This window comes from Diabrotica virgifera, chromosome 3, assembly GCF_917563875.1.
Source record: "Diabrotica virgifera virgifera chromosome 3, PGI_DIABVI_V3a".
Classification (NCBI taxonomy): Eukaryota; Metazoa; Arthropoda; class Insecta; order Coleoptera; family Chrysomelidae; genus Diabrotica; species Diabrotica virgifera.
In genome coordinates this window covers 168,034,005-168,322,362 of record NC_065445.1, presented here as the reverse complement: position 1 = coordinate 168,322,362, position 288,358 = coordinate 168,034,005, and positions in this window count along the sequence as shown.

The following is a 288,358-nucleotide window of genomic DNA, read 5'->3' as shown; positions in this document are numbered from 1 at the left end:
AATGGAACAATGTATACTTCCGGTAACAGTAACTTCAGAAATAGCAGGGAGTTTGCATTATAGTTGATAAGATTTTACAAAAAGCCATTTGTAATTTCGGTCCCTACTCTGATCTCGTATTGATGTTGTCTCCCGATCCTCTTCTTGTAGTAATAATATGACACTGAATTAATAATTTTTGTAAATAATATCTAAAGGATTCCTTTTATTAAATATATATTATAATGATTAGCGATTATACATGATGATATTAAGAGCTTTAAGACAAACATTGCAACAAGCAAGTGTCATATATTTAACGAACCGACCGGACCTAATCAGTCGAGATAAGGAATTTTGAGAATTGTATATGTTAGAGATAAAGTAAAAGGTATAAGAAATTGAGAGTTCATCAATGAGAGACTGTTGAAAGTATCAATGAATTGTAGTAAAAGCGATATTATAACTTTGATTGTAATATACGCATCTGTAAAAAGTGAAAAAGCTAACGACAAAAATTAATTTTGGGAACAACTCAGCAGACAGTAGAAAATTATGAGGGAACACTCATAATATTGGGAGACTTCAACTCTAGAGTGGGAAACGAAAACATGAAATGGCAAGAAGCTATAGGTAGGCACGAAGAACACACAATTAATAAAAAACGGAAAAAGATTGCAAGAGTTTTGTATAGATAATGATTTAGTTATAGCCAACACTTTCTTTGAGCATAAAGAAATACACAAGATAACAAGAGCAATGCCCCAGCGAAATAAAAAGTCAATAATAGACTACATAATAATTGTTCCTCGAGAAAAAAGGAGTAAAGTTAAAGATGTCAGAGTCAAAAGAAGCTATGAGATAGGTAGTGACCATTATCTACTAGAAGGAGTATTCAAGAATAACAACAAAGTCGAGGACCTTAAGCAGATATACAGGGTGTTTCATTAATAATTGTCCATATAGTAACTGGAGAAACCTTAGCACAAAATACGAAGATTTAACCTAAAACACTTAAATAAAATGTTGTTCCTTACTGAGTTACAGGGTGTTTTATCTAAAAATTTAAAAACTATTTTTGCTCAGCATTTTAAAACTATTTGACGTATCCTTTTCATACTTGGCAGAAAGTATAGGTACTGTACAAGCTACTAAATTATTTTAAAAAAGGTTCCTGGATATTACCAGAGGCGTACAACTGGGAAAAGTGAATGGTTGACCCTTTCCAAATTCTACGTCACTGGCGAAATTGCTATTTTAGTTCCTTTTTTGGATTCTCCAATACTTTCTATGAAAATAATATACTCTTCATTCGTAACGATAAAGTGATTAGTTTTCGAGATCTTTGAACTTAAAAATGAAACAACACGGTTATTTTGATCAGTGTATTGTGTCGCTTCATTTTTAATTTCAAATATCTCGAAAACGAATCATTTTATCGTTACGAATGAAGAATATATTATCTACATAAAAAATATTGCAAAATCAAAAAATTACACTAAAATAGCAATTTCGTCAGTGGCGTAGAATTTGGGAAGGGTCAACCAGCCACTATCCCCTGTCGTACGCCTCTGGTAGTAGCTAGAAACGTTTATTTATCTTTATTTAGTAGGCTGTACAGTACCTACACTTTCTGCCAAGTATGATAAGGATACGCCAAATAGTTTTAAAGTACTGGGTACAAATAATTTTAAAATTTTAATCATATATGAATGATAATCATAAATTAATCAAAATAACTGTACCGTTTCATATTTAACTTCAAATATCTCGAAAACTAATGACTTTATCGTTACCAATGAAGAGTATATTATTTACGTAGAAAGTGTTGTGGAAGCTAAAAATGGTACTAAAATAGTAATTCCTCCAGTGGCGTAGAATTTGAGAAGGGTCAACCATCCACCATCCCCTGTCGTGCGCTTCTGGTAGTAGCTAGAGACGTTTGTTTATCGTAATTTAGTAGGGTGTCTAGTAGTCGCACTTTATGTTAAGTATGAAAAGGATACGTCGAATAGTTTTAAAATGCTGAGAAAAAATAATTTCTAAATTTTTAGATAAAACACCCTGTAACTCAGTAAGGAACCACATTTTATTTAAGTGTTTTAGGTTAAATCTTCGTATTTTGCGCTAAGGTTCCTCCAGTTACTTTATGGACAATTATTAATGAAATACCCTGTATATAATAATATACATAATCCTAAACCCATTTACCCTAAGGTGTCGGGTGTAATATCTTTAGTTAGTTGCATGCACAATTTTTCTCCATTGCTTCTTATTCTTTGCTTGGTTTCTTGCTTGTTCTTTGCTGATTCCTCGTGTCTCTAGGATTGAGGTTACATTATCATCCCATGTCTTCATTGGCCTGCCCCTTGGTCTCTTGGTTTGTCTTCTGGCTTCCCATACTTTTTTAACTGGTCTTTCTTGGTTCATTTTAACCATGTGTCCATACCATCTCAATTGGGCCTCTTCAATTTTCTTAATATGTAATTGGTTGGACCTTAACATGTTCTCTGACTGTCTCATTTCTAATCCTGTCTAACCTGGTTATACCCATAATTCTTCTAAGAAATTTCATTTCTATGCTCTGTATTTTCGATTTCAATTTATCAGTAAGCGTCCAACTTTCACTACCAAAAGTTAAAATCGGCACAAACACCGTCTTGTATATGGACACTTTGGCTTTTTGGGATACTTCTTTTTTTGACAGAAACGTACTTTTGATTGTGTGGTACATCCGAACAGCACTTTCTATTCTGGAACTTATTTCAGTTTCTTTAGTTCCTCTGCTCTCTATTTGTACTCCCAAGTATTTGTAATTATCGACTTGTTCAAGTGTATTTCCGTTAATTGTTATCTTCTTTTGTTTTCTATTTTTTCCGCATACCATTACTTTCGTCTTCTCATTATTGATCCTCAGATTTCGTTTAATTAGTGCAGCGTTCCATACTTGTAAATTTCGATTGAGTACCTCTTCATTTTTCCCAAATATCCTAGATCGTCTGCGTATGCACACTCTGAGAGCCACACTGCTTCTAAATTTCTATGTCCGGCATATAACTTCAATGTTTCTGCTCTAGTTTCTTTAATTATGTCATCCAAGACAATGTTAAACAGTATGGGGCCTAGGACTGCTCCTTGACGTAGACCCTCATTTACTATGAACTCTTCGGATTCCATATTATCGGTTCTGATTCTGTTCCTTGTATGTCTATATATACTCATAATGGCTTGCCTGAGTTTGATTTTCACACCTTTCTATTTTAAACATATGTCAATCACCTTCCTTGGAGTACTACCAAATGCCTTTTCTAAGTCTATAAAGGCTTTGTATAACTCGGTGCTTGAGTTCCGTGCATTTTGTATTAATTTTTTGATAGTAAAAATGTGATCTTGGATGCTTCTGCCTTTTCTAAATCCACTCTGTGATTGTTTTAATTTAGAATCAACTTCTTGTAAAAAACGTTTTTCTAGTATTCTCTCATATACTTTGAATGGGATGCTCAGTAGTGTTACTCCTCTGTAGTTGCTACATTCGCGTCTGTCTCCCTTTTTGAAAATGGGTAGAATAACTCCCATTTCCCAATCTTTTGGTATTTGGCTCTCACTCCATGCCCTATTACACACTTTTGTTAGCAGTTCAATGCCCTTGTCGCCCATGTTTTTAAGCATTTCCGCTGTGATTTTATCAAATCCAGCCGCTTTACCTTTCTTAAGCTTTTGTATGATTTCCTTTGTTTCCGCTATAGTTATTTCGTCTTGAATTTGGTCTTCCTGCTCTACCTCTTCTGGTTCTTCTGTGATAATGTCTACATCGTTTTGGATATTCAGTAGATCCTCGAAATATTGCTTCCATCTATCTAGGTATCATTGACATGAAGTAAGTGTCCTTCTTTGTCCCTTATTTGCTTTGGTGTTTGTGGAGCTTTTCGGTTCTTAAATTCTTCAGGGTTTTAAAGAATAACTTTTCGTTAGAGTGGTAGTCTTCTTCCATCTTGTTTCCGAATTATTCTCAACTTTTCCGTTTCGCTGCTAGTACCATATCTTTGACTTTGATTCTTTGCAATTTGTATATTTGGTAGTTGTCTGGGGTTTCGTTCCTTAAATAATTTTTCCAAGCTATTTTCTTGGACTTCACTTCACTTCTGCTTTTATTTCATTGTTCCACCAGTTTGTACACTTTTTGCTTCTGTTATTTCTAGTTATTCCGCATACCTGTTTACCACCGTTTAGGAGTGCTTCTTTCAGTATTTGCCAAGTTTGGTCTAAGTCACCGTCATGTTCAGCGTGCTCTGTTAGGTAGTTATTAACGTAGTTTTTAAACTTGTTTGCTGTCTCCTTGTCTGCTAGCTTATGTGACCTGATTACTTCTATAGTGGGTGTATCATGAGCTTTACTTGTTTTCTTGGTCTTTTTCGTTATTAATTCTTGTCGCACTCCCAAGCTGGTCCTGGCTACAACTGGATCGTGGTCACTATATAATTCAGCTCCTCGTTTTACTCTTACGTCCTTAATACATTGCCTTGCTGATCTATTTACTAACGCATAGTCTATGATGGATCTTTCGCCTCTACTTTTGACTTCCCTTGTATATTTATGTGCATATTTGTGTTTAAAAAATGTGTTCATTATTATTAAATTATTTTCTCTGCATATATCAATAATACGTTCCCCATTGTCATTTTTTATTTCTTCTCCATATGGTCCTAATACATCTTGGGTATGTTCAGTTCATCTCTTACAGCCACTCGACCATTTAGATCCCCTAGTACTATAGTATTGCCTTCTAAACTGTCTATTATTTCTGAAGCCTTGTCCCAGAATATGTCTTTGCTAGCTGCTCTTTCGTCATCATTTATTCCATACATAACGATGATATTGACTAGTTTGTGTTCCTCGGTTACCAGTCTTATCTTTATAATTCTTTCGGAAATGCATTCCCAATCTTTAATATTCTTTATTAGGTTGCTGTGTATCAAGCAGCCTACCCCTTCTTTTGCCCTTTCGCCAAGTGACACTCCACTGGTGATGAGAAAGTGTCCATTTTCTAAAAAGTGTGTGTTTTTCCCTTCTTTTTGGTCTCTGTTATACCCAGTAAGTCTATTTGATGTTTCTCGAATTCTTCAGCAAATTCAACTTCTTTACCGTTGAGACCTCTGACATTCCATGTTGCTAATGTCCATCCTTTGGGCTTTAGCACTGCTCTTGTGGGTTTTAAATAGTTACTGTTTATATTCTCGCTCGTTGCTGACTGCATTTTTATGGGTTTACTCTTTCTTGTCTCTCGTTGCTCACGTCCTTGGTCATTATTTATGGATATATCTTTGTCTTTACTACCTATTCTATAATTGTTCATGTCCATTGTCATTGCCTCGTTTGTCATAGTATTTCCGGCACATTTGTTTGCTAGTTTTTTGACCCCATTTTGACTAGTTTGCTCTCTTTGTTGTCCCATTCCCAGCCGACCTTGTTGATCCATATTTTATTTCCTCCAAGTCTTACATCGCTTCTTTCTCCTTTTCTTCTTGCGCAAGTTTTCTAATTATTTTCTGAATTTCTCTCTCTTTATTCGTAGTATCATCATTGGTGTATACTTTTCCTTCTTCAACATGTCTTAGTTTGGATTTATTTTTCATAACCTCTACCTTCTCTTCATATTCTGGTAATTCAATCAGACAGGTTTTCTCTCCCAATTTGTAAGCATTTTTAATTTTAACATCTATCTTCAAATTGTGTTTAATGAAGTTGCTCATTCCCTCTTTTAAGACGCTTTGATCGTATATTTCAATTGCTAGTCCACTCATGACTACATTGTTCTTTCTTCTTTGTTTTTCCATGAATTCAATAGTTTCCTTGACTTCATTTAACTCCTTTTTGATTTCAAAATTTTCTTTCTTCAGGTCTTTATTTTCTTCTCTTAAAGTCTGGTTATCAACAATAAGTCTTTCTATTGCTTCATTACTTCTGTTTTGGGTTCTCCTTATTTCTTTGATGTCACTTGCCAGATTGTTTATCATGTCTATTAATTTATTCAGTTTTGTATCATCATGGTTATCTGTTGTTTTGGATGAAGTCTTGGAGAGTTTTCGACTCTTCGTTGACCTTTCTTCTTCGTTATCTGCACTCTCATCTCTTGTCCTCCTTTTTGTGCCATCATCCGTTGTACCGTCACTGTCCAGGCATGTTTTATTTTCTAGGTATCTGTCCATTTTCGGCGCCAAGCACTGCTTTCCACCTCAACGGTTCAGAGAAAACGATGCCTACCGTTTCACTGTGATACTGTTATTGTTTTGATTCTGTACTCAGAAATTCTTGTCAGTTTGGCAACGTCGCTTTAAAATCGGACAAGAATTAGATTTAATTACCGGTTCAATTGTTAATACTTCACTAATTATCAGTTAACCTTGTTTATTCGTTTTTAACTCACTCAAATGTTTTTTAATGTTTTACGGCCAATCCTTATCACTGTCATTAACGTATTATTATAATTATACACATTGTCTTATTGCACTAAATTATTTCTCGTTGTAACTCTCGAATTTACGGGATAATCACGGACGAAAAATAACAAAGTATTTTACCATACACTACCACGTTGCCACTCCACCTTAAGCAGATACAAAACATAAACTATATCGGAAGAATAAGGACCTATAAGCTGAGAAACTTGCAAACAAGAAATGAGTATATAGAGAAAACGGAAAAACAGTTTGCAAGGATTGAAAAGGGAAGACAAACTAGAAATGTGGAAGAAAAGTGGATCAGATTTAAGCAACACTATTAGAAACAGCAGGGCAAGTTTGCGGGTATACCAGAAGAAATAAACATAAAAAGCAAACAAGCTAGTGGAACAACGATATTAAAAAAGGAGTCAAAGAAAAGAAAAGGCTATGGAACATGTACATACAAAAAAGAAATCAAGAGACATACGACAAATACAAGGAACAGCGCAACAAAGTTAAAATAAGGATAAAACAAGAAAAGCAGAATGCCTGGGAAGAATTTGGAAGAACTATGGAAGAAAATAGTACCCAAAATACAAAATTTTTATAGAGTATTAAAGAATATGAGAAGTAAAACGGAAATTAAACTACAGCAGATAAAATATAGAAACGGAAATAAAATAACTGAGGATGAGCCCATTATAGAAAGATGGGATAGAAGATTCATAAACAATGAAAATACAATAGCAGAGAATCGCACACAGATAACAGATGAAACATCTGAAAGAGGGCAAGGAGACGTTCATAAAACTAAAATAAAGATGGAAGAAGTTGAAGATGCACTAGAAAAACTAAAAGTTGGTAAAGCAGCAGGGATCGACGAAATAGATGCTGAATTATTGAAATATCTTGGACAACAGGGTAAACAAGAATTACATGACCTATTAAATTTAACGTGGACATTTCAATAATACTGTCTATACATAAAAAGGGAGACACTAAAGAGTGCAGTAATTATAGGGGTATATCACTTCTGTGCTCAGCGTTGAAAATCTATGAAATCATTCTAGAAAAAAACTACGAGAAATAGTTGAGCCTCGACTGGCAGATATACAAAGTGGATTTAGACCATCACACAGCGTACAAGATCATATATTCACACTACAGCAAATTACTGAAAAAACACTCTTAAATAACAATACACTGTACCTGGCGTTTTTAGATATGAAAAAGGCGTTTGACATAGTCAATAGAGAAGGAATATGGCAAAGCCTGATAAACAAGGAAGTAGATGAAGAACTTGTAAGTGTAATAAAGAGTTTGTATGTCCACACAAAAAACCAGGTCAGGACAAGTAACTTAATCTCAGGCGAATTTTCTAACAACGACGGGGTTAGACAAGGTGGAGTTAGAGCCCACTGTTATTTATTTCTGTTATGGATGAAGTGATTAAAATGTGTTGGAAAAAAAACTAAAAAATGCGCTATAGGGTATAGAAATTTGCAGCAAATAAAAATTGAAGCCTGTGCATTTGCTGATGACATTGTATAGTTGCAATAACTGAAAATATGGAAATATGGAGAAAGCTAAAGTAATGACAATAGCCAACAAAGAAGCAACTGTAAATATTGAAATGGAAGGGCAAAAAGTCGAGCAAGTAGACCTCTTTAAGTATTTGGGAATAATGTTAAACAACAAAGGTACACAAGAAGCTGAAATCGGAAACAGAATAAAATTGTCAACGAGAACTTATTATTCACTGTATAAAAATTTACTAAACAAAAAAGAAATATCGAGAAAAATCAAAATGACAGTATATAAAATCGTATATATACCAATAATTACAATATATGGGGCAGGAAACTGGGTACTTTATGACAGGCAAAGAAAAAGATTACAAGCTACAAAAATGAGATACTTAAGAAAAGTGGTGGGAGCAAGAAGATTAGACAAAAGAACAAACGAAGATATAAGACATTAATTACAGGTAAAATCGCTCAACGAAAAAGTTAAAGAAAAGAAGTTAAAATGGGCTGGACAGATGATAAGAATGAGTGGTGACAGACAAATGAAAATGACATGGGAGGCCAAAGCAGTGGGTGAAAGCACGATTGGCAGCCCAAGGAAAAACTGGAACACTAGTGTAAACGAAATACTTTAGAAAAGAGGAACACCGTGACAAGAAGCAAAATTTTTAGCAGCAGATAGGAAGAAGTGGCGTAAATTAGCAGAGAGTATTATATAAAGGAGGAATCCTCGACACCTAATGGCAAAAGAGGCAATCGATTATGTATGTATGTATGTATATACGTTAGAGAATGAACTAACTATATTATAATCTAAATATTAAGCGATAATTTGAGATAATAAGATACCTACTACTGCTCTTGTCAAATGAAGAAGGTACTAAGTGATTTATAGAAGCTTGAGAGCTTATTAAAAACCCACTCTGTGTTTTGAAGGTTATCTATTTTATTCACGAATAAACAATGGATCAAAACCAGAGGAATAATTGTTGCGTGAAATATGTAGAAGAATTTGAAGCGAAAAACTACCCACTGAGTTAAACCACTTTGAAAAAGGTCAAACGTAAGGTATAGGGGTTAGAAAGCCAAGCGATGTAAAAATGTAAATATTTTGTAGTTATATTTTGGATATATATATTAGGTTCTCAGTTAGGTTCTATCTATCTATCTATCAGATTTTCAGCATCCAATATTGGACATAGGCCTCCCATTCGCTCCTCCATCTTTCTCTATCCTGAGCCATGTGCATCCATTTTGAGCCGGCTTGGTGTTTTATGTCATCTACCCATCTCATATGTGGTCTACCTCTCTGTCGTTTGTATGTCCATGGTATCCACTCTGTAATTATTTTATTCCATCTCAGTTAGGTTCAGGGTATATTATAGTTAGGTCTTATATCCCGGATATAACCTTTCTCCGTGATTCCAGATAGAAATTTAGTTTTTGAAAATATTATTAGGTAGATTAGGTAAATAGAATAGGAAAAACCATAAACATTCTTGTAAAAGGGAAAGAGGAATATATCCCCAGATATTCTTCTTCCCTTCTTAAGATCCTCCGTCTTTTTAAAAAGACGGAGATGTATTAATATTATAACACTCAGTATAACATATTATGTCTAAACCTCAAGTTAAACTTTACTCAATGTCAATATTCAAGTAAATATGAACTTGATTGATTTTGACCGGAGGAGTGCTTGATTTAGCAAAAGTTTATTGTATATAAAAGTAACCTCCTGTGATATAAATTATTATTATATTTATTGTAAGTAGTATTGCAACATGTCTTGGGGCAGGTCGATATATTGTTGATGTTTGTATTAATAGTTTGAATACCAGATAAATAAAGTATAACATAGTCAGATGGAGTAGTATTTATTATACCAAATAATTAATTAAGGACTAAAAGGCACTGCATCCAACCACCAAACATATTTCCTTTACACTCTGCAGACAATGGTGAATACTCGATAGAGTATACACTGATTAAAAACATGATATAAATATAATAGAAATGGGCTAAGTTAAAGTGGAAAATAGTGAGAACATATTCTTAGACACCACAACCCGGTTGTTGTGATGAGAGTGAAAGTAAACCCTGGAAAGAGCCTTACTACCAAGGAACTCATGAATACAATGCAGAAGAACAGGACAATACCGTGACAAGACCTCTCGTAACGCAACAGTTTGTAACCGCACAAATTGTAACAAACAATTCGTAACGACGACAGTTCGTAACAGCGACAGTTCGTAACTATACATATTTGTAATGGTATAATTCGTAACGTCAAAATTGAATTATTCGTTTATTACAGTTACAATTGAAATTACATTTATTAATTTAGCTCACCAGAATCAGGCTAAACATTTTGGACCCATTTCATATTTCGTGGAGAAATACATTTTTACAGTTATACTTCTTTAGGCGCGTGTGGGATTAAGTTTATGTGCGCGAATTCACAAAAATCTTGGTGCTACGCGCAGATGTAACGTTATACATTTGTTCTGATTGGGTATTAGAATTACCTGTCAAAAATTGTTCAATATGGCGGCTATGGGTAAACAAATGTTGTGTAATTTATACTAGTTTTTATTGTTGTGAGGACAGAGACAAAAGTAAGTTTATAATTACAGTGACTTTTTAAATAGTTTTTAAAAGCAACAAGTACTTAATTGTAAATGTTTTAGTATTGCAATAAAAAATTGCACACCTATTTGGAAAATGTAAAATGTACCTAATAGTAGGTAATGCTTCGATTAACATAATTTGATTCCAACAAAATTTCTAATATATTGCTTTCTTACTGTATGTTTTGTTGTATTTTAATTTCATAAAAATCAAACTAATTTGATTAAATTCAGACAATAAGCAACTGTCAAAAAGTTTAAAACGTTCAGTTGGTGTGTATACATCACTGGTGTATCTAATGTTAACGTGTCTTGATTTACAACCTAATTACCCTAATATACACGGGTTCGATCCCCAATGCAAATCTTTATTTTTTTTATACATTTTATGATTCTAGGTATATTTATTTTATAATGCTACAATATTCCACAGGGTATTACAGTAATATTGTTAAAGAATAAGGCTATACCATATTAAAAAAACTACTTAAATCGGTCAACAGGTTTAGGAAATTCGAGACATCAAATTGACCAAATTTTTAAGTGGGCTGATTTCTATGCACGCAAGTTTACTTCATCATTGCATATTTCATAAAGCTCAAAAAAATATTAACTGACTTCATCGAGTAGTATTTCGTTTGTGGCCATCAGAGTCGATGTTACTTTTGTAGCTATCCACTGGTAGTGAAAAATATCAAGAAACAGTCTTCGGCTTTTCTGTTTATGAATTTCTATCAACCCGGATCTCTGACGATGAGGAGTTCTGCTTAAACATCAAAGATCCTATTGATACTAATTCATTTATAGAGTTAACGAATTTCTGTGCTCTTGCGCCATATATTTGGTTTTGAATTACATCATAACGAAAACAAAGCTTTTATTTGAAATAAACAATGGACTAAAACAGGGAGATGCACTTTCACCATAACTCTTCAACTTAGCTCTGGAGCACATAATCAGAACTGCAAGAATCGAAAAACCTACTATAAAATTTCATCGAGAAGGACCAAACTTACTGTTTCATCAGGTTTCGTCAGAGAAGCAGAGAAAATGGGACTCCTGATCAATAAAAGTAAAATGAAATATATGTACTATGAGCCGCAATAACCAAAGCAAAGACAGGATTGGTCAGAACATCACCATCCATGACTTTAGCTTTGAGCGCGTTAGAGAATTTTGGTATCAATACCTGAAGACAGTAACGGATCATAAGAAATAAACAATAGGATACAAGCCGGCAAAGATTTATTTATCCCCTCCAAAACCTTATAAAATCGAAACTACTAACAAGAGGCACAAAGAAACAACTACCTATCTAAAACAATCATACGACCCGTAGTGATGTATGGCAGCGAAACGCGGACAATAACAAAGGCAAAAGAACAGAGACTATGTTTTTGAGAAAGAAAAATCCTAAGGAAGATCTTTGGGCCTGTGCTTGATGGAGCAGCAGGACAATCGATGAACTGTATCTAGACGCCATCATAATAAAAGACATAAAGCCCAGAAGACTTCAATGGGCAGGACACCTCAGAAGACATTCTGACGGAAGAACAGTAAGACTGGTATGAGAAGAAGTCCCAACTGGAAGGACACCCTCGACTCCACTGGTGAGATAATATACAGTGGAACCCCGATAAGTCGGCCCCCAATAACCCGGAGGTCCGGCTAACTTGGACCGATTTTCATCAGACAAACATTTCAACGATAAAAATGTACTATCCGTTGCAAGATAATTCGGATGGAATTCCCCAGATTATCTTGTGCTTGATCCCGGTCGGCCCAGTCTCTTAATCTGGGAAATTCCATCCAAATGATCTTGCAAGGGATTGTATTGTTCCTTCGATACAACTTTTCCCATGCGTCACGACAAATTTCCAACCAAACCCTTCATACAGACCTAAACATCCCGTTAGTCAGCACAGTAATTCAAGAAAGAGCCAACAGACACCACGAGAAATTGGAAGGCCACCCCAACCAATTAATAGTACCATTACTGCAGCCACTAAACAACAGAAGATTGCGAAGATTATGGCCCATAGATCTTCGCTGAAACTGAGGTGAAACCGCTGGGTGATGTACCTCATAACGCCATTTTAGTGTACAAACTACATTGATATAAGTGATTCTACTTGTTATCAAATTAACTCATAGAATATGTAATTCTGATTGTTAATAAATGCTTACAAAAAAATAACAAATTAAGTCAAAACATAAAGTCAAACGTACGCCGATGTGTGTAGTATATAGTATACAAAATTTATATACACATCGACTTTCGTTTCACTTTATGTTTTGACTTAATTTGTTTGAAAATGAATCGTGACGCATGGGAAAAGTTATAGCGGACGAACAATATGTAATATAATATTTTAGAGATAATGTTTATTTGTGTAATTTAAACTATGTATACGATAGTAAAAATGACTCATGGCACACGGCGGTGGCGGCAGAGTGACGGTCATTGTCTCGGATTTATCGGAAACAACAGGCACCTGTTATTCCTTTATTTATTTCAAACTGTCTTAGTATTGTTTAAAAAAGACTATTTAAAAAATTCTTTTTTAAACAATGGTCTTAGTTTTCACTGTTCATAACATCGTTCCGATTGTGACTGTATTGTTTGTAGTACAGTCTTGTATTGTTTCCTTCCGTTTGCTTAGGTTTGGGTTTGCGTGTTTTTAATAATTTAGATGTGTAGGTACTGTGCATATACAGGGTGTTTGGTAAAGAATGGGCCATAGCTTAACCTTAGATTCGTGAGGTTAAAATAGGTCGATTTAAGCTTACTTACCCTAGTACAAAAATTGAACTTTTATTTTATTTATTTTTGAATATTTCCCGACAGGCATGGGATAACAACACGAAATTTGGTAAGCGGGGGTTTTTTGGGATGAGAAATCTAAATTCGCCACCAAAAATGATGTATTTCCCAGAGGGCGCCACATACGTCTTGCAGTGCTCATTTAATACAAAAAACCCCCACTTACCAAATTTCGTGTTGTTATCTCATGCCTGTCAAAAAATATCCAAGAATAAATAAAATAACAGTTTAACTTTGACAGTATTTTGGTTATTATCAACTTTTTTGCTAAGGTAAGTTAGCTTATGGGCCGGCTGTTCGAACGCTAATCAACAATGATCATTATCAAATATTTAATTACTGTCACCAAAACTGTCAATGTCAACTTTGTTTGGGTTGCTGAAAACATAATTAATTACAATTATGAGATTTATTATTAATTATGTTAATAATTATTGTTATATTAATTGATTATAGTCTCAGAATTGTAATTAATTATGTTTTAGCAACCCAAACAAAGTTGACATTGACAGTAATTAATTATTTGATAATGATCATTGTTGATTAGCTTTCGAACAACCGGCCCTAAATCGACCTATTTTAACCTCAGGGTTAACCTATGGCCCATTCTTTACCAAACACCCTGTATATTTCATGTTCTTTCATTTATAACGGAGTTTATCTTTAAGTATACCGTATTTTATTAATTTTTACCATATTCTCCGGCTAACCCGAATTTTCGATAACCCGGATCGGCGGCGGTCCCGATTAATCCGAGTTATCGAGGTTCCACTGTACCCGGAGACCTGAAAGCTATGGGCGTGGAAAATTGTATGGAGATTGCTCAAAACAGAGAATAGTGGAGGCATGTTGTCGAGTCGACAAATACCCATGAAGGGTTTTTACGCCACGGAGTAAGTAACAATGCAAAGCCTTTGCCGAAATCATTTATTCTCGCATACTTCATAGAGATCAAAAGGAGAGAAACCGACTTTATCGTCGTGTTTCATTTATAGCCATCTGAGTAGATGGTGGAAAGCCAGAAATAATATTAGAATATTAGAATTAGAATATTAGAATAATTTATATCTAAAAGAAGATACGTAGAATATAGCTCTAAACATAAAAATATGGCCATGATATTTTTTTAAAGTTCATTTAATATGGCAGCTATAAACGCAAATATATACTATACAATGTTTCAATACAAAAATTTCAAAAAAGCAACCTAAAAGGCACCTTTTACAGAACAGCTATAAGCAGTGCCGCGCCAGCACGTGTTATCGCCTGTGTGCAAAACATTTAATGGCGCCCAAAAATACGCATTTTTTTAATCATCTCGTTAAAATCGTCCCGTTAAAATAAACAATTATTTATTGTGACCAAAAAAAAATAACTACATAACTAAAAATTATCATATATGCAACAGGAAAATAAACTTAATTAAAATTATTAAGTAAAAATAAATCTTTAAAGATACAGGTAAACATGAAAATAAATATCTATTTCAGAAAAAATTCACTTTTCGCGTCTTCCAGCATTTACTGGAATCAGACTGCAAACCTCAGAGTTTAAGGTGAAAACACCGAATACGTGAACATCATGCGTGGAGTGAGGCAAGGCTGTATTCTGCAACTGTGTGGCTGGTTGATAACTGGTCTCCACATCCAGTTTCTCTGCAGTTTCATTTGCTCTAGTAATAACATCATTAAATTTGATATATATCCGAAACTCGAGCAACAATTATTTTGTCTCTTATAAAGCATTTATAGCCAGCTGCATAATATTCATTGTTTTTTATTGAAAAATTTTGTTAACGAAGTTAACTTTTATCAGAACTTTATAACCATAGGTATGTAGACCAGTGGCGACGCGTGACTTTCTGAAGTGATACCAAAACCAGATGCAAAAAAACTTATATAAAAAGATGAAGATATGGCTAAATGTATATATGGCTTCAATAGTATCATTACAATTCCCTGTAAGTGCCTCGATTTTCAGAGTCATCGCCCTCAAAATGACCACGAGACGCTAATTCTTGTTTGGCCAAGAAACATACGGTATCTATTATAAGTGTGCTAAGATATACCTATCTATTTTTTTTCAACAAACTCATTATGTTTAGCAATATCTGCTTTAAAAGCTTAGTTAAGAGACCTTTTGATTCTTGTTTTGCCAAACTGAATCAAATTCGCTATACATCTTACATGTAGATAACGGAGAAATTTCATGGCTCATTTTTAAAACTCTAAAACTATTGAAATCGTGAACACGGCCGCGGGTCCACCCATTTTTTCTCTAGAAAGTGGAAGACATGGCCAACAATACAGTCTATTTTTCTTGCAACCACATAACCAATGATTTTCACTGTACCAACTCAATTTAAAATATCGAACTACTTTTTTTTATTCCTTTTTTAAAATTTTTAAAATAGGTCTTTCATTTTCAATAAGCTCATTTTTTTCTTCAAAATTATACAAGGAGAATTACTTTTCAAATAGTTGATCGATTACGCAGCGACACTCATCCATGGTTAATAGCACGCACACTGTAATAGTTACTGTAACCAAATCAAAAACTGGTAACAGGTCTACTGATATACACACGGCCCACGCCGTCGCTCCTTCAAAATTTTCAGATACTAGGCGGTCTCGACTGACAGCGAGGATCACCACATTGTAACCACAAACGAAAGTGGTAACAACGTAATAAAGTGCAACTGAATCACATAAACTCGCCAATATTTTCGTGTGTCTACGAGTAGTTGGCTATTTACTGAATTAGGTACTATTAACATATAATATATTTCTATTGGTAAACATATAAATGGAATTATTTCATAGTAGTCATAAAATATTTATTTGCAAGATTTTTAACTATTACCAATGGTAACAGTGGTTACATGGACGCTTCTCCAGTGATGTAGACTGAAAAACTGAGCATATGAATGTAAATGTTGATATTTTATCTCCTAAACATCTAGCTTGACAATTTCAATCACGATCTTTATCCTAATGTGTGATATCACATAAAGCATAATAACTCTCTGACAAAATTTGGTATAACGGCTTAAAGCATCAATTCTGCTAGACAAGCGTGTATTAGATAAATGCTTTAAAGCCAGACTTGCAAAGTGTTGTTTTATGATATCCCAACGTTTGGTAGAAGCTGAATAAAAATAGCTATAGTATAGTATAGTTGATCCAAAAGATGGCATAACCCAGACATCCAAAGTGAAAGTTATACTTCAACACCAATTTGTTCTATATGGTTCACACAATGTCCAGAAAAAAGTCACACCATTTTGAGCGTCGGGTTTGGGAGGGAGAGGGGGGAGAAATTGGTAAATTCGTAGTTTTTTAAGTTTTTCGCCAATAATTCTAAAACTATGCGGTTTAGCATGAACAACCCTCTATACAAAATTGTTCTACATTAAATTTGAAATAAAAAAGGCCCTATGCATAATCTTTCTAAAATGAATGGTTCCAAAGTTACGGAGGTAGTATAGTATAACTGGTCCAAAAAAGGCCTAACCCAAACATCTAAAGTAAAAGTTTTCCTTCAACACCAAAATGTTCTATATGGTCTACATATTGTTCAGTAAAAAGTTACACCATTTTGAGCGTCCGGTTTGGGAGGGAGATGGGAGAGAATTCGGTAAATTAGTAGTTTTTTTACGTTTTTCGTCAATATTTCTAAAACTATGCTTTAGCGTAAACAATCTTATACACAAAAATGTTCTTCATGAAATTTGAAACAAAAAATGTTGGATACATAATTGTTATAAAATCAACAGTTCCAGAGTTACGAAGGGTGAAAAGTCAAGGTTTTCGATACTTTTTATATTTTTTGGGCAATATTTATGATATAACTATACCAAAAACCCAGACATCCAAAGTGAAAGTTATCCTCCAACACCAAATTGTTCTATATGGTCCACATAATGTTAAAAAAAAGTCACACCATTTTGAGCGTCGGGTTTGGGGGGAGAGGGGGGGGGGGAGAAATCGGTAAATATAAAAAGTATCGAAAACCTCCACTTTTCACCCTCCGTAACTTTGGAAACGTTGATTTTATAACAATTATGTATAGAACCTTTTTTGTTTTAAATGTTATGTAGAACATTTTTCTATAGAACGTTCCTTACGCTAAAGCATAGTTTTAGAAATATTGACGAAAAACTTAAAAAAACCACTAATTTACCGACTTTTCCCCCATCTCTTCCCCAAACCGGACGCTCAAAATGGTGTAACTTTTTACTGAACTATATGTGGACCATATAGAACAATTTGGTGTTGAAGGAAAACTTTTACTTTGGATGTCTGGGTTAGGCTTTTTTGGACCAATTACTACCTCCGTAACTTTGGAACCGTTCATTTTAGAAGGGTTATGCATTGGACCTTTTTTATTTCAAATTTAATGTAGAACAATTTTGTGTAGAGGGTTGTTCATGCTAAACCGCTTAGTTTTAGAAATATTGACGAAAAACGTAAAAAACTACGAATTTGTAGATTTCTCTCCCCTCTCCCCCCCAAACCCGACGCTCAAAATGGTGTGACTTTTTTCTGAACATTATTTGGACCATATAGAACAATTTGGTGTTAAAGGATAACTTTCACTTTGAATGTCTGGGTTTGGGTCTAACTATACCATACTAGCAAGTGATATTTTGATCCGCCTAAAATTTTTGTGAAAACTCTAGTGGCGCCCCTTAATTGCTGGCGCCTGTGTGCGCCGCACACATTGCACACGTGGACGGCGCGGCCCTGGCTATAAGAGCAGCTATGACGTGTGGGTCTCAATATTGAACAAAAATAGATAAAGTCTAAAATCAATATATACGAAAAAGTGTAGATGAGGCAGTATAATTTTCCTGATACCAAAATTTTAGGTTAAGATTATTAGGGGACGCAGGGCCGCGCCATCCACGTGTGCAATGTGGAAAAAACAATAAAGAATTTGAACTAGAATTAACATAGTTAAAAATGCAGTGCTCCTGACCTATCTCACCACCAAAATTATTTGTTTGTTTTTCGTCTTTGTGTCAATTGCAATTTGTTTTCAATGTGTATTTTACTTGTTTATTTATTGACGAATTTTAACACAATGTAGGTGCTCCATTTTTATTATTCTTTTCTTTTATCTGATTCAACAGCTTACTCACATTTCTTTACTGCTTAAACCATTAAAACATAGCCTCATTTTACAGGTTACCCAAAACAAAAAATTATGGAGACATATTATAATAAGGGAAGCCAATACCGCAGAAGAAATTACCGCAGAAAGAAAAGGGAAAGAGAATGACGTTGCTGATATTTCTATTTTTTCTTGCAATATCATTACCGAATTAAAAAGTTCATTAACAATGAATATATGTCAATTCATAAAAATATAAGTTAAATATTTCCTGGTCAAATTATGATTTTTCTCGACGGGTCGACATAAATAAGAACCCTTTTGTTACGTCTAAGAGTCCAATATCGTGAGCTATGTAATGTGTCTCTTGGTTGTAGTTCTGTATTGTAAAATAATCGATTGCCTTGTTAAAACGTTTTTGTAAAAATCATTCGGACACTACCTGAAACTGATCATCGGATCACTGACTAGGAACTGGGATCATTCGTCTTTGACCCCCAAAGACGCCAATACTATCGCTAAGTATTATAAACGATAGTTTTCATGTATTTGCCTTGTCATTATTGACGGATACTTATTGCAGATAGTCTCATTGCTGTAAAGAAATATTCACTTCAGGGGTTTTCAATTTTTTGTTCTCGTACATTGATGTAGACCAATCAAAGTAAAAAAATCATATTTTATGGTAAAAATTGGAACTTTTCCAAATGAAAGATCAGGTGAAAAGAAATGGTTTTTTCATGAAAGTACCAGATAATTGTTAAAACCATGATTAAAACGTAGCTACGTGACAACTTGAGACAGCTGTGCCATTTAAGCGGTAAATTCAAAAGTATAATTGTAACAGAATGTTAAGTTTATTCGAATGAAAACATTACTAGGGAAGTAAAATGATGGATCAATATACCATTTAACTTTCAAGATAAGCTTCGTAATCAAACAAATGAGGACAGTAGGTACACGTATATCAGTAAAGATGGTGACTGTGTTGGAGATGTTAAACAGCTAGCTAACCATTTCAAAAACAATTTAACTTCCATAGTCCGAGGCAATTCCTGAAAGCTTCCTTCCCAAGTAATAATCGTACAATGGGGCATCTATTGCGATGGCTAGAACGAAACAATTTACAGTAAAACCTGTGTTAACGGCCACCTGTCAAAACCGGCCACCTGAACTAGCCGGCCAGTTTCAAAGTTCCCCAAACCAAAATTTGTGGACTACAATACCTGGTATTAGCGGCCACCTTTTTATATCGGCCAATAGTTCTGTCATTTTTAGTGACCGTTATTGACAGGTTTTACTGCATTAAAAATCGTTTTCCGTCCATTGCATTACCAAAGTTTGAAGCGATAAACTACCACAGATAATTGAAATACCATTGAAATATCAATATTTTAACTAACTATGATAGTTATCGTTTACCCTAGCCTAGCTCAGATTCGCAAGGTGTGTGTTGTGTTCGTCTTGCCCTAATCAAAAATGTGAACGATGAAGATTGGAAGCAAACAAAACCATATTTTAACTAATCATACTTATTTTTTAATTAAGATATAATAAGATATGAGTCATTAAATTCAATAACATAATATATTCAGATTATTGCCAAAAACTAACAGTTCTTGGATTATACTTATGTGGTTATGTGTGTATAGTTTGTGGTATTTGACGGTAGATCTTCTTGATATCGGATGGTAAAGCTGTCAACTTGTAGACCTGGACAGATGTTGTCGCCTCAGGTCCCTGTTGAGATGCATCCATTATATCCTGCCTTATAGTGGCTCATCGGTTAGCATCTAAACATTTCGTGTATGTATTTGGCACCTAGGAGTTTTCTATTGGTTCTTTGCGACACTCGGCCATATTTTAACCAATAGGCGGCAAAGTGCCAAACGCGTATACGGAATGTTATTAGGTGCGAAATTCATATACGGAATGTTAAATATTCGTAGACCGAAAAAGATAACTTTTTATTAGAGTTCGGGGGATTCATTTTAGAATACTTGTTAATGTATTATTAAATAAAAATAAAATAATTATTATAGTATTTGGAATGTTATTTGTTGTGAAATTCATATGTGGAATGTTAAATATTCGTAGACCAAAAAAGACGACTGTTTATTAAAGTCAGTTAAAGAAGACTGATTTTAAAATATTCTGGTAAGGTATTATTAAATAAAATTAAACAATTATAGCATATGGAATGTTATTTGGTGCGAATTTCATATACGGGATGTTAAATAATCCTAGATCAAAAAAGACGACTTTAATAAAAATTCAGTTAAATTGTGACTGGTTTATTAAGAGTAAACAGTAGCGATCAACAGGTAGCAACAAAATATAAGTTCGGGAGATAGTATTATAAACTTTGGCAACAGTGGTAATCTTTGACATTATCTAAGATTAATATTTTGACAATATCATAGTCGCGCTAAATGGAAGTAATAGAAAACGACTTTATTATTAATAAATAGATATTTACAAAAATAAACCAAAATGGGTGAAAATTTTATGTTAAGATAGGTATTTAGAAAGGTATTTGCATGAAATATCTAATAATAAAACAATAATAAATAATCATTTTTTGTTGTGAAGCGAAACAAATTTCGATTTTCGTATAATTTTGACACGGTTTATAATGGACTTTTTCTTGGAAGGTTTCACTTTATTTTTCGTTTGATTTACTTTTTCCATTTTGTTAAAGTATTGATAATATTTTTAGAATAAAAAATCCTCCTAAAACTTTATATAGTCGCATTAGAATTCGAAATATTTTTACGTAAAATATACTTACCTACCTACATATAACTAAAACTCACAATTAACAACAATCTATTCTTTCAAAGAGGCCAACAACTTATACAACAACAAAAAATATATAATAAATTAACTATCAATAAACACAAATTTCCTATGAAACAACAAAAACGAATTCTTAAATTAACACACTACTGCACTGAACAGATATCGATAAAGATGACAGAACAGATTAGAGAAAATCTGACGCAGGTTTGTCAAAATGACAGTGATAATTTCTCTATGTGGCCTAATTAGTTATTTAGTTATAATATGTTCGATTTCTTGTTAAAAATAAAAAATTTTAGTAGTTCCAAGATCACACAAAATCTAGGCATGGGATAAAAAAGTTTATTTAAAGAAAGTATATTTTTTTGCTTCTTAATGGCGGTACAGGCTCCTTTTTTCAATATTTTATTTAGTTAAAGAGTAATTTCCACGTACTAACATATTTCTGAAATTGGGCTCTATACCGCCATTCTTTATTATATTACGAATATGTGTGCCAAATATCTCGAAAAAATATTCAAAATTAGAGCCGCAATCTAGGAACGCGTTTGTTGCTACCTGTTGATCGCTACTGTAGCCTCTTAAAGAATTAAAGAGAAATAAAACAATACAATAGGAACTAAAAGAAAATATATTTATAGAATTAATACAAACAATATTAAAAAATGTTTTCAAAGTAATATTTCATCATTCTAGCGTTCAAGCAGTGAACATCTATTTCGAGTTTATTATCAGCGAGTAATTATTCTGGCGATACAAAACCAAACTCATTAACAGTTGAAGTGTAAATATTTAGTCCAGAGAAATAAGGTTTTTGTCGGGTCACTTGAGCAGCCAGGTTGCAAATGGATTTTTTGGGTAAATTTTCGATTTTCTAAACCTGACTGAATTTAAAATTGGGCCAAATCCCATCTTAAAGTTTAGGAAAAGACTCGTCCATCCATATGTTACTTCTCCATTTTGGTCCAAGGGTGTGGATTTTACGGCCCTTCCCATTTAAAGCCTGTTTTTCGTTGTCGTCCCCAAAACTCCCAAAAATTTCAAAAATTTAAGCCCGACCTTTGCGGCTTCTGATAGCATAGATCATTACTAGTGGAGTCAATGAAGGTGGATATGAGTTATTACCTCAGATTTCGTTGAACCTCCATCGATTTTCATAAAAATTGGTGAGTGGTTAAAGGATACCTCAAGGAACAAAGGTGATATAGTGCCAACTTGCGCTTTTTGCATTTTAGGGGTGAAATACACCCCTTTTTTAAAAATTATTTTTTAGATTTCTGAAAGTGCAGTCACCGTAAGTTTTCACTTCCTATTTCGTTGAACCTTCATCGATTTTCATGAAAATCGCTAAATAGTTAGAGGATACCTCAAGCAATAAAAGTTATGTAGCATCAATTTGCGCTTTTGCATTTTAGGGGTCCAATACACCCCTACTTTTTAAATTGTAAAAAATGCAGATTTCCGCATTATGGCGCAAGTAATCTTTAATTAAGAAAAATAAATATTTGTTTTATAATTATGTGCATGAATTACATTTTTTTTAATTTTTCAAACCTTATAGTAACCAAAAATCCGAAAATTAACAAGTCGAAAATCACGAAAACCTTATTTTTCTATATTTCTGAAAGTGTAGTCACTGAATGTTTTCACTCACGATTTCTTTGAACCTTCATCGATTTTCATGACAATTGTTGATTAGTTAGAGGATACCTCAAAAAACAAAAGTGATATGGCACCAAGTTGCGCTTTCTGTATTTTACGGGTGAAATCCACCTTTTTTTTTAATGATAAAAATGCAGATTATTCTTTTATATTTCCAAAAAGGCAGTCACTGAAGCTTTTCACCCCTGATTTCGTTGAAGCTCCATCAATTTTCATGAAAATTGGTGAGTAGTTAGAGGATACCTCAAGAAACAAAAATGATGTGGTACTAACTTGCGCTTTTATCCTGGGGGTGGATGTTACCCCTTCTCATGGGTGAACACTATTTTATTAAAAATAACCCCATAATTAGATAGAGGAGTAAATTCTAAGCAAACTTTCTTTTATCAAGTTTATAAATTTTTTATTTAAATAATATTTCATAATTTAATAAAATATTATTGGTACAGTAAAACCTGACAATAACGGCCACTAAAAATAGAAAACAATTGGCCGTTATAGAATTGTGGCAGCTAATGCTAGGTTTCCTTTTCCACAAATACATAAAATATAATTGAAAATTTATTTATTTTAGTAATTAAAGCAAATCTAATTAAATATAATTCTACAAACAAACGGAACATACTAAAACTAAATTCAATTTACTACAATATAAAACAATATCTATACGAAAAAACAACTACAAGAAAAACAGAATTTTTGTTTGTTTTACATTTTTTTAGATAAACGAAACATACTAAAACTAATTTAATATAGGTAATACATAATATAAAACAACATACTATAGCTACTACGAAAAATACGCTTATCACTAAAGTATCTCGTGCTTTCATACTATATTCAACAAAACCAACTTGGTACGGCCTTTAATTAGATATCGCAAATCACTTTGGCTGATTTTGTCTGCATATATATTATGTTTGAAGAATCCCTTTTGTGTGAGACTGGATATAGGACATTTCTCAAGTATGAATTCACATTCATGGTATATCGTTGCTATACAGGGATAATAATCTGTGCAATGTTATGGTACAGGCTACGTTAAATAAGAAGTAAATGTGGAAGATATACATTGGTTATTCATTTCAATTTAATTCGATTGTTTTTTAATCGTTTACAATATTTAAAATAATTAAAGACATAAAGTTAGGGATTTCAAAAATAAATTCAGTTCTCACTGGCAGGGTGGGAAATAATAAAGTGCCATACAATAGCATTTCATTATAATGCTCATTACAGGCATTACAGGCTGCTCCGTTTGAGAAAACTCATACTCTCAAACTTTGAGAAAACACTCATTCAGTTTCGACCAACCCTGTATTAGCTAAAATTAAACGTTTTGCTAGATTAACAATTTTTAACAATAATAGACTATATTAAAAATCACTTGAACATATATTGATTTTCTGATGTCAAATCACTACAATTATAAAGGGGGTGAATTATAAAGGGGGGTAATTATCTTTTAAACTACTTCGTATAACATCACAAAACCTGATATTTTAGAAATAAAACATAGAGGAGAATCCAAAAATGTAAAAATATACAGGGTGTTCCATTAAACAAAAGATAATTTTGTTTCACCCTGTCAATATGGGTGGCCCTGTATATTTGTAAATGTATTTAAATTCTGATATTATCTATGCCCCAATCTCACCTAAATAAACTTTTTTCGTATCTCCTACAACAAACGACTAATTGGACTTCCCACAACCTGTATACATACAAAATCTCCGCTATAAAATTTTTTCAACGAAAATGTTATTGGTTTTTTAAAATAACTCAGTTAATTTTTGAAATATGAGATTTATCCAAAAAACGTTACAGAGCTAAGTAAACGGTCTATAACACTGTATTAAACATAATTTTCTAAATCCTTTATTTTTTTTAATACAAGGTGAAATGGCCCCGGTTACATGGTTCTCGCAGTAAAATTTAGGTTTTAAATGTTTCTATCTCGGTTATTTTTTCTCGTAAAAGAATATTGAAAAAAGAAAAAGCTTAAATAAAGTTAAAACTAAAATTTTGTTCTCTACCATTTTTTAAGTATATCGAGTATTTTTGGAGTTATTATCAAAACAATATGAAATTCACGAAAATTTGAAAAATTTTAATTTTCTTTAATCGTATTTTTTTTTTTCAAAAATATGCATTCTAAACCGGTCAAAATTATTGGAGTTATTACTCATGTTAAAATAAATAAAGTTTTAAATGGGTTACTATAAATTTTAATTTTTGTGGAAATGACGTATGTTTCATTTTTCATTCTTCCCTAAAAAATCTGAAAGGGTCCTCTTATTTCCATCATAACTTGCTTAATTTTGATGCTATCGACTTCTTATATAGCTTTTTGATAGTTACCTTTAAGTACTTTATTAAAATGTTTAGTATCTATATTTAACAAAGTGCATCGTTTTCCTGTTATTTAAGCTTGAATACTAAGATTCGAGTACTCGCGGAAAAAAATATACATTCAATTGCATATAACTCACTTTGTATATGTAATAAAGGATTTTTAGAACAAGTAGCTTATTTATTTTTATATTATCTTCGATTTTGGTAATAACAACTTTTTTAAAGAAACTTATGGTTTTTGAGTTATTTATGAAAAACTGCTTTAAAACATGGATTTTTTTCAGGAAAAATCAAAACTTTTGATCTTTAATAACTCAAAAACTATTGATTTATTGGAATAACTTTATATAACAAATTTTACTTATAATATGTCCCTCTATCGATTAGTAGTAGTATTTTTAATAAAAGAATTTCCACCCCCGAGAAGGGGTGGCATCCCCCCCCAGGGTCAAAGCGCAAGTTGGCACCATGTCACCTTTGATTCTTGAGGTATCCTCTACATACTTACCAATTTTCATGAAAATCGATGGAGGTTCAACGAAATCGGAGGTGAAAACCTTCATTGACTCCACTATACCTTTCCAACGCATGTTTAATTTTGAAAATCGGTTATACCATTCAAAAGTTATCGAGCTCAAAAATATGCTCAATTTTATTTAAAAAATGGAAAATGTTTGTGGATATGTATGTATGTTTGTATGTATGTGTGTGGAAAAGTTAAACCGATCTGAATTTTTTTTTCTGTGTTTCAAGAGGGTGTGAGGGCCGATTCAGAACCGGTCTATTTTTTGACTTCTGACTACCCGTAAGTTAGCTAGAGGACTAGGTAAATACAAAATAGCATATTTTTTGGGCGTATATATCTTAGGTTCAAGGAAAGACAGGAAAACCGCAAATACACCAAATCAATAGGGTTGAGCGAAGCTTTTAAATAGCGCCTAACAGATCAAGCTGAGACATACGCAGTGTTCACCATTGCCAAAAAACTGAAAAATTGAACTTTGAAAATTTTGGTTTTTCGACAATTACTCAAAATTTCGACCTACGAATTTCGCCAATAACTGAGCGTTTGTAAAAGGACTCACGACGCGTCTAACGGTGTATACCTTATATCTGGAAAAATTCGAATTTTTAAGTTATAGGCTTCATAAGTATGATCAAATCTATTTCTTATGGGAAAAACGGTTTTTCAAGCTCAATAATTCCTGTAATACGTTCAGTTATCATACTCGATCTTGGATGCATCAGATACTACTTGTCAATACGTTTCAAATTCATGTTTAGTGATCAACATCAGGTAAGCCGTTCAGAAGTTATAGAGCCCCAAAAGTAGAATTAGTCCAGGAACTGAAATTTTTCACTTCGCAATTTTTACAGAATGGATCAATTTGCTTAAAAATTTGACAATAAGTAGTAGATAGTCCAAGGATCAAAATCTATATGATCCCGAAAGACGCTTTTACTACGGGGTGGTTGCCACCTCATCTCGAGGGTGGAAATTTTTTTTTATATTTTGACCGCCAATGCTGGTAAAAGAATTAATTATAAGCAAAAAATGTTCATTATACATTTTTTTGATAAAATTAATAGTTTTCGATTTATTAGTTATCGAAGCTGTTAGTTTTATATCGGAAAGATTACCAGATAATGGCAGTTCTCGCCAGTGGCGCAGAAATACACCCCCCTACACGCGACACTATTATATATACGAAATTTTCAATTGTCTAAATCTGACTAAATTGAAAATTTTGCCAACTCCCATCTTCAAGTTCAAAAAAAGACTCACCCATTCATATGTCTTCTTCTTCTTCTTCTTTAGTTTATTGGCCTCCACCTACTTGGGTATTATATTCATATGTCAACCATCCATTTTGGTCCAAGGGTGTCGATTTTACGGCCCTTCCTATTTAGGGTCTGTTTTTCGTTCTGGTCCCCAAAACTCCCAAAAACTTCGAAAATTTAAGTCCGACTTTTGCGGTTTCTAACAGTACTGATCGATACCTTTCCAACGCATGTCTAATTTTAAGCATTACCAGAGAACGGCAGTTCTCGCCAGTGGCGCACACCCACACCACCCTACACGCGACACTATATATACACAAAATTTTCGATTTTCTAAATCTGACTGAATTGAAAATTGGGCCAACTCCCATCTTAAAGTTCAGAAAAGACTCACCCATTTATATGTCAACCATCGATTTTGGTCCAAGGGTGTAGATTTTATGGCCCTTCCTATTTAGGGCCTCTTTTTAGTTCTCGTCACCAAAATTCCCAAAAAGTTTTAAAATTTGTCCAACCTTTGCGGCTTCTAATAGAACTGATTATTACCTTTCCAACGCATGTCTAATTTTGAAAATCGGTTATACCATTCAAAAGTTATAGAGCTTAGAAATGTGACTCAATTTTTATTTAAAAAAGGGAAAATGTTTGTGGATATGTACAGTCGGAAAAATGAAAGAATACCCATGAACGAACATATAAAACACGCTGTATTTTCCTGTCACCGTGTCACAAAGAAAATTATCCAGTGCAAGTACATGTATCAATAATTATTACATGTACTTTCGCTGGTCAATTTTTTGTGTGACACGGTGACAGGAAAATACAGCGTGTTTTATATGTTCATTCATGGGTATTCTTTTATTTTTCCGACTGTATGTATGTGTGTTTGAAAGTTAAACCGATTTGATATTTTTCTTTGTGTTTAAAGAGGGGGTCAGGGCCGATTTAGAACCGGTGTAGTTTGTTACTTTTGACGACCCATAAGCCAGCTATAGGACTTGGTAAGTACAAAACGGCATTTTTTGGGGGTATATATATTCGGATCACGAAGAGGCAGGAGAACCGCAAATACATCAAATCAATAGTGTTGACTTAAGCTTTCAAATGGTGTCTAAGCCGTCAGGATCAGACATATACACGGCTCAGTATAGCCGAAAAACTGAAAAACTAATCTTTGAAAATTTTATTTTTTCGACAATTACTCAACATTTCAACGTACGAATTGCGCCAATAACTTAGCGTTTGTAGAAGGACTCAAGACGAATCTAACGATGTATACCTCATATCCGGGAAAATTCGAATTTTTTAGGTTATAGGTTTCATAAATATGATAAAATCTATTTCCTGTGGGAAAAACGGTTTCGAAAGCTCAATAATTCCTGTAATAGCTTCAGTTATCATACTTGACCTTAGATCCATCAGATACTACTGGTTAATACGTTTCAAACTCATGTTTACTGATCAAAATCGGTTAAGCCGTTTACAAGTTATTAAGATACAAAAGTATAATCCAATTAACGATTATTCCCCAAATGGTTTATGTAGTTGTAGTGGTTACGACGCTAAATTTGATCTGGCAACGGGCAATCCGACTTCATTTACCGGCCATCTCCATATATTTTTTTTTCAATCTATTTCGAATAGAAAAAAATCTAGTGTACATTCGATGGACACTAGATCATTTGGGAGATAATGCAACAAAGGTGACAATTTATAAAGCTTGACGTGTAATAGAGGAACATTGCATTCAACTTCATACATTTAATTTATAAATACCTTTGAAAAACTCCTGATACAAGAATAAAAAACCGCTAAACGCCGTAAAAATGAGTGGCGCATAAAATATTCCAGCTACAAAAGATCTGATATGAATGTTACGTGGCGCAAAAATGGATTTTCATTCGATGCAAAACAAAATTTTAGTTTTATTTTATAATATTGTGACGTATTTGATTTCTGAAAGTCACAGCACTGACAGAACTGTAGTCAAAATACCCAATTATGTAACACATTTTGCCAATCATCCCGATGGTGGAGCTCATGCAGGATCTGCTGTAATTATTAAAAACTCTATTAAACATTATGAACTGCAGCCATATATTACAAACAAAATACAAAGTGCAAGAGTAAAGATACAAAGCACAACATGGCATATTACTATAGCTTCAGTATACAGTCCCCTTGACATATGATCTCAACTGAAGAATAGAATGAACTTTTTGATTCTCTAGGCTCCCATTACCTAATTGCTGGATATTGGAATGCAAAACACACTACCTGCAGTTCAAGACTTATTACAACCAAAGGAAAACATCTCCTGGAAACAGTTCAACAAAAAAATCTTAACTATTTATCAACTGGCGAGCCAACTTATTGGCCCACTGATAGAAATAAAATTCCAGACCTATTAGATTTTGCTATAATCAAAAGTATACCAATCGATCGATGTGATATTAAATCAAACTTTGACCTTAGCTCCGATCATAGTCCTATCATCATCAATGTGAGTAGTGAAATTCTGCAAAAAGTTTTCCCTCCTAGACTGTGTTCTAAACTAACTGACTGGCTAGAATTTCAAGAAATCGTAAACACCAACCTAAGTCTCAACGTAAGGCTAAAAACAGAAGAAGAAATTGAGACAGCAGTTCACGATTTCACAAATCTGATGCAAAACGCGGCCTGGAAAGCAACACCTGTACATTATAAGAGAAAGACAGATGATGTTCCCAGATATATTAAGGAGTTGGTAACCCAGAAGCGTAGGGCACGCAGAATCTGACAGCACACAAGAAACCCAGCGGACAAAACCAATCTCAATAGACTGACTCACAGACTACATTCAGCACTTCAAGAATCCAGAAATACATCTTTTGAATATTTCATCAAAAACCTGACTCCCAGTGATCACTCATTGTGGAGAGCGACCCAAAAAATAAAAAGACCCGTCGTAACAGCTTCTCCATTAAGACCGAAGGATAATGCATGGGCTAGATCAAATGAGGAAAAAGCAAGAGTTTTTGTAGAACACCTTGAAAAAGTGTTTGTACCAGTAGATTTATTCGAAGATGAAGAAATAAATAGCTATTTAGATGCTCCCTGTCAACTATCACCACCTGCTAGATCAATTACTCCATCAGAAATTATGGAAGGGATAAAGAAAATCAACTCCCATAAAGCTCCATTTTATGATCTAATAGTGGGAGAAATTCTCAAACATTTACCAAGAAGAGATATCGTGTTTCTCACTACTTTATACAACCGAATTCTTCATCTTTCCTACTATCCAACGCAATGGAAATTTGCTGAAATTATCATGATCGCCAAACCTGGAAAGCCACCAACAGAAGCTGCCTCTTACAGACCTATAAGCCTGCTGCCTATACTCTTTAAAATATTTGAGCGACTACTGCAAAGTAGAATAAATAGTATAACCTCCATAAATAATTTGATACCAAATCATCAATTTGGCTTTAGGGAAAAACACACCACAACTCAGCCATGCCATAGGATAGTAAATTTAATCAGAGACGGTTTAGAAAACAAGAACATTTGCACTGCAGCATTTCTAGATATTCAGCAAGCCTTTGATAAGTTTTGGCACCAAGGGCTGTTATACAAACTAAAAACAAACATGCCGAGTCAGATTTACTTACTTCTAAAATCATACCTTTCCGACAGACATTTCGATGTCAAAATGGAAAAAGATAACAGAAGCTACCAACTCATAAGGGCAGGAGTACCCCAAGGCAGTGTTTTGGGACCCTTTTTGTACTTATTATACACTGCTGATATACCAACTACCAACGAAACAACTATCGCCACGTTTGCCGATGATGCAGCAATAATTGCGCTTGACCATGATCCAGTAGTGGCCTCTAACAAGCTACAAACACATTTAGATCGATTACAAAACTGGCTCCAAAAATGTAAAATCAAAGTAAACCACGAAAAATCGGCTCACATAACATTTACGAACAGACATGTAAATTGTCCACATGTTACAATAAACCACCAAGTTATCCCAGTGAAGACCGAAGTCAAATATTTAGGTATTCACCTTGATCAGAAACTAACATGAAAAGCGCACATTAAAGCTAAAAAACAACAATTTCAAATAAAAACCAGACAAATGAATTGGCTTCTTGGTAGAAGATCACAATTATCCATAGAAAACAAACTGGCAATATACAAAATAATACTAAAACCTATATGGACCTACGGGATTGAACTATGGGGATGTACGAAACCATCAAACACCAAAATTCTGCAGACATACCAATCAAAAACTTTAAGAATCATTGCAAATGTACCCTGGTATATTTCAAACCAAACATTACATGAGGACTTAAAAATACCATTCATAAAGGACGTAATAGGACTGCATGCGACCAAACATTGAAAAAGAAGTATCAATCACAACAACGAGCTGATTTCCACGCTTTCCAATCGTGCATTACCAGTTCGGAGACTCAAGAGACAGTGGCCAGAAGACTTGTGTGAGTGACAGTTGTGTTAGTGAATACATTGGTGAATAAGATGAACCGGTACTGGCCGGCAATACCTACAAAACATTACATAATTATCAGTTTTACTTAATACTTCTTTGTACAGAGCAGATTGTAAATTTGCAAGTTTTCAAATAAAAAAAAGCAATATTTACGAGAAACTTAATGTCCTTCGCCATGTTTAGTTGCATTTATTTGGTTTTCTGCGATGTTAGACGAAATATTGTGACGCCTTTTTAACCTTTTTTTAGAAGGTTTATCTTTAGGTGGTCGTCCAAATGGTAGTCTTTTTGACCCTCTAGTAATTCCCAGTTTTTTTCGGCTCATTGATGTTGGTTGCACTCTTATATTGCCTTTGTGTCCAAGTCGCCTTGCCGAGAAACTTCCTGCCGTATTTAGAAAACTATAAAACAAAAATGAAATATTTGGAACGGATGCATCAACATTAAAATTATTGCACGAAAGGTTATCCCACATTTAAACCAAAACGGCTTGGGAAAGTTTTCTACATACGGCAGAAAGTTCCTCGGCAAGGCGATTTGGACACAAAGCCAATATAAGAGTGCAATCAATGAGCCGAAGAAAAATGGGAATTACTAGAGGGTCAAAAAGACTACCAATTGGACGACCACCTAAAGATGAACTTTCTAAAAAAAGGTTAAAAAGGCGTCACAATCTTTCGTCTAACATCGCAGAAAACCAAATAAATGCAACTAAACATGGCGAAGGACATTAAATTTCTCGTAAATAATTATTACTTTTAAGACATTTTTTAATATTGTTTGTATTAATTCTGTAAATATATTTTGTTTTATTTCCTATTGTATTGTTTTATTTCTCTTTAATTCTTTATTAATACATTAACAAATATTTAACAACCAGTCTCATTTTAACTAACTTTTAATTAAAGTCGTCTTTTTTTGATCTACGAATATTTAACATTCCGCATATGAATCTCGCAAAAAATAACATTCCAAATACTATAATTGTTTTATTTTTATTTAATAATACATTAACAAGTATTTTAAAATTAATCTCCTTTTAACTGACTAATAAAAAGTTTTCTTTTTCGGTCTACGAATATTTAACATTTCGTATATGAATTTCGCGCCGAATAACATTCCGTATACGCGTTTGGCACCTCGCCGCCTATTGGTTTAAATATGGCCGCGTGCCGCAAAGAACCAATAGAAAACTCCTAGGTGCCAAATACATATACGGAATGTTTAGATGCCACCGGTAATGAAGGCTTAGGCTCCCCACGAGGCAAAGGTTTGCTTTATTTCCAAAAAACTAGAATACAAAACGTGTATCAGCTTGACATCAAGAAGATAAAGTAACTTGTCATAAAAAGTATTAAAAAAACTATCATATGTATAGCAAGAGGTAAATTAAATGGAAATATTATTTAATTATTACTAGTTAAATTATTTAATTTCAATATGCATATTATTAATGAGAATAATGTAAAATATCAGAACATGTGCTTTTTGAGGTGTAGGTTAGATACGAAAAAATAATTATAAGAACTATTAATAGTCTAAGAGCTAGTGAACCCTCCGGCTAACGGTCGTCCTGTAAGGCTAGAAATTTGTCTAGTGATATTTCATAGTACACCAAGGCTAAAAACCATGACCTGGCAGGAATCAGCCGTGCACGTGTATCTACCAGGTGAATCGAAAAGTGCAAATTTAGGGGGTAAAATAAACTTTCTCCTGTAAAGTTTAAATTTAAGTATGTGTTTGAGTAAGTCATTTAGAAGAAATGTGTACAATGACAGGCGATTCTGAAGAGCATAAGACCTTGCCAGGCGAGGTGAAAGATTAGGGGTTTTTCCTAAAATTATCTTTTTTGCACCGAACAAAGTTTTTTAGGTTTTTGAATTATTCCAAACAGAAAAGGTCTTTGTTGATTTTTCTCTTAAGTTAATAGTTTTTGTTATATAAGCGATTAAAAATTATGAAAATTGCGAAATCGGCCATTTTTATCCTAAATCGGACATTTAACTAAAAATTTACATGTTGCCAAGGTAGGTGGATATTCTTTAAACATTGATTGATGAAATCCCGAAGAGTTTTTTGTAATACAATATCGAAAACCCCTTTGTTTTTTAATTGCTAATCAAGCGGGCGCGACACTGTAGTATAAATGAGGACGTATGAGTTTGCATAAATTAATTATCTCGAGAATGGGCAAATTTGAAGAGAAATCCTCAGACAGGTCGATTTTTATTTTTCAATTAGGACTTTTTGGCACATATATAATACTAGTGACGTCATCCATCTGGGCGTGATGACGTAATCGATGATTTTTTAAATGAGAGTAGGGGTTGTGTGATTTCTCATTTGAAAGGTTATTTAATTCTCTAGTCAGTAATATAAATCTTAACATATTTATTTATACAGGGTGAACAAACAATTTTTTTCTTCTTTTTGTCTAAATTAATTTAATAAAATTTTTTTTGTACACCCTGTATAAATAATTATGTTAATGTCTATATAACTTAATATAAAATTAAATAATCTTTCAAATAAGCTATCACACAACCCCTCCTCTTATTTAAAAAAATCATCGATTACGTCATCACGCCTAGACGGATGACGTCACTAGTATTATATATATATATGCCAAAAAGACCTAATTTAAGCATAAAAATCGACCTATTTGAGGATTTCTCTTTAAATTTGCCCTTTCTCTAGATAATGAATTTATGCAAACTCAAACGTCCTCACTTATACTACAGTGTCGCGCCCGCTTGATTAGCAATTAAAAAACAAAGGGGTTTTCGATATTGTATTGCAAAAAACTCTTCGGGATTTCATCAATCAATGTTTAAAGAATATCTACTTACCTTGACAACATTGAAATTTTTAGTTAAATGTCCGATTTAGGGTTAAAAATGGCCGATTTCGCAATTTTCAAAATTTTTAATCGCTTATGTAACAAAAACTATTAAGAGAAAAATCACCAAAGACCTTTTCTGTTTGGAATGATTCAAAAAACCTAAAAAGCTTTGTTCGATGCAAAAAAAAATAATTTTATGAAAAACCCATAATCTTTCCCTTCGCCTGGCAAGGTCTTATGCTCTTAAGAATCGCCTGTCATTGTACACATTTCTTCTAAATGACTTACTCAAACACATACTTAAATTTAAACTTTACAGGAGAAAGTTTATTTTACCCCCTAAGTTTGCACTTTTCGATTCACCTGGTAGCCTTACAGGACGACCGTTAGTTGGAGGGTTCACTAGCTCTTAGACTATAATAAACTAAGAGGAGGGAAAGTTAATGGAAGCATTAAGAAAATAAAATAAAGTATCTGCAGGAGAGGACAGATTATCGAACTAACTCTTAAAGTTCGGAGGACAAGATCTGACTAAACAGCTATTAAAACTAATACAAAAAATAATAGAACAAAACAGAATACCACAAGAATGGAAATCAAGCATCCTAATACCTCTGTTCAAAAAAGGAGATAAGTCGGATCCGGAGAATTACAGAGAAATTAACTTATTAAACACAACAATAAACAACAAACAAATTGAATGAACTTATAACATTAGTAGAAGAACAACAAGGTTTTAGGTCGGGAATATCATGGACTGACGCTATATTTATAACGAGGCAAGTTCAAGAGAAACCGTTAGAATACAACAAACCGTCATATTTATGTTTCGTCGACCATAAGAAAGCATTTGACAGAGTCAAAATAAAGGACGTCGTACATTTGTTATACTCAAGAGAGGTACCTCTAGGAATAATTAAAATTATCGAAAACATGTAGCAGAACAACACAATAAAAGTAAAAGTAGAAGATGAACTGACTGACCCAATTGAAGCCTGCAATGGGATAAGACAGGGGGATTCCTTGAATCCTTTATTGTTCAGCCTAATCATGGATGAAATAATAAAAAAAGTAAGAACTCAAAAATTATACCAAATGAGAGAAAAACAACTTACAATAATCTGCTATGCAGAAGATTCAATACTAATCTCTCAAAGTGAAGATGATTTACAACGTATGCTGGTTAATGTGAAGTCATTCCCATATACCTTTATTTTAAGTTATATAATATATAAGAAATCGCCAAAACTGTTGTTAGGTATTTCACCTTTGGAACTAAATCTAATAATGTTACATATTACATATTGTTGTTCTGAAGCTATTTCCTTGTGGCATTTTTATAATTACGTATTTTTTATGGGAAATAAGCCACAATTTTACTAAAAAATGAATTTATTAACGTTTCATTATTATTAAAAAATTAAAAATTAAATTTATTTTGACAACGAAACCCGATTTGGGCTTCGAAACGGTAATAAATTCATTTTTTAGTAAAATTGTGGCTTACTTCCCATAAAAAATACGTAATAATATTACATATTATTATATAACCGTAATACAGGTAAAGAGCATGGTACAAATGTACAATTACCATTAAAAACATATCTTGCAGATAAAAAGAAGTCTTAAAAGTGTGCTATATGGTATTGAAATAATTAAATATTTAAATGGTGGCAAGTAAGACGTCATTATAGCGATCTTATACTCAATATTATCATCACAAAGCGTGTAGCATTGACTACTGAACATAGACCTTTCCCCAGAGGGACTGCCCAACTCACCTGTGTCCAGTGCTTTTTATTTTGTGCCGTGTAAATCTAGTTTGTTGTAACCCTCCTTATATCTACTGTCCACCGTATTAAACGTCTTCACCTATCTCTTTATGTCTAACATGTAGAACGTTACTCCATTAAGCGTTTAGTCGATCTAGTGTTACTCATTATTGCGCCGTATCCAACCCAGTTTCACTTCATATGTGGTATCCTTTACGTATCTCTAATCTCTATTCTATCTCTTGTAATGCCATTTGGAACTCTATATTTTAAAGTTAATCAGAACATCACCGGTTCACGTCTCGCTAAGCCATTCTGATTTCTTTTACAGATTTTATAGTACCTACCTAACGGCCGGTTTCACAAAGTAAAGTTAACTTGTGGTTAAGAGATAACCTCAAAATTACCCCAAAATATGCGTTTCAGTTTCATAATTATTACCCTTTTGGGTATACCCATAAGGGTTACCCACTCCAATCTCTGGTTAAAAATTCTGTGAGTTAACCATACTTCGCCGTTGACCTGAAACTAAAACGTATATTTTGGGGTAACCTCTGGTTATCTCTTAACCACAAGTTAACTTTACTTTGTGAAACCGGCCGTTAGTGTTAAACTTTCTTCACCATCAGTCAATATTGGGAGCACACGTTGTTCAAAAAACTTCCTTTTCAGACATGTCGTTATATTGTTTTTAAATGTCATATTTCCAAGTCTGTTGAAACCTGTACATTAGTACATTCTTTCACGGTTTTTGCTCTAAATTTTAAAGAACCGCTTGGATTTACATGAAATTTGGCATGCGCATAGCTTACATGTCAAAGAAAAAAAGTGATATTGTGCCGATGTGTGCTTTTGCCCTGGGGGGACTTTCCACTCTTGGAGGTGAAAAAATATAAGTCCAAAATAAGTCCGGAAATGGATAAACTGATTAATTTTAAGTAACTTTTGTTCTATAGAGCTTTTTCGCCAACACTTTTCGAGTTATTTGCTAGTGAATATGTTCAGTTTTCAACAAAATAACTACATTTTTAGACGGTTTTTCGCAAATAACTCAAAAAGTAAGTATTTTGTCGAAAAAACGTTCTTAGCAAAAATATGGCCTGTAAAAAAGTAAAAAAAATGGTGTACGCGTTAGGTCTCTGGACCTCGTCAAACCAGAGTTATAGCCAATGAAAAATATATTCATATTCACCAAATTTCAAATAGAATACTGCGAGTGAAATATCCAAAAAAGTAAGCACTTTTTGGGGAAAATCTGTTATAACTTTTTTAAAGTGTTTAAAAATAGCTTTATTTCTGTTTTTATAAAAAGCTTTTATCATTAAATTTAAGCAAGTTACGCTCATAATAAAGTTGGTCCCTTTTGTTTTGGCAATAAAAAATCGGGAAGACCACCCCCTAATTAGCAACTTAAATGAAATAAATCGTTACCGCTCAACAAATTATTTTACTTATGTTGTGTTTATATGATCTGTAAGTTTCATCGATTCAAAGTACTTATTTTTGAAAAAATTTGGTTTTAAAGTGTAATTTTTAAAAATTTTAATTTTTAAAAATATGATTTTTTTGAAAATAACTTAAAAATTCTTAGAGATACCAAAAATCTCGAAAAACAAAAAAAGTCAGCATTGCTTTTCTGAATATCATGTATTTTTTTGTTTTTCTGTTAGACAAAAATTGATTAAGATTTAGTGTTTCTAAATTTGCATACATTCGTGATCAGTGACTCGTTCAACCCATTTAACTACAGCCCTTTCAAAAATAAGGACTTTGAACCGATGAAACTTACAGATCATAGAAACAATACATACACGAGTCAAGAAAGTCGTACCGATTAATTCGTTCATTTGAGATACTAATTAGGGGGTGATTTTCCCGATTTTTTTACGAAATAAAAAGGGACTAACTTTATTTTGAGTGTAACTTGTTTACTTTTGATGCTAGAAATTTTTTTTATAAAACGAAAATGAAGCTTTTTTTAAACACTTTAAATAAGTTGTAATAAGTTTTCCTTGAAATGAGCTTCATTTTTAGTTATTTCACGTTATTCCATTCCATTTGGAATTTTACGAATATGAACCTATTTTTAATTAGCTAAAACTCTTCTTCTACTAGGTATACAGACGTGATATATACACCAATTTTTTAAATTTCTTACAGGCTATATTTTTGCTAAGAATGTTTTTTCGACAAAATACTTACTATTTGAGTTATTTGCAAAAAACCGTCTAAAAGCGTGGTTATTTTGTTGAAAAAATGAACATGTTCACTGGCAAATAACTTGAAAAATATTAACTTAGTGGAAAAACTCTATAGAACAAAAGTTACTTAGAATTAGTCAGTTTATCCATTTCCGGACTTACTTTGGACGAATATTTTTTCAACCCCAAGAGGGGGTGAAATCCACCACCGGGGCAAAAGCACATATCGGCACAATCACTTTTTTTCTTTGACTTTTTAGCTATGTGTATGCCAAATTTCATGTCAATCCAAGCGGTTCTTTAAAATTTAGAGGTTTTGCAATATTTTACCGTTAAAGAACGGACTACATACCAATTTCATTCGTATTTTATTTTTAAGGTTCGGTTAGGTTAGGTTACAAAATATTAAGAAATATTACGTATTTGATTTCTGCCTCGCTTATGAATATGTTGTTAGTTGTTACGGACTAAGTTTGTCATAATATGCGGGATGTTTTTAAGGTTAATTTCTAAATCTACTTACTAAGTTCATGCAAAGTTTATAAACTTAACTAATCTTAGGCTCCTTTGACTCATCTGAAAGCGATTTAATATTTTACCATCGATAGTGATTATCATGCTCTTTTTATATTTCAACGCCTTTGTAAAGAGTTTTGATGAGATGTTGTCACCTTTTCGTTTTCGCGCTCCATTTTAAATGTTGACGTATTGATGTGAACTTTAATGTTTTATTAATTAATATTATTGGTATGAAGTTTTATATATCCCAAAAATAAAGAAAGGGATTTAGAATTTTTGGAAGTCTTACAGTTAAGGGTACAGAGTTAATACACTGGAATTGCAGATACTAGTTGCTTGCATTTTGCATTTAAAGGACGAAGTGAAAAGCACGAATGGAGAAAAAACTAGGTGATGAAAGATACAAATTGTTGTATTTAGGGAAAAGTAACACTAAGAATGAAGTTGCTATAATTGCCAATCGAGAAATAAAAGAGAACCTAGAAATTGTAAGAATGAGTGATAGAGTAATGTCAGTAAAATTTAGACTTGATAATGTAATGTGTATGTGTGTATGCTACTTACATCGGTCTGTAGTCCAGAGAAATAAGGTTTTTGTCGGGACACTTGAGCAGCCAGGTTACAAATGGATTTTTTGGCTACTACATACCTAATACATTATAAATACAAAAATGCCCGTCACAGTTCGGACGAGAAACTTAGTTATTAACAAATAAGGGTCAAAAATGGCAGTTTTTTTCGTTTAAGTCGCTACAGGTAAAAAATAGGGTAATTAAATATCTCGTTTATAATATTCTTCTTTTTGAGCCAAGGTTTAAAATGGCACTTTTTGAATTTTGGTCCGATCCTTTTTTGTTTCGGAAAGTGCAAAAGAAGACTAAAATTTCAAAAATAAAAAATGTGCTATAACTTTTGCGAAAATGGCCTTAAGACTTTCATATTGCATGAAAAATTGAGTTAAACATTCCATATAATGCACAAAAAATTTTAAGACGATTCGTCAATTAGTTTAAATTTTATTCAATTTGTTTTTTGCAAAGAGCTTTTTTTTCGCAATGTTATTGTTCAGAAAATAATAACGACATAACAATTCTGTGGAAACCATATGCAAGAATAATAGTTAAATTTTTAAAATATTTAAAAAAATCATTAAAAAGTCGTTTTTATCACTCCGAAAAAAGTTTAGTAAAATAGAGTCATTTTTGGCTTCTAAACAATTCGAATAACTTTGTTAATATTGACTATAGAGTAAATCTACTTTAGGATTTCAAAAGCTGGTAATTTTATACGAATTTTCAGAAAAAAAACTTTTCGCCTAGGTTAATTAGGTTCAAAGTTAGCCACTTTTATTATTTAATTCGCAGTTACTTCTATATACATTAAATTCTCCTGTAACAGTGTTAGTTACCATACTACTCCGAAATGGCTTGGCCGATTTTTATAAAATTTTACACGTTTGTCCTGTAGGACGTTGAAGAGGTTTTAATCTATTTTTTATACCCATAAGTTATAAGGGGGGTTGCCCCCCTGACATTTTTTTTTATTTTTTTGGACAAAATTATGTAACCTTAATTTTATATCATGTAGAATTAAAAATACATACAACCCTTAATTTTCACTTTTCTCTCACCAACCCCTATTTGTTAATAGCCATCTATATATTTACATCTATAAAATTCTCCTGTCACAATGTTAGTTTCCATACTCCTCCGAGACCGCTTGACCGATTTTTATGAAATTATATATGTATATTCGGTAGGTAAGCAATCCTTGACATTGAAAAAATTGATTTGTTTCTTGTCTCTGAAACGCATTTCACAAATCAATCCTACATCAAATTTAATGGATATAAGGTATATCATACAATACACCCTGACAATGCGGCCAAAGGAGGCAGTGCAATCATCATAAAGGATAATATATGTCATCATGAAGAGTTGGAATATAAAACTGAACATATTCAAGCCACTACAGTACACATAAAAACTAAAACTTTTAAAATAAATATAAGTTCAATATACTGCCCACCTAAACATTCCATTAAAAAAGAGCAGTATAATGAATTCTTGAAAAGCTTAGGGGAAAGGTTCATTATTGGAGGTGACTTCAATGCAAAGAACACACACTGGGGCTCTAGAATCACTACTACTAAGGGAAAGGAGCTTTTGTTAGCCATTAAAGAACAGAGGTGTGAAGCACTATCAACTGGTAGACCAACCTACTGGCCTACGGATAGAAACAAGACCCCTGATTTAATAGACTTCTTTATTATTAAGAATATTTCAACTAATTTCATAGACATTGATGACTGTTGGGACTTAAATTCTGATCATTCCCCGATATTACTAACCATGAGTGACAGGATTATTAAAAAACAAGGTAACCCCACATTAACAAATAAATGGACGGATTGGGATAGTTTTAAGCTAAGCCTTGAAGAGAGAATAAATCTAAGTGTACCAATACAAAACGCAGAGCAATTAGATAAAGAAGCAGAATTGTTGGTGAACAATATCCAGCAAGCAGCATGGGAAAACACTGCTACGCTGAAACCTAGGCTAAAAGGAAATAATTATCCAAAGGAAATAAGGAACATGATAATTGAAAAAAGAAAACTGAGAAGAATCTGGCAACAAACAAGATCTTCTCAAGATAAGACTAAACTAAATCGTGCAAGTCAACAACTCAAAAGAACTATCCTACAATTAAAGAATGACTCGATTAATTCTTACCTACAGGAGCTAACAGATGACGGTAGTACAGATTATTCCTTATGGAAAGCTACTAAAAGACTGAAAAGACCTATTATGCACTCTCCTCCTATTAAACTAGAAAATGGTAACTGGGCCAGAAATAGTGCACAAAAAGCAGAGCTATTTGCCATACATCTTGAAAATACATTCAAACCAAATGAACCTGAAGGGGTTGAAGAAAGATGGGAGGAACCTGTTCAATTAGAGGAAGAAATTCGGTTAACTACACCAAAAGAAGTACTTAAAGAAATAAGGGAAAATATTAATCCGAAGAAAGCTCCGGGCTACGATCTAATTACGGGTGCGCTATTGAAAAATCTTCCCCGAAGAGCTATCGTAAAATTAACAAACCTCTTTAACGGTGCATTCAGATTAAAATATGTACCAATGATATGGAAGATGGCGGAAGTCATTATGATTCCTAACCAGGAAAACCAGCACATGAGGTTTCGTCATACAGACCGATATCTCTGCTTCCTGTAATATCGAAGCTGTTTGAGAAACTGCTCCTTAAGCGAATAAAACCAATTATTGAAGCAAGGAATTTGATACCGACACATCAATTCGGATTTAGAAATAAGCATTCAACAATTGACCAGGTGCACAGAATCACAAATATTATCGAAAGATCCCTAGAAGAAAAGAAAGTCTGTTCAACTGTATTCCTTGATGCTGCACAGGCTTTTGATAAAGTCTGGCATAAAGGTTTATTATACAAATTAAAATGTTTTTTACCTATACAGTACTCAAAACTTTTACAGTCATACATAAAAGAACGACATTTTAGAATTAAGCAAGAAGACTGTTTTTCAGACTTAAAAGAAATTAGAGCAGGTGTTCCACAAGGCAGTGTGTTGGGTCCGGTCCTATACCTACTATACACGTGTGATATACCTGTACTGGAAAACAACACAGTTGCCACCTTTGCTAATGATACAGCTATTCAAGCAGTAGGGACGACAAGTGAAGAGGCGACCAACAAGGTCCAAATAGCAGTTAACCAAATCTATAAGTGGACACAAAAATGGAGAATCAGGCTAAATGAAGCTAAATCTGTCCATGTTAATTTCACCAACAAAAAAATACAATATATACCAGTTATAATCAACAATATCCAAGTACCATATGCAGATACTGCTAAGTATTTGGGTATAACATTAGATGCAAAACTACGCTGGAAGGTGCACGTTAAGAAAAAAAGGGAAGAACTAAATGTAAGATATAAAAAAATGTATTGGCTAATTGGAAGAAACTCCACATTGTCGATGCATAACAAGTTACTAATTTACAAACAAATATTGAGACCTGTATGGACTTATGGATGCCCACTATGGGGGTGTACTAGACCAAGTAATATAACAGTAATACAAAGATTCCAGAACAAAATACTAAGAAATATTGTAGATGCTCCTTGGTATGTTACAAACAGTGATCTCCATAAGGACCTAGTAGTGGAAACTGTGGATATAATCATCAAGAAGATGGCAGGAAGTCACGAGCAACGACTTCACATGCACGAGAATATTGAGGCAATCCAGCTCCTCGATACTACTGGGCAAGTTAGAAGATTGAAGAGGACAAAACCTTATGAACTAGTTTAAGTGATAGGTGATAGTGAAAAGCAGAGCATAGTGCGTGTGCGCGTTAGTGTGTATGCTAGAATAGTGCACTATCTTGTTAGGTTAGATAAGAGACGCTATGGGGCAAGCTCTTAATTTTAAGGAACAGTAATAATTTAGGTTAGATTAAAATTGCTCATTGGTCAAGTATGACCAGATTGTAATTGTAATAATCATCATCGTAGTGATGATTATGGGAGAAAAAAATATATTCGGTAGGTCTTAGAGTCGATCGTAATCTATTTTGCATATCCCTGAGTGATAAGGGGAGTTCTTCCTAACATTTTGTAATATTAGGCGGGGTTTTGTGTACATAACGTACTCTATAAGACTACGAGTACATACAAATTAAAAAAATTATGATCAAAATCCATCAACAAGTTCCAGCGATATTAATCGCAGCATATGTTTGCAGAATCAGTTTCATTTTTTGAGTGCACGTATTTTAGTAATTCCCCTCCACCGACCACGAATTAATTCCGTTCGGACGCCATTTTTAAAGCTTAATTAACCACTCTGTTGAGGTTCAAAGTTTACTCAAACTTTTACAGATAACCTATATATCTTCAGCTTCAAAATGGCTCTAGTTAGGTTGCTTAATTTGTTATAAACTAAGTAGCCGTCAATTAAATAAAAAAAGTGGCTAACTTTGACCGTAATTAACCTAGGCAAAAAGTTTTCCTTTGAAAATTCGTATAAAAATACCAGTTTTGCAAATTCTATAGTAGTTTTAGCCTACAGTCAATATTAACAAAGTTATTCAAATTGTTTATAAGCCAAAAATAACTCTATTTTATTAAAATGTTTTCTGAGTGATAAAAATGACTTTTTAATGATTTTTTTAAAATGCGTTGAAAACATGACTATTCTTCTTTTATGTTGTTTTCACGGAATTTCTGTATCATTATTATTTTCTGAACAATAACATTGCGAAAAAAAAGCTCTTTGGGAAAAACAAATTGAATAAAATTTAAACTAATTGACGCATCGTCTTTAAATTTTTTGTGCATTGTATGGACTGTTTGACTCAACTTTTCATTAATATGAAAGTCCTAAATTCATTTTCGCAAAAGTTATAGCAATTTTTTTATTTTAAAAATTTCAGATTTATTTTGCAATATCCAAAGCAACAAATAATCGGATCAAAATTCAAAACAATGCTATTTTAAACCTTGTCTCATCTACTAAAAGAAAAATGTTATAAATAAGACATTTAATTACCCTATTTTTACATGTAGCAATTTAAATGAAAAAACTCTCATTTTTGACCCTTATTTGTTAATAACTAAATTTCTCGTCCAAACTGGGACGGGAATTTTTGTATTTATAATGGTTTGGGTATATAGTACCCAAAAAACTCATTTGCAACCTGGCTGCTCAAGTGTGCCGAACATGGTATATTTTTGCCTTATTTCCCTGGTGTACTGGGAGAGAATGAAATGAAAGCTGTCTATCTATGATGATGTTGTATGATCAGTTAGAAGGCTTACTTAGAGATACGCGATCAGAGAATAGAATCATAATAAGAAATGATTTTATTAATGTGATAAAAATATAAAGCAATAGATGGAGACTAGGTTGTGAATTTTAAAATGATGCTGAAGATGATATGTTCGAATTAGCAACAGCAATACGTGTGTCAAATGTAAAGAGAGAAAGTCAGCTTATTACATGTAACAATGAACAAAATCACTCCCGAATAAATAATTTTCTGACAAGAAAATATTATATGCACGAATGTAAGGACTACGAGGTAATAGTTAATCAGACTTCGAGCCAACAATATAAGTTTCTTGTGATATAAGAAGCGACAAGAAACCAAAATATTAAAGAGGTTCACCATAAAAGACAGTTTATTCAGGGCAATAACAATAATAAAAATTAGCTGGAACATGAAAGGATATACATAGAGCATGTACCTTCAAATTATTTTAGTTTTTTGTCGATATTTTCAATTTGAAATACATAATAGCTGTTAGTTTGTAAGGGGCTCTTCGTAACTTTTATGTTTCAGAGGTTTTGATTAGAAAGACATTTACCATAAATACAGTACATGATTGTAATTTATTCAAATATTTGATCCAAATATGAATCAATCGTTTCTGTACAATTGTATCTCGATTAATTATTCCTCGTATAAAATAAAGATAGTACAATTAACAGTAAAAACGTTGATTAATAGATAAATCACTCTGATGGCAATCTAGACTTATTAGATTACCTCCATTAAATAAACTGCTTTAAAAGGATAGAACATAAAACTTCCAGTATTTCTTTTATCCACTTTCATTCTTCTATTTTTGTTTTTGTAGTTCAGCAAACACTTGTAAAAATAGAAACAGTCTTCTTCGTTTTTCTTACAACTGCTTAAATAGTAATACAGACGGTCTCCATCTTTTGCGTGAATGAAACCAGATTGGCAGCAATACGTCCGCTATTATAGGCATAGAATCATTTTTATTCTACTTCTATTCCAAGTTGAAAGAAAAATCCACACTGGCAGACTCGTCATTCCAAACACATCGGAACTATGGCATTTCTCGACAAAAGCATGACAGAATGTGAGACTTTGTGAAATACGAATATTTCTTAACTGACTACTTACCGCCAGGCACAGGCGTAGCAAAAGGAATCGAGTTCTTGAACAATTTTTACCATAATATAAAAGTAATTCAAAAATTGTGTTAAAAATAAATAAACAAAGACGTTTTTGACGAACAAAAAAAATTTTTTGGTTGTCATTTGGAAGTTGATCATCAATATGCAAGAAATTGATAAACTGTTTTTTTTCTCATTGTATCTAAAGTTAAACAATAATATTAGATCCTCTGTAAAAGATATATTTTAATTAAATATATATTTTACAATTTTACCTATAAAATACCTATTTTTGTGATTTATGGTACATACAGGGTGGGGCATTAGTATGACAAAGTCCAATTACTCGTTTGTCTTATTAGATACGAAAAAAAGTTATTTAGATAAAAGTTGGGGCACTGATAGGAACATAATTTAAAAATATTTTCAAATATACAGGGACGTACGTATTGACAGGGTGACACAAACTTACATACATACATATATAATCGGTTGCCTCTTTTACCATTAGGTGTCGAGGATTCCTCCTTTATATAATACTCTCTGCAAATTTACGCCACTTCTTCCTATCTGCTGCTAAAACTTTTGCTTCTTGCCACGATGTTCCTCTTTTCTTGAGTATTTCGTTTACACTAGTGTTCCAGCTTTTCCTTGGTCTGCCCCTCGTGCTTTTACCCACTGCTTTGGCCTCCCATGTAATTTTCACTTGTCTCTAACCACTCATTCTTATCATGTGTCCAGCCCATTTTAACTTCTTTTCTTCAACTTTTTCGTTGAGCGATTTTACCTGTAATTCATGTCTTATATCTTCGTTTCTTCTTTTGTCTAATCTTCTTGCTCCCACCACTTTTCTTAAGTATCTCATTTCTGTAGCTTGTAATCTTTTTCTTTGTCTGTCATTAAGTACCCAGTGAATAATAAGTTCTCGTTGCCAATTTCATTCTGTTTCCAATTTCATCTTCTTGTGTTCCTTTGTTGCTTAACATTATTCCCAAATACTTAAACTTATGTTTTTTTTAAATGGAACACCCTGTATATTTTTACATTTTTGGATTCTCCTCAATGTTTCCTTTCTTAAAATATATGGTTTTTTAATATTATACGAGGTAGTTTAAAAGATAATTACGTTTTTTTGTTAATTTCGTAGCAATATTTACACCCTGTAGAATTGTAGTGATTTGACATCAAATTTTTATTTTATGTTCAAACGATTTTATTTTCAATATAGTCTACTATTGTTAAACATTAACAGTATAGCGAAATGTTAAATAGAACACCCTGTATTTTAGTATTGTAATGAAATGATATTTTATGGAATTTTTTTATTTCTTAAACATTCCCTATACCTAAGTGCTTTAATTTGTAAGTTATTCGTGATTATTTAAGCCAAACATTCATTGCAAGAAAAATTACGTGAAATTTTATTAGGTGGCCGTGAAAATATCCAATCAAAACAAATTTTTTGAAAAAAGTACATCATAATCTAGACTGATCCTTAAATTATTAATATTGGATGAGATATCCAAATAAATTCGTAGTTAACATTGTTGGTGCGCAAAATATTAATAAAAACATACAATATTCTACCTAGTCGGCTATGACACTAAATTTCCTTAAAAATTGGACATTATACTATTTTTATAGTTCCAGTTGCTTTGTTACCATTACTAATATGAATTTTTCTAATGAGGAACTGATAAGATTTTTGTGCTAATGGAGAGTATAACAAAAATGTGCTATTAGCAATAGGTAAGAATTTTTCATCAGAAATTCCCTGATAGACGAAAACTAAGAAGAGAAACGTTTAAAAATATACTAGAACGATTTTAACGGACTGGACACTTAGATTATGATAAATCTGATCGAACAAAAACTATTGTAAGTGAAGAAAACAGGAATTAAATGTAATCCTTAGTGTCACTGAGGATCTGGATATTAGTACAACCGTTCTTACAATCTAAGTATCTAGTCTGTTGAAACCGTTTTAGTATACTTTCATTTTGGTTATCGTCTATCAGGGAATTGCTGATGATAAATTTTTATTGCAAGTAGCTCAATTTTGTTATACTCTCCTAGCACAAAGCCATTTTAATCAGTTCCTCATTAGAAAAATTAATATTAGTGATGATAACAAATCAACAAATCAACTGGAACTATATAAATAGTATAATGTCAAATGTTCAAGCAAATTTTGTGTCATAGCCAACTAGGGAAAATTTTGTATGTTTGATTAATTTTTTAAGCACCAACAAACTTAACTACGAATGTATTTGGATATCTCATCCAATATTAATAAATTAAGGATCAGGCTAGATTATTATGTATTTTTTTTTGAAAAATTATTTTTGATTGGATATATTCACGGCCACTCAATAAAATTTCACGTAATTTTTGTTGCAATTAATGTTTGGTTTAAAGAATCACGAATAACTTACAAATTAAAGCGCTTAGGTATAGGGAATGCTTAAGAAATAAAAAATTACAATAAAATATCACTTCATTACAATACTAAAATACAGGGTGTTCCATTTAAGAAAACTAAGATAATTCTAATTCCGAATTTCGACCCACCCTGTATACTAAAACTAAACATTTCGCTATACTGTTAATCATTAACAGTAGTAGACTACATTAAAAATTGTTTGAATATTAATAGAGAATTTAATGTCAAATCACTACAATTCTACAGGGTGTAGATATTGCTACGAAATTAACAAAAAAACGTAATTAACTTTTAAACTACCTCGTATAATATTACAAAACCGTATATTTTAAGAAAGGAAACATTGAGGAGAATCCAAAAATGTAAAAATATACAGGGTGTTCCATTTAAAAAAACATAAGTTTGTGTCACCCTGTCAATACGTACGCCCCTGTATATTTGAAAATATTTTTAAATTATGTTACTATATGTGCCCCAACTTTTACCTAAATAACTTTTTTACGTATCTCCTACGACAAACGAGTAATTGGATTTTGTCCCACTAATGCCCCACCCTGTAGGCCAGGATCCCGCGTAACAAAAAAGTTGATTACTAGCAAGCTGAAAATTTGTTACTAGCTTAACGGTCTCTAGTCGGACAAACTTTGATATATGGGAAGCATCTAAACACTCCTTATAATGCGTATTTGGCACCTGGGACTATTCTATTCGATCTTTGCGACACGCGGCCATATTTCAACCAATAGGCGGCGAGGTGCCAAACACGTATGTTGCAACCAAATGTTATTTGGTGCGAAATTCTTATACGGAATGTTAAATGTTCGTAGACCAAAAGAGACGACTTCTTATTAAAGTCAGTTAAAAGGAGACTGATTTTAACATATTTTTTAATGTATTATAGTCTAAGATACGATATAAGGTCGATTTGCACCGATCTGTTTAATAGATAAAAGTTATTGGATACGTAATTTAGCATGTTAACAATTACAAAAAACAAGGGTTGCTCGATCTATTCTTGTTCTAACTGTAATTAATTAATAATAATTAAAAATGACATTTTTTATAAATTTGAGAAAAAAGTTTTCGACCCGGGCAGTTATTATTTCTGATTTTTTAGGTCATTCGAAACAAAAAAGGTCTTCCATAATTTCTCTCTACAGTTGATCGTTTTCTAATTATAAACAATTTAAAACTGAAAAAAGAACTAAATAAGTATGACGATTTTCAAGGCTCAAAAACATAAGTACATAATATAATTTTTGAAATTACGAAGTACCTAAATTTAAGATCAAACCTTATTCTATCAGTTCTTGTTAAGTCTTTTGGACTTATTTCATTCTGAAACATTGTTTCTTAGTTGTTGTTAATGCCCGTCTCAGCATAAGAAACCTTCCTCATTAGCAATTAAAAAAATATGATTTAGAATAGAACATGGCTAAAATTCTTATCGAGACCTGATAGTAAAAGGGTTAACTTGAATTTATGTACTTGCTAAATTAGATTATCCAATAATTTTTATCCATTAAACAGATAGTTGCACACCGACCTTATATCGGATCCTCTACTATGATTAATGAAAAATAAAACAACTATAACATATAGAATGTTATTTGGTGCGAAATTCATAAATGAAATGGTATATATTAGCGAGGCATTTTTTTTATTGTACTAAGGTTTTAGACAAGGCGAAAACGGCGGGTTCGTTGGGAAAAATATTCCCATGAGATTTTTTTGCATAATCACATTTGTAATACACCCCAGAATAAGGTTCAAGAAGTCGCCTACGAGAAAAGTGGTCCATTTTTTTTAACAATTTTTTTAATCAAATTGCAAAAATTATTATTTTTGGTCTGGACAATTTTTTTAGATTTTTTAGACCATTCTGGACAAAAAACGTCTCTTGTAATTTTTCTTTTAAAGTTGATGGTTTTCGAGTTATAAGCAATTTAAAATTTGAAAAACGCAACAATGGCCATTAACTCGGTTAAAAATTATTATTATGAAAGTCAGAAAGCGACTAAATCCAAGTTTAAAGCCCCCTACATGATCCTGAAGAAATTTGTGTCATTAATTTATTACTAAGCTGTTATTTTTAATTATTAACAATAAGCCGTAAGCGCGTATTGATGCGGCTGTAAATGTGAGTGCGAGTAAGATTCCCCATTGGACTGCCGGAATGGCATCTCTCTCGGACTCAGCATAGACGGCCGCCTAATACGTGCTGGCGCACAATATTATTACTTAAAAATAACAGCTTAGTAATAAAATTATGACAAAAATTTCTTTAGGATCTTGTAGGGGGGGCTTTATTTAAACTTTGATTTAGTCACTTTCTGACTTTCATAATAATAACTTTTAACCAATTTATTAAGCCTTGAAAATCGCCATTTTTCGTTTTTTTCAATTATAAATTGTTTATAACTCGAAAAAGATCAACTTTAGTGAAAAATTACAAGAGACCTTTTTTGTCCAGAATGGTCCAAAAAACCAAAAATTTGTACGGGCCAAAAATATTGATTTTTGCAATTTGATTAAAAAAAATTGTTAAAAAAAATTGGGCCACTTTTCACGTGGGCGACTTCTTGAACCTTATTCTGGGATGTCTCACGAATGTGATTATGCAAAAAAATCTCATGGGAATATTTTTTCTAACGAACCCGCCGTTTTTGTCTTGTCTATTTTGCTTTCGATGCATTTTTAATGACTTGTAAGTTAAATTTACAACAGGAAGATATAATTAAATTATCTAAAAATTTATACAAAGTTCCTAGTGAGCAAAATAATAGCGTGCTGTACGAAGTCGATATTCCAACAGTATTTTGCAGCTGCGAAATTGGAAGATTGGGTGCATTTTGCAAGCATCAAGCTGCGATTGCACACTTTTTTAATAAATCTTTGCCATTTTTATTCAAAAAGATTATCATTTGGACGACCACCTAAAGATGAACATTCTAAAAAAAAGTTAAAAAGGCGTCACGATCTTTCGTCCAACATCGCAGCAAATCAAACAAATGCAACTAAACATGACGAAGGACATTGAATTTCTCATACATACTACATATAAAACATTTAATTTTTTTTCATTAATAATTATGTAAATATATTTTGTTTTATTTCCTATTCCGTTGTTTTATTTTTCTTTAATTCCTTAATAATACATTAACAAATATTTTAAAATCAGTCTCCTTTTGTGACTAATAAAAAATTGTCTTTTTTGGTCTACGAATATTTAACATTCCGTATATAAATTTCGCGCCAAATAACATTATATATACATGTTTGGCACCTCGCCGCCTATTGGTTGAAATATGGCCGCGTGCCGCAAAAAACCAATAGAAAAGTCCTAGGTGCCATATACGCATAAGGAATATTTAGATGCGTACGGGAACACTGAAACAGGAAAAGTTTTAATTGTGGAACAGTTTAAAAATTTGGAACGTCAGATTACGAAAAGGTCCCATGTATTTTGTCGGACAGAAGATCCAATTGATTTGTTACCCTTTCATTAAACTCTCATGCAAAAATCAGAATGCTATTTATCACCAACAGAATTCCTGTCATTTAACATGTTCCACGTGTCGGACTTATTGAAATGCGCAGCTGCTGATAAATAGCGGTCTGATTTTTGCATGAGATTTTAATGAAATGGTAACAAATCAATTGAAAGTTCTGTCTGACAAAATACATGGAACGTTTTCGTAGTCTGACTTTCCAAATTTTTAACCTGTTCCACAATTAAAACTTCCCTGTTTCAGTGTTCCCATACATCAAAGTTTGTCCGACTAGACACCGTTAAGCTATTAACAAATTTACAGCCTGCTATTAATCAACTTTTTTTGGTAAGCAGGATCCACGCCTATTATAATACCATTAGACTGAATGTATACCTTTCTAAAATAAATGATATAAAAATACAATTTTAATGAGTAGCCCAATAAATGACCGTTTTGGAGTGTAATTTCCAGGGGCAAATCCGAATTGCATGAACATTTGGATTTAGGTTCTACTTACCCTCCACTTCAAAGTTGAATTTGTGCCGTTGGTTACTTTTACTTGGGGGATGACATTTACTCCTTCTCGGGGGGTGAAAATCGCGTGTTTAAAATAAGGCAGGAAATGGATAAATTGACTTATTTTAAGCACCTTTTGTTCTATAAAGTTTTTTACGTAAGTAAATACTTTTCGAGTTATTCGCGATTTAAAATGTTGATTTTTCGACAAAAAAACTACGTTTTTAGACAGTTTTTCCCAAATAACTCAAAAAGTAAATATTTTATTGAAAAAAATATTTTTAGCAAAAGTGTAGCCTAAAAAAACGAAAAAAAAATGGTGTACCAGTAAAGTCTACAAATTGAGTAGAAGCAGAGTTGTAGCTCATGAAAAATACGTTCTTATTCGTCTAATTCCAAATCGAATAATTCAACGCGAAATCGCCGAAGAAAGAAGCGTTTTTCGGGAAAACCTTATTAACATTTTTAAAGTATCTGTAAGTTTAATTGGTTTGAAGTGCTTATTTTTGAAAATATTTGGTTTTATATTAAAAAAAAAATTACTAAAAATTTTTGAAAAATTTCATTTTTTCAAATTAACTTAAAAAGTATTAGTGATAAGAAAAACCTTAAAGAGTAAAAAAATGTAGGTTTTGCTATTATAAATATGATAGTTTTATTTTGTTTCTCCGTAAGACAAAAATTGGTTAAGATATGGCTGTTCAAAATGTGCATACACTCGTGATTAGTGACCCATTCAAACTTTCTCAATTATAACCCTTTCAAAAATAAACACTTTAAACCGGTGAGACTGACAGATCACATAAAAAATAGATAGGTAACTAAATTGTTTGTAAAGCGGTAGCGATTAATTTCATTTGGGGAGCTAAACACTTCGAGATTTTCATGATTTTTACAAAAAAAGAGAGGGCCAACTTTATTTTGAGCGTAACTCGCTTATTTTTAATGCTAAAACTTTTGTTAACAATTAAAGCAAAGCTTTTTATAAATACTTTAAAAAAGTTTAAATGGGTTTTTCCCGAAAAGTGCTTAATTTTTCGGTGATTTCTTGAAATATTCGATTTGGAATTAGACGAATAAGAACGTATTTTTCGTGAGCTACAACTTTGTTTTTATTTGATTGATAGACTTCACTTATACACCATTTTTTGGGTTTTTTACAAGCTACACTTTTACTAAGGATATTTTTTTTGATAAAATATTTACTTTTTGAGTTATTTGCGAAAAACCGTCTGAAAACGTAGTTTTTTTGTCGAAAAATCAACATTTTCAATGGCAAATAACTCGAAAAGTATTGACTTCAGTAAAAAACTCTATAGACCAAAAGTTGCTTAAAATTAGTCAATTTATCCATTTCCGGTCTTATCTTGAGCGTATGTTTTTTCACCCCCGAGAAGGGGTGACTGTCACCCCCCAAGTAAAAGCAACCAACGGCACAATTTCAACTTTAAAGTGGAGGGTAAGTAGAACCTAAATCCAAATTTTCATGCAATTCGGAGTTGCCCCTGAAAATTACACGGTATCGCAGAATTTCCCGTTCATTTACTGGGCTAGAGATAAACATTGTATTATTAATATAAACGCTGTGAAGCTGTGAAGTAGTCTGGATAGGTTCTTCTGTTAAAGTTTAGTATTGGAATTAAGTTATTCATGTTAGAGCTCCTATGCCAAAATTAATATTTTTTAGATTTTGATACATTGGACAGTTAAAAACAGCCTCAATAATATGAAGTCAATTGTAAAATTGAACATTGAATCAATGACTCATTGGTTCCCTCGTCGTTAAAGAACAAAAATGACTCACTACATAAACAAAGACGTTAGGAGCTCGCACTCAATTGCAGATTACAATTATTGTTAACAAAAAAATCATATTTTTGCAGTATCGTCCGGATAGTTTAATACATTTATCGGCTATTCCAGAGTATTTGATCACTTCTTTTTCCGTACTTTTTTATACGTGCTTTCTGCCTGTTTTTATTCAACTTCACCTCTTATTCTATTAGAATACTTTCATTCTGTCTTTTTCATGATCGACTTATGCTTTTTCTTAACTTAACTCGGGCTATTGTATTTTTTACCATTCTGCTAATGTGAATATTCTATTTATAGGTACTTTATAACTTTCAGCTATTCATTAATGCTGTCCCTTCTTCACGTGTTTCTGATGTCTTCACTTGATCTGTCCGTCATTGTCTGTCCAGTTATTCTTTTGAGTATTTTCATTTCACTTCCAGGTATCATCTTTTTGTTCTAGTTTCTGATTCAGTCTTAGTAGTGTATACCATGAAAGGTCTAACTATAGATTTATATATTATAGTGATCTTGATTATGAAGAATTAATTTTAGGAACACCTTTAGATAATAGGCTGAAAAGCACCGTTGATTAGTCCAGGAAGATTATAGGCAGGGTATTTCTTAGAGGTGAGAAACACAAGAAAGAATAGGTACTAAACGACCCATAAAACAAATAAGGAAGATAACCACTCTTAAAAAAGAGAAGGGATGCCACTGTTTTTAAATATAATATATTATATATATTATATATATTGTTAAGATATGTAAAATTTGAATTAATATGGTTTCGATCTTAATATTTTAGAAAAGTTAAAACATATAATAAAAATATACCAAAATTCATTTCGAAGAAATGAAAGTCAATTATCTTTGGATGGCCGTAGGTAAACAAAATGTAAATAGGGATTAAGTATTTTCTTTGTACAGTTAGTATGATAAGGAAGTGGTTATGTGTTTGGACAATGAGACCGGGTTAGGGAACAATTGTATTTAGAAATTTAAATGAATGTAATCTCCTTAAAAACCGATTGGCATGTAATTAGTTTTAGGAAATTTCTAATGGTAGGAAAAGTTGGTGTTGAATCTGACATTGACAATTTGGAATTTAATTCTTTGGAATCGTTGTCAGTGGACTTTCATAATTTTTACATAATTTAATTTTACGGTAGAATAATTTTTTCAACGTTACTGTTTAGTGCTGGCTTTTAAACGAATGTGATTCTAGACGATAGTTGTTAAATGATCGTCAAGTCGAATAGTGGTGATCTCTGAGAGTCTCCTGAAGTAGTAAGGCAGATAAATGAATAGCTGTGAGTTTGTTGAAATAAGTGTCCTGACGGAGGCTCATCACGTAAAGCATTGTAAGTTATATTGTTCTACTTATATTCCAAGAGTCACCGTTGCATGCCGGAACGAGAAATAGATTCAGTTTATTGAGAGGAGAAAAGGCTAGCATTGTTTTTTGAAAGATACGTGCATCTGTAGGGGGTCATTGATGACAATAGGCTTGCAATAGTTTGTTGCGAGATTGCTGACTACATAGGGGGCTGCTAAGAGTAAATTGTAGGCGACCAGAGACAAGAATTTGGACAACTCATCATCCGAGAGACAGTTTTATTTTTTTTTGTAGAAATATTCATAACGCAAATTTCAATAAGTACTTTAGATAGTGGTAGGAGTATTTCAATAATCAGAATAGGAGATATTATTTTTAGAGGATATTTTGAGGGTGAATTTATTTCAATAGATGTTTTTGTACCATATATGTGTTTTATTCCGTTAGACTTTGACCTTATTTATCATATGTAAAGCAAAGGAGATATTGAAGCACGAGAATATAAAACCCTGAGATTAGAGCATTAAATAGTGTGATTAAATCATAAGTGCATCATTAAAATTAAATTTAATTAATTAATTAATTATCTAATCAATTGCTTTGAGCACACCGATCTTTGAATATCACATTAACTGGCGCCCAACGTGGGGCTTAAAAAATATCGCAGCTTTGCATTTGATGGTAGGGAAAGAGATAAGGAATAACTACAGGTGATCCAGAGATAATTTGACAATTTTTCCAGGTGTAAAAATATTTTTGATTTATGGATTGATCGTAGGTAGTTGATATTTACTGCTATTGAATTATTTAATATTTTTACCAATCGTACATTTGATATTTATTTTGAAATTTACTGATTGCATATTTGATATTTGTGGCGAAAATTTATTAAATTTGGGGAGAAATATTTGTCGTGTTCTGCAACTTATAGAGTGTTGTAAAATTTCACATTTTGGCGGGGACAAAGAAAACAGTAACAAAAAGAAACAACATGTCGACCACAAGGAGGCAAAGCAAAATGCAAGAAAGCAGAGAGAATAACAGAGAAGAGGAAAAAATTGTTGAAGAAGGATTGGGTAATGAAGGAGATACAACGATTATGGAGAGAAAAGAACAGGAATTAACAGGAATAGAGAAACTATTGCAACTGATGCAACTCCAATCACAACAAATGGATAGAAATCAACAGGAAACAAAAAGGACAATGCAAGAAAATCAACAGGAATCAAAACGAGCCATGGAAGAAACACAACAAAAAATAGAGAAAAATCAACATGAAGCAAAACGAGCCATGGAAATAACACAACAAAAAATGGAAGAAACACAAAGAGAAATATCGCAGAGAATAGAACAGAAATTGGAAGAGAATGATGGCAAATTGGAAAAGCGTTTGGAAAAATATGAAAATGAAGTGAAAGCCTGTTTAGAAAAAGTTAGAGAAGAAACAGAAAGGAAACTGAAGATGCAACGAGAAGAAATAGAAACTAAAATGAAGGATATTAAGACTGTGCAGAAGATGGAATTAGAACAGTTAGAAAGCAAATTTGAAAATGCAATACAAGAAGACAGGCGAGAAATAGAAGAAAAATTTAAGCAAAACGAAAAACAAATTGCGGAACTCAAGAATCAACAGAATTGTGGAGAAAGAAGGGAAATGATTATCCTTGGTACAAGCGACGCGAAAATACAATTTGGAGGGGATATTAGAAAAACACACCCAGTACCATTTGTTAAAAATTTGAAAACCAAATTGCAACATATTAGATATTTTGACGACTGCAAAGAAACAATTAGAAACCATCTGAAAGAAGGAGCAGCGTTATGGTATGAAAGTAAAGAAGATGAGTTTGAAAATTGGACAGATTTCGAAAATAAATTTCTCAACTATTTCTGGGGGAAAGTTAAACAGAGGGAAATCAACCAAGAGCTACAGAATGGAAGATATCACGAGAAAATGGGAATATCGGAAGAAAGATATGCTTTGCAGATATATAACAATTCCAAATATCTAGACTACAAATACTCTACCGAACAACTGGTAGAAATGATAAGCAGACATTTCGAAGAAACGCTGGAGGACCACGTGATTTTGAGAAACTATCAAGATATTGATAGTTTGTGCCAATTCCTTCAAGTAAGGGAAGCAAAAAGAAGAGAAATGCGAAACAGAAGACAACATGAACAATATAATGGACCGGCAAGAAGGTATCAATCAAATTATGACCAGAGAAACCGACATGCCCAATCAACAAACGAAGATAGGCCGAGAGAATACCAAAATTACAATAGACAACAAAATTATGATAACAGGAATCACGCAAAAAATAGAACATATGAAAATCACAACAGAAACAGAGATGCACAAAATCCTCCGACTAGGAATACGAACGAACAAAGGGACGGTAGAAACAATCAGAATTTCCAACGACAAAATAGAAGGGAGATGAATCATGTAACAATAGAAAACGAGGAAGAAGATGTATGCAATGAATCCAGACAGGATTTTCAATAAAGCATCCACTGAACAAACATAAACAACTCTCCGGTATATTTTGTCATCCGAGAGAGTTTATACAGTTGGCGGGAAATTAAAGACAAAGTTCTAATTCAAATTTAATATTCTTAGATGCATTTATAAAACATAAAGCGATTAAAATTTTGATTGATTCTGGATCGGAGATATCGTTAATCAATAAGAAACTAGTAAAAGAATTAAATTTGGACAGATTTGTGTATAAAATTCCTAGGGTTGCTTTAGTGGGTGCAAACAACAAAAAATTGACGACAGTAAATGAAGGTTTGGGAGTGCGGATCAGAGTGGGAGACAAATACTATATTATGCAATGTGTGGTGATCGAAGATTTAAACCATGATATGATAGCGGGAATTGATGAATTGAGTGAAAAACATATCACCATAAATTTTTCGGAGAATAAACTGGAAATCAGAGCAGAACCAGACAACATAGAAGAAGAAATGGAAATAGATAGGAAAATAATTGTTGAAAAGATAAATGAACAGGAAAAACATAAAGAAATCAATATGACTGTAGAGGAAAAACAGAAAGTACAAGAAAAGAATCAACCAGAAAAAAAAAAGAAGGAAGAAAAAGAAGAAGAGTTCAAAAAGAAAGAAGGAAAACAAGGTGGATACAAGAGAAAGACAGGAAATCGAAGGTACGGAAGAATTGTCGGCAATCGACGATAAAACAGAAAGGAAGCAGGAAGAAAAGGAAGTTCTCATAAGAGAAATGAAAGCAGTAGAAACATGGTGCTCGGGATACCAAATGGAAATTGAAGATAAAAAAAACAGAAGAAGAAATAAAGGATGAGGACAGAGAAGAAATGGCAATAATGGACGAGAATCCAGAATTTTATGAAGAAATATTATGGACAGTGAATACATGCGAACAAAATGAGGATGAAAGAAAATTAAAATGTGGAGAAAACATGGAAAAGGAAGTAGAGAAGATTCTAGAAAATTATGGAGATTTGATTAATGAAGAAAGCCGAGTGGATAAAAATTATGAACATTCTTTTAAAGTTAAAAACTTAGAAAATTTTAAATCCAAGACATATCCAATCCCGTATAAATACAGGCAAAGCGTCGGACAGGAAATTGAAAAAATGATCGAAGACAAGGTGATAGAAAGATGTGACTCTCCATATATCAACCCGATAGTATGCGTTAAAAAATCGAGTGGTGATTTGCGATTATGTTTAGATGCAAGAAACATTAATTCACACACAATCGCGCAATACGAAGCGCCTTTGAACATCGAAGCCATATTTGGACGAATCACAGGGTCACACATTTTTTCCAAAATCGATTTGAAACATAGTTTTTGGTTAATACCTTTGGCAGAGAAATATCGAAATTATACCGCTTTTTCGATCGACGGAGTGGTATACCGATTTAGGGTGGTACCATTTGGCCTACAGAGTGCATGCGCTGCTTTGGTTCGCGCATTGAACACAATCTTAAATAGGCATGGAGAATTTGTTGTACATTACATAGATGATTTATTAATTTTCTCACCAGATATAACAAGCCATCTACGACATATTCACACTGTGCTAGAAGAACTGGATCAAGCGGGATTGAAATTAAATATTAAAAAGTGTCAGTTTTTCCAAAAGGAAATACTGTATTTAGGATTCAAATTAGACACAAAAGGGATTAATCTTGCAGAAGATAGAATCGAAATTATAAATAACTACGCTAGGCCAACCAATTTAAAAACATTGCGGGGATTTTTGGGAATGGTAAACTATTTCAAAAAACTAATACCAGACATCAGCACAAAAGAAATACCGTTGATAGCATTACTTAAGAAAAATGTTAGGTGGAAATGGGGAACGGAACAAGAAATGGCTTTCAAAAATTTAAAAGGAGCTTTCTCCACAGCTGTAAGAGTACACCACCCAAGATATGATCAACCTTTCATTCTCCGGACCGATGCTTCCATAACAAAATTCGCAGGGGTGTTATCACAGATCCAAGACGATGTAGAGGTGCCAATCTGTTTTGTCTCCCGTGTAACCAAAACATATGAGAGAAAGTACAGCGTTACTGAATTAGAGTTCGCCAGTGTGTTATTTTGTGTAAATAAATTACGGTTTTACCTACTAGGGGCAAAATTCACCATTGAAACAGACCATGCAGCTTTGATACATATAATGAAAAATAGGCTGGTAAATAATAGAATTCATAGGGGCATTCTTTTACTTCAAGAGTATGATTTTGAATTTAAATATATCAAAGGAACTGACAATATCTTGGCTGATGCGTTGACGAGAGATGAACAATTCCGCAAAGAGGACCACAAAACTCTCCACGTTGGCATGAACATAATGAGAGAAGAAGCAGGCTTATTTTCTTTGGCTCAGATCAGGGAAAATCAGGAACAACTGGATGAAAGAGAAAAGCAAAGGGTCGAACAAGAGGATAACTTATATTTTAAGAGGGTCGATGGTAGAGAACTATATGTAATCAAGGAACAGATGGCAAAAGAAGTTTTAGCAAAATTACACTGTGACAACGGACACATTGGAAGCAGGAAGGTGTGGCTTATGTTCAGGGAGAACTACATTTGTCGAAAGGACTATACAATAGCCAAAGAGATGACTCGAAATTGCGAGACATGCCAAAAGTGTAAAAGTAAGAATTTCAAAAACGAAAACATCACAAAAAACGTCATAGCTCGGAAGAAACTGGATATTGTCGCCATTGATATGTTGAGCGATTTAATAACAACAACACAGAGGAATAAACACATATTAGTTATGGTGGATGTTTTTTCAAAGTATTTAAAACTGTACCCATGTAGAACCACGAAAGGAGCTGAAATACTTCGGAAGATAGACGATTTTATCGAAACAGTGGGAAGACCAGACAATATTTTGTTGGACAATGCAACATACTTTAGGAACGACCGTTTTAAAGGGGAATTAAGAGAGAGAGGCATAAATACAAAATTTGTAAGCATCCGACATCCACAGAGCAACCCATCAGAGCGTTTTATACAAGAAGTCACAAAATTTCTAAGAATTGCTGCGGAAGAACATCATCGACATTGGGACAGAAAAGTGTTTGAAATAGAGACGTACTTGAACTGTGCACCAAATACGGTTACCAAGGAGACGCCTTTATATGTAATGAAAGGAACAATGCCTACGAGACCGTGGGAAGACACCGCCCCCAGACAATACGAAGAAGTGATCGAGGTGGTTCAACGAAGATTGAGACGAAGTGGAGAGAAATATCTCCAAAGGCAAGAGAGGACCCGAAGAAGAAGGCCGGTTACATTCCAGAAAGGGGATAAAGTTTTAGTGAGGGCACTACGGGTGTCCAATTTACAAAATGGTATTTGTGCTAAATTGATGCCGGGATTTGAAGGTCCATATAGGGTCAATACGGAAAATGGGGTAAATAGTTATGAATTAGCGCATATAGAGACAGGCAAGATACGGGGTATTTTTAACATTCACGACATTTATAAGTATCATGAGTAGAGTTTGGTAACATAATGGAATAATTTGATCCTAAAAAAAACTTGTGTCATTTAAATAAATAACAGAGTTTTTCGGCAAATCAAATGGCGGGGAGTTGTTAAGATATGTAAAATTTGAATTAATATGGTTTCGATCTTAATATTTTAGAAAAGTTAAAACATATAATAAAAATATACCAAAATTCATTTCGAAGAAATGAAAGTCAATTATCTTTGGATGGCCGTAGGTAAACAAAATTTAAATAGGGATTAAGTATTTTCTTTGTACAGTTAGTATGATAAGGAAGTGGTTATGTGTTTGGACAATGAGACCGGGTTAGGGAACAATTGTATTTAGAAATTTAAATGAATGTAATCTCCTTAAAAACCGATTGGCATGTAATTAGTTTTAGGAAATTTCTAATGGTAGGAAAAGTTGGTGTTGAATCTGACATTGACAATTTGGAATTCAATTCTTTGGAATCGTTGTCAGTGGACTTTCATAATTTTTACATAATTTAATTTTACGGTAGAATAATTTTTTCAACGTTACTGTTTAGTGCTGGCTTTTAAACGAATGTGATTCTAGACGATAGTTGTTAAATGATCGTCAAGTCGAATAGTGGTGATCTCTGAGAGTCTCCTGAAGTAGTAAGGCAGATAAATGAATAGCTGTGAGTTTGTTGAAATAAGTGTCCTGACGGAGGCTCATCACGTAAAGCATTGTAAGTTATATTGTTCTACTTATATTCCAAGAGTCACCGTTGCATGCCGGAACGAGAAATAGATTCAGTTTATTGAGAGGAGAAAAGGCTAGCATTGTTTTTTGAAAGATACGTGCATCTGTAGGGGGTCATTGATGACAATAGGCTTGCAATAGTTTGTTGCGAGATTGCTGACTACATAGGGGGCTGCTAAGAGTAAATTGTAGGCGACCAGAGACAAGAATTTGGACAACTCATCATCCGAGAGACAGTTTTATTTTTTTTTGTAGAATTATTCATAACGCAAATTTCAATAAGTACTTTAGATAGTGGTAGGAGTATTTCAATAATCAGAATAGGAGATATTATTTTTAGAGGATATTTTGAGGGTGAATTTATTTCAATAGATGTTTTTGTACCATATATGTGTTTTATTCCGTTAGTCTTTGACCTTATTTATCATATGTAAAGCAAAGGAGATATTGAAGCACGAGAATATAAAACCCTGAGATTAGAGCATTAAATAGTGTGATTAAATTATAAGTGCATCATTAAAATTAAATTTAATTAATTAATTAATTATCTAATCAATTGCTTTGAGCACACCGATCTTTGAATATCACATTAATATATATATTATATATATATATTATATATCCCAAAAAACCAGAAATGGGATGCTCAAAAATAGAAGAGTTGCAATTATGTATCATTAAAATAAAAGATTGTAAAATTCATTATATTATCAAACTATATTTAAAAACATTAGTCATAAATATCACAAAATCGGAAATTAAAATACTTAAGTAAAATATTCAAGCAAGGCAAAAATATCATATCAAATATTTTCAGATATATTTAAGACCTCTGAGATTAAAAAGCAGATATTAAATTTTAATAAAGATAATAAACAAACACTCATTTTAAAAATAATCAATACTTATAATGTACTACATTAGAACGACCTATTTAATAATGGCAAAAAATATCAATCCGGATTAACAAAAAAAATCCTGTATCCCGAAATAACCAAAGTACGTGCCTCCTAGCGGCGGGATACGGGCAACAATACATTGGCTTATAGGGCAGTCCTTACAGTAGGGATCCTGGCCTATACAGAAAAATGCAGGCGGGTGTGGGGTAATACTGCACTTTGGTTGCATTGGTGGTGTATTGGCTAAACGTGCAGGGCAGGGTATGGTGCTGATAGAAAAGGCATTCAGGCATCAAATATCCAAAAATCTTTTTAGGCCATAATAATGAAAAGACCTTCTCCAAACGCAATAAAAACTTATACTGAAATGATGGCATCTCCTGAGGTAAAATGTTCCGGAAGTAAAATGAGCCTCCGTTCGGATCTCCGGGTGAGGACTATCTCAGGGGGAACACCATTACAGGTTAGAAAAATTAGGATAGGGTCTTGGAATCTTGGTAGTCTTACAGGTAAGAGTCTGGAGTTAGTGGATGCGCTCAAACGAAGAAGAGTTCAAATTGCTTGTATTCAAGAAACTAGGTGGAAAGGACAAAGGGCGAAAGAACTAGGTGAAGGATACATATTGTGGTACGTAGGGAGTAGTAACACTAGAAATGGAGTTGGTATAATTGCTGATAGTGAAATGAAAGATAACGTAGTAGAAGTTGTAAGAACGAGTGATAGAATGATGTCAGTGAAATTTGTAATTGATAAAGAGGTATTGAATGTTGTGTGTGTGTATGCTCCCCAAACAGGTCTGGGTGAGAATGAAAGAAGAGCTTTCTATGATCAATTAGGAGACGTACTGAGTGATATTCCAGCAGAGGAGAAAGTTATAATAGGAGGTGATTTCAATGCACATGTGGGCCAAACCAAGACAGGATATGAAACAATACATGGGGGATTAGGCTTTGGAACTAGAAATGAAGCTGGAGATGACATGCTTGAATTAGCAACAGCATTGGATATGGCGATTGTTAACACATTCTTTAAAAAGAGAGAAACTCAACTTATTACCTACAAAAGTGGACAACATCAATCCCAAATAGACTACTTCATGATAAGGAAAGAAGACATACGTGAATGTAAGGACTGCAAGGTAATAGTGAGTGAGACAGTAAGCCAACAACATAAGCTGCTTCTTCTGGACATCGAAGTAAAAAGCGAAACTAAAGAAAAATATCGGAGAGGACCACAAAAAATCAAGTGGTGGCTGCTGAAAGATGAGAAAGAAGGTCTATTCAGGAGAAGAATAGTAGAAAAAATATGTTGGAACATGAAAGGAAGCCCTAATACAATTTGGAGAAAAATGGCCAGTAGTATTAGAGAGACTGCTATTGAAATACTTGGGAAAACGTCAGGAAAAAAGTTTGAGGATAAAGAGACTTGGTGGTGGTCAAACGAAGTACAAGGAAAAATAAAAGAGAAGAGAATATTATATAAAAAGTGGCAAGAAACCAGATCCGACATAGATCTTCAAAACTATATGGTGGCGAAAAAGGAAGCGAAAGTAGCAGTAGCAAAAGCCAAAGCAGAAGCGTATTCAAACCTATACGATCAACTTGATACCAGGGAAGGCGAAACGAAGATATATAAAATAGCCAAACAGAGAGCAAAGAAAGCAAAAGATTTTAATCAGATTAGATGTATCCGAGATGAAAATAATAAAATACTAGTTCACGAAAGGGAAGTCAAAAAGAGATGGAGAAAGTACTTTGACAGCTTATTAAATGAAGAATTTGACAGACAGCCTGTAGAGTCAACGGAGACAGTAGCAGCAATGGTCACCAAAATAACCAACGAGGAAGTGGCTCAAGCGCTTCAAAAAATAAAGAAAGGAAAAGCGGTAGGACCAGATGATATTCCTGGGGAAGTATGGAGAGCATTGGGAGAGACAGGAACAAGGTGGCTAGCAGGTCTATTTAATAGAATTATGGAAGTCGGACAAATGCCAGACGAATGGAGAAGCAGTATACTGGTACCTGTTTACAAAAACAAGGGAGATATACAACAATGTACAAACTACAGGGCTATAAAACTGCTTAGCCACACCATGAAAATATGGGAAAGAGTAATTGACAGACGGATACGTGAAGAGACCGAAATATCCGAGAATCAATTTGGCTTTATGCAGGGTAGATCAACAACAGATGCAATTTTCATTATAAGGCAATTGATGGAAAAATACAGGAGTAAAGAAACAAACGCTCATATGGTATTCATTGATCTTGAGAAAGCATATGATAGAGTTCCTCGAGAGATTCTGTGGTGGGCACTCAATAAGAAAGGAGTCCCTGGTGAATATGTAAAGATTGTGAGGGATATGTATGAGGGAGTAACGACTAGTGTTAGGACAGGTGTGGGAGAGACTGATAAATTTCATGTGAAAGTAGGACTGCACCAAGGTTCTGTGCTTAGTCCGTATTTATTCTCATTAGTTGTGGACCAGATAACAACGAAACTACAGGGTAACATTCCATGGTGCTTAATGTATGCTGATGATGTCGTGTTAGTAGGAAATAGTGAAAGAGACCTAGAACAAAAACTGGAACAGTGGAGACAAGCTCTGGAGGAAAAAGGTTTAAAACTTAGTAGGACAAAAACAGAGTATTTGGAATGTTCATTTAAAGATGGAGCTACTACAAATAAAATGGTATCTTTGGATGGTGAAATGATTGTGAAAAGCAATAGTTTTAAGTACCTAGGATCGGTATTACAGAGTAATGGAGAAATAGATGGAGATGCATGCAGTAGAATTAGGGCTGGATGGATGAAGTGGAAAGAAGCGAGTGGTGTGTTGTGTGACAGAAAAATTCCAATGAAGCTGAAGGGAAAATTCTATAAAACAGCCATAAGACCGGCTATGATGTACGGAACTGAATGTTGGGCAGTGAAAAAGAAAGAGGAACAACGAATGCATGTGGCGGAAATGAGAATGCTTAGATGGATGAGTGGAGTGACAAAGAAGGATAAAATTAGAAATGAGTATATTAGGGGAAGTCTAGGCGTGGCACCAATTGATGCCAAAATGAGAGAGCATAGGTTAAGATGGTTTGGTCATGTTCAACGTCGAGACGGTAATCACCCAATACGAAGAATAGCTGAAGTGCAAATTCCTGGAAGGAGTAGGAGAGGAAGACCAAAGAAGACCTGGGGGGAGGCGATAAGGCAGGACATGTTGGTAAAGGGGATTAACATTGATATGACCCAAGACAGAATTGTGTGGAGAAATGCAATTAGGGAAGCCGACCCCGCATAGGGATAAGGCAAAGAGAATGATGATGATTAACAAAAAAAAACAGAAAGTAATTGTGACCTTGAAACAACACACTGTATATTAAAATTTTCAAAATCAGTTTGCACATTTGAAAAGAGTACAAAAAACTGATGTTGACTACGTTCGCTTTATTTTTTTGCTCTGAAAATTTAATGACTATTTTAAACTTATCTAAATGTATTGAAATTTTTAAAATCTCTGAAATTGAAAAGCAGGTTTTTAAAGCACTTTTAATAATAAATTAATAAATCTAATGACTAACATTTTAAAAATATTCAATACTTATTTACTACATTGGAACGCCCCCATTTAGTAATCACAAGAAAAATCCAGGTCCTGATTAACAAAAATATATAAAGTAATGTAACCTTGAAACAACACCCTGCATATTGAAATTTTCAAAATCTGTTTGCACATTTGAAAGAAGTACAAACAACTAAGTTTAACCCATTAACCGCCAAGCAAAGAAATACTGCAATAATATGTAATATATTTGATTAACTAGAGTAAAATAAACTTAAACATTCGTAAAAAAATTTTTTTACACTTTGATAATGGCAGGTGTCACAACAACAAAATGGTTCGTTTTCGAACCTTTGGCGGAAATGAGATATAAAAATTGAAATACACAATTTTATTTGTTGTGAAAAGTCTCAAAACATTTAGAGTGTAAATGGACCTGGAAGTTTTCATAAACAAAAATAATATGGTTAGAACATTGCCTACACCTTCTTCAGCTTCTTTGTCAAAAATGAAGTCGAACGGCCCTCTATCCTTTTTATAAATTATTTTAGATATTTGACGTTTACACTTTCCAATCCTGTATCTTGCACTGTGCCAGTTGCATAAATTCGACGAATCGACATATTGTCAACTGTCTACAACACTACACATCCTCCCTTATGGAGCCCCCCCCCTCCCCCACCCTATATTATAACAAAACTGAATACCAGAATACCCGTCTTTCTAAAGGTACGTATCCACTATGTTCGTAATATTGGACCACCGAGGCACTGCCGCACGGTCTTTGGCGCACTGTTGCACGGTCCGGGAGCGCCAACCATCCACTATGTTCACGAACCTCTTGCACTCCGCGCTCCCTGCAACTGCTCCAATCGATACGGTATGCGTTCCTCTACACATAAACCGACACCAATTGGAACGCCGAGACGGAGCCCGCACTGTTGCACGGTCCGGGAGTGCCTACCATTCACTATATTTACAAACCTCTTGCGCTCCGCGCTCCCTGCAACTGCTCCCATCTACATGCATGCGCTCCTCTACATATAAACCGCCACCTATTGGACCGTTGAGGCGGAGCGCACACTGTTGCATCGTCCGAGAGCGCAAACCATCCACTATGTTCACGAACTTCTTGCGCTCCGCGCTCCCTGCAACTGCTCCAATCGATACGGTATGCGCTCCCTTACATATAAACCGCCCCAGATTGGAGCGCCGAGGCAGAGTGCGCAAAATTGCACAGCCCGGGAGCGCCAAACGTGTCCACTATGTGGAGCAGTTGCAGGAGCTCGGAGTGAAAGCATAGTGGATACGTGTTTTTACACATAATAAAGAAATATCCCAACAAATTACTGCCTGTGCATCACCTTGAACTTATTCCTGATTAGACAGGATTATATGTCGACTTCCGCCAATGGTTCGTTATCGAACCATTATTTTCAAACACGAGATTTGATGACTCAGAAATTATTTTTTTTGTATTTTTATAACAATTGGTGTACAAATAGGTTAAAAAAATAATGTTTTAATTTATTTGACCACAAAAGTGTTATGCCGATAAAATTACTACAGTAAAAATAAAGTTGCTTCGAAGGATTGAAAATGTCGGACATTTAGAAAATATTTTTGTGATGAAAGCATGAGTTTGGAAATTAAACAAAATTAAATTTAGTTACACTTATATCTTCTGGTTGCTTAAAAAATACAAAGATTTAAAAAAAATTAACGAATTGCCAAAAAAAAATTCTACAAAAAAATGGTGCGTTTTCGCACCTTTGGCGCTAAATGGGTTAAGGGCTCTGTTCAATTTTTTGAGCATACAATTGAATGACATTAATTTTGAAATTATATCGACGAGTTCTCAGAGTTCTTAAAAATTTCGATATAATTTCAAAATTAAAGTCAATAAATTGTCTGCGGAAAAAATGGAAGCGAACCATTAACCTCTTTTCAAAGCTGCAAATGATTTTGAAAATTTCAGTTAACAGGGTGTTGTGTCAAGGTCAAAATTACTTTATATTATTTTGGTTATCTGGACCTGGACTTTAGTTGTGGTTAGTGAGTGGGTTATCCCAATGTAGTAAATAAGTATGTACTGATTATTTTTAAAACAAGTATATATTCATTAACTTTATTAATTTATGATTAAAAGTTAATAATACCTCCTTGTCAATCTCAGTATCTCAGAGTTCTTAAAAATTTCAATATTTAATTTCGAAATAAAAATCCTTAAATTTTCTGCGGAAAAATTTAAGGCAAATCTGTAAACTCAGTTTTTTGTGCTCTTTCCAAATGTGCAAACGAATTTTGAAAATTTCAATATACAGAGTGTTGTTTCAAGGTCACAATTACTTTATGTTTTTTTGTTAACCGGACCTGGATTACTTGCAGATATATCATATTAAACATATATTAAATATTGATCATTATATTGATTATTTCATTCTGACCAATAAAAACCTACAAAAATAAAATTTTCAGAGATTATTTTGTAATAATTTTAATTTCCAAACGTGCAGTAATATTTTTCATCACGTGTTTAGTTCTGTCCAATCAGATTATTAATATTATACTGGGAATAATCTATATACTTACAATATTATACTTAAAATAAATTTAAGTATTTTGTTTCTGTTTAATTAAAGCAAGTTTTCTAGTTTTGACAACTGTCACATTGAATAAAATGAACCAAAATAGACTTATAGTTTTGCGTCTAATGTCAAACTGTCACGAGAGCAACACAAATTAGTAATTTTAAGAGATTGAGTGTAATTCGATAAGATTATTTCATGAATAAAACTGTATTTTTAAATAATTTTTACTAATATTTTATTGATGCCTTCGTCTGAATATTGCCTATGTTTATTTACAGACTTATATTTTATATGTGAGACTTGTGAGGCTTGAATCTTATTAACAAAATAAGTGACACGTTCACATATACGCGGTGGCGCCCAAAATCCCTACAGTCAAAATTCCGACAGCCAAAATCCCGACGGCCAAAACACCGACACGCCAGAATGCCGACACGCCAGAATCTCGACAGGCCAAAATCCCGACATGCAACGATCCTCGCATAAGCAAAATTCCGACCACTACATTTTGAATATTTATTGTTTCTTATTCAAATCATAATATTATAGAGTATTGAAATTGAAAAATTAATCACTTACTAATTAGTACGGATACTAATTATTATGTATTTTAAAAGAAAATATCTTTAAACACTTAACTTTATAATATAAAAGCTATATTTACTGAAATGGAAGGTTGTAAGTGACATGATAATATCTATCTATTATATGAAAGTAAACTATAAATTCAGGATTTATATATATAAACTATATATTCAGGATTTGATTATACATATACATATTATTGGACTATTGGACTATGTATTGGCAAAAAAATAATTTAATTCATATACCCATGTTAGAAATTTTATTTAGAAAATTAGTTTATATTAAAAAATCGTAAATACTTTTGTTTAGTAACAAAAAATAAAAAACAGATGGCCATAAACAAAAAACCAGAAGTTAAAAAGGAACTTATCCAACCTGTCGGGATTCTGGCGTGTCGGTATTTTGGCCGTCGGGATTTTGGCTGTCGGGATTTTGGCTGTCGGGATTTTGGGGTAGACCTACATATACGATCTAGACGCGCTTCCCCTGTACGGTGGCTGGCTCTTTTTATTGGCCCTGTATAGGCTGAAGGGACAGGAGGGGTAAACTCGTGGATGTCGTTGCCTGATTTATTTCGGTCTTTGTCTTCAGTACCATTTTCCATGTTGTAGACAGCCATTTAGCATGTTCTATTAGGTTTAAACTGTTAAGATTATTTGGTAGAACTGTTGAGTTCACGTGTTGTTTCGATTTCTATGTAACCGTCATTTGGTTCATGTTTATTGTATGTCCTGTATTTGCGACATGTTTTGTAAGGGCTGATGTTGTTTTTCTCCTTTCGATGGCATTTCGGTGTTCTTCTCGTCTAACATGAATTCTTCGGTTGGTCTGTCCGATGTATGGCTTTTCACAATCCCCAAATGGAATCTCGTATTCTTCTTGATTGTCTAACGATATATTTTAGTTTTTGCTGTTGTCCAATTTTTCTGTCCGTGTTAAATATCGTTTCTATTTTGTGTTTTCTCAGCACTCTCCCTATTTTCTCTGTTGTACCATTATATGGCAGAATGGTTTTGCTAATTCTTCTTCAAGTATTCTGAGTTTTTTATATGTTGAGAAGCCGTTTTTCCTGAACGCTGTTTTCACATTATGCATTTCTTCATTTTGATGTTCTTCGTCTATCAGTCGTTCGGATCTTGTAATCAAGGTTTTGATGACTGAATATAATTGTGCAGGATGGTGATGTGAAGCTACTTGTAGACATCTGTCGATATGTGTCGGTTTTCGAAACACCGTATGGCCTATGTGTCCTTTATTATTGTTTTCTTCCAGTTCCACAGTAAACTGAATTTTATGGTGGATATGATATTGTTGATGTGTTCTAAAGATACATTTTTTTTTCTTCTCCGTGGGTCCAGATGATAAAAGTGTCATCCACGTATCTAAGCCAAAATTTGGGTTTGTATTCAGCTGTTTCTATCGCCCACTGTTCTATTTCTTGCATAAACCTGCTATCACTGGTGGTAGTGGGAAACCCACCGGTGCTCCCTCAACTTTTTTATATCTTTGTTGGTTATAGATGATGAAATATGTACCAATACAACAGGATACTCTAAATCTAACCAGACACTGCTTAAATAATACATACCTAGTCATATTTATCCCTCCCTGACTAGGGAGTAGAAAAAAGATATAATCTACTCCAGCCGATTATGCAAGATAAAATAGGGGGAAACAGATTGAAAGGAAGACGCAGAATCTCACGGTTAAGAAACCTCTGTGAATAGTTTGGCTACACCTCCATTGAGCTATCCAAGGCAACAAGTTGATGGCAACATAAAAAGAAGGAGAAAAAAAAATTATGATGGATTAACTCACGGTTCTTAGACGTTAAGGGTAACATTAAGGGTACGATTAAGACGTAACATTAAGGGTACGATTACGTCACGAGTATACTGTAATTTGAATCGTAATATGATTAATCGGTATTTTTATGTCTTTGATGTATGGAAAATGTTCAAAACAGTTAAGAAATAAAGATGTTTAGTGAATTATAATACCTAATTATGGAAATCTGTTGATATTTATCCAACGGTTAATGCAATATTTACGGAAATCTAGGACTTCAATCTCAATTCTACACTGAAAATGTGTCGCTAAATTTTCATTAATACTGGATTAACTATTGAATACATACCATCCTTAGAGGTCAGCTATAATTATGTGAATTAGAATTACTTTTATAATTTATTGTAAGAATTTAAATAATAGGTAATAAATTTGCCAACACTACAGCCTGTACCTGGCATTCTAAAATGTCAATTAATATCTAAATGTCAAAACATTATTATAACGTTAATACATAATGAAATTTTAACATTTTAACCTACCTTATAATAGTATATTATGCAACGAGCATCTTTAATGATGGTCATTATGAAGCGAGTATGAGGGATACGAATCGAGCCGCCTAGCGGCGTGTTTCGTATAGAATAAGAGCTTCATAATGATAATTAAATGCAAGTGGTTACACGATTTTTTCTATGATCATCCACAACAAAAATATATTCAAATTTATAATTTTGTAATGCAAACAAATTAAACAGTTTGTCAGTTTGACATTTTGTTTATAAATTGAGAACTGTCAAAGCGTATTTATTTGACTCGCCACTGGTCACTGCGCGTGTGCCACCTTTATCGCGAATGCCATATCGCGATTCTATTGGTTAAAAATCTGTATCGTAATGACAATCTGTATCATAATGAAGTTCATTATGATACAGGTAGTGATATCATAATTGGTATATTATAGTATGAGAATAGAAAATTATTAGTATTTAAGCTCCTACAATAGGTACGATGTACAACTACATAATATAATAAATAACTTCATGAATGATTCAAAATAACTTTTTACGGGAAACAACACCAAAATTACAAATACAAAAATATACAGTAAACTAGAATATATAAGATTAATAATAACACAAATAATACACATACATACACAATAATATACTTGTTCTCAGAGGCAACTTTCAGTGCGTCACAGTTTTCGATTTCTTTCTAACGCATTAAGTTGAAAGTGAAAGAAAAAAAGGTACGTCCGTTATCACAGTCATTTATAACATGTATGCTAGTTGTTGATAGATGGCGCTATAATCGAACGAAAAATGATTTACGAATTATATACACGACTATAATCTGTACAATTTATAAGACTATACAAATCAAAGAAAATACCATTTTATAAATGCAATAAACACAATTGATTTGTTTTTGTAGCAAATTGCAAATAAAAGGGTTATACTGCAATACCCGTTTCATATTTGGCTGATTACGATTCTGATACTGTCAGATATAACTTAAATGTCATGTTAGAATAAATATTATAAATGTCTATTATCACGGACTTAACTTTTTTTCGGTCATTTGTGATGTACTGAAAAATGCCTCTGAGAAGGCATTTTTCAATGATCGAAAATCATTTAAAAATATGGGATTGTGTATACTTGTGACGCCAAGTCAAAAATTTAAGTCTCCCCACCACCGTCGGATAAGACAACTGTAGTAAATGTCTAATAACCGTGGGATTAACTATCCTTATTCTTTATGGCACGTTTATGACACAATTTCTCAAATTAAATAATGTAAACAAAATAAAGTAACTCAAAAGTGTCAAAAAGTAAACCAAAAATGTTTTACATATTAGGTATATTGATTGAGACGGACGAAAATCAAGAATTTTTATTTCTACACCGTAGTAAATTCTAGAACTAGAAGCTGCAATATGCACTTTAAAGAAAATTAAAACAAACTTATGAAATTAATGATTTGAAACTTAAAAAATAAGAGTAGATAATAATGTTGAATTATTTAGTTGCTTTGTTTGTAAATTGTCGTGGATTTTAAAAATATAGGTTTTTTATTATTGATTTTATTAAAAGATATTTTCATAACGAAAAACCATGAAAATGAGGGAAACTAGAAATATCACATATTTACCAAAATGTCCTCAAATTACTTCATTTCAAAATAAGAAAACATTTTTTTATACAAAATGTATTTTCTACTTTAAGTATCTACCTATAATATGATCTGCCACTGTCTTCTATTTCTTTCATGTAGTACGTATGTGTTTTCTGTTATGTGTAGATGTTATCTCGATAATTATATTTCCGTAACGAGGAGTCTGTAATACAATTATTGAAATGAGCACCGGAATTTTTAAATTCCCCTACAGGAGCAACAAAAAAATGTTTCTATTATCACTGTTTAGGTCGTTGTTAATGATACATGATGATGTAAGTATTAACGGAAAGTAATGTATAAAAAATATTTTATCGCCAACCGTCACTAAAGCCGTTCATTATTGTACTCGTTATCCCTCATTTGCGGCTGTAAAGTAACCCTTTATTGAATAATATTGAAGAATACTGAAAGAAGAATTTTACTTTACTTTAATTATTAAAAATATTTTACGTTAAAAAATGTATGTCAAAAAGTGAAATTATTCTGCAGTATTTTTCAATTATATTCATAAAAAATAAATCAAAACTTTACAGATTTAGTAATTAGGTATTCAATATTGATAACTATCAATTTAACATCGAAACCGGCCAACATGCAAAAGTCATCTGTCATTACTGTCATACGAAATTTTTATTTCGTCTAAAATTAAAAAACTTCTTAGATTGTAAGTAAGTGTAAATATTTATATGATTGGCGATAAAATTTTGTTTGCACCACGCCAGTAAAGACTCTTTATCGAACTCGTCTATTACTCGCCTCGTTCGATAAAGAGTCACTTTACTGACTTAGTACATAAATACCTATTATCAGTCTGTAAAGGTTAACTTTCCAGACTTTCTTTTGTACAATCCTCGTAACAGAAAATTGTCATTAGGGTTGTCAATAAAATAAAAAATAATACCGATTTTGGTAGTTTGGACAGGGTGTTTCATTGCGAAACGAAAATACTTGAATGATGAATGGAGGTCACTGTAGCGAGGCGGTTCTAGATATACTACATTGATTACCTCACCTATTTCTATAACCGAGTTACATGGTATTTTATCCATTTTGCCCATTTCTTTCTGGATCCATAACTTTAGAACCACCTTGTATATTTTTTTCATATTTGGTACACATATTTATGTCTCATTTAGAACCCAAACCACCTAACTACTAATCACAAGAAAAATCCAGGACCGGATTAAAAAAACTATCAATTCATTGTGACCTTGAAACAACAACCTTAAAATTTTCAAAATCCATTTGCATATTTAAAGAGAGTACAAAAAACTAAGTTCAACGGTCCGCTTCCTTTTTCTTAGCCAGACATGTTTTCTAATTTAATTTTGAAATTATATTGAAATATTTAAGAATTCCGAGATTAAAAATTTGCAGGTATTATTAAATTTTAATAATAAATTATTAAAGTTAATGAACAAATACTTATTTTAAAAATAATCAATATGTACTTATTTACTACATTGGAACGACTTATTTAGTAATCACAAGAAAGAAAGTATTTGTCATGTCATAAGACTAGTTACTCTGTTTACCCCTTGTTACTACAATCCATTTTATCATATTTAAATATCCATACATACTTTCAAAACAAAAAACACGCGTCTTTTCGTATTCACAAATTTCTTTTTGCCTATTTCACCATACAAATGGCATGTTGGTCTTCTCGAATTTCTTCTCCCACAACAAGTAATAGCTACCATTCATGGTACACATAATCGAATAGCAATCGGTGTTATTCGATTTGTCTATATAAGGAACCCGTTTCAGCTCTGTCCCTCGTACGAGCAAGAAAGAGCACAACAACCAACCGAGCCGGCCGTCGTATATCTTAATTTGCAATGTTATTCAAATGAGATGTCTCCAAAGTGTGCCACTTTCGAACGGAATCCTTTTAGGCATTATTTTAGACAAGTTTGCCTCTACGAGGATTCTACGAAACGTTATAAATCAGCAGAACCAAACTTCTTAGATAAAACGAAGCAAAAAAGATACAGAAAGATCGACAACGTATCGACGCGTATTAAACCGAAAACCACAGAACATTAACTAAAGAAAATATTTAAAAAAATTATTTTAGACAACTAAACTTAGAAGCACATATGGGTTATAAATTATAGTAACTAAAGGATGAAAAAGAAATCGACAGATTCTATACCGACATAGATGAAATAATGCGACTGAAAAAATGACGCGAGATGACGATGATCATGGGTGACTTTAACGCCAAAATTAGTCATGGTACTGAACACGTCAACATAGGAGCTACGGTCTCGCTGCTAATAACATTTTTGCACGGACAATAATCTGTTAACAGTAGGGATGGGAAAAACTTACCAGTTTTAACGTAAAACCGGTTTTTTTACTTCGCAATAACCGGCTTTACCGGTTGTTTTTTGTCCCGGTTATAACCAATTTTTTCTTTTTAAAGTAAAAGCCGGTTATTAGGTTTTTACGGTGATTAGGATTAGGTTAGGCATTATTTTAGATCCCACTCATTATTATTATTCTCAAGTAATTATTCCAAACAAAACCATAATTCAGATTTTATTTTATAAATACAGAAGCAAACTGAAAGGGAAAACTCACATCAGCCAGAAACAATTAAGCTTTATTATAATATTTCGTTGAAAAGGTATTTGTAATCCTAATATTTACATAAGAAGTGATTTGGTTGAAGTAGGCGCAAACATCATCTATTTTTCACACTTGACTCTTGACATTGAAAGTGGGTGAATGACTTTTTCTGATTACCAAAAATAATGTTCTGACTATGAATATCGAATTACCGATTACGAATACGAATCTCCAAGGATTTCCCTACGTTTTCAAAACGATAAAACCATAGAGGAAGTATTAAATGAGTTAAAATGTACCTATTATACAAATATAAAAACGTGTTAAAAGTAATACATGATAAATTTTTTTTGATGGCAGTAAAAATAAAAGATAAATTGCATTATCCAATTTATTTTTAAGTAACATATTTATGTTGATAATATTTTTTTTAAATACCATTTGAAAGAGTCTGAGAAATTTTTTATAAGTTGAAATGGTTGGGGAATTTTTTGGGTTTGGGAGGAGAGGAAAATTGGTGGGTATTTTAGAGGATTATATTTTTAAATGGTAAATTAAATTTGTTTAATAAATATGATTATTTCATTCATATGAGATTCTGACCAATAGAAAGCTACAGAAATAAAAATTAAACTGATAATTTTTGATAATATCCCGTCGTCAAGTATATTACGTCAGATTCCCTTCGTTGCTACGAAAAAATACATTCAGTGACATTAATGACAATTAATGTTTAAAATAATGTTTAAATGTATAATGTTAAAATTATAAAAGTGATGACTTTCAACCGTCAAATATTTATAACAACTGTGTGTTTAATTGTACTAATTTGTACTTATATAAATAAATTACAATACAATTTTGGTTTTGAATAGTTTTATTCATGAAATAATCGCAACAAATTGCACTCGATCTCTAAAATTATTATCGAATTTTTGCCCTCGTGACGCTTTGACATAATTTCACTCCCCTTCGGGTCGTGAAATTAAAACTGTCAAAGTCTCACTCGGGAAAAATTTGATAATTTTGGAGCTCTTGTGCAATTACTACTGATAATTAATAGAATAAAATATTTTTATTAAAAATTGTGTTTTACTTATATTGATATTGATGTTCTGTCGATAGTACTAATTTTGACCATATTGATATCGAGTCGAGTGGAGTGTCGCAAACTAAAGTGCATTGTAAATGTAACATGTAACCTATCGGGTTAAAAAACCGAAAACCGGTTTTTGAAAAAACCGGTTTTTTGGCCGGTTATAACCGCCAGGTTAAACCGTAAGCAAAAAAACCGGTATAACCGAAAACCGGTGTTTTGTCAAAAACCGCCATCCCTAGTTAACAGCCAACACCTTCTTCAACAACATCGTAGAAGGCTAAAAATTTAGAAATCACTTGCAGACAGAGAAGATAAAATGAATAGGAATCAAAAATAAATTGACATAATTTTGCTCGATAACAACTTTTAGAAGTACATAAAATATACACAAATATACCATGAAGCTGACATACATAGCGATCTCAATCTAGTTATAATAAGCGACAAGAAAAATAAGCATCTCACAACTCAAGAACCCTGAAAGAAAAAAGAAAATATTAACTTTGATAAAGAAATAGAAATAATAGAGAACCTGATACAGACAGATGTTGAAGACATGGACTACTAGGCCTGGATCCCGCGTAGCAAGAAAGTTGATTAATAACAAGCTGAAAATTTGTTAATAGCTTAACGGTGTCTAGTCGGACAAACTTTTATGTACGGGAACACTGGAACAGGGGAAGTTTTAATTGTGGAACAGTTGAAAAATTTGGAACGTCAGATTACGAAAACGCACGTATTTTGTCGGACAGAACCTCCAATTGATTTGTTACCGTTTCATTAAACTCTCATGGAAACATCAGACTGCTATTTATCACCAATATAATTTCTGTCATCTGACATGTTCTTCGTGTTGGACTCATTAAAATGCCCAGTTGGTGATAAACACCAGTCTGATTTTTGCATGAGAGTTTAATGAAATGGTAACAAATCAATTGGAAGTTCTGTCCGACAAAATACATGGAACGTTTTCGTAGTCTGATGTTCCAAATTTTTAACCTGTTCCAGAATTAAAACTTCCCCTGTTCCAGTGTTCCCATACATCAAAGTTTGTCCGACTAGACACCGTTAAGCTATTAACAAATTTTCAGCTTGCTATTAATATACTTTTTTTGGTACGCGGGATCCAGGCCTATACTCTAAAAATGAAAATATCAAAGATACAAGAAGACACCGGGTTCTTGAAAAACAATCGAAAGCAAAAAATGGATAACGCAAAAGATCATGGACCTCATAGAGGTAAGACAAAACATAAAAAACCTATAGAATATTCAATAAAATAGAATTCAATAGAAGAGAATGGAACACTGGCGAAGCGTCCATGTAACCACTGTTACCATTGCTAACAGTTAAAAATCTTGTAAATAAATATGTATTTTATGACGATGAATAATTCCATTTATTATTTTATTTTATTTTTACCAATAGAAATATATTATTATATTATGTGTTAATAGTACCTAATTCAGTAAATAGACAGACACACGAAAATATTGGCGAGTTTATGTGACTCAGTTTCACTTTATTATATTCTGTTACCAGTCTCATTTGTGGTGACAATTAATAGTTATCTCGCTGTCGCTAGGGCGGCTCGGGACCGGCTAGTGTGAAAATTTTGAAGGAGCGATGGGCGTAAGCGCGCTGTGTATATCAGTAGGGCTGTTACCAGATTTAAATTTGCTAACAGTACCTATAATAAAAAGTGTGCGTGCAGTTCACCATGGATGAGTGTCGCTGCGTAATCGAACTACTTGAAAAGTGATTCTGATTGAAAAATAAAATGAGATTATTGAAAATGAAAGACCTATTTTAAACAATTTAAAAAAGGAATTTAAAAAATTAGCTCGATATTTTAAATTTAGTTGGTACAGTGAAAATCCTTGGTTATGTGGTTGCAAGAAAAATAGACTGTATTGTTGGCCATGTCTTCTGGTTTTTACAGAAATATGGGTGGACCAGGTTCACGATTTAAATAGTTTTAGAGTTTTAAAAAAGAGACATGAAATTTCTCCGTTACCTACATGTAAGATGTATACCCAATTTGATTCAGTTTGGCAAAACAAGAATGAAAAGTTCTCTTAACCAAGCATTTAAAGCAAATATTGCTAAACATAATGAGTTTGTTAAAAAAATAGATAAGTACTCGTATATCCTTAGCTCACTTATAATAGATATCTACCGTATGTTTTTTGGCCGAACAAGAATTAGCGTTTCGTGGTCATTTTGAGGGCGACGGCTCTGACATTCGAGGCAATTACAGGGAATTGTTAACATTAATTGCCAAAAAAGATCAAAAATTTTGCCAACATCTAGAAGCATCAACTGTTTTTTCGAGAGTTTCAAGTGATATACAAAATGATATTATTGAAGCTATATGTATATACATTTAGCCATATATTTATTTTTTAAATAAGAATTTTTGCATCTGGTTTTGGTAACACTTTAGAAAAAGTCACGCGTCGCCACTGGAATGGAATCAGTAAAATCGTTAAAAAAATGCAGAGAAGGTAAAGAAAACTGGATGTTAATAAAATGCTCAGAAATCGAGCAACTTCAGGAAAGATACGACACCTTTAATGCCAATAAAAAACTGAAATGAATGACAGGTAGACACAGAAAGAGACAAGCAACAATATTAAGAAATAATAATAAAGATATTACAGGTAGTGAACACAACCTGGAAAGATTAAAAGAATATATTCAGTTATTCAGACACATTTTGACGATCATAGAACTTGTTCAACATCATACACAAATTATCAAATAAATGAAAATGTCCAGAAATAACAAAATAAAAAGTTATGCATGCCGTAAAAGCTCAGAAAAAAAAAACAGAATGGCCACCGGTCCAGAAAATATAAATGTCCAAGTACGTAGGTACTTAAATTAATTGCAGACAGTGAAAGTATAAGCCTAGACTTTTAAAACCTAATTTCTCACAATGCTAGGATTATCGAATATTAAGATTGATAACTCATATTCCAGATGAGTGACACTCAATTCGGATTTCGAAACGGATTGGTCACACGAAAAGCTCTTTTTGCCTTAAATATGTTAACACAACGATGCAGAGAGAAGAATTTAGATGTACATGCCTGTTTTATTGATTATCGAAAAGCATTTGACTGCGTTAACCATCAAAGATGATCAAAATTCGGAGAACAACTGGAATTAACGAACAAGACTTGCGAATTATCTCAGAAATTTATTGGCGCCAAACGGCAACAAGTGAAATAGAACAACATACGCAGATATACCAAATCAGACGAAGAGGGCGGTAAGGTTGCGTCTCATTGCCGCTATTATTTAATCTGCATTTGAGTCTATATTCAGAAAAGCATTGGATGAGTTGCGTTTTCACAACTAAAATTTTAGTATTTTCAGACACCAATAAACGTGCATTCGTATGAAAAAGGACAAATAATAGAGCAGGTAACTTGCATAAAATCTAATCTATACTCGTTTCGCTAAACTCAGACACAACTGGCTAGTGATTTTAGTAGGTAATTTTTTTGTTTTTGGCCAATTTTGCCAAAATTGGCAAAATTACTAACTATTTAGTAATTATTAACTATTTAGTAATTATTTTTTTGCCATTTTTACCAAATTGGCCAAATTATTTACTAAAATCACTAGCCAGTTGTGTCTGAGTTTAGCGAACCGACTATAATTAATAATTTGGCGTATGTAATCCACTGGCGGATCTGCGAAAATGGGGAAATTTCCCCCCTAATGAAAGAAAAACATTGTTGAAATATAAAAATAGATTAGCTGACATGAAACCTGAACAACAAACAGAGAACAAATTTAACCGAATAAATACGCTAGTTAGGAAAATTAAAGGAGATTAATGCATATAAGTTATACTCTGGTCTGATTATCGGAGAATAGGCCATTTTTGGGAAAAGTTATTTACCAGCAATTTTATTGCTGGAATAGAAGCTTATGATTATATAATATATTAATAATATGGGTATGCAAAGTCCGCAGATAGTGTGCTACTTTTTTTTTATAAACAAAATGGCGCCCGAAAATCGTGTTTTTTTTTCAATTATTGCTCTATAACTCCGAAGATTTTAACTTTACAACAAAAACACTCAAATAAAAATTCACCGCAATTAAATTCTGCATAAAGATATGTTTTTCCCGATCTGCTCCGACGAAAATTTTCCTCGGAAAATGCGGGTTTTCCAAAATCTTTAATTTTCAAATAAAGTTTTAGATAAGTAATTCTTCTTCTTCTTCTTCTTCAGCCTGTGTTCGTCCACTGCTGGACATAGGCCTCTTCCATTTGCTTCCATCGATTTCTACTCTTGGCAATTCTCATCCACTGTTTGCCCGCGACTTGTTTGATATCATCTGCCCACCTCTTCTGCGGTCTGCCTACTAATCGCCTGTTCTCTCTTGGTCTCCAGTTTGTTAGTCTCTGTGTCCATTTTTCGGGATTATCTCGGGCAACATGTCCGACCCATTGCCACTTGAGCCTTGCTATACGTTCTGCGATATCAGTAATCTTTGTTCTTTCACGAATGTGGATATTTCGAATTTTGTCTCTTAAACTAATCCCTGGCATGGCCCTCTCCATCGCTCTTTGAGTTGTACTGAGCTGCTCTAAGGTTTTCTTTGTAAGAGGCATGGTCTCCAGTCCATATGTAGTTACAGTCAAGATACATTTGTCATAAACTCTACGTTTTACACATTGGTATATCTCTATTCTTTAAGATAAAGCTTAACTTGCCGAAAGCTACCCAAGACAATTGTATGCGTCTTTTTATTTCGGCTATTTGGTTTTCTTTGCCGATTTTAATGGTATGTCCAAGATATATATAGTGGTCTACATTTTCAAGACTGACGTTGTCAATAACAAGATTAGTTTGTACATTACTCATTATTTTTGTTTTCTGAAGATTCATTTTGAGAGCTATTTTATTTGACTGCTGGTTTAGTTCCTTCATCATTTGCTCCAGTTCCTTGATATCTGTACTGAATAATACTATGTCGTCCGCAAACCTCAAATGACTCAAATGTACACCATCAATGTTTAAACCTTTTTCCTCCCAGTCGAGCTCTTTGAATACATTTTCCAATGCTAAGGTAATTAGCACCTTAGCATTGGATAAGTAATTATCTACTAATAATTAAATAATTTGGTGACTTAAAAGCCTTCTTGATTTATATTATACTTCCAGAATCTGGTGGAAATTGAACGAATATTTTAGCAACAGTTCAATTGTTAATTAATAATTTACGGTCGCAATAATAACCAAAATAACTATGATACACTGATCAAACTTTGAAATCTCATAAAGATGAGATCTCTATTTAACATTTTGTCGACAAAATATTATTTTTTTATTTTTTTTCATAATCTTTAAATGTTTAAAAAAAATAGTTATAAACAAATTAACGTTTCTCAGAAAGTTTTATTATATTCTAATTTTAAAAAATAGTTAAAAGGCGTATTTCAAATATCTTGAAAATGAATGCTTTAAAACTTTGTTGCAACCATTTGCAAAAAAGTTATGAAAGAGCAAAATAAACATACGATTACTGCGTTGTTTATAATTTTTTTTTAAATATTTCAAAGCGTAAAGGTGAGTTTAAAGTACGAGCTAATTATTTACAAAAAATATCAATTATTAGTTTAATGGTTATATTTTAGTTAAAGATTATAAATATATTTTTTTGTAATTTACACGCGCGAAAGTAGACTAATACAATACTGTAGCTAAAATTTTCACTCGAAGCGACGATCGCCACTCGACGTACATTTAATAAATAAAATTATATTATTATGTATGCTGCGTGTCAGTCGCTTCGAGTGAACATTTTAGCTCCGGCTCTGTATCAAGCCTACTTTCGCGCCAAAAATTACAAAAACAAGTATTTTTAATCTTTGATTAAAATATAACCATTGAACTAATATTTGATATTCTTTGTAAGTAATTAGATTGTACCACAGACTCACTTTTAAGCTTTGAAACAATTAAAACAAATTATAAACAACGGAGCAATCGTATATTTATTTTGCTGTTTCATAACTTTTTTGCAAATAGTTGGAAATTTTTTTTAAAGCATTCATTTTCAAGACCTTTGAAATACGCATTTTAAGTATTTTTTTAAAATTAGAATATAATAAACAATTTCTGAGAAATGTTAATTTCTTTATAACTATTTTTTTTAACATTTAAAGATTATACAAAAAAAATGAAAAATTTATATTTTGTCGACAAAATATTGAATAGGTATCACATCTTTATAATCTTTCTAAGTTTGATCAATGTCTCATGATTATTTTGGTTGTTATTGCGACTGTAAATTGTTAATTCACAATTGAATTGTTGCTAAAATATTCGTTTAATTTTCACCGACTTCTGCAGTTATAATCTATACCAAGAAAGCTTTTATTTCACCAAGTTATTTAATTATTGATAAATAATTACTTGCCTCTATGTAGAATAAATTTAAATTAGTTAAGTTAAATTGGGGTAAATTTTTATTTGAGTGTTTTTGGTGTAAAGTTAAAATCTTCGGAGTTATAGACCAATAATTGAAGAAAACACGATTTGGGGCGCCATTTTGTTAATATAAAAAGTAGCACACTATCTGCGGACTTTGCATACCTATATTATTAATATATAGGATCATAATATTCGATTCCAGCAATAAAATTACTGGTAAATAACCTTTCTTTGTACTTTACTAATTAGACCAGCGTATTATAACTATTTTTTTTTAATTTAAAGATTATGCAAAAAAAACGAAAAATTTATATTTTGTCGATAAAATATTAAATAAGCATCTCATATTTATAATCTTTATAAGTTTGATCAATGTATCATGATTATTTTGGTTATTATTGCGATCGTAAATTGTTAATTAAAAATTGAATTATTGCTAAAATATTCGTTTAATTTTCACTAGGGATGGCGGTTTTTGACAAAACACCGGTGTTCGGTTATACCGGTTTTTTTTGTTTACGGTTTAACCTGGCGGTTATAACCGGCCAAAAAAAAACGGTTTTTGCAAAAACCGGTTTTCGGTTTTTTTTTAATCCAATAGGTTACAAAGTTACATTTACAATACACTTTAGTTTGCGATACTCCATTCGACTCAATATCAATATGATCAAAATTAGTACTATCGAAAGAACATAATAATGTATTACTTTTAACACGTTTGTATATTTGTAGAATAGGTACATTTTAACGTATTTAATACTTCCTGTATGAGTGTATCGTTTTGAAAACGTAGCGAAATTCTTGGAGATTCGTATTCGTAATCAGTAATTCGATATTCATAGTCAGAGCATTATTTTTGGTAATCAGAAAAAGTCCTTCACCCACTTTCAATGTCAAGCTTTAAGTGTGAAAAATAGATGATGTTTGCGTCTAATTCGACCAGATCACTTCTTATGTAAATATTATGATTACAAATACCTTTTCAAGGAAATATTATAATAAAACTTAATAATTGTTTCTGGCTGATGTGAGATTGCACTTTCAGTTTGCTTCTGTATTTTATAAAATAAAATAAAATTTGAATTATGGTTTTGTTTGGAATAATTACTTGGGAATAATAATTAGGATTGGGATCCAACATAATGCCTAACCTAATTCTAATCACCGTAAAAACCTAATAACCGGTTTTTTACTTTAAAAAGAAAAAACCGGTTATAACCGGGACAAATAAACAACCGGTAAAACCGGTTATTGCGAAGTAAAAAAACCGGTTTTAGGTTTAAACCGGTAGGTTTTTCCCATCCCTAATTTTCACCGGCTTCTGGAATTACAATTTATACCAATAAAGCTTTGATGTCACTAAGTTATTTAATTATTGATTAATAATTACTTACCTAAAACTTTATTTGAAAATTAGAGTTTTCCTTAGATTTAGATGTTTAGAATTAAAGAAAATTTTTGTCGTAGCAAATCGGAAAAAACATATCTCTATGCAGAATTTAATTGCGGTGAATTTTTATTTGGGTGTTTTTGTTGTAGTTAAAATCTTCGGAGTTATAGAGCAATAATTGAAAAAAATACGATTTGTCGGCGCCATTTTGTTTATAAAAAAAGTAGCACACTATCTGCGGACTCTGCATACCTATATTATTAATATATAGGATCTTTTAATTCGATTCCAGCAATAAAATTACTGGTAAATATCTTTTCCATGAATTTTGCTAATTAGCCCAGAGTATTATTATTTGCGCCTCTTTGCAGTTTGGATTTATTTTATGCAGTTTGAATTTATCTTTTTTATGTCTTTTGGTTGGTGTTTCATTGGAAGTTCCCCCTAAGGCAAATTTCCTCTCCCAAGGCAAATTTCCCCTCCCAAGGCAAATGTCTAGATCCGCCACTGATATAATCAAAAGTAGTCATAATAATAATATAGTAGATATATAATAATATAGATAATAAATCATAATAATGTATAGACGGATGCTTACAATTTCATGGGTAGAAAAAGTTACTAATGATGAAGTAGGTACTTCGGCGCATGAGTAAACAACAATAATTACTAATAATAATCAAAGAGGAACAAATATACTCGGGTCATGTATTGAGAGATGAAAGATATGAATTACTCCAAATCATATTGGAAGATAAAGTACAGGACAAAACATCATTAAGAAGTCATCAGAACTCAAGACTGAAAGATCTGAGGAAATGGTTTGAGAGTTCATCCGCAAAATCTTTCTTACAGCTTGCATAAACTAAATGCTAATACAAAAGAGGTTAAGTTAAAAAGAAATACGGTAAAAACCTCCCTAATGGTAAATTTTGTATTCAACAAATACGAGTATATAGACGACCTATAAAAAATGAATTCAAACAATCCGGACAACTACACTAAACTTTTAGTATATCCAACCAGTACTTATTATGCTGCAAAACCACCGAGTGAAATAAAACCTTTGAAAAAGGAAGGAAAATAAAGGAATATTATAAAGAAACAAGGTTGGCAACAGCAAATTACGGAAATTATATGGAATTATTGGTAATCAACTAAAATCGCCTAAAACTTTCAAAGCAAAGTCTACGAGGAGTACCAGTATAATGTACAAATGAATGGGTTTCTCTTTCCTCTAGTTATTTTTCAATTTCCTCCCTCCAGCTTCTTCTCGGCCTTCCTCTTTTTCTTCTCCCTTGGGGTGTCCACGCCGAAATCTATTTAGGGATCCTGTCATCTGGCATTCTCTGTATATGGCCGTACCATATTAGTTGTTTTTTTATATTATCAATTATTATTGTATGTGTGACTTCCATTATTTCTCATATTCTCTTATTTGGTATCCGATCTCTTCTTGATTTGCCTGCTGCTGTTCTTCAGAAGTCCATTTCCGTTACTAGTAACATTTTCTCTGTTCTTTGTTTCAGGGGCCAAACTTCACTGCCATATGTGATTACACTTTTAAGTATGGTATTGAACATAGGTATGAATTACTGTTTGTTCGTTTTAGATATGGCTTTTCTACCCTGTATGTTTCTGTCTTTTATAGCAGCATCGAGTGTTCCATCTTGAGTTATTATATCTTCATGCCGAATTTTATTAATTCATATAAATAAATTAATAAATTTTACTAAAAATTGTAATAATAATTGGTCTTTTTCTTCTGTGAATGGTCGAGAATACTCTTGATCACATAATAATACCTGTAACAGAATAATAAGAAAAACGAAGAAAATGTTTGAAATGAACTAATTAATTATTAATGTTCTGTATTTTGATAACGATTTCCAAAGTGGAAATCGAAAGTCAAATAAACTTAATTTCAAAGTAAAATAATTGTGGGTACCTACTCTAATAATAATAATAAAATTAGAGTAGTATTGCTCTGAAGCTATTTTCTTGTGACATCTTATCCAATTTACTATTTTAGTTGAGAACAAGCCACAATTTAAGTTTTAAATTACATTTATTTGACGTTTCGGTTTCCACTTCAAAAATCGTTATCAAAATACAAACTTTAAAAAACTAAACAAATTTTGTTGTTGTTAACTTTCAAAAATTCTCGTGTTGGTGATCCCATAGTAAAGCACTAAGACAAATCCATTGTTCTAAGGAAAATTCATTCTTAGAAGAAAAACTTTTGTTAACATCTGTTTTATTAAAAATGAGTATCCGTTGTCCTTTATAAATAAGAAATTTTCAAGAATGGACCAAATTGAACAGAACGACTTAAAATGGAATCCTATAATATTCACAAGAAATAATACGATGTAAATAATAATACCATACATAAAAGGATTACCTATCAGAGAAACTTAAAACGATAGGAAATAAATTTAACATTTCAATAGCATTCAAACCAACAAACACATTGAGATCTATTTTATCTAAAACTAAACCTAACAATGAACAAGAAAGAACAAGAATTGTATTTATAAAATACCTTGTGAATGCGAACATTTGTATTCAGGTGAAACATCAAGACCATAAGGCAAGCCGCACACCAAAGAAACATGAAACGAAAAACATGAAACATGAAACGTGAAACATGTTTCATGAAAATAAAACACTGCTAAACAAATCTCAAACTCCGCCTACTATGAAACGAGTGTGATTCATGCTTATGATACATTTTTATTTTCGGAGAGTTTCATAAATGGCCGGACGTATATTTATTTAGCAGTGTTTTATTTCCATGAAACGTAATTTACGTTTCATGTTTCTTTGATGTGCCTGCCTTAAACGTTAAAATAACTGAACATCAATAATATTAAAAATAGAGAATTTGATAGATCTCAAATATCTAAAGACAATGAACATATATATGTAGTTCTTTGGAAAGATTCAAATACAGTTCTGAAAGAAATAGATGAAAAAAAGAGAAAAATCAAAGAAGCGGTTCTATTTATGTTAAATGAAACCAGTTGTTTTGCAAATTCCTCGACAGAATGCACTAGGATGTGGTTACCCATATTAAAATAGAAAATCAATAGACATAAAATACCACGATTAGCAAATCAACAACACATCGAGGATACAACATTTATATTTTAAAATAACTACATTATAAAACTAGAGATTGGTGTTAATTATGAGAGTAAACTAAATAAAAGACCAAATAATTACCATGTCGGAATAGTGTCATATAATAGAGCCTTTAGTCCTGTTTTTTGTGCGTGATTTACTATGGGATCACTAACAAAAGAATTTTACTGTCATCATTGCATGTGGTTGTCTTTTTACAGACAAATCGCATGCTTCTTTTCTGATGGATATTCTTAAGTTAAAGTTGATTTCACGCAATCGAATGAACTATCTTCCAATACAGTCGTCCCAGGAATGCAACTCATAAACATTTCTAACATCATTTTAAAGTTATCTACTTTAAAAGGTATAATATATGTCTGAATTGTCAATATAAATAAGCCAGGTAAAATTAAATTATTGGAAGAAATTTGTACCAAGCAACAAAAACAAAATTTGTTTAATTTATTATCTAATATTTTATATTTTGATAGCGATTTCCGAAATGAAAATCGAAACTTCAAATACATTTAATTTCAAACTTAAATTGTGGCTTATTTCAAACTCAAATAGTAAGCTCTAATACTTAATCTCCCTCTTATTTAAGAAACCAGTTTTGCTTCCCCCTCGTAGCATAGGAGTAAGCATTTGTAGGTATAATTCTTCCGTGGTAAGAGTAGTTACTCATTGAGGCTGTTCAATTACGTGGCGGTGGCGGCTAGTGATTTAAACAGCTCGTTGGAGAATGGACGAGTCAACGATCAAGTGTGGAAACAACATGGAAAGTGCTGGTACTACATCGATGTATGCATGTCCAGATCTTGTAGATTGTCTTTTGGACGCTCGGAGGAAAAATGAAAAAACAAGTTAAGTAGGCGGTTTTTTTTAATTACGTGTGCATTTTTCTGTTTAACTTCGAATAATTAGAGAGGTATTTGTATTGGTAAGTCAATATATTTCGACAATAAAACGAAAATAATTAAAAAGAAATAATAATATCAAGAAAACACAATATTTATTTGTAACAATGAACTACCACAGAGAATTGAAATACTGTAAAATAATATTTCAATTAACTATAGTAGGGGAGCAAAGTATGCTAAATGTGCAGTCACTCGAGCGTTATGGGACCTATTGGGTTGTGAAGAGTAGGTCCTAAAACCAAAATAAAGTTAAGCAAAGTTTTCTATTTTAGTGGGGACTTTCCATTTTTAATTTAACTTTTCATTTCCAACAATCGTTTTTTTAGATTATAGCGCCATCTGTCCATAATTCGAAAAAATGTCTCGAATAAAAGTTAGTAATTTTTGGGGGAATTTGTGGTGGATCGTGTGTAGTGCCATTTGATAGATTTTTCAAAAATATTGAATAAGTGTATTTTTCAGTTTTTCGGTCCGATGTTCATTTCGCAAAATATCGCGGGATTCGTATTTAAAATTTTAAATTTACCCCCAGTCCTCTTCGTGGGAAGTCGTGTTTGTTATCATTCGATAGATTCTTAAAAAATATTAAGCAAGTATTTTTTAGTGTCTCGATCTGTCATTCATTTTGCGAAATATTCGCTTTTTTCTTGTGAAATTTTGTGACTCGCCCATTACGCCCCCGCTCAAATCGTCAGATTTTTGAAATATACACTGTTTTGCATGTACTTAACTTACCTTATCTTAATTTGATGATTTCGAGTTTTTCTACGCATAGATTTTTTTTCGGCCCCCCCCCCCTTAACGAACTCCCCTGCATTAAGAGCCAATATATGGTAAAGGTACATTTTCAGGGTACAAGGTTTCTCCCCATGTAATAAACTGACGCGCTCGAGTAACTGCAAAAATCCCCGCTTGGGCTCCCCTACCACTATGGGGGCAATCGTTAATGATCTGCCTGGCTCAGTCTCCCAAGTTGTGAGTACGTATTTTCTTAATCAAAAATTGCTCTTATAGACGTAGGTGGTACATCTGTTGGTTTTCGACTTAGGCTTCGATGTTGGCCATCAGGTCTAATGGTGCAGCTGCAGATGGTGGGTGTTGCTGCCCATTGGATGCATCGCCAATGACGTGTTATGGAGGCTGCAAGAAGTCATCCCAAACGGAGAAACGGTTATTATATATTTATATCCAAAAAAACTCAGATCGACAGATTGTTGTTGGAATCAAACGAGATATTAGGCTGAATCCGTGGATTGTTATAGCCAAAAATTATATAAAAAGCATACTATACCATGTTAAGAGATACTGACTTTGAAAGAATCGGTGGGAGCTTGGCATTGAAATGCAATGTGTCACCAAATCACAAAACATAATATATATAGTGAGGACGTTTAGGTTGGAATAAATTCATTTTCTAGAGATTGGGTGATTTTGGAGATAAATAACGAAACAGATGGATTTTTATTTTTAAATTACGATTTTTTGTTATTACGATTTATATCATACTAGTGACGTCATCCATTTGAGCGTGATGACGTAATCTATGATTTTTTAAATGAGTATAGGGGTTCTGTGATAGCTCATTTGAAAGGTTATTCAATTCTCTATTTAATAATATAAACATTAACATAATACAAAAGTAAAAACTTCAGTTTCTGTATTGGTATAAAAATTATTATTAAAACTTCTTAAAAGTATCGTCCAAATGAATTAAAGCATAACGTTTTCGATCTGATTCAGATCGTCCTCAGTGCATTTCGTTACATACACATGAAAGTAGCACACTATTGAAAGTGATGACATCAAAATATATGGTTTACATATTACATTTGTAGAAAGTAATGCGACCCTAAGTTTATACAGTTGAGTCCGCGAATCTTTACCCGTGCGTCATCATTTAAAGCATACGAAATAAGTCGATGATAAGTCGAAAATTGAAATTTACTTAACGCAACAGCAAGTGACAGTAAGTAACTAGAGTATTAGTTTCTACAATTATAACATGTAAGCCATATCTTTTGATGTGACCACTTTCATTAGTGTGCTAGTTTCATGGACGTAACGGAATTTACTGAGGATGATCTGAATCAGATCGAAAACGTTATGATTTAATCCATTTTGACGACACTTTTAAAAAGTTTTAACAAAAAGTTTTATACCAATATACAAATTGAAGCTTTTACTTCTGTATTACTGATTTAACTATGGTATATAGCTCTACTGGGATTTTCCCATTGACTTTGTATTAACATATTTATTTATATGGGGTGTCCAAAAAATTTTTTTTATTAATTTAATTGATACAAAATGAAGAATGTATGTAATGTATAATTCAAATACATTTTACAGCTGTTAGAGAACAGAAAAAATATTTATTTGAAAAATAAACATTGCTTTTCGCTTAAATTAAATGTTCAAACTGCCAAGAGGCAGGTGAGGGCACCTTTAACTTGAGCATAAGCGAAAAACAATGTTTATTTGTGAAATAATCATTTTTTTTTTTTTGTTTTCTGGCAGCAGTAATATCTATTTTTAATTTAATAAAGTACCTACATTCTTAATTTTGTATCAAGCAATTTCATTAAAAAAATGTCTTGGACACACTGTATAAATAATTATGTTATTGTTTATATTACTGAATAGAGAATTAAATAACCTTTCAAATCAGCTATCACACGATCCCTACTCTTATTTAAAAAATCATCGACTACGTCATCAGACTCAGATCGATGACGTCATTAGTATGATATATATGCCAAAAAAATCGTAATTTAAAAATAAAGATCGACATGTTTCGGGGTTTTTCTCCAAAATCGCCCATTGTCGAGAAAATGAATTTTTTCCAATCTAAACGTCCTCAGAGGACGTTTAGATTGGAATAGTTTAGACATAGTTTACAAGACCTGCAAAGACTCATGAGTAAATTAGTAAGGTGTAGTAGTGAGTACGGACTCTCTCTTAATATCAAAAAGACGGAGGTTATGAAAATTAGTAAAAATAACCATAATACTAACGAAATCTTAATAGTAGAGGGCCAACAGATCGAAAGAGTAAAAAAGTACACTTACCTAGGAACACTTATAACAGAAAATAATGACTTGACTACACTGCAGAAATCAAAGTCAGAATCGAAAAAGCACGTTCTAATTTTATGAGAATGAAAAAGGTCATATGTAGCAAAGATTTAACATTAGCTCTTAAACGCCTAACAAAATGTTACGTATACAGTGTACCATACTGTGGAGTGGAATCATGGACGTTAAATGTAGAGACAATGAGACGACTGAACGCCTTTGAAATGTGGACCTATAGAACAATTATGGGGGTTTCCTGGGTAGATAGAGTTACGAACAACGAAGTACTAAGAAGAATAGGTAAAGAGAAGGAAGTTGAACTTACAATTAAAGAAAGAAAACTACAGTATCTCGGGCATGTGATGCGGGGCGAGAAGTATGGCATCCTGCGACTCATAATGCAAGGAAAGATAGATGGCAGAAGAACGAAGAAGCATCGGAAGAAGACGAATTTCATGGCTGAAGGACCTGAGAGAATGGTTTGGATGCAGCTCAAAACAACTATTTAGAGCTACTGCCTCAAAAATTAAAATAGCTATGATGATTGCCAACCTCCGTAGCGGGGATGGCACCTGAAGAAGAAGAAGAAACGTTCTCACTGTATGTCTGTGATTGAATTAGATGTTTTATCACAAATGGAGAGACAATTTTTCACACAGAAAGAAATGAGAGAGGGCACCAACTGATTTTTAACTAAAACCAATAAAAACAACACAAAAGTTAAGAAATCAATGAAGTAATTAATAAATTGGAATAAAATAATTGTTTTAAAATAAACTAACAAAGATGTGACGTCTATAACGTTACACATTGTAACATTTCATTAATATTAGGAAATAGTTATTTATGAAACAGTTCGTGAAGTATGCTTTTTGCAAACGCATACATCGCGTAAGTTCGCAAAAAAGTACTTCACGCACAGTTTCACACAATATTTTATCTACTCTTCGATAAACAAATAAAAAAACTATAACTCTTCGTCACTGGAATTCATTTCTATTCTACAATTTTTAGAACTTTGACGTTTAAAAATCCTAACTACGTTTAAACCACAAAACTGTCACAAATTTTGTTGTAAGTCATTGCTCATATTGTCATCACTATGACAACGCGAAAGTTGAGGATATTTGATTATATGAAAGTGTGCCAAAAAACCCATTGAAAGTGTGCGAAAAAGTAAATCCCCTTTAAAATACATTGTTACTTCACGCACACTTTAAACCCTTCACGCACTGCATCTATAATGACAGTTTTCACAAACTAAAAACTGATACATAATATGACGGTTTTAGAAAAAATACGTTGTTGCTTCACGCACACTTTAAACACTTCACGCACTGCTATCTATAATGACAGTTTTCGCAAACTAAAAACTTATATGTACATAATATGACATAGAGTACCTATATAAATATCATTTTAACATCGCGAATGTTTTTTATTAATAAGACATATCGTATATACCTCAGTTTTTGACTTATTTTATTATTATTTTGCACTTATAAATACAAATTCTTCTTGTTTTGACCTCTTCCATACTATTCGTTTGCAATACAGTCAGTTTTGCTTCCTTTTTCAGTAACGTCCTGAATGATTTCCTGCAAATTAAAATTCAATACATGTGCTTCTTTGAAATAGTGAGGATTTTTGCTTTTTCCTATAACTAGTGGACATTCCTTCTCAAAACTAATTGCGTCGGCAGAATGTCGAGAAATTGTTTCAATGTCTTTTTCCATTAAGTTTTCACAAAAGCACATAAATATCTTTGAACTATCATTTGTGTGTATACCATCAGAAAATGTGGTGGGTATGTTTAAAAATTAAATAAACGAATTACACATTATTTGAAAGGTCTTTCAATTACGCATTTAACTCTCTAATATTTGGATATTAAAAAAATTAACAAAATTAGAAACAAGTTAGAAATGAGAGCATTATCATAACGAAAAATTTGTTCATTTACGTATTTACACTGAACGAAAAAGATACGTAATATTAATAAAAATGTTAACTCAGACAACAAAAGCAATACTTAAAATTTGTCCAATTCTTGGTTTTATTGGAACAACAAAGCGATGTTCATCAATTCATTATTTTCGTTAGTTGATCCAATGTATTACGTTTATTTAATGGATGTACATCCATTTATTAATATTACTAACACTGTTCACTGAGCCAACGAACATTATTCATTGAAACAACAACGTCGTTAATTGACCGACGAAGACTATTCGTTGTGTCAATAACAGTGTTAGTTCTCCTAACGTATATCGTTTATTTCTAAAATTATTTCCGTTTATTCTTACAATTAATTCCGTTCATTCCCACAATAAATACGGTTATTCTTACAAGGAATTATATTTATCCCTACAATCAGTTTCGCTAAAATAGCACTTCCGCCAGTGGTTTAGAACTTGGGAAGGGTTAATCATTCAGTGTCCCTGTCGTACGCCTCTGATAGTAGCCAGAAACGTTTATTTATCATAATTTAATAGGGTGTGTACAGTGTACAGTACCTACACGTTCTGCCAAGTATGTCAAGGATACTTTAAATAGTTTTGATGTATTGGCTATACTTAATTTTTAAATTTTTAAATAAAACACCCTATAACTCAGTAAGTAACACTTTATTTAAGTGATTTCTATTAAAAATCTTAATATTTTGAGGTCTAGAATCTACAACTCAGAGATTGGACATTCTTAATGAGTCTACCTGTATATTATGTATAGTTGTATATTTTATAGTTCATAGTATGCACATACTCAGATGAAGCGACCTGAAGTTGAGATGCACCCCCATGAAATTAATCCTGCGGCGCCCATGAAGCCTTAAAATACCTCGCAAAGCTCCTGAATTGCTTATTTTCTCTATCTTTGAATAAATGATTTTGAAAACAATTACAATTTTGTAATAAAAATTTTTACACGTTTTTAATTTAGGGGGTCAAGTTTAGGAGTGAGTGACCGCTACGAATGTCCGTATTATGGAAGAGTTACCTGAAAAAATTTCAGCTTGCCTCAAATCCCTACTCATAAATGTCTACCAGCTCTTGGTTTGACCATATCTGCAGCAGCGCAGAAAAGCTGCACAGATGTTGTGTTGAACCAGGTTCTAAAATTCTTTTACTAGGATGTTCTTCCTCTTCCTGAACCATGCTTTCCAAATATTTTTCGTTGCAGGATAGTTTGTAGGAGGATATATCTGGATTCATTTCGGATACTATTATACTATTTCCGAAGTATTCTAACTTTCGAGATTTGATGGTGGTCAGTACCACTCGGTTCTTTTATTAATTATAAGTAATTATAATAATTATTTTCTGATCTTGGTTGTTAAGTCTTTCTTTTTTTAGTATTTGCATCATCTTGGCTTGCTATACGCGGTCAAATGCTGTCTCGAAATCAACCAGACAGCGTAGACGTCGCAATTGACGTCTTAGTCTGGGCAGATTATCGGAGAATAGGCAATTTTTGGGAAAAGTTATTTACCAGCAATGAATCTATGATAACAAAACAAAACAAGTTTGACATTTAATAATGCGTTAGTTAGATGGCTCTACTCGAGTTAGTTGGGAACAAAAAAAGAATGAAGAAAATTGCTCCATGGGAAGCCAAGAATATGCATTTTTTAACGTATACCCATTTTGACCTTTGAGATTTAGTTCAGAGAAATAAGAAAAAAATATATCCTGTTGGTGACACAACCCCCTTCAGGCCGAAACCAAATTTTTTGAGTAGTATGGACATCTATATTAATAACCTATATGTTTCCTGCAGCCGATTTTGATGATATACATAGTTAAAAACAAATGAAGATAAAAAAACTGTAAATTTTTGCTTTTTTCGTCTATAACCAAAAAGTTAAATATTTTAAACAAATTTGAGAGTGAGAAACTCATAAATCGTATAAAAAACTTAAATATGGAATTCGCTGAATATGTTTATCCTTATTGGTTGCTTAGAAAATTGCAAAATAAATCATAAATTTTGAGTTTTTATAAATATTCATAACTTATGTAAAAATTAACTTATCTAACTTAATTAACTTAATTAACAAAATAAATCAAAAATTTTGAGTTTTTACAAATATTTATAACTTATGTAAAAATTAACTTAGAACGTTCTTATTAAACGGAATGCTGAGACTTTTGGTGCTTAAATCATACCCTAAATTTCAAAGCAATTGGTCAAATAGTTTAAAAGGTATTTAATTTGTGTATCCCAAATTAATTTTTTTTGCAACGCTATAAGTCAGAAAATGATGAAGTTACACTAATACATTGGATAGTTTATGAAAGAAGAAGATTTATACTATTAACTTAATTAAGAAAATGATAAAAAATAATTCTAAATACTGCAAAATTATTTTGCAAAAGCATGTGAATTAAAAAAAGGGGGCTAACTTCGTCCCTAATTGTCCTAGGACAATTGTTTTTCTTTCTAAATGTGTATAAAAATTCAGTCTTTCAAAACATGAAAAAATAATTTTTCTACGGGTAACGGTTAAAAAGTTATTCTAATTGTTTATAAGTAAGCAAAAAATCGACGTGTTTTTGCAAAATAATTTTACACTGTTTAAAATTACTTTGTGTCATTTTTGTTTAATTAAGTCAATAGTATAAATGTTCTTCTTCCATAAACTGTTAGAAGTCTTACTTGTAACCTTATAATTTTCTGACTTTAGTGTTTCAAAGAAAATGAATTTGGGATAAACAAATTAAATAACTTTTAAACTATTTGACCAATTGCTTTGAAATTTAAAATATAATTTAAGCACCAGAAGTCTCAGCCATTCGTATAATAAGAAGGTTCTAAGACTAAGTAACATAAGTTATAAATATTGATAAAAACTCAAAATTTATGCTTTATTTTACAATATTCCAAGCAACCAATAAGGATAGACATATTCAGCGAACGCCATATTGAAATTATTTAGACGATTTATGAGTTTCTTACTCTGAAATTTGTTTAAAATGCTTAACTTTTTGGTTATAGACGAAAACAGCGAAAATTTACCGTTTTTGATCTTCATTTGTTTATAACTGTGTATGTCATCAAAATCGGCTGCAGGAAATATATAGGTTATTATTATAGATGTCCATACTACTCAAAAAATTTGGTTTCGGCCTGGAGGGGGATGTGTCACGAGAAAAATCTTATTTCTCTGGACTAATTTCATTTTCTCCAACCTAATTTTTGATTGGAATTTTGCTATTTTTGGCAATTTTCACTCGTAATATCGATAGTTTTTATTATAATAATATATGTTATGAGTATTTTAAAGATAAAAAAATGTGTGTAGAGAAAGAGGACCGAAATAAAAAGGTGATGGTTTAAAAATTATGATCCTGTTAGTTATATCTTTACTGTAAATTCCGGTCAACTTTGACCGGTTGTATCTCAGGAACCACTCATCATAGTTAAACGTTTTTTCTTTTAAAAGAATCGTCCTGCCGATTTTTATCCAATACCGTTTTCACTATTTAATTCAATTTAATATTTCTCGAGGTGTTCTACTTGTTTATAAGTTAAAAAATTGTTTATAATTTTAAAATATTTCTAAGTCCGCTTAAATACTTCAATTTCAATTATGTAAAGTGCATTAGATAGGTACAGTGTCTTTTTATACAAAAATCATAGTTATTCTTATGTATCTTTATTATTGTGGTTATTATAGCGACCGTAAATTTTTAATTAACAATTCAATTGTTGCTAAACTGTTCACTTAATTTCCATCGGTTTCTGGAATTATAATCTATGCTAAAAGAGCTTTTATATTAGTAAGTTATTTAATTATTGATGAAAAATTACTTATCTAAAATTTTAATTGAAAATTAAAGATTTTGTTGGAAAACCCCGCATTTTTCGGGGAAAATTTTCATCAAAGTAAATCGGGAAAAACACGTCTCTATGCAGAATTTAATTACGGTGAATTTTTATTATGGTGTTTTTGGTGTAAAGTTAAAATCTTTAGAGTTATAGAGCAAACATTGAAAAAAAACACGATTTTCAGGCTCCATTTTGTTTATAATAAAAGTAGCACACTATCTGCGGTCTTTGCATAACTAGTAACAAAGTATCTCTGCATCTCTGGAGTAAGACCTGTACTGAGAACAAAGCCTCTCTCGTACCAACAGTGTTTGTGAACCCTAACTGGTTGGGTGAAATTTGACTTTCACACAGCTTGTAAATTCTTGGTCTTATACTCATTTTTTTTGGTTTGTGTTAGTCTGTCTCCACTCTGTTAATTTGCATGTCCATTTATTTTCAGATCATGTTGTCACACGACTTGACTTATCATTTTTCTCAGTTCTTTATTTCTGCTCTATTCGTTTCTGATTCAGTATAGTAGTAAAAAAGATATTTCCGAACTTTTCGTTACCGTAAAATGGGGTTACTTTGACCGCTGGGGTGAATTTGACCGAAAACAGAAAAATATCTATTGTGATATACCTCAGCCACCCTGTATAATTTTTAACAGTTATTTATGATATAAGTGTTAAAAGTACACGTTTAAGGCACGCATGTGAAAGTTTGCAGAATGAGCGATAGCGAGTTCTGCAATTCACATGAGTGCCTTAAAAATGTACTTTTTAACACACATTCATACAATATTTTTTCTACAAACGTAATTACAGGACAATATCTACAAAAACTTTTACTTGAACTTGACTGACATTCCATATTTATATTTTTTTGATATTACATCAAAATTGTCTATACGGTCAATACGAACTGCAGTGCCTTAAAAATATTTTAAAGCACTAGTGCCTTAAAGTAGCATTTTTAATGCTCATATGGAGTGCTAAAAATTGCATTTTTAACACGGTTGTAGAAAAAATTATTTTTAACGATTCAAATTTATAAATAACTAAGAATTCATGTTTAAATTAAAAAAAAAAGAATTAATATTTCAAGGGTTGTTAAATAATCCGATATAACGAATTAAGAAAAAATGAAGAATTTGACAGACAGCCTGTAGAGTCAACGGAGACAGTAGCAGCAATGGTCACCAAAATAACCAACGAGGAAGTGGCTCAAGCGCTTCAAAAAATAAAGAAAGGAAAAGCGGTAGGACCAGATGATATTCCTGGGGAAGTATGGAGAGCATTGGGAGAGACAGGAACAAGGTGGCTAGCAGGTCTATTTAATAGAATTATGGAAGTTGGACAAATGCCAGACGAATGGAGAAGCAGTATACTGGTACCTGTTTACAAAAACAAGGGAGATATACAACAATGTACAAACTACAGGGCTATAAAACTGCTTAGCCACACCATGAAAATATGGGAAAGAGTAATTGATAGACGGATACGTGAAGAAACCGAAATATCCGAGAATCAATTTGGCTTTATGCAGGGTAGATCAACAACAGATGCAATTTTCATTATAAGGCAGTTGATGGAAAAATACAGGAGTAAAGAAACAAACGCTCATATGGTATTCATTGATCTTGAGAAAGCATATGATAGAGTTCCTCGAGAGATTCTGTGGTGGGCACTCAATAAGAAAGGAGTCCCTGGTGAATATGTAAAGATTGTGAGGGATATGTATGAGGGAGTAACGACTAGTGTTAGGACAGGTGTGGGAGAGACTGATAAATTTCATGTGAAAGTAGGATTGCATCAAGGTTCTGTGCTTAGTCCGTATTTATTCTCATTAGTTTTGGACCAGATAACAGCGAAAATACAGGGTAACATTCCATGGTGCTTAATGTATGCTGATGATGTCGTGTTAGTAGGAAATAGTGAAAGAGACTTAGAACAAAAACTGGAACAGTGGAGACAAGCTCTGGAGGAAAAAGGTTTAAAACTTAGTAGGACAAAAACAGAGTATTTGGAATGTTCATTTAAAGATGGAGCTACTACAAATAAAATGGTATCTTTGGATGGTGAAATGATTGTAAAAAGCAATAGTTTTAAGTACCTAGGATCGGTATTACAGAGTAATGGAGAAATAGATGGAGATGCATGCAGTAGAATTAGGGCTGGATGGATGAAGTGGAAAGAAGCGAGTGGTGTGTTGTGTGACAGAAAAATTCCAATGAAGCTGAAGGGAAAATTCTATAAAACAGCCATAAGACCAGCTATGATGTACGGAACTGAATGTTGGGCAGTGAAAAAGAAAGAGGAACAGCGAATGCATGTGGCGGAAATGAGAATGCTTAGATGGATGAGTGGAGTGACAAAGAAGGATAAAATTAGAAATGAGTATATTAGGGGAAGTCTAGGTGTGGCACCAATTGATGCCAAAATGAGAGAGCATAGGTTAAGATGGTTTGGTCATGTTCAACGTCGAGACGTTAACCACCCAATACGAAGAATAGCTAAAGTGCAGATTCCTGGAAGGAGTAGGAGAGGAAGACCAAAGAAGAGCTGGGGGGAGACGATAAGGCAGGACATGTTGGTAAAGGGGATTAACATTGATATGGCCCAAGATAGAATTGTGTGGAGAAATGCAATTAGGGAAGCCGACCCCGCATAGGGATAAGGCAAAGAGAATGATGATGATAACGAATTAAGAAAAAATGGTTTAAAAACGGTCAAATTAACCCCACCTAAAAGAAAAATAAGTTTAACAGGCAAAAAGCATGTACGGTCAACTTCCCCCCAGGTGGGGTGAACCAAAGGCATTTTTTAATTTTTTTTTTCTAAGTCATGATTATTTTCTTGTAATTATAATCTAAGCTACTGAAAGTAGACGCCTAAACCCATAACATATTTGCATATACAAAAATGTATATACAAATAATACAATACTTGATTAGATGTATCCGAGATGAAAATAATAAAATACTAATTCACGAAAAGGATGTCAAAAAGAGATGGAGAAAGTATTTTGACAGTTTATTAAATGAAGAATTTAACAGACAGCCTGTGGAGTTAACGGAGACAGTAACAGCAATGGTTACCAGAATAACAAACTAGGAAGTGGCTCAAGCGCTTCAAAAATTAAAGAAAGGAAAAGCAGTCGGACCAGATGATATTCCTGGGGAAGTATGGAGAGCATTGGGAGAGACAGGAATAAGTTGGCTAGCAGGTAGCTAGGTTGGCTAGCAAAAAGGTTTAAAACTTAGTAGGACAAAAACAGAGTATTTGGAATGTTCATTTAAAGATGGAGTTACTACAAATAAAATGGTATCTTTGGATGGTGAAATGATTGTGAAAAGCAATAGTTTTAAGTACCTGGGATCGGTATTACAGAGTAATGGAGAAATAGATGCAGATGCATGCAGCAGAATTAGGGCTGGATGGATGAAGTGGAAAGAAGCGAGTGGTGTGTTGTGTGACAGAAAAATTCCAATGAAGCTGAAGGGAAAATTCTATAAAACAGCCATAAGACCGGCTATGATGCACGGAACTGAATGTTCGGCAGTGAAAAAGAAAGAGGAACAACGAATGCATGTGGCGGAAATGAGAATGCTTAGATGGATGAGTGGAGTGACAAAGAAGGATAAAATTAGAAATGAGTATATTAGGGGAAGTCTAGGTGTGGCACCAATTGATGCCAAAATGAGAGAGCATAGGTTAAGATGGTTTGGTCATGTTCAACGTCGAGACGTTAATCACTCAATACGAAGAATAGCTGAAGTGCAGATTCCTGGTAGGAGTAGGAGAGAAAGACCAAAGAAGACCTGGGCGGAGACGATAAGGCAGGACATGTTGGTAAAGGGGATTAACATTGATATGACCCAAGATAGAATTGTGTGGAGAAATGCAATTAGGGAAGCCGACCCCGCATAGGGATAAGGCAAAGAGAATGATGATGATGATGATGATACAATACTTGCATATATAAAGTTTTATAGGATTAAAGTACAAAATCGGTCAAAGTCACCCCATTTTACGGTATCTTTGTATTTTATTTGTTCTAGTTGGTTCAGAAATCTTAACCTGCACTACATTTTAGGTATAGGTGATCAGTGAACTTTACCCAAAGAGGGACCAAGAGCTTCATGAGTTAAATCTGGAAAGTACTTTTCTAAATATCAGCGTTATGTCACAGTGAATTTTAATCGTCAATGATGGCCCTGCATAAGATGCAATACGAAGAAAAATAATCATATTTTGGCAGTGGTATGTGTGTAAACTATCCAAAACAAAATTATATTAGTTTCTTCTGAAGATGTTTAGGAATTAAAAAGCCCTTGAAACTTTTTTATTGATCATATGAAACGATTATTTAAATTAAACTTTTTTGATGTTATACTCAGCGATAATCTTATCGTAATTAATTATTCGTCATTAGACATCACATTTGTATTATTTCAATATCTCGATATACTTAGAGTTAGGTATTGTTATATTGTTATGTAATTATATTATAGAAGCTCCAAATAAATATAAGTAAAAAAGTGAGTACGTCAATCCGTCTGATACGAAACGATATTGAATTATCATGGACTGTCACATAACGTAACAAAACCCCACAAGCCACCGAGTGACAGTTCATTTGTCTTTAGTGTAAAATTTTCCGAAAGGTGGTCACTAACTTACGAGATCGCTTACTTGGCAAACCGAGACCACGGAGATCAATCGAAGGCAGCCTTGAAATGTTGTCCATGAATTATTTCCTGTGATCGAAAATCGAGCCGCAGTTTCAGATCGCAGAGGCCGTGACATCCGTCTTCTTATCTCATATCTTCTTCTTTTTCGTTACTTTCTTCTTCGTCTCTTAAGATATGCCCGCCAGGACCTACTCGATATGCTAGCTAGTCTGCTTAGTTCTGTATCGTATGAGTCCAAGAGCGTATCACCTGTTTAATTAAAGGGAAACATAAAAAGGAACACATTTTATACCTAACTAATCTATAAAAGTATTGAATATTTATAAGTATAATTCAATAATAAAAATTGTCGTAAAGAAGATAATAAGAAGATATAAGAAATGTTTAAAAAGCTCCTGAAACTTTTCTTGGGGTATGTTAACTTAAATATTATGGTTATATATGAGGTTAAGCCACAGTTTATTGTAATAAAAATTACAGTTTACAATAATTGTTACTATTAAAATAATTTTTGGTGGTTTTGATTTTCATTCAATCAATTGTGGCTTAGTTCGATATAAAAATATTATTTAATTTAAAGAACTGAAATGTATGTCATAAAGAAAATTAACGTACAGGTTTATGCAATGAAAACAGGATTCACCGAAATAATTTGAATCAGACAACGGAGTCTGATTAAGTACAAGGATATTGAAGCTTATATTGGATGAGGTGGCAAAACAAGTAAAAATAAAAAGAGGATACCGAATGGGAAGTAAAAGAAATTGTTATGCAGATTTAAGTGTTATTATGATAGTAGTCTTGATGGTGGAAAATGAAGACGCCTTATCAAGAGTGTTATATTATTTAAACATGTAGGCTAAGGAGTTTGATATGAGCATATTGTACGCCAAAATAAACAAAATGGGAGAATAAGTTAAGGAATTTTACATACCTTGTAATAAAGTTATCAAGTGACAACAATATCGATTAAAAAGTCTCAGGATGCTTTATCCTGATGCACTGATCAAAAAGTAACGACATCAGAAAATTGCGCCCATTCATAAGTGAATGGGTGCAATTTCAAAAGTAAGAACAGTATAATCACATTAGCAAAATGGTTAAAAAAATGATTAGAATAGAGAATAAATAGAATAGAGATAAGTCACCTGGCTTATAAGGCCTAGTAGAGTTGACAATTTGGCAGGCAACCAAGGAAAACTACTATTAGGTGTGCAAGAGAAATACTAAGAAGTAATTTTGAAAATAAAAGAAAAAAATTCGTGAAGACACGGAATGGCAAATAGGTCCCCCGATTCCCAGAAAAACTATAGATGGTAGGACCTGACAAGTTTTGTGTCGAATTCTTGAAACTTAAGTATGAACAGGGAATAAAATGATTAACAACTCTATTTAACAAAATATAATGTCTAACTGAAAATATCCAAATCCAAAGTTGGTTAAGGTCGACCTTCATAACTATAGAATAATAGTCTAATGAGCCCCTATTTAAAACGTTTTTAAACGTGATACACTGTAATAGGGATGGCGGTTGTTGACAAAAACACCGGTTTTCGGTTTACCGGTTTTTTTTACCTACAGTTTAACCTGGCGGTTATAACCAGTCAAAAAACCGGTTATTTCAAAAAAAAAGGTTTTTTTAGTCATAGCCAATACCAAATAAGTTACAATTACATTGAGCTTTAGTTTGCGATACTACATTCGAATCGATAGCAGTCCATATCAGTATAGAAATCAGTCATCAGTGTTGTAAAATCGGTTTCAGTCAGCTTAAAGTTTCTCATTTATGCACGGGGGCAAAAAAATTTCCCATTTTCTCTCTAAATTCAGTATTTTTTCCACTTATCCGGTTTTTTACCAGTTATTACTTTAAAAAGAAAACCGGTTAAAACCTTGACAAAAAAACAACCGGAAAACCGATTATTGCAAAGAAAAAAAATCGGTATTAGGTTATAACCGGTAGGTTTTTCCCATCCCTATACTGTAACGATTGGCCTCTCTAGCTACTCATTCACATTGCCGGCAGTGTACCAAACGCGCATCGAAATCCACGCAGTCCCACTAACTTCCACCACTACCGATGGATGCCAGGAGATGGGCCGCCGAAAGGGTATTAAATAGAGAGCGAAGTAACAGAAATGCAGTTCCACTTAAAGTACTGAGCTGAAAGGAACTTGCCAGGCTACCCAGTTCCCAATGAATTGAGTTGGGAACAACTGCAGTGTTGCGACGTATTGAGTAGGAGCCTGCCACGGAGATGTCCTGCATTAAAGGATTGTTTCGTTGGTGGTCGCCCAGTGAGCGATCGCCTATCTGCGAAACTGTATCTAGTTATTTCGTATTTAGGAATAACGTGGTTGCGAGTTTGTCCCTAATTATTAACATGTTGATATATTGTTGAGGAATAGTGTGATTGCTTATTGTACTATACTTTATTTGCTTTTATCTTTTTGATAGTAGTAATTGCAGTTTTGATTCTTGTGTTTTGTTTTTTGCTTTCTTCGGAAGCAGAACGAAGAGCGGAATATTGTTTTATTTTATTATTTTTGATTTATGTTTTGTATCGAAAGAACAAGGATATATTTATTTAAAAAACATACGGTCAATAACCAGTAGGAAGCCAACTGCAAAGTTGTGACACGAATGTGAGAGGAAGTATCTACAAGGAAAAACATCTATGAGAGGGCCCCACCTAGGGCCAAAGAAACTTGATTGTGGAGTGGTGAAATGCAACAGAAGGTACGAGAGAAGAAAATGTCTAGAAAAAGGTATGACAGGTCTAAAACATAGGAATATAAGGAGATATACAAGGTAGTAAAGAGCTAAGCAAAACGCGCTGTAACTACTGCTAAGTAGCACTGCACAGCTTTATGAAGGTTCGAAACACCCGAGGGGATGAGAAGGTAATACAGCATTGCTAAGCAATGCTGGAATAAAGCAAAGACGTGGAATAAAGCAAAACTTTAAAGTGTAAAATAAAATAGCTAACGAAAGTCTAAGGCTTAATAATTGTTCGTTATGATAGCTGAGAAATATTACGAAAAAAAAAACTATTAGAGACACCTACTTTATCTTTTCCAAATGAAATCGCAGAAGCTTTTTCTTGTAGAGGAAAGAGAGATAGACAAATTTTAATTGAAAAAGTTCAACAATATTCCTCTGTAGATTTACATTTTTTAAATTGTGTATATTAATATTTCCACATATTTTGTCAATTAGTATGAATCGTCGTTAACAATAGTATATTGTGCAACAAGCGCAGAAAGGTACTAATTTCTCACGACTTTTAAAAGTTGCGGTACGAGCGCAAGCGAGTGCCACAATTTAAACGAGTGAGAAATTACCTTTCTGCACGTGTTACACACTATAAAATAAAACAACATTTCTACAACCACAGTTCTTGCTAAAAATAAAAATCACAATTTTCAAACGAAGATTTATTACAATAATAAGTTATAAATTTTAAACTGTATTTAATTAATACTAATCAATTTAAATCCATTATACCTAAACAAATTACACATAAATCAGTTAAAATATTAATACACTGCCTTAATTTGTTTGAATTTAATAGTTATTTTTCTACAACCGTGTTAAAAATGCAATTTTTACCACTCCATACGAGCGTTAAAAATGTCATTTTTAAGGCACTAGTGCTTTAAAATTTTTATGGCACTACAGTTCGCATTGACCATATAGGCAATTTTGATGTAATGTCAAAAAAATATAAAAATGGAATGTCAGTCAAGTTCAAGTAAAAGTTTTTGTAGATATTGTCCTGTAATTACGTTTGTAGAAAAAATATTGTATGATATGCGTGTTGAAAAGTACATTTTTAAGGCACTCATGTGAATTGCAGAACTCGCTAGCGCTCATTCTGCAAACTTTCACATGCGTGCCTTAAACGTGTACTTTTAACACTTATATCATAAATAACTATTATGATATAAGTGTTATAAATAACTATTATGATATAAGTGTTAAAAGTACACGTGTAAGGCACGCATATGAAAGTTTGCAGAATGAGCGATAGCGAGTTCTGCAGTTCACATGAGTGCCTTAAAAATGTACTTTTTAACACGCATTCATACAATATTTTTTCTACAAACGTAATTACAGGACAAAAGCTTTTATTTGAACTTGACTGACATTCCATTTTTATATTTTCTTGACATTACATCAAAATTGCATATACGGTCAATACGAACTGCAGTGCCTTAAAAATATTTTAAAGCACTAGTGCCTTAAAGCAGAATTTTTAACGCTCGTATGGAGTGCTAAAAATTGCATTTTTAACACGGTTGTAGAAAAACTATTTTAAATAATTATTACCAAATAATGTCACATTTGACGTTATATTTATGCAGTCACGAAGTTCCACCAAACATCCTTCATTCAACGTATCTTGTTGAGGTTGCTTAATCCTTATTGGTTAATTGATAATTATAAAATGTCTATTAAGAATAAAATTGTAAAATAAAATAGTTGTAACATCCATAATTTAATTTCTATTTTATAGTTAAATATAACAATTGTTTTATAGGTTATATATTTGTCTAAACTTTAACCACGGATGTAAACAGAATATGACGTTACTCAGAATGAGGTAGTCAACTGTGCAGAAAAGAACTTTCCGGCACGGAAATGTCACTTTTCTACACACTAATGTAAAATATCTTATACTGTGAGAAAATATCAAGTTTGCTAACATAAAACTGTGCAGAAAAGTGCATTTTGAATAGTGGTTGTAGAAAAATTATTTTTTATTATTTGTTTTATCTTTCAGCGATTACTTCTAACATATTAAAAGAAGATCCACAGTTAGGGGAGAGTTGGACAAAACGGGATACCATTCTTGTTTATTTTTATTACGGAAAAAATGTTAAAGAAATTATCATATTATTATTTTTTATAGGTATAACATTTATTAAAGCACACAAAACACATATTTTTAGCTATTTTTAATGACTGAAAAATGGTAAAAAAAATTTTTGTTAAAGTCCTACACATCCCGTTTTAGCATACCACGGTTGGATAAAACGGGATAGGTTCACAATATTTAATTTTTTGCATAAAATTATCTAAAAAGTATAATCAAGGAGACATAAGACTGCCAAGCAAAATTTACCTAATATCTTCAGTAGTCAGAAACTTAAAAGTAAGCCTCTTTTACGTTTTATTGTAAAATGGAAAAAAGACCTTATTTATTTAGGACTAGGTACGTATACCAGAACAAAAGTCACATAAAAATATGCTGTTCTTTTCTGCAGTATGAGAACACGCTTTACCGCTATTTAAAAAATTAATAGGCCAACAAATAAATAGGTGGATAAAACGGGACACAAGAAACTGTGTCCCATTTTATCCAACTTATAACTGTCCCGTTTTGTCCAACTCCGACATTTTTCAAAACAAAAATGGCTCCTGCCTAAACGTGAAAGTAAAATTAGATAGACTACACATGAGAATACTCGTTAATGAGTGCTTAATTAAATGTAATAGTTACCGAAATTATATGTTTATATATGTAGGCAATATAATGTAGAAAACAACGCACTTAAAAGTACAAAGTACCAAAAAAATAGAGTCAAACAATTCTAAACACAACAACTTTTCATCAAATAGTGGCATCGAGGTAAAACGAACTGAGAATGTTAAAATGACGACTGAGAACAAGTTTTCGTCGTTGTCTGATTGATAGCAGCACTAGTTGGGTCTCTAGGCTAGGTATCCCGTTTTATCAGACTATCCCGTTTTATCCAACTCTCCCCTATAGCTTTTATATTTATATTTTATATAAGTTTTATTTCGAATCTTCTTAAAACCAGTAATGTAGCTTAACATTTAATCAATTTTTGGTTATGTTTTCCAGCAAATAAACGGACTTTTTCTGTATTTGCAACATATGATTAATTATTCACATAAAATAAACAAAAAATATCAAACCATACATCCTTCCCGCGTCTCCCAAATTTTTCTTAAAAAGTCTAAATATCAAAGAAACATATTATGAACTTTTAGGACATATTTATGATATCCTATGTATTTGTGATCGAATTTATGTAATTCTGGGTCCATTCGCCCAACTATTATGTGACTCTACATTTTGATAATACTTAATAGATTATCCACTAATATTCTGTAATTGAAAGATTCATTCACTTTCCAAAAATGCGTTCACTTCTAAAAAAAGTGAAGTGAACTCTTTTTTTTTTAAACATTTTTTATTTCAATTAATATTAGTTATAAGTTATAAAAAACGGATTGGGCACCTTGATGAATGGTTTGACAAAACCCACTTTAATGTATAATAGGAGTGGCAATAAAAATTCCTTTGAAATTAATTATTCTTGTGCAATATTTTCTTTTCCTTGAACCCAATTGGTTCTTACTTAACATTTATGTCGAATAGGGGAGCTTTATTAGTTCTCAAAAACACAATAAATCACTCTAGAAAGTTCTAAAAAGTAGCCACTATTCTCACAAAGTAAAAAAGAAAGCCAATATTGTAAAACCTAAAAGGGTGTCGGAATAACAAAAAAGTGTATTTCTATTGTTATTATTTCTTATTTTTAACAAAAAATTTATGATAAACAAAACTCTTTTTTCACTGTGTAATAGAGACAAGCCACTACGAAATTTAACAACATTCCAAAAATAGTATTATCTTATTATGTTTACGCTAAACATCCTATTACAAAAATGCTGTGATCAAAGAAAAGATGTATTTGCATGCTTTCTGGACTTCGAAAAGGCATTCTATAAAGTAGAGCATGTAAAATTAATGCAGATGCTATATAATATAGGAATAGATGCCAAAGATATTCGTGGCATTCAGTATGTGTACTGGAATCAAACTGCTATCGTGAAAATTGAAGATAGCTACACCGACGAAATCTCGAGGAATCAGACAAGGTTGCATTTTGTCGCCAACATTGTTCAATGTTTACTCGGACCAGTTATTTAAACAGGCGCTGGAGAAACAGTCATATGGAGTAAAAATCAACGGGAAACTACTTAATGTAATTAGATATGTGAAGAATACAGTTATTATGTCAGATAATGTTGAAAAGTCTCCATAATATACTGCTTGATTCTATTCACGAAGTAGCAGCAGAAATGGGAAATAAAATAAACTCAAAGGAAACCAATTTTTTGTTTTGAATCGTAACCTAAATCCATATGCAGAGCTTCAATTAATGGAGTCCAAGTTTAAAAGTTCACAAAATGGCATATTTTGAAACTGTCATAACGGACCATGACAATAACCAATGACTAAAATTACTTTTATGAAAATGTCATATCTTTGAAATAATCATCTTAGTTTAGAACTAAGAACTTTTTATGGTGCAGAATTATGGACACTAACAGTATCGACCATAAACTGAATTGAGGCATTGGAAATGTAGATTCATAGACTGATGCTGAAGATACCTTGGACATCAGGAGAAACTAATGAGGAAGTACTAATGAGGGTCAACAAAGATAGGAAATTGCTAAACACCGGAAAATGTCTTGTCTGGGACATATAGTCAGGGGAAATCGATATAGGATGCTACAACTGATCCTTAAAGGCAGAATAGGGGCCGTAGAAGTGTAGGAAGAAAACAAGTTGCTTGGTTCAAAACTATTCATGAATGAACTCAGATATCAAATGTAGGACAATTATTCCATATTGCTGAAGAACAAGATGTCTTCGCAATAGTGATCGCCAATGATCATCGGCTAATTCTGATTCTAATTTGGTACGTGAAGAAGAAGAATATAGCCAAACTAATTTTTTTATGCAATTATTATATTCCAACATTCCAACAATGGTATTATCTTATAGGTCTGGATCCCGCGTATGCAAAAAAAGGTGATTAATAGCAAGCTGAAAATTTGTTAATAGCTTAAGGGTGTCTAGTCGGACAAACTTTGATATATGGGAACACTGGAACAGGGGAAGTTTTAATTGTGGAACAGGTTAAAAATTTGGAACGGTCAGACCACGAAAACGGCACATGTATTTTGTCCGACAGAACAGACTTAAACTCTCCGAACAGAGATTAAACTCTCATGCAAAAATCAGACTGCTATGTATCACCAAATGGGCGTTTTAATGAGTGGAACATGTAGAATATGTCAAATGACAGGAATTATGACAGGTGATAAATAGCAGGCTGATTTTTGCATGAGAGTTTAATCTCTGTTCGGAGAGTTTCAGTCTATTCTGTCGGACAAAATAAATGTGCCGTTTTCGTGGTCTGACCGTTCCAAATTTTTAACCTGTTCCACAATTAAAACTACCCCTGTTCCAGTGTTCCCATTCATCAAAGTTTGTCCGACTAGACACCCTTAAGCTATTAACAAATTTTCAGCTTGCTATTAATCAACTTTTTTTTCATACGCGGGATCCAGACCTATTAAGAGAGAGATGAACATGTTGATATAGATAGGTATATAATTTTAAAAGTTTCATAGATCGATATGAGCTTTAAGTTTAAATTATACATAAGCCAGTTGTAGACTTCAGTAGCAGTTACTGTCGTAGTATTAAAAAAGGCAAATAGCTGATAGTTAAGTGTAATGAAGTAGTAAGACGATGCCTAATTTGTAGATCTCGCATTCGTGTCTTCATTTTATCTCCCCATCTAATAGTTATTTTGGTAAAAGAACTACACAATGCCTTGCATGTAGTCCAATATAATAATAAAATTGGATTTTTTTTAGTTAGAATTCAAAACTTTAATATATTTTCCCAACGGCCGCCCTTGTGCTGGTACAAACACAAATACCCGACGTCGTGTCCAATGTTTGTTGCAGCCAACTAGATTTGATTAGATACAGGTTTTATTGGGTTCATTAAGTTACACGAGTGTGACATGGGTACCACGGGTTCCAACGTGTATTGTCATCTACACCGATCCTACCGCCGCAACCACCAACCTACCTGTGAATCGTGGTCAGGTGGATATTTCGGATTTATTATTTGGCTGGTGTCTGTTTTGGGTCATTAGCGCACTAATGAAATAATAAACATTGAGTTAAACGTTGGGCGTTGCTAATAACACAATTGAATAATGCGTTAATACTATTATTATAATAATAAAAAATTAGCGTTTTTTATAAAAGCAATAATAGTATGGGAGGAATGTATGCTAAATTTTGCAGTTATTCGAGATTAGGTCCTATTATTGGGTTGTGAAGATTAGGTCCCAAAACCAAAAAAAGTTAAGTAAAGTTTTCCATTTAAGTGGGAACTTTCCATTTTTTAATTTAATTTTCCATTTCTAACAATCGTTTTTCCGATTATAGCTCCATCTATCCGTAATTCGAAAAAATGACTCGAATAAAACTTACTTATTTTTACGTAAGGAATCCAAATATACAATAAAAAATGGGTTCCTATTTAATATTTTAAAGTAACTCCCCACCCCACTTGCGTAGGAGGTCGAGTATGGTGTCATTCGATAAATTTTTGAAAAATATTGAATACATGTATTTTGCAGTTTTTCGATCTGATGTTTATTTCGCGAAATATTAGCTTTTTTCTTGTTTTATTTATTTAGCGTATGGCTTAAGTATATCACAGAACATATTTAGATTTATGCATTATACAATGCATCACAAACAGATGTCCAATTTTTTTATATATTCGATTGTCCCTTCGGTTGCCATTACAAAGTCTATAGGGTCGCCTGTGTATGCTCTGCGTGGGCAGTCCTGAACAATGTGACTGATCGTCTGTCTTGCAGCGCCGCAGTCACAGGAAGGCGAGGGGAGTTTACCCCATCTGTGGAGGGAGTCGGCGCATCTTCCACAGTTTGTTCGAATTCGATTAAGGGCTGCCCAAATCTTACGGGGACGTTCAAATTCGCCAGGTTTCCCTATGATGTCCGGTAGACTATGGTAATGTGGATCTGTCCTACTTTCCCAATCTTCTCTCCATCGGGTATTTTAGTCAAAGTTGGATTGCTGCAGCGCTTGAGCAGATTGTAGAGGGGGTAACCTGGATCGGAGACGGTTTCCAAGAATATCGGGGATGTCGTTGTGGACTAGAAGCTGGCGACTGTCCATTATTTTGTTATATTCTTTAACCAATGCATGTTCGCGGCGTAGGTTGGGTGGTGCTATATTACTAAGGGTAGGTAGCCACATTGTAGAGGTGGGCTTAATTGTGCCTGTTATCATACGCATAGTACGGTTTAGTTGGGTGTCGACCAGGTGGGTATGCCTGCTATTTAGCCACACTGGAGCACAGTATTCTGCCACCGGATATATCAGGCCAAGAGCAGAGGATCTTAATGTTGATGCTGTGGACCCCCATGTAGTGCCGCAGAGTTTCTGTATTATATTGTTGCGTGTTTTCAATTTTGCTGCTGTTTTCGTCAGGTGTTCTCTGAATGTGAGCGTTCTGTCTAGAGCAGTGGTTCCCAACGGGGGCGGTACCGCCCACCGGTGGGCGTTGAAGAAAGATAAGGGGGCTTTTTGGGTCCAAGGAAAATTTGGGGGCGTTGAGGAACAGCTGCCGCCCCCCTAAAGTAACTCATTGCTTCTTTGCTTTTAACAACTTTGCTTTTCGCTTCTCACACAGAAATAGAGAAGGTGAATCCGAAAATATAAACGAAATGCACAAAATGCATTTTGGTTATGCACCGTGCAATTTTTTATTTATCACTCAGTCCAACACTGCAACAATTTCGACGTTGCAGTCGAACGTTTCAGTTTGGTTAGTATAATTCCACTTCCAGTAGAATCTTTCTGCTTTAAGTGAATTTTGGCTACCCCTTCGCGCAGCGGCATGGTCAGGCATAACTTAATCATTCGAGATTGTTTCGCTAAAGCAGGGTGGTGAATTTTCTGTGTGTTATTTGCAGAAAGTTGCAGTGCATTTATTAGAAATATATTTTATTGTAATACATATTTGTCACAAAGGTAAGTATCTACATGGCATTTATATCACTTACTATAATTCTTTATTATTTTTCCCTATCGTAATTTACGAGGTATTTGTAAAAATGTAATAAATCTAAATGTGTTTCCTTATATGTATAATTATTGTAAAATATTCAAAAAGTACCAACTTGCACAAACTGGATCAAAGTAAAAAGTTAATTAGGACCTACCTACACTGAGAGAAGAATTGGGGAAAAAGTACTTAATAATTATAATACTTAATAAAAAAAATCTTAATAAAATTTACTATACTGAATAGTAATCTGATCACAGACTGCCAAAAATAAACTATTTACTGAATATAAAGTTATTTTTATAATATGTGTACAGTACGGTAATTTTTAATAAGTTGTTTTGTAATTTTTCCTCAAATTCTTCTCTCAGTGTATATTTATTTACTTGTGGCATGTTTTAAATTTCTCGACTACTTGCTTGGATATTCCGCCACTCTGAAATATTGATTTTGCTAACTAAAAAAATATTTAAAAGTTTATTATTTAAAATTATCAAAGCGGTGGCTACAGCATATTTATTTTTACAGATATACCTACAGTATGTCCGATCCAAAGAAAAAGTGCAGACAATACAATGTCGAATATTTGAAGTATGGTTTTATTCAGTCGCCTTCTAATAAGGCATTACCAATGTGTTTAATTTGCCAGAGAGTTTTCTCAAATGAAGCCATGAAACCTTCACGATTACAAGAACATTTGACCAAAATACATCCCGACAGAAAAGACAGAAATTTATCATATTTTGAAATGCTCAAAAAACAACATTTCAAACGTCCAACTTTAGCTAGTATCTTTTCAGCAGCATCAAAGCAAGACGATGATGGGCTACGTGCTTCCTATAACATTTCCTTACTTATAGCTAAATCAGGAAAACCCCATACTATTGGCGAAGAATTAATACTGCCAGCTGTAAGTGAAGTTTTGCGGACTGTACTGCACCAGCCGGCATCTGATATTATTAAAAAAATTCCATTAAGCAATAATACGGTACAGAGCCGAATTGACGAAATGTCTGAGGATGTGGAGCGTTCTCTAACTGATTATTTAAAGACTACTGAGTTTTCTTTACAACTTGATGAATCAACTCTGCCAAACAATGAGTCTTTACTTCTTGCGTACGTTCGCTTCATAAAAAGTGAAAAAATCTGTCAAGAACTGTTATTTGTAAGAACACTGGAAACAGATACTAAAGGCAAATCGATATTTGATGTTCTGGAACACTATTTTACAGATAAAGGTATACCTCTGGAAAATGTCATAATAACTGTTGCTACAGATGGTGCTCCGGCAATGGTTGGACGACACCGCGGACTGATAGCATATTTGAAAAAAGCGGTACCAAATATACTCGCCGTGCGTTGTGTAATTCACAGACAGCATTTAGTTGCAAAAAATCTTAGTGATCGCCTTCATTGTTCAATACAATATGTAATTACTGCAGTTAACAAGATCAGAAGCAGTGCTCTCATTGATAGATTGTTTAGAAAACTGTGTGATGAAAACGACGAGAATTTTAATCGTTTATTGTTGCACACAGAAGTTCGATGGCTTTCGAAGGGTACCTGTCTAAAAAGATTTTATGATCTCTTTGACTCAGTTTTAGAGTTTTTTGAAAGCAAAGATGATTCTTTGAGAGACAATTTATTAAAATTTAAGAGCGATATTGCTTATTTAACTGATTTATACGATAAATTTAATGAAACAAACCTACAGCTACAAGGTGATAATTTGAATTTGATCAAAGCAAAAGGAACTATTTCCTCGTTCGTGTCAAAACTTAATTTGTATAGGCAAAATTTGGGTCGGAGACAATTTCATCAGTTTCAAAATCTTTCCTCTGTGGAGACAAATGATGAAGACATTCAGGTATATTGCCAGCACTTGGAAGCACTTCAAGAAGATTTTAGGAATATATTTCAGGTTATCCTTGGTCTGATTATTCCAGATTGGGTGCTAGAACCGTTCTCAAGTTTAGAAACAGCAGAATTATCACTACAGGAGGAATTGATAGAATTGTCAACAAATGAAAAGTTAAAAGTGAAATTTAAAAATGGATATCAAGAATTTTGGCTGCAATGTCAAATTTCAGTATTATATCCAGCTTTATGGGCTGCATCAAAGAAGTTTTTCATTACCTTTCCTTCATCGTATTTAGCCGAAAGAGGATTTAGCATAGTCAGCAATTTATTAACAAAGAAGAGAAATAGACTGTCCATAGTGGAGCGCGGTGATTTAAGATTGCTGATGACAAGTATGGAACCAAATATTGACAGATTACTATCCTTACATCAAGCTCAGCCTTCTCATTAAAAATGTTATATTATTATTATATTGTTTTTTTATGATATGTATTTAAGTTAAAGTTTGATCAATACATGAATACTGTATTTTTGAATAAAACATTTTTTTTTAATTTGTTGTTGCTTGGATTAGTTAAGGGGCCGTCGAATCATATTTAAGGTAGCCTTTGACCCAAAAAAGGTAAAACAATTGTGAATGAAAGTGCGTTACTAATTTTAAGAATGGAAGAGTTTTTTAAGGGGGGCGTTAAGTATTTTGTTTTTGGAAAAATGGGCGGTAGGCCGAAAAAGGTTGGGAACCACTGGTCTAGAGTAACCCCAAGGTATTTCGGGTATTTATTGTGTTTTAACAGCTTGTTATTAAAATACACTCGCAATTCTCTGTTTGCCAACTTGTTGTTTAGATGAAAAGCTGATACTTCAGTTTTTGTAGTACTTGGCTGTAGTCTCCATTTCTTAAGGTATTCGCTGAGGATGGATAAGTCATTCGTGAGAGTGATTTCTGTAGTTTCTAAAGATTGGTGGCTTGTTGCAAGGGTCCAGTCGTCAGCATATCCAAACTTCCGAGATTAGGTTTCAGGCATGTCAGCAATATAGAGGCTGAAAAGTAAAGGGACAAGGACAGAACCCTGTGGAAGACCATTGTTAAGTTTCATCTGTCTACTCGTCTCCTTTCCCATTATAACCTGGAAGGCTCTGTTGGTCAGCATGTTGTCAATGAGGTTAATTATCTTTCTGCAGGGGATAATGCGGGCCAGTTTATATATTAATCCCTGTCTCCAAACAGTATCATATGCTGCTGTTAGATCTATAAATACTGTTGCTGTCTTTTGTTTCTTTTGAAAACTAGCTTCTATAAAAGTTGTTAATGACAGCACTTGGTCCGTACAGCTTCGATGAGGGCGGAAGCCAGCTTGTTCAATGGGGACATTTTCTAGTATCCTGTGACTAATTCTGTTGAGGAGAAGCTTTTCTAATAGTTTATATACCATGCTGAGTAGAGCTATGGGGCGGTAGTTTTTTCTTGTGAAACTTTATGACTCACCCATTTCCTTACGCCCCGCTCAAACCGTCAGATTTTTGATATATACACTCTTCTGCATGTACTTAACTTTCCTTGTCTTAATCTAACAATTTCGAGTTTTTCTAAGGATGATTTATTTTTCGGACACCCTCTAACGAACTGCGAAGTAAATTATTACTTATTTTTCCATGGTGACACTTAGAATTCCGGAGTATCATTGCCTTCTTGAAATTGCATCTGTTTGTGGAATAGTTTTTGTTGCAGCTGCATTTGACAAAACCTTGTCTTGATCCAACTGAATCTCTCGTAGCTGCAACCCTTATCGATATTTTTAGAGCCTTAGTTTATATCGGTTACCTCTAAAAAAGTTCGCTGGCAGATGTCGAATTCTGATCGAAAAAATTGAATGAGTATTAGATACACCAAAAAATGAGATAATTTATTAAGTAAGAAAAAATAAAACCCAGAATATAGTTTGGTGCCAACTTTGTAAAATTCTTCGTCATTTGTCTGAAGAATAACTCCAATGATGTTTCTGAGATCGTGTTTGCCTTTGTCAACATCTGAAATTGGTTTAGTCAAATTATCTCCCATGTTAGCTGGTGGATGAGACTTATCAGAAGTTGATTTCATTTTGTTAGCCTGTTTTACGCGATTTTCTGCTACATTTCTTCTATATTTTTGAATGTCATTGTTAGATAAATAAACTTTTTTTTGGTTACTAACTTCTTTAACGTTATCATCACTGTCTTTTCTTAGATCAACATTGCAAATATTCTTTATTACCTTTCTCAAGTTATCTTCATCCTGAATTTTATTTATAATTTCTTGCACCAAAGAGAAAGTCGAAAGTCCTAATCTGGGCTCTATTCCAAATGATGCCTTGTATGCCGACTGTTTTAACCCTGAATTGTAGGTGTAGGTGCGGTTTTTTATGAAATGGACATACCGCAAGCCTTCTGACCTTTTCGTTGAATCGCTGTCTTTCTTCGAAGAACCTATCATATTCTTAATATCTTTATTGGCACGTTCAACGGAGCCCTGGCTTTGATTGTGCCTAGGCTTTTCGTGCACAATTATCAGTTTATGGCCAGTAACTAGCAAATTTTGACAAATTCCTTACTATTGTCAGATTTAAGAATGTACGGCGCTAGTATACGTTATAAATATATCATTCAAATAATACAACTCGTTCAAGAACATTTTTTTGAACCAAACAAAGTACCTCAGAGATCATAAGTATTGTAAGTTTTACTTTTTCGTACTTAATATTTTATGTAACTTTTTGGGGTATTAACGTCTCTAAAAGGTTTGCCATTTTTTTTTCAGAGCAGAAATGGGCATTTGGTAGCAGGTGTAAACCAAGGCGTTGAAATATCCTTTAGGGTTGCAGCTACAAGACATTCAGTTGGATCAGGATTAGACCAGGGCGCATCTGTAAAAATATTAGTACATTTGGACGTTGAGAGGTGACTCAAATTTTTTTGCAGAAATTGCTTGAAAATAAATCAAATAATAATATTTGAGTTATCCTCCCTCTCAAAAAGGTCCGGAACATTGTTTAAATAATCAAAATGTCAAAAAATTAAGGAAATATTAGATTTTTTTCTTGGTTTTTTGATTATAACTTTAAAAGTATTCATTTTCGAGAAAAGTTGTACTGACATAAAAGTTGCATAATTAAATTTCCTACAATATAGAATTGGTTAAAAATTTCAGCAATAGTCACCCTTGTTGCAAAATAGCAATAATTGTGAAAAAAACATACAAAAACAAGTATTCGCATTTTACGTTTTTCAACCATTTATGCTGCACTTTGGACCTTCATATTTCACCCTGAAAAATTTTATGATACAGTAAAGCAATACTGTTAATTTAATTAAGATCGGTTCAATAGATTTTGCAAAATAAATTTTGCAATCCAGCTTTCGTAAAAAAAATTCATTTTTTCAAAATGTTACAGGACTGAAAATAAAGCAGATAGCAAGTTGAAAATTTTTTTACATATAGAAGTGTACTGTACCTTTCATTTGCAATTTTGCAAAATTAAAATCGCTTAACACCACGGCGTCAGGAATTTTTTTAAATAAACATTAATTATTGGTGCTACGCGCAGGACAGCGGATAGGTTGCTCTGATTGGGCATTCCAATGACCTTTGATAATGATTGATACATTTTAATTTTTATGACATTTCGATATAAATAAATAAATTTGTTTATTGCAAAATAAAAACACATACTCTATCCTTTGAAATAACACTTTTATTAGCAAAAACTTTCTTTGTTCATATATTTTAACTTAAATAATAAAAGTTTATTATTTTTAAACATATGCAATTGTTTAAACAATATTTCACAAACAATAATAAAATTTGTTTGATTTTTGTGGAATTAAAAAATTAAAATACAACAAAATATAGAGTAAGAAAATAATATATTAGATAAAGATTCGAAGAAATGTTGGTGGAAATTAACCTGTGTGAATCGAACACCGCTGTCCTGCGCGTAGCACCAAAAATTATTGTTTATTTCAAAAATTTTCTGACGCCGTGGTAATTAATCGATTTTAATTTTGAAAATTGAAAATGAGAGGTACAGTACACTTCTATAAGCAAAAAAATTCAACTTGCTATCTGCTTTATTTTCAGTCCTGTAACATTTTGAAAAAATGAATTTTTTTGCGAAAGCTGTATTGCAAAATTTATTTTGCAAAATCTATTGAACCGATTTTAATGAAATTTACAGTATTGTTTTACTCTATCATAGAGTTTTTCTGGGTGAAATATGAAGGTCCTAAGTGTAGCATAAATGGTTGAAAAACGTAAAATGCGAATACTTGTTTTTGTATGGTTTTTTCGCAATTATTGTTATTTTGCAACTAGGGTGACTATTTTTTAAATTTTTAACCAATTCTATATTGTAGCAAATTCAATTACGCAACTTTTATGTCAGTACAACTTTTCTCGGAAATGAATACTTTTAAAGTTATAATCAAAAAACGAAGAAAAAAATCGAATTTTTCCTTAAATTCTTGACATTTTGATTATTTAAACAATGTTCCGGACCTTTATGAGAGGGAGGATAACTCAAATATTATTATTTGATTTATTTTCAAACAATTTCTGCAAAAAAATTTGAGTCACCTCTCAACGTCCATCTCAAAACAGATCCGCCCTGGACTAGATACGGTTTTGTCAAATGCAGCTGCCACAAAAACTGTTCCACAAAAGGAACCTATCCACTATGTTTGCGCTTCTCTTGCGCTCCGTGCTCCTGCAACTGCTCCACATAGTGGTTACGTTAGTGCTCCAGGACCGTGCAATGGTACGCGCTCCGGCTCAGCGTACCAGTCGGTTGCGGTTTATATGTAGAGAAGCGGATGCCCTATCGATTGGAGCAGTTGCGGAAAGCGCGGATCGCAAGAGGTTCGCGAACATAGTGGATACGTGCCTAGGGCTTCCAATCCCGCAATACCGAGATCTCGGTATTGCGGTGTCCCGCGTCATTTTCCAATCCCGCGTGATGCGGGATTACAGGTGCGGGATCCGCGGGATTTGCGGGACTGAAAAAAGCGTACATTACTGTTGTGGCTACGCTCAAAATTATCAAAAAACTGGAAAAAAATCATTCAAGGTTTTTTTTTTGTTTTATGGCATAGACTTGGGTGTCAATTAGCCAGTCACAACTTTTATTTTTTCTATTCATACATAAGGAAGGCAGTATCATTCAAGGTCATCTTCACAATTAGCTTTGTCTTTGCGCAGTAATTTACAACGACGTAGAAATGTGACTGCACTACTGATTTATCTCCAAAAGCCTCGTAGTTACCAAGCGTTGTGTGACGATGAAACTTTTCATCTCCCAGCGAAAAGTTTCCCAGCGTCGACGTATGGAAGCCGAAAGGGCATTTTCTGCTGCTGGATATATTGTGTCTACAATACGCAGGAGTTTGGGGCAGATAGCGGTTTAGATTTAGATGCTGGCTAGTATGAATAAAAATGAGAACGTAGTTTATACTCCAAATTTTGGAGTACATACTCCACGCGGTAGTATCTACTCTTATGTACGATGAGTAGAAACTCATCACATCAACATATTTTTATTCATATGAAATGTAGTATAAACTTATACTTTATGCTCATACTCATGAGAACTTACTCGGAGTTTATACTCCGTTTTTATTCATACCATCCAATATGTTGTGTATCATTTACAAACATTTTCAATTGAAAGCTTTAGCTAAATCTATATTAATTTTCAGTTGAAAATGGGTATTTTGGTTGATTTTTAAAATTTTGTTGGTGTATTTTTTGAAGAAGATAAATTTTTTGTTTTTTCAGTATTTGTTACTATTTTTTTTTTTTTGAAAAAAAACAGTTTTGGTCTCATACTAATAGTAATAGTACTTAAATAAATGTGGAGTTAGTTGATTCATTTATTGTTTTATTTGCCTTATATAAATATGTCTATTTTCAATATGCGGGATCCCGCAAATACCGACATCCCGCGGGATTGAAAATTCGTAGTCCCGCAAATACCGAGATTAAACTTAGGCTGCGGGATTGGAAGCCCTAACGTGCCTAAGCAGATGCAAGTATAAGAAGATAATCTAAGTGCCACCATGGAAAAATTAATAATATTTTTGATAATTGATGCATTATTATTGCTTTTATAAAAAAACACTGATTATTTTTTATAATATAATAATTATTTGCATTACCAATTGTCCATTAGTTTCGACGACGAATCATTAACGATTTAATGACAATGATTACTTTCCAATTACAGAGTATTCTATTAAGAGTATCTATCAACAGGTAGCAACAAACGCGGTCCAAGATTGCGAAATTTCTGCGAACTTTCAAAAGTGAGGCAACAGTGCGTAGGTAATTCGACACTGACAGTGACGTTTATACTATCAAAAACAATAATTTTTATACACATAGGCGCGAAATGTTGCCAAGTCGGTGACGTTCGATTTCTTGGTATAAAAAAATTGATTTTTAGTAGTTCCAATGTGACACAAAATCTAGGCACGGGATAAAAAAGTTTATTTGAAGAAAGTGTATTTTTTGTCTTTCTTAATGGCGGTACAGGCTCCTTTTTCCAATATTCTATTTAGTTATAGAGTAATTTCCACATACTAACATATTTCTGAAATTGGGCTCTGTACCGCCATTCTTTATTATATTACGAATATGTGTGCCAAATATCTCCACAAAATATTCAAAATTAGAGCCGCAATCTTGGAACGCGTTTTTTGCTACCTGTTGATCGCTACTGTTTGCTCTTAAGTTTATCTATTTATTTTAGCTCTGTAGGAATACTAGAATGTTTATACTAGTATGTACTAGTTTATCCTGCAGTGTCCGTATTAATATCAGGATAAACTAGTTTAGCCTAGGCCAAAGGCTTGGCCTAGGCTAAACTAGTTTATCCTATAGCGTTTAGGACAAACTAGTTTGTCCTGAAATCGAGTTGGGCCGGTAACATTATGTTATACTTGTATCTGAATTATCTATCGCTTTGACTAACCGCTTTACTTATTTTGACCTCATATGTTTCCTCTCCTTTGATTTTTATACATACTGGCTATATGATACCAGTATAACTCTGATTTTTTAAGCCTTTTTAGTTATTCAATTTTTTTCAAGATTAAATTATGTTTTGTGCGCTACTGAGTGCACTGTTTTACATTAGTATTTTTCGGTAATAGTAAAAGGTTGATTAAGTCAAGTTTTCGGTATCGTATCTGTGTCACAAACAAAACTGAATATATTTCTTCCCCATGTGCCTCGTCTCGCCGGTCCTCTTTTTCCTTCCACTTTTCCTTGTGTAACCAATCACATTAACTCATATTTTTTCATTTCTTAATATATGACCAAAGTAGCTCATTTTTCTTTCCTTCGTAGTTTTGAGTATATCTTTCTTAAAGTTTCCTTGTTTGTCACGTGTTATGTCCATGATATTTTCCACATTCTTCGATAGCACCACATCTAAAAGCTGGCAAGTCTTTTTTCAACTTCGTCTGTAATTATCCAGGCTTCAACTCCATATAAAGTAGTAGAGAATACGTAGCACCTTAATGCTCTAGTTCAGTCATGTCAAAGATACGGCCCGCGGGCCGCATCCGGCCCCCGGGCCATACCAATACGGCCCGCGATCGCAATGTGTCACAGAAAGAAGAATCATGTTTTTTAGAGCTTTTAGACTTCACTCGATTGCTCTACGGAAGTTTTAAAATGCGTACACTACATTACATTTATAAGTAATTACAAAGGCAGCGCGTGCCTAGACAAGCGAGAGAGATAGACAGTAACACCATCTCTTAGCGGAAACACCCTATTATTTTTGTTGAGAACAATAGAATCTTCCATGCGCTTCGAGTCTAGACTAGAACCTTCCTTATCGATATAAAAGAAGTGCGTCGACGTGTCACGTGAGTCAGTTGCGAAGTAGTGGTTGAGAAGGTATTGTACATTTGTTTGTGTCGTGCGTGTGCGATATCCATAATTGTGTCGAGTTCCATATTTGTTACGATTTCGGCATAATGTCACAAAAACGTAAAGTTGATAGTGAACGTAGAGTTTTTCAGTCTAAATGGGAAAATGCATATTTTTTCATAGAATGGAAAGGTAAACCACTGTGTTTGATTTGCCATCAAACAGTTGCTGTTTGTAAGGAGTTTAACTTGAAGAGACACTATGATACGAATCATAAATCAAAATTCGATTGTTACACTGAAAAAATAAGAATGGACAGATTGTCATCTTTAAAATCTAAACTTCAAGGTCAACAATCGATGTTTACTAAAGCTAATACTGAGAGCGAAGATGCCCTGAAATCAAGTTTTATTATTGCATTAGAAATCGCGAAGAGATCAAAACCTTTCACTGATGGTGATTTTATTAAAGACTGTATGTTGAAAGTTGCCGATGTTTCATTTCCATTTCAAAAGTCAATAATTCAAAATATTTCGCTGTCAAGAAACACTGTTGCTTCAAGAATAAATGATTTATCTCAAAATTTGGTTCTTCAACTGAAGGAGAAAATTAAGGAATTTACAAACTTTTCACTGGCTGTTGATGAGAGCACTGATACTGTTGATACAGCTCAACTTGCTGTTTTTATACGAGGTATTAACAGTAACTTTGAAATAACTGAAGAACTATTAAAGTGCGTTCCATTGACAGGTACTACAACAGCAAATGATATTTATTCTGCATTGGAGCATTTGATGGCAGAATATGGACTCGATTGGAATATACTTAGCAGCACAACTACGGATGGCGCTCCTGCCATGGTTGGCCAACATTCGGGCGTTGTAACTAAATTAAAACAGAAAACATCAGGACATTTTGTGGGATTTCACTGTATAATTCACCAGTAATCATTGGCATCCAAACATTTAAAAATGGACCATGTCATGCAACCTATAATTAAAATAGTAAATTTTATAAGGAGCAGAGGACTAAATCACCGACAGTTCAGGCAGTTTTTACAAGATTTGGACGAAAACTTTTCTGATGTCCCTTATTTCACCGAAGTTCGTTGGCTCAGTCGAGGAGTAGTTTTAGAAAGATTTTTTTCATTACGTGACCCTATTCAAGCTTTCATGTTAGAAAAAGGCAACCCAATTGATTATGACAATGACTGGTGGGTTGATTGTGCCTTTTTGGTAGATATGAATAAACACTTGACTGATCTGAATGTAAAGTTACAGGGTAAAAATCTGATTGTCACTCAAATGTACTCATGTATTCAAGCCTTTGAAACAAAGTTGAGGCTGTGGGAAAATCAGGTAAAAACTCAAACTTTGGATCATTTCCCTCATTTAAAATCATTTGGCACAGTGGATCAAAAAAAATTGGATCAATATTCTCAACTTCTGCAAAATCTTATCACGGAATTCAACAATCGTTTTGAAGACTTCCACAAAATGAATGAAATGGAATTCCCAATTTTCAACAATCCATTCAATTTTGAAGCTTCACAGGCACCAGTTCATTTGCAAATGGAGTTGATAGATCTTCAATCGGACAGTATTTTGAAAGAAAAATTTAAAGAGGTTAACGCACTTACATTTTATACACAATATTTCAAGAGTTTGGATAACTACCCGGAATTAAAAAAGCATGCAGCACGCATTCTGTGCATGTTTGGTAGCACCTATTTATGTGAGCAGATGTTTTCCGTCATGAAAATAAATAAGAACAAACATCGCACAAGACTTACAAATGAACATCTCCAATCAATTCTTAAAATAAATACAACGAATATGATACCTGACATCAATGAGCTTGTCAAAAACAAGAGAAGTCAGGTATCTGGATCCTCGAGCTCAAAATAATTACCCTCTTTTATAACTTTGATATGATTTTTAACAACCGTATATTATAAGTATACTATTAAATAAAATGTTATAATAATTCAGTACATTTTTTTTTATTTGAATCTGGCCCGCCGACACATTCTGAATTTAATATATGGCCCTCTGCAAAATTGAGTTTGACACCCCTGCCTAGTTCAAATCTCTGTTCCTCTTCTTGGAATAGCTTCTGGCCATCTCAATCTCAATGCTTCGTTTTCTTTCAATACTGCGATTCCATTGTTCATTTAGCTCACATCCCAAATAATTGTATCTGAGTACTTTCTCTAAAGCCTTTCCTTTAACGTAGATTATTTCGTCTTCAATCTTGTTCTTACTAGGGATCATTATTTTTGTTTTTTCTTTTGTGTTTAGAGCCACTTCATACATCTCTCGTAGTACTGCGTAGTGCGATTAACACCAAAACTGTGTTGTCCGCAAGGAGTATTGAATCTCCTGCATTATTATTTACAAAGTGTAATAGGTTTTAAAGGCCTCGGTATAATCGGCTGCATATCTAAAATTATTCACTAGTGTTCCGTAAATTGATATGTCTTCATTGATGTTTTTTAGTGCCACTTTAAACATCTCTTCTGAGTATATTTTAAAAAATAGAGGAGAAAGTACACATCCTTGTCGTACTCTTACTCATACTAACTTCTTATAGATTTTAGAGTTTCTTTAACTTTAGATTTTAGTTGTCTAGTCGTATTATGGCTTTCTTATATCAGTAGATATTTTGTAATGATTCTCACATTCTGATCACCTATTTCTATGTTCCGTAATATGTTAAGTTGAAAGAGATATCAATTTCGTACACATTTGATTAAACAAAGAAAGTGAAAAAATTATATATTAAAGTGTGTAAAAGTATTTTATGGGCCATTCCACGAACATACGCCTGTTTTGGATTACTTCAACAACGAATATTTTACTGTGCAACATAAGAAGTACGAAAGTAAATGGCGCTAATAATTATTCCGATAAAAAACAATGTAATTTGCAATTTACTTTCGTTCTTCTTATTTTGCACAGTAAAATATTCGTTGTCGAAGTAATCCAAAACAGGCGTATGTTCGTGGAATAGGGTATATTTCCTATTCGATTTCCTGCATCTTCTCATATGCAGTTTTTTTCATTTTTATTGTCCTTTTTTCATCCGGTTATTCTAAAATTTCTCTATTCGTCCACGCTTTATGCTCATCTACGAAAAATTGTAAATTTTTATCTTCTACATTTTTACACGTTTTCTGTGTTCTCAACGTTTTGAAAGTTTTTCCTCATTTAACTGTCCATTCCTCATTTTACTTTTCTCTAATTTCTATTTTAGGTATGATATTTTTGTTATTTTATCAGATCTTAATGTCGTGTCGTCTAAGATAGGAACGACCTATGTTTAACGACGATTTGTTAAATGGATAAAAAAAATCTAAAGCACTCATGGGAGTGTCGATAGAAGTGAAAACTTCTTATAGTATATAAATTACTAGCTCAATGCTTTTCCCCATCCAAAAAGATGTGCTATACCTATATTATATACGCGTTGCGTATGCTGTATGCTCTTTATGTATACATACACGTAATATATATACGTACGAAATATAGTTCGGCAAAGTGATGACGGTCGCAAACTCAATACTTTTTTCCTATCTAAAAAGTGCACAACGTCCCTAAAGAAGTTTTCACTTTAAAAATTTAATTCGTCAAATAATGACGGTCACTAATTTAATACTTTTTCCCCATCTAAAAAGTGCACAACGTCCCTAAAGAAGTTTTCACTTCAAAAATTAATTTCGTCGAAGCAATAACAGTCGCTAATTCAATACTTCTTCCCCATCCAAAAAGTACACAACGTCCTTACAAAAGGAAGTTTTAATTTCATTTTGTGCAGACAATAATAAATTAATAATTAAAAATATACTTTTTTTAAAATTCTACTGCACCCCTTGTTTTTTTTCGGCAAGGGCAGATATTATTTTAGATTTGTTGGATCATTCAGAACAAAAAAATCTTTCGTAATTTTTCACTTAAGTAATCGTTTTCGAGTTATAAATAATTTAAAACAAGAAAAATATCGTTTTTCAAAGGAAGGAAACCTTCCTCATTAACAATTAAAAAATATATTTTAGAATAAAACATGGCAAAAATTATTATCGGAACCTGATAGAACAAGGCTTGAACTTGAATTTAGATACTTGATGATGACAAAAATAATATTTTTTTCCACCTACCTCTACCGAAAGTATACTTTTGCGGACCTGATTGTAGGGAGCAAAGTTGTAAATTGTTTAGATTGTTTTCCTCCGCTACGCGTCGGGCAGTAAACTTCATTCTCGGGAGGAAAAGTAGCACTTTCCTCCTTTGTTATACAAATAGCTATTACTTGTGTTTTTGAGCCTTGAAAATTCTGCCCGGGTCGAAAAAAAATTATTAGAATTTATAAAAAAAAGTCATTTTTTAATTATTACTTAATTATAGTCTGGACAAAATTATATCGGACACCTCTCTTTTTTTTAATTTTTAACACCTACTCAATTACATATCAAATCATTTTTATCCATTAACCCGGCATTGGTCGCTATATGAGATTTTCCCTCACGGTTTCAGAATATTGCACACAACTTTTTCTTGGCAAATTACACATTATGCTGTAGTTCCTTCTACAGTCCGTCCAATATACTTACCGTTGCACGTCATCCGCGTCATAGCCCGTGGTGTCACATGATAAAGTCGATTCGCTAATCTGAGACACAACTGTCTACACTAAAATTACAATAAAGATGCACTAGAAATAAACAAGCACGAGGAGCACTCCCAAATCATGATTTGGGAGTGTTCCTCGAACATTCAACGTGTCCTGGTTTGTTTATTTCTATATAGTGCATTTTTATTGTGAAGTAGATATGTTTTATTGGAGTGTAGATAGTTGTGTCTCATATTAGCGAATCGAGTATACCAACACAAAATACTTAGGAGGTAGGCAGGGCCTATTTTACCACTAGGCCCGTGAGACACCTGCCTCGGGCCCGCATTTTAATGGGGCCCGGAAAGATCACCAAAAAATTTTTAATTGCAATAACAAAATAAATTATCAAAAGATTTTCAAGCGACTTCCCTGGCGCAAGTAGATACATCTTCGTCGTCTCCTATAGAAAACGAAAATGTCAATAACTCATTTCGATTTAGTTAGAGGATTAGCCATAACATTTAAATCTGGAATTTTAACAATATTTTATAAATAATAATCAACAGAATCAAAATATTGGTAAAATTAGTGAGTGTGTTACATAATTGGATAATAATAAAACCAGACATTTGCAAAGTGTGATTTTTTATAAAACGAACGCTAATGGGGAAAAAATCTTCGCGTGTAGTTAGTATACAGTCCTAAATGTAGCCGTGTTTATTGTTACGTTTGTAAACTCTTTTCTACGAAAATTGTTCTTCTAACTTACGATGGGTATAATGACTGGAAAATATCAATAGGACAGTTATCCAATGGGAGCGATCTCCCGAACATTTTTCATCAATTGGTAGGTTAGTCAAGAGAAGTAGTACAGCAGGACAAAAATTGTAACATTAATGGAAAAAAGTTATTTAGAAGAAAAAGAACATTGGAGAACCGTTTTTCAACTAATAATACGAACCATTAAATTTTTGTCCAAGAAGCAAATCATTTACAAACGGAAATGACAATATATTTTTAAGCAATGTTTAATTGTTTAAATATAAATTTTATTCATTGTTAATAAAAATTTAAATTTCTGGTGCAACTATATTTCTATTAAATAATTAATACATTTAAAAAAGTTAGTATTATTAATATTATTAAATTATATTTAGGGGCCCGAAAAATGTGTAGTGCCTCGGGCCTGATTTGAAGTAAAATGGTTTTTGGAGGTAGGTCTGTTCTGTTTTAGAATCATTTAGGCGAGTACACGGAAATTACAGCCACTGGACCTATTTTATTATATACGCGTAGAAATTATATTGGACTATTTCTATTAATAAACATTTAAAGAAACATACCCTAACTTGTTTCATTTAATTTGTATACGTGGCATATAAAGCGTTTTTATAAAGCCCACTTCTTGTTCGGATTACACTCTAGCTGCGATCGAACAAAGGTGACATTTTGGCATAAATTGGTAACATTTATTTGACAGTTGCAGTAATTACACTTAATATTTGTTTTTATTCTTTACTAAAGTATTTGTTTTAATATAAACTGCTCGTCAAAAGTTAGGGATATGGAATAATATGCTCATTTTCATAGTTGATCCTTTCGTGGACAGATTAACGGATTCCGGTATTTTATTTTTATTATTTTATATTTTTCTTTAGTATTTACATAGTTGTACAGAGGTTTACTCAAACTTCTTTTTTGTATTTATACCGGGTCGAAGACAATAAATGTTTTTCTTGTGTTAAGTTTGTGCCACCCTGTGGGGAGGACGAGGTACAAATGTTAGTATACATCGGAATCGTATTGTAGTCTTATGTTTTGTGAACATTTTTTTTTATATCCTTGATATCTTTAGAAACAAAGAAGATAAGGGGTTTTACTATTTAACAGGTGTTTTAACTGAAACAATACTAAATTAACAATAAAAAATAACAGTTAACAAAACTTTAAATACAGAAAGGCACATAAGGTAAACAATTATTATTGACACCTATATGAGTTATGTGTCGACCAGGTGAGCGGTATGCACAGCGTAGTATAAGAGACATGAGATTGTTTAATGGAGGCCCTGTGATGTTTTGGGGCGGAATTTTCTTTGTAATAAGTACCGATTTGGTGTCTACGTGGAGGCTCTTTAAATAGCGAGAGTTACATTACACAGATTTTTTTCTTTATACACTCTATTCCTTTCGCACTATATGTAGAAAATAATTATTTCATCTTAGTGGTATGACAAGACATGGCTTCTTCACGTATCGCATGTCGTCAGTTAAAACACTTACTAAAGAGTAAAACCGTCTAGTTTCTTTGTTGTTAAACAAATCAGAGAAATTAAAAAAATAAAATATTTGGAAAATATCAGCCTACAACTTCTTTGTGTCTTTTCCTCCATACAAGGCGTCTCAAACTTTTGTTTCGGTTAAAACACATGTTAAACTACAAAATTGTTTATTTTCTTTTCTTCTAAAGCTATCAGGGATATTCAAAAAGCAAAATGTTCACAAAACATAAAACTACAATAATATTCTGAGGAATACTCACATTTGTACCTCGTCCTCCCTACACGGCGTCTCAAACTTAACATAAGAAAAACATTTCTTTTCTTCCACCCGGTATAAGTACATAAAAGAAATTTGAGTAAACCTCTGCACAACTGTGGAAATACTTGGGAAAAATCTAAAGAAAAAAAGAAATTAGCCGAATCCGTTAATCTGTTCTCGAAAAAATCAGCTATGAAAATGAGCATAATTTTCTATATCCCTAACTTTTGACGAGCAGTTTATTTACTGTTTTTATTATTTACTTTAACGTAAGATTATAACTTAATTCTTGTTTTGTATTTCTAAAGTTGTTATTTATTTACATTGAATATTAATTTGTGTTGTTGTATAATCCACCTCAGCAAAAATTATGTGATATATTTGATTTAAAATTAATTCAATAATTTTTTGTAATTAGGCAACATTGTTAAGTTAGAGCTCTGACGTGCAACGTCAGTCTTAGACAACGCTAGTCTTAGATAATGACGTGCAACGGTAAGTATATTGGACAGACTCTAGCCTCCTAATTATCCTTTCTCTACAATCGAATATACTCGTCTGCTCAGATGGTGGTTCAGTTGACTTGGTATGGCCCGATTGTTAAATCAGTGCACTTCACGTGAGATATTCTCGATTCGCGCGACCACCCTGTATATTATTTAGCATTATTTTACAGGATTATTTTATATTGTAGCATTGGTTTATTTTGTATTTGCAATATGAATCGTGCAAAGATAATTTTAGAACTCCCCCTGTTGCAGGACAATAATGCCCGGTTGCACCAACAGATCTTAAGCTTAAGTCGAGAATATCATAAGAATTAATACAATATAATTATAATATATTACAATAAGAATACCATAATATAATAATAGATATAATTGATAATAAGGTAAGAATCTAAAATGATGGTGCAACGTAAGTGATACTCAAGGAGGCCCTATCTATAAGTAGAGCTTAGCTAAGCTGGAACTTAAGATCTGTTGGTGCAACCAGGCATAAATTAACGGAATTTGAAGTTTATATTGAAATATTAAAATTAATATTATTTTTACATTTTTAGATTAAAATGTACAAGCTCATCAACAGTCACATTGTGTAAAGCTAATAATAACTTTATTAAGTTTAAAATCTACTTTGAAAATTTTATTTCGTAAAAAAGGCAAAAGTTAGATATGTGAGACAAAATCTCACGCGCGACCACTCACGTTAAAGCCAACCTAGCGACCAATGCCGAGTTAAACAGATCGGTGAAGGCCCTTCTTATATTGGATCCTCTACTGTTTGGTTCAGTTTAAAATTCCATAGTATCAGTAAATTATAATCAGATATTATAGTCTAAGAGCTAGTGAACCCTCTGACTAACGGTCGTCCTGTAAGGCTAGAAATTTGTATAGTGATAATTCATAGCACACCAAGGCTAAAAAGCATGACCTGGCAGGCATCAGCCCTGCACGTGTATCTACCAGGTGAATCGAAAAGTGCTTAGTTTAGGGAAAAAATAATGTATGGAATGATGACCTTTCATCATTTTATATATTTCCAACTAAATTCGCATTCACTTTACGAGTATTAGCCAATGATTTTGCTTATTTATTTTTATATTTGTACTCGATTATCCAACATCATTTTATTTAATAATGTTATGGCTTTTCATTTCCTCAGGTAGCTTTACCTCCTTGGCAATGTTAGTTGTAGCCTTGCGACTGCGGGTCTTCTAACAACCTAACCAAAATTGGTAACCTTGCTCCTGTAGTAATCCTTTTACAAGTTAACAAACAACTTTTTTAACTTGCTACACTATACTGACGAAGCCCAAATAGGCCGAAACACCGGTGTATATAGTTGCACAGAAATGTATGGAATGATGACCTTTCATCATTTTATATATTTCCAACTAAATTCGCATTCACTTTACGAGTATTAGCCAATGATTTTGCTTATTTATTTTTATATTTGTACTCGATTATCCAACATCATTTTATTTAATAATGTTATGGCTTTTCATTTCCTCAGGTAGCTTTACCTCCTTGGCAATGTTAGTTGTAGCCTTGCGACTGCGGGTCTTCTAACAACCTAACCAAAATTGGTAACCTTGCTCCTGTAGTAATCCTTTTACAAGTTAACAAACAACTTTTTTAACTTGCTACACTATACTGACGAAGCCCAAATAGGCCGAAACACCGGTGTATATAGTTGCACAGAAATGTATGGAATGATGACCTTTCATCATTTTATATATTTCCAACTAAATTCGCATTCACTTTACGAGTATTAGCCAATGATTTTGCTTATTTATTTTTATATTTGTACTCGATTATCCAACATCATTTTATATATATATATATATATATAAAATTATATATATATATATATATATATATATATATATATATATATATATATATCAATATTACCTAACTGCTTTATATATATATATATATATATATATATTTATATATGCCAAAAAGTCCTAATTTAAGAATAAAAATCGACCTGTCTGAGGATTTCTCTTCAAATTTGCCATTTCTCGAGATAATGAATTTATGCAAACTCAAACGTCCTCACTTATACTACAGTATCGCGCCCGCTTGATTAGCAATTAAAAAACAAACGGGTTTTCGATATTGTATTGCAAAAAACTATTCGGGATTTCATCAATAATTGTTTAAAGAATATCTACCTACCTTAGCAACATTGAAATTTTTAGTTAAATGTCCGGTTTAGGGTTAAAAATGGCCGATTTCGCCATTTTCAAAATTTTTAATCGCTTATATAACAAAAACTATTAACCTAATAGAAAAATCACTAAAGACCTTTTCTGTTTGGAATGATTCAAAAAACTTAAAAAAAACTTTTTTCGATGCAAAAATAATAATTTTAGGAAAAACCCCTAATCTTTCCCCTCGCCTGGCAAGGTCTTGTGCTCTTCAGAATTGCCTGTCATTGTACACATTTCTTCTAAATGACTTACTCAAACACATACTTAAATTTATACACCTTACAGGAGAAAGTTTACTTTTTCCCCTAAACTATGCACTTTTCGATTCACCTGGTAGATACACGTGCAGGGCTGATGCCTGCCAGGTCATGCTTTTTAGCCTTGGTGTGCTATGAATTATCACTATACAAATTTCTAGCCTTATAGGACGACCGTTAGTCGGAGGGTTCACTAGCTCTTAGACTATTACGTCTGTACTTATTGTACAGTTTTTACGTCTATTTTGCATTTAGATGACAAAATAAACGAACAAAAAGTATAAAATAAGTTGAACAAAGATCCACTTTTTTAATTGACCGGCATATATAAATATTTCTCAATATTTTTGTGTCAATCATTTTCAATTCTCGCCGATTCAAAACATCGTAACAAAATTAATAAATCAGCAATGATTCTATACTCAGAATTTCTCAGCTAATACGGTCCAATTTTCGTCAACTTTGACTGGGTTGGATGGACGGCGCAGCGGTCAATACACTCTCAATGGGTTTATGGACTCCGAACCAAAATTTTCTGGTAAAATCTTGTATAGTAATGAAGCACTTATAAAAAGAAACAAAAAGAAAATGATCGGTGGTAAGATTTGTGAGATGGAATTTATGAAGAAAACATGCAGATTGGGCTACCTTTTTTTACTGATAACAAGCAGCTCTTCAACTAAAAAATTGACGTATCAGAAATCTATTATATTATGCCCACGAAGCATAAAATTTGGAAAAGTTTAAAGTATGTAGATACATGAGTATGTAGATCAGTGACTGCTTACTTAATAATTACTATGGTTTTAACTATTGAAAATTTCTCTCACAAATTTCAGTAGGTACACGTTTTTAAGTTTATTAGAATAAGAGAGTATGTATTTTGCATATGCAGAATTGGAATAAAGTTTGCAATCAACTAAATAGCTTTCAAATAAAAATGATGCTAATCGTAAAACAAATTGACGCCACATTTTTAATTATTACTTTACTTCCGGTTTCACTGAAAATAACCTCATCTTATTTAATTTACATGGAACGCCCTGTATATTTTTGCAGATTTTAAAAGAGCTTTTTTATTAGGGGAAAGTGAGGCAAAATGGTCCCTTTAACATCTTTTTAGGCTACACATAACAAAAAACGAAATATTTAAGCACAGTTTAATTAGACAAGAAGTTGCCTGTAATAGAACATATTTCTTTGAAAAAATTTTATTTAAGTATAGAGTTAAAAGTAAAATAACATTATTTTTAAAAAGCCCTAAAGGGACCATTTTACACCATGGTTAGGGTAAAATGATCCCATCCATGAGGTAAAATGGCCCCTATAGTTCTTTTGTAAAGGAAACGTAATTTCTACATTTTATTTACAAAAATCGCAAATATACAATTTCTGCTTTCCAGTTACACCCGCACACAATAAATGACACCATTTTTTGCACAAACTGCACTTGATCCAAACCTCCGTCGCCTGCGATTTACTGAATAATTCCGAGCAAAATATACAGGCAACGTCATCTTTATCATCATCAAATCTCTTATTTTCTTTGTTTTTTCCAAACACCTTTTTGCTTACAGCTTTTCTAGCTGATAGTGAAGTTGGCTTGGGTGTTTTTTGTTTTGCTTTCATCAAAAAATAATTTGGTGTGGAGGTAAAAACAGTCAATCCTTGCAAAGGCCTTGAACTCCTTGTGTGAGGAGGTGCCTGAGGTAGTGGATATTATATATCATATGGAGTTACAAAAGTATCGTCCAGCAATGATGGAATTTCATTTTGTTTTTAAGTGCTAATTTCGGAAATTGGGATTGAATTACCAACTACGGAGCTTGTTACGTCAACTTTATGATTTGAAGCAACAACTTCCGGATTTTAAGCTGCAGTGACTATAGTTTCATTGTCCGATAATTCCTCCGGATTGTTTCCAAAAAGGCTTACATCATCCGAAGAATGTCCACTAGCCTCCCATTCCTCTGAATCGCCTGATAAAGATATATTACGAATTTTTCTTTTCCCTATAGATAAAGCCCTTACAAGAGATTTTGCCACACCAAATCTTTGTGGAGAAGGGGTTCTTTGTGGAGAAGGGGTTTTTTGTTCGTGGATGGGATCCACGGTTTCATTTTCCACTAGAGGTCGATCAGTCGTATACGATGGTTTAAATTTCCAATCTGTGAATATGTTCGGATTAAAAGGATAAATGCCTGTTTTCTCGAATCCACTGAGACCGTTGTTAAGTGTGGCATCTCGTCGGTACGATTTTCCAGACAAGCTAGCTATGTTATACAGAGTTAAGACCTTTCCAGGGTTTGCTTTAAGCCATAAAATAATTTCCTCATTAAAATACGTCATTAGAGGTGAAAATACTGCTACATCCAATGGCTACATCTCGTGCGTGCAATGTGGAGGAAACGACAGCATTATAATGCCATTTTCTCTGCAGTATTCTATAGCTTTGACAGATTTGTGGCTTGAATGACCATCAAGCAATAATAGAACCCTATTTTCAACTGAGCACTGTCTATGCTGTTGGAAATGCTTTAAAAACAGAATGAAGGTGTCAGATTTCATGTATCCAGATTCGTTGTAAAAAGAAAGTGTTCCAAGTGGGGCACCTTGAAATAATAATTCATTCCTTCGTTTGCGTGGGACTATTATTGCTGGAGGGATGAATTGACCTGCAGCATTCCAACCTGTTTCCGTCCTTTATGTGCTAAAATTTTGGGTAACCTGCCAGGGACCGTTTGGATGCCAGACTCATCCATATTATATATCCTCATAGGGTTTATGTTATTTTTATTTTGTATTTCATTTAAAAGAGAAAAAAACTTAGCGACTGCCTCTTTATTAAAGCCTCTTGCCCTGGCAGCTGAGGTAGCCTCAGGAGTTCTAAAAGAAATCTCTGGGTGCCTCTTTAGAAAATCTCTAAACCAAGCCGTTCCAGCTGACTTTTTGTTTTTTGAAATCCTGTGTGTAATACCATTCCTCTCCGCAAGGGAGTACGCCATTTCACAAATGTTTTTCTTCGTCATGCCAAATAGTCGGTCTTCCATCTATTAGTTCGGTCTTCCCAATTAGGGAGTTTTTGTGCACACAAATACGTAAACGTAACGCATCTTTTTGACATGTACGCTTGCGCATTAATAGTTGAACTCCCGTATCTCGATACGTATTACCTAAAGTAACGCTCTGATACGTACGTGAGAACGCATCCCTATCGAGACGAAAGTCACCGAATGCACACGAGGATCTTGCCCGATTACCTACCAAATGAACATTTCATCAGCGTACTACCCGTTTATAAACATTTTAAGGTTATATTGGTTATGGGTTTAGTCTATTTGAGTAAAATTATTCTGTGTTTGTAATTGGAAATTGGAACTTCACAATAGATTTAAAATTTTATTGTTTTTAAGTTGTCTATTAATAAAGCAGAACAAACAAATCTTGTATTAATTTAAGAAATACAGTGATCACCACAATTAATAACTAGATAAACAAATGACCTAGTTTCAGTAAAATTTTCAAATAAATATTACCAAACTATTTACATTATACTGGAATTCTGATGTAGGTACAATAATTTACAACTAAAAAGTAGGTACAAAAATAAAAAAAATTTAACCTAAGGAAAAATAATATTTTTATATTTAAATAGACGCAATTAAAACCATACAATTTCATCATTCATTTATCTTTTTTTACATTTGTATATTGTGTGAACATTGTTTTATTTTTTAATGTCAACGGAATTTAAAAATGACTTTACGATACGATTTGCTTTACGTTACGTTAAGGCAGTTACAAAAACTACCTATTTTAACATTCATCCTCTACCACACGTTAGTTGCTTTACGTATACGGAGATGCGTTACGTTACGTAGCAACAAAAACTCCCTATTGACGCTAGCAGTAGCCGTAAAACTAACTTAAGGTTCCGCGGAATGGAATAGGAATAGCCGAACTGTACCGACTACAGGACTTGTGAGTAGTCGGTTCAGTTCGGCTATTCCTATTCCGTTCTAGTCCAGGGTAATAAGACTTTTTCCATGACACTTGAACAGCCAGGGTCCTGGGGTCGTATTTTCGAATTCAATAGAATATTTTCGCATACGTGTTAACTCGAATGAAAAATTTCGTATACGAACGTGAATGTGTATTTTTGAACGTCCTTCGAAATGTTATACGTATACGAGCAGAATTTGCACCGGCAACACTGCAAATTCGAATAACATTGAACTTATTTGTCATCTGAAGAGTCACAATGTTGCCATATTTATTTGGTCTATTTCTTGTATAATGTACAAGACTGTCTTAACTGGGGTATAATGTATAAGAATAAGATTGTATAAGAACGTTTAAAGTATAAATATAACGACTTATAGTCTGAACAAATTATAAAAAAGGGCCATTTTTGGGAGAAAAGTTGTTTAGAAGTTATTTTAAGTGTAATCGAATATTAAGATTGCATAGGTATATTAGTAATGTCAATTTGCAAAGTCCGCAGAAAGTGTGCCATTTTGTTTAATATTGTTTTTATATCCAGTATTTACACTGATACTTTACTATTTACTTTTCAAAACTTTACTTCAAAGCGATTTTTTAAATGCACCTTTGTGTAATGTGATACTTTAGTATGAAAAAATTGAGGATATGGCAACGGTGTCATATGTCAAGTTTGGAGCTTAAATCCAATGCTAAAATGCGTACATAAAGTTAGGTTAGGTTATATTTTCAAGGCATAATCGTACAACATGTCCTTTCTTTCTATTAACGAATTATTTAAACCAGCCATTGAAAATAAATTTCAATGTAAAAATATTGTAGACAACAACACAATTAACACTATCAGCTAAAACTATCATGACAGCTGAAATGACCTTGAAATGAAACAATAATTCGTATACGAGCATCACGATTCGAATGGTTCATACCCATTCGAGTCGCCGTATACGAAAAAATTCGTACACGAAGTATTCGAAAATACAAGACACCGGATTTCAAGCGAAATTCTTCTAATTTCGTATGCGAAATATGCTCGAATGAATTCGAAAATAGGACCCCTGAAGCGTTATTTAGACAGGTAATACCTATAAGAACAAATTGTAACTATTTCCTGCGTAGGATCTGGCGGCCATTTTTATTTATAAACAATTAAGTGTCAAAAAATGGCATTTTTCACTTTTTTTTCAAATCAATGGAAAACGGAAACTTATGGTTTTTTTAGTACAAATATCTTCTAGATTATGGAAAAATCTTTAAAATGACGTATTACAAAGTTTGATATACTGATTTATTGTTAATATAATTGCGAAAAAAGGTCGGAATTGCAAAAAAAAAAATTTTCGCAATAACTGTTGTAAAAATTAGTGTACAGCTTTGAAAATTTTGTCAAATAAGGGTTCTTTGGTGCTTAATATGTGATAAAAATTTCAAAGCGATTCATTCAATTGTTTAAATTTTATTCAAATTGTTTATCCCAGAGAGCATTTTTTTTGCAATAACATAAGTCAGAAGAAAATGACGTTAGAACCATTCCACAAGTGTCAAATGAAAGAGCAGGAGCTATATTTTTAACTTGGTTTAAAAAAAGTGAATAAAAAATGCATTTATTAGTAATAAATAATTATGCAAAAGTATCGTAAATCTTTCCTTATAAACTTTTTATTTTGTTATATAAGAAATTATACATATTTATTACAATTTTTTATCAATAATGATATAGATAACATTACTTGGTAGTTGTGCACTTAAAACAGGGTAAAAAAGTTAATTTTTTTGGAAAAAGTTATTCAAAAAGTTTATAAAGAATTTACGATACTTTTGCATAATTTTTTATTACTAATAAATGCATTTTTTATCCACTTTTTTAAACCATGTTGAAAATGTAGCTCATGCTCTTTCATTTGACACCTGTGGAATAGTTCTAAGGTCATTTTTTTCTGACTTATGTTATTGCAAAAAAATGCTCTCTGGGATAAACAATTTGAATAAAATTTAAACAATTGAATGAATCGCTTTGAAATTTTTATCACATATTAAGCACCAAAGAAACCTCATTTGACAAAACTTTCAAAGCTGTACACTAATTTTTACAACAGTTATTGAGAAAATATTTTTTTTTGCAATTCCGAACTTTTTTCGCAATTATATTAACAATAAATGAGTATATCAAACTTTGTAATACGTCATTTTAAAACTTTTTCCATAATCTCGAAGATATTTGTACTAAAAAAATCATAAGTTTCACTGTTTTCCGTTGATTTGAAAAAAAAGGGGAAAATGCAATTTTTTGACAGTTAATTGTTTATAAATAAAAATGGCCGCCAGATCCTACGCAGGAAATAGTTATAATTTGTTCCTATAAGTATTACCTGTCGAAAAAACGCTTCAGTACCCTGGCTGCTGAAGTGTCACTAACAGGGTATATTTTTGTCTAATTACCCTGGCCTATTCCGTGGAAGCTTAAGTTTGTTTTACGGCTACTGCTAGCGTCAATTTCTCGCCCGTGGAGCCGTTCGCTAAGGAAGTCTCCAATTTTTCGGGCAATGTTGTAGTGAATCGACCAAGTATTTTCGAATAACCTGTTGCCTAAAAGAAAGTAACGATAATTTTCTGACATCTCCTTTATAAATAAACTAGTCTACTTTTAGTTCACTCACCAATACATTTTGATTTTTGGCCCTTCTTTTTAAAGTACTTAAAGGCAGATTATAAAGCCTAGCAGCTCATTTAAAAGGCATACCGTTAGAAATATTTTCCAAGGCAAGTTTCATTGAATTTGAATCCCATTGCTGTCTTGTCGTCTTCCGAACATAAGTTCTAACCATTATTTCTGTAAAGATAATATATAACTACATTTGATTGTTATAAAAAATATTTCTGTATAACTCAAAACTTTATTTGATAGGCTAAGCAAGGTAAAATGGTCCCCGGGGTCATTTTGTCTCAACATAGAGGGACCATTTTACCACAAAATCTGATCAAATATAAAAACTAATTTGCATGAGTGACTTCTGATAATTAGAGAAATTGTAACATATTCTGATATAAACAGAAAGAATATCTTTTTAAACTCCATTAAAAAAATTCTACTTACTTTAATTAAAACGCCTAAAAACACAATTTTTGCGAGCACGAAATTAACAATATCACGTGTGTTTTTATAGGTTATATTCAAACTAGCCTAGTATCGTTGATTAAGGTATTGGACCCCATATTAATATTTCAATCAACGCTAATATGCTTCGCACATCTTCACAGCTTCGTACATAGGTGCCGCTAGTAGTACTGAATATAATAAAGAAAGCTAAACGATGGTTTTATGAAAATTATGAGAAATATGTATGGGACCATTTTACCCAGGGGACCATTTTATCCGACTTTCCTACTAGTTCATATATACCAAAAAATTTGTAAATACGAGAACCAAATCTCTTATTGATATAGAATAGGTACTAAGATGAATGAGAATAATCATTTTAAAAAATCTCTTTAAATCTTCAAAATGTTGGCCATACACCTGCTGATAATATTAAAACTTATTATTAAATCCACATATTAGTTCCCATTCATCAATAATGTCATTTTTCAAATTATACAAACATGTCGATTGCCTGTAAACAAGTTATTTTAGATGTCTTGAAAGAAAAAATCTATAATGTCCAAAGAACAAGCAGACCAATCCATGAATCATCTACGTATAATCCATCGATATGAAAATTCACATTCAAAAAATTTCTATCCCGTCGATCATAGTGTAGTATTCAAAATAATTTTTGTGGATATTGGTCATTCTGTTGAAGTATAGAAATAATTTGGTTATATAGTAAATCTGAATACTTGTCAACAGTCAGATTTCCATCTAACAGCCTATTTTGGATAATTTCCATCAGTCATCATCTTCAAAACATCAACTTTTCTGAAACACAATCACCATAACCTATTATAATAATATTTGAATAAGATATTTCCCACTTAAATGAACCATTTTATTCCACGTAGCCCAAGCTGGGATTTTTGCAGTTACTCGAGCGTGCCAGATTATCATAAGGGGAGAAACCTGGTACGCTGCAGACGTACCTCTACCATATATTGGATCTGAAAACAGGGAAGTTCGTTAAGGGGGGCCCGAAAAAAATAAATATCCTTAAAAATATTCGAAATTGTCAGATTAAGATAAGGTAAGTTAAGTACAGTTGAGTCCCTGAATCTTTACCCGTGCGTCATCATTTAAAGCATACGAAATAAGTCGATCATAAGTCGGAAATTAAAACTTACTAAACGCAACAGCAAGTGACAGTAAGTGACTGTTGCGTTTAGTAAATTTCAATTTCCGACTTATCATCGACTTATTTCGTATGCTTTAAATGATGACGCACGGGTAAAGATTCAGGGACTCAACTGTACATGCAAAAGAGTGTATATTTAAAAAATCTGACGATTTAAGCGGGGCGTAAGGAAATAAGTGAGTCAAAAAGTGTCACAAAAAAAAGCGAATATTTCGCGAAATCAACGTCAGATCAAAAAACTAAAAATACGTCTTCAACATTTTTTCAAAAATCTATCGAATGGTACTAAACATGAACCCCCACGGAGGGGTGGGGGTAAATTTAAAATTTTAAATACAAACCCCGCGTTATTTCGCAAAATGAACATCTGATCGAAAAACTGCAAAATACACTTTCAAAATGTTTTTGAAAAATCTATAGAATGGTACCAAACACGAATCCCCCCCCCCCACCCCCCAGATAGGTTGGTAGGTTACTTTAAAATTTTTAATGGGACTCCCAATTTTTTATTGAAGATTTGGATTCTTTAAGTAAAAATAGACAACTTTTATTCGAGACATTTTTTCGAATTATGGATAGATGGCGCTATAATCGAAAAAAACGATTGTTGGAAATGAACAATTAAATTAAAAAATGGAAAGTCCCCACTAAAATGGAAAATTTTACTTAACTTTTTTTGGTTTTTGGACCTAATAATCACAATCCAATAGGTCCCCATAACGCTCGAGTGACTGCAAATTGAGCATACTTTGCTCCCCTACCATTACTGTGAATTGGCTTGTCAACTGTTGGCTATATAAATAGTTTAGATAGTAGTCGTTTATTTAATTGTTTTATTACAAAAAAAACATGAGACATAAGTTTACGGTTTTACTGTTATTAGACTAAAAACAAAATTAAAATGTTCAAACACGTCTACTATTGTCCAAAAGTTAGTAGAAACATATCGAAATATTTAAATCTGGTACACAGAGTTGGTCAAAATTGGAATGAGTATTTTCTGAGTTTTCTTAAGCCGGGTACACATATGTAGGACAAACCGCTTACGAGTTGTTCATTCGTCACTTGTCACGAACCACGCCCTGTCTGTTTTGGGACAAACACGAAGTATATTCGCAGTTCAATTTGGACAGCGTACGTAGCGATATTGTCTCGTCGAATCGAGATTGTGTGAATGACGTGTTCCTAGAAATTATAAACGTGAAAACACAATGCAATCAAATTTTATTTTATAGTTGTTGAACAAATTCATGATAAAATTACAATTTTACATTAAACTTTGCACAAGTTGGTTCGTAGTTGGTTCGTCGCTTTCTATGGATAGTGATGAGTTTGCGATGAGTTTGCTGTAATTATATTTTCAACGAACTGTACGCGAGCAGTTCGGCTCACATATGTTTACCCGGCTTTAAATGTGAGTTATTCGTGATTCTTTTAGCCAAACATTGCAACAACAAATAATTGCAACTACAATTAAGTGAAATTTTGTTAGGTTGGCCATGAAAATATTAGAACAAAAATAATTTTTAGAAAAAAAAATATAATAGGTACTAAAGGTCGCGGCATATTATCATGCACGTATCGTTTCCAGCACGTAGCGTAGTCTCCGAAAAAGCTGATTTTACAAAGAGGTGTCTGATACGATACGTTCCAGAGATATGTGAATTGCTCATATTTAAAACCATTCAAATCGATATTTTTCGGAAACTAAACGCTACGTGTTGGATTCGCTACCTGCATGATAATATGCTGCGACCTTTAGTCTAAACTTAAACTAATTCGTAGTGTGTTAAAAATGAGACATCAAACTTCCTAATTAGTTAAGATTGTTAGTATGTAAAATATTAATAAAAACACAATATTCTACCAATAGTTGGATAAATCTTTGACACTAAACTTGCTTAAAAAGTAATTCAATTTTCTTGTCTTGATTGTGTTGTTTTCACCCAATTTTGAAAAAATGTGGAAACTGAATTATCCACGTCCGTATGTCCACCCGTCTGTCTGTGAACACCACTCCTCCGTCATTATACCAGGTAGAATTACAAATGAGGTGTCAAATGAAAGCTTATAATCCAAGGATGGTAATAGAGGTGACAAATTTGACCTAGGCTGCCTGTCCGTCTGTCTATCCTACCGCAAATATAACTCCTCCGTCATTATACCAGGTAGAATGACAAATGAGGTGTCAAATGAAAGCTTATAATCCAAGAACGGTACTAAAGGTGAGAAATTTGACCTAGGCTGTCTGTCCGTCTGTCCGTCCGACCTCGAATATAACTCCTCCGTCATTATACCAGGTAGAATGACAAATGAGGTGTCAAATGAAAGCTTATAATCCAAGGATGGTACTAAAGGTGAGAAAGTACCCCGCACAAACCTTATGGAAATTAGGTCCCAGTGGATTTTGTTCATACTTTGGGAAAATACTCTTTGAAGCATCCTGATAAAAAGTTCTCATGGGCACAAATCAATCGTATGAACGATTTTCAAGATATAGAGGCACAAACTCGGAAAATTATAATATTTACTGGGTATTCCAATTCCCTGAGTTACTGGTCATCTGGCAACATGTAAAAGTTTGGATCAAGGAAAAGTACTAGTAGTCTAGGAGTTTTTCCTGGCCATTCAATGGCGACCTTTACTTTGACCTGGACCTTCAACGGACATCATCTTCTAGAGTTTCGAGTGTTTTCGGCATTAAATTGATATAAACAGATTACTCATGGGTTTTTGGGATCGCTAAACACGAATATGCCATCAGAATTGACCTCCGGAGGACGTGGTGGCCAGGGCCACTGCAAGGGACGTCATCTTCTAGAGTTTCGATGATTTTCGGCATTTAATTGATGCAAATGAATTACTAGAGGGTTTTTTGAGGTCGCTAAACACGAATATGCCACCAGAACCGACTCCCGGAGCACCTGGTTTTCAAGGTTAATGAAAGGCGCTCCTGGAGTTTCGAGAGTCTTTGGTACTATATTGATGCAACCGGATTAGTTATATCTTTTTGCGGTTGCTGAACAGGAATGCGTGATCAGCACAGACACAGGAGCACCTGGTGCCTAAGACAGGTTATCTTCTGAAGTTAAAAACCTAAGAGTAATCCATTCGATGTCACCATTTGATCCCTCCGAAACTCAAGAAGATAACTTGTCTTAGGCATCAGGTGCTCCTGTGTCTGTGCTGATCACGTATTCGTGTTCAGCAACCGCAAAAAGATATAACTAATCCGTTTGCATTAATGTAGTACCAAAGACCCTAGAAACTGCAGGAGCGCCTTTCATTGACCTTGAAAACCAGGTGCTCCAGGAGTCGGTTCTGGTGGCATATTCGTGTTTAGCGACCTCAAAAAACCCTCCAGTAATTCATTTGCATCAATTAAATGCCGAAAACCATCGAAACTCTAGAAGATGACGTCCCTTGCAGTGGCCCTGGCCACCACGTCCTCCGAAGGTCAATTCTGATGGCATATTCGTGTTTGGCGATCCCAAAAACCCATGAGTAATCTGTTTATATCAATTTATTGTCGAAAATCGTCGAAACTCTAGAAGATGACGCCCGTTGAAGGTCCAGGTCAAAGTAAAGATCGCCATTGGATAGTCAGGAAAAAATCCTAGACTACTAGTACTTTTCCTTGATCCAAACTTCTATATGTTGCCAGATAATCAGTAACTCAGGGAATTAAAATACCCAGTAAATCTTATAATTTTCCAAGTTTGTTCCTCTATATCTTGAAAATCCTTCATACGATTGAGTTGTGCCCATGAGAACTTTTTATCAAGTTCAAGGATCCTTCAATTTTTCAATAGGATTGAAAGGATGCTTCAAGAGGATATGAGATTTGGGTCCTTAAATCATCTGATTTTTGAGTGCCCTGTAAATAATATGTCACCCAATTTTGACCTATATAAAGAATTAGCTAAAACAAATATCTCTACTCCCATTGAAATTTGCCTAATTATGTCCAACCTTAATCCACGTAGGATTAACCTGATCCTTAAATTCCTTAACTTAGCCAAACTTAACTTATAATTTAATCAATTCCCAACTTTGAATTAAAAAAATTAAAAAGATGAAGATATAAAAAGATAGTAGACCTCCAAACGATAAAAGTTTTAACCCTTATGTATAATATTGCCTTACCTTTAGGGACTGTCTGGCCCTATAAGAAGATGTTCCTACTAATATATGGATGCCTCAGAAGTCAAACGGTATAAGTCAATTCTCCCTAAAAATGACTTATTGAAGTTTAACACACATTATTATATATAATAATATTATTATTTCCTTGTTTGTCTTTATGAACATGTTACCCATATTATGATAAATAAAGACGGTTTATTTGTTTTTAATAATTACTTATATTTCTGCAACTACATTCAGAAACGGCTTTAACGATTTTTATAGATTTTGGTGGGTAAGGCTTTTTTGAGGCGGCCGATATTATAGTGGACATTACATTGTTGTAAAATTTTCCGTTTTTTCTGGAAATCTAATGAACTTTCTTATTTCAAATGGAACACCCTGTATATTTTTTGCGTTTTGAAGTCCTAAAGAAATACTGATTATTTTTCATATTATATTCCCTATACCTAAATGCCATAATTTCGGAGTTATTGCTCCATTTATTTAAAAAAAAAATAAACAAATTATAAACATCAATTTTTTCGGCTCGGGTAAATATTATTTTAGGTTCTTTGGATCATTGGAAACAAAAAAGATCTTTTGTAATTTTTTTATAAAATTTGTTGCTTCCGAGTTATAAACAATTTAAAACTGAAAAAAATCGAATAATGACAATTTTCAAGGTTCAAAAACACAAATAAAATTATTAGTTTTGAAACTGCGTAATATCCAAATTCAAGTTCAAGCCTCCTTTTATCAGATACCGATAAGTAATTTAAACATGTTTTATATTAAAATATTTTTTTTTAGTTGTTAATACCCGATCACTCGACCTCTCGTATGCGCTTTATTAACAAATTAAAAAGCGATGTTTTAGAATAAAACATGCCAAATACTCTTATGGCGAGCTTCTAGAAAAATGGTTGAACTTGAATTTAGGTACTTCGTAATTGCAAAAATTATATTTTTTATTTGTGTTTTTAAACCTTGAAAATCGTCATTATTCGATTTTTTTTTTTCAGTATTAAATTGTTATAACTCGGAAACGATTAATTTTATAGAAAAATTACAAAAAACCTCTTCTGTTCCCAATGATCCAAAGAACCTAAAGTAATATTTACCTGAGCCGAGAAAATTGATTTTTATAATTTGTTTAAATTTTTTTTAATAAATGTGGCAATAACTCCGAAATTATGGCATTTAGGTATAGGGAATATAACATAAAAAATAGTCAGTATTTTTTAGGACTTCAAAACGAAAAAAATATACAGGATGTTCCGTTTGAAATAAGAAAGTTCATTAGATTTCCAGAAAAACGAAAAATTTGACAACAATGTAGTTGTCACTATAATATCGACCGCCTCAGAAAACCTTTACTTACCAAAATCTATAAAAATCGTGCAAGCTGTTTCCGAGATAATTGAGTGTTTCCATACATAAAACTCACTCTGTATGTATATTTGGAAATATTCGATTGCCCAGAGCAAGACAAGAGTATTTCCCTGGTGTAAGCTGGGCGAATTATCCCGAGAGATATAACCCAATAAAGGAGGAAGAAGAAGAAGAAGTAGCCAACTTTTCAAGATTTATGCTAAATATTGAAAATAAATATTATAAACGTAAATAATGGTAAGTAATACTCACATCATATTATTTTCATTTAAAATTTATAAACCTTACAAATAATTGCACTGCGCAAGTGACACATTGAAAATCTGAACAAAATCCGCAAACTCTTTTGACCGTTTTAAGCCAGTTTCCACATCAAAATTTACTTACGTTAGAACGCTCGACTAGTAGATTGAAACTAAGTAATCTGTGTAGTTGAACTCCATCAAACAAATGCGCATACTTCTGATGATTTTAAACCGTTTGAAACTGATGCTAGAACAAACTTAATATAATTATAATCTAAACAGCACTGATCATACGTTTGTTCTTTCCAGTGTTCCTCGATGCTTCAGTATAGTGTTGGATACAGTATCTCTCTCTTCAATCCTGACCCACCGGAGGGATTGTAGTGGTCGACGTGATGTCGTGTATTGTCCGTCTACAAACATCTGTCTCTGGTCATTTCTTTTAACTCATGCATAGGTCTTTTGCATATTCCTGTAATTTGATCTATCCATCTTGTTGGGGATCTCCCTCGTGATCTTCGGCCTTTCACCTTTCCTTGTTTAATGAGTTTTTCCATATTTTCTGTGTTTGCTCTCATATGTCCAAAGTATTTCAATTGTTGGACATGGACTTTACTGGAGAGTCGTTGGCTAACTTTTAGCTCTCTTAAAATTGAATTATTTGTCCTACGGTCGATCCAAGGAATTCGTAACATTCGTCTTCAACAGTGGCGTTTATCTATGGCAAACATTTCAGTGGCGTCTATCTTTCTTTTTTCCTATTGTCTAAGGGTCCAAGATTCACATCCGTAGGTCAGTATTGCGAATATTAGGCAGCTGATCAACCTCATCTTTAACGCTCTTGAAATTTAACAGCCCTTCCATACTTTGGTAATTTTTGCTGTGACAGCTTTTGCTAGATCACATACCGGGCGGTGAATCGTAAAACGGGGCATAGGAAACTCAATGTAAAATTCTAAACTGTTGAATTCCTGCTTCCCTAATTATTTTACATCAAAATTCATTAGAAGGTATTTGTAGAGGATTGAAATCTGTATTAAAAAGAAAAGTTACAATTGTTCTATGATTCGAACACATTCCAAAATTTTGAAAAATATAATACATTTGCCACAGTATGTATGTGTGTACAAATTAGGCCACACGTTACTATTTAACTGACAGTGCGCACACTATTGACTGAAAAAACCATCTTTAATATTAATACTTTCTCCTCTACTTATAGACCAAGAGGCAGCGCTGAAAAATCTGTTTGAATTTACTAAAGCCTAGCTTTTTCACAGTTGATTACTGTGAGTGTGTAGAGAAACATACTGCGGTCGGTCAAGCGAAACGTAGAACGGGGGTTACTTAGAGGGTATCAAAGTTGCTTTCCTACGAAGGTAATTATTTCCATTTACTAAGGCTGAAAATCAGTACACACATTCTAAATTAAATATAAATAAAAGTTATTATAGTCGGTCAGCTGTATGACGGGACAGAGCCGGTCGGTCGGCCCCAATAGTCGATTGAGGAAATGAAGCATTTTGGCTCGCAATTTTTTCGTCCAGCATGGATTTACTTGAAATTTTCACAGAAGGTGGGGAATAGTCCAAGGATCATTTTCTATATCATGCCGCTATCCTACGCTAAAACCTTGGGGGTGTTTCCCACCCTTCTCGGGGGTGGGAATTTTTTATTACATTTTAACCATGTAATTCGATGGAAAATGTGATTCTAAGAAAAAAATGTTTTTACATTTTCTTCGTAAAACTAATATTTTTCGAGTTATTCGCGCTTGAAAGTTTTATTTCGACGAAAAAATCGAGTTTTTTAGAGCGTTTTTTTTTGAGAAAATCTCGAAAAATATGCATTTAATCAAAAAAACTGTAGATATCGAAATTGTATCTTTTAGTAACATAAACCAAATTCTTTTCCTATAATATCTTTAAGACCAATACAAACCGAGATACGGCATGTTAAAGGTTAGCTTTTTTCGTCAAATGCACAATTTGAAATATTCAAAGCCAAATAATGGGAAAAATTTGCAATTTTCGAGGAAAACTTATATAATCTTTTTTCAAGTATACAATTAAACCTTTCAAAAAAAAATAATAAAAAGTTTCTAGCATGAAAATTAAGCGGCTTACAAAAAAATTTCGGTACTTGCTTTTCTCTACGAAAAAATCAGTGAAAACAACCCCCTAACTACCTTTCTAATTAAAAATTGGTCTTCACCTTTCCGTAGTTCCTTTTATATTTATATTATCAATACACTCAAGGAGTTTGACCTATTTAAATTGACTAATTTTGGAAAAATTGGAGTTTAAAGAAAAATTGATTTTTTGCAATTTGGTATTTTTCACCTTTTACTTCAAAATATCTCCGAAAATACTGAAGATATGAAAAAAATTATAAACTACTAAATTGTAGCTTTTTTACTGGCTAAAGTCACCCTGTACATAGATTTTCATTACAGTGAATAGTTAGCCAGATATAGCTGTTTAAAACCTCTATTTACCAGTATTCTACTTCTCAATCGACTATTGGGGCCGACCGACCGGCTCTGTCCCGTCATACAGCTGACCGACTATAATAACTTTTATTTATATTTAATTTAGAATGTGTGTACTGATTTTCAGCCTTAGTAAATGGAAATAATTACCTTCGTAGGAAAGCAACTTTGATACCCCCTCAGTAACCCCTATTCTACGTTTCGCTTGACCGACCGCAGTATGTTTCTCTACACACTCACAGTAATAAACTGTGAAAAATCTAGCTTTAGTAAATTCAAATAGATTTTTCAGCGCTGCCTCTCCGTCTATTAGGGTATCGTATCAACTTTATTGTTTTTTAAATAATAAATGATAAAATAAATAAAAAATTGACAGTTCAAATTGTTTTCATTGTCACCGAACACAACTGTTAAAAACATTATTGCACTGTGTATGGCCTAAGTTTGGGCGTATTACTCTGAAAAATGTATTATATTTTTATAAAATTTTGAATAATTATTAATCGTAGAACAAGTTTAACAGTTGTTTTCAATACAGATTTCAATCCTCTACAAATAGTTTCCATGACTTTTGATGTACTTAAAATAATTAGGAAAGCAGGAATTCAACAGTTTAGAATTTTACATTGAGTTTCCTATGACCCGTTTTCCAATTCACCACCCTGCATACGTTTATTACCTTCCTATAAAGACCCTATGTTTTTTGTGATCAATGATCCCAGATATTATAAGTATGAGCTCATAACCTGGAACCGGTCAATTGTGGTTATATGTGGATGACTGTTATGTAGTCTATCCACTCTCATGATCTTTGTCTTTGATATGTTTAATTATGTCATCTGCAAAACATAGGTTGTTTTTTATGACCATTTATTGATATGCCCTTTTCACATCCTTCAAGTGATCTTCTCGTAATATACTCCCCATATATCTATTGAATAATTGTGGAGATACTATACATCCATGTCTGACACCCCGTTCTTGCTAAAATTCGTTTGAAAGTGTGTCAAGCACTTTAACTTATCCAGTAGTGTGTTCATATAGTTCAATTAGGTATAAGCGAAATTATATGTTGTGGAAAGCCTACTTCTTTTAGTATTCACCATACGTATCTCCACTTGACCCCCTCAAACCCTCTACGATAATCTATAAATTATATTATGTATAGTGGAATATTGAATTCCATAGATTTTTCGATTATCTGTCATATATTCAACAGGTGTTCTCGAGTGCCTCTACCTTTGCTAAATCCAGTTTGGGAGCGTTCAAGTATTACGTAACGCAATTTTTGACGATTTTTGACCCCCCTCCCCATTTAACGCACCGTAACGTTTTTCTGTACCCCTTCCTCCCCCTACCTAAACGTTACGTAACACCCAAGTGGCCATTTGAACCTAAATGGAAAACGAGGTTGCGAAAAGTACCGGAAACTCGGCAAAAGAACTTTGTTATTATTTTAATGGCATTTGAGGTAATAATAAAAACTTACAATCATCATTCAGCCTTAAATGTCCACTGCAGAACATAGGCCTCCTTTCCTCGTTTCCAACCACGTCTATCCTGCGCTGCTCTCATCCAGTTTTTATTTAGCTTTCTTAAGTCGTCAGTCCATCTTGTAGGCTGTCGACCGACGTTTCTCTTGTCTTCGCTTGACCTCCATTCCAATAACCTTTTTGTCCATCGCCCATCTGTCATTCTGGCAATGTCTCCTGCCCATCTCCACTTCAACCTGGCTAGCCTTTCGATGACGTCAGTCAACTTTGTTCTTCTCCTGATTTCTTCGTTTTTGATTTTGTCTTGCAGAGTTATTCCTAACATTGAGCGCTCCATTCTTCTCTGCGTTACTCTTAGTTTGGCAGCTGAGGCTTTAGTTAAGGAAGTGTTTCTGATCAGTGCGTCCTCCCAGTCTTGACGTTGAGGTCTTGACGAAATACCTTTCTCTTTAGGCATGTGGACAACTCACTTTTAAAAGTTTCTCTCAGTTTTCCAAATGCTGCCCACCCAAGAACGATTCTTCCATCCGATTCTTTATCCCTGCCACTCGTAATTTCATGTCCCATGACATGAAATATGTTCAAAACTTAAAATAATAATCTTTTATTATTAATTTTACATTTACATTTACATTTTCCCTACCCCATCCTTACATACATTTTTGGTTTCATTCTTTATTGTTCTTCTCATGCATTCTTCTATTTTATCTTTTTTAATAACGTCTGTTCAGAACCTTCGAGCTGAACACATGTAATTAAGAAGCAATTTGTCTAATTATTATCTTATCATATTGTAATTAGTATAAATCCATCGTTATCGAGAAACCGAAAAACAATAGCCAAAAAAATTGTTGGTGTTTAATGCTAAAATAATTATCCAGTAAGTAATTTCTACATATCTAATTACTAAGTTTATCAACATAAATATACCTAAATATAAAGAAAATAGGCCAGTATATTATCAAAATATGTCGGAATGTTTCAAAAATTCCTAGCTATAACTAGGGGAAAACTATGAGTTACCAACACGATAACCAGGAACAATCTACTAGTTATCTATTCAGTGAGAACATAAATCCAGCAATTAGAAGAAACAGCTTAGCATGAACTCCTCCACCTGTAAGCACTCAAAAAGATAGTTCCAATCCACTAGATGAACAGCAGAAAATTGTCAAAACATACAACAACGATCTACAATCACATTTATCAACTTTTCAAATAGATAAACCGCAAGAACATCTCCCAGATGCAGATGTAGCAAAAAGTGATGCTGAATGGGTAGCAGTCCACCATAATAAACGTCAACGCAATGACGACAGTCCTGATTTGAAAAAAACCAAACAAGCTACACTCAATGATTATTGGCTGAGTAAAACTGTTCATACATCTAACAGATACGAGTTACTTGAAGATGATACATTTCGTGAAGAAGTTGTAACGTTGGAAGACCGAAGAGAAGATCAGCCACCACCCATATTTATACAAAATGTTGAATGCATCAAACCACTACAGGAATTACTATAGAAGATAACTCCAGGTAAATATACTTTAAAATGTCTTGCTAACAATCAAATTAAAGTTCAAGCTGATTCATCAAAAACCTACTCAATAATCGTAAAATCTCTATCAGAAAAAATACTCAGTACCATACATACCAACTAAAACAAAACCGAGGATTCCGAGTTGTTATACGTCATATCCACCCTTCAACAGATCCAGACGACATTAAAAAAGCATTGCTGGATCTCGGGCATACTGCACTGAACATCTCTAATATTAAGCAAAGAGGCACAAAGAAAGATCTGCCGCTATTTAATATAAGGCTATTCACAGCAATAATAAAGATATATATGAGATCACGAAATTACTCAACACTATTGTCACAGTTGAGGCACCGCATCCGAAGAGGGAACTACCTCAATCTCAAAGATGTCAACATTTTGGCCACACACACAATTATTGCCACAGGAGTCCGCGCTGCGTAAAATGGGTAGGAGATCACCTTTCGTCTAAATGTCCAAAAGAAAAGAATATAAAAGATGTCCAATGTGTAAATTGTCGAGAAAATCATCCTGCAAGCTACAAGGGATGTTCTGTATACAAAGAACTGCAAAAGAAAAAATTTCCATCGCTTCGAGAAAAAAACGCAAGTCAACCACCTCGTGTTGCACATTCGTCAATCACTCAACCAAATATCAGTTATGCGAACATTGCTGCAGGAAAAGATAATAAAAATACAACTAACACAAATGAGACTACTCATGAAATAGAAACAGCAACTCCCCAACATATACAAAACAATTTAGAACTTGTGGTACATAAACTAATGGAAAGAATGGATAAGATGTTTGATCTAATAATGTCTCTGATATCTAAGCTTAATCTTCAACACTAAACTTAAGATGTGCTGTTGGAATGCCAATGGCTTAACTAATCATTTTCATGAAGTAAAAGCTTTTATTTATTCTCATAATCTAGACGTTATGTTTATTTCCGAAGCACACATGACTATTAAGAGTTATTTTAATATTCCCAAATATTCAACCTATGTAACTCAACATCCATTAGGAAAGGCCCATGGAGGTACGGCAATTATTATAAGAAATAATATTAAGCATCATGAAATAAACAAAATTAGCAGAGTTAACATTCAAGCCACATCAGTGTCGGTAGGAGATTCACAAGGCTCGATTATTTTATCTGCTGTTTACTGTCCACCGAATAAAATAATTAAAGCTGATCATTTTACTGAATACTTTGAGATACTCGGACACCGTTTCATTGCTGCTGGAGATTACAATGCCAAACATCACAAATGGAGCTCCAGAATCATAACCTCACGAGGGCGAGAATTATTAAAAAGTATTAATGAGAATCATCTAACTTCTCTCTCTACTGGACAGCCTACTTATTGGCCCACTGATAGACAAAAAATTCCTGATCTTATTGATTTCGCTATATTAAAAGGAATAACACACACCCATATCCAAATTTCTCCTTCTTTTGACCTATCATCGGATCATTCCCTTTTCTTCATAGACCTACTAAGCCAAATTCACAATTGTCCTAAACTTCTAACACTGTGTAATAAAAGAACAAACTGGGATAGGTATAGAGAAGAAATAAAATCATCCATTAACCTAAACTTGTCTCTTAAAAGTGACAGGGACATAGAAAATGCAGTCACTCACTTAACTACAGTTATTCAGCAAGCTGCTTGGTCGTCCACTCCAGAAATTACCTACACACACAAATCCGAGTCGTATCCTGCTCACATAAATACACTTATACTGGAAAAAAGAAAACTTAGAAAGAGGTGGCAGCTCACTAGGCACCCAGAAGATAAAACAAATTTTAATAGAGCTTGCAGATTACTCAAAAGAAACTTGATCCAACATAAAGACAATGGAATCAACAATTATTTAAAGAACCTCTCACCTTCAGATGATACAAATTATTCTCTGTGGAAACTAACAAAAAACTTAAAGACAACGAACAAATGAATATGCCAATCAGGAAACCAAATGGCACTTGGGCTAAAACTGACAAAGATAAAGCTTATACTTTCGCAAATCATTTATGCGAGGTATTTCAACCGCATCAGAGGGAAGTCTCAGCTGAAGAAGAAGAAGATATTCATGAAGTCATAAACGCACCATATCAAATGGCTCCGCCTATTAAAATTTTCAAGAAATCTGAAGTAGAAGAAGTAATTGATAATCTGGAGAATAAGAAGTAACCTGGGTATGATATAATTTCTAGTTTGGTCCTAAAAAATCTACCCAACGAAGGTGTAAGCTTAATTACTTATATATTTAATACAATATTAAAAACAGGTTACTTTCCACTCCAATGGAAAGTAGCTCAAAGTGTTCTAATCCCAAAACCTAATAAGGATCACGCGGAAGTATCTTCATATCGTCCAATAAGCTTGTTGCCTATTATATCCAAAGTGTTCGAGCGGCTTTTCCTGAGAAGACTAGAGCCTACATTAGACAGCAACAATGTTTTACCTAATTATCAGTTTGGCTTTAGGAAACAACATGGTACCATCGAGCAAATTCATAGGGTAGTAAAAACTATTAGAAATTCGCTCGAACACAAAAATTACTGTACAGCTGCATTCCTAGATGTCTCACAGGCATTCGACAAAGTTTAGCATGTAGGTCTTATCTCCAAGATTAAATCCATATTTCCTTATCCCGTAAGTTCACTATTAAGATCCTATCTGACAGATAGATTTTTTCAAGTCAAAAGAGGAGGAGAAATTGCTAACCTGTTTCCAATATGTTCTGGAGTTCCACAAGGAAGCATATTAGGACCAACACTTTACTTAATATACACATCGGATCTTCCAACCACCATTAATACAACAATTGCTACATATGCGGATGACACAGTTATAATGGCTTCAAATCCTATAGCAACAGAAGCATCCGAGGTATTGCAAAATCATCTGACTGAACTAGAAAGCTGGCTTAAATTGTGGCGAGTACAAGTCAACAGTTTAAAATCCACACAAATAACATTTACTTTAAAAAAAGGTGTCGCGCCTCCGGTTTCTATAAATAACACTCCACTACCAGTCAATACCGCCGTAAAATACCTGGGAATTCATTTAGATAGTAAACTTAATTGGGGCACCCACATCTGGAAGAAACGTCTTCAACTCGGCCTAATCTACAGGAAAATGTATTGGTACATGAGTAGGAAATCAAATCTTAGCCTGGAGAACAAAATTATGATTTATATATATATATATATATATATATATATAATCGGTTTAAAACGTCCTCCGACGTCTTCCGATGCCCAATCTCCATGCATCTCTATCTTCCCAAAGGTCTTCGTCTAAACCTCTCTCTCTCGGATCTCTCTGTCTATTCCTTCTCTCCAGCTCTTTCTGGGTCGGCCTCTTTTTCTCTTACCATGTGGTGACCAATCTAGAATCTGTTTTGGCAGACGGTGTTCTGGCATTCTCGGCACATGTCCATACCACTTTAGTTGTTGTACTCTTATATCTTCGACAATCGTATGTGTGACTCCCATAATCTCTCGTATACGTTCGTTATTAATTCTTTCGAGTTTTGATTTTCCTGCGGCACGTCTCCAGTAGTCCATCTCCGTGGCTTGTAGTGTTCTTTCAGTAGTTGTCTTTAACTGCCACACGTCACTTCCATACATTACTATGCTCTTTATAATAGTGTTGTATATTCGATGTTTATTTTTTTTGGATATATGTTGATCCCAAATAATACTATTTAGTTGAGATATGGCCCTTCTACCTTGAGTGTTTCGTTTTTTTATAGCCTGATCTGATTTGCCGTCGTCCGTGATTTCTACTCCTAAATAAGAATATTTATTGTTGTACTTAATGTGTTGTCCGTCGTTTAAAACTAGATTCTGTTCGTTGCCACCGATATTCATGTACATTGTTTTCTCTATGTTAACTTCTAATCCCCATTTTTTGTACTCTTCGATTAATTTCCGAGTCATGTATTCCAGATCGTCATAATCGTTGGCAATCACAATTTGATCATCAGCAAAACATAAAGTGTACAGGTTGTTATTATTTAATTGTATACCCATGCCGCTGCACTTCCGCTTCCAAAGTTTTAATGCTTGTTCCAGATATATTTTGAAAAGTGTCGGCGATAGGCAGCATCCCTGCTTCAGTCCTTTGTCTACTACAAAACCTTTGGAAACATTCGTTCCTATTTTAACTTTGGCGTTGGCGTTATCATATAGTTTTTCCACTGCTCTTATGAGATTTGAGTTGATGTTCGTTTGTCTTAGAGTGTTCCATAACTTGTTTTGGGGGATGCTATCGTAGGCCTTTTTTAGATCAACAAACAAAAAGTGGACTTCTTGATCTACAGCAACCTTTTTTTCTATAAGTTGAGTGATACAAAAAAGGTGGTCTATGGTCGATCTACCAGCTCTAAAACCCGCCTGTTCTTCTGCCTCCATATCAGTGTATTCTCTTTCTATTCTATTTTTGATCATTTTCCCATAGATTTTACTAATGGTACTAGTAACTGCTATTCCACGGTAATTGTCGCAGTTTTGTTTGTTTCCTTTTTTATGTAAAGTTGAAATGGTAGAGGTTTTAAATTCAGCTGGAACCTCTACTTTGTTTATGCAGTTTTGAAAGAGTATTGTCAGGTGTTCATATAGTTTTTCAGTTCCATATTTTATTAGTTCTGAGGCGTGACCCGTCAAAATAGCCCGGTCAAAACAGCCCCGTCAAAAAAGCCCCGTCAAAATAGCCCGAACACAAAATAGCCTCGACAAAATAGCCCGCAAACAAAATAGCCCCGACAAAATAGATCGCACACAAAATAGCCCCGGTCAAAACAGCCCCGGCTAAAATAGCCCCGGCTAAAACAGCCTCTTATAAACAATTACATAATTATTTATACAAGGTGTCCAAAAACTTTTTTTTAATTTAAGTTATTTGACAAAAAGGGAGAATGTATTTAATTTAAAATGTATTTTACTGTTGCCCGAAAACATAAAAAAATGCTTATATCATGAATTAACATTGATTTTCGCTTAACTTAAATGTTCAAACTTCCAAGAGGCAGGAAAGACAGGACTCGAGTTCTCTGAAAAGACAATTTTTATTTAATGTGGTTAAGATAAACATCTGAATAGAGAATAATTACCATTTCCGAAAAATGTATTTTTAAGGAATTATTTCATGATGAATTCTGAAGGGAGCTTTTTTTTTCGGGGCTATTTTGTCGGGGCTATTTTGTCGGGGCTATTTTGTCGGCGGGCTATTATTCCGCGGCTATTTTGTCTGCAGGCTATTTTGTCGGAGCTATTTTGTGTGCGGTATATTATGTCGGGGCTATTTTGTCGGAGCTTTTTTGACGGGGCTATTTTGACGGGGTACCGTTCTGAGGGTATATTGCCAGGTCCGGGTGCTTTTTTGTTTTTGAGTGAAGTACAGATATCCTTTACTTCCTTTTTCGTGATTCTTATAGGAGATAATCCTATAAGATTATGATTTATAAATGTATTTTAAAACCGGTGTGGCTATATGCAGCACAAATATGGGGAACAGCTAGTAATACCAACATTCAAAAACTTCAACGGTTCCAATCAAAAGTGTTGCGCCAGATTTGCAATGCCCCTTGGTATGTTACGAACCAGAGATTGCACCACGACCTACAGCTACCAACAGTTAGCGAAGCAATATCTGCTGTAAATTCTAGATACAAGACCAGACAATCCTGCCATCCAAATCCACTCGTAGTGATGCCGTCGAGACCGAGACTAGTCTCGTCTCGTCTCGTCTCGTCTCGACTTTTCGAGACGAGACCGTGGTTCAGTCTCGTCTCGCCTAGTCTCGACGAGACGAGACCCAACGAAAGTCTCGTCTCGGCGAGACGAGACCAAATGAGAGTCTCGACGAGACCAAACGAGAGTCTCGACGAGACCAAACGAGAGGCTCGACGAGACCAAACGAGAGTCTCGACGAGACCAAACGAGAGTCTCGACGAGACTCTCAATTTAGTCTTGAAGTTTTCAATAAATACGTGTATCTCTTCAACTCAATCAAGATCTGCACTGTAACAACAATTGAATGTAGCATTATGATTGAAAAATCAAGTGTGGCGTGGCGGATAAATAAAATTCAACTAAGGTGAACTGTAAATATGCAAAATAGATAAAAATTTTATAAAGCACACCTTGAATAAGGAGTCATTTTGGCGCACTAGTCCTTCGGGAAAGTCGAGGAAAACGCATCGTTTTCCAAACATGGATTCGTACGTCAAAATGACTCCTTGCTCAAGGTCAAGGTGTGCTTCAGTACATAATGCTGCACTTACCTATACGAAGCACTTTTCTGCACGTTTGCGCGTTGCGCCTATTTCTTTATTGCGTTGATATTGCACAGCCTATAATTTCTGATTTATTAGCAACCACGGAATGAGTGATTTATCATACTGATCGCAGAAAAAATTATTTTTCCGGTTAAAGTTTATTTGCGCTGCAAGAAAAAATCCTCCGCAGAGGCTTGCATTTACAGTTGTCACACATTCTTTTATTTGTGTTAGGTATGGCTTTGTACTTAAAACGAAACAATACAATAAAGACGAAAATTTTATTTTGTACAAAATGGCCGATGAAACAACAGAATCACACATTCTAAAAAAAGTAACATTAATCTCAAAAAAATAAATTTATAAGTAGTATAATGAGTAATTAACATAATTAAGTACTTATTAATAATGCCTACATCTACCTATAAAAGGAACAATTCTGGTTATAAAAAGTTATTCATTTTCTTTAATAGACTTGTACAACTTATTGTTGCACCATGAATTAATACATAAAAGGCATCTAGCCGAGTCCGCACTCAATCTATTTCTATGTTTTCGAATAGTTAATCCGGCTCGCGAAAAAAGTCTCTCCGCTGGCACACTTGTAGCAGTAATACTAAAATAATCTCGAGCCATTTTCGACAACGTTGGATATGTAGAAGCATTTTGATTCCACCATTGCAAAATGTTCGCATCTCTGGGGGCTCTCGGGCTATTGAAATACGCATCTATTTCGTTACGCCATGTGCTCTCCGCAGATTTTTGATTTTTCATTTCAAAAAGACAACATAAATCAAAATCTTCATCCTCTTCTCTAGTGGAATGTTCGGTAGTCTGAGTGGAATTACTTTTAAACTCTGGTGCATAATATTCATTCTTATAAATTTCTTCAAATTTCTGCATCGACGAATTAAGTAATTCCTTGCCCCAATCTGTCAAATAGAAAGTTTCTTTTTTGTGTCGAGGATCTAACAGTAATACCACGCAATATATCCAATTGGCTTTGGTATAGTGCTTAATTAATTTATTACGAGCTGCCTGGAAAGCGAGCAGTATCATTTCATCCACTGATGTTCTATTTTCTTTGGAGTCTAGAGCGAAAATTTCTTCTTCTAGTTTGTCAAGTAACATATTGAAACCAATTACCACCAACGGCAGCGTGACATATTCTTCTGCACTCAGTAACACAGACAGTGATTTAAAATATTTCAATATTTTCTGGATTTGGGAAAATATTGCCCAGTCATCCTCACGTATTTTTAACGAACTTAATTCGGCATTGTTCTCGCATAGGGCATTTAATGCCGGTTTCAGTTTAATTGCAACAGCCAACATGTCATTGGTGGAATTCCACCTAGTGGAAACATCCACATTTGTTGCTAAACATTTAATGTTCGTTACGTCGCAACAACTTTTAAATTTGTTTTGCCACTGTTCACTTCGTTTTAATTTTAGGAATAATGTTCGCAACTTACTCAACGGTTTTTGTTTTTCACCCGCATCTTCTTCTTGATCAGACTCAGATCCACCATCTTCCCCATAATCGTCATAATCATTTTTGGGCTCGTCTCGTATTAACTTCAGTATGTCTTGGACAGCAAGATTTAATATGTGAGCGAAACATCTGAAATGTTGATCAACAGGATCAAATTTCACATTAACATCGTCGGCCATTATTTGAGATAATTCGTGCATAAATCGGGTATTAGAGGCGGCGTTATCGACTGTAATGCCTTGAAGCTTTTCAACAATGTTGTACTTTTTTAAAGTTGAATAAAAGAACTGAGCTATATCCCGTCCTGTGTGGTGTCCGTGTGATGGTACAAAGTCAATCACCAGAGACTGGAGCGTATAATTATCGTCTACATAGTGAGCGGTTATCCCGTAGAACGATTTATTGGCTACAGATGTCCATCCGTCTATTGTGAAAGAGACTTTTGAACTATTGGCATTCATAATCCTTATTACACTCTCTTGCATTTTATTAAATCGATCCATAGCTTTTATCTTAAGGCTCGTACGTTTGGGATACACCAGTTGTTTATTTAAGTAGCCAAAAAGCTTTTGGGAGAAATCGTCTTCAAAAAAATTAAAAGGAAGGTATTTGACAGCTATCCACTCTACAACCAGCTCATCAAATTCAGGTTGACTGATGGGTGCGCACGCGCTACCAAACTGTAAACAATAAACCAAATAAATATGTTAAAGACCAATTTTTTGGAGTTCAAACATGACAAACATACAGGTTGGGGCACTTAAGACGGATCGTGCTAAAACTGCGTTCCCGTAAAAAAATTAAAAAAGCTTCAAACGAAAGTTACACCGAATCAAATTGTTCATATTTTAAAGAATAGATATACAGGGTGTCCCTGAAATAAGCGGCATAAATTTAACCACAGATTCTATGGACCAAAATAAGTCGATTGAAGCCAATTTATCTATATACAAAGTTGCTTCGTTTGGCCGTGAGAGGGCGCCAAAGTTTATTTTTATTTTTAGTTTTTCTGTAATAATTCATACGCGGATCGTTAGATTTAGATGAAACTAGGTACCTGGATACTGCTTAAGATGCTCTAATATCTGATATGCATATCAAGGTCATTTCGATGCGATAAGGATATAAACCACCCCCACCGTAACAGAAACCGTGGTGTAACTTTTTTATGGATTGGACATTCCAGTCATTATTTTTTCTGGTAAAATACCAACCTATTCCGCATGTTTTTTGTCTCTTACAAAAAATGAATATCTGCAGCCGTTTTCGAGATAAAAAATATTTTAGTAATCGCAACCCCGAATTTGGCAGTACCTAAAATTTTTTTTTTGGCTCATTTCGAAATAGGAAAACGCAGACACAAATTCCTTGGACTAAAATAAGTTGATTTCATTCAATAAATTTTTGTCGAAAAATGCTTGGTTTTTCTGTGAGACCTATTGGAATTTATAACGAAAATTTCTAAGTTTTGTGCCCTCTCACGGACAAACGAAGCATTTTAAGACAAAATTCTTATAAGTAAAATGTACTTATTTTGGTCCAAGGAATCTAAACCTGCGTTTCCCTTTTTTCAAATGAGCAAAAAAAAATTTTTGATACTACAAAATTTGGGGTTGCGATTACTAAAATATTTTTTATCTCGAAAACGGCTGCAGATATTAATTTTTTGTAGGAGACAAAAAACATGCAGAATAGGTTGCTATTTTACCAGAAAAAATATTGACTGGAATGTCCAATCCATAAAAAAGTTATACCACGGTTTCTGTTAGGGTGGGGGTGGTTTATACCCTTATCGCATCGAAATGACCTTGATATGCATATCAGATGTTAGAGCATCTTAAGCAGTATCCAGGTATCTAGTTTCATTTTCATCTAAATCTAACGATCCGCGTATGAATTATTACAGAAAAACTAAAAACAAAAATAAACTTTGGCGCCCTCTCACGGCCAAACGAAGCAACTTTGTATACAGATAAATTGGCTTCAATCGACTTATTTTGGTCCATAGAATCTGTGGTTAAATTTATGCCGCTTATTTCAGGGACACCCTGTATTTTTGACTGTACAGAATTTCGGGTTGGGGCTGTGCACCCTACATGTTATTTCAGTTTTCAGTTGCTCGTTGAATTTTATTCAGGCTCTGATAAGCATACGTGGAAGATAGGGTCTACTAACTTTTACCGTTTTACCGGTTTTTTTGGGAAAAATTACGCTTACAGACCCTTCCTAATTGTAACATCGAAACACCTTGGAAATGAATGAAGAAACGTTAAAAAGTGAGCACATCAGCGTTGCACAGAGCATAAATGTTGCTTTCATTTTACAGTCATACAGTTGGGTATTGCAAATTAAGAATTATTATTAAAACTACACGGAAAAAAATGTGTGAGAAATTTGTGGCGCAAATTTGTAGCAAGCAAATTGTAATTTGTTTCTACTGTTTTTGTATAAAAACTGCCTTCCTATTAAAGTGGTGGAGTGGAATATACAATAATTTAGGAAGTTTCGTGTATTACAGAATGAAATACCAAAGAAGAGAAGGTACTACATTACTTCAGTGCATTACGTTGCAGTAAATGATGCTAATTGCTTGTTGTTGTGAGCGCAATTTGGATAGTACTGGTTAGGATCTATTGTAGTAATAGTTACCAACATAATTACTATTGCAAATTAGTCGTAGCAACGGTTATAAATATTTGAATGAAAAATTCCTATGAATAACAGCAGTGATGTTTGTTATAGCGGCCAACTTTTAGAGTGATAAGGAACTTTAAAGCGTTTGACAATGGTTCTGTTTCCATTTATAAAATCCAAACTAATTGAAAAGTGAATACAGGTGTGCGAATAAGGGTTTGCGAACGCATTTGCTACTATAACGTACATCTATTAATTGCCATTTACTAGTAAATGGGTAGGTACCTCTAACTTAGGTGGGTACCTAGGTTATTACTTGTACAAAAAATGTAAATAATGCACCGTTGTCATCGGAAGCCTTCGGGCTACAATTTTGTAAGGGACGAAGTTTTTCATTTGAGTCCTCGTTTTCGAGATATCGAGTGATAAGTGACAAAATCCGGCAGACCGAATTAATTTTCGCCGCACTTCAAACGGAGTTACGACCTGACAAAGATCGAATGGCCCATATAGGCGCCAATGCATTTCGTTAGGTTCTCGATTTTTTTCCGACGAAACGGCTACATGCAGTTTGATGAAACTAGCATCAAAAAATTGCGTCATGTATAGTGTACCTTGAACAATAATTAAGGAAGCTTCGTGTATGAAATATGCAAGAAGAGTAGTTACTACATTACTTGTAAAAATAAATAGAAGTTTCTACTTTGCCTTTGAACTAGAATTTTTTGGTTTAAACTAAACTAGGTATTGCCATTTTAAAACAACTAGCAATGTTTACATTTAAACTTAAACTACACACTTCATTTCTAAACATCTGATAATGACTTTTTAAATTTAACTAAAATACAAATTTCTGTTTTTAAACAACTAGTATTTCCTGTCATTAAACTCAATTAGAAATTTCAGTTTTAAAGACGAAATTTCTACTTTTAAAGTCGGAACTTTTAATAACTTTTCAACAACTAAACTATTATACACTTTTAAACTAAACTGGAAATTTATACTTCAAAATTATAAATTTTTACTTGTTAAACTTCTATCAAATTTCTGTTTTTAAGGTAAACTAGAAATTTTTGCTTTAGATTCTTACGTGCTTAAGTTAAGTTAAGGTTAAGTCTTAAATTTGCTTTATTTCTTGAATTTTTTTTGTTACGTTACACTGCGTACACAATCATATTAGTTTGGATATAAAATGTCAGATATTTATCAAAAATATTCTTTAAGTATGTATAATGTTATATCGATGTTTATATAAATATCATTATATTTGCCAACCCTTGTAAAAATATTATCATTGAGTCAGGGAAAAGTTGAAAAATCGTCTGGAAGAGAGAGTCTGGAAAAGTCAGGGAAAATTATTTTGAGAAAAAAGTGTCTACCCTGTTTTACCAAAAACTGTTTGGGGTCCGTCTCACCCTAGGTGGTCCAACTAGACCGTATATGGTGGTTCATGTAACCCTTAACGGTTGGGTTAGTTGGACCATTAGAACGTTTTGTTTATGTTTTTTTATTGAATACTATGTGTTGTTTTTTAGAATTCTGATTTTGTTTATGAAATGTGCAATAAAGTTTGCGTAGTTTGCTATTTTATAACTTAATTAATTAAGCGTATTAAAGAAAATATTGGCACTTTTGAAAATGTGGTCATCTCCCCCGGAATTACCCAATATATGTAAGTACATGGTGTTCTTTTTAAAATAACGAAGTTGCCAAGTGCCTAAACCGAACATTCTGAATAATCGATAAACGTAAAATAAAATAATAAAATTTGTTGACTTTTTGAATTTACAGACTTACGTGGCAATTGATATTATGTATTTTTAATAATTTTTGAATTTTTATGCAGAGACGATGAGGCCGTGACTAGTTACCGTTAATTAGAAAATCAAATAGTAAGGATACGAAAAAAAAAGAAAGGCAACATTGGCTTACCTGATGCTGAGAACTCCGAAACATATTGGAGATTGTTTGCTGTTTGATAGCCGATGTCGATGCTGCTGCATTTATGCCTCTTCCATGTGTGTTGTCGGCAGGATATAGTTGAGAAAATTCCTTCTTGTGTCGAGCTCGTAAATGCTTCTTTAATCCACTCGTGTTTGATTGTTTCATTTTTAACTGAACATTTTTGCCCTGCAGTTTACATAATTTACACTCTGCATATTTTTGGTTCAAATTGTTGTGCAAATAGGCGAAGAGATTTTTAAATTTTTCTGATTGCGAGTTGGCATTAACACGTGATGTAGAAGCACTGGAGTAAGATTCATCTTCCGGAAAAACTGATGACTGAGAACTGGACGACATGCTCGTGGTTTCACATTCCTCTGGGACAAAATCTTTGTCTTTGTCACTGTCATCACTAGCACAATATGGATCTTGTTCTTCGAGAATCTCGTCTGCAGCTTCGTCTCCAACTAGTGGTTTTGCACGTTTTACAGTGGTTGATTCAATCCTGGCACTTCGTTTCATTGTTGTAATTCACTCTACACAATACAATATATATACCGTAGTTGTAAAACACATTAAAAATGCTTACAATCAATATGTAACACGCGTATTCGACGTATTCGCACTCGCATTCGCTGATTGAAAAATTGTTGCGATTGCAAGAGCTAAAAACAGACTGAGACTTGAACCCAAAAGATAAGAAGTAGCTAAGAGAGAAGGACCCATGCGGTTAGTCATCGAATTATCAGGTAGACGAAACACAGGAAACAGAAACATAAACTATCCTGGGAAATTCCCATCTGCAACATCTGCAAGCTGGTGTGGTTTATGACCTACCGCCAAAGGGCCAGACCAGTGAGTAATTGCAAGTACAGGCCAGTCGCATTAGGAAGGTTGAGAAGAATTTACAATATACTTTGCATTATTGATGCAATTTAAGACGGTCTCTAGCGGGTGCTTCCGCCATAAAGCATAGAAACAGATTGTGCGGGTTTTCGGAGAATATGACAATTTGTACTTCATACGTGGAAATGTGGGAATGAAATAAAAATCATTAGTCGAGACTGGGCGAGACTAGACGAGACTAGACGAGACCATACGAGACCATACGAGACGAGACGAGACGAGACGAGACTGCATTAGGTCGAGACGAGACTTTAACTTAGTCTCGTCTCGAGTTAACGAGACGAGACGAGACTAAGTGAAAGTCTCGTCTCGTCTCGTCTCGTGGCAACACTATCCACTCGCCACGGACCTGCTCAACATTTCTCATGAAAGACGATTAAAAAGACCTGACCCTTTGGACCTCTAGTACATCTGGACTTCAGAGCAACAACAGAGTGCAGTGTCATAGTGCAGTGAAATAATCATGTTTTAGTTTTAGTGATTTTTAAACTTCTTTCGTATTTTTATTCATGTTCCTTAGACTTTTAATAATCATATTTTTATTGTCTGAACTGTCCACTATACTAAATTTTATCTATCTGTGTATTATGTTCCAAGTAATTGTTATGTCTTATTTTAAAATTATGTTATATGTCTTACTGGGTGCTCGCCACTGGGCGGCTTCCATCTATGTTATTTTTCAATAATATTATGTATTGCTTATTGTTTGTGATCAGACAGATTGCAATAAATGTTGGATGTTAAAAAAAAAAAAAAATTTCAACATTTTATTTTGCTTAGTAAAAATTTTTGTATAACGAATAATATACGATGTTACCAGTAGTTTCGGAAAAAATAGTGAAAAAAGTGTGTAAAACTTTTTGTTCTTCAACGCCCTGTATCGTGAAAACGCATGCCGTTACAAAAATTATTTAGTAAGCAAACCCCAATTATTTTATAATTTTTCACCTATCCAAGAGATCGTGTTACCCTTTTCTGAAACACCTTGTATATATATATATATATATATATATATATATATATATATATATATATATATATATACATCCTACTATCAATTTGGCATCGATACATTATGCATTTACCATCGACTTGGCATCGTCTTGCAAAGTGGCATCTGTATATCGATGCCACTTTACACTACCTTAATAACTTTATTCCTGTACTTGCTACCAGAAGTCTAATCAGCTCGGTAGTTAGAGATTTGATTCCTTGATGTTACTTTAATATATCAGCTTTCCTTGTTTACCTCTTACTAAGTTATATAAGTTTATTCCATAAAATGTTTGAGTCCAAAATGATCGTACAGTGAAAATATTATATACATTTAGTTCAGTGTTTTACCGTTTTGTCGCTGCCGTTATATACATGAAAACGTATATCCCACTTTCATTATCAATCATTTTGGCATCAGAAATTTGGCATCACTGTTGAATACAATATTATTCACAACGAAAAATAGACAATTTGAGAATGTATATATTATTTTCATAAAGAAATCAGTCTGGCATCATGTTTTATTGTTTTCACCCAATTTTGAAAAAATTTGAAAACTTTGTATTATCCACGTCCGTCTGTCCGTCTGTCTGTAACCACAACTCCTCCGTTAATATACCAGCTAGAATGACAAATGAGGTATCAAATGAAAGCTGATAATCCAAGGATGGTACTAAAGGTGAGATATTTGACCTTGGCGGTCTGTCCGTCGGTCTTTACGACCGCGAATATAACTCCTCCATCATTATACCAGGTAGAATGACAAATGAGGTGTCAAATGAAAGCATATAATCCAAGGATGGTACTAACGGTGAGATATTTGACCTAGGCTGTCTTTCCGTCGGTCCCTCCGACCGCAAATATAACTCCTCCGTCATTATACCAGGTAGAATGACAAATGAGGTGTCAAAAGAAAGCTTATAATACAAGGATGATACTAAAGGTGAGATATTTAACTTAGGCGATCTGTGCGCCGGTCCCTCTGACCGCCAATATAACTCCTCCATCATTATACCAGGTAGAATGACAAATGAGGTGTCAAATGAAAGCTTATATTCCAAGGATGGTAATAAAGGTGAGATATTTGACCTAGGCTGTCTTTCCGACGGTCCGTACGACCGGGAATATAACTCCTCCGTCATTATACCATGTAGAATGAGAAATGAGGTGTCAAATGAAGGCTGATATTCCAAGGATGGTACTAAAGGTGAGATATTTGACTTAGGCGGTCTGTGACTCGGTCCCTCCGACCGCGAATATAACTTATCCGTCATTATACCAGGTAGAATGACAAATGAGGTGTCAAATTAAAGCTGATAATCCTAGGATGGTACTAAAGGTGAGATATTTGACCTAGGCTGTCTTTCCGTCGGTCCCTCCGACCGCGAATATAACTCCTCCGTCATTATACCAGGTAGAATGACAAATGAGGTGTCAAAAGAAAGCTTATAATACAAGGATGATACTAAAGGTGAGATATTTAACTTAGGCGATCTGTGCGCCGGTCCCTCTGACCGCCAATATAACTCCTCCATCATTATACCAGGTAGAATGACAAATGAGGTGTCAAATGAAGGCTGATATTCCAAGGATGCTACTAAAGGTGAGATATTTGACCTACATGGTCTGTCCGTCGGACCGCGAGTATAACTCCTCAATCATTATACCAGGTAGAATGATAAATGAGGTGTCAAATGAAAGCTTATAATCCAAGGATGGTACTAACGGTGAGATATTTGGCCTAGGCAATCTTTCTGTCGGTCCGTACGACCGCGAATATAACTTCTCCGTCATTATACCAGGTAGAATGACAAATGAGGTGTCAAATGAAAGCTTATATTCCAAGGATGGTACTAAAGGTGAGATATTTGACCCAGGCTGTCTTTCCGTCGGTCCGTACGACCGCGCATATAACCCCTCCGTCGTTATACCAGGTAGAATGACAAATGAGGTGTCAAATGAAAGCTGATAATCCAATGATAGTACTACAGGTGAGCGATTTGACCTAGGCTGTCTTTCCGCCGGTCCGTACGACCGCGACTATAACTTCTGCGTCTTTATACCAAGTAGAATGACAAATGAGGTGTCAAATGAAAGCTGATAATCCAATGATGGTACTACAGGTGAGCGATTTGACCTAAGCTGTCTTTCCGCCGGTCCGTACGACCGCGACTATAACTTCTGCGTCTTTATATCAAGTAGAATGATAAATAAGGTGTCAAATGAAAGCTTATAATCCAAGGATGGTACTAAAAGTGAGATATTTGGCCTAGACAATCTTTCTGTCGGTCCGTACGACCGCGAATATAACTTCTCCGTCATTATACCAGGTAGAATGACAAATAAGGTGTCAAATGTAAGCTGGTAATACAAGGATGGTACTAAAGGTGAGATATTTGACCTAGGCGGTCTGTCGGTGGGTCCGTCCGACCGCGAATGTAACTCCTCTATCATTATACCAGCTATAATAATAAATGAGGTGTCAAATGAAAGCTTATAATCCAAGGATGGTACTAAAGGTGAGATATTTGAGCTGGGTACTCTTTCTGTCGGTCCGTACGACCGCCAATATAACTCCTCCGCCATTATACCGGGTAGAATGACAAATGAGGTGTCAAATAAAAGCTTGTGGGTGAAAACCTAGGACTTACGAAGTCCAATTTAAAAATAGGGCATATCAGAGATATGCCTTAGACATCATAGAAGACAATGACACAGAAAAATCAAACAAGCAATATGTCAAAAGGGCCTTAGTTATGTATCTTCGGTCCTGTTGGTCCAATCGTGATGTATAGCACCTCAAATGATAGGATTTGACAAACAGAATACAATGAGAGAAAAATCAAATACAACCTCATGTCAAAAGGGCCTTAGTCGCGTATCTTCGGTCCTATAAGACCAATCGTGACGTACGGCATCTCAAATAATAGGACTTGACAAATAAAATACAATGACACAGAAAAATCAAATACAGCAACAAGTCAAAAGGGCCCTAGTTATGTATATCTAGTCCTATTGGTCCAATTGTGACGTACAGCAGCTCAAATGGTAGGGTTTAATGAACAGAATACAATGACACAGAAAAATCAAATACAGCAATATGTCAAAAGGGCCTTATTTACGTATCTTCGCTCCTATTGGTCCAATCGTGGCGTACAGCACCTAAAATAACTGGATTTGACTAATATAATACAATGACGTATGAAAATCAATTACAGCATCATGTCAAAAGGGCCTTAGTCTTGTATCTACGGTTCTATTGGTTCAATCGTGACGTACAGCGTCTGAAATGATGGGATTTAACTGGCAGAATAAGATGGTGTAGACAAATGAAAATGACGGCATGTAATAACACTTTAAAATTGTAGAAATAAAATGGATTAACACACATGGTATGACATATTAGGTGAGAGTATTTAACAAATAGAATACGATTACATACGTCCAGTTTTTGACAAGCGACTTCTCTACATATGATAAACGCGAAAGGGCCCCAACGTTCACTGCTCGACATAGGCCTCCCGTTCACTGCATATACCCACTGCTTTCTGACGCTGTGACTTGAGAGGATAGGATTTAACGAATAGAACGACAAAGAAGACTAAACAAGGCAGCTCACGGGAAAAACACAACTGTCCGTTTTATACTCTACAGGGAAGCATCAAATATTCAACGTAAGAATATATTAGAGTATAACGGTATGATAAATCTTTTTCTTCTTTTTTTCATTTAGTGCATTCCGTACGTTTTTTAAACATAATCAGGAGAAGTTGTTGAATTTCTGAAGTCTATAAAAGAATTTCTTAACAAACCTTTTTTTAATTGTGTTATGGATTATTTTTAAGAATGTGTTTAAAAGGCAGTTCGCAGGCTTATTGTTCAATGGTCTTATCACTTTCAAGCGCCTGTCTTTTTTGTAGGACTATTAATTGTTACTTGTGATTTCAACCATTCTAGCGGGGCAATGCCTTTTCTATAACTGAAATGAATATTGTTATCCATTTAATTTTTTTCCTCAATTAATTGAATGCCTCCTACTGGTGTTTGGTCTAAGCTTACCGCTTTTCCCCATTTAAGCTAAACTGCTCGTCAAAAGTTAAGGATATAGAAAATTATGCTCATTTTCATAGCTAATTTTTTCGAGAACAGATTAACGGATTCCACTATTTTTTTTTAATATTTTAGATTTTTCTTTAGTATTTACACAGTTGTGCAAAGGTTTACACAAACTTCTTTTTTGTACTTATACCGAGTGGTAGGTATAAGTACAGAAAAGAAGTTTGAGTAAACCTCTTGATAGGTATTAGTTACGTATCTTCACTCCCATTGGTCCCAACGTGTCGTACGGCGGCTCAAATCATTGGAATCAGCCAACAGAATACAATGACTAGGGAGCGGATTTATATGCGATCAATTTTGATGAGATATTCGCATATATATGCGGTAAAAAATTACGAAATATGCGCAAGATATGCACAAAAATTCAAAAAATGCGCATTTCGGGAAACCACAAATTTTCTGTCTTATTTAGTAATCTTATTTATTATTTTTCAAATAAAATCATTTTTTATATATGCAATTTATTCACAGTTTTTACAAAAACTGCTACCAATAGTTACCTATTTAAAATAAAACAACAATATCACTATAAATATATCTTCGATTATAATTCACTACAATGTGTTTTTCCAAATTCTTTACGAGGAAACATATTCTTTGATCAGACAAAATATTTTTATAACTTGAAAAACTCCTTTCAACATCGATAATTGGTGCGTATTTAAAATAACTTGTTAATTTCCGTTAGAAAATCGTAAAACTTTGGCTAAAGGTGTAAATCCTCTTAACAATAGAGGATTTAAAAAATCACCAGAATTATAGGTAGGTACCTACCCTAATAGCACAAGGACGTCCAATGGACGTCCTTCACGGACTTTAGGGACGTCCATTGGACGTCCGTTTTCGTCCGAGGAACGTCCTTTATACGTCCTATTTTGGTCCAAATGTCGCGCTACCGAACGTCCATTGGACGTCCATCTAATGTCCGAGGGGACATATATTGGATCTTAATCGGACGTAAATTGGACCTTAATCGGACGTCCTAGGGGACGTAAATTGGACCCTAATCGGACGTAAATTGGACCTTAATCGGACGTAAATTGAACCTTAATCGGACGTAAATTGGACCTTAATCGGACGTAAATTGAACCTTAATCGGACGTAAATTGGACTTTAATCGGACGTAAATTGGACCTTAATCGGACGTAAATGGGACCTTAATTGGACGTAAATTGGACCTTAATCGGAGTAAATTGGATCTTAATCGGACGTCTTAGGGGACGTGAATTGGACCTTAACAGGACGTCCAATTTTGGTCCAAATTCCACGTTGCCAAACGCCCAATGGAGGTCCACCTAACGTCCGAAGGGACGTTCGGTGGACGTCAATTGGGCCTTCATAGGACGTCCCAGTTTGGTCCAATGTATTGCTGCCGATCATCCATCTAACGTCCTGGGAGGACGTTCGGTGGACGTCTAGAGACGATATTTATACCTGTGGAGAATGTATTGTGGGAAATAAAAAATATATTTTTTAAGGAACTTATATTACATCTTATATTAATTTACAATTATTGGATATTAGATTATTTACATTAAATTATAATTACATTTCTCCAAGAAATTAACGCACCACCTTAAAAATGGGCCATTTTTGATGTCTCGAATTTCCTAAAGCCATTGTCCCATCTAAGTGATTTTTTTAATAATATTATAGCCTAGGCTATATGGGCTACCTCCATAAGCTTGTCATGCACGGGGAGCTATACTGTAATAATATTATATCACATCGCTGAGGGAACTCTACATTACATATACTTTTCGAATCAAAACTTTTATTCTCTTAATATTATTACTTAAAAAATATATACTACATTCGTCTCGCTAAACTCGAAAAATAACTTATAAACCATAAAAATCTCCAAAAATATAAATGACATAAATGAGAATTGGCACAATTATTATTATGGTTTTAAGTTGATTTTTCGGATTTAACTACAATATTATGCAAAAAATTATGTTATATCGCAGATTTAAAATGGGTTTATCTCGAAAACAGTTATATTAAGTTTAGCGAGATGATTGTAGTACACTTTTTTTAAGTAAAAATATTAAGAGAATAAAAGTAGACTGGTACGCAGTCAGATTTTTGCATAAGAGTTTAATGAAATGGTAACAAATCAATTGGAAGTTCTGTCCGACAAAATACATGGAACGTTTTCGGTAGTCTGATGTTCCAAGTTTTTAACCTGTTCCACAATTAAAACTTCCCCGGTTCCAGTATTCCCGTACATCAAAGTTTGTCCGACTAGACACCGTGAAGCTATTAACAAATTTTCAGCTTGCTGTTAATCAACTTTTTTTATTACGCGGGATCCAGGTCTATAAATGAATACAATAAATAAGTAGGTAGGTACATATTATACACTTATTTATACGAGTACAATTAATAGTAGAGCTGGTTTTTGGGATGTTACAAGCAGCATTTGCATTTCCACAGAGATACTTATGACAGAAATAATAAAATACCGAGACGGACTATTATTATAATAATTTACAATAGGACCCGACGGCCGACGCTATAGGGACAGGTAAAATTTATGACTGAACAATGCACCGAGCATCGATACAAGCAATATGTACCGGTCGAAGGTTATTTTTTATTGTGCCAAATGGACGTATATAGTACCTACCTTTAAAAATCGAATACACAAATTAAAAGATATTTAACAACCATAAAGATTTGTCAAACTCTATCACCGACTTCATGAAAACAAGTATTACTACATTCTTTGATGGTTTTTGCTGTAAATTTTAAAGGATTGACATGAAATTTGGCATACGCATAGCTAACATGCCAAAGAAAAAAAGTGATATTGTGCCAATGTGTGCTATTGCCCTGGGGTGAGTTTCACTCTTTCTCTGGGGTGAAAAACGTTCAAAATAAGTCCGGACTTCGATAAACTGATTAATATTAAGCAACCTTTATTCCATACTTACAAAGTATGTGTACTTACAAATTAGTATGTGAATTTGGGGGGTGAGTTTCACCCCGAGGAGGGGTGATATACAAAATATAGATAGATACACAAAAGATATACAAAAATGTTTCAAAACATCGAAAAAATGTGGTAAAATGCAAATATACATATCATATTATGATAAAATTGCGATTTTGGCGATTTGCCTTTTTGGATAGAATGATGATGATGTTGATTAGGATAAAACTGCGAAGAATTTTTTTATCGAAATATAGTAAAAAATATGAAAAATATACCAAAAAGCTTGAAAAAATATGTAAGTATGTAAGGAAAAACATAAATAATTAAATAAACTTTTGACAACACAACACAAAAGTTTGAAACACTCACTATTTGGATTGGTTGTCCTGGCTTGTGATTTTCTTCTTTGCAGATGACGCTCACGGATCGATGTCAATGTCCAACGGACGTCCGAGCACGGACGTCCAATGGACGTCCAAAGGACGTTCATATTTATTCAACACGTAAGTACGTCCAACGTCGGACGTCCGAAGGACGTTCATTTATAGTCCATCCGCATTAGGACTAAAACTGGACCTATTTTGGGCACACGTACGCTCAACTTCAAAAAGATGCTCTCAATATTCATCTGTAGTAAGGATACATTGATAAAAATTATATTTTTGCTTATTAGAATTAACCACCAAACTTCTATCATCTTGGTAACGGGAATAATAAAACATTATAAAGTCCACTTTACATCAACAATAATTGAACAAGAAATTGACGACAAGTTATTCAAGGTCAAATTTGGCTTATACAAAACACAAAATTCTACTTCCAATTTTGCCGTGAATAAACAGAAAATAAAGAAATTTGACAAAATAAAACATATCCAATTGTTCTATTTCATCAAATTCCTTCATTTTCTTTTACAAATCATACATTTTGTACTCGTCAAATTTGGCCTTGAATAACTTAGTCAATTTCTTGTTCAATTTATTGTTGATGTAGAGTGGACATAACGAATAATTTACCGATCAGATTTTCACACTTTACATAAAAACAAAAACATGTATTAGATATTAAACTACATATACAGTTTTGAATTAAATATGATTTATAATCTTTTCCATTTAAACTATTTTATTAACATAATTAAGTTAATATTTTATTAAATAATTTTGCTGTTTAATCCCCTTATTGGTAGAATATGTCCAATATGGACGATTGGAAAAGGTCCGTATTTCGTCCGAGTACGGACGTCCAAAGGACGTTCATATTTATTCCACCCGAAGGACGTCCAACACCGGACGTCCGAAGGACGTACATATTTAGTCCACCCGAAGGACGTCCAACGCCGGACGTCCAAAGGACGTACATATTTAGTCCACCTGAAGGACGTCCAACGCCGGACGTCCAACGCCGGACGTCCAAAGGACGTACATATTTAGTACACCCGAAGTACGTCCAGCGTCGGACGTCCAAAGGACGTCCGTTTATGGTCCATGGACGTTAGGACCAAAAATTGACCTATTTTGGACGTCCAAAGGACGTCGTGTGCTATTAGGGTATTAAATATAACAAAAGTATATAAAATTCGGATTTCCGGGTAAAACATCCTTCGTCATTTTAACATCCTACAATCATTTCATAACGGCGGCGTATTATCCTATAAGTACTTTATGTAGAGATCGTTTATTTTCTAAGAAAAAATGAAAGGCGGTTAATGAGCTGTCTCTCTTGGTTCTCGAATTAATACAGACCACAGCCTGTGCGTGGAAATATTTTGTCGAATTAAAAAATTTCAATTTTGTTTTGGACTAATGAAATAAAACATTTTAGTAGTTCCAAAATGACACAAAATCTAGGCATCGGATAAAAAAGTTTATTTGAAGAAAGTGTATTTTTTTGTTCTTCTTAATGGCGGTACAGGCTCGTTTTTTTAATATTGTATTTAATTACAGAATAATTTTCAAATATTACCTAATATATTTTTCAAATTGGGCTCTGTACCGCCATTCTTTATTATATTACGGATACGTGTGCCAAATATCTTGAAAAAATATTCAAAATTACAGCCGCAGTCTTGGAACGCGTTTTGGCTACCTGTTGATCGCTACTGTATCACCTTAAACAATTTTTTAAACAAATTCACAAAAATAATTTTTTCATTACGAACGATTTTTTAGATAAGTTGGGTTATTCTGAGCAAAAAAGGTATCTTGAGATTTTTCTCTAAAATTGATTTTTGTCGAGTTATATGGCCATTTTCGCATTTTTCAGGTTTTAAATCGCGTATAACTCGACAACAATCAATTTTAGAGAAAATTGACAAGAGACCTTTTTTGTTCAGAATGTCCAAAATTATCTAAAAAAAAATTGTTCAAAGTGAAAAAATTATTTTTGTGGATTTGTTTAAAAAATTGTTTAAACAATTTTTCGACCACGGCACCTTGTGAATATGTTATAAGGACCTCTTTTTGAGTAAGTTTGTGCAAAAAAATCGAATCGGAATAATTTCACTAACAGGGGCGACGATAAATCCGGGACTATAGCGCTAATTATTAATAATTAAAAATAACAGCTTTGTAATAAAATAATGACAAAAATCTCTTAAGGACCTTGAAGCAAGGGTTTGAAACTTGATCTGCTCACTTTTTAATTTCATAATAATAACTTTTAATCGAGTTATTAAGACTTAAAAATGGCCAGTTTCGCATTTTTCAAATTTTTAATCGCATATAACTCGACAACAATCAATTTTAAACAAAAATGGCAAGACACCTTTTTTGCCTAGAATGACACAAGTTATCTAAAAAAAATTGTTCGAAATAAAAAAATTGTTTTTGTGAATTTGTTTCAAAAAAATTTTTTAAACAATTTTTCGACCAATGCACCGCCCGGCACCCTTTGGATATGTTATAAGGACCTCTTTTTGAGTAAGTTTGTGCAAAAAAATCGAATCGGAATAATTTCGCTAGCGGGGGCGACGATACTGCCCGGTCTACTTTTGATGCTGATGGTGATAGAATAGATACTTTTTATATAACAAAAATAAAACTTTTTTTAAACTCTTTAAAAAATTTGTGGCGGGTTTTCCCCGAAAAGTGCGTTATTTTTTGGACATTTTACGTTGAACTAGTCGATTTGGAATTTGACGAATAAGAACCAACTTTTGATTAGCTCCAACTCTGTTTTTATTGTGTGTCCAGACTTCATACATACATCATTTTTTTTACTGTTTTATAAGCTTTATATTTGCTAGGAATAGTTTTTCGATCAAATACTTACTTTTTGATTTATTTGCGAAAAACCATCTAAAAACAAAAGTTACAAGGAATTTAATTAGTTTATCCACTTACGGACTTATTTGGACCTATATTTTTTCACACTCGAGAAGGGGGTGGTACTCATCCCCAGAAAAAAAGCACACACTGGCACTCTGATGTTCATTTCGCGAAATATCGCAGGGTTCGTATTTAAAATTTTTAATTTACTCCTCACCCCTTTCCGTGGGGGTTCGTTTTTGGTATCATTCGATAGACTTTTGAAAAATATTGAACACGCATTTTTTAGTTTTTCGATCTGACGTTCATTTCGCGAAATATTCGCTTTTTTGTGAAACTTTGTGACTCGCCCATCATTTCTTCAGATTTGGGAACACTTAATAATCGGAGGGGGCCAAGTCAGGAGAGTAAGCCACATGAGAAAGTAATTAGAACCCCAACTCGAATTTTTGCTACTGTCACAACGCTCTTGTGAGTCGATGTATTGTCTTAGGTCTTGAGAACAGTTTTTTCTTCTGCTTATGGAGTCGTTTTTCATTCATCACATACCGGAACTCACCACATAAATTTTGAAGACCCTGACATCAAAACTGTATTAAATTATATGTGATCTAAGTAAGTTAATGAAAAGTCAGAATAGATAGAGTAGAACACTTATAAAAAAAATTGTAACAAGCAATTGGACATCGTAAGTTCTAATTTTTCACAAAAAGTGACCGGAAGTTGAACCGGCAGTCGATATTTGAACCCTTCGTGTAACTTTTTGTCAGCTGATATGACGGATGAATTTTGTTTTCCTACAGATATGGACGAACAGACAGGCATGAAACCGGAAGTATGTATTTGTTCTGGTCTTTCTTAGTCGTGTTGACCAATAGTTTGTACTATTTCGACGAATTTAAAACAGTACTTTCGGTTGCAACTCTGGAACAGGCAGTCCGAGGTCAAACTTCTCACATGTAATATCATATTTTGGTTATAGGCTTTCATTTGACACCTTATTTGTCATTCTTTCTGTCCTACTAATAGACGAGTTGTGTTTATTGACGGACAGACATGGATAATTCTAGGTTTTCACATTTAATGATAAAAACAATAATTATACAATTCAGTTAAACTGACTATATCATTGTGATAATGACTTCTTATCTAAAAGTGACAACGGCAATAATTGCCGTTGTAATAATTATTATTCCATTCACTCACGATAAAATATCGCAAAACCTCCAGATTTTAAAGAACCGCTTGGATTGACATAAAATTTGGCACACACGTAGCTAAAATGCCAAAGAAAAAAGTGAGATTAGCCGATATGTTCTCTTGTCCTGGATGTGACTTTCACCCCTTCTTGGAGGTGAAAAAACATACGTGCAAAATAAGTCCGGAAGTGGATAAACTGACTAATTCTAATTCTAAGCAAATTTTGTTCTATAAAAGTTTTAGGTCAATACTTTTCGAGGTATGTGCGAGTGAATATGTTTATTTTTCATAGAAAAACACGTTTTGGACGGATTTTCGCAAATAACTCAAAAAGTAAGTATGTACATATTTTATCGAAGAAAATATTCCTAGCAATAATATAGCTTATGAAAAAGAGGTGTCAGTATAAGGTCTGTAGACCCAGTAGAAGCAGGGTTGCAGCTAATGAAAAATAGGTTCTTATTCGTCAAATACCAAATCGAATATTTCAACGTAAAATAACCAAAAAAATAAAGCACTTTTCGGGAAACACTCATCATAACTCTTTTAAAGTGTTTAAAAAAAATTTTTTTTGGTGTTTTTAAAACAGTTTCTAGCGTGAAAAGTAAGCAAGTTACGCTGAAAATAAAATCGTTCCCTTTTTTTTGGCAAAAGAAAGTCATGAAAATTAATTGTTACCGGTTCACACGTTACTTTAGATAAATGTATTGTTTATACAGGGTGTCTCCGAAAATAGTGCGTTCCTTTAAGGTGTGGATATAATACACAATTTAGAACAAAAAGGTGTTGTAACATTTTTTCCTAAAGTTAACCGTTTCAACAAAAATTACGTTGTTCTCCATAAGAGTAAATTTTTATTTTCATAAATTTATATGACCTGGCAACATGGCGTAGAAGAACCTGTGACTGTGAAATTTAATCTAATGGGACCCCTTGTTTATTTACTAATTGAGTATCAATTTGCATATCAAAATGTATTTTCGTTTTTTGGTCAAACGGCTGAATTTAGAATAAAATGTTATAAGACTTTTTTGCTCTACATTGTGCTTTCTATCTATACCTTTAAGGAACGCACTATTTTCGGGGAAACCCTGTATATGATCTGTAAGTTGCATTGGTTCAAAATGCTTATTTTTGAAAGGGGTTTTGTTGAAAGGCCTCGAACGAATCACTAGTCACGAGTATGTATATGCAAATTTTGAACAGCCATATCTTAACCAATTTTTGTCTTCCAGAAAATCAAAAAATTCCAAATATTTAAAAAAGCAACACCTACATTTTTTACTCTTTAAGATATTTGGTATCACTAATAATTTTTAAGTTATTTTGACAAAAGTCTTTTTTTCAAAATTAAAGATTTAAAAAAATTTACTTTAAAACCAAATTTTTCCACAAATAAGCACTTTGAACTGATGAAACTTACAAACACAAACAATACATAAAGTTACTTGTGAAGTGGTAACGATTAATTCCATTTGGGCTGTTAATTAGAGGGAGTTTTTAGAATATTTTTAACCAAAAAAAAAGGAACAACTGTATTTTGAGCGTAACCTGCTTACTCTTGCTGCTGGAAACTTTAAAAAAAAATAAAAATAAACGTTTTCTTAAACACTTTAAGAAAGTTGTAATAAGTTTTCCCAGAAAAGTGTTTCATTTTTTTTATTTCACGTTAAAATATTCGATTTGGAATTTGAGATATAAGAGCTTATTTTTCACTATAGTCTGTTTTTAAACAAGAGGAGTCATTCAAATTTCCCGCGCCGTACACCTTGTTTGTAATTGGTACAACCTCAGGCAATTTTACTCATATCAAATTTTGACACTATTGGCATTTCATAGGTTAGTTTATTTATTTTATCAGCAATTTTTGTATTTTCTGCGTTCTTCCTTTTATTTTTAGATTTTTAGTCAAGATTACCGTCAAAGGCCGATATGATCAACCAAAAAAGAAGATTTATCTGATGATATTTCTAGTGACTTTCTTGGGTGTGAATCTGCCATTTAGTTTACCTACTCCTCTTGGTTTTAAAACAAAGCTTAGCAATAACTCTGCTTCTACTGGGTCTACAGACCTGACACATATACCATTTTTCACTTTTTTATAAGCTATATTTACTATTTGCTAATTTTTTTTTCAATAAAGTACCTACTTTTTGAGTTATTTGCGAAAAACCGTATAAAAACGTTTTTTTTTTGTTGAAAAATGAACATATTCACTCGCAAATATCTCTAAAAGTATTGACTTAGTGAAAAACGCTATAAAATAGAAGTTGATTAGAATTAGTCAGTTTATCCAATTCCGGACTTATTTGAACGTATTTGTTTTCATACCCTATAACCGACGAAACTCACCTCCAGATCAAAAGCACATATCGGCACAATATCACTTTTTTTCTTTAACATATTAGCTATAGGTACGTGTCCCAAATTTTATGTCAAACCAAGCGTTTCTTCAAAATTCTGACCAAAAACCCTAAGTAAATTAAACGAAAATATAAAATGAATTTTTCAAACAAATATTTTAAGTCGGTATGAGAAATTTTAATTTAACAGATGAAATCAAATAAACACAATTCAACTCGTAAAATATTTAGACCCTTGCTTGGTAATCCAGCTGAACAGGTAAAGAACCTACCTTTTATGTAGTTTATAATCTGAGAGGATGGAATATTTTACCAAAATATTCCATCCTCTAAGTTTACAATAGACCTTTTCTACCTGTCCTCAAAAGATCGGTATTTTTAACTCGTGGCAACGTCGAAAAGCGGCAAAATGATGGGAAATACACATTTTTATGTGGTGGAAGTCAAAATGGTTATGAAGTGTAAAAATTTTTGTATATAATTTAAATTTTTAAAATTAAAATTTTAGAAAACTGAGAACGATACAGGGTGTTAAAAAATGCGCTCAACAAACATACACGAATTAAAATTCGAAAATGATAGTATTTCTTGGTGATGCCAAATGACTGCAACATGAAAAGATGACATAATGATAGCGGGATGTAAATATATATATATATATATATATATATATATACAGGGTGGGGCATTAGTGTGACAAAGTCCAATTACTCGTTTGTCGTAAGAAATACAAAAAAAGTTATTTAGGTAAAAGTTGGGACACAGATAGGACCATAATTTAAAAATATTTTCAGATATACAGGGTCACCCGTATTGACAGGGTGACACAAACTTACGTTTTTTTAAATGGAACACCCTGTATATTTTTATATTTTTGGATTCTCCTCGATGTCTTCTCTCAAAATATAGAGTTTTGTAATATTATACAGGGTAGATTAAAAGATAATTACGTTTTATTGTTAATTTCGTAGCAATATTCACACCCTGTAGAATTGTAGTAATTGGACATCAAAGTTTCTATTTATGGTCAAACGATTTTTAATATAGTCCACTATTGTTAAACATTAATAATATAGCGAAAAGTTTAATAATAATATACACGGTTGGTCAAAACTCGGAATGAGTATTTTCTGAGTTTTCTTAAATGGAACACCCTATATTTTAGTATTCTAATGAAATGATATTTTATGGTACTTTTTTATTTCTTAAGCATTCCCTATACCTGAGTGCTTTAATTTTTGAGTTATTCGTGATTCTTTAATCCAAACGTTAATTGCAACAAAAATTACGTGAAATTTTATTAGGTGGCTGTGCAAATATTCAATCTAAAATAATTTTTCAAAAAAAAAATAGATATTAATCTAGACTGATCCCTAATTTATTAATATTCGATGAGATATCCAAATACCTACGTAGTTGAGATTGTTGGTGCTTAAAATAGGAATAAATACATACAAGATTCTACCTATTTAGTTGGCTATGACAATAAATTTGCTAAAACATTTGTCATTATACTATTTTTATAGTTGCAGTTGCTTTGTTACCATTACTAATATTAATTTTTTTAATAAGTAACTGATGAGTAACTGATTAAAATGGTTTTTGTGCTAGGAGAGCATAACAAAAATATGCTACTAGTAATAAGAATTTTTCATCAGCAATTTCCTGATAAACGAAAACCAAGAAGAGAAACTTTTGAAACTATGCTAAAACGGTTTGAGCGGACTGGATACTTAAATTACGAGAAACCTGATCGAATAAAAACTGTTTTAAGTGAATAATTTCTGCATATTAGCATATAAGGAAGAACGTTCTTATAATCTAACTATCTAGACCTAGACTGTTGAAAATCGTTTTAGTGTACTTTCAAAAGTTTCTCTTCTTGGTTTTCGTCTATCAGGGAATTGCTGATGAAAAATTCTTATTACTAGTAGCACATTTTTGTTATACTCTCCTAGCACAAAAAACATTTTGATCAATTACTCATCAGTTATTCATAAGAAAAATTCATATTAGTAATGGTAACAAAGCAACTGGAACTATAAAAATAGTATAATGTCAAATGTTTTAGCAAATTTATTGTCATAGCCAACAAGGTAGAATCTTGTATGTTTTTATTAATATTTTACGTACCAACAATTTTAATTACGTGGGTATATGGACATCTCATTCAATATTAATAAATTAAGGATCAGTCTAGATTAATATCTACTTTTTTTCGAAAAATTATTTTTGATTGAATATTTGCACAGCCACCTAATAAAAGTTCACGTAATTTTTGTTGCAATTAATGTTTGATTAAAGAATCACCAATAACTCAAAAATTAAAGCACCTGGGTATAGGGAATGCTTAAGAAATAAAATAGTACCATAAAATATCATTTCATTAGAATACTAAAATACAGGGTGTTCCATTTAAGAAAACTCAGAAAATACTCATTCCGAGTTTTGACCAACCCTGTATATTAATATTAAATTTTCGCTATATTATTAATGTTTAAAAATAGTAGACTATATTAAAAATCGTTTGACCGTAAATAGAAACTTTGATGTCATATCACTACCATTCTTCAGGGTGTGAATTTTGCTACGAAATTAACAATAAAACGTAATTATCTTTTAAACTACCTCGTATAATATTACAAAATCCTATATTTTGAGAAAGAAGACATCGAGGAGAATCCAACAATATAAAAAGATACAGAGCGTTCCATTTAAAAAAATATAAGTTTGTGTCACCCTGTCAATACGGGTGACCCTGTATATCTGAAACTATTTTTAAATTATGGTCCTATCTGTGCCCCAACTTTTACCTAAATAACTTTTTTTGTATCTCTTACGACAAACGAGTAATTGGACTTTGTCACACTAATGCCCCACCCTGTATATATATATATATATATATATATATATATATATATATATATATATATATATATATATATATCGTCGGTGATACGGTAATACGTCCTATGTCACAAATTAAAAAATTTCAGGAGAGGCTAAAAACATGATATTTGGAAAATCCTTCAAAACTGTTATATTATTGTATGGTATTATTATCTTGTTTTTTGGGATATATTGAAAATAATAATACCTATCTTTAAGGCATTAATGTGGAAAGAGTTATGACCACATAGAACGTATTGCCATAAATAGATATTACATATATAGGTAAGGCTGCTGACATAGAACCTATTGCAAATGATGTGGTCTTAGTTAAACTAAACCCAAAGAATAAAAGAGAAAGGAAAATAAGTACATAGAATTAATTTTTACTTATTACAAAACATGTGCAAATAAAAAACTAAGTTTAGCTGTTGGTAATATTAACATAAACTATGCAAACAGGATTATGCGTCGATTAGGAATCGATGTGGTGATTATAGAAATGGTGATCTTCATTTTCAACGTGCCATATCAAAATGGCGATCACCATCACGAAGGCATCTCGATCTTCTGCAATATGGAATAATTGTCCTGCATTTGACATCTTTAGTCCATTCACGAATGTGTTTTAATCGTGAAACTTGTTTTCTTCTTATGGTGATGATTACCTGGTATTAATGATTTCAATTATTGTAAATGAACAAATTTTAATGTTTCTATGGATAATGGTGCTTGAATATAAGAGTGTTTTATTTGATGAGATATTCAATTGCATGGGTCTTCTAGGCACATCTGCCCATTCCATGCTAAAATCAGTTTTATATTTTATTATACGTTCCACTGGGTCATAGTGAAGTCCCACGAGATCACTAACACATAGATCACTTTTTTTATTTCAAGGACTCAAATATTCTGCGAAACTCTGCAGTACAGTGATTCAACTTTTGGCAAGCTATTGAGAAATTCTGTTACTCATTTTCCTTTTTTCTTCTACTTACTTCTGGTTTTATACTGGTCTGTTTATATTTTCCGTCGCAGTAAATCATTAGTAACAGGATCCAACTCTTCTTTAGTAGAGCTATCATCGAGCCGAATGCAGGCTAATATCATCAGGAGTATTCTGAGCCAGCTAGGTTCTGGACTACTCTATACACTTTCGTCAGATAAATCTTTAGATATGAATTTTGTTTTCAGTTCTGCGGTATTCTCATCTAGGATTGTCTGCTGATGTTAATCCAGAGCCAAACTAACCAATTTTCTAGCTCGATTCATACTTGATATATACGCAGGCACCTTTCAATATTTATCAGCGGTAGCTGCACTCTCAACACTAACTTTAAGCAAAATACGTTGTCACATAGAACATATTGCAGTCAGTCAAGCCGCACGGTCGACTTATAACGTTTTGCAATAGCTTTAAAATCTAGTTTGTAATCGGATATTTACATGGGACGTATTGCAGGAGCATAGGCAAGGTCATAATAACACTGTTGGTTGGATAAACCAAATAACCGAAATTTTTGACATAGGACGTATTGCCGTATCACCGACGATATATATATATATAAGAAGGCACTTATGGAATAAAATTATTTCTGTCCTTGTTTTAAATAATTTTAAAAAACGCTGGGACCCGTAGATTTTCATATATAAAAATGTGTGCTTTTTAAACATAAATTTAAATGTACAGGGTGATTCATGCAAGCCTAGCGTAGTCCATTATCTTTAATTTTAATTAAACACCCTGTCAATTTTTGTTTTTAGAAGCTGCTTAACAACCTCATCTCAAAAATGTGTATTATGTAGGGTCTATTATGAATAATGCAAGGTGAAATTTTGAAATTATGTATAATTTTCGTCAAGATGTTAATCACATAAAACTTTGAAATTAATAGGGTTAGGGGGGTATGATGGCGTAGCTAAGGAAAATAACAAAAATACAACATAATTACTACGTTTATTACTATTACTAATTGATGGCACGTTACGTCATTAATCTAACTATGATTTGGTACAATCTTTGGAAAATCAACTTATCACATTTTTCAACAATTAGCCATTAATAAGAACATTATGAAAAACCATCTTGCCCCATACTATGGGGTATGATGGGGTAGGATGGGGTAATGGAATTGGGGCATGATGGTGATGCTAATTAATTCTCACAAAACAAACAAAAATGTTTATTTGCTCCAGATCTTCATTGTCCACCCTAGCACAAGCATTGTGAGCTCAACATCCACAGATCTGGCAGCCTACCCAGGGTTATGACGATGTCACTTTATCTATGGCTGTTTTCATAGCATCTCTCGACCGCTCTCCTCTTTTTGTTTTTTTCTTGTAAGTACGTATCATGGTAATATCTAAAATAATAATCCAATGGTATTTATTAATAAATTTAAATTAATCCAGACTTACCACCAATGTCCCATCATACCCCGCACCCAATACCCCATCTTGCCTCAAAAGGTAACTTTGAACAAAAAAAAATTCACTAATTAAATGTTTAACGTATTCACACAAACAATATGCTATTATCAAAATAAGAATACTAGTAAACAACGATAAAAAAGACATTAATGAGGTGATCATAATTACCTTAAAATAACGATGGTGGTCCTTGCACAAAATTAGATCAACGGGTCGCTAAAACAGTTTTCCGTTTGTAAACAAAAAACGCGTACACTCTCATTCACAGTTTCTCTTGCAGGGACCGTTAGTCGAATGACTCTTCCTATTGAGTTACTGCATGATATTCACCAACCTGTAGTTTCTTGTTTGTGTGTGGTAAATACCCCGTCTTACCTCGAGACCCCGTCATGCCCCCCATTCCCCTAATTCAGGAATGACACTTTAAATAAGGGTATTATTTTTTAAAATATCTATCAATTTTCTAAACTGAATATCATTGTAGTGGGTTTTGTATTTAATGCTTTTTATTTAAAGACATTTTTAAATAATTTGAAAATTTGCGTATTTAAAACATTAATGACTACCTACCTACTGCTGAAAACGATACTGCATGTTATGGACTTCAGAAAACATACATGATTTATGAGCATGTAGTTCCCTCTGCAATCTCTTAATCCCATAATATGTATCTTTTCATCTTTTAAGAAAAGACAAAAATTACCCATTTCATTTTTACCAAAATATAAAGTACCTTCCTATCTATTCATCAGATAAACCCATAAATAACTCCTGAAAATCCTATGTAGCTAACTTTACCATCAAATATAATTTAGAAGTGAAACGAAAGAAGATTAATGCGCTGTTGGATGTTGGGCTTTGGGTTGTATAATATGAATGAGAAATGGTTTATATTTGAGCAATGCATTTTTTTTAGAGTTTTCGGTAGATTTTATACAGTTTTCAGTAGATAAGTAGATTGGAGTTCAAATCAGTAGGTTTTATACAGTTTTCAGTAGATCGGCGTTCAAATCAGTAGGTCTACTGAAAAATCTGTAGGCCTGGTAACCCTGCGTGAGGGTGCAACATAATAGAATTCAGGGGTTTATGTAAAACATAAAAGAAATTATGTAGTTTTTTTTATTTAAGTTAAAAAAGAATGTTACGTAACGCCCTGTTCGAACCCCCCTCCCCCCCATGTAACGCGCCGTAACGTTTTACAAAACTCCCCCTCTCCCCCAAACTGCGTTACGTAATACTTGAACGCTCCCTTTGCTCTTGTAGAATTTCTCTTTGAAGAAATGTTTTCAGTTTCTCATTGATTATTATGTAGCATTATATTGCTGACACGTAATATAAGAGATATAGTTCTGAATTTGCCGCGTTTATGGTAGCTGCCTTTTTTATTTATTATAGTTATTGTAGATTTTGTCTTGTTTTCAGGCCATTGTTTCGAATGCCATATTTGGTTACAGAGTAGATAATGTAGTAATTTTATGCCGGTTACGTCTGTGGCTTTGAGAATTTCTACTGTTATCATCTCTGGACCTGGTGCTTCATTTTGAGCTTACTGATTGCCAGTCTTACTTGATTTTCGAGTATATCAGGTTCTTCTTCCACCTCATCAGGAATTTGGTTAACAAGTTCTTGGCATTGATCACCTCTATATAGGTTCCTGTAATACGACCTCCATGTCTCTGCTTTATCTTCTCTGTTTGTTCTCAGATGTCCCATGTTGTCTTCAATGGACCAAGTTCTTGCTTTAAAGTCTCTTGTGAGGTAGCATATTTTTCTAAATAGATCTCTCGGCTGATTATTCTGATCATGTCTCTAAATTTCTTTGCATATACTTTGATAGTACTGTCTTTTGTTTGTCTTGTATCTTCGCTTTATTTGTATACTTACAGTACACTTAGTGGATACAGACAGAATATGATACAGGATACAGTAGGTATACTTAGTGTTTACTCAGTAATATTTTCACGAGCTGTTCAAAAAAACGGAAAATACTAAAAACCCTTACACTTATCGTTGCTAATATCGACCCTCCAATCTTAGAAACTGTAAAAACATCCGACAAAAATACACTAGTGTAGTCAAGGTATATTCATGATAACTGTGTAATCTATCGACCAAGAATAAGAAAAAGACGAAGCTTGTTTAAATTATAACACACCGCAAAAAAAGAGCCAGTATAGACCCAATTAAAATTTATTAAACTTTCTCACACTCTTCGTCCTATACCGTGTTTATAATCCCTATTACCCAGTATCTGGTAAAAAAACTTTACAAATTACACGATCGGTTACCGTAACTAGTTAATAAGGTTGCGTTTCTATATAAAAATGGCCTTTAAAGTGATTGTAATAAAGTAGCATGATTCCTGAACAGCCTCTTGATGATTATGTAATGAGTTCTCCGCCTCACAACCTCCACCAACACAAAAAACTCACCATCAAAACCGACCATCAGGGGCGTGTGTTTCGTTTACTTTGCGGTTAAAGCCACTTCGAATGTAATTACTTTGTCACAACTGTCAAAAGCATATTTAAGAATATACGGGGATCATTCATAAAATATTTCTATAATTTTTTCTACAAATATAATATCATTTTCTCTAATAGGTCTGGATCCCGCGTATGAAAAAAAAGTTGATTAATAGCAAGCTGAAAATTTGTTAATAGCTTAAGGGTGTCTAGTCGGATAAACTTTGATATATGGGAACACTGTAACAGGGGCAGTTTTAATTGTGGAACAGGTTAAAAATTTGGAACGGTCAGAACACGAAAATGGCACGTTTATTTTGTCCGACAGAACAGACATAAACTCTCCGAACAAAGATTAAACTCTCATGCAAAAATCAGACTGCTATTTATCACCTGTCATAATTCCTGTCATTTGACATATTCTACATGTTCCACTCATTAAAACGCCAATTTGGTGATAAACAGCAGTCTGATTTTTGCATGAGAGTTTAATCTCTGTTCGGAAAGTTTAAGTCTGTTCTGTCGGACAAAATACATGTGCCCTTTTCGCGGTCTGACCGTTCCAAATTTTTAACCTGTTCCACAGTTAAAACTTCCCCTGTTCCAGCGTTCCCATATATTAATGTTTGTCCGACTAGACACCCTTAAGCTAATAACAAATTTTCAGCTTGCTATTAATCAACTTTTTTTTCATACGCGGGATCCAGACCTATAATAAAAGTTTTATTAACAAATGTACTACATAAAAATTTATCGTTTGGCTGTATTAATTTGGATATTTAACGTTGCAATTGACTGACAATGAAAGAATTCTTAAGAGAGTGTGTTCAACATTATTGTAAATACAAACATTTTCTTGAGTTTTAAATTTCTTTTATATTTCTAAACGTAACGTTTTTTTCTGCTTGTGCTAAAGGATATGATCTAAAAGTTTGGGTTTTACTATTTTGCTCTCCCTGTGCGTTGATTGCATAGACATATTAACAATAGACCTGGCTAGGGATATGCCACTCAATGCATCGGGGTGTAACGCCAATATCAAGTACTAGGTGGTCTAGCTATCTTTGTCTGTCGTACGAGTGTGAGCGTATCTGTCAAGAAACTAGGTGGACAGGACAAAGGGCGAAAGAACTAGGTGATGGATATAAATTGTGGTATGTAGGGAGTAGTAACACTAGAAATGGAGTTGGTATAATTGCTGATAGTGAAATGAAATATAACGTAGTAGAAGTTGTAAGAACGAGTGATAGAATGATGTCAGTGAAATTTGTAATTGATAAAGAGATATTGAATGTTGTGTGTGTGTGTGTATGCTCCTCAAACAGGTCTGGGTGAGAATGAAAGAAGAGCTTTTTATGACCATTTAGGAGACGTACTGAGTGTTATTCCAGCAAAGTAGTGATGTTGAAAAAGTAACTATTCGTGACAAAGTACTCGTTACTTACGAATACCAAAAGTAACGATTACTATACACAGAGGCAAATCGTTACTTTGATTACTTTGATTACTCTGATTACTTCGTTACTTCGTATCGTACCAATCGTATCAGAGCGAGTAACGACTATTGTATCTACTTTGATTACTCTGGTTATTTCGTACCAATCGTACTAGAGCGAGTAACGACTATTGTATTTACTTTGACTACTCTGATTACTTCGTAGCAATCGTATCAGAGCGAGTAACGACTATTGTATCTACAACCAGTACACTTGATTACTTTCTATAAAAAAATACCAATCGTATCCCAGCGAGTAACGGACGGGACCGGTATTTTACGAGTGTTATCGAATATGGTTATCGGTATGAAGCGTTTTAAGGGTGTGACGGAATACCTATACAAAATACCTACCTACTGAGAAATACGATACTCGATATGATTACCGGTACTCAAATACAAAAGTAACAAAAGTAAATCATAGTAATCAAAGTAACGAATGCTGTAAATGATTACTTGTTATATCGGAATACCTATACAAAATACCTATCTACCGAAAAATACGATTTTTGGTATAATTACCGGTACTCAAATACAAAAGTAATCAAAGTAGTCAAAGTAACGAATACTGTAAATGATTACTTTATACAAAAGTAACGATTTGTAACGATTACTCGAAAGTAACTATAATCAACATCACTACATCAGAGGAGAAAGTTATAATAGGAGGTGATTTCAATGCACATGTGGGCCAAGCCAAGACAGGGTATGAAACAATACATGGGGGATTAGGCTTTGGAACTAGAAATGAAGCTGGAGATGACATGCTAGAATTAGCAACAGCATTTGATATGGCGATTGTTAACACATTCTTTAAAAAGAGGGAAACTCAACTTATTACCTATAAAAGTGGACAACATCAATCCCAAATAGACTACTTCATGATAAGAAAAGAAGACATACGTGAATGCAAGGACTGCAAGGTAATAATTAGTGAGACAGTAAGCCAACAACATAAGCTGCTTGTGTTGGACATCGAAGTAAAAGCGAAACTAAACAAAAATATCGGAGCGGACCACAAAACATCAAGTGGTGGATGCTAAAAGATGAGAAGGAAGGTCTATTCAGGGAAAGAATAGTAGAAAAAATATGTTGGAACATGAAAGAAAGCCCTAACACAATTTGGAGAAAAATGGCCAATATTATTAGATTGGCTATTGAAATACTTGGGAAAACGTCAGGAAAGAAGTTTGAGGATAAAGAGACTTGGTGGTGGTCAAATGAAGTACAAGGAAAAATAAAAGAGAAGGGAAAATTATATAAAGTGGCAAGAAACCAGATCGGGCATAGTACTTCAAAACTATATGGTCGCCAAAAAGGAAGCGAAAGTAGCAGTAGCAAAAGCTAAAGCAGAAGCGTATTCAAACCTATACGATCAACCTGATACCAGGGAAGGCGAAGCAAAGATATATAAAATAGCCAAACAGAGAGCAAAGAAAGCAAGAGATTTTAATCAGATTAGATGTATCCGAGATGAAAATAATAAAATACTAATTCACGAAAAGGATGTCAAAAAGAAATGGAGAAAGTATTTTGACAGTTTATTAAATGAAGAATTTGACAGACAGCCTGTGGAGTTAACGGAGACAGTAACGTAAAGTAAGCGTTTCAAAAAATAAAGAAAGGAAAAGCAGTCGAAACAGATGATATTCCTGGGGAAGTATGGAGAGCATTGGGAGAGACAGGAATAAGTTGGCTAGCAGGTCTATTTAATAGAATTATGGAAGTTGGACAAATGCCAGATGAATGGAGAAGCAGTATATTAGTACCTGTCTACAAAAACAAGGGAGATATACAACAATGCACAAACTACAGGGCTATAAAACTACTTAGCCACACCATGAAAATATGGGAGAGAGTAATTGATAGACGGATACGTGAAGAAACCGAAATATCCGATAATCAATTTGGCTTTATGCAGGGCAGATCAACAATAGATGCAATTTTTATTGTAAGGCAACTGATGGAAAAATACAGGAATAAAGAGGCCAACGCTCATATGGTATTCATTGATCTTGAGAAAGCATATGATACAGTTCCTCGAGAGATTCTGTGGTGGGCACTCAATAAGAAAGGAGTCCCTGGCTAATATGTAAAGATTGTGAGAGATATGTCAGAGGGAGTAACGACTAGTGTAAGGACAGGTGTGGGAGAGACTGATAAGTTTCAGGTGAAAGTAGGATTGCACGAAGGCTCGGTGCTTAGTCCTTATTTATTCTCATTAGTTTTGGACCAGATAACAGCGAAACTACGGGGTAGTATTCCATGGGTAGTGTTAATAGGAAATAGTGAAAGAGACTTAGAACAAAAACAAAAACTGGAACAGTGAAGACAAGCTCTGGAGGATAAAGGTTTAAAACTTAGTAGGACAAAAACAGAGTATTTGGAATGTTCATTTAAAGATGGAGTTACTAACAATAAAATGGTATCTTTGGATGGTGAAATGATTGTGAAAATCAAGAGTTTTAAGTACCTAGGATCGGTACTACAGAGTAATGGAGAAATAGATGGAGATGCATGCAGTAGAATTAGGGCTGGATGGATGAAGTGGAAAGAAGCGAGTGGTGTGTTGTGTGACAGAAAAATTCCAATGAAGCTGAATGGAAAATTCTATAAAACAGCCATAAGACCGGCTATGATGCACGGAACTGAATGTTGGGCAGTGAAAAAGAAAGAGGAACAACGAATGCATGTGGCGGAAATGAGAATGCTTAGATGGATGAGTGGAGTGACAAAGAAGGATAAAATTAGAAATGAGTATATTAGGGGAAATCTAGGTGTGGCACCAATTGATGCCAAAATGAGAGAGCATAGGTTAAGATGGTTTGATCATGTTTAACGTCGAGACGTTAATCACTTAATACGATCAGCTGAAGTGCAGATTCCTATAAGGAGTAGGAGAGGAAGACCAAAGAAGACCTGGGGAAAGACGATAAGGCAGGACATGTTGGTAAAGGGGATTAACATTGCTATGACCCAAGATAGAGTGTGGAGAAATGCAGCCGAGCCCGCATAGGGATAAGGCAAAGAGAATGATGATGACGAGTGTGAGCGTATTTACCAAGAAGTGAGAGTAATGGAACGACACAGACACAGAGGTAGCGGCCATCATATGCTAGAGAGAGAAAGCTAAGCGCCGGTTGGTAGAGAGAGATAGATAGACCACCGACCCGACCACCGAACCACTGCTCCACGTTACGCTATTTTTCGGACCTTGCCTAATACTATGTGTTTTTATATCTATGGTCGATTGTCCAGTTCGGAATTGTAAAGAATAGTTGCAATATTTCTGTGCAAGATATTTATTCGAGATTTCGAAGTAAAATAAAAATAACTTATTTAGAAAGGTTTGGCACCGATTACACGTTCTAGTCCGACAACGTGAGACGCGACTGTCGCGTTCAGTTAATATAAACTCAGAGGCCGGCAACGCGAGTCGCGCGGACTATATGACAATATGCATATGTATATGACCGTTATCTCAGCGGATTTTTCTCAAATTATAGCAAATATCTGCTGACCAATTGGAAACACTGGCATATACTGGAGTTTTCGAGATCATGTTTTGGTTTTCGAATTTTGATGTTTTGCATCGATGTTCGATGCAAAAAAAATAATTTTAGGAAAAAAACAAAAAATAACGTTTAAAAAATTTTTGACCCATTTTGGACCTGGCAACATGCAAATTTGTTAAAAGGTGTCCTTTTTGAGTAAGCTTGTGCAAACAATTCGAATCAGAATATTTTTCCTAGCGGATGCGAAGTGGCTTTCTGGACTAATTGATTATGTACTTCAATTTATTGGCATGAGAATTATTTTATGACCTGATTATTAAGAATTACTTTTTATATGCCGTTGATATTCTTTCACAAAGTAAAGCGGAGAAAAGTAGAACTGCAGCTTGGAAGGATATAAGGATATGATTATTAATGCAGTCGCTGAAGGTGGATATGAGCTATTACCTCCGATTTCGTTGAACCTCTATAGATTTGCATGAAAATTGGTGAGTGGTTAGAAGATATCTCAAGGAACAAAGGTGATATGGTGTTAACTTGCGCTTTTACCCTGGGGGTGGATGCCACCCCTTCTCGGGGGTTAAAATTGTTTTATTAAAAATAACTCCATAAATCGATAGAGGGACAATTTCTAAGCAAAATTTGTAATGTAAAGTTATTAAAATAAATAAATATTTCTGAGTTATTAAAGATCCAAGATTTTAATTTTTCACCAGAAAAATGCATTTTTTAAATTGAGTTTTCAAGAATAACTCAAAAACTATAAATTTTAACAAAAAAGTTATTATTACCAAAAATTGAATCTAATAAAAAATTAAATAAACTTCTTACTTAAAAAACCTTTTAATGTTAACTAAGAGTGAGTTATACGTAATTGAATGTATATTTTTTTCGGCGAGTAGCCAAAATTAAGTATTCAAGCTTAAATAACGTGAAAATGACACATTTTTATAAAATAAACTTATTAATTAGAAATATCTATCAAATAAGCTGCCGAACAAGTTGATAGCATTAAAAATTATGTTCCAAAAATTTTTCCAAAAAAATGTTACTGTTTTTTTTATTAACTCCCTTAATTTTTATGATATCAGGCTACAAACCATTTGAAAGTTTATTTCATGGGCTATTAAACCCGTTGCATTTACTTTTTTAGACTCCTTACTTTTTTAAATATAAAAGGTTAAATGGCCCCGGTTACATGGTTCTCGCAGTAAAACTTAAGCTTTAAACGTTTCTATCTCGGTTAGTTTTTACCCTACAGAAATAGTGAAACAAGTAAAATATTTGCCAAAGGAAAAAACAAATTTGGGTTACATATCAATTTTTACGTATATTGAGTATTTTTACAGTTATTATCAAAAGAATATGAATATTACGATAGTTTTAAAAATTCTGATTGTTTTAAATTATATCTTTTTTTCAAAAATATGCATTCTAAACCGGTGAAAACTTTTGAAACTTATGGTAATATAAAGAAATTCTTGTAAGGATAAGTATTAATTTTTGTGGAAGTTTTTTAAGTTAATTTTTGTGGAAATGGCGTATGTTTTATTTTTGACTTTTTCCTAAAAAATTCGAAAGGGTTTTCTTATTTTCATCATGACTTGCTTAATTTTGATGCTATTAACTTTCTTCTGGAGCTCATTTGATAGATATTTCGAAGTACTTTGACAAGTTCTTGGCAGATATATAATATAAAATGCATATGTTTAATGTTTTCCAGTTATTTTAGCTTGAATACTTAGATTTGAGTACTCGCCGAAAAAAATATACATTCAGTTACCCATAACTCACTTTGAATTACCATTAGTGTAGGTCTTTAAGTGAGGAATGTATTAAATTTTTATTATCTTAAAATTTGGTATTTATAGCTTTTTTGTAAAAGCTGACCTATAGTTTTTGAGTTATACGTGCTTTAAAACATGCACATTTTTAAGAAAATATTAAATTTTTGATCTTTAATAACTCAAAAAGTGTTAATTTATTTTAATAACTTTATATAACAAATTTTGCTTAGAATTTGTCTGTCTATCGATTTATGGTATTATTTTTAATACAATAATTTTCACCCGCGAGAAGGGGTGGCATTCACCCCCAGGGTAAAAGCGCAAGTTGGCACCATGTCACCTTTGTTCCTTATGGTATTCTCTAACTACTCACCAATTTTCATGAAAATCGATGGAGGTTCAACGAAATCGGAGGTGAAAACCATCAGTGACTGCACTATATTGGAAGAAAAATCATTTAATTAGTATTCCAGTGTTTGGACAACATATGAGCCGAAATCACTTTATGTTATAGTTGCGTGCCTTACATTTTAACAATAATAGTGACATTTACCAGCCCAGACTGGCCAAGATATCTCCATTGTTAGATTTTTTTAATAATAAAATGGAGAATCTTTATTATCCAGAAAGAAAATTAGCCCTGGACGAATCTATGATTGTATGGAGAGGAAGACTTAGTTTTCGTCAATTTCTCAAGGGCAAACGACACAAATATGGTGTTAAACTGTATACTTTTGCAGAATGTACGGGGTGATTCAATGCATATTAGTTTATGGTGGAGCTAGTGATCCCGTCGTTGGAGGGCGGAAAAAGTAGTGCGGACTTTGATAGATTCGAAACTAAATATTGGGTACTTCTTATTTATGTATAATTTTTGTAATATCGTGCCATTGTGTAAAAACTACTTTTGGTTAAAATGTATCTTACAGGAACATTGAGAACAGGAAGAGCGGAAAATCCACAAGAAGTCGTTTCTCGAAAATTAAAACAAAATGAACTGGTGAGTGCTTACAATAATAAAGGGATATGTGTGTGTAAATGGAAAGATCAGCGAGATATTTTAATGATCTCTTCCGAATTTGGTCATGAAATGGTTACAACAATATCTAGGAAAGAAATTAATAAAGAAAAGCGCCGTTTAGTCGCTGAATATAACAAAAACAAAGGTGGCATTGACTTAGGCAACCCGATATTAAATTATTAAAGTTGCAAACACAAAATTATGAGGTGGTATAAAAAAAGAGGCACACATATTTTTCAAATTATGGTAATCAACGCGTAATATTTCTATAATAAATTCTAATACACAAATGTTATTGTACGACTTTTGATTGTCGGTGATTGATAGTCTTTTGGGAGCAAATCCAAAAATCCAAAAATATTTGGGACTTTGGGATAGTCAAGAAAAAGTTGACGTTTCATTTGCCATCTCATTGCTCTTAATCAGCTAATGGTATTACAAAGCAACGACTGTGTAAATATTGCTGGCAAACTAAAAAAGACAGAGAAAACTCACTGTGCTTAGAAAATTGTTTTAGAGGTTTTCATGAAGAAATTGAAAATTACGTAATTAGTTTGTTTTTTTGATGTTACCATTTAATAATTACTTATGTTAGTTATCTAGGTACATAATAATATTTTTTTCTCAATCAGATTATTTTTTTTTTAAGTTCAACCGACACATTTTCTGCTCAGTGGCCACCAACGCAACTCACGCGGTGAGTTTTTTTCGTAACCAAAAAAATTTTTTCGTACCAATATACAGGGTGTTTCATTAATAATTGTCCATATAGTAACTGAAGAAATATTAGCAGAAAATACGAAGATTTAACCTAAAACACTTAAATAAAAAGTTGTTCCTTACTGAGTTACAGGGTGTTTTATCTAAAAATTTAAAAACTATTTTTGCTCCGCATTTTAAAACTATTCGACGTACCCTTTTCATACTTGGCAGGAAGTATAGGTACTGCACAAACTACTAAATTATGTTAAATAAACGTTTCTGTCTATTACCAGAGGCGTACGACGGGGGAAAGTGAATAGCTGACCGTTTCCAAATTCTAGGCCACTGGCGGAATTGCTATTTTAGTTCAATTTTTGGATTCTCCAATACTTTCTATGAAAATAATTTACTCTTTATTCGTAACGATAAAGTCGTTAGTTTTCAAAATATTTGAAGTTAAAAATGAAACGACACGGTTATTTTGATTAATAAATGTAGTATGTCGCGTCATTTTTAATTTCAAATATCTCGAAAACTAATCAGTTTATCGTTACGAATGAAGAGTATATTATTTACATAAAAAGTATTAAAAAATAAAAAAATTACACTAAAATAGCAATTTCGTCAGTGGCGTAGAATTTGGCAAGGGTCAACCAGCCACTATCCCCTGTCGTACGCCTCTGGTAGTAGCTTTTATATAAACGTTTATTCATATTAATTTAGTAGGGTTTACAGTACCTACACTTTCTGATAAGTATGATAGGTATACGCCAATTAGTTTTAAAGTACTGGGTACAAACAATTTTTTAAATTTTAATCATATGAATCATATAAATTAATCAAAATAACTGTGCCGTTTCATATTTAGCTTCAAATATCTCGAAAACTAATGACTTTATCGTTAAAAATGAGGAGTATATTATTTACGTAGAAAGTATTGGAGAATCTAAAAATGGCCCTAAAATAGTAATTCCACCAGTGGCGTAGAATTTGAGAAGGGTCAACCATTCACTATCCCCTGCCAGCTAGAAACGTTTTTTTATCATACTTTAGTAGGGTGTATAGCAGTCGCACTTTCTGCCAAGTATGAAAAGGATACGTCGAATAGTTTTAAAATTCTGAGCAAAAATATTTTTTTAATTTTTAGATAAAACACCCTGTAACTCAGTAAGGAACCACATTTTATTTAAGTGTTTTAGGTTAAATTCTCGTATTTTCTGCTAATGTTTCTCCAGTTACTATATGGATAATTATTAATGAAACACCCTGTATATATTACAAATGGCTTTTTAAAGTGTACCTTAAAAACTAATTAGTTTACATGAATACATCTCAATGGCGCTTTCCCTTAAAAAAGGGATGGAGCTGGACGTGTTAAAGTGAGTATATAGTATCCTTTTGAGAGCAATTCTATTTATTATGCTGGATTTTACATTCTTTCTATTTCTACAAAAACTTTCTTTGATCTGAATTTAAAAATGTCTAACGTATATGTTACTGTTCTACGCAAACGGCGTACAGTAATTCAGCGCAAATTAACAAACTTCAGAAGATTAAAAAAATACAAAGATAGAAGATTCATAAGTTTCAGTGGCAGAGCTAGAAGCTAGAGGCACGCTTAATTAAAATCTAGTCCTTAATATAGGAATTTGAATCTGTCCATGATAAAATTGAATGTCAAGATGATTCGGTTTAGGAGGACGATTGTATAGAAAGACAAGATTTTGAAAATGTATTTTACAGTTCAGTTGATCTAGCCAAGTTTTTTTAAGAGGTTTAACTCTGATAAATAATCTGAAAATTCTGTTGTCTCATTAAATTCAAATAATGTAGCCAATCGTTTTAGATCCAAGGCTAATATTGGTAGTGTCAAATTACCGATAATGGAGCTACCAAAAATTAATACAGATTTTGAAAACTGGATTAATTTCCATAATTTATTTTATTCTTTAATAGTTAAAAATGTACAGGGTTATTCACTATATTTTGACCCCCTGTAAACTGCTTTATTTACAGAATTAGAAAAAAAAAGTAAAATTCAAAAGCTATTTTATTTTTAAATTATGATTTTTTGACATATATATCGTACTAGTGACGTCATCCATCTGGGCGTGGTAATCGACTATTTTTTAAATGGGAATAGGGGTCGAGTGCTAGCTCATTTGAAAGATTATTCAATTTCCTATTAAGTAATTTAAACAATAACATGATTAATTATACAGGGTGACCAAGAAAAAAATTTTAATTAAATTAGTTGACACCAAAAGAAGAATGTATGTAATTTATTTAATTCAAAATACATTCTACTGCTGTCAGAAAACAGAAATAAATTTTTATTGAACAAATAAACATTACTTTTTACTTAAATTCAATGTTCAAGCTGCCACCCATCTGCCTCTTGGCAGTTTGAACATTGAATTTAAGCAAAAATCAATGTTTATTTGTGCAATAAACTTTAATTTCTGTTTTCTAACAGCAGTAAAATGTATTTTAAATTAAATAAATTACATACATTCTTCTTTTCGTGTCAATTAATTTAATTAAAAAAAATTTTTTTGGACACCCTGTATAAATAATTATCTTAATGTTTATATTACTGAATAGAGAATTGAATTACCTTTCAAATGAGCTAGCACACGACCCCTATTTTCATTTAAAAAAATACCCGATTACGTCATCACGACCAGATGGATGACGTCACTAGTATGTTATATAACTTTTGTATTTTAAATTTTTTTCTAATTCTGTAAATAAAGCAGTTTACAGGGGGGTCAAAATATAGTGAATAACCCTGTACATCACGAAAAACTTACAACTAGCCATATTTATCGCCATGAATTAGATAAAATTAGAAAAAAAAATCCCGTGAGGCCAGAACCTAATTTTGGTACTTACCGGTTCCTGGCTCTCAAGAAAACAAAATATTTCAGATCCTTCGTTCAATTTCCTCTTCTGACCTGCTCCTTCTTCATCGCCCCAGAGATCAGATAGTGCACCTCTATTCTCGCTCTCCTCTTATCACCATAGTTACCAAATTTCTTTCGTCGATCCTGAAACCCATCCACTTCTCGAATTCTCCACTCTCATTAGCCCACCTCTGGCAGTTAAAAGGCAGGCGGGAGCGTTCTGCATCCCACAAACAGCATAGTCCGCCGAAGCAGATTTGCCTTTCTTATTGGTGTAGTTGCCAAAGCTAACATGCTCGTTGAGAAACTGCGTCAGGAACTAGTCCAGTTTCCCAAACTTACATTCCCACCACGGCGGCCTCAAATCGGGAATAAGCTCCTTCGTTCACCTTGCCTTTCCGCTATCACTCATCGATTTTGTCTGCCAGTCCTCTATTGTTCTTTCTCTCTCTCTTCTTTATCTATATTTCCATCCATCCTCCTCGCATACACTCTCACTTGACCTTTACCCAAAAAGACGATCGGTACCACCAATCTAATAACCTACTGCTCGGCTCCAATAACCTACAGAGCCTCGTTTGAGGCCGTCCTATAGGTACTAGATATCCTGAGGAGCGATGGCTCCTTTGAGAAATCTCCAACAGCTTGGCGTACTTCTCAGTGGTCAGCACGTTACACCACACGGGGCAGCGTAGGTAACTACCCACTGGAAACATTTAGCACCCTTTTTGGTGCAACCTTGGCCTCCAACATTAGCCGTACTACCACCCCCAAACTTTGGTTCTCCTTCTCGACCGTCTTTTGGACGTGTACTTCGAATCTCAGTCCTTCCGACAGCCGGACTCCGAGGTACTTAACCGATTTAACCGGTGCAACCTCCACTTCTTCCACTATAAAGCAAAGAGAGGATTTGTCCCGTCACCTATAAGAACTACGACCTCAGTTTTCTGAGGTGTTAGATGTAGATCGTTCTCTCTGATCCACCTACTACTACGACGCAGGGCTGTGTTAGCCGCATTAGCCATGTCCGTTTTCTGGCTCGCCTTTGCAACCAATGCGATATCATCGGCGTAAGCTACAAGAGTGCAACCTCTCGACATCTGTAGCCTCAGCATCCCATCGGACGCAGGGCATTTCAGCAGGTGGGACCTAGTACGGAACCTTATGGAACACTCTGTGACAACTTGATGCTGGTATATTTTTCCCTTATGAACCTGTAAAGCATCTGTCAACTTAGTTGACCAGGTACTCACTGACACCCAATTCTCCAGCCTGGAAATCATTTTTCCCATGATGCCATGTTAAAGCCGTTCTTGACGTCTAGTAAGGTGAGAGCCACCCATTAGAATAGAATAGAAATATGCTTTATTGTCACTGAAAATTTTACAATTTTATGGACAAAGGTTATCAGTACCAAATACAATTTACTAAAATTAGATAAATCGTCCATATCATTATATAAGAGTATTAAAGTAAAGCAAAAATAAAAACAAAAACAATATATTGCAAAATTTATATAAATTGCAAATTGAACATACTACAAATAATATGTATAATCAACATCAGGAACTAATAAGTTTAAGCTGCTGCATGTGAAACCCAATTCTCTTAGTTATTCACAAAGAAATTATTCTTCTATTGAATAATATGGTCTTTTAGATAGATAGACTTTTGTCATTTTACGTAACTTTTTAGAAAGGTGTTGCAGATTTAAGTTGTAATGGGAGATAGTTGTAAAATTTTTTTGCCGAATATAATATATTATATTTCTTAGGCCTTGCTGGAAAGACATGAAGGTGTTTACTGATTAAAAAAACCGTTTCTAGAATATATAAAGATGGAAGTGATAAAATTCCATGATCTCTGAAGTAACTTCTGCAATGTGTAGTTCTTCTGAGGCCAAACAGATATCTGATTGCTCTTTTTGCAATTTAAAAATAACATCAAATTGAGCAGCTGTACTAAAACCCCAAAAAGAAAGACCATATCGAAGATAAGACTCGAACAAAGAAAAATATGTTATTTTAGAAGATGCTAAATTGATTTCCCTTGAAACAGATCTTATTGCATAGCAAGCTGAGGCGAGTTTCTTAAACGAATCGATATGAAGGGACCAGTTGAGGTTAGTGTCTAAAAAAATACCAAGAAATTTTACAGAATCAACGGTACTGATCTGGCTGTTATTAAGAGACAAAAGTTGAAGAGCTCCTTTATAGGATAATGCTACTGTCTTATCCACGTTAAAAGAGAGTAAATTAGAGTCAGACCAGGTCTTTATCGTCAGTAGATCCGAAGTTATAGTTGCATGAAGAGTTGCAATAGTTGAGTTGCTCCAAGTGATACTGGTATCATCCGCAAAAAGAAAAAATTTTCCATCGATTTTTAAATTAGTGATGTCCATTTATATTAGTGATGTCCAGTTTTCATTTATAAAGATAAGGAAAAGTAGAGGACCCAATACTGAACCTTGTGGTACACCACATATAATATTTTTGAGACTTGAGTCAGTATCAAAAGCTTTGGCATAGTCACACAAAACAGTGGCAGTATAAAGATTATTGTTTAGTGCTTGGTAAACCTCATGTAGTACAAAAAACATGGCATCAGTGGTACATCTATTAGTTAAAAAGCCGAACTGATTTTGTGATAAAATGTTATCAACGAGAAAGGACATAAGTCGAGTTTTAATGAGTCTCAATAATTTTGGAGAGTATCGATAGTAAGAAAATAGGTCTGTAGTTGCAAGCATTAGATTTTTCATCACCCTTATGAAGAGTTATAATAATGGCTGTCTTTAGGAACTCTGGAAATTTACCTTCTTCGAAGGAATCATTAATTAGTGAGACCAGGATTTTCTGTGAGATTAGAGAAAATTATCATAGATAAGTAGTCCATCAGTACTACTGGATGATTTGCTTTTGATACTATTGATTGTTTGGATCAATTCAGAGTTATCGACTGGTCTTAAAAAAAATGAATTCGAGACCTTCCCTGAACTATAGTTGAAACTGAAAACCTAACCTGAAAATAGTTGATGTTATATTTTTACTCACATTAACGAAGTATTCGTTCAGACTTTCGGGGTTTGGAAGGGAAAATGATTGAGCTGTGTGAGTTTTATTTCGAAGGTAGTTTATTATAAGTTTATTTATATTATGCGTGACTAAAGAGATCACTTCTGAGACCGCATATACAGTTGGGTCCATGATTCTTTACCCGTGCGTCATCATTTAAAACATACGAAATAAGTCGAAAATCTATTCTACGCAACAGCAAGTGACAGAAAGTGCTTACTACTCTGATCACGGATTATATTAAAAAAATTGACGTTATCAAATAAATAAAATGAGAAATGTTAGTTTTGCTTTAAAATTTTTGGTTCAGAATTACAGCTACATTTGAAGTAGCTTAATAAATACTTTTAGTATCATTAGTGTAATTAAATGTTTGTGATAATATAAATATTTGACAATAAAATGGTTTCTTTTTGTTATTTATTTCACTTTTACGGAAATTTAACCATTCCTTAACTGTAAGTGGTTAACTTGTATGAAAATAACGGAAAAATAGAATAAATACACTTACCTTAAAATTTCAATCTCCAATATAAAATTAGTAGTGAAAACAACTATTTGTGTAATATAAATAACTTCTAAATGTCAAAAAAGGACAAAAACAACAAAAAAAACGTCCCAAGAGCCTTTTTTGTACCTATCTCTTTTCGATATACTAAGTCTAGAGCGTTCATAAAAATTACATGTGTCTTTACTTAATAACAGGCGGTAGCTGATTTATGCTTAGTTTCATGCTTGGAAGACAATGATTCTAGATAAAAAGTATGTGTTTTATCTCGCCAGGTATTAATGACGCACGGGTAAAGAACCCTGGACTCAAGTGTGTGGAGGAACTTTTGGTCCTAAAACCATACTGGCGATCGCTCAACTCAACGCATGCTTTTCTTCCAGCTCTGGCTGAAGGTGGCCTTTCTCTAGCTATTTGTTTAATTTAGCTACCGAATTAACAAGACAAATTTGACGAAAGTGCAGATCTTCCTCGTCCCCTCTACCTTTCAGGATAAGGGCAACCTTATCCTCTTTCAACCGAGTTGGGACATGTTGTTGTTCCAGCACTTCGTTTAGCTTCTTCTTTATGTGCCGTTTTCTACCGAAGGTTGGCGGCCATCAAACGATAGGTTTCTCTGTTGGTCCTAAAACCATTCTCTCAAGTTTCTCAGCCAGGATTTCTTCTTTCTGCCCAAACCTCTTCTACCTTCAATCTTGCCTTCCACGATAGGCTGTAGCAGACTGTACTAATCATTACGGAACAACTTCGTTTAGCAATCTCAGGAAAACCTGCGGGTATCTTTGTGCGGCGAGCCTTACCGTCTCCGGCATGACTCAGTCTATGGCAGGTGTCTTTCTGATTTTCGAGTTCCAACTCAGTAAAGGATTCCGCTGAGTGAAGTTCAACAGCTGAGTGAAGTTCAATTTGGATTCAGAGCAGGACTCGGAACGAGGAAAGCACTTTTCAGCTTGCAAGTTCTAATACAGAGAGCCAGGGATGTCAACTGCCATGCGTATGCATGTTTCATAGATTTCGAGAAGGCATTTGATAAAGTCCAACATGGAAAATTAATCGATATCCTAAAAACATCAGGACTCGATGGTCGGGATAGAAGACTCGTCTCAAACTTATATCTTTAACAAAAAGCAACAGTTCGATTCGAAAATTAACTGTTCGAAATCTTCACAGTCGAAAAAGGAGTTAGACAGGGTTGCATACTGTCACCAGCATTATCTAACATATACTCTGAAAACATCTCTAGAGAGGCCTTGGACGAATCAGAAGATGGTATTGCAGTAAATGGACAACTTATAAATAATATTGGATATGCAGACGATACATTTTTGCCGACAGATAGTGCGCAGGAGCTCCAAAGGATCATGGATAGAGCTCAAGAAATATGCAAAATGCATATTAACTGCATATTTGCATATATTAGATAAATTTTAAAAGTGCATATGCATTTACTAAAATTGCATATTTTCAGACTTGTTTTACCTCAATTAACAGAAAAATTTTTAAAGATAAATGAGTAGCCTCAGATCTAAACAATAAATCTGAAAATTCCCGTGGAACCACTTTCTGATAACATCCTTAATCTCTGCCTTTTACAATTTATACGGCAAGGAGAAGACGAATAAAGAAACTAAGGGGACTCTATAATATGCAATCACATTTTGTTAGTGAAAACATTTTGTTACTAAGTGATGCTGTACCATATGACCAAAGGTGGACAACATTTAAAATTAATTTATTACTTGTTTAGCACACGCTTTAAATAGAGTAGCAAAAACTGTAAGGACAAAAAAGTCCTTCTGCGAGTATAGGTGTATAAACATGGTTTACCTAATGTGCCTTTACCACCTGAACCTGAGATAACTAGATGGGGAACATGGTTAAATTCAGTAAATTTCATAACCGATAATTTTGAGTGAATTAGAGACGTCATTTGTAGTTTCGATGTAGATAACTCAGGTAGTAAAAAAAAATGAGTGGATGTTTAAAAAAAAACTTATTAAAAAGTAATTTGACACATATCAAATTTTGTAAATATTGCTGAACCAATTACTTAATTAGAAAAGCGAAACATTTAATTAGACCAAAGTACATATTCTTCTTCTTCTTCTTCTTCTTCTTCTTCTTCTTCTTCTTCTTCTTCTTCTTCTTCTACTTCTACTTCTACTTCTTCTTCTTCTTCTTCTTCTTCTTCTTCTTCTTCTTCTTCTTCTTCTTCTTTTTATATAGACATTACTCTGTCTGTTTTTCAATGTGCCTCCAGTAAGTTGTCATTCCATCTTTTTCGTGGTCTTCCCACTGATCGTCTTCCTATTGGGGAACCGTCTCTCACCGTCCTTACTACTACTCTATTTGTTGTTATTCGGCTTATGTGGTCGTTCCATTCTACTCTTCTGCTTTTCACCCAGCTATTAATGTTGTCCACCTTGCATCTCCTTCGTATCTGTACTTCTAGCTCTATCCCACAGCATCTTACCATCGATTTTTCGCAATGTTTTCATCTCTGCTGTTTGTACCATTCTTTTTGTCCTTTCTGTATCAGGTCGTGTTTCTGCCGCATATGTCATTATTGGTCTGATGACTGTTTTGTAAATTCTGCCTTTCACTTCTTTTCCGATGTTTTTATTTCTCCATATTGTTTCATTCAGGCACTCTGCGGCTCTGTTTGCTTTATTCACCTGATATTCCACTTCTGTTTCGAGCTTTCCATAGCTGCATAGTGTGATGCCTAGATATTTAAACTCTATGACTTGTTCTATTATTTGACCCTCCAGCTCTAATTTACATCTTATTAGATCTGCTGTTATAACCATGCATTTAGTCTTTTTTGGGGAAATTAACCAAAGTATTGAAATTATCAATTTATTAAATGAAAATATTAAACACCTTGGGGAAACCAACAAAGTGTATCAAAAATTCTGCACAGTGTTAAAGAGAAATGAGGGATATCAAAAAATAATTTAAATAAATAATATTATTAAGATGGGGAAATGTGAAGATATTTAATTTTATAGGCATAATCCTCAATTATACAATATTTTTTCAAGTTTGCTCCTTTAACTTCATGTGAAGTAGAAAGAAGTTTTTCCGTGTATAAACAATTATTATCAGACAGATGACTCAGTTTTTCAGTAGAAAATTTAGAAAAACATTTAATAATTGATAAAATGAAATGAATGTGGCAGGGGGATGGCAGGAGACAAATTTAAATAAAAACAAAACCGTAGATTTTCTATTTTTAATAATAATTTATACTTTTAATTGTAATAATAATGTAATAATGAATGATGACGATTAATATAAAGAATAAATGAATGTAATAATGTAGGTAATAAAAATTTAAATAAATATTTTTTGTGACTTAACATAAAATAAATATTTTGTTTATGTAGCATGCCTCGACAGCTAATGTCATTGGCATAAAATAAATAACTAAATACCATCAAAACAAGGATTACTGTGTTTTTTATTTATATGCATTGAATGCATAAAAGCATATTTTAGTGCATATTTCAACTGTTTTTTGTGCATATTTGCAAGCATATTTTATGGTTTTTTAAGTGCATATTTCCCGAGCTCTAATCATGGATAATGTTGTAAAAGCATGTAAGAAGACAAAAATAATGATCATTAGTAAAAACACCAACATAAACGCCCATATTACCGTAAACAATACTTCCAGGCGCGGATCTAGAAATTCATAATAGGGGGGTCAGACTTACCGCAAATATTTTATTGTCCAGATTTAGCCATACGACTCACGTTTACTTCAAGGATAAAATTCAATCATCCCAGATACTAACGGTATCAAAATAATTGAGCTTTGGTTGACAGAAAAAAATAATAAATAATAAAAAGATACTTATAGATCAAGTAAAATAGGAGGTCCATGGACCCGTTGACCCCCCTCTGTATCTGCGCCTGAATACACCCCTAGAACAGAAAATATGCCATCTCGGCTGCAACATTAAGGATACTTGGGATCATAACTACAAAATAAAAACTCGTATTGAAAAAGCCAGAAGCTCTTTTAATAGTATTAGGAAAATTCTGTGAAACTTGTCTTTAAGTATTAATATACGGATAAGAATTCTTAGATGTTACGTCTTTAGTGTCCTTCTCTACGGAGTTGAAAGCTGGAGTCTGACAGAAGATGCCATAAAACGGTTAGAGACCTTTGAAATGTGGTGCTACCGATATATGTTGAGGATCTCATATACATATACACCACACAACTAATAGAACTATTCTCCAGAGGCTAAGAAAAGACAAAGAAATAATTATTAACACCGTAAAGAACAGAAAATTGGCTTACTTCGACCACATTATGCCTAATGAAAAATACTGACTGCTACAGTTGATTCTACAAGGCAAGATTGAGGGCAGGAGAGGCCCTGCACGTAGACGTATATCCTGGCTGGCCAATCTTAGGAACTGGACTGGTCTAACGTCAACTGATCTATTTCGAGCTGCCGTAAATAGAATAAGATGGGTCAATGTGGTCGCCAACATCTCCAGAAGATAGGCACTTTTAGAAGAAGAAGAAAGGATTCCGCATCTACGAAACCGATAACCCTTTCATTCTCTATTAAACAGAATATTCATTACATTTTTTATTCTTTTTCTGTCAAATGCTGTCTTCGAGTCAACCAGATAAAGAAATGCTAGTGATTTTTCAGTAATCTACTGAGACAGATTTGTAAGTCTCTGTTTTTAATATATATTTATGTATATCTGTGTCTCTGTTTTTGAACAGAATAGTTCTCAGTGGATCTGTTATTTTGCATGTTATGGAGATGTATTTATTTCCTATCCCTTTTAATTTTTTTGTCCTTTACCTATGGTATTGTTGTATTTTTGAATCCTGTCTGTGAGTGCTTCTGGGTCACTTGTGGTATTTTGTTGTTTTCTTTCTTGAATCATATATTTCCCTTATTTTAATTTAAAATTCTTTTTTAAACCATTTCCGGTATGAAAGCTGAAAGGAAAAAAAACAAATATAAAATGTAACTATAATATAAAATGAGACTATGTATAATAGCGGGAGCCTAAGCGGGGATTTTGCGCGTTACTCGAGCATGTCAGATAATCACATGGTGAGAAACCGTGTACCCTGTAAATGTACCCCTACCATATATGGACTCTTAAGGGTGTAGGGGCAAAATTTTGCGCCCATGTGTTTTAAATGCATTAATTTTTTTCCGAATCCTGAGAAAATTAATAAGTATTTTTGAATTATTTAAATAGGAGAGTGCAATTAGAACAAAAAGATACAATGTTTCGGAAAAAATCAAACAAGGTTATATTTTTGTAAAACTTTTTTGTTAGTTTATAAATATGTTAAAGTAAAAAGTACGACTCACAAATTTCGCCGCTAATTGTTTATTAATTGTTTAAACAATAACAATTGTTTTGTATAAATAATGTTAAGAATATGGGTGAATTCAACATTTTATTTTGATAAAAAATGTTTTTATTTTAGTTTTGATTATGCTGAACCCGAATCTGACATTACAATTTGCAAATTCAAAATAGTAATTTTGCAGATTTTTTCCTAAAAATCCTTAAAAAGTAGTTGTAAAATCCGAATTTTTTTATAAAACATGTTTTTTTACATATATGTGGATATTTTTTGAGAGGTTGCTGAACTGAACCTGAATCAAATTTTGATAATTTAAATTATAAAATGGCAGATCCAAAATGGCGGATAACTTAAAAAATAGTTGTAAAATCATATTTTCTTTACAAAATGTATTTATTTCTACATATATTTATTTTTGAGAGCTTTGATAAACCTACATATATATATATATATATATATATATATATATATATATATATATATATATATATATATATATATATATATATATATATTTATGCACAGATATCAAAGTGAGGTCCTGACATTACGCGCACTTAGTGAGGACCGGTAGAAAACGTAGACATAATCGTTTCAACTCTTCATAGTGACCTTGACAAGTAAATAGCAATTAAAAAATGACGAGTATACACAAAAAAGATTACGTATATGTGCCCCGTATTGTTCAAGTATATTGCCACCCAAGTGAGGCCATTACACGCAGCTATTAAAGTGAGACTGTATATACTTTTTCGTTATGCGCACAAAGTGAGGACAACTTTACGTGTATATTTCCTTACAGCTCATCAAGTGAGGACCATACAGTGTTGTCGATAAATATGAGATTAATCGTTTCTACTGCCTTTTTCTGTATAACACAGTAAGAATTATTATTGTTTCGTTGTTTCAGTCACTTGTAGTTATAAGAAGGATGTGGACTCTTTGTTCTTGCTCGTACTGTTTGTTAATTTTATAACATTTTAGTACCTCAGCATTAAATCACGGTAGCCTTATCGGAGACTAGCGTTAATAAAGAAATAGTTTTATATTTTTTAATAATTTACGTTAAAGATGGATAGGAAAGCAAGAATTTTGAAAATAGCTAGTTGAGAACAATAATAATCAAAATGGAGGATACAGTGATAGTTCAGTTATGTGAAATTTATATTGAACTTAACATATAAATATAAAAGCCCGACTTTTGATCTAAGGGGAACACAGTTTTTACGGTACATACATATCTGTCATTTGTCAACCCCCTCCCTTCCATTTCCCCCACCCCTTATTTTTAAATAGGGAATAGGGGCGTGTGCTAGCTCATTTGAAACGATATTCAATTCTCTATCCAGTATTATTAACATTGACATAATTATCTATACAGAGTCTATTTTAGTATAGGTACTGTTGCCCCTGTCGATTTTCATTTTGAAACGACAATTTTCCAACCTTAATTTTAGTATACAAGATGATTTACTTAATTTAATTAAACTTAATGTACCTTTTTTACTGACTTAATTTTACAGTTATTCCACTAGATGGCAAATACAGTGAATATGATCATATGTTTTATTTCGAATAATCATTTTAAAATAGTTTTAGTTTTCTATTTTCTCTGAAAATTGTTGCAAGCTTCTTGTTCTTATACTTAAAATCATGTCACTACAAATTTATACGAGACTACATATTAAGAGTATAGAAAGTATTATAATACATGACATACATGCTTTTTTCCATTTATTGAAGATATTTCACCTTATCCTGAAACAATGCAATGTGAACAAGTGTCCTCAACTAAAAAAATATATCAGACTATTTTAATACTAAGTGTATAGTTTGTACTATAAACCGTATTGAAATAGATTGCAACATGTGTGTGTGGTTGGGATATTGACTGCGAAACCTAAGGCTTCATTCGCCTAATCATATTTACCTTTGATTCTTATAACAATAAATAAAATTGATTAACATTTTATATCAATATTATTAGTGTTTTTAAACAATATCAGTATGATATATCAGTATGATAAAGTCAAGATAAACAATACTATAATAGAAAGCTTTGAGGTCAAACAATGACTGCGGCAGGGTGATCCATTATCGTCTATAATGTTTAGCATATTACTAGAAAAGGTTATACAGGAAGCAAACATTAATAGAACAGGTCTACCACAAAAAACATCAGTGCTTGGCATTCGCAGACGATTTGGTAATCTTGGCTAGGAGCAAAATAGAACTTATAGAAACAGTCATGAAACTCGAGGAGAGGGCAGCAACCAAAGGATTGTATATAAATGAAGCAAAAACAAAGTATATGGAATGAACAAATAAGCAATTCGTTCGGGGGCAATACATAACAATGACAACAGCGAAGGGAACACAGTATAAATTCGAAGAAGTTTAGAGATTTGAGTACTTAGGAACTGTCTTCACAAGAGATCCTAACTGTGAAGAAGAAATACAAAAGAGAATTATGTCGGGCAACCGCGCTATATTTGCTTTTAATGGGTTGTTAAGAAGTAAACATATATCACGAAGAGCAAAACTAAGAACTTACAAGACCGTAATAAGGCCGATAGTAACGTATGCTTCTGAAACATGGGTCACAACAAAAAAACATCAAGAGTTGTTGTTCCACCCGGTGGGAAACTGAGCTCTATCAAGATCCTAACATACTAGCAGTAATTAAGGCGCAAAGACTTAGATGGTTGGACCATGTGCAGAGGATGATTCCATCTAGAATTCCCAGAATGGTACTATCTAGTGCATTGGCAGAGAAAAGACGAAGAGGAAGACCGAGGTCACGATGGAGTAATGGAGTTAGAGAAGATATGAGAAGAATTAACTTAAGGAACTGGGAAACAAAAGCGACTGACAAAAGGGAGTGGAAAAGAATAGTACATCAAGCCATGGGCCTACTAGGCTCGTACTGCTTACATATTATAATATCAGTTTTCTAATATTATCCAGTTCCATATCCAGTTCCGAATCCAGTGGTTATATTTCTTCCGTATTGTTTAGTTTCGCTTCCAGTGATTGTATTTTTTTTCTTGTTTTTTTTTTGAAATATTTATTTATTATTTTATTACTATATTTTTTTATTGTGCTCATAATAGATTGCAACATTGTCTACAGACATGAATGCAGTAACAATAAATAAAAAAATCGGAGATCCACACCCCGGATTTGAAATCGAAACCTCTGCTTTACGAATCCGAGATCCGAGGTCTACCCACTAGGTCACTAGGCTATCGCTCTTAAGACAATATTTTTTCCTGAAACGGGGAACTTCTAAAGCCGGGTCTAGACTATGTAACAAAACATGCTGATAACAAAGTTGTACAACAAATTTGTTGTACAACTTTGTTATGTAACTTGGTATAATATAGCATGAGTATCCAGACTATATAACAAAAAACAAAACAACAACATGCGCATAAATTTTGCAGCATTTTAGATGGATAGCTGGTAGGTTAGGTAGTATATAGAATTGCGTCATATAAGTATGGAGGATCTCTTCATAGCAACAGCAGCTTGTGTAATATTGTGGAGGCGACACCGGCGTGTTAAATTAATATTTTGGATGTGTCCTTCATTAGCAGCTCGAGCAAAATATAGGTAGTGGTACAGCTCTTTCAGCTGATCTGGAAAGAGATAACATAGACCCATCGACAGGAGACATTAAATGTGATGGCAGTTTTAAAAACTTCTTAAGAATAGAAAGTTCTGATTTTGAATTTCTTATAAATGACATCGGCCATAAAATAGGCAGGAAAGACATTTCGAGATGCAATTCCAATAAGAGAAAGATTAACAGTTATATTATTAGCAAAGTATATTTTTTAAACTTTTTACTCATTGTTTCAGAGAGGAAGTATAACATTTGTGTAAAATTTAATTCCTCAGTATTATCGTCTTCACCTGTTCATGATTGAGTGTCACTGTCTATTTGAATTGGTGTAGCTGGAGAAGTAGCGGATGTAGGTGTAGTGGACGGAATAGAAGGGCTCAGATATATTGTATGATTGAGTGCCTGTTTGAGTAGCTGATGAAGCAGTCTGCATCTGTGTAGCGAATGAAGTGAATGTTACAGGTTTTATGTCTGAACACTCTGCTCTGTAGAGAATAGTATTTATGTCAAATTTAGAGTTGATTTGCACCGATTTGCTGTTAAGGTTCCGCGTACTGCTTTTCTTTTGTTGGCTTGAGTTATAGGCGTACGTGCATTAGTTTTAACTACAGTTTCTGTATCTATTTTCACTTCTATTTCAGTCTATTCATCGTGTTTTTTATTTGTTTTTTAAATCAATAAATGTAGCTCATCCCATAGCAATCCCATAATACTCGTTACTTACGAAATAGCTCAATTAAATGAGTAGTCAGTTCTTTCGACAATTTCATCGCGTAAATGACCCTACGTGAACAGAGCAAAGAAAAATCTAGCACAATCACTCCAGAATGAACAAGGCGATATGACTCCAACGGTTGCTGCTCGCGTAGGTACTATGCCAGAGAATGTTTCAATAACATGTTTTTAGGTGTAGATCAGTCGCGGTGCGGTTTTATAACTTTCTTTGATGTTTACCGACATCTGTTGGATAACATAAAACATGCTATATAACCAGAAAAATGTTATACAACACTGTGTTTTAAAACTTGTTTTTTTAAAATTTTGTAACAAGTTACAAAACTTTGTTATTTAACATGTTTTGTTACATAGTCTGGACCCGGCTTAACGGTAACTGCTTATAGGTAATACACTACAATTTCTGAATATTTTTTCTGAAATCTATCAAATGGTACCAAACACGACCCCCACGGAGGTGGGGGGGGGGGTTACTTTAAAATCTTAAATAGGAACTCCTTTTTTTATTTCAGATTTGGATTCTTTGCGTAAAAATAAGCAACTTTTATTCGAAACGTTTTTTCTAATTACGGATAGGTGGCGCTATAATCGGAGAAAACGGGTGTTGGAAATGGAAAATTAAATTAAAATATGGAAAGTCCCCACTAAAATGGAAAATTTTACTTAAATTTTTTGGTTTTAGAACCTAATAATCACAACCCAATAAGTCCCCAAAGCGCTCGAGTGACTGCACATTTAGCATACTTTGCTCCCCTACTATATGTATTATAAATAATATGCGAAGTAATTATAAACCCAAACAACCATAATTCAACTTTTATTTACTAATAAAGAACTGGACGAAAGTGTCACATCAGCTTTTATGAAACACATGAATATTTACATAAAAAGGTATGTGATCTGCTTGAAATCGATATTCCCAAAATCATCTAAAAATTGTTTATACATGAGTACTTTGAGACTCTTGTATGAAATGTGAATACCGAAATACGATTAGGAATCTCCATTATGTAATTTTTAAATAATACATAATTCTTAGGAAATGAAAGGTATTATACAAACGTGTTAAAAAATACTACCTACTGAAATTTTTTGATGGCAATAAATGATGAATTGGTTTATCGAATTTATTTTTAAGGTGATACAGTAGCGATCAACAGGTAGCCAAAACGCTTTCCAAGATTGAGGCTGTAATTTTGAATATTTTTTCGAGATATTTGGCACACGTATTTATAATATAATAAAGAATGGCGGTACAGAGCCCAATTTGAAAAATATATTAATATGTGGAAATTACTCTCTAAATAAATACAATATTAAAAAAACGAGTCTGTACCGCCATTAAGAAGAACAAAAAAAATACACTTTCTTCAAATAAACTTTTTTATCAGATGCCTAGATTTTGTGTCATTTTGGAACTACTAATGAAATAAAAAATTTTAGTAGTTCCAAAATGACACAAAATCTAGGCATCGGATAAAAAAGTTTATTTGAAGAAAGTGTATTTTTTTCACGAGGAAAAATTTCCTGTAGTTGGCTGTATACCATTACAAAAACATAAAATCCTTTATAACAAATATATATTATTTTATTTTAACAAATATACCTTTTATAAAGGATTTTATGTATTTTTTTGTTCTTCTTAGTGGCGGTACAGGCTCGTTTTTTAATATCTATTGTATTTAATTACAGAGTAATTTCCACATATTAATATATTTTTTAAATTGTCAGCAAATACTTCGTTTCCGAGATATGGGGTGTTGACATTTTTCTTACAAACTGACGATTTCTTTATTGTTCTAAAACCGGTTCAGATATGCAAATGAAATTGGATGTGTTTTAAGAGGTAATTATTGCGCATTTTTTGACATAAAATTAATAATTTTATATCTACTGTTGAAATGGTGTGAATTTTTTTAAAGAAAAACATAGTACGCCACTGAGATATTTCAAATAACAAATCATTTTGGAATTACTCGTTCAATTTATGATATATACAAAAATCTATTATTCCTTTTTTTCATACGTCGTTCGTGCCGTTTTTATGCAAAAAGTGAAACATCTTAACGCGTACAAAGTATTCGAAATAAATTTCTATATATTCATATTATGAAAAAGAACTTGTCAATTCTAATTCATATAGATATACCTGGTTTGTTTTTTTTATTTCAAATTACACACCCACGGACACACGACAATGTTGATAAAGCAAAGTTTACAGAACAGGAAGACAAAACTATTTAACCATTGAGGCTATAATGACAAGCAGCAGTATAATAATATCACTGACTATTCATAAATTTGTTGATACTTCGTAAATCTGATCTTCGTGTATTTTAAGTATGTATGTATAACATTGTAATACCATAAAAGTGATAGGTATTACCTGACAAATGACCTTTAAAAGCCATAACAATTTTTAGGTTGCATTATTTTTATTAGAGAATTTTTGTGAGCTAGAAATAGTTTTCTTATTGTTACAATTATTTAATATTAATTGTCTTAGGAGTAATCTTAGCCCAAAGATAATCTATAAAGTCCAAAAAAATAATGAATGTAAAAAATATTATATTTTTTTTTGTTTAGCTAATGCCTCGACAACTAATGGCCATTGGCATGGTAGGTACGGTAATTTTGAACAGTTAGGTACCTAGTGTCATGTGTAAGTAGTGTGTGTTGAGTAAGCGCCTTGTTACTTTGCAATGTCGACGTCATTGTCTTTGCAAAGAGACGCTAATTGTATCCGAACGTCTGCGGTCCCTCCGGTGAGAACCGATCCCACGAGGACAGAAACTATATTCATTTATTAATTTATAATAAATGAAAAATTTCCGACCCTGGTGAGATTCGAACCCACAACCTTTCGGATTTTTTAGATCCACAGGCAGGCGCTCTTACCACTGAGCCACGGAGGGGGGTAAATATTATATTTATATATCAGCGTCTCTCAAAATTTGGCGCCCCCAAATTCTGGCGCCCCGGGCGGTCGCCCGGCTCGCCCGCCCCTTTATCCGGCGCTGCTTTAAGGCACTAGTGCTTTAAAATTTTTATGGCACTGCAATTCGTATTGATTGTATAGGCAATTTTGATGTAATGTTAAAAAAATATAAAAATGGAATGTCAGTCAAGTTCAAGTAAAAGTTTTTGTAGATATTGTCCTGTAATTACGTTTGTAGAAAAAATATTGCATGATATGTCTGTTAAAAAGTACATTTTTAAGGCACTCATGTGAATTGCAGAACTCGCTGTCGCTCATTCTGCAAACTTTCACATGCGTGCCTTAAACGTGTACTTTTAACACTTATATCATAAATAACTATTGAAATACTGATTACAAAAATTTATAGTATTTTAAGCCTTTCTGAGAGCATATGCGCAAAAATTTCGCTCGAATTATTTTTAAATGCGTTCATTTTTTTCGAATACTGAGAAAACCTTAAGTATTTTTAAAAAATTTAAACGCAGAAAGAAATATTACTGTATTATCCATGGTCGAAAGTCCTTGAGAACTTCTATAAATATTTATTTTAATAAGTCACAGGGGTGAAAAAAAATAGTCTGATTTTTAATTTTAAATATATCATTCAAAAGAAACTTTTTGTTCATTATAAGGGACTTTCTGCCCTCGGGAATAATGTAGTTTTCTATTTTGCGTTTAAATTTTTTTAAAATACCTATTAGTTATCTCAGGATTCGAAAAAAATAAATGCGTTTAAAAAGAACTCGACCGAAATTTTGCGCCTAGGCTCTCAAAAAGGATTAAAGTACTAACATTTTTGTACTGTATGAATTTATGCGACGATTGACGATCCACTGTTTTAAAGATTGGTTGAACAGATGTTGCCAGTTGTATGGTCCTCACTATGTGTATCGTAAGTTATTCAACAGGGCATAGAATATACATGGTTAGAAAATATACGCCAAAGTCAGCGCCTCTATGCGGAAAATCTCTGAACTAAAAATTGATGTGGACCATACAAAGTGAGGTCCCACTTTTTTTTGTAAAAAAACAGTGTTTGCTATCAGTACATGTCTACGAAAAAGTCTTACATTGATTGACTAAGTTATGTCCGTATACTGGACCTCACTTTGAACAGGACCTCACTTCAACCGCAGTTTCTTTTGATATGTGGCTCACTTCATACGCTGGGAGTAAATATATATATATATATATATATATATATATATATATATATATATATATATATATATATATATATATATATATATATATATATATTCAAAAACGACCGCTTTAAAACGTTAACAAATTGTTATCTTAATAATTTTTCTATTGATGAACAAAATATGTATTTTTTTTGCTCTTAATATGAATCGTTTCGTTCGCTCTTAATTAAATTCGGCCTTACTCGTAATGATGTGGAAATTGTGCTTCTACCTTTTCAAAAAATTGTTGCAATGGGATCATAAATAAAAAAGTTATTCTTAGTAAAAGGCTCTGCATATTCTAAAACTTTAAACGCAATCATAAAATATCAATTTTTATCAATTTTGTACTTCTTCTTGTAGTTCCTTCTCCTATCGGAGATTGGCTATCATCACAGCTGTCCGTACCTTATTGGCGGCTGCTCTGAAAAGATCTACTGAGCTACAACTATACCACTCTCTTAAGTTTCTCAGCCAGGAAATTCTTCTTCTACCTCTAGATCTTTTACCCTTTATTTTACCTTGCATTATGAGCCTTAATATCTCATATTTCGCACCTCTGGTAATGTGGCCTAAATATTCTAGCTTTCTTGTTTTCATGTGCTTTATCACCTCGCAATCCTTTTGCAGCCTTCTTAACACTTCTGTATTTGTAACTCGTTGGATCCATGGTATTTTCAAAATCCTTCTATAGCACCACATCTCAAAGGATTCCAACTTCTTTATATTTTCTACTTTTAGTGTCCAGCTTTCCACTCCATACAACAAAGTCGAGAACACGTAGCATCTTAAGGCTCTTATCCTCAGCTCCAGAGGAAGGTCTCGTTTTGTACAAGATATGCCAATAAATAAAAATTTCAGTTAGGAGTAAAATACCTATATTTTTCATAATACTGAAAATTGTTATAATGGAAAGTTGTTCAGAATTAAAAACGATGTGTCAATATGCAATTACACTCTTCTAATCGAAATATTGTGAACTATAAAAGTACATATTTATTGCGCGAAATATAATTTTTTTACAAACCTCGTATAATATTGATAAAATATAATATTTTATATTTGTATATTAAGTGTTAGACCATGCACAGCTATTTATGACGAATAACTTTCTTCACAAAATTAATAATAAAACAGTTATCATAAATAATAAGTGAAAATTTAATGATGTTGGGTATAATTAATTTGAAACAATATTTAAAAAAAACAAATTTTTGATTAGAAGGATATAATTACATATTGGAACATAGTTTTTAATTCCAAACAACTTTACTTTATAAAATTTTTCGATATTGTGAAATGTAAAGGTACGTTACTCTTGAGTGAAGTTCATATTTTTTGACATACCTCGTACAAAATTAACAAAATTTGATATTTGATGGTTGCATCTTATGTTATATACGATGCAGAGTGTTTTATAAAGAATAAATTTTTTTCGTAAAACTGATATTAAAAAAGTTATCAATAGGTTCCAAGTTATCAATAGGACATACTGTATAAGAGCTAAAAAAAATTTTTTGTGTTTTACAGAAAAAAGTTTTGATCACTATGTATATACATTTTTTCAGCTGGTAATTTTCGTTTTCTGTATTACATTTTTGTTAACTTTCTTAGTTTTTTCAAAAAGAAATTGTTTATTTTATTTTTAAACTAAAATAATTCAGTGTTTTTTAAAGATTATATCCTAAGCTTTAAAAAAATATCAAAAAAATTGTATTAGATTTATTCAAACTTGAGTAATTCTTAAAGTGGTGGGAATTCTGTAAAACTACGAAGTTTTAAAAAATTACATTTTTTGAGACATCGTATTATTTGAATTAAATTTTTGAGATTTTTTTTGAATGAAACATCGTTTAGTAAGATGATTGAGAGGTAAGTTGTGCAAATTTTAGTTTTATAAGTAAAATTGTATTAGTTACACATTTTTAAATCATTTAAAATTCATGTAAGGCTCACTTTCCGCCCACACCGTACTTACGTCCATACATTTTATTTATTTTTATTACAACCATAAATTAGCTTATTTCATCTTCTTTCATGTCCAATTTGTAAAATTTCTTTTGATCCATTAGTTAAAGAATATCATTAAAAAAACTCACCGTGCACTTCTTCCAACGCTAGTTTACAGTGCGCCAATGTGTGTGAGAAGGGTGACTTTAGCGTTATAAATAAAAAATTACAGAAGCTAGAGATTTAATTTTAGAAAAATCTTTATATAAGGTTTTTTTGTAAAATTTTCTGAATTTTTCAATGATCAAGTCAGTTTTTTCCAAAAATTATATTTTCGGAGTTATTTAAAAAAAATAACTTCGCTGTTCATTTGTTTAATAAAAAATGAAGCACCCACTTCTCGAGTCGCACTTTTTGATATGTTGTTTATTAAATATTTCTTAATGAAATTACAAAAAGTTTTATCTTGTTTGATTTTTTCCGAAGTGAAAATCTAAATGCACTCCCCTAAAAGGCAGAATGAAAAACTGTATTATTACTTAGGGTCGAAAGTTCCTGAAAACTTCTATAATTTTTATTTTAGTAAGTTACAGGGGTAAAAAAAGGAAGGGAAAATTTAGTGTGATTTTTAATTTCAAAAGAAACTTTTTGGTTATTCTAAGAGACTTTCGGACCTCGGTAATAATGTAATCTTTCATTCTGCGTTTAAATTTTTCAAAAATACTTAGTTTTCTCAGGAATCGAAAACAATGAATGCATTTAAAAAACATAGGCGCGAAATTTTGCTACTACGCCCTGAATACAGGGGCGTGCGTTGGGGGCAGTCCGTAAAAAAATCTATCCTAAGAAAAACTCGTAAACGTCAGATTAAGACAAGGTAAGTTAAGTACATAAATAACATCGGCGCGTGAGGAAAGGGGCGAGTCAAAAATTTTCACAAAAAAAAACGAATATTTCGCGAAATAAACATATCATCAATATTTTTCAAAAATTTGTCGAATGATACTAAACCCGACCATTGGAGGGGGTAGGGGTGACTTTAAAATTTAAAATAGGGATCCCGCGATATTTCGTGAAATGAACATCCAATCAAAAAACTGAAAAATACGTGTTCAATATTTTCCAAAAATCTATCGAACGACACCAAACACGACGGAGGTGGGATGGGGGGTTACTAAAATCTTAAGTAGGAATCCCCACTTTTTATTGCAGATTTGGATTCCTTACGTAAAACTAAATAAATTTTATTTGAGACATTTTTTCGAATTATTGATATATGGCCCTATAATCGAAAAAAACAATTTTAGGAAATGGAAAATTAAATTAAAAAATAGAAAGTTCCCACTAAAATGGAAAACTTAACTTAGCTTAACTTTTTTGGGTTTAGGACCTAATCTTTACAACCCAATAGGTCCGTCCCCATGACGCTTTAGGAACTACAAATTTAGCATCCAACGCTTTCCTACTATTTATAATATTTGTTAGTTATTCCCAAAAATTATAATGGGTAATAAGTTTTTTATCGCTGGCATGTAATATTGATAAAATATAAAAAAATTATGGCATTATTCCACCCATCATGTTGCTAAAGTTGTCCAGTAGCCGTACCATTGCCGGTAACACACCATCATTATCACAGTCAGCATCATAAAAAAGTGTTGGTACCTCGTCCATCATCCTACACAGATGACTAGTGATTTTTCGAATCGTAGTATTTACTTAACCGCAGGATATTTCAGATTTCTGACTCGTTGAAGCTTCTCAACACTTTGAAATAATATTTACACTACTCTCGAGTACCCATGGTGGCTGGCTGGTGAAGGAGGTACTTTACAATTAAATACATTATTGTTACGTCGTACGGTGGTACTCCGGTACCTATCTGTTTGTTGAATCGAATAATATAAACGTTTTTTGTTGGTTGCTAACAGAACATTTTTCCTTTCTAGATATCTGTATGAATGGGTGCATATGAGAGATTATATATGCAGGAATTTAAATGTTGTAAACTTGGAAAAAATTTATGGTACTCCTGATGGCCAGTTTGTGGTATTCATCTTTGTGTTGAAGGTATGCAATATGACAAGGTAGCGCCGATATCTTCAACTTGGTATTTGATTATGAGAATTTTCATAAAATTCCTGCTGACATGAAATTTAACACATTGAACGCCACATGAGTTGTATTTAACTCGCGCCTTGTTTGGCCCAGGCGCTCAGTGAGTTAAATATAATTCACATTAACACTGAGATTCTGCATGTGGAGCCTGACGGTACAAACAAAAAATTTTAGTGTGGCGGTTAATGTGTTAAATCTATACAATACATATAAGGATTTTCTATCAAAAAAATATTTAAAGTTGGAACTGAAACTAAAATGTAAAATATATTGAACATGTAAAAAATATGTTTACTTGCAATCTAAAACTAAGAGGTTGCTCGGAAGTAAATTTATTTTATTATTATAGGCATATCTTGCGACCTCTTCCTCCTAAGTGCCTTCTATATTGAGGTTGGCGATCAATATGGCAAATTTCTCTCTGTTCTGGGCTTGATGAATTAAGTCATTCTCTGTTGTGTGGGTCCAATCTCTGATGTTTCGTAGCCAGGATTTCTTCTTTCTTCCTATACCCCTTTTACCTTCGATTTTGCCTTCTAATATTACCTGGAGCTTCTCAAATTCCCTATGGCGTATTATGTGTCCTAGATATGACGTCTTTCTAATTTTGATAGTATTGACCAGATGAGGACGTGTGTTTGTTATTTCCAAAACTTCTTCATTCGTAGTTCTGCTGGTCCAGCTTATTCTTAGCATTCGACGGTACATCCACATTTCGAATGAATTCAGTTTGTTGACGTCATGCTGTTTTAATATCCAGGTCTCACAGCCATATAGTAATAGAGATTACACATAGCACATTAGTGTTCTGAATCTTATTGTGCCTGATAAGCTTGGGGTTACAGAGCATTTTAGGCATGTTCATAAAACCAGACCTTGCTATTTAAATGAGTCTTTTAATTTCTTTTGAGTGATTTAGCTGGCTATGTAGCTCTCTTCACAGGTTTTATCTTGCGACGAAAAATATTATTTATTTGCGCATTAAGAGGATGGGTACGTATTTTCCGCTGCAATGCTATTTAAATGGGGATTCATTTTTTTCGATTCCTGAGAATACTAATAAGTATTTTTGAAAACTTTAAACGCAGAATGAAAGATTACGTTATTGACGAGGGCCGAAAGGCCCTGATAACTTCTATAATGTTTATTTTAATAAGGTACAGGGGTGAAAAACTAAGAGAAAATTTAGTGTGATATTTAATTTAAAATATCTCATTCAAAATAAACTGTTTATTTATTCTAAGGGACTTTCGGCACTCGGTAATAATATAGTCCTTCATTCTGCGTTTAAATTTTCAAAAATATTTATTGGTTTTTTCAGGATTCGAAAAAAATGAACACAATGTCCGTGGTAATATTTCCAAATCTATCTTTGTCATACTAACGCACTCAGTCGAATAGAATATTGTCAGCATACTGTCAGTCAGACAGTCAATCAGTGACAATTTTAAATATTTGACATGGCATCGGGAATATTTTGAGTTGTTGATTAAATAATATTGATATATATTGTATTTGATAAATAATTGATTTAAGACGTGAACGTCGTGAACTTAATAAAAAGTTATTTATTGTGTATTATTTGTGGAAGATCCAAGCAGAGAATACATCAGGATAATATATTCTGTGATCCAAGTATTTTGTTGTTAAAGATGTTCAAAATTGTAAGCGTTTCATAGTAACAATATATTATTAAAAAATCACTTAAACACTTTTCATCTTTTCTCGATTGAGTATTAGTTTTTGTTGTACATATAAATTATTACAATCACTGAATACATAGTTAGTGAAAAAATTATCACATTTATGCAATTATAAAAATAACAGTTATCCAAGAACATTCAAAAGCCATATCTTTAAATTAATGATGACATTTTCAAGTAGAATGACATTCTAGTAATGTTTACATATCCATACCAGTGTGAATTTTACTACACGTAATTTGCCGTGTAAAGACAGAAAAAGTAGGGATACCCGTAAAATATTTGCGAATTATGTACCGATGACCTTAAATGAAGATTGCTCAAGACAGAGAGGAATGGAGGCATCCTGTAACTTTATGAACGTCACATGTTTATTAGTTTATATTTTAATAATTATTTTATTCGAATTTCTATTGATTTTATTAATTTCTTAACTATCTGAAAACAGCAGCAATTCATCATTTTTAAGAGTCACTATACGACTTTTAGTCCAAAGTTCTTTATTTGTTCTGTTCGTATATCGTCCAGGCCAGCCGCTTTAATATCTTTCATTTGGTGGTTCGCGCCTCTCATCTCCTCTAGACAAAAAGAGGTACCTAGAACATCCTTTCTTCGTCGATATTCCGTTGAGCTCTCACCTTGTTCTTTCTTGATGTCATCTTACCGTTCATTAGAAGACGATGGTTTATCTAATCGGGTGTAACTTCTGTCAGGTTGACTACCGGGGCAGTGAGATCGTTGCCAAGATTACGGATCAACTTCCAGGCACGTCTGCAGTTTTGTTTAATGTCCAGACTCGTGACCAGCTTGTAAAACCTTTCCGTTCTGTTGGTTGATATTGCATGTAACATTTCCTCCCCAGCCTGTATTGTTGATTCCGAGAAACGGTCTTCTTCATATAGCTGTTCAAATCTTTTAAGTAGGAGTTTAGATTCTTTATTGAGCCCCGCTATGTACTCAGTTCGACAACCTCTAGGGATATGTTTCCATATGTTTCCATGATACTTGCTTTACGATTTCTACAAATTTATCGTATGAATCAGGGCAAGGGCCTAGCTGGGAAACTTCTTGATCCAATGCTTCAGAGAATTTTTCCCATTTTGCTTTAGTAAAGTTGAACCTTCTCTGGAAAGGAACACTGGCGAAGCGTCCATGTAACCACTGTTACCATTGGTAACAGTTAAAAATCTTGCAAATAAATATTTTATGATGATGAATAATTCCATTTAATCTATATTTTTACCAATAGAAATATATTATTATATTATGTGTTAATTGTTAATACATAGTACCTAATTCAGTAAATAGCCAACTACTCGTAGACACACGAAAATATTGGCGAGTTTATGTGACTCAGTTGCATTTTATTATATTCTGTTACCAGTCTCATTTGTGGTTACAATGAATGGTTATCTCGCTGTCGCTCGGGCGGCTCGGGACCGGCTAGCTAGGGTCTGAAAATTTGAAGGAACGACGCGACGGGCGTAAGCGCGCTGTGTACATCAGTAGGGCTGTTATCAGATTTAAATTTGGTTACAGTACCTATAAAAAGTGTGCGTGCAGTTCACCATGGATGAGTGTCGCTGCGTAATCGATCAACTACTTGAAAAGTAATTCTGATTGAAGAAAAAAATGAGATTATTGAAAATGAAAGACCTATTTTAAACAATTTAAAAAAAGGAATAAAAAAAAGTAGTTCGATATTTTAAATTTAGTTGGTACAGTGAAAATCCTTGGTTATGTGGTTACAAGAAAAATAGACTGTATTGTTGGCCATGTCTTCTGGTTTGTACAGAAAAAAGGGTGGACCCGGTTCACGATTTAAATAGTTTTAGAGTTTTAAAAAAGAGACATAAAATTTCTTCGTTACCTACATGTAAGATATATAACCAATTTGATTCAGTTTGGCAAAACAAGAATCGAGAGTTCTCAACCAAGCTTTGAGCTATAAAGCAAATATTGCTAAACATAATGAGTTTGTTAAAAAAAATAGATAGGTATATCCTTAGCACAATTATAATAATAGATACCGTATGGTTTTTGACCAAACAAAAATTAGCGTTTCGTGGTCATGTTGAGGGCGACTGCTCTGACATTCGAGGCAATTACAGGGAATTGTTAACATTAATTGCCAAAAAAGATCAAAAATGTTGCCAACATCTAGAAACATCAACTCTCTTTTCGAGAGTTTCAAGTGATATACAAAATGATATTATTGAAGCTATATATACATTTAGCCACATCTTCATTTTTTTAAATTTTTTGCATCTGGTTTTGGTAAAACTTTAGAAAAAGTCACGCGTCGCCACTGGAAAGGAACAATTTCGTATCTGATTGCCGCGTTCGAAAGACAAATTATATTGGTCTCTGCTGTGTCTTTGGGAGGGCGCTTCTAACGATTTTTGTCACCTGGTCTCCAATTCTGTCGCTGACAAAAATATATTGTCTGGGTTGTAACCTCTGTGCCATCTTCCGCGGTTGAACGACACAGGCTGCTTTGGATCGTGAATAAGTTTTAGGTTCATGCTTTTAGCCCACTTTTCTAGTTCTTCGCCACTGGAATCTGTTTCGTTATAACCTCACGCGATACTGTGACAGTTGAAGTCACCCAGTACGAATTTGATTTGCTGTGATTGAAAGTTATTCGGTTCCTCAAAAGAAAAGTCAGCGTTTGCTGGTTTGTAGATTTACGTTACTGTACAGGAGTTTATCTCTACTGTGAGGATCTCGATGTCATTTTGATCTGTTAGAGATGTGGAAGCTACGTCGATATCTGGTCTGACGAAGACTGCGCTACCATATTGGCCGTGTGGTCTCTCCAGTATAAGCTTCATACCCCGAATCCTTGGTCTGCGGCTTGCAGTATCTCTATGGGTTTCTTCGACAACCAGTAGAACATCGACACTATGTTGTCTGCACATATTATAAAATAGGTCTTCTTTATCTGCTGATTATCCTTCAATATTAATTGAGGTCGTAATCAAAAATGGCCTTGATAAAGACCGTTTTGATTCTGATTGCATCTGCGTTGTTGGTGCACCAGTGTTGAAAGGATTAGCCGACATTACTCGTTTCCAGGGGACGCCCGATTGTTTTCACAAGTGATCACAATCTACGTGGAGGCTCCTTCCGTGTCCCCCAAAGATTTACTAATCACGAGTGTAGCTATGCAAATTTTGAAGAGTCTTTGAGACATTTTGTTACATTTGTTACATTTTTTACTCTTTGAGATTTTTGATATTATTAAGAATTTTAAGTTATTTTCGAAAAAAAGGAATTTTTTCAAAATAAAAAAAAATACTTTTAATTTTTTTTTCAAAAATGAACACTTAGAACCGATGAAACTTAGAACTCATATTTATAAACAATAGGTACATAACTAAAGTGACTGGTGAAGCGGTAATGATTCATTTCATTTGGGAGGCCAAAAGGAGGTTATTTTTAATATTTGTTTTTTTACCAAAAAAGGACCAAGCTTATTTTGAGCGTAACTTATTTACTTTTGATGCTAAAATTTTTTTTAAAAAACAGAAATAAAGTTTTTTAAACGCTTTAAAAACGTGATTAGTTTTCCCCAAAAAGTGCTTTAATTTTTGGTTTAATACTTCAAAATAATTATTTTCTTGATGAATACGCATATTTTTTCGTAAATGTTTTTCTGAAGCTATTTTCTTGAGGCATTTTTGCAATTAACTAGTTTTGATGGGAAATAAGCCACAATTTTACTAAAAAATGATTTTATTAACGTTTCGACGCCCAAATCGGGTGTCGTTGTTAAAATACAAAAAATATTAAAGAATTATACAAAAATGTTGTTGCTTAGTAAAAAAATTCTTCTAATAGTTTATTTACTCTGACTCATTTATATCGGCAATTCAGACATATATTATACATTTTAAAGTAGAAGACTTTAAAATGATATTGTCAATATTTATGAGTTGCGTTCCTGGGACGACTTTGTTGAAAGATAGTTCATTCGATTACATGAAATCAACCCCAACTCAAGAATATCCGTCACAAATAAATCATAACATGTGATCTGTCTTTAAAAAGACAACCACATGTACTGGTGACAGTAAAATTATCGCGCTAGAGATTCCCTAGTAAATCACGAGGGAAAACTAGGAAAAACCCTCGTGATACTATCCCGACATCGTAAGTACTAGATCTTACTTTAGTTTACTCTCAAAACTAATACCAAATTCTGACCTTAATATATACATATTGTTAAGATATGTAAAATTTGAATTAATATGGTTTCGATCTTAATATTTTAGAAAAGTTAAAACATATAATAAAAATATACCAAAATTCATTTCGAAGAAATGAAAGTCAATTATCTTTGGATGGCCGTAGGTAAACAAAATTTAAATAGGGATTAAGTATTTTCTTTGTACAGTTAGTATGATAAGAAAGTGGTTATGTGTTTGGACAATGAGACCGGGTTTCCCAAATGGACTTTTGCGGCGAGGGAACAATTGTATTTAGAAATTTAAATGAATGTAATCTTTGTTTAGATATTAAGAAAGAAAAAAAAAACCGATTGGCATGTAATTAGTTTTAGGAAATTTCTAATGGTAGGGAAAATTGGTGTTTGTTATCTGAAAGGTAGATGGGGATAAAATTGAGGAACTCGGATTGGTGAAGAAGGAAAAAGGAGGGGCTAGGTATGAAGAATGGGAGTTTAGCGAAATGTTAGAGGGTGGAAGAAGAGTCAGTTGTTAAATGATCGTTAAGTCGACTAGTGGTGATCTCTAAGAGTCTCCTGAAGTAGTAAGGCAGATAAGTGAATAGTTGTGAGTTTGTTGAAATAAGTGTCCTGACGGAAGCTCATCACGTAAAGCATTGTAAGTTATATTGTTCTACTTATATTCCAAGAGTCACCGTTGCATGCCGGAACGAGAAATAGATTCAGTTTATCGAGAGGAGAAAAGGCTAGCATTGTTTTTTGAAAGATACGTGCATCTGTAGGGGGTCATTAATGACAATAGGCTTGCAATAATTTGTTGCGAGATTGCTGACTACATAGGGGGCTGCTAAGAGTAAATTGTAGGCGACCAGAGACAAGAATTTGGACAACTCATCATCCGAGAGACAGTTTTATTTTTTTTGTAGAATTATTCATAACGCAAATTTCAATAAGTACTTTAGATAGTGGTAGGGTTATTTCAATAATCAGAATAGGAAATATTATTTTTAGAGGATATTTTGAGGGTGAATTTATTTCAATAGATGCTTTTGTACCATATATGTGTTTTATTCCGTTAATCTTTGACCTTATTTATCATATGTAAAGCAAAGGAGATATTGAAGCACGAGAATATAAAACCCTGAGATTAGAGCATTAAATAGTGTGATTAAATCATAAGTGCATCATTAAAATTAAATTTAATTAATTAGTTAATTATCTAATCAAGTGCTTTGAGCACACCGATCTTTGAATATCACATTAACTGGAGCCCAGAACGTGGTGGCTTAAAAAATATCGCAGCTTTGCATTTGATGGTAGGGAAAGAGATAAGGAATAACTACAGGTGATCCAGAGATAATTTGACAATTTTTCCAGGTGTAAAAATATTTTTGATTTATGGATTGATCGTAGGTAGTTGATATTTACTGCTATTGAATTATTTAATATTTTTACCAATCGTACATTTGATATTTATTTTGAAATTTACTGATTGCATATTTGATATTTGTGGCGAAAATTTATTAAATTTGGGGAGAAATATTTGTCGTGTTCTGCAACTTATAGAGTGTTGTAAAATTTCACATTTGGCGGGGACAAAGAAAACAGTAACAAAAAGAAACAACATGTCGACCACAAGGAGGCAAAGCAAAATGCAAGAAAGCAGAGAGAATAACAGAGAAGAGGAAAAAATTGTTGAAGAAGGATTGGGTAATGAAGGAGATACAACGATTATGGAGAGAAAAGAACAGGAATTAACAGGAATAGAGAAACTATTGCAACTGATGCAACTCCAATCACAACAAATGGATAGAAATCAACAGGAAACAAAAAGGACAATGCAAGAAAATCAACAGGAATCAAAACGAGCCATGGAAGAAACACAACAAAAAATAGAGAAAAATCAACAGGAAGCAAAACGAGCCATGGAAATAACACAACAAAAAATGGAAGAAACACAAAGAGAAATATCACAGAGAATAGAACAGAAATTGGAAGAGAATGATGGCAAATTGGAAAAGCGTTTGGAAAAATATGAAAATGAAGTGAAAGCCTGTTTAGAAAAAGTTAGAGAAGAAACAGAAAGGAAACTGAAGATGCAACGAGAAGAAATAGAAACTAAAATGAAGGATATTAAGACTGTGCAGAAGATGGAATTAGAACAGTTAGAAAGCAAATTTGAAAATGCAATACAAGAAGACAGGCGAGAAATAGAAGAAAAATTTAAGCAAAACGAAAAACAAATTGCGGAACTCAAGAATCAACAGAATTGTGGAGAAAGAAGGGAAATGATTATCCTTGGTACAAGCGACGCGAAAATACAATTTGGAGGGGATATTAGAAAAACACACCCAGTACCATTTGTTAAAAATTTGAAAACCAAATTGCAACATATTAGATATTTTGACGACTGCAAAGAAACAATTAGAAACCATCTGAAAGAAGGAGCAGCGTTATGGTATGAAAGTAAAGAAGATGAGTTTGAAAATTGGACAGATTTCGAAAATAAATTTCTCAACTATTTCTGGGGGAAAGTTAAACAGAGGGAAATCAACCAAGAGCTACAGAATGGAAGATATCACGAGAAAATGGGAATATCGGAAGAAAGATATGCTTTGCAGATATATAACAATTCCAAATATCTAGACTACAAATACTCTACCGAACAACTGGTAGAAATGATAAGCAGACATTTCGAAGAAACGCTGGAGGACCACGTGATTTTGAGAAACTATCAAGATATTGATAGTTTGTGCCAATTCCTTCAAGTAAGGGAAGCAAAAAGAAGAGAAATGCGAAACAGAAGACAACATGAACAATATAATGGACCGGCAAGAAGGTATCAATCAAATTATGACCAGAGAAACCGACATGCCCAATCAACAAACGAAGATAGGCCGAGAGAATACCAAAATTACAATAGACAACAAAATTATGATAACAGGAATCACGCAAAAAATAGAACATATGAAAATCACAACAGAAACAGAGATGCACAAAATCCTCCGACTAGGAATACGAACGAACAAAGGGACGGTAGAAACAATCAGAATTTCCAACGACAAAATAGAAGGGAGATGAATCATGTAACAATATAAAACGAGGAAGAAGATGTATGCAATGAATCCAGACAGGATTTTCAATAAAGCATCCACTGAACAAACATAAACAACTCTCCGGTATATTTTGTCATCCGAGAGAGTTTATACAGTTGGCGGGAAATGAAAGACAAAGTTCTAATTCAAATTTAATATTCTTAGATGCATTTATAAAACATAAAGCGATTAAAATTTTGATTGATTCTGGATCGGAGATATCGTTAATCAATAAGAAACTAGTAAAAGAATTAAATTTGGACAGATTTGTGTATAAAATTCCTAGGGTTGCTTTAGTGGGTGCAAACAACAAAAAATTGACGACAGTAAATGAAGGTTTGGGAGTGCGGATCAGAGTGGGAGACAAATACTATATTATGCAATGTGTGGTGATCGAAGATTTAAACCATGATATGATAGCGGGAATTGATGAATTGAGTGAAAAACATATCACCATAAATTTTTCGGAGAACAAACTGGAAATCAGAGCAGAACCAGACAACATAGAAGAAGAAACGGAAATAGAGAGGAAAATAATTGTTGAAAAGATAAATGAACAGGAAAACATAAAGAAATCAATATGACTGTAGAGGAAAAACCGAAAGTACAAGAAAAAAATCAACCAGAAAAAAAAAGAAGGAAGAAAAAGAAGAAGAGTTCAAAAAGAAAGAAGGAAAACACGGTGGATACAAGAGAAAGACAGGAAATCGAAGATACGGAAGAATTGTCAGCAATCGACGATAAAACAGAAAGGAAGCAGGAAGAAAAGGAAGTTCTCATAAGAGAAATGAAAGCAGTAGAAACATGGTGCTCGGGATACCAAATGGAAATTGAAGATAAAAAAAACAGAAGAAGAAATAAAGGATGAGGACAGAGAAGAAATGGCAATAATGGACGAGAATCCAGAATTTTATGAAGAAATATTATGGACAGTGAACACATGCGAACAAAATGAGGATGAAAGAAAATTAAAATGTGGAGAAAACATGGAAAAGGAAGTAGAGAAGATTCTAGAAAATTATGGAGATTTGATTAATGAAGAAAGCCGAGTGGCTAAAAATTATGAACATTCTTTTAAAGTTAAAAACTTAGAAAATTTTAAATCCAAGACATATCCAATCCCGTATAAATACAGGCAAAGCGTCGGACAGGAAATTGAAAAAATGATCGAAGACAAGGTGATAGAAAGATGTGACTCTCCATATATCAACCCGATAGTATGCGTTAAAAAATCGAGTGGTGATTTGCGATTATGTTTAGATGCAAGAAACATTAATTCACACACAATCGCGCAATACGAAGCGCCTTTGAACATCGAAGCCATATTTGGACGAATCACAGGGTCACACATTTTTTCCAAAATCGATTTGAAACATAGTTTTTGGTTAATACCTTTGGCAGAGAAATGTCGAAATTATACCGCTTTTTCGATCGACGGAGTGGTATACCGATTTAGGGTGGTACCATTTGGCCTACAGAGTGCATGCGCTGCTTTGGTTCGCGCATTGAACACAATCTTAAATAGGCATGAAGAATTTGTTGTACATTACATAGATGATTTATTAATTTTCTCACCAGATATAACAAGCCATCTACGACATATTCACACTGTGCTAGAAGAACTGGATCAAGCGGGATTGAAATTAAATATTCAAAAGTGTCAGTTTTTCCAAAAGGAAATACTGTATTTAGGATTCAAATTAGACACAAAAGGGATTAGTCTTGCAGAAGATAGAATCGAAATTATAAATAACTACGCTAGGCCAACCAATTTAAAAACATTGCGGGGATTTTTGGGAATGGTAAACTATTTCAAAAAACTAATACCAGACATCAGCACAAAAGAAATACCGTTGATAGCATTACTTAAGAAAAATGTTAGGTGGAAATGGGGAACGGAACAAGAAATGGCTTTCAAAAATTTAAAAGGAGCTTTCTCCACAGCTGTAAGAGTACACCACCCAAGATATGATCAACCTTTCATTCTCCGGACCGATGCTTCCATAACAAAATTCGCAGGGGTGTTATCACAGATCCAAGACGATGTAGAGGTGCCAATCTGTTTTGTCTCCCGTGTAACCAAAACATATGAGAGAAAGTACAGCGTTACTGAATTAGAGTTCGCCAGTGTGTTATTTTGTGTAAATAAATTACGGTTTTACCTACTAGGGGCAAAATTCACCGTTGAAACAGACCATGCAGCTTTGGTACATATAATGAAAAATAGGCTGGTAAATAATAGAATTCATAGGGGCATTCTTTTACTTCAAGAGTATGATTTTGAATTTAAATATATCAAAGGAACTGACAATATCTTGGCTGATGCGTTGACGAGAGATGAACAATTCCGCAAAGAGGACCACAAAACTCTCCACGTTGGCATGAACATAATGAGAGTAGAAGCAGGCTTATTTTCTTTGGCTCAGATCAGGGAAAATCAGGAACAACTGGATGAAAGAGAAAAGCAAAGGGCCGAACAAGAAGATAACTTATATTTTAAGAGGGTCGATGGTAAAGAACTATATGTAATCACGGAACAGATGGCAAAAGTTTAGCAAAATTACACTGTGACAACGGACACATTGGAAGCAGGAAGGTGTGGCTTATGTTCAGGGAGAACTACATTTGTCGACAGGACTATACAATAGCCAAAGAGATGACTCGAAATTGCGAGACATGCCAAAAGTGTAAAAGTAAGAATTTCAAAAACGAAAACATCACAAAAAACGTCATAGCTCGGAAGAAACTGGATATTGTCGCCATTGATATGTTGAGCGATTTAATAACAACAACACAGAGGAATAAACACATATTAGTTATGGTGGATGTTTTCTCAAAGTATTTAAAACTGTACCCATGTAGAACCACGAAAGGAGCTGAAATACTTCGGAAGATAGACGATTTTATCGAAACAGTGGGAAGACCAGACAATATTTTGTTGGACAATGCGACATACTTTAGGAATGACCGTTTTAAAGGGGAATTAAGAGAGAGAGGCATAAATACAAAATTTGTAAGCATCCGACATCCACAGAGCAACCCATCAGAGCGTTTTATACAAGAAGTCACAAAATTTCTAAGAATTGCTGCGGAAGAACATCATCGACATTGGGACAGAAAAGTGTTTGAAATAGAGACGTATTTGAACTGTGCACCAAATACGGTTACCAAGGAGACGCCTTTATATGTAATGAAAGGAACAATGCCTACGAGACCGTGGGAAGACACCGCCCCCAGACAATACGAAGAAGTGATCGAGGTGGTTCAACGAAGATTGAGACGAAGTGGAGAGAAATATCTCCAAAGGCAAGAGAGGACCCGAAGAAGAAGGCCGGTTACATTCCAGAAAGGGGATAAAGTTTTAGTGAGGGCACTGAGGGTGTCCAATTTACAAAATGGTATTTGTGCTAAATTGATGCCGGTATTTGAAGGTCCATATAGGGTCAATACGGAAAATGGGGTAAATAGTTATGAATTAGCGCATATAGAGACAAGCAAGATACGGGGTATTTTTAACATTCACGACATTTATAAGTATCATGAGTAGAGTTTGGTAACATAATGGAATAATTTGATCCTAAAAAAACTTGTGTCATTTAAATAAATAACAGAATTTTTTCGGCAAATCAAATGGCGGGGAGTTGTTAAGATATGTAAAATTTGAATTAATATGGTTTCGATCTTAATATTTTAGAAAAGTTAAAACATATAATAAAAATATACCAAAATTCATTTCGAAGAAATGAAAGTCAATTATCTTTGGATGGCCGTAGGTAAACAAAATTTAAATAGGGATTAAGTATTTTCTTTGTACAGTTAGTATGATAAGAAAGTGGTTATGTGTTTGGACAATGAGACCGGGTTTCCCAAATGGACTTTTGCGGCGAGGGAACAATTGTATTTAGAAATTTAAATGAATGTAATCTTTGTTTAGATATTAAGAAAGGAAAAAAAAAACCGATTGGCATGTAATTAGTTTTAGGAAATTTCTAATGGTAGGGAAAATTGGTGTTTGTTATCTGAAAGGTAGATGGGGATAAAATTGAGGAACTCGGATTGGTGAAGAAGGAAAAAGGAGGGGCTAGGTATGAAGAATGGGAGTTTAGCGAAATGTTAGAGGGTGGAAGAAGAGTCAGTTGTTAAATGATCGTTAAGTCGACTAGTGGTGATCTCTAAGAGTCTCCTGAAGTAGTAAGGCAGATAAGTGAATAGTTGTGAGTTTGTTGAAATAAGTGTCCTGACGGAAGCTCATCACGTAAAGCATTGTAAGTTATATTGTTCTACTTATATTCCAAGAGTCACCGTTGCATGCCGGAACGAGAAATAGATTCAGTTTATCGAGAGGAGAAAAGGCTAGCATTGTTTTTTGAAAGATACGTGCATCTGTAGGGGGTCATTAATGACAATAGGCTTGCAATAATTTGTTGCGAGATTGCTGACTACATAGGGGGCTGCTAAGAGTAAATTGTAGGCGACCAGAGACAAGAATTTGGACAACTCATCATCCGAGAGACAGTTTTATTTTTTTTGTAGAATTATTCATAACGCAAATTTCAATAAGTACTTTAGATAGTGGTAGGGTTATTTCAATAATCAGAATAGGAAATATTATTTTTAGAGGATATTTTGAGGGTGAATTTATTTCAATAGATGCTTTTGTACCATATATGTGTTTTATTCCGTTAATCTTTGACCTTATTTATCATATGTAAAGCAAAGGAGATATTGAAGCACGAGAATATAAAACCCTGAGATTAGAGCATTAAATAGTGTGATTAAATCATAAGTGCATCATTAAAATTAAATTTAATTAATTAGTTAATTATCTAATCAAGTGCTTTGAGCACACCGATCTTTGAATATCACATTAATATGTTATTTTAAATTATAAATAATTTTATTAATAATACATAGACATAAACAATACTAAAATATAAAATATGTACTAACTCGATATGTTATTGATTTACTAATCCTGGTATTTTCTTTCTATTGACTTCCTCTTTTAGTATGGGTAACCACATCCTACTGCATTCTACCGAGAAATTTGCGACACAATTAGTTTCATTCAGCATAATTACGTAAATAGAATCATTTTTTTAGTAAAATTGTGGCTAATTTCCCATCAAAACTGGTTAATTTTTTCGTAAAGTACTGTATATTTATGCGCATATTTTATACGTTTTTTTTTGCATATTTGTCTAAGTCTAATTAGGTATAAGATATACTTCTGAATGATAAAAGTCCTGCATTACGTATGCTGTTGTATTCTATGGTTTTTATTTAAAAAAAGGTTAAAAATGACTAAATAGGTACCTAACAGAATAAAAGAAATTCACCTACATTTTTGCGATGGGCTATAAATACAAGTAACCTACAAGAGACGACGAATGGAATTCTCAATAAGAAGCTATAAAATTTATCACAATTCAATAAACGTACAATCTACAACGTACATTATAGCCTTCTTCTCGTTTATAGTTACAGGAAAAAAGATCTTATTGAGTAATGTGAGGAGGCTTCCGGAAACTAATCGAGAGTCCAGCAATTTTGCGGTACACTTATTGGATCATAGAGTTTATAATTAATAAGAATTTTAATTAGAAAAAAAAAAGTTGGGTAGTTGTTGGATTTAATTGTCCTATTAGTGAGTTTCTTAATTGGTATTTCCTTGGTACAAGAGAAAGAATGTATTCGAGTTGAAATACTTATTAAATTTTGATTCATAATGAATGAATATTTTTACATGAAAATAAACCACAATGAATTTTAATAAAAATTCCATTTGTTGTTTCATTTTGACGATTCGATTTTTAATTCGGAGAAATGTAAAGCAGAATCTTGTTTTGATGATTTATCATCCGACCACTCTCTAGTAATAATAAAGGTCCATTGTCAAATTACAAATAAAGAAAATCAACCTTCTCTTTACAACAGGACGGACTGGAACATATTCCGGGACAAATTATATAATCTAATTTCTCTAGACTTGTCGTTAAAAACTGAACTATTCATTGAAACGGTAGTCGAAAACCCGACAAAGAATATTGAAGAAGCAGCTTGGTTAGCCACTACTAACTATGAGATACCTCTAGGCAAAAGTACAATTATAGAAACAATGGCTTTAACAACAGTCAAGGACTGCGGAAAACAAGAAGAAACTTAATAAAGTAACCAAAGAATTGAAACAACTAATTCAAGAAGAGCTAAACCAATATATTCAAGACTATCTAGAAAGTGTTACACCAACAGAAGCAACCGAATACTCATTATGGAGAGCAACAACCAAACTCAAAATGCAAGAACAATCAAATCCACCTATCAGAAACTTAAATTATACATAACCCAGAAGTAATATAAATAACCTCACATATGACAGGCACCAACAACAGTTCAGGCTTCCTGGGGAAGAGAATGTTGGCAATGTCTCGCTTTCTTACCTCAGTAAGTCTATAACGGGCTTCGACTCTCAAGGTTCTGGTTACTATCTTATAAGCTCCATCCCATACGTCTTCCTCAAGCGCATCACACAGATTCGTCCAACACGTTCGCTTGGACCTCCTAATGACTTTATTGAGGTACTTTTTGACACTCTTGTACACTTCTCTAGCTATCGGTGTTCTATCCCTCTGTGTGATTTGTCTCAGTCTGAAACATTGCGTGCGTAGGTTTTGAACATCCTCGTTCCACCAATACGGTACCGTATACGATACCGACTCGTGCTCGCCTTATGCGCGCGTATTATAGCACTTCTCAGGCTGGAGAAGTCGGTGACCTACTCTCGAAAGTCACCGATCTCTCGTTAAAAGTTGCCCCGTTCAAGGCCATGACCTTTTTGCCGCCACCGGTGCTCACCTTGGTGCCGACCTCGTAGGAGATGTATTTGAGACCTTACTGGCATACTTGTCTGACACCAGCATGACATCTATATGGGTGCGTGAGTCTCCCCTCTCGAAGTTGTGTTTGCCGTTATTCACGACCATCACGTCGACAGAGGAGATCTACTCATTCCATATCTCCCCTCTACTATCGTTCCTAGACGATATTACGGACGGATTTAGCGTTAATGTCTCCGGCGATGATGAAGTTCTTCTCTGCCAGGGCCATTCCTGTGAAGCCATCCATCTTATCAAGATAGGTTGTCATGTTAACATTTGGAGAGATCTAGATAACATCAACCAAGTTTATTTTTACTACTCCCTCCTTTCTCGTGATTTTATCGATACTAATGTTCCTTTTGATAAGGTGGCTAGGGACATCGCAGAGCGTATCCGATATCCAGCCGAATCTTCTGGCCAGATTCATGTTCGGCTCTGGGACAATTATTAAATAGGCCCCGATGTCCAGGGCCTTCGCATGGACCAAATCGTGCGCCGCCTTGGCTTACCCGACGTTGACCTGTTACTGTAGTATCTTTAGTGAAGTTTTCATTGCAAAAACGGTACAGGGACAGAGCAAATGGATAGGTTTCACTGGGTCTCCTCCTCATCACCCGTCGAGGTGGTATCGATGAGGTTGTTGTCGTCCATCGAGAACGATGTCGATTGTTCCATCGGCACGTTTGCCTCCTCTTCTTTTCGTATATTTTAGAAGGGGGGTGCGAACGTCAATATATCTCTGGCGATAATTCCGTGCGGTCTATCTTCTTCTGTTGAATCCTCCAGATCCGCATGTTGGGTAGCATCGTCGTCTATTTTCCCTTCACTATTTGGACTGGAATGGGGATCCGCTTCTGGGAACACCGCGTGTTGATATACGCCGTCATCTGTTTTTGTTTGGCTACTTAGGCTTTGTTGGCTGTTGCTACTGGAGGCTTCCTGTCCCTTGGGACTTTCCTCTACTCTTGATGGAGGAGGGTATGTGGTAGGAGCCTCGTGTAGGTGTGTCGTGGGACTCTGATCAGCCTTCCTCGCTCTCTGCAGTGCTTCATGGAAGGCGGGGCATTAAGCGTTGTCGTGTCTGTGTGCCTTATTGCAGACCACACAAAACTCCTCCCCCGCACAAGCCTCCATAGCGACGTCAAGCTGGAATCCATCAAGGAACTCATCTACCAGTTCAGTGCTTGTTACAGTGAAAGAGTGTCAGTGCACCCTAACGTATTCGCCAGCCGTCTAAATGTACCCGATGACCACCAAATGCGTAGACTAAAGCCGCACCTACATTGGATCCATATTTCTCCGATCCGATCCGATCCGACGTCGGTTGGAAAACAAACTTATGGTATTAAATGGCTGCACCCACATTGGATCCGTAAATCGCCCGATATCGGGCGATTTATAGGAGAAGCTACAGCAGAGAAGCAGTTCGACGTCGGTCGATATCGGATCGGATCGGAGAAAAACAGATCCAATGTAGCCGTAGCCATTTAATACTATGGGTTTATTTTTTAATCTGACGTCGGATCGGAGAAATACGGATCCAATGTAGGTGCGGCCTTAGACGTCTGCTGCCTGCCGACATTTATACAGGACCCAGATAACTTTTAACTTCTAAGGAGATGTAAACACTAATAAGTGCTCTCACAGTTAAAAAAACACTAAATAGTTTAGCTAGTTGTTAAAGGAGATCACTCATTGGAAGGACAATATATATGTCGGTCTCACATTTTGTGATAGCAAACGCTTATTGTCCTTCCGGCAGATTGTAGAATCCATTAGGGGTTTTAAAAAAATCAATATATTATATTAATTATATAATAAGTAAATAATTTAAATTATTTATTTCAAATATGAGACAATAAGAAAAGGCAAGATTAGAAAATTTCAATAAACTAAAAAAAGCATAAAGAAACATCATAAAATATCATCGGTTCAATTAAAGAAAACACTAAGTTAATACAAATAAACAAAAAAATGTGCAAGCTACAAAAAGAGATTTCGCTTTAATATTTAGTTGCTAAATAATTTTTTTCGAAATAGTCGTGATTTCATATTATTTTCAAGATATTTTAGAAAACCGTATCTTAAGCCAATTACCAGGTCATTTGTATTTTGTATTTGAGCAGTATCGTTAAATTTCGAATACTGAACTAGACAAGGCAAAAACGGCGGGTTTTTTGGAGAAAATGTTCCTATGAGATTTTTTTGCATAATAACATTCGTGAGACACTCCAGAATAAGGTTCAAGAAGTCGCCCACGCGAAAAGTGGTCCAAATTTGTTTACCAATTTTTTTTAATCAAATTGCAAAAATCAATATTTTTGGCCGGAACAAATTTTTTTAGGTTTCTCGGACCATTCTGGATAAAAAAGGTATCTTATAATTGTTCACTAAAGTTAATCGTTTTCGAGGTAAAAGCATTTTAAAATTGAAAAAAAAACGAAAAATGGCGATTTAAAAGGCTTAATAACTCGGTTAAAAGTTATTACTATGAAAGTCAGAAAGTAACTAAATCAAAGTTTAAAGCCCCTCCTACAAGATCCTGAAAAAATTTTTGTCATTATTTGATTACTAAGCTGTTATTTTTAAGTAAAAATAATGAGCGCCATGCATGAGCGTATTAGGCGGCCGTCCATGATGAGTGCGAAAGAGATGCCATTCAGGCAGTGCAATGGTGCATCTCACTCGCACTCACATTTACAGCCGCGTCAATACGATTTTACCACTCCTTATTAATAATTAAAAATAACAGCTTAGTAATAAATTAATGACACAAATTTCTTCAGGATCATGAAGAGGGGGCTTTATATTTGATTTAGTTACTTTCTGACTTTCATAATAATCATTTTGAACCGAGTTATTAAGTCTTAAAAATGGCCATTTTCGCGTTTTTCAAATTTTAAATTGCTCATAACTCGAACACGATCAACTTTAGAGAAAAATTATAAGAGACCTTTTCTGTCCGGAAATTTCGCCGGGCCAAAAATACTGATTTTTGCAACTTGATTAAAAAAAAATCATTAAAAAAATTGGACCACTTTTCGCGTAGGTGACTTCTTGAACCTTATTCTAGAGTGTCTCACGAAAGCGATTATGCAAAAAAAATCTCATGGGAATATTTTTTCCAACGAACCCGCCGTTTTCGCCTTGTCTACATACTGAATAGGAGGTAAAAAGTACAATAGATTCAAATTTATTAATTTCTACCTGGACCGCATCATTCAAATACAAATGACTTGGTAATAAGCTTAAGATTAAAGTTTTATAAAATATTTTGAAAGGTATTATATACAACCCATTTTACATTTACATACATTCTTTACATCTGATACTTTTTAATTTTTCTAATGTCACCCAAGTTTCCTTACGATGTTCTCGGCTTCCTGCTAGCTGCAGGATTGTTTGTAACACTAATAATCTGTTTTGTTATTCGTCTTAAAGTATTATGTACTTCAGATATGTAAGCTTAAATTACTTATTCGTCCTAGATTGTCAGCAATACTTGACCAACAGATCAGCTCATTATTTAGAATTGAAGATGTCGTTGCGAACAAGTCGTACTAATGTCCACTAAATCGTAAATCCACTTTATGAAGGAGAGAAGTCTGCTTAACTTTCAGACGCATCCTTAACAATCATAATCAACTCATAAAACTGATATAAACATTTTCTTTAATACCATTGGCATAAATAATGATCACACTTATCTAGCGAAAGAATAACACCAGCTGAAAATGAACGAGAATAAAGGCTTTCTTTGTATATTACTTCCCCGGATTAATTCCGCACAGTGGCGTGTTTAAAGTGTCTATGATAATTATTGTTGTGCTTTAAAAATTTTGCATTTTTCTATATCTAAATTTCATTTAATTTTAGGTGTCATCCTTTATTCCTATACAGGATCAATTTCTCTAATTATATTTATCCTTAATAATATTGTTCTTCTTCTTCTTCTTCTTCTTCTTCTTCTTCTTCTTCTCCGCGCGACTAGGATTACTCCTGTTTGTCTGCCTCTTATTCTGTTTCAGTTGTTGTTGACTGTACATTGTCTTTCCACCTTTTAGGCGGCCTTCCAACGGGTCTTCTGCTATACGGCTTGTTGTTTTTACAGATGTTCGCTAATCTATCTGGTTCCATTCGGTTTACATGTTCGTTCCAGTTTTTCTTTCTTGTTTTTATCCACCTGTCAATATTTTGAATATTGCATCGTTCTCGTATACTTCTGTTGCTTTGTCTGTCTCTTAATGATATGCCCGCTGTTGATCTTAATACTTTCATTTCGATATTGTTGATTTGTTGTTTCGTCTTTCTTGTATCGGTCCTTGTCTCCGCTGCATATGTTAGGATAGGTCTTACTGTTGTCTTGTATAGGTACTTTTATTTTGCTTTCCGTGGTCAGATATTTGTTTCTCCATATGGTCTCTCGGAGGCAACCACTTACTCTTGCCGCTTTTGTTGCTTGTGTTGTGGTCTCTGTTCTTATATTCCTGTCACTAGTGATCTCTACTTCTAGGTAATTGAATTTCACTACTTGCTCTACAATTTTGTCGTCTATTTCTAACTTGCATCTACGCGGCTCTTTACTGATCACTATACATTTAGTTTTTTCTACTGATATTCTCATTAGTACTGCATCATCGGCATAGCATAGTATCGTGATTTTATGCGCTCCCATGTGGTATCCATATCCATGTCGTTTTCTTACTTCGTGAATTATTTGATTCATCACCATATTGAATAAAGTTTGTTTTAGACTATAACATAAAATGATATAAGAAAATGGTATAACAAAAACTTACATGAAATAATTGTGTACAATATTAATACAAGAAGTTTTGTGTATTACATTGTCACATTTTGGTATCAAAATATGTTATGTGATTCTGCGCATTACATCCTAAAAAAGTACTTTTTTATATTTTTGTGATAGTACATATACTGTTAACCTCAATTTTCTTCTTCTTATTTTCTTTTAACAATATTTTAACCTCATTTTTCTCAACATTTAACTAGTTAGTTTTATCTTTGATATTTTATATTACAAAGATATATTTTATATGATGGATAAGAAAACTCTATTATTATCAGCTGCTTCCATTGCAACATTTCTTAAAAGAAAAGTTAACCTTAAAAGAACCAATGTAACAGTATAACGAAAATAACCTAACTGCGCATGCTTGTGTACTAAAAATTGTTATCAAATAGGACATCTTCTGATTTGTATAACATTTTCTGTTAACAGATTTTGTTTCCTGTTTTACATTGTGACAAAACTTAGTATACCATTTTCTTATACCATTTTATGTTATAGTCTAAAACAGACTTAAACAATAGACTGAGCGAGTCTCCTTGGCGGATTTCTCCTTTCAGTTCTATGCATTCTGTTTCTCCTGTTGACATTATAACTCTGGTCTTGTTGTTCTTGTTAATTTCATTAATTATTAGCCTTATTATCTGGTGGTCTATTTGTTCAGCTTGTAATAAATTTAAGATATCATTTCGCCTGACCATGTCAAAAGCACTTTTTAAATCTACAAATCACATGTATGCTGGTTTTCCATGTTGTTCTGAAGCTATTTTCTTGTGGCATTTTTATAATCAAGTATATTCAAATGGGAAATAAGCCACAATTTTACCTAAAAATGATTTTATTAACGTTTCGACGCCCAAGTCGGGTGTCGTTGTCAAAATACAAAATAATACTAAATAAATAAAAATGTTGTTGCTTAGTAAAAAATTCTTCTAATAATTTATTTAATCTGACTCATTTATATCGGCAATTCAGACACGTATTATACATTTTAAAGTAGACGACTTTAAAATGATATTGCCAATATTGATGAGTTGCGTTCCTGGGACGACTTTACTAAAAGATAGTTCATTCGATTACATGAAATCAATCCCAACTCAAGAATATCCAATTTATAGACACAATTAGTAAATCAGTAACATATCGAGTTAGTACATATTTAGTATTTTAGTGTTATTTAAAATTTAAAATATCAAGTCAGAATTTGGTATTAGTTTTGAGAGTAAACTAAATGTAAACCCAAATACTTACGATGTCGGGATAGTATCACGAGGTTTTTCCTGGTTTTCCCTCGTGATTTACTATGGAATCTCTAACGCGAGAATTTCAGTGCCACCGTTGCATTTGGTTGTCTTTTTAAAGACAGATCACATGCTATGATTTTTTGTGGCGGATATTCTTGAGTTGGGATTGATTTCATGTAATCGAATGAACTATCTTTTAGTAAAGTCGTCCCAGGAACGCAACTCATCAATATTGACAATATCATTTTAAAGTCGTCTACTTTAAAATGTATAATACGTGTCTGAATTGCCGATATAAATGAGTCAGATTAAATAAATTATTAGAAGAATTTTTTACTAAGCAACAACATTTTTATTTATTTAGTATTATTTTGTATTTTGACAACGACACCCGACTTGGGCGTCGAAACGTTAATAAAATCATTTTTAGGTAAAATTGTGGCTTATTTCCCATTTGAATATACCTGGTTTTCCATATTCAATAGACTTTTCTGCTATTTACCTGATAATAAAAATTGCATCTATTGCGCTGCGGTTCTTCCGGAAGCCTTGTTGTTCATCTGCCATGTTTGATTTTTCCTCAATTTTATCTTTTATGACTGCCGTCAACAATTTTAATGTGCTGTTCATCAGACTAGTGCCTCTATAATTTTCGGGAGTTTTCGAATCTCCCTTTTTGAGTATCGGTAGCAAAAGACTTTCCCTCCATTCCGCTGGTACTACTCCGATATTTATTATATCGACAAATAATTTTAGGAGCCATTTGAGCAGTGTTCCTCCTCCATATTTCAGCGGTTCATTATTTATCTTATCAGGACCAGGTGCTTTTATATTTTTTAATTTTTTTATTCGTTCTTGTAGCTCTTCTTCTGATATTAGTACTCTATTGTGGGTTTCATTAATGTTTATTTCTCTGTTCTCTTCTTCTCCTTCTCCATATAGTTTCGTGAAATGCTCAGTCCATTGTGTCTCCGTAATGTTATCTATTCGTACAAATTCATTCATTTCTGTTTTTTATCTCCTTATCATCTTCCACACCTTTTTCTGGGATCCATAGAGGTCGTATTCCATATCTTTGGTAAATTTCTCCCAGTGTTCTTTTTTGATGCTATCTATTTCTTGGTTTACTCTATTCCTGATTGTCACGTAGTCGTCTCTTGCCTCCGGTGTCTTCACTCTTTTGTATGTTAGGAAAGCTTCTTTTGAATTGCTAGTGCTTTCACCCTTTCGTCGTACCATGTAGTTTTGTATTCCCGTTTATTTCTGTTGACTTTTCTTTTACCTAAAGCTTCTTCTGCTGCTTGTAGGATACTTTTTCTAATAATTTTCCAAGTTTCTTCTATATCCTTTTTAGTCTCTAGGTTATGGCTGTTTAGCTTTTCTGTTAGTCTGTTTCTATACAAGTTTTGTGTCCCTTCGTCTTCTAAGCTTTCTATGTTTAACTTTTCTTCGACTTTTGTATTTCGCTTGCGTTGTGTGTTGATTTCTATATTTATTGTCCCTAGTACCAGGCCATGGTCGGATCCTACATTGGAGGACGATAGAGTGCGCACATCTATTATATCCCTGGGCTGTATTTGTCTGTTTTTTATAATGTAGTCAATCATAGAGTTACGTCCTCTTGAATCTGACCAGGTGATCTTATGCTGTATTGGATGGTCAAAGTATGTGTTGTTAATTCGGAGGTTATTCAATAAAGAAAGTTCTAGCAGTCTTTCTCCGTTATCGCTGAGCGTTTCTTCGTTAAATCTTTGTGTAACTCCAGCCACAGGTATGTTGCCGACTCTGGCGTTTAAGTCGCCGAGAATTATTGTTTTACTACCGGCTATTGTGGTGTCCAGTAGATCTTGGAGCTGTCCATAAAAGGTATCTTTTTCTTCCTTGTTTTTGTCGTTATCTGGGGCATATACAGGGATAATATTAGAGGAAAGGCTGCAAATATGGGCTGGTCTTGTAATATGGGCTAGGTGGGTTTCACAGCTATTCGTTGCAGATCTCTACATTTTGACTATTGCAAACGGTATTTGACGAAGTTAAACTATCATTGTAGCGATGTCGCCACTGTGGTAGATATTTCCCAGTTTATAATAATTGTTTGTCGGTTGGTGCGAGTGTCAAAACTTTTTCGGGTAAGTTGATAAATTCCAGTATTTAAAAATAAACACGAATTTCAAAAAAACGTCTGTGTCACGTTGAAGCTCTATTATTAGTCTTTGATATATGCTAATGAGTTTTCTTCAAATTGTCTGCTTTTAGACATAACTTCTTTTGTTGTGCAAAGCAAGCGTGTTTACAATATGGGCTATGCCTCTGTTTTCATTATGGGCTAGTGGCCCATATTTAGAACAATGTAGCAATGTAGGCAAAACGAAGTAGGAAAAGGCAAAGAAAAAGAAAAGAAAAAGAAAAAAGGAAAACGTAAGCAGGTTAACAAAGTCAGAAAGAACCAAAAAAAGAAATCGGGTTCTAGTAGCGAGGATGAGGAGGAATATGTGCCTGCAGATGATGAGAGTGATTACAATGAGTTTCCTTCTACACAGCCTCCAAAAGACGCAGCTGACGTAACGTGTATGTTTTGCGAAGCCCTTTTTTCAGAGTATAATCTTGGTGAAAAATGGGTCAAGTGCTTCTGTGCCATTTGTGGGCACATAACGAGTGCGCTGGGGCCGAAAAAGAAGAATATGTGTGTGACGTTTGCAAATAGTTTTAGCATATGGGTTATTTGATGTATTTTTTGTATTTTAGATATTAAAATATATTTGTCACGCATTTATCTCACTTCACACAAATTTAAGACACATTTTCGGGGTAGCCCATATTTAGGATCATTATTCAAACGGCGCAAAAGTACAATTTTTCATTATTTGTACATTTAAAACACTTGTATATTTTTTAATCAATTTGGACTTTGGGCAGGTTATAAATAACTAAATGTAGGTATTCTTACATACCTTTGGAAATAAAATAGAATCTTTATTCTTTTTTTACAAAGAAAAACAAAATGGGTAGCCCATATTTGCATCCTTTCCTCTAAGTGTCGTGTGGTGAAGTTTAAGGCAAACCAGCATCATGTGTTCGTTGATGTATCTTATTTCTTGAATGCTGCTGCTATATTTATTGTGCATTAAGAGGCCTACTCCTGCCTGTGCTCGTTTGTTTTTATCTACTCCGCTGTAAAGGAACATAAATTTGTTCTTATTGACATTTCCTTTCCCTTTCTTTTTTGTTTCATTCAGGGCGCATATATCAATGTTATGAAGCTCCAATTCCTACACAACTTCCTGTTCCCTTTTGTTCCACGATGCGATGTTCCAAGTGCCCATTCGTAGTTTATTTGGTCTCTTTGTCCTTTTCTTTACGTGGGTCGTCATCTGTGTATCCGTCCAATTCCGAGGCCAAAATTATATAAACAAGAGATCATTTTCATGGAAGTTCACGCCTCAAACAATAGCACCCCGATCAGCTGAATATTAATAAGTCTCTAAGAAATCTTGTAACCAGAGGAAAGAAAAATATTTATAAACTGAAAAACACAAAGGGCGAAATAATAACAGCTAAAGAGGAAATTCTACAAACTGTCGGACAATGTTACAGCGAACTTTACAACAAAACAGGAGAAAATATCTGAAATGACAACATGCCAAATGTTCTAAACCAGGGCCACAGTATAAAGAGGGACAGTAGAACCACTCTCCGAAAAATTGGAAGTAAAATCTTTAGGCCTATAAATAGGTGGGCGTATAAATAAGTAGGTTTACTCAAAAACAAATAATCTAAAATAATTTAGGATAATAGCTTACAATAGTTTTTTACGGTTTTCTACAAATTTATAAAATGTAACTTGTCTCCTTTCAACAATAAACGATTCAATTATTTATAGGCAATTTGCTTAATTAGTAAAAATATAGGTGTAACTTAAACGCAATAAAATAACGGCTCGCGGCTCGTGTTTCCACGCAGTGATACACGTAGACGAGGCTACGTAGTGCGGCAGATTCGTGCAAATATTATAAGAATTGTGCATTTAATGATAGAAGCATATAATTTGGACCACCTATACTACACATATAAAGGTTCAAAATTAGATAGGAGGCCATCTCAGATTTTGCCTTTTACAAAAATTGCCTTTTACAAATTTAGTACATAGGTTATTTTTTTAATGTATAAGATCGAGGTCTTGAACCTGAAGAATCGGTTTACCAGAAGTTGTGTGTTCGTGGTTTTTATGTAAAAATATTTTGTTGTTTTTTTAATTCTTTTCTCCCTGTATATATCAATTTTTCAAAAAGTTAATAGAGGCATTGAAAAGAGCTTAAAAATATTTTTTACGAAATATTTTGAACTTTTTAGTTATGTTAATTACCATGTAATAAATGCGTAACTTATCTTTGCATGTACCTATGTGCGGTAGATTCGTGCAAATATTATAATAATTATTGTGCATTTAATGGTAGAAGCACATATAATTTAAATCACATATATACTACACATACAAAGGTTCAAATTTAAATATGAGGGCATCTCCGATTTTGTCTTTTACAAAAATGGCGGGCATTCAAAATGAATCTGCCTCCCTTAGGTACATGTGAACATAAGTTATGCATTTATTATATGGTAATTAACATAACTAAAAAGTTCAAAATATTTCTACACTCTTTTCAATTGCGGTATGACCTTTTTGAAAAATTTATATATACAGGGTGAAAGAATTGAAAAAGAAACAACATATTTTTACAAAAAAAAAACAGTAACAACACAACTTCTGGTAAACTAATTCTTGCAGTTCAAGACCTCGATCTTACTCATCAAAAAAAGAACCTATATACCAAATTTGGTTGAAATCTGACGTTTCGTTCAAAAGTTATCGTGCTATTAGTCACATATGTATAGTCGCCATTTTGAACGCCCGCCATTTTTGTAAAAGGAACAAAAACTGAAATGGCCTCATATCTATATTTGAACCTTTGTATGTGTAGTATATGTGGTCCAAATTATATGCTTCTACCATTAAATGCACAATAATTCTTATAATATTTGCACGAATCTGGCGCACATAGGTACATGTCGACCCATGCAACGAAGACTATAGTAACTCAAAAAACGTTACATTTGACTTACTATTATGGTATTATTATCCTTTTTAAGCTTTATTTGGTAGAAAAGTATGGTAAATCATGTATGAATTTTAAGGCAACCAGTAAAGCATTTGCATGTGTATAGTAAGTTTACTGACCCACACTCCTGCAGGCGAAAACCATAGTAAATTGAGTTACTGTAGTCTTCGTTGCAAGAAACAGCGGAAGGTATTGCAAGTTTGAGTCAAACTGTTTGACTTACTATAGTTTTCTCTAGTAAGATTCTAATTTTAGTTATTCCGATTAACTATAGAAATGTGTTTTATTATAATTTTTTAAATATTACTGTTTTGCTTCAATAAATCTGTTACTAGTAAACTAGTAAGTCTAGTCTCGAATAAGTATTTTTTCGTTAACTGTTTCGATGAAAACTATAGTAAGTCTACAAAATTTAGAAAAAAACCTATTTTTGTTATGTTTGATCTGTGAAATCCCTTAAAACCCTTTATATATACAATATAACATAAATTTAAATTTGTAAGACGTATTTCTTGCAAAGGTAACGTCATTTATTGTTACGAAGTATAGAGTAAGTATGTTTTTTTCCTTAATTGCTTCGACGAAAACTATAGTAAGTCTTTAAAATTTAGCAAAAAAATGTATTTTTTGTTATGTTTAAACTGTGAAACCTTTTAAAACCCTTTACATATAATATACCAGAAATTTCAGGTTGCAAGGCGTATTTCTTCCAAAGATATCGTCATTTCTTAGAGCGATCTCTTTGCGAAAAATTTTTAAACGCGATTATCTCAGTTCAACCAAAAGTGAGTTACAATAGTCTTCGTTGCATGGGTCGATGTGAAGATACGTTATTCATTTATTGAATGGTAATGGTATTTAACATAACTAAAAAGTTCAAAATATTTCCTAAAAAATATTTTTACGCACTTTTCAATGGCGGTATTAACTTTTTGAAAAATTAATACATTCAGGGTGAAAGAATTGAAAAAAAAACAGCATATTTTTACATAAAAACCAGTAAAAACACAACTTCTCCTAAACAGATTATTCCGGTTTAAGACCTCGATCTTATACATCAAAGAAGAAACCTATATATCAAATTTGGTTGAAATCTGACGTCTCGTTCAAAAGTTATCGTGCTATTAGTCACATATATATAGTCGCCATTTTGAATGCCCGCCATTTTTGTAAAAGGCAAAATCTGAGATGGCCTCATATCTAAATTTGAACCTTTATATGTGTAGTATATGTGGTCTAAATTATATTCTTCTATCATTAAATTCACAATTGTTTCACATATCGGCTGCACTAACGAGTATGATTTCAAACTTGTTTAATCAACGGCGTAATTACTCGTGTGACTTAAAGTACGCGTACTTGCGGTGACACACGCGTGAAAAAAGTCGTCGAGCCATAAGTTCGCGTACTTACTCGCGTGTGTGTCACCCCTTTCATAACCAACAGACTTTCGAACAAAATGGACTTTTACCAATATGTCAGCAGGCAGGATCCAGGTCAGGCTTCGACACAAATGACCATCTACAAGTAATTAAAAGCCTCATCGAAAAATATATAGAGTACAAAAAAACACTCGTCTTAATATTTGTGGATTATGAGAAAGCATTTCACACAGTAAACCATCAGAAAACGCTAGAAGCTTTAACATAATGCCCAATAGATCACCGCTAATAAATCACTGTCATCAAAAATATCTACGATTATTTCATTCATAGAAATTCAGACCAATAGAAAGCTTCAGAAATAAAAATTACAGCGATTATTTCATTCATAGGAGATTCTGACCAATAGAAAGCTACAGAAATAAAAATTAAACTGATAATTTTTGATAATATCCCGTCGTCAAGTATATTACGTCAGATGCCCTTCGTTGCTATACGGAAAAATACATTGAGTGACATTAATGACAATGTTTTAAAAATTATAAAAGTGATGACTTTCAACCGTCGAATATTTATAACAACTATTTGTTTAATTGTCTTAATTTGTACTTACATAAATATATTACAATAAAATTTTGGTTTTGAACAGTTTTATTAATGAAATAATCGCAAAAAAATGCACTCGATCTCTAAAATTATTATCGAATTTTTGCCCTCGTGACACTTTGACAAAATTTCACTCCCCTTCGGGTCGTGAAATTCAAACTGTCAATGTGTCACTCGGGAAAAATTCGATAATTTTAGAGCTATTGTGCAATTACTACTGATAATGTTTGATTATTTCATTCATAGGAGATTCTGACCAATAGAAAGATACAGAAATAAAAATTAAACTGATAATTTTTGATAATATCCCGTCGTCAAGTATATTACGTCAGATGCCCTTCGTTGCTACGAAAAAATACATTCGGTAACATTAATTTTAAAAATTATAAAAGTGATGACTTTCAACCGTCAAATATTTACAACAACCTGTGTGTTTGACTGTAGTAATTTGTACTTACATAAATAAATTACAATAAAGTTTTGGTTTTGAACAGTTTTATTCATGAAATAATCGCAATAAATTGCACTCGATCTCTAAAATTATTATCGAATTGTTTCCCTCGTGCCACTTTGACATAATTTCACTCCCCTTCGGGTCGTGAAATTAAAACTGTCAAAGTGTCACTCGGAAAAAATTCGATAATTTTAGAGCTCTTGTGCAATTACTACTGATTATTTCATTCATGGAGATTCTGACCAATAGAAAGCTACAGAAATCTAAATTAAATTGATAATTTTTGATAATTTCCGTTGTCAAGTATATTACGTCAGATGCCCTTTGTTGCTATGAAAAAATACATTCAGTGACATTAATGACAATTAATGTTTTAAAAATTATAAAATGATGAATTTCAACCGTAAAATATTTATAATAACTGTGTGTTTAATTGTACTAATTTGTACTTACATAAATAAATTACAATAAAATTTTGGTTTTGAACAGTTTTATTCATGAAACAATCGCAACAAATTGCACTCGATCTCTAAAATTAATATATAGTTTTTGCCCTCGTGACAATTTGACATAATTTAGAACCAAATTAAAACTGTCAAAGTGTCAGTCGGGAAAAATTCAATAATTTTAGAGCTCTTGTGCAATTACGACTGATAATTTCCAGTCGCGTCGTCAAGTATTACGTCAGATGCCCTTCGTTGCTACGAAAAATGAAGATTCGGTGACATTCATAATATTTCATGTTTTACGACTTGTCAAAGAGAACACCAGGAACAGGTTTAGCAAATACTCAGGTGAAGATATCAATAAATTATTAGTTAAAATGATTTAAAAACGTTTTGTTCATGAAATAATCTTATCAAATTACACTCGAACTCTTAAAAAATATCGATTTGTTTTGCCCTCGTGACACTTTGACATAAAATTAAAACTGTCAAAGCGTCACTCGAGATACAAATCGATAATTTTAGAGCTCTCATGTAATTACTAGGCTCAGCAGATGTAGGTAGCGACCATAGCCTAGTATTATGTAAAATAGGAATCATTATGAAATATTTCACACCTAAGAGGGCAGCACCAACACAAACAAAAATCAAAGTCGAAGGACTACATACGGAATCCACGGAATACTTGTACAGGAAAAGTATATCAGAGAAGATTGCTGAGAATGGAATATTAGAAAACGATAAAATCGATTAAAGCTGGCAAAAACTCAAAAATAACATAATCGACGCTGCAACGTGCAACAGAATCACTTGGAGAGAGAAAAGTAACGAATACTCACATATTAAAGAAGAAAACCCCGTGGTTTAGAGAGGAAGTTAAGATAAAATGCGAAGAAAAGAAGAAAGCCTTTTTACAATACAGAAGAAAACAAACACAACAGGCATACAACCACTACAAACGAATCAGAAACGAAACGAACACTTTAGTGAGACAAATAAAAAGGGAGCACTGGCATAGTTTCTCAAAACAGATGGAACACGACTTCTACGGAACACAAAAAGAAGTATGGAGAATGATCAGAGGGCAAAGAAAGGAGATGAACGAATTAATAAAAGCGAAACACATTGAGAAGGAAACATGGGCGGACTACTTCCGATCTCTATTTGCTAAAGGCGACGATAATGAACCACCAACACCTGAAGTTACGACAAACGAAGAAATAAACATCGAGGAGGGAGAGGTAAAGGAAGCATTAAGAAAATTAAAAAATAGAAAATCTCCAGGAGAGGACAGAATATCGAACGAACTCCTAAAGTACGGAGGATAAGATCTAACTAAACAACCTTTAAAACTAATACAAAAAATAATAGAAGAAAACAGAGTACCACAAGAATGGAGATCAAGCATCCTCATACCTCTCTTCATAAAAGGAGACAAATCAGACCCGGAGAATTACAGAGGGATTACCTTATTAAACACAACATTAAAATTAACAACAAAAGTGATAACAAACAAATTGAATGAAATTATAACATTAGCAGAAGAGCAACAAGGTTTTAGGTCGGGAAGGTCATGCACTGACGCTATATTTATAATGAGGCAAGTTCAAGAAAAATCGTTGGAATACAACAAACTGGCATATTTATGTTTCGTGGACCTCAAGAAAGCATTTGACAGGGTCACATTAAAGGACGTTATCCACTTGTTATACTCGAGATAGGTACCTCTGGGAATAATTAAAACAATAGAAAACATCTATCACAACAACACAATAAAAGTAAAAGTGGAAGATGAACTAACTGACCCAATTGAAGCCGGCAATGGGATAAGACAGGGGGATTCCTTGAGTCCTTTATTGTTCAACCTGATCATGGACGAAATAATAAAAAAAAGTAAGAACTAAAAAAGGATACCAAATGGGAGAAAAACAACTTAAAATATTCTGCTATGCGGACGATGCAATACTAATCTCTCAAAGTGAAGATGATTTACAACGTATGCTGCACCAATTCAACATAATCGCCAGAAAATTTAACATGTTAATTTCCTCAAAAAAGACAAAATGCATGGTTATAACAGCAGATACAATAAGATGTAAATTGGAGCTGGAAGGTCAGATAATAGAAAAAGTGATGGAGTTTAAGTATCTAGGCATCACACTATCTAGCTACGGAAGACTCGAAACCGAAGTGGAAGATCAAGTAAATAGAGCAAACAGAGCCGCAGGTTGCCTAAATGACACAATATGGAGAAATAAAAATGTCGGAAAAGAAATTAAAGGCAGAATTTACAAAACAGTCATCAGACCTATAATGACATACGCGGCAGAAACACGACCCGACACAGAGAGGACAAAAAGATTGCTCGAAACAGCGGAGATGAAAACCCTTCGAAAAATCGATGGTAAGACTCTATGGGACAGAGCTAGAAGTACAGATATACGACGGAGATGCAAGGTGGATAACATTAATAAGTGGGTAAGAAACAGAAGAATAGAATGGAATGACCACATAAGCCGAATGACAACAAATAGGGTAGTCAGGATAGCGAGAGACGGTTCCCCAATAGGAAGACGATCAGTGGGAAGGCCACGAAAACGATGGAACGACAACTTACTAGAGGCACATTGAAAAACAGACAGAGTCATGTCTATACAAAAAGCAGAAGATGTAATTACTACTGATAATGCTACGGCATGGGTCAGACTCCATGAAGATCCACACAAGTTCAACATTAATCGTGAAGTTCGCCAGGGTGACACCATTTCGCCAAAACTGTTCACAAAATTATTGAAATACATGTGTAAGCGTGGAAACCTAGACGAAAAGGGCATAAACATAAATGGAGAGGAATTTAGTCACCTCAGGTTCGCAAAACACATAGTCCTGATAACACATCGCATTGATCATGCCATCGAAATGTGCGAAAGGCTCTACCATGCCTCTACACAAGTGGGTTTAAAGATCAACCACTCAAAAACACAAGTAATGGCAAACCTCGTTCTGCGTGAGAACATCAACATACATAGCTGGAACAAGTACAGAACAAACAGCAGCATACAAATATCTGGGGCACGAAATTCGTTTAAGTAGAGACAACCAGACAAATGAGTTAATACGTAGAATAGGGTTGACTTGGGCGGCTTATGGAAAGCTAAGAGACATTTTCAAATCAGCTCTTCTCATCTGCTTGAAGAGAAGGGTCTTTGATCAGTGTGTAGTGTGTACTGCCGGTTCTAACTTATGGTGCGGAAACGCTAACGCACACTAAAACGTCCGCAAACAAAACTCGAACAACACAGAGGGCAATGGAATGGTCCATGTTGGGATTAACCCAGGGCCGTAACTACTATTGGGACAACCGGGGCAGTGCCCCGAGGCTACGGGCCAAGAGGGCACCAGTTTGGTTGGCCGTGCATAGATTGTAACGAGGTCAAATAAACTTTTTTTAGTAGTACTTTCAGTCAAGTTCTACTTCGAGATATTCGATTGTAATAAGTACCCGGTTTATTAATTCTAACAACTAACTTCAATGATCGATTTTATCCTGTTTCACCTGCACCGTTAAAAAAAATTGTTTCAAAATCTCTCCATGGAATCACCTCATTTCCTTTGCTTTCAAACCACAAAGCAGCTTCGTCTTTTAGATGGCTTCTTGATGCTGGATGTCGTTTTGTAATATCCCCACCAACCACCTTATCCATTTTCTGTATCTTCTCAGCAATCTGGTTTACCTCTTCCTGTATTTTCTCTAAATAAACCTTCATATCTTCATATTTTTCAACTCCCAACGAACAGTATCGTTCGTTGGGAGACACTGAAGTCCTCATACCAATCTGAAAGTTGTTTCTCGAAAGTGACTCTAAAACCTCTCAATCCAACACGCTGGGCTGGAAGATTTGATGCAGTCAATACATTGAAACACAGATTTTATGATGTTTTGAAGTGCATTTCAAGTCTAGTTCTGACAAGTAACAAACTAAATGAAAGAGACGAAGCAACACAACTGAAAAAAAAGAAACCAGAATCATTAATAATAATGCAATCATAAAAATAATGCAGAAGACAAAAAAACATTTCGATGAACTGTGCGAAGATGAAAAACTTCAAGATCCCAAGTCATGCTTTGAAGTAACTGTATTTTACTCAATGATCGACACATTGTGCAATCAGCTAGACACTCGCTTTCAAGGAATGAAAGCAGTGTTAGATACGTACCGAATTGTTTAAACCGATTTTATGTTGAATGCAAATGAACAAGACCTTCAAAACGAAGCAATCAACTTTGAAACGTTTTCCAGATGATTCGAGGTGAGAGATGGGGGGTTTACCCTCCCTTCCGCTGGCGGGTAAACCAAACGAGACACCTCGGTAGGGGGCCCCTAGATCACGTTTGCCCCGAGGCTCCCAACATCGTACTTACGGCTCTGGATTAACCCTAAGAGACCGAATAACCAACACAGAATTGCGCCGTATATCAGGAGTAACCGACGCAATCAAAAGAATATCAACCTTAAAATGGAACTGGGCAGGGCATATCGCGCGAACGAAGGACGGCAGATAAACGAAACGTATTCTCGAGTGGATACCCAGACAGGACGCCTTTTGAAGCAGAAAACGACCACCAACAAGATGAACAGATGACATGAAGCGGATATGCCAAAATTGGATGCAAGCGGCTCAGAACAGGAATTTATGGGGTGGGGTCAACTACGGGAGGCCCACGTTCAGCAGTGGACAAGAATAGGCTGAACGATGATGAAGATATCTTGTTAGACTGCATTGTTTATCAATTGATGATGTACGGCCAAATACGACAACTGTGTTTTTCCTACATCTATTTGACTGAATTATTTACCTACAAAACAAAAAAAGGACAAACTTTAAACCACTGAAAATTGACATTTTTTTAAAGCATTTACAAATGCCACATATTTGTTCATTATTATTTATTTGCCTAGATTTAGTTCCTTTAACTTCCGATGGATTCTATAGTAGATATTTCCATTACATTTCCATGACTTTCTAACTTTTCTCCAAAGAGCCCTTCGACATTTTCCTTGATTTTTTCTCGACTTTTTCCGTATCTTTAAAGATTTCAATTTAAGACATCCGTCTTAATCGGAGCTATACCCTATACAGCAACAAGACCGAAATCATTAGACCGAAAGCAGTAGACCGAACTCATTAGACCGAAAAGCACTTTACCGAAAGCTCACTAGACCGAACAGCATTAGACCGAAAAGCAGGAGACCGAAAAGCATTATATTGGTAGGGGAGCCCAAGCGGGGATTTTTGTAGTTACTCGAGCGCGTCAGATTATCACATGGGAAGAAATTTGCTACCCTGCAGATGTATCTCTACCATATTGGCTCTTAACACAGGGGCGTTAATTTCGGTCTAATGCTCTTCGGTCTAGTGAGCTTTCGGTAAAGTGCTTTTCGGTCTAGTGAGTTCGGTCTACTGCTTTCGGTCTAATGATTTCGGTCTAGTTGTCGTGTACGATTCTACGAACATATGCCTGTTTTGGATTATTTCGACAACGAATATTTTACTGTGCAAAATAAGAAGAACGAAAGTAAATTGCAAATTTCATTGTTGTTTATTGGAATAATTATTAGCACCATTTACTTTTGTACTTCTTATGTTGCACAGTAAAATATTCGTTGTCGAAATAATCCAAAACAGGCGTATGTTCGTGGCATGGCCCATACAAGTTTTTTTCAAAAATATTCGATCTGTCTTTGATTTCTTTATAATTTCTCGATGTAGCCTTTATTAGCACGTCCGTTTCCACGATTCGCCGTTCGAATTCTGGAAGCGAAATATATACAGTATGTCTACTTAAGTTGACAACATATGCGAAACATATATATCTATTTATATTAATTTTACAAAAATACCTAGTTAGTCTTAAAAAGTTCTGCGTGGTCTAAAACCTAAGATACAATCATCAAATAATAAAATTATTCAATATTTTACGAGCTATATCAAAAAATATGAATTAAGCTCAAGAGTAAAATAATAGCTATATTTTACAATATCGGAATAGTTATTTTCCTAACAAGTGTAACAAGTGCAGAAAGTCATTCTTTTCCGCACGCGACTGCAGTTTCGGCAAGCAGTCGAGTGCGGAAAAGAGACTTTCTGCAAGAGTTAGGAACAATATTTTTTCTAGGAGTCTTTAAAAAATTACCAAATCTTAATCAATTAATTTAATTAATATGAAAATACATACACAAATTAATTCTTTGACAAGGTTGTCAAAACCAAACTTTCAATATAATTAGTTAGCATAACTATGATCTTGGTTTCCATGACGATGAATCAAACGACTGTTATTGGTTATTGTCTACCGATTTGACTTTCGAATATTATGTCAAAATAATTTTAGTTCATCGAACTGTCGCGTTAATTTTATTAAAACAGGAACACAATAAGATATATTTGAAATAAATTAGTAAATAATATCTAAATATTAGTTTATTGCATGAATTATAATTACTTTAAGGCCATATTAACATATCTAAATTAACACGCGTGCGAAAAAGTAAAAACCGTGTGCGGAAAAGTAACACGCGTGCGGAAAAGTAACACGCGTGCGGAAAAGTAACACGCGTGCGGAAAAGTGAAACTTTCTAAACTAAAATGCGTGCGCTAAAGTAGACATTTTTGCACGCTCGTAGAAAAACTATTTTTATGAAAATTACACTCACCCATTTGTATACTCGACAAAATTATAGTCCAATCAACAGCCATTTTCCAGTTTTGAGAACCAAGAGATTTTGTCAAAATCTACCCTATGCCGAACTGCGCTTTTGCCCTGGGGGTAAAAACAACCCTACCTAGGGTATGAAAATTTTTTAATCAAAATAACTATGGAAATCGATAGAGTGGCCAATTCTGAGTAAATTTTGTTCTATAATTTTTTTTTGCAAAATTGACACTTTCCAAGTTAGGTCTGGATCCCGCGTATGAAAAAAAAGTTGATTAATAGCAAGCTGAAAATTTGTTAATAGCTTAAGGGTGTCTAGTCGGATAAACTTTGATATATGGCAACACTGTAACAGGGGCAGTTTTAATTGTGGAACAGGTTAAAAATTTGGAACGGTCAGACCACGAAAACGGCACATTTATTTTGTCCGACAGAACAGACTTAAACTCTCCGAACAGAGATTAAACTCTCATGCAAAAATCAGATTGCTATTTATCACCTGTCATAATTCCTGTCACTTGACATATTCTTCATGTTCCACTCATTAAAACGCCCATTTGGTGATAAATAGCAGTCTGATTTTTGCATAAGAGTTTAATCTCTGTTCGGAGAGTTTAAGTCTGTTCTGTCGGACAAAATACATGTGCCGTTTTCGTGGTCTGACCGTTCCAAATTTTTAACCTGTTCCACAATTAAAACTTCCCCTGCTCCAGTGTTCCCATATATCAAAGTTTGTCCGACTAGACACCCTTAAGCTATTAACACATTTTCAGCTTGCTATTAATCAACTTTTTTTTCATACGCGGGATCCAGACCTAAGTTGTTTGCGATTGAAACTATGCATTTTGCATTAAAAACTCACGTTTTATAACCGTTTTTCATGAATAACAAAAAAATTGAATTTTATAGAAAAAATCATTACGAACAAAATTGTAGCTAAAAAAAATAGATTCGCGTCTGAGAGACCTATGCAAACCCAATAACGACTGCGTTATTGCTCTTTAAAGGATGGTTATTTTCGAGGAACAACGAAATGAAGAATCTTTAATCTCAAATAATTCGAATGTGGTGCAATTTTTTGGGAAAACTGAAGAGACATATTTTAAAGTTCATTAAAAACCTTTCAAATAAGCTCTGACAAAAGTTTTTTGCATACGAACTGACTGACTTCTGACAAAAATATAGTTGCTCTCTGCTTTTTTTTTGAAATGTAAAAAATTAAACCTTCGTCGTTACAATCCTGATATAAATGAAGAGATTCCCACTTGATATTAACTTTGTTTAGGTATAATTAATACAATCCATGTGATTTAACCGGTTTGGAATGCTTAGTTAAGAAAACATAGTTGATTAAATTGAAAAAGACATTTTTTTAATTGTTAGAAAAAGTGCATTTTACTTAAATAAATCTAAAAGTATTATTAATATGAAAAAATGTTTTAAATATTAATTGTAGATTTTCTTTTACTGAAAATTTTGTTTTTTTTTCTGTTTTTGTATCATGAATCGTTTTAGGTTTATGTAAGAAAAATACACTTTTTTTTAAATTATAATAATGTCATTTTCGATTTAATCATCTATTTTTTCTAAACTAAGCGTTCCAAACCAGTCGAATCACATGGATCGTATCATTTATACCTAAATAAAGTTAATTTCAAATGGGAAGCTATTAATTTCTATTAGGATTGTAACGCCGAGCGTTTAGTTTTTACATTTCAAAAAGAAAAAAGCAGAGAGCGACTTTATTTTCGTCATAAGTCAGTCAGTTCTTAAGCAAAAAACTTTTGTCGGAGCTTATTTGAAATATTTTTTAATGAAATTTAAAAGATGTCTGTCAAGTTTTCCCAAAAAATTGCACCACATTCGAGTTATTTGAGATTGAAGGTTCTCCATTTAGAGGTTCTTCGAAAATAACCATCCTTTAAAGAGCAATAACTCAGTCGTTATTGGGTTTACCTAGGTCTTTCCGACGCGAGTATTGTTTTTTTGTTAGCCAAAATTTTGATTTTTATGATTTTTTTTAAATTAAATTTTTTAAGTTATTCATGAAACACGGTTATAAAACGTGAGTTTTATTTCAATGAAAAATGCATAGTTTCAATCGCAAGTAACTTGGAAAGTGTCAATTTTGAAAAAAAATGTTATAGAACAAAATTTACTCAGAATTTTTACATCGGCTATATCAGCACTGGAGAGGGAAACTGAATGTCACCGATGAGCGACATACGCATCGAACGTGTAACAATTTTTTATTAATCAATGTTTTACAAAAAGAAATTATTGAAACACAAATTTAGAAATTATACAAACGCATTTCTGGCTATTTCTATCTTGGCTCTTATTTCTGTTGTTTGATCATTGTTGTCTGAGAACCAGGTTCCTATGTATTTGTATTTATCAACCCTTTCTATCGGCACATTTTCCAAATGTATGTTTGTTTGTATATTTGTATAATTTGTTATTTTCATGTATTTGGTCTTTTTTATTATCATTTTTAGTCTATCTTTTTCAAAGAAACTGTTTGTTTTGTTTAGAAGTAATTGGAGTTGTTCAGCAGAGCTTGCCATCAAACGGTGTTATCTGCACATATTATGTTGTTAATAGATCGTTCGTTAATTATTAGTCCTTCACTTTGAGATAGTAATGCTTCTTCAAATATAGCTTCACTATACATTAAATAGTAATGGAAAAATAATACATCCGTGCCTAACTCCTCTCCTGATTTCATTTTCTGGACTGGGTTCGTTATCCATTACGATTTGTGCTCTTTAATTCCAGTAAAGATTTTTTATTATTCGTAAGTCGCCTTTGTCTATGTCCTTGGTCTTTAGAATTGGGACTAATTTTTCATGTCTTATCTTGTCAAATGCTTTCTCAAAATCAATGTAACACACATGCACCTTCAAATTCATATCCATGCATCTTTGAGCTAACACATTAAAAGCAAATAACGCCTCTCTGGTTCCTAGTCCGTTTTTTAACCTAAACTGACTAGCATCTATTCCTTCTTCCAGTTTTTTATTTATACGACCATGTATTATTTTCAAGAATAATTTGAGAATTTGAGTTATTAATGGTATTGTTCTGTATTTACTGCAATATTTAGCGTTTGTATTTTTAGGAATAGCATAAAAGGTGGAGAGTAATCATTGTTTTGGTATAATAATATGTCCTGTTAATATAAACGGATATTATATTGATTGTATTACTTTTATCGAAATTATTGGTTATGACAACTTATTAAAACATTAGTGAATTTTCAATAATCTATTGATTTCGAATGAAAAGTGTGGACACGAATTTTTATTCTCCGCAGTTTAATAGTTTGATTTTAACGATACAAACGAGCAGTTCTCGGTGTATTGTGTGTTATTGTGTTAATTAGTGTTCCTTTTGTTAATTTTCTTTATTGTTTATAATAGGTAGGTTAGGTAAGTGATTAAAAAAATATATAATGGATGAGACCTCGGGTGGCACTTCGCCACCAGAAAATAAGGACGCAGAGGAGGATAGGTATGTAAATAATTTTATAGATTTAAATAATAGATATAGAACTGAGGATAAAGGTCTATATTTTGTATATATTGAGAGTACTGATAAGCATTTGGGAAGAATTTTCCCAATCCGGATTGGTCACGTTTTGTTGATTGACAATTATATAAAATCCGATGTTCTTGATATCAAATCGATTGGTCTTAATCGCGTTAAAGTTATTTTTAAGTCTTATGAAAAAGCTAATTATCCAGTTAATAATAAAATTATGTCTAATAATAACTTAGTAGCGTATATACCCAAATTTTTTACACACAAGAAGGGTGTGTTGAGAAATATTGACACATACTTTTATGAGGAATATTTAAAAAATGCCATAATATCTAATAAAGAGGTGGTTCAAGTTCAACGCATGAAACGAAAGGTCACAGATAAAGACGGTAATATTTCATATGTAAACAGACAAATGGTTATTGTTCAATTTGTAGGAAATGAACTTCCTCAAAATATAACAATTAATTTATGCAATTTCTCTGTAGAACCATATATATTCCCCGTTGTTCAATGTTTTAATTGCCTGCGATATGGGCATTCTGCCAAGCAATGTAAAACCAAATCTTCTCACTGTCGAAACTGTTCTAGCCTAAATCATACGTCAGACTCTTCTTGCGAAAAATTCTGCATTTATTGCCAAAATAATGAACACTGCTCTAGATCCAGAGATTGTCCAGTATATAAGAAACAAAAAAATATCAAACAACTCATGGCCAGGGAAAATATTACATTTAAAGAAGCTGAAAGATTGCATGATAATCCATCTTATGCCAAGATTTCTACAAATAATAGATTTTCAGTTCTTAATAATTCCACTAATTTTCCCTCTCTGCCACTCCCCAGTACGTCCCAAACTCCAAATTCTAGCTTTTTGCTACGTAAACCCATTGTTCGAAATACTTCACCCAAAAGACAAGTGAAAAAACGTAAACCATCTGCTCCGGAGTGTCCACCTATTTCTCCGTCTCTGCCTACTTCTTCCCATTTTCAATAAAAAAAACCAAATCTTCACATAATCCCATCATACCAAATCCTCACAGAGATGACTTTATCCAATATAAGTAAAAACTAACAAGTCAGATAATAACCGTAGTTAAACAAGTAGTTAATTCAGATTCATCCGAAACAAATTACAATTTAGAAGAAAATATTAGAAATATGATCTCCTCTATATTAAGTCCTTCAAATCTAATTCCAGAAATCGATATTGAATCTTGTTCTGATGATTCAATCCACTAATAAGATAAGTACACCCAATAGTAAAAACATTAAAGTTATCCAATGGAATATTCGTTCTTTCTCTAAAAACCATCCAAGTTTATTAAATTTTTTACACAATAATCCTGTAGATATTATAGCTTTATCAGAAACCTTCAAAAAACCAAACCATTCTTTTAAACTAAAAGGGTATAAGATTATCCGACAGGATCGTGCAAATGGCTTTGGCGGTGTTGCCATTGCAGTTCGCCAGGACATTAAATTTATAAATTTTCCTATTACTTTTGCATATAAAAAAGATTTAGAACTTTGCGCAGTTAAATTTCCGTCCTTAAATATCATACTAGTATCGGTGTATAAACCACCTAAATTAAATGTTTTTAAATCAGATTGGTCAAATATCTTTCGCCAATTTAATTCTCCTGTTATCTTCTGTGGCGATTTTAACAGCCATCATACACTTTGGGGATCTCATATTAATAAAGCTTGTGGTAATCAATTAGTAGAAGCCTTAGATGACAATAACTATGTTGTTCTCAATAATGGTAAACCAACTAGAATGTCTCGTCCAGAAGAGCTACCTTCGGCGGTAGACATTACATTTTGCTCTGCTAATTTGGCTAGTGATTGTTGTGTATGGGATGTCGTACCAGATGCGTTAGGTTCAGATCATTGCTTAATCAAATTTGAAATTATTAGGGATAGAGTTATAATAAATAAAAATCCAGCATCTAAATGGAATGATAAATTAGCTGATTGGTCTGCATACTCCACTATACTGGAAAATTCGTTAATTAGTACAAACCAAAATCTAAACTCCAATCTACTAAGCTTCTCTATTTTTATGGAAAAGGTCTCAGAGGCAGCATCCGCAACTATTCCTCTAAAAAGAGCATGACAACAAGTAACTCAACGTCCAATATGGTGGGATACCGAATGCTATGATATGTTTCGTCGCAGAAAAGAAGCCCTGAACCAGTATAAACATGTCTCAAACTATACAAACTATTGTCAATATCAAAATGTAGCTAGTCAAACTAAATTACTATTTTCTAAAAAAGCTCGAGATAGCTGGATATCTTTCATAAGCAATATTAATAAAAACACGCACCCTACTAAAATTTGGCAATTTATAAAAAAAATATCAAACAAAGACTCAACGGGATCGGGCAGTATATCAGCTGATATGGTGGACGATTTTTTTGAGTTTTTTATTCCCAAATTTGCATCAAATAAAATCGACTTCAGTAAATTCAATAGTAATGTAGCATGCAATGAATCATTTTATATGCCTATCAGTTTGGAGGAATTACGATTAGCAATCAAACAATCAAGTTTAGCACCGGGTTTTGATAGCATTACATATAAAATGATTGAATACTTGCCTAAAATTGCTAAAGGAATTCTTTTAAATATTTTTAATAGTTGGTGGTTGCAAGGATTATATGACCAAAGTTTAAAAAAAAACTGTAATTTGCTTACTTGCTAAACCCAACAAAAATTTAAGTCTATCTAACTCTTACAGACCAATTTCATTAATATCATGCATTACAAAAACATTTGAGAGAATTATCAAATTAAGAATGGAATTGCATTTTGAAAGTAATTGTTTATTACCTATTAATCAGTTTGGATATCGCAGAGGCAAAGGCACCTCTGAAGCATTAGCTCAATTAGTTTCCGACATTCAGAATGCACTTTCCGTTAATCTTATAACGGCATGCTTGTTTTTAGATATTAAAGGGGCTTATGATACTCTGGATATTGATATTTTAACTGTTCAGCTCATAAAATACGGTCTAAATTATAAATTCGCACAAAGAATCACAGATTTGTATAGGGACAGAGAAGTTCTCATTCGAGATTCAGAAAATCACATTTACGGCCCTCGATTATTATCAGTCGGAATTCCGCAAGGTTCTGTCCTAAGTCCAGTACTTTTTAATATCTATACTGCAGAATTGCATGACATGTTAAATGAAACAAATAATACAATTAAAATTATTCAGTATGCAGACGATTTCTGTATATACAGCAGCCGTAAATCATATAATGAGTGTTTATGCGATTTGGAACTGATAATGCAATGTGTAAAAAGATGGTCTATGGCTTTTAATTTCACGTTATCCCCTGAAAAATCTAGCATCACCTTTTTCACTAGACATAGGTTAAGTTCCCCTACCAGTATAAATTTAAGTAATGTTGATATTAATGTATCCTCTCACCATAAGTGTCTGGGCGTGGTTTTGGACAAAAAACTAACCTGGACACTCCATGTGAATCACATTATCAACAAATGCGAAAAAGGTTTAAACATGCTTCGTTGCATATGTAAAGCTAGATGGGGTGCCGACCCAAAGATAGCATTAATGTTCTATAAATCGTATATTTGGTCAAACATTGATTATGGATGCTTTTTATATGGTTCATCGTCAAAATCTAATTTATGAAAAATCGATCATATTCAGTATAAGGTAATGTATAAGGTATATGTATTAGTGCGTTTAAGTCAACGCCATGTGCTGCAATTCTAGCAGAAGCGCAGGAACCTCCTCTAAACCCAATGCTGGGCACTCACTTACGGATATCGAAGAGGCCATGGCATGCAGGCCAGGACTGAAGGCCGTTATTTGAGTAGTTAAGTTAATGAACTGCAGTTGAGACGCCACACACATGCAGTTTTGTGATCGAGCGTGCCAACGCCTTTACGAAAACTGCTGTATGTGGTGATTTTGGCTTCAATTAACCGCCTGTCAGTCGCCCGGCCTCTTCGATACCCGTAAATGAGTGGCCAGCATTAGAAGAGAATTTTTGTCTAATAAGTTTCTATTAAAGACCAGGACTTTAGACTCACATAAATTATTAAGTAAAATTAACAGTCTCACTGAATATAACTTAACAAATTCTTATTGGAGAATTAAAACTTCTCCCCCTCTTACAGATGCTTATCTAGAAACTAACAACTTTAGCATTAACACTAAACAAATATTACCCATATATAACCTTTCTATTGATGAAATCGCAATCTTTCCAAAGATCATAAAACCTACATATAGAAACTTACCATGCCAAAACAATAAAATTATAAAATTAATCTTATCTGAATTTTCTAATTATAAATACATCTATACAGATGGTTCAAAAACATGTAATAGTGTAGGTAGCGCTTATTATGTTTCTAATATAAAAAGTGGTAATTCTTTTAGACTACCTAAATGTACATCTATCTTCACTGCCTAACTTTATGCTATTGAAAGAGCCCTAACTTACGCGGTTGAACAGAACTTTGGAGACACGGTTATACTATCAGATTCTTTATCTGCTCTTGAGGCAATATCACAACCAATAACCAAAAAACACAACAATGAGTTGTTATGCCATATTAGAAAGATAATCGCTCGATTTAAAAATAATAGTAGTGACTTGGTCTTTATCTGGGTAAAAGGACATGCTGGAATCAAAGAAAATGAGATAGTGGATGAAATGGCACAGAATTCGGCAACTTTAAATAAAATAGTAGATTTAACAATCTCCAGCGATTACATTCCAGAATTGCATAAAAAATTAAGAAAGAAATGGGAAACTATTTGGCTTAAGTTTGTACAAACTTCGAGGAATCCATACACTTACATATACCCACAACTTCCGCAAAATATCGCACATATATTTGATTATCACGTTACTCGGTTTTATTCCACATCCCTAAGTCGCTTAAGATTAAACCATGGCAAGTTTCCTGTACATTTAGCTAAAATAGGAATGCGTATCAACTCTCTCTGTTGATGTTATAACTACTCTACTGCAGATTTAAATCATATAATCTTTAATTGTGAACTTAATAAAAACCATACGAAAGCACTAATTGCTAGACTTCGGGAGCGGAATGTAAGTTTACCGCTGAATATTTCACATCTACTAAGCTTCAATACCAAAACTATTAATGATATTATCATACAATTTTTTAAAGATTCTAAAATAAAAATTTAATATGACATCTTCAATCTTCAACTTTCAAATATCTGTGGCAAAAAGTTTATCTAATCCCATCCCCTCTTTGTGAACACACACACATTGATTTCGAATTAAACTGTCAATGTAATAGTTTCATAAAAACAACGAAGAACCATTAACCATTTTTATTGCGAAAAAATTGATCTCATCTACTACAATTTTTTAAAACGTAGGTACTGTAATTTAGCGGCCCTGGCACGAGAATTTTGCTCTCCATTGTTGCCAACATGGCTTGAGTTGCACACCAGGTTTGACGATAAATTTGATCGTTTGTGAGCCGTTTAAAAAGGCTCGTTTTCACGCTACGTCTTATTGTACGTTTTGTGTGTCATGCAAAACGTACGACAAAACGTACGTTTTGTCCAGTGTGTAATGTGTCCAAAGTGGCGTGTAAACAGCAAGACGTACGTCTTGTCGAATCGAAAAAATTAAATCCGCTTATTGACAAAACGTACGTTTTGTCGTACGTTTTGCATGACACACAAAACGTACAATAAGACGTAGCGTGAATAAGACTAAAGATCTACGACAAATTCTGCTAGAATTTAACAATGCCTATGGAATTGGTCCAGATGACGTGAAAGCTGATATTGATGCTTTTAGGTCCTTTCTCACTTCTGAAAGAATTATGTACCTGCAAAAATCAAGGGAATGTCACCGAAATTATTATTCCGCTGTCTCTCCAAAACGAAATTTTTAAACATCACGACGTGTTCTGAGGGGCTAGAGTCCTCAAATTGTTTTAGTGATAACGACTTTAGCATGGTTCTGATTAATATTCGTTCTATAAGATACAAAGCTGATTAATTGTTTTTGTTCCTAGAGGAATTAGGTTTTTCCCCGGTAGTTGCGGTTACAGAGCACTGGCTTGAAGTCAACGAGCCTTTTTTTAGAAAAGTACACCACAATTGCTAGGTATGATCGTCTAAGCTCAGTTCATGGAGGGACACTAATTCTTTCTACGAGTGATGATTTTTCTTTGGTAACAAAATATGACTTTCTGTTAAACGAAGCCTTCTTTGAGTTTTCCTAAGTTTACAGTAAGAACCTTAATCTTTATATTATTTGCATTTATAGATCACCTGACTCTTCCGTGGAACTATTTTTTCAGAACCTGCTAAATTTGTTAGATGACCTGCCCCATAAAAGTAGAAAAATATTATGCGGGGACTTTAACATTGATTATGCTGCTGCTTGTGCTACACAAATATCCTTGGTCAACATATTTGAATCGTATGGTCTAACAATGCACGTTGATTCTCCTACAAGAATTACAAAAACCTCATATACCATAATTGATTATACTGTCACAGATTTCTCACCCCTTGATGTCCACTCTACAATTATTAATGCTGGACTATCTCATCATGAAGCAGTTTATACGCTTTATGGCGCTTTCCTGTTATGGACGTGAATAATAATTTCAGTGATTTTTTAGATAAGCTTGTCTGTATCTTCAATAAAGCATTTCCTTTAATTACAATTAAGCCAAAACATCTCAAACGCTGGACTACTAAAGGTATCCGAATATCTTCCAAGAATATGCATTCTCTTCTCTACATCAAGAAATTGACTACCAACCTCTCTATCACTGAATATATCACCAAGTACAGGGCAACCTATATTAAACTTATAAAATCAGCTAAAAAATCTACTACCATAACCATCTGGGAAGCTCTAAAAGTGTTGCAAAATAAACTTAGTCCATTATAAACGATCTTCGAAATATAACCCACACTGGTCAAACATTTCCCTTCCAGACACTGAAAATCTAAATGAATACTTTGTTAATGTGTGTAAAGATATTACATCAACTATTTTGCCACAACAAGATCCCATTTCCTATCTCCCTTATTCAAGAAAGGTCTCGAATTAATTCTTTATAAAACCAGTCGATAAATCTGAACTGATCCAAACAATCAATAGTATCAAAAGCAAATCTTCCTGTAGTACTGATGGTCTATCGATAAAAATTTTTTCTAATCTCCCAGAATATGTGTTAGAAGTTCTCATCTCACTAATTAATGATTCCTTTGAGAAAGGTAAATTTCCAGAGTGCCTAAAGACAGCCATCATTATTCCTCTTCATAAGGGTGGTGAAATATCTAATACCTGCAATTATAGACCTACTGCACTACTACCGGTACTCCCCAAAATTATTGAGAGACTCATAAAAGCCCGACTTATGTCCTTTCTCGTTGAAAACAACATTTTATCACAAAATCAGTTCGGCTTTTTAAATAATAAATGCACCACTGATGTCAGGTTTTCTGTACTACACGAGATTTATCAAGCACTGAACAATAATCTTCACACTGCCACCGTTTTTTGTGACTACGCCAAAGCTTTTGATTGTGTAAATCACAACATTTTGATAAAATAACTAAATTTCTAAGGAATTCGAGGTATTTGTTTAGATTGGTTCCAATCTTACTTGGATAATAGGAAACAACTGGTTAGAGCAAATTATACAGACTCTAGTCTCAAGAACATTGTATGTGGGGTACCTCAAGGTTCAGTATTGGGTCCTCTACTTTTCCTTATCTTTATTAATGACATCACTAGTATAAAAATCGATGGAAAAATCTTTCTTTTTGTTGATGATACCAGTATCACTTGGAGAAACTCAAATATTGCAACTCTTCATGCTACTATAACTTCTGATCTATTTACAATAAATACCTGGTCTGACTATAATTGACCCTCGTTTAACGTAGATAAAACAATTATCTTATAAAGGAGCTCTTCAACCTTTACCTCTTAATAACAGCCAGATCAGTACCGTTGATTCTATAAAATGTCTTGGAATTTTTTTAGACAGCAACCTTAAATGGTCCCTCAATATCGATTTGCTAAAGAAGAAACTATCTTCAGCTTGCTATGATATAAGATCTGTTTCGAATGAACTTAATTTAGTATCTCATGACTGGCCTTTTGGCTACGCCAGTGCCATTAACTTAGTTAAAAAAAATAAAAAAAAATTTAGTATCTTACAAAATAACATATTTTTCTTTGTTCGAGTCACATCTTCGTTATGGTCTTCCTTTCTGGGGTTCTGGTACAGCTGCCCAATTCGATGTTATTTTCAAATTACAAAAAGAGCAATAAGATATCTGTTTGGCCTCAGAAGAACAACACATTGCAGAGGTTACTTCAAAAATCACGGAATTTTAACCGTTCCATCTTTGTATATTTTAGAAACTGTTTGCTTAATTCGTAAACATCTACATGTCTTTCCACCAAGACCTAATCATGACTACTTCACGAGAAATTCTACCTTTGACGTCTATTTACCGACCCAGTCCGCTGAGTTAGTAAATAAATCTATATTATATTCCGCAAAAAAACTTTACAACCATCTCCCTCTACAACTTAAATGTGCAGCATCTTTCCCCAAATTCCGTAAACTGAAAAACCTACCTATCTTAAAGACCATATTATTCAGTAGAAGATTTTCTTAATTAATAACTAAGAAATTACAGTGCCCTTTGCACAAGTAGTATTTTTAATATATTTTTATCTATATTTGGGTGTCATATGCAGCAGCTTAACTTTTAAACTTATTAATTACTAGGTAGACTATGCAATTTGCAATTTATTTAAATTTTGCGATTGATTCTTTCTGTTTATGTTTAACTTCAATATACGGCACGCAAATTGTACAATTTTGCATGACAATAAAACATATTTCTAATTCTAATTCTAAGGAATCGAGAAATAATATTAACAATTATTATAACTGTGTCTTTAATAATTCTAACGTGCTATGTACTAAGAGTATAAGTCATAAAAAAGATTTTTCGGGATTCTTCTATATTTTGAATCATATAATTAATAAGGTATTACCAACGTAGAAAGTAAAATAGTTAATTACTAATTTATTAATCATATTTCTTCACCATTTTCATATTTAGTTGTAATAGTTATTTTATCAGTGGTAAAAAAGACTTTGAAAAGTCCTAATAAAAAATTTTCATTTTTGACTTATACTCTTAATACATAGCACTCTAGAATTATTATTATTAATTTTTTTAAGATTGGGTTTTGTTCTATTGTTAAATAAATTAGAAAATTATTATTTCTTCATTTGATAATTTCATTTCTTCGAGTAATTTTCTTCCTAAATTACATTCGTGCATCAAATTTATCGATAATTTAGCTTTAAAGAGCTCTCCTCATTCGGAGTCGGGTTCTTTCGCCAAAATTGGAAATGAACTCTAGTAGTTTTTAAGCAATACGCTTTCAAGCAAAATTATCGAGAATTTTGATGCACTTGTGTAAATACCCCCGAAAATTTATTCGGAATTAAAAACTGTGTTTTAATATGCAATTATATCTTTCTATTTATCATTTTTATTTATTACAAACATACTAACGTTTCCGTTCGTTTAGAAAATAACATACAAATTTTCACAAAAAAAAATTTATTTAAAATCTAATGAGACGGAACATTGAATAGTTTTAACATTAATTTATCCCTTCACACACATTCAGTTATAGGGGAGTGCAATTAGAACGAAAACATGCATTGTTTCGGAAAAATTCAAACAAACTTATATTTTTCTAAAACTTTTTTTGTTAGTTTATTTACATGTTAAAGTAAAATGTTCTACTCGCAGATTTGGCCGCTAATTGTTTATTAATTGTTTAAACAATAACAACTTTTTTGTATAAATAATTTTAAAACTATCGTTAAATTCATAATTTTACTTTGATCAAATATGTTTCAATTTTGTTTTTGATTATGCTGAATCCGAATATGGCATTGCAATTTGAAAATTCTTATACAGAAGCTCTTATACAGTGTATCTGCGTAGCTAGGAACCACATGGAAAACTTTTTTATTATCAATTTTACGAAAAAAAGTTTTTCTTAATGAAATGCTCTGAATAGTCAAAAATCTAAAACTCAACCATCAGATATCAAATTTTATCAATTTTGTACGAGTTATGTCAAAAATATGAATTTCGTTAAAGAGTAAAGTACCTTTATATTCCAGCATATCAAAAAATGATATTATGAAAAGTTGTTTGAAATTAGAAACTATGTCTAAATATACAATTACATCATTCTAATCGAAAAAAAAATTTAAATTTTTTCTCAAATTACGGATACTCATCATCATTTTATTACAATAATGATAACTATTTTATTATTACTTTTACGAAAAAAAGTTATTTTTTATAAAATACTCTCCCTGGTCTAAAATCTAAGATACAACCATCAGACATCAAACTTTTTTAATTTTATACGAGGTATGTAAAAGATATGAATTTTTCTTAAGAGTTAAGTGCCTTTATTATTCACAATATTTTATTAGAATGATGAAATTGAACACTAAAACAAATTTTTTAATTCCAAACAACTTTTCTTAATAACAATTTTCGATATTGTGAAATGTAATGGTACTTTACTCTTGAGTGAAATTCATATTTTTTGACATACCTCGTATAACATTAATTAAATTTGATATTTGATGATTGCATCTTATATTATATACGATGCAGAGTATTTTATAAATAATAACTTTTTTTCGTAAAACTGATAATAAAAAAGTTATCAATAGGTTCCAAGTTAAGCAGACATACTGTATAAGGGCTAAAAATTTTTTTGCTGAACATTTATTATTGTTGAAACTTATTATGAAATGTATTTTAGGTAAGTTTTACAGAAAAAGTTTTCATCACTTTGTACAAACATTTTTTTGGCTGGTAATTTTCGGTTTTTGTCTTACATTTTTGTTATCTTTCTTAATTTTCTTAAAAAGAAATAGTTTATTTTGTATGTAAAGTAAAATAATTTAGTAGCTTTAAAAAAGTACTTATAAAACTGTAATATATCTGTTCATACTTAAGTAATACTCTTGAAAGTGATGGTAATTCTATAAAACTACGAAGATTTCAAAAATTACATTTTTTGAGACGTCATATCATTTGAATTAAGTTTTTGAGATTTTTTTTGAATGAAACATCATTTAGTAAGATGCTTGAAAGGTAAGTTGTGCAAAACTGAGACTTTTATAAGAAAAACTGTATTAGTTACACATTTTTAAATCATTTTTAAACAAAATTGATGTAAGGCTCATTTTCCGCCCACACCGTAGTTATGCCCATACATTTTATTTATTTCTATTATAACCGTAAGATAGCTTAATTATTCTTCTTTCATATTCATTTTGTAAAATTTCATTTGATCCATTAGTTAAGGAATTACATTAAAATAACTCAACCATGCACTTCGCCGTACGTTAGTTTACAGTGCGCCAATGTTTGTGAGAAGGGTGACTTTCGCGTTATAATTAAAAAATTATAGAAGGTACAGATTTAACTTTAGAAAATTCTTTATATAAGGTTTTTTTTGTAAAATTTTCTGAATTTTTCAATGGTCAAGTCAGTTTTTTTCTAAAATTTATATTTTCGGAGTTACTTAAAAAACATCTTATTTCGTAGTTCATTTGTTTAATAAGAAATGAAGCACCCGCTTCTCGAGTAGAACTTTTTGATATGTTGTTTATTAAACATTTCTTAATGAAATTACAAAAAGTTCTATCTTGTTTGATTTTTTCCGAAGTGAAAATCTATATGCACATAGTGCATGCACATAGTTCACACAGTGAACATATTAATATATTTCTTGTAACATTTTAACGATGCATTTAGATTAATAATTCCATAATAATTCGTTTCGTTGTAATAATTTAACCGCTTTCTTTTTCAATACTAGGGAACTTACATAAAATCTTAAATTCGAAAAAAATGTTATAAATCGCAATAGAACATAATTTAAAATATACATCCAAGAAAAAGAAGTTGTTTTTGTCTTTAGTTTGGCCCCTAAAGGCGATTCTAAATTAAAATTATAGCAGCCAGCCCAAAACGCGTCGTGACGTCATATATGATTATAGTGAAACCCCGATAAGTCGGCTTTTGATAACCCGGAAGTCCGGCTAACCCGTACCGATGTTTATCAGGCAAGACAAACATTTTTTCAGTTTGACTGAGATTTTTAGCAAGAAATGAACAATACTGTATACAACTGTACGTAATTCAGATGTACTATGCTTATGTATTTCATGTTTTTGCAATTATAATGGAGTTTATCTGTAAGTATTGCTCTATTTTATGTACAGTGGAGCCTCGATAAGTCAGATTAATCGGGACCGCGGCCGATCCGGGTTATCGAAAATCCTAGTTAGCCGGGGAATATGGTAAAAATTAATAAAATACGGTATACTTACAGGTAAACTCCATTATAATTGCGAAGACATGAAATACATATGGACAATACATCATCTAAATTACGTACAGTTGTATACAGTATTGTTCATTTCTAGGTAAAACTGAAAAAATGTTTGATTTGTCTGATGGAAATCGGTTCGGGTTAGCCGAACTTCCGGATTATCGGAGGCCGACTTATCAGGGTTCCACTGTAATAATTTTTATCATAGTCTTCGGCTAACCTGGATAGGCCGCGGTCCCGATTAATCCGACTTATCGAGGTTCCACTGTATAATGTTTACACTCTGCATTAGGTTTAAAAAAAAACTATTAATCAGACAACATATATTACATTAAAATAACAGATGCTTACATTCAAATTAGCTTCGTATCTATGAAGACATTGAGATGAGAATGAACTAAAATGTCTTTAATGTCCTTTGTAACCACTTTATTAAACACCGTTTCATATTGACTGGTAATCTAATAATAAATATGTTATTATGGGGTTTTAATGGTTGTACTTTAATACAATAGCATTAAACAATACTTTCATAGTATTTACTTTTATTTTCCATAACAAACACACACAATTCAATACTCTTCAAAAACTGTGTTAAACTCCAAAGTAAACAAAATTGAATATAATTTTAAATTAGACATTATAAACGTCAGTAGAAAATACAATTGTGACGTCACAAGTGTTTTTGATCGTTTGAAATGATTTAAATACATAGAAGATTTAAAATTTGTACTTCTAAGTTATTATGAGGTTTTAAACGCGTGAAATTTTGAAAATCTTATTTTTAAAGGTAACTGAACATTATTATGTAATGAAACAAAAATGGGCAAGTTCCCTATTGTTCTACAAAAGTTTTTCCATACCCTTCTAACTAGTGATGTTGAAAAAGTAACTATTCGTTACAAAGTACTCGTTACTTACGAATACCGAAAGTAACGATTACTATACAGAGAGGCAAATCGTTACTTTGATTACTCTGATTACTTCGTTACTTCGTATCAATCGTATCAGAGCGAGTAACGACTATTGTATCTCCTTTGATTACTCTGAATACTTCGTTACTTCTTAACAATCGTATTAGAGTGAGGAACGACTATTGTATCTACTTTTATTACTTTGATTACTTCCATACTTCGTACCAATCATATCAGAGCGAGTAACGACTATTGTATCTACTTTGATTACTTTGATTAGTTCGTTACTTCGTACCAATCGTATCAGAGCGAGTAACGACTATTGTATCTACTTTGATTACTTTGATTGCTCTGATTACTTCGTTACTTTGATTACTCTGATTACTTCGTTACTTCGTACCAATCGTATCAGAGCGAGTAACGGCTACGACTATTGTAATTGTTATATCGGTAATCATAGTAATCAAATCATTTTCATCTCTTAAACAAATTGGTGAAGGTCGTTGATATATCGTAATTCTTCTTCTTAACGTGCCCTATCAAGTCCCCTTGACGTTGGAGATTAACATGGCGAAACTGTCTCTGTCTCGAGCTATTCTAAATAGGTGTTCTGCTTTCTTTATTCCTGTCCACTCCCGGATATTCTTCAACCAAGAGGCCTGCTTTCTACCAATTCCTCTGCGTCCTTCGATTTTACCCATCATAATAAGTTGAAGAATATTATACCGGTCTCCCCTTACTACGTGTCCAAAATAGGCCATCTTTCTATATTTGATGTTATCAAGCAGCTCGCGGGTAGCATTTGCTCTCTTAAGGACTGCCACATTTATCAGCATAGCCGTCCATGGTATTTTTACAATACGTCTGTGCAGCCACATTTCAAAGGCCTCCAAACGGTTAATGGTGGATATTTTTAATGTCCATGCTTCGACACCATACAAGAGGACTGACCAAATGTAGCATTTAATCATGCGCTTTCGAGGTTGAAGTTGCAAGGTATCATTACAGAAGAATGACCTCATTTTTAAAAATGTCGTGCGGGCTATCTCGATTCTACATTTTATCTCTTTATCTGGATCTAGTTGTTCAGTAATATGGCAACCAAGATATTTAAAACTGGGTACTCTTTGAATTATATGACCATCAACAAATAACCGTGAATCTTGATGGGCCAAACGGCTAAATACCATGTATTTTGTTTTTGAACAGTTAATATTTAGGCCAAACTCTCTTCCCAATCTGTCAATGGCATTTAAAAGGTGTTGTAATCCATTCATATCATCACTTAAAATAACTGTATCGTCTGCATATCTGATTGTATTTATCAGAATTCCATTAACCTTCACACCCCATTCCAAATTATGCAGCGCTTCCTTAAATATTCTATCTGAATACAAATTGAACAACAGTGGGGACAGTATACAACCCTGTATGACGCCTCTTTGTATTTTGCATATTTCTGTTGATTTTCCATTTATGCAAGCTGTCGCTGTTTGACGCCAGTATAATTTTTCTATGATTCGTACATCTTGACTATCAACTCCTTTATCCTTTAGTATTTTAATTAATTTGTGATGTTGTACTCGATCAAAGGCCTTCTCATAGTCAATAAATACAGCAAAGACGTCTTTCCTTTGATCTCGGCATTTCTGCAATAACACATTTAGTGCAAAGAGTGCGTCCCAGGTTACCAGTCCATTTCTGAAGCCAAATTGTGTTTCATCCTGGTCTTCTTCACATTTATCTCTGATTCTACTGTGGATGATACGTAGAAAGATTTTCAAGGTGTGGCTCATAAGGCTTATCATTCTATAGTCGCTACAGTTTTTCGGACATTGTTTTTTTGGTAGGGTTATGAATTCGGACTTTAACCAATCTTCAGGGATATTACCAGTCGAATAAACATCATTGAAAAGTTTTTAACATTTCTGTAGGTATGTTGTCGGGACCAATGGCTTTCTTGTTTTTTGCCAATTTTATAGCATGTTGTATTTCTGATTTTAGTATTTCTGGTCCTTCACCTTCATCTAAAGTGTCCAGTTCTTCGGGTCTATCATCATTATACAGTTCATTTATATAATTATACCAGGTAGTTCGGATTTCGGGTTCGTCTATTATCATTTTTCCCGACGAATCGGTTATAGTATGTGGAGTTTTCTTATAATAAAGACCAGCTACTTCTCTAACTTTTTTAAACATATTAAACGTATCATGTTTTTCATTCAACTTTTCTAATTCCTTGCATTTATCCTCCACCCATGTTTCTTTAGCTACCTTTATTTTTTGTTTAATTAGTTTCTGTTTTTCTTTGTATTCTGTTTTGGTATTTTTCAGTTTTCTTCTCTGCTCCATCAATTCAAGGATTTCATCAGTCATCCATTGTTGTTTTTTGTGCCTCTGCATCGTTGTCGTATATTTTTCCAGTACTTTCCAGGTAAGATCTTTAAACGTGTTCCATATTTCTGTATTGTTTTCATTTGTTGAATTCTTTAGCTGATTATTCAGGTCATTTTCTATTAGCGTTTTGTTGGATGCTGATATATGTAATTTTGGTGTTTTGGGGTTTTCTTCGACTTTTTTGAGCTTCACTTGGATGTCAGCTATTAGAGGGTTATGGTCTGAACCGATATCTGCACCAGGATATGTCGTTGATCTCTTGACACCATTCTTAAATCTCTTGTTTACTAGAATATAATCTATCTGATTTCTAATTATATGAAGCGAGTTATCTCCTGGTCCCTTCCATGTATACAATCTTCTTTTGTGTAATTTGAACCATGTATTTGCGATTATCATGTCATGTTCTTGACAGAACTGGTATAATCTATCGCCTCTTTCATTGCTCTCCCCTAGTCCATATCCACCTATCAGGTCAGATCTTCGTCCTTGACCAATTTTCGCGTTAAAATCTCCAATAATATATGTGATTTCGTTCCTTTTTAGATTGTTAAGTGTCTGTTTTAATTGACTATAGAATGATTCAACATCATTGTCATATTTCTTTTCTGAAGTAGGGTCATATATCTGGATAACATTGACATTAAATGGTTTACTATTTAATTGGAGTATCGCTAGTCTGTCATTTACAGGTACAAAATTTTTTACATATTTCTTGAATTTAGATGTTATAAATATGCCAACTCTATTCCTATGATGTACGTCATCTTCTACACTTCCAGAATAGTATAGTGTGCCTTCATTTTGTTCACATGTTAACGCTCCAGGCCAGCGGAGCTCACTGATGCCCATTATATCAATTTTTAAGCGTTTAACCTCTTGAACTAAGTTACTGAGCTTGCCTGCTGCATAGAGGCTTTTAACATTCCATGTGCCTAATCTGATTGTACTGCTAGACATTTTTAAAGTTGTCGTACTTTTTAAATTGTAGGGGTTTCGTGTGGTGACGACCGGAAGGGCCCTATAGTCTGATGCGCACCCTTCCCTGCCGGATCTTGGTTTCCGAGATCCATGATCAGTAATACTTTGATTATGTTTGGATTGCGCCATGTTAACTTTACTCGGGAGAAATAATTGGAGTGGTTTCCCGTTGCCTTCCCCAATGATTTTTCTGGCGCATTAGGTTTACTCCTGTGGGTTGGATAATCGGAAGGGATTTTTGGATATTTGGTAGGAAACTTGGATCGGGACATGACCTCCCCTATTTGGGTTTGGGGGATAGCCATGGCTTGCGTGAGCAGGGTCGCGTCCCTGAAATAGATCTGACTTACACCGGGGTCGTATAAGTGTATCTATCCGCTACTACTCGTAAGGAAGCTCTCATACCAAAAGCGATATCCGATCGATATATGTAACACGCAACTTCCCATATAGTCCAGACTGTATCGTCGCCCCCGTTAGGTAAATTATTTCGATCCGTCTTTTTTTGCACAAACGTTTTTACTGGGAAAAAATAAAAAAAAATTTTAAAAAAAGGTCCTTATAACAAATACACGGTGCCGGGAGGTGCTGCGGTCGGATAATTGTTTAAACAATTTTTTTAAACAAATTTAAAAAATAAATTTTTTCACTTCGTACCAATTTTTTTAGATTCTTTGGGACATTATGAGCAAAAAATCTCTTATGATTTTTCTCTAGAATTAATTGTTGTCGAGTTATACGCGATTTAAAATTTGAAAAACGCGAAAATAGTTATATTCAAGGCTTTAACTTAAGTCAGAAAGTGACTAAATCAAAGTTTAAAGCCCCCTTACATGATCCTGAAGAATTTTGTGACATTAATGTATTAAAAAGCTGTTATTTTTAATTATTAACAATGAGCGCTAACAGCGTATTGAGGCGGCCATCAATGTGGGTACGAGTAAGATGCACCATTGGACTGCCGGAATGGTGCATCTTTTTCGCACTCACATTGACAGCCGCCTAAATACGCTTTCAGCGCTCATTGTTAATAATTAAAAATAACAACTTAGTAATAAATTAATGACACAAATTTTTTCAGGATCATGTAGGGGGACTTTAAACTTTTATTTTTTCACTTTCTAACTTTCATAATAATAATTTTTTCCGAAAATCGGTCAGGAATGTAGATATTTTTGAAAGAAACGTTCGATATTTCCTTATACTTAGCCATTGCCTGGAAATGAAAAATAACTGTACGAAAATGTTATTTTCCACCCACCTCTACCGAAAGTATACTTTTCCGGACCTGATTGTAGGGAGCAAAGTTGTACTTTTCCTCCCTAGGGAGGAAAATATTTTTCCTCCCTAGGGAGGAAAAGTAAAAGTGACGTCATAGTATTTCATTCATGAAATATAACTTATTGACGCCCTGTGCAATATCTTTTTTTATTACTTAAGTATCTATACATTTTAACGTTTATTTATAAAACACCCAGTAGTTTGCAGAATGGTAAAAAACAGTAAATTGTTATTTTGATTTAACAATGTTTACATTAATAATTTTACTTATATTTGACAGTTGACAGTTATATTGTACCTACTTGTTAGTTTTAGTTTTAATAAATTTTGTTGGTTAGTTACATAAATAAATTAAGTAAAAATGAAAAAATGACTTGTTATTTGAGGAAGGTGGAAAAACCATATGTATAACATGGGAGTAAAGTGCCTTTTCCTCCCTTGAATGATTACTGCCAGTAAACTTCATTCTCGGGAGGAAAAGTAGCACTTTCCTCCCTTGTTATACAAATAGCTATTCCTTACTATACATAAGGAATAGTATATTGTACAACAGGGAGAAATATGTCATTTTCTCATGTGTATACTGTACTTTTTCTATGGATGCGGTTGTGTCATGACGTCATGAGTTTAAACTTCAAAATTGAATAATTTAGGTGCTTTTACGTATATTATATACATAAATTGAAATAAAATACATATTCATGTAGTTATTTAATATTCTTAAAATTTATATATTTACCTTATTTATTTAAAATTCTAATTAACAGTTATTTTCGAACAGTTTTGAAAGGTAATTCCTGGTAAGTTTTGCTCCAACACATTTTATTTGACAATATTAAATTGTGCTTGTATTGTGCATGTTACCATGGAAACATCGATCATATATCGTCGCCTTAGTACTATAACTTAATAACTCCAAAATTGATGTTTTTGAGATAACTAGTTCACAAGATGTATTTTATTTGCCTCCATATTGTGTAAAAACTTAATAGCTCGCTCCAAACGGGTTAAGTATTTATTTATGATTGACGAAAGTTGATAAAACTCAAATGCCCCTAACATTCAGTGCTAAAAGTTGACAAAGATAAGTTATCAAGCTATTATTTAATCGAAATAATCGTAAATACGACATACACTGAATGCTATAACTAGATAACTCGAGTTATCTAGTTGTAGCACATGTTTTTCTGAAACCATTGAGCTTACCACATAATTGCTATCTGTTTATTCGGTTCATTTTAATGCAAGAATTCGAGAATTGTTAGCAGATCTGGTAACCCCCATGGCAGGGGGCTAATTTTCAACAAAATAATGTATAAAATATTAGTTGTGTTAAAAAGTTCACTTATATGCAACTTGACACAACATGCGACATTACCAAATGTTAACATTATGGTAATGCTAAAAGTTGATAACTTTAATTTTTCATAGTTTTTTCCATATTGGAAAACAAATTTGCACCGTATTTCCAAATAGATCAGTTGCCAAAAAGTTAAGGAACAGTATTTGAGAGCCGCAGAGTGAATTCCGTATTTACCAACATCATGGTAGCAGCACAAATATCTTTAAAATCTTTAAACTCGTTTATCTCAAAACTACTAATTTCGTGTTATCAAGTTATAGTATTAAGACGACGATATGGAAAACCGTACGAGAACCCGTGAGAAAAAATATTTCCCACTGCAATGGCCGACTTTTCTCACTGCATGAGAAATTGTTCGTTTTGAATGTATGTAAGTAGTGAGACAGTTGCACATTGTATAACATCCATAGAAAAATATTTTTTCCTTACAGCAGATTCAGAACAAATGTATTATAAGTACTCTCAAAAATACACAAATACGTCAAATTTGACAATTCAATATTTTTGTTTCTATAGTTACAAAACATGTACTTGGTAGCATCACGAATATTTGAGTCAGAATATGTCTATTTGAAAATTTTAACATATTTATTTTAATATAATTTAAATGTTAGATTTTCGAAAAAATAGTATGTATACCTTGCAGGAAAAGCAACATTCCCGGACTCTGTATTCCCTTGTCTCGGCTTGCGCCTCGACAGCAATCTTTACATCGTCCGGGAATGTTAAACTTTTCCTACTAGGTACACAATGAACTATTAACCGAGTTATTAAGCCTTAAAAATGGCCATTTTCTCTCGTTTTTTAACTTTTAAATCGCGTATAACTCGACAACAATCAATTTTGGAGAAAAATACAACCGACCTTTTTTGCTTATAATGACCCAAAAAGTCTAAAAAAATTATACCTACGAAGTGAAAAAATTGATTTTTTGAATTTGTTTTAAAAAATTATTTAAACAATTTTCCGACCGCGCCACTTCCCGCCACCCTGTGGATTTGTTATAAGGACCTGTTTTTGAGTAGGTTTGTACAAAAATACGAATCGGAATAATTTACCTCACGGGGACGATGACATAGTCTGGTCTAATATGTTTCAACGGTTAACAGGCATCCCTTGAACGCACTTAAACTAAAATTCCTAGAATTCCGATGCAACGGCGATCGGATTCTCAAGAAAAGGGCAGTAAAGAGTGCCCAGATGTGCAAATGTGTGTGTTTGGAATTAGGGCGTAGAATATAATTAGGGATAATAGGATAAATTTATTTAAGTTTTGAGATAATAATACGTTTATTTAATTCAATTTTTTACAATGATTTGTTTACTTACAAAATAAACGTAAAAAAGTCTTAAAAGGATAAACGTGCTTGTTGACTTATCTATCTAATGTTTACAGATTAATACCTTTTTACAGTTTTTTGACAAATCATTTTTTTAGAGATTCTAACTATGTTGGACCGCAGACGTTCGGATACAATTAGCGTCTCTTTGCAAAGACAATGACGTCGACTTTGCAAAGTAACAAGACATTTACTCAACACACACACTACACATTACATCTGAGTTAGTGATAAGTTATCCAATTACGTGGCTAAAGGTTCTAGTTCTAAATCAAGGCCAGAATCAGAGAAAAAAAACATGTTATTTTCTAGTATAATTTAAATTTATTAAATTGTTACACAGATCCCATTTTTCTTTAGTCCAAGTAGTAAATAATTTTATATGTTCATAATAACATAATCTAAATCTTTCTACTTAACGGTGCAAGGTGTTTAAAAAATACATTTCATGTATCTATATCATATACAAATCGTCTCCACTTTGTTTATTCTTAGCCCTTCGCTTCTTTTTTAAGTTGTGTTCTTCTCTTACAATGCTGTTTCTTATTCTATCGCGTCTTGTAATTCCTTTTACTTTTCTTGGGTACTTCATGTCCATTGAGTTTATTCTACTTTTCGATGATTGTGTTAGCACCCAGCTGTCATTACCATAGGTAAGGATTGGCCTGAAGATCGTTTTATATACCTCTATCATTGTCCTCATCTTGCCTCATCCTTGCCTCATCCTGCTGCTTACTCCTTTTTTCCAATGAATGCTCTGTTTAAGCTGTAGTAGATTCTGAACGGCATGGTTATCCTTTCGTTGACTTCTTCTTCTGATCTTCCTCCATTTTATATTTTCACACCCAGGTATTTATATGTTGTTACTTGTTATAATTTCTGGTTATTTATCTCTATATTTACTTGTTTATCCTCATTTCCCATGACCATTATCTTTGTTTTCTCCATGTTTATTTTCATATTTCTTTCTTTAATAATATAAAAAAAAAACAATTTTTATATAAATAAAAATTTGTGATATTTTTAAAGTTAATGCTGACGGTAAAATATTGCAAAACCTATACATTTGTAAAGAACCCTTTAAAATAACATGAAAATCTGGCATAGACATATGTAAGTAGGTAGCATGTAGGGCGAGTTTCATCCCTTCCCGAGGGTGAAAATTATACGTTCAAAATAAGGCCGGAAATGGATAAACTGAGTAATTTTGAGCAATTTTTGTTCTATAGCATTTTTTCACTAAGTTAAAACTTTTTGAGTTTTTGAGAGTAACTATGTTCATTAAAAAAAACACATTTTTATACGGTTTCTTGCAAATAACTCAAAAAGTAAGTAATTTTATCAAAAAAAAACACTCCTAGCAAAAATGTTCATGTCTGTTCATGTAAAACAATTGCTGGACTATGAATAATGTTAAATGCATTCAGTGGGTGCGTCATCGACGCATTTTTCTTTCTTTTCTCTGACATCTTCTTAAAAATTGCCAAGCTACAATAACATCTTTTTCGCTTGAAGACATTTCAAATACTGATTGATATTCGGAAGTTCCAAAATTGGCACGCTCCTGTATTCTACATAATGATAAAATGTGTTATGGGACGTTATCTCTGTTGAGTATAAACAGATGTACGCTATTATGAACTGTGCAACATTTTACGTATGAATTTTATTGTATGTGTTGCATTTGGTCTGAGAGCTTCCTAATACCTATACATATATCTATATATATCTATATCTATATATCGTAATACCTATACAAAATACCTACCTACTGAGAAATACGATTCTGGATATGATTACCGGTATTCAAATACAAAAGTAACAAAAGTAATCATAGTAATCACAGTAACGAATACTATAAATGATTACTTTATACAAAAGTAATGATTTGTAACGAATACTCGAAAGTAACTATAATCAACATCACTACTTCTAACCACAATCGGAGTAATGCTCTGAGCACATTCTTTAATTACTCTTTCCGAATGAGCAACATATGTAAATAGCCTTTGAAGATACATATTCTCCTTTAGGTAATATTGAATCCGAACAATATAATCAAGTGACGTCAAATAATATGGAGACCGAGGAGACCAATTTTTTTTAGAAAACTGATGTACTTAAAACTCTTCAATTTTTAAGTAATTGCCTTACATCTAACTCACTGTGGCATGGGACCCCATCCCGTTGGAACCATATTATTATTGACGTTATGACGAAAATTGTGTGATCTATTCTCTAAAAAGAAAATAACCATTCGCATTAAAAAGTTTATAAAAAAAAGTCTAATTAAGTATTCTAATTGCGTAAACTCGACACCACACATTTGTTTTAAATGCATACTGTTCCCGAGTTTTGATTGTAAAATTTGGATTAGTATCATTCCACCAATAGAAGTTTTGATTAGAGAGTGTTCCATTTGATATAAATGTTCGTTTATCCAAAAAAGAATAAGTCTTACCATAAACGATCTCCTGCTTTTAACGTATGAATGAATCGGGACTTGTATAGATACAGCTTGTTCTTTTTTAAATGTTGAAACCGTTGCCGTTTGTGGCACGGGTTTTTTAGGATGTTCGATAACTGATCTCAATATTTCCAATTGCATACAATTATATGCAACCCTCTGTTACCATTTGTTGCTAAATTTATTATTTTCATCTCCCAGAATCTTAAATGTTTTAAATAATTTTTTTTGCTAGTAGTGACGATTTTTCTCTAGCTGCCGGTTATTAAAAATTGCAGCCGCTCCACCATAATTTTATAATTCTTCATCTACAATTAACACAATTTTAATTTTATCTTCAGTACTTAATGTTGCTGGCATGTATAATAAATTTTATAATACGTTCTACTAAATTTCGCTAAATAAAACTGGTGTTTTAAAAAAAAGATTTATTCAGATTCAAATATTTATTATAAATAATGTATTATTCCGTTTGAATATCCATTATACACATTTATTTTAGTGAATTATTAATTTTATTTAGAAAGTCGAACAAAAGCTGTATACAGTGAACTTTGCGATACTGAAATTTTTCTAAAATTACACACAATATGTTGATAAGTACACGACGAGTCTCCTGTGTTTTCTACACACTGCCTACCCTTAACCTAGACACCCTTCTATGACCCTTGATTTAAGATAATTCGTGCTAATTAACAATTTACTTATAATTATTAGCACAATTATTGCTCACTAATTTTTGTTTGAAAAAAACTTCCCTTTTTTAATATCCGTACCACCACTTCTACATCACTTTTATATCATGTAAAATTCAGATAATAGTTAAGTAACATTTTATTTTACATGAACGAAAAAGCTGGAATAATGCTGTCATAGCTTTTTCTTAATCTTTTGTATTATACTACTACTTATAAGTACCTACTATTTATATACCGGGTGTCCCAATAAGAATGGCTCTCGGCCATATCTCAGGAACCGTTTATAGTACAGCTTTGGGAAAAAAAAATTTATAACGAAAGTTGCCTCGAGAAAAGCCTGGAAATTATTTTCATATTTGTAAGTCCACCGCTAGAGGGCGTAATTGAATATCAAAAATTTAAAAATCAAAATTTTACAAAATTTACATAATGAAAGGGCACTGATTTTGCGAATATTTGATTTCACAAGTGTAACACTACCTTTGCAAATAAAAGGTGGGGGTGAGTGGGAACCTTGTTATGAAAAATGGCTGTAAGTCCGGTTCTGCTTAATCGATTTTTGCAAACTTGGTCTCGTTGAAAACAGATCTTTTTCGTTAATGTAAGAGTTAAAATTGCGAAACAGCCTAGTAAGTAATATGCCAGCTAAGGGGCGCTATTTTATGTTTTTCAGAAATCTAGTTTTCTTTGGAAAATATTAAATACAAGTATGCACTTTTAACCCTGTATTACAAAATTAGACCAAATTATCAACAATATATCGAAAACCGCATGTCGATACCTTTTTTCTATCTCGAGATATCTTAAGAAACGTATAAATTGTAAACAAACTGATAATGTCACCGGTAAACGAAGTTAAGGAGATCAAAGTGAAAACAGGTAGTGTGCTATGGAATCAAATTAGAGCGGGGCACTTGCGGAGTGCCGACAGAAGTGAATATTTCTCATAGATTCAATTATATTCGGTTCGATTCAATTCGATTCCATTTAATTGGATTTAATTTTATTTATTATAAATATGCTTATAATTTAATATATTTAAAATATACCCAATTTAATGCATAATATATATAGTTTGTCAAACGTAGGAAAGAGTTTGAAAATCTTACAATTGCCGAAATTTTTAAACTTTTTGCTACGTTTGACAAACTGTACTAGTGATTTTACCCATTAATTTTAGAATTAACAAACTTTCAAAAGAAGTTTTACTTCAAATTTGATAGTGAATTTAATTATTATTATATAAAATAAATAGGATGTTTAAAAATACAATTTGAGGATAAGTAGGTTGAAAGGAATAATGTAATCAACAAATTTAAAAAGGTCACTTTTGTATAACGGCCTCCCCTTTAATGAGAGTATCTAATAATAAATGAACTCTTCCATGCATTATTTACGACTAAAATTTACACAAAGTATTTACTATACTTCATCAGTAATTAAATTTTTAAATTAAAAAATATCGGTTACATTATTAAGAAAAATAATAATTTAAAGCTTTATGTATCTTTATATCTTATTAATCCTAATTTTAACGGGTAAAATCACTAGTATATAATATTATGTATTAAATTAGGTATATATTATATATTTATATTAAATCATAGACATAATATATTTAAATAAAATTAAATCTAATCGAATGGAAACTAATTGAATCAAACGAATATAATCGAATCTATAATAAGTATTCACTTCTGTCGGCATTCTGCAAGTGTCACGCTTTAATTTTTTTCCACAGCACACTACTTGTTTCCACTTTGATTTCCGTAACTTCGTTTACAGGAGACATCATCAGTTATGTTTAAAAATTAACACGTATCTTAAGATATCTCGAGCTAGAAAAAAGGTATCGACATGCGGTTTTCGATGTTCTGTTGATAATTTGGTCTAATTTTGTAATACAGGGTTAAAAGTGCATAC